The sequence below is a fragment of the Pithys albifrons genome, chromosome 1 (assembly GCF_047495875.1).
Source record: "Pithys albifrons albifrons isolate INPA30051 chromosome 1, PitAlb_v1, whole genome shotgun sequence".
Taxonomy (NCBI): Eukaryota; Metazoa; Chordata; class Aves; order Passeriformes; family Thamnophilidae; genus Pithys; species Pithys albifrons.
Genome location: NC_092458.1, coordinates 96,483,867 through 96,727,659, shown reverse-complemented (window position 1 = coordinate 96,727,659; position 243,793 = coordinate 96,483,867). Strand labels below are relative to the sequence as shown.

The 243,793-nt window shown below is 39.1% G+C and overlaps 1 protein-coding gene across 1 annotated transcript; it reads right to left on the bottom strand.

Moving 5' to 3' along the window:
• Nucleotides 1–1,079: 1,079 nt before the first annotated feature.
• ALCAM (activated leukocyte cell adhesion molecule) lies at nucleotides 1,080–122,113 on the bottom strand. Its single transcript, XM_071561625.1, has 16 exons — nucleotides 121,730–122,113; nucleotides 37,566–37,666; nucleotides 34,590–34,809; nucleotides 30,694–30,758; nucleotides 30,197–30,284; nucleotides 29,148–29,330; nucleotides 23,499–23,626; nucleotides 21,668–21,797; nucleotides 15,925–16,037; nucleotides 14,912–15,047; nucleotides 14,703–14,836; nucleotides 13,196–13,328; nucleotides 12,458–12,496; nucleotides 12,040–12,157; nucleotides 5,113–5,225; nucleotides 1,080–3,394 (listed from the first exon to the last, which is right to left on the bottom strand). Exons 1-15 carry the CDS (start codon nucleotides 121,830–121,832, stop codon nucleotides 5,138–5,140), a joined length of 1,779 nt encoding a protein of 592 aa, XP_071417726.1. The 5' UTR covers nucleotides 121,833–122,113; the 3' UTR covers nucleotides 1,080–3,394; nucleotides 5,113–5,137.
• Between the last annotated feature and the right edge of the window lie 121,680 nt (nucleotides 122,114–243,793).

The window sequence follows — 243,793 nt, the reverse complement described above, 5'->3', positions numbered from 1 at the left end:
ATAACAAATTCATTTCTTATATGTCTTTTTGGGATGATACCAATATGGATAAAACTCACATTAGTATCTCATAATATTCAAATAATAATCAATGTAGAATTTAGAATTATTTGTGTATGTTTTTCAAAACATGACAGGAAGACTCTCTGTCCAAGGAAAGGTGTAAAATATTGCCTAATCCATCTGCAGTGCTGGGTTGAGGCTGGCAAGTCCTGGATGATGTGCTGACAATCAGGTGTGGACTGTTCGTTCCCCTGACCAGCTGTCACAGGTCATCACTTTCCCCCTGTTCAGGCTCTGACCAGCTTCTGGCTCCAACAGTGCAGTAGCTGTAGGTGTGTTAAAGCCCTCAAACAGAGGCTGTTCTGCAGTAGCCAGAACTGATATAAAATGTCCTTGATGCTTTGCCTTTTGTTGTGTTGACCCTGCACTATTACCATGTTTCTGTGTGTTTTAAAGTGGCTCATATCCACTTTAGCACTGCTATAGTTTTGGTATAATTGCTTCTGAGGACTCAAGGAGTTGCTTGGGAGGCCATGGGGTATTTTTGCAGGATGCTCCCTTTGCAGCATGCAGCCAAACCCATTGGTTTGTTCCAAGCAGTTTCCTGCACAGCCATGAACAGATACCACAAATTACTTTATTTCCTGACTGTAAAGGGGGTGAGATCTCCCCTTCTCAACCTTGCTGTGCTTTTAAACCATTTTTAAGCAGGGATTTTTCTTCCTGTGTGAAGTAAACTGTGGTTGAACTCCGGTATGGAACACAAACTCAGATTTGAACAGGCCCCTCCCAAGATTCACAAGCAGAGACCTGCATGATGAACTTTAGAAAAGTTCTTTGTGCCAAAAGTTTCGTGTTTTTCTGTGAGCAAGTGCTTTGGCTCCCTAGGTCCTTACCCTGTGGTCCAGGAGAAGGCCCACAAACCCAGAGAGACCCTTTGGCTTTGCTGGAATTTTCATCCCAGCCAGACTCTACAGAGGCATACTTGCAGGAGCACAGTCAGCAGCAGTCTGAGCTCTGGGTAAGCCTCTCCCTCGAGCTCGTACATGTTCTTGTAAACTGAGATTTCAGACAAGTGAGTGAAGACATACTTCAGTTTTATTGTTGTTTAGGCATGGATAGAAACATTAATTCTTTTGCCCGCTTAGTTCTTGAAACTTGCCCATAGTGAACTTGGAGCAGTGCAAAGCCCAGCTCCCAGGACTGACGATTTAAAGTGCATAGGAGATCTAGCAGAATTCCAAAAGGCGAGGAGTTCGTTTTATTCCTTTTTCTGTAGCTGTGGAAGTTGAAGGACTTTTTTTTCTCCTTTGCCCTTTATTCCCCTGATATTGATATGAAAATTTTCAGCCCTTCCCTATGCTTTCCCTTTGGAGGTTCCCCTATCTTTGGAAGTTTCCTCTCTGTATTTAAGAACTATCTGTAGTGTTATAAACAGAGACAGGTGATATTTGCACACTCCTTCATAGGACTCTGTTACAACTTTTCCTGTTTAGAGTCATGCCCAGTGAACTTGTTTTTCCTTTAAAAAAATGTATCGCGTGGCAGTGTTCTTGCACCAAAAGAAAAAGATATATTTATATATAAAGTAATTTTTTTGTGTGTTCACGTTTTATTTTGGAAAAAGAGGTGTTTAAAAATTTTAGAATTTTTTTAACAAAATTCTAAAAAGAAAAAAATCACAATATTTACAGATAACAGAATGGCTTAGCCATGCAAAACAAATTACTTTGGTTTTTCCCCCATTTTACTTTGGTTTAAATATTGACCAGGATTATAATTTTTTCTTTTTGCCAAATAAAACAGTAACAAATTAAAGTTTAGAGGCATATAACAGGATTTCCCTCTAATATTTTATACAGCATAGAGTTTATAGGACATCTTATGTATTTAATCCATGCCAATGCACTACAGGAAGCTTTTATTAAGACATCAGTCACTACTGCCCAGACATTTAACATTTTACAAATTTACAAGTAACAGTGTTTTCTTCCCCCTAAATAATGCAAAAGTGGCAAAATACATTTCCTAACGTCCATATTTTTCTTTTATTTATTTATTTTATTTATTTATTTTTGCCTGCCAGTCTATAAAAACTTACTTTTTCCCTGCATATTTGTGTATTGAAACCTGATGTTCTGCTTACTTTACTGTTCCTCTCCATGAGAGCTGCCTGTTACCTTCTTTCAGAAATTAACCTTCCAGATAAATTGAAACGTATCTCCCTTCAGTACAACTTTCCTTTGGCCTTTCACCCTAAAACCTTTTCTTATCAAGTACCATTCTAAAAATTCCCTCAAGCAAAAAACGTGTTTATAAAGTTACAAACTTGAATGTAACTAAAGATACACAGACATTGTTACAATTATATGTACTGTTTGATAAATTAATTAGGTACCAGTTAAAAACACTAAAATTATCTCAAGGTGCATTCAATATCTGTAGCATAGTTAACAAAACCACACAAAAAATATATATATTCTATTTTTCTGGGAAAAAATGCAGCTTTGATATGATCACTTTTTAAAAAAATCTTTTCCAATTCTGACTGGTATCTCTTTGAAATGAAGAAAAGGTACAGTACTTTAAGGCAGCAATTAACATAAAGGAATCAAAATTAATCCAGAATTCCAGTTCCTTATCCTAATGCTAACATGACAGATGACTGATAATGATCAATAAAATGTGTGTCCTGCTCTAGAAGAAAGGGATTATTTAGCCACCGTCTGTATGTAGGCGAGGAATTCTGCATAGTGTTCCTTGCTCAATACCCAGACTTCTTCAGGGAAACTCTTTATTCCCTTTCTGGCTCATTTAACTCTGCAGGTTTTTTAAATGTTCACTTTCATTAACAATTTAGTTTATTCTTGACACAGCTGTCACCCTTCTGCTTTACTGTGATTTTAAAGAATGAAAAAGGAGTTTGACATTTTCTTTTAAGACAATCTTACACTCTAGGTACTTGCTACAAACCAGAGGCTTCACTGATAACAACCAGAATTAGACATGTACCTGCTCAAAGGGTGTCATAAAAACAACTGAAATAAAACCATTACACTATACATCAGATTAACAGCAACTCCCAGAACAAAGCCTTACAGTGTATAAAAATAGCTACGTAAAAAATTTACATAAAGGCAACAAAAAGAAATCTTCAGTGCAGACATTTACAAAAAAATATTTCAAACAGAACACAACATGGTGACCTATTACCATGGCTGTTGCCAAAATTAGTTTTGGGTTTTTTTTAGCTTGAGATAATTGTGTCTAAAATCCTTTGAAAACTTGGTAGTATGATCTGCTTAATACTTGAACCATGAATAGCTGTCACTTCTTTGTATATGTTTAAATACAATCCACGTTCATGCTTCAATTGGTCTATATGTATTCTCTGAAAATATGAAAGATAAAGCCAGTTAAACATTTTAAAATATATTAAGCATCATAACCACTCAGTATCTAACCTTCAAATAAAGAGTTACATGAATAGTACTTTCTTCTGCTGTTCAGTGACGTGAACACTTCCCTTCATGACAAAAATAGCTGTTACAATATTGTTCCGGGTAAATCCAGTAAGTTTATCTGGTAAGTAATGGATTTATGTCCATTTCATTTATGTAGATCTACTGATCTGAAGAAATACTGAGTAGAAGATTGCACTGAAGACACACAGTGTTATTTGAACTCCTATAAAGACCTCCAGCTAACTTCATCTAATCACTTCAATATCACAATGTTGCAGAAGATACCAGGACCAGGAAAATACAGAAGCCCTAAGGAAAAAGGTTACAGAATTTTCCCAGATAATTGCAGTAGGAATGCTGGATATTTACACTGCAATTTTTTCAAAATCCAAATCTACTTGCTTTTCACTTTTAAATAATTGGTAGGATATAATTTTGATATTCTCAATTCCCTTTTTCAAATTAGTAAAACAGTGATATTGCTAGTAAAGTGCCTATAGCAATGCTGCATCTTTCTATATACCGTTTAATTGCTCTAATTCAGTGAATTTTGATTATTTAGTGCAAAACTTCTGGCTTGTACTTTAAAATTTCAGACAATACTAACATTGAAATTATGAATGACAGCTGTATTTATTTAAATAAGAAACCTTTTTATGTAAATATGAAATATCCTAACTCCACTACATGTTTTAAACCCCTGCTCCCTCAGTAAGGTATCCAGTGCCATTTACTTCAGATCCCTGAAACTCACGGCTGTCTACACCTTTCCTGTGGAGGAAGTTACCATGCAGCACCCTGACTGTGTACTGCTATCATTTTTAACAGCTGATGACTAACTGAACAAACCTCTCTATGGTTAGTTGGCTTCCAGACTCTGGGGCTACCACAGACTTTAAATGTCCTGAATAGGTGGTAAGAATGGTCTAAACCTCTCCTTTGGGTACTAAGAGCGGCACATATACATGCAGCAGTGGTGTATATATGAGTGAGCACAGGGTGGTGCTGTTGGTGCTCTGTAGTGCTCCTGTAATTCCCAACAGAGGTTCTGCATCTACAGAACCACTGGTATACAGTTTATTTAATGCAGATCCCAGAAGGGGAAACTTTCATACCTGTTACTAATGTAATATACAGTGTCGCTTTCCAGGATAGTACAAACATGGAAAATGTACAGTGAAAAGAATCATTTTGTTCTAAAGGAGGTTTCACGACATTTGCACTAATGAGGAACAAGGCTGACCAAGGACTTGGAAACTGTTGCTTTGAGTAAATGTTCCTGTAAACATTTTAAGTCCTAACTTGAAACTTTCCAAACTCTGCCTAAGCATACTCTTCATATATACACATATACACACACATACGCACCACATCACACAAATTTGTATTTTCCTTTACCTAAACATGTGGATTAAAATAAAGCCAAGTATTAAGTTAATGTCTAAACGTCAGGCTTGTTTTAACATCTCTGTTTTCAGTTTTGAATTCTTAACGGGCCAGGAGCTTGAGTCTGTCTGTCACCACTCAAAGTGACCCCTCTGCCTCACCTCTGGCAGGTGAATAATAGACTCCAACCTACCACTGTGATCACCAGAGAGAAATGGAGGACAAAGGGATGTTAAATGCTGTAATATGAAACACTTACCTGAAACGATGACTGACACATTTTCTTAAGTTTCAGATTTATGATTGTTTTCCTCTAGTTTTTTGTTTTCTTCTATATTTCCAAGATCTTTGTCTACATGTTTTGATGCTGTCCTATAATGTAAAAAAAGAAGGTAAGTTTTGCATGTCTACAAGTGTTTTGTTCCATCCTCACATTAATGGCATTGTCTCCTCCCCTCACAGTGAACAAAAAACTTAGATAGTTCTGAGCAGAGCAATAGGTTTGCAGATGTCTGTAAAAAGGCCAGTGGTACCAGATCTCCCACTGGTGTTAGCACCACAGGAAGTATTGCAATAGGACTCTGTGTGTTTGATTCACCTCTTGAGGAATTCGGAATTATCCTGATCGAGCAGACATTTAGTGAGGTTAAACCAGTTGTGGAGATCCATGCTTCTCGACGAAGTAATTGTGTAGCTTGTTTCAATAAACAAGAGCTTGCTTTAAGGCATACTAAAAACACTACAAGTGTGGCTAAGATATCTTGATCAACACAGCAATCTTTTGTGTACTTGTAGTAAATGACTTTCAGAGCCTGTGCCAAACGGAAGCTCTTTAAATGTGAAGAAATTCATGAAAATTCTGGCAACACTGAAAAAAATCACTCTCTACTTTCTAGATTTGTGCTAGCTATGACTGACAAGCTTTGGGTAAAGATGAGATTCTGTAAATGTTTGAGGGGGGGAAAAAAAGAGGAATGCCTCTTTTAAAATAGTAGGTCTTCCTTAATGCAAGTAGTGGAGATGAATTAATGAGTTAAGTGCTTAGTTTAGCTTAGCACAATAAAACCACTATGCCATTCATTTAATCTGTGAGAAGCCTCACTGTCTGCCAAGGTGAAAGATTCCTGCAGTGCTGTGATAACATTTTGAAGGCCACAATTTTTAAAATGCAAATGGGCAAATGTGTTTGAGTGGGACAAAGTAAATCCCTTGTGTCAAAGCAGATTATCATATATGCGTTTTCTCTACAGATAATTTGTTTCCCCTACAGAAAAGTAAGGTCTGTTGTGACAGATTCATGCATATGCTCACCCTTGCTTCAGGGTAAAGACCCGCAGTGATGCTGACTTTCAAAATACAATGAAGACACAGGTTAGCAGATAGTGTGACATGTCACGCTGACACCATGCAGGTATGCACCTCCCCAAACGCTGATCTGGATTTTTGCTAGTGGAGTGCTCCTGTGCACATCCTCCATCTGAGCAGAGGCCATGAGCAGTGGCAATGCACTGTGTGTGCCCTGAGCTGAAGGTACACTGTGTGAACCGCTGAGCAGCACTGACAGTGTAGTCCTTGTCTCTGAAGAGCTTCTGATGGGGTGCAAATGCAGTAACCTCCAACCCTTCAGAGCACTGCTGAAGTGATGCTTTCTGGGCTGGGGAGCAGCTCCTGAGGTGCAGTGCCAGGGGAGCATGGGATCCTGGATCCCAAAGCCCACAGATTATGCTAATTGGGACCATGCTAAAATGTTTTTTGTTTTGGAGGAGGTTATTTCCTAAGTGGCTCTAAGTTTTAACACTTCAAAACTGCATTTACCTTTTCTTATTAATTTTAGAGTGCCTCTGTTATATTTGTGTGACTGACAGGAAGGTGTCAGCATTGAAAACCCAGTTACTACAAGGATCTGGACTCCTCTTCACTGCAGGCAAGTTTCATTTTAAAAGTGCTGAGATAGTATTACAAAGTAACTTGTTCTACAGTGGTACATTTCTATTGTGCAATAACATTCTACTTTCTTCTGGTATTCAAAACCTGAAACACGTGATATGCGTTAAAAGGAAAGGATGTGAGATGCAGTGAAGAAGAAAATTCAGTGCTTTGGTAGAGACTGGCCTTCTGTGATCTTAATAACCTTTCACAAATCTCTTTAATCCTCACAAAAAAGAAACAATCCCTCAAAAAAAAATCCCTCGAAAATTAAAAAGTTTTTAATTTAAATTTAAAAACATATTTGGTTTAGGCTGAGAACATAATTTGGCTTGTCATGCGGCTAATGAGTCTTTTCCATAAATAAGTCTCACAAAATTGAAGACAACAGGGAAAGAGATGAAAAGCTGAAAGAATCTGGACTCAGGCAATTACCTGAGCTGAAATGAGCTGGAGGCAGGAAAGCAGTATCATGCACATCTGTCCTCACATAACCACTTCTGCCTGCTCTGGAGACTGGATAGACCACTGGCATGGCTCAGAGTGATCTTTTATTTTTGGCCTCTTATCAAGAGTTTTACAGTGCCCAAAGCAGGCTGAATCTCATATGACCTGACATTGAACAGCAGAGGGAACTGTAACCAGCATTACTGGCCTTTGATTAGGTTAAAATTATTAAATGATTAAAGCTGGGAGATTCTGCAATGCGATCAGGTTTTGAGTTTTAAAGTGCTCTATTTTAGTTCTGCATTCAATGAAACTAAATGTCACCTCAATTTTCCTAAAGCCACAATGGGTGAAAATAGGGTAACACTGTGACTTTGAAAGAGGCAGGCGATCCAGAACTCTTTTGGAGGATGTTATAAACCACTTGCTTGAAACGAGAGCAGTAGTAGTTTTTCATGTCTGACAATGAGATGGATTTCGATTCTCAATGCCTGAGACTGAAATGCAGCTGTTTATTTATGATGGTTCAGTGATCTTGCTGACCTTTTTTTTTGTTTGTTTGTTTTTTATTCTCTAAATACCAATATCTAGGCAGATTCACCACCTTAGCACAAACAATACTGCTGCCTTTTTTAGTGCTATTTAAATAGTGTCATTAAAAGGCACAAGGGAAATTTTGTGCTGAGTTGCAGCAGTGATGCACTGGCATGGCTCAGCCAACAGCAGAGGAACAGCCGCCCCTGGCATGGCACCAATGCTTATGGCTCGGCAGACGTGGCTTGGGTTTGTAACAGGAACGCCTCAAAACATGGTTTCCATCACTTCCTGAGGTGACTGAGGCACAGGACAAATGGTCCTTTGCCAGCTTAACATTCAACAACAGTTGTTCCTTACTTTTTGTGCATTAACTTCTGTCAGCTCACTGTATTTGCAACTCAGAAGCAACGTCCTGATGATATCTGAGTAGCTGGGGAATGTAGTCTGAATGGATAGAAATATTTCTGAGGATTTGCCAGAAAGAGAAGACAGCCCACTTTTCCCAGGCCTGGAACACACACACTGCAACATTATCTCCAGCTCCACAAACAAAGCCACACCTTTCTGTGCTCTGGCCATGCTGTTCTGAAGAGTGAGAAGTTAGATGTATGAGTTTAGTCACTCTTTTTTAAAAAATTATTTTGTAAAACATGAATCATTCTAAGCTCTTGCTAAAACTGTGACTCATACTTTATACACATATCTATGCTTGCTCTTCAGGAAAATAATTATCCTCAGGGAATCCTAATCAAAATCTCTCTGCAAGTAATATTAAGTGAGGTTTCTATCTTTCCTTGGAGGGTGTGTGCTTAGGGGCTGCTATTTTAATGGATTTTGTTCATTTTCCATGTCAATTTTTTGCCTGCTGTACTGTAAATAAGACAGCATAAAGGTGTCCCTAAAATTGTTGTAAGGTTTTTTTAATCTCACAAGTCTAGGCTTTGCCCTCAGCACTATTTAAGGAAGAAAGTAGGCAGTGCCTCTAGTTTGTCCCTCTTACCCAACTTGTGGTAATGACAGGACACACATCGGTGTAGCCTTGCGTGCTGAAGCAAGAGCCATGAATTTCACTAAAGCTTGCACCCCTTTTCAAAGGCATGTCAGACACTCAGCTGCACTGCTGCACAAGATTTTGTAGGAGCTAATGTTCTTACACATCTGCATCTGGACTATCTGCAACCTCCTCCCATTTACCCCAATCTTGCCTTGCACTTCCTCCAATTATTTTCAAATGTCCACTAGTAGGAAAAAAAGACATAGATATTAGGAAACTATTCCAGTCATCAAGAAATGAGTAACCATATTTTAATTTATGCCACTGTTATAGAAGATTGTGTCATGTAACTATCTTTTTTTCTGGAAGGGAACTACACCAAAGCCAACACACATGAGAGCCTTGTTCAAAATGTACAGCAAGGTTCCTACATATTTGACCTATGCGTTTGGATTCATATGCTTGTTCCTTATAAAACATCGGAAAAGCAGAATTGCTATGCTACAAGTGCTCAGTTTCAAAGAACTGGTAACATTTTTGACTACTGTGACCTAAGATGTATTTCAAGAGTTTGGTGTGCTCCAAGTATGAACAACCTTAAGACGGCTTCTGTGAGTCAGCTTGCCCAGATGAAGTTTCCTTCCTGGGATTTTAAACCACTTAAGTCATGATCTAGTCTCATGTGACTTGAGATTTGTGCACCTCCAAACCTCAGGCACAAAAATGGGGCAAGGTCCAATCTACATGCAGAACTTCCATGACTAGAGAGCAGGGGTACAGAAGTAGTACACTATTACCATTCCAAATCTTTAGTTTCTGCTGTACCCTCGGCTGTTTCTGGCAAGCTGAAAATTTCATATATGAAGGATTTACTGAAGATGGGTGGGGTGTCCTAGAATCACCCAACTGAGGTCTGACACAAAAAATTTAGCAAGATGCTGAAGTGCTAAGATATATTCTGTTCAGTGCAGATTAGTTTACAATATCTTTTTTGAAGAAAGGAGAAATCTGCAGAGAACAAGTGTTTGGCCTTCTGCTCAGATGAAGGAGAAAAAAGGCATGCTGGGGTAGGTAGCCTCAACTTTTTATTTAAGAGGGGGTTGCAGGATGTGCAATACAGATGAGTGCCTGATTTATGGGATAATATTCATACTGAAAAGAATATGTGGCAATGATCAGTTTTTCCATCAAGTGGAGCTGAGGCAGTGAATAACTGTACAAGTGATTTATTGTGAACATATTCCAAGGCTACAAGTATAATTCCTACTTAGTGTGGATGACAAGACAATAGAATACTATACAAACCACAACACCAATAAAAAAAAAGTAATGTTTTTCTTGCCTCGGCAGACTTGCAAAGTTCTGTGCTGCTGCCTTCTCAGACTTCCCTTTGGCGTCACTTTGGGGACAGAGATCAGGTGAGTTACTGTTCAAGGGTGGGTTCAAAAAAGAACTACCAACTGCTGGCCTGTATGGAGATGGAGGGGTTGTGACTAGACACAGCCTGTGTCTAGAGGTGCAAGGTGCTTTCTGCAAGGTCTACTTTGTCTTCTAGGATGTAACTCATAATGAAAACTTTGCCAGAATAGGTACTGGTGCTCTGCTTCCTCTTCCAAGTATGGTGCATAAAAAGCAGGGAGTAAAACATTACATCAACTTAAATATATCCTCAGAACAGGAGATTGTCAAGGGTGATGCATCAATTAAGAGTTTTAGAAGCCAGCAACCATGGATCAAATATGGAGACTATTATTTAACTATAAAGATGTTTTTGTTTCCAGTTAACCCATCTAATCAATTCCAGCTCTAATTTTTCCTCTAAGCTTTAAGAAAATAAGTGTTATCCATTTAGAATATGCTGTACAGTATCTTTGAAGCAGAAAACGTGATTTTCATTAATAAACTCATCATATGCTATATTCTATGATTCCTGTTACTCTCCCCACACTACATAATGGTACAAGAAAAGATACTAACTTTACCTTTTCTGCCCTCCTTATTCCCAAAAAAACCCAAATCAGGGAATCAGTTTCATGATTCCACATTCACATACTCAAAAAGTAATGACAAAAAGAAAATTGTTCTAGACATTATCACAAAAGTAGAAAAGTGCTGGAGGAAAAGCACTACATGTTATTGTTCCTTTTTAATTTTTACCAAAAGAAGCATAAGCTTTGTTAAAAAAACCTCCATGTATTATATCTGAGTGTGATTCCATGCTTGGGTGATTTGTAACAATTCTGTATTTGAAAAACTTACAAAATATGATCAGTTATGCATGAAATCCTTGTGTATTATCCAAAAAAGAAGTATTTTCTAGCAGATGGAGAACTCCTTGTTGTACTTTCACATAAATAAAAACACATTTGTTCATAGTAAAATCCAACTGGTATATTTTAGATCTAATTTGATCTAATTTTAATGAAAGGTCACAGAAAGAACCATTAACCTTTAAGACTGCTTTTACACCTGTACTGATTTGTGCCTGTTCTCCATAACTACCTTAATCTCTCCTGCTAAGAAGCAGCTGTAAGGAGCCCTAAAGAAAGCAGTTCTCCCTGGAGACAATTGTACAGGGGGGTAAGGCCAAATGCCAAATGGCAGTCATGGCCAGCTTCAAAAGGATGGAGAAACATGGTACCTTCTTGAGGTCATTCAACTTACTTTCCAAAGTGAGCCTCTGTGATAACAAAGAAACTTGAAAGCAAGGAGGTCTCACTGGCAAATCCTGTTCGAGGTCTAAGACGGCCAGAACATTGATTTGGACAATAGCTTCTAGATTTTTCAGCAACACAAGCTCTCTCTTTACCAATTTTTGTTTCACAGATCTCAAAGCACACATGAACAAAAGAATTAAGGATCTCTCATCCCTGAGATGGTTTAGCCTTATTCTGTAAGTTATTCCATTTTTAAAGGAAATGACAGTTTCTAGCTCCAATAAAGCCACACAGACTTCGACACATCAAGTTCTACAGTTAAGCAGTAGGTGCTATGTTTAAATGCAAGAGCCAGCACAGACTTGGCTGTCAGAAAAGACAACCTCATTACAACTACAATCTGTGAAGATCTTAGAACTCCACCTCCAGGAGGCAAGTCCTGTTATGCACTAGGACAAGCTGACCAGAGGTACCAAGTTTCCTTTTTCTATTAAATGCACCTACTTTTACTGCTTTTCCCTACTCATGACTACTGGGAGGCTACAAGAAGGAAAAAAGTAAACATATATTTCTGCTTATTGTTATTTTTTTAAAATTTAGTATGAAGTTTTCCATAAATTCTTACTTTGATTTCTTCACATAGAGCCAGTAGACAACACCTGCAACCAGGGCAACCAGCAGAAGACCAACCACAATTCCCACTATTAGCTTTGCCTGGTCATTAACCTTTTCACTATTGTCATCTGAAGCAAAGAAGAAAAGGTAGAGATGATTTATGACAAAGTAAAGCATTACATCACTTCTAAAGAATTTTCATCAGAAAAAAGAAAAGGAGTCAGCAAGTCAAAATAAACTAAAAAAAAGTAGGCATTGTTCTTCAAATGTTCTTGAATCTTTTAGGCTTCAAGAAAGTAACATCTTAGTCAATCATGCCACAATCTATTTCAAATTAAGTTCAGCTTTGAGGAAATTGTGCAGTGACATTACACAGATATTGAACTAAGATAAAAGAAAGGGTTACAGAGACAGAAAACTATACATACCACTTCTATCTTCTGGCTCATCGTATTCTGGAATACTTACTGAAATGAAAAATGTTAAAATTAGATTAAAGACAAAACGTGTTAGACCTGAACATCACCTTTAATTGCGTATTTACAGCAGTGACAGAAACTGAAAATTAATGCAGTGTTTACCAAACAAGGAAATTAATCTCATCTTTAAACAGAAGTCTTTCCTTTGTAACTAGAATATATCCAGTTGATTAATCTTACTCAAAACCTGCAATATTGAAGTGTGCTACCCTTCCACAAACTGTAGCTTCTCACTACCTTTCATTATTGAAAAGTAACATCTGATTAAAGCCCAGTATAGCTGATTTCTGTTGTAAGTCAAGTCACACTAGTAATAATAAAGTCTAATTTGGGGAGTAAAAGATTATGTTATTTAGTAATAAATAAAAACGTATGTCTTGTTAATGAAGTGTTATTTTGCAATATTTTGTACTATTATGTTGTAATAGTATTTTGTAATATTGTTTACTTTTGTCAACAGAGATAGCTAGCCAAGAAAGTCACAAAGACTAAGTCACTTCATCTAGACAGCTATCAATAAATTTTATGTACTACTGATCCACAGTGCATTTACAATCGCTTGACTTAAGAAAAAAAGGTTAAATATCTTAGTATCAACATTACTATGCAGACCTACTCTTCATCTGAGTGTGATGTGTGGGCACTTTATGAGAAACTATAAGGAAATGATCTTTAGAGGACACTCACTAGCAGAGACATTCATGGAGGTCACAGTCCTCTCTAGCTCATTTTCTGCAATGCAAGTTAAAGTCACATTTTCCTCAGGAGCAATTATAATTTTACTGGAAAATTTCCCATTAACATATTTTGTCTCCTCTGTCTGAAAAGGTAAAAAATGAGGATTAGTATTCTTTAAAAAGGCAAAGAAGAATACATTACACATTGAAAATATTCAGAGGAAAATAACTTTCAACAAGTATTTCAGTTTTCCAAAAAGTAGCAATAGAAATACTGAATTATTTTATTAAGTTATAATGAGCATATTTGAAAGAAAACACTTTGGCAAGATATCAAGTTATAGATAGTTTAGTGTGCACTGTAAGACCAATGATAAAGAGGCTTTTTTAAAGAAATCTAACCACACTCTGTAATTGCTTTTCTTTCAATTATTAAAAAAATATTCCAAGTGACAAAACTCTTAAAGAAACCCCCAAAATTCTAAGCTATAATTTCTTTCTATCTTGGTTTTTTTCATTTATGTGTTTAAAACAAAAGAACTGTTCTAGCTTTCCAAGCTGTTTCCACATTAAGCATTATTTTACCAAGCTACATCTATTTAGTAGCATCTGCATATTTGTGATGTGTTGCTCCTTAAATTTGCTGTAAATCATTCTTGGATTAATGCAACATCCACAGAAAATTATTTTCAATCACTTATTAGCATCAAGAGAAATCCTGCTCTATAGCTTCAAGTAAATGGACACATTTTGACAGCTACACATAATTTCTTTCGGCTTAAAGCAAACCTTATTTGAAAATGAAAATCTATGGGATTTCATTTGAAAATGAAATCTACAGGAGCATCGTGCATTCTCCATCCAGTCACTGAATGTTTGTATAGAGGCATCACTTTTTCATCCTCCTAAGGCAAAATGTAGCACTGCTTTGCATGGGATCTGGTAATCAACATCAAATACTTGTTTTCTTATTTTCCAGGTATTTTTCCTGCTATATATGGTACTTCTTATTTATTCCTCAAAATGAATGCATTATGGTTCTGTTTCCAGTGAGGAACAACAGGTATAACCATACAAAAACAGCTACAAAAATTAGGATAAAAGCTGCTAAGCCCATAAGAAATGATATTGAATGTAATTTCTGACTCAAACCTGCCAGATTTCATTACATTTCACCCAGTTAATGCCTACATCAAGTACCCATTTGCTTTCTAATCAAAGTTCTACAGTTTTACCAGTATTTGCAAATTCTTTATACAATGGCAAAACTAGCACATTACCCAGATAAAATGACTGAGTACCTTCACTTAAAAAGTGCTTATTTCATTTGTAACCTTTTCCTTTCAGTTTTGGCTTGTAGCCAGTGAATCTCCTTTGCCTTCACCTGCCCTATTCAAAAAACCTTTATCATAAAATAATCATCCATGTAAGTACCATATAGCTAATGTTGCTTTATTTTAATTTGCACTTCCTGTGCATTAACTTTTGGTGAATAAAGTAGTAAGAAAGATACTTGCTTTATTTATGATGCTTCCAGTACCAGTAACTGTCCACTGTACTGCTGGTTTGGGGAAACCTTCCACCTGGCAGATAATTGTTTTAGACATTTTATTTGTGTTCGTTTTCTTTGACATTTTGATTTGTGGTTTTCCTACAAGAACAATATCACAGTTAACCATTTCATTTAAAAAGAACAATCAATAGCCATAACTATCTGCTCACTTACCTTCCACAATAAGCTTAAGTGTCTGTCTTTTCCTTAATCCTTCGACCTCCTGTAGAGTAGTTTCGCAGACATAGTTTCCAGCATCTTGATACTGAAGACTTGAAAATGATGGACTTGTTTGCATCCTGGTATTGTCCTGATAAAGAAAGGAGTTAGAAGTGATAAACTCACAATACATTAACCCTAAATTACAAATATGAGTACTATCAACAGACGTTTTCACATGCTTTGGCAGATTAGAGCCCTACTCTTACGGTGTTTCCTCACTAATAACCACATTTCAATATACAGCATGAAAAGTAGAAGCTACTGGAGATTTATGTAAGTCAGCTTCCTTCTTCTTGAATAACTTTTCTTTCAAAACAAGGGCATAGATGAGATCTGTTATTAGCTCTGAGATTTCCTAGTATAGCCAAACCCACTAATGGTACAAACTGTTAAAAACACAAACAACTTTGCTCTGGGCCAGGCTTATGAGAGCAACATATGCTCATGAACAACCATCACGTATCATTATTTTAAGTTGCCAGCACTGCAGTTTTCATAGAAAGCCACCTTCTGTGACAGCTATTTTTCTCACCAGCCACTCAACTCCGTGTTAACATCCGATCTCTCAACTTGCCTTGTCCTTTTATTGTTTATTGGAAACAAGACCAAGCTTGACTCTGAGAAAATAATGAACCAAAATTCTTCCAAATGGACTTGCTTTCTTTATCAGAGGAACCTGATTCTCTCAAAGGGCCTTGTGTAGACAATTTCAAAAAAGTTATGTTTATGTTACAGTATGAACTACTTCCCTCCATTTTAAAACTGAGCTGATAATTATAGTAATTGATTTTCAGTCATCAATGTGAGTGAGTAGCTCATTTTAGCCATATGCATAAGACCCTTTTTAACAATGTTCTTTAAAAAGTCCAACAACAACTTTCCTTCCTTCCAAAACACTGCAGTAATATGAAGAAATATGAAGAGGTGAACACTCAGATGAAGCATGAAGTAGATGAATTACTGACCTTTATCCAAAACACAGTTGCATTTCTACTAGAAGAAATTGTGCATGACACAGGCAGGGCCTCTCCAATCTGTTTTGTGACTTCTCCACTAGGAGTAAGCTGCAAGTCCAAATCTGGGATAGAAAGAACATTTGTCAAAAGTTAATCTCAGAAAGCCTGGCCCATTTCAAAGGCTTACCAAGAAAAGAAAATGTAACTAATTGCACTCATTAAATTCAAGATTTCACTTCTTCAATAAAATCTAAGTCAATTTTACAAGTAAAGGAGATGAGAGAATTATTCTAAAATAGGCATTGCAGAACATTCATATTTTTGCTGTAATTATAGGCTAAAAGGAAAAGCAAAACCTCACTAATCACTAGACAAATGGATACATTTTTCACCTTGTACTGCTGAAAGAATGACAAAGTAGGCCCAAGAAGCTGAAGTACTTCACACAGCAGTATGTGCATCTTGAAAGGTGATGCACAGACTGCTGTGAGGGCAGCTTGGTATGGGCCAGACAGAAATACATGTTCAGGGGAGGACTCACGGAGGTGGGGACAGGTGAACCTAAACAGTAAGTGTGAATATAAAGACAGGAGGATAAGGGCTAACTTTCTTTAACCTGATAAAACAACATGACTTTTATCCTCAGAATCTTGAGGGGATAAAGGTGGTCAAACAAGCAGTACATGAGACATTGACACTGACTGAAGGGGTGAGAACTCTGAATTTACAGGGATGTGATGAGGTTGCACATGAGGCCCCTTAATTTATTTGTTCTCATTTGTAACTTAAAATGCTATTTTTATGGAACTCAAAAGAGTCCAAGGCCTGCCTGACATGTTTAAGCTCCAGGGAAATTGCAGTCAGTGAAAGTTGTGTTTGACACAATTCATGGTGAGAGCCAGGAACAGACATCAGGAAACACTGCTCTAGATGTTTCTTAGCATAAGCGTTTGGTGGGCTGGCAATATTTGTTTGTTTTTGTTTTTTCAAAGAAAATCCTACATTGGAAGAAAACTAGGGTTTGCCAAGCTAAATCTCTGGCTTCCTCTCTCACAGTGCCTTGCTTGTAAGCCAAGTTGCCTGGTCAAATGACTATCAGAGATGAATGTGCATACACACACACACACAGACACACACACACATGTGCACAAGCACACACACAGAAAACACACACACATCTAAACAAACATACACACACAAACACACAAACACACACAGTGTCTAAAATGCACACATGACCTCATCACAAATAGAGAATTTGCTGGAAAAGGATTGCAATGCATACTTTCGCTTTTGAGCAGAGTTGAAAAAAAGATGCAGATAAAAATCAGTTGGTAGATGAAACTAAGTTTTCCTTAACAAAACATTGAACTTCACTACTGGCTTCATTCAGTGGTTGCCCTGGGAACACCACTGTAATTAGACGTAGAACTTCAAGGAACAATGAGGGTTCATCCTGTACTACTAGTCTGCATTATTATCTTTGTTACCAACCTAATGCCTAGTCCAAGAGGTCACAAGAACTACACTTTCATCTGTGAATGAGTCAAAGATCTTGATGAAGAGATAAAATGGCATCTTGTTTCTGTATTCCTTACAGGGATTTCTCCTTCTGCCTCCTGAAACTAGTAAATGCAGCCAAACCATCTTACTGTGGCTTCCAGAAGACAAAAAAAGAAATATAAAGACAAGACTCATCCAGTAAGCAGTATATAGATTCTGATGGTGTACTGGATGTGTTTTTTCTTGCTTTGTTACTCTTAAGAACATACTACTAAGGCAGAGGGGTGGTTGAAGAAAAAAGCTAAGATTTATTTTTTTCTCCTCAAGGTGAATTTCCTTTAACATCTACTTAAAGCCTTTGTTCTTTGAAGCAGGATAGCACCTCAAACCCAAGATCACCAAAGTCCACACAGGACGGATTCCTCTCACATATGCCACAGGAAGCAGAAACTCATGAAATTTTTTGCCTTCATCTCAGGCAAGACTGACACTGGGTCCAGAGCAATCCTTCTGTCCACTCTTCCTCCAGGGTAGTATGCCTGTGACCCCCTGGTCCCTTTTTGTGGTACAACTGAGAGTGCAATCCCTCTCACACAGGGGCCATGGTTACTACAGAAGTTCAGGAAAATTTACAGTGAGACAAACTGCATAGCTCAGAGCAGTATTTGCAAGGTGATTTATGAGGCAAGTACAGAATTAAGCTACTGTTTAACATAGGATCCCTCTAGGAACTCTACATGAGCAATTTGATTTGGATTAATACTCTGCCAGTTTATCTGCAGGGTTCACAAAGAAATGTGATATAGATACTTTTACCTCTCTATTATATGCTCCATTAGTAACTAATCTCTCCTTGGTACAGAAGTATGAAGAGAAAATATTTCTTGCATGCAGAAGACTGTCAAAATTAAATTTTTGTTTTCATTGAAAGAAAAACTTTTCTGCAAGGATTTTCTGTACATTCCCTGCTTGGCTTTGAAATGTTCTTCAGAAGCAAGCTTCTCATCAGGCACCATTTTCAATATATACTAGCTCTTAACGTGAAGTCTTGCACTGATTTCATTGCTGTCTTTGCATACCAAATAGCACAGGAAGAGACAAATAGTGCATTCTGCACATTCTCACATCATGTGAGAGAGGTATGGAATTAATGTGGGGAAGACTGGAGCATACATTTTGGTTTTGAAACTCTGTGGCACATATAGGACAGACTCCCAGCATTTAAAGGAGACTTCTGATGGAATAATGTGCTACAACTGGGAAAACTGTGCACACCATTTACCTCTTGTCTGAACTCCAAAAAATATACTAGCAGACAACCAGAAATTTCTCCTAGTATACTGAGAATACATTTTTCTATGCAACAATCAGAAGCTGATTTGCCCTGTATTTCAATGACTTTACTGAAAGAAGAGCCAAGACAAGTCTATAAAAATACCTACAGAGAAACACAAATGCTAAATCTCTAAACCCTTTAATTTACTGGATGGTTTGCAAAACTATTTCCCCAGAAAACACATTTTAGCAGAAAGGAAAGCATCACAAAAGGAAGTTCCACAGACCTATTTACTCCATACTGTATCTTACGTGCAGAAACAATTATAGAATCATAGAATGGTTTGGGCTCGAAGGGATGTAAAAGATCATCTACTTCCAACACCTGTGCTATGGGCAGGGACGTATCAACACTAGACCAAGTTGCTCAAATCCCCACAGCAACAGGTAACAAAAAAGGGATTGTGGCCTTAAAGAGTCATTTCTTTTCAGCTGAGGGAAGGTACATCAAGCCTCTGCTGTTAGGCAATTTCCTTACCTCACACAGGGTGTATTTTTTTATCTGTTTAAGTGGTTACAAATAGATTTTGCCCTGGCCTTTTACTTCCTCTCTGATCCTGGGCAAATTCACTCAAGGAACAGAGCTGGCAGAGAATTTACAAAACAGTGTAAAAAAATCCAAATCCACAACATAAATCTTGTTCTGTTGCCCCCTCTCTTGAGGGACAAATCATGCCAACTACAAGCACTCAGTTCTGCTGGACTTTACACTGGAACCTGACTGCACAAATCCTGATCTGAGGCACAAGATCTCGAGTTGTCTAGTGCGTCCTTTATATTCTGTGGATAAGGCAGAGAATCTTTCGTCCTCTCGCAATTTTCTTCAGAAACAAAGCATTTCTCTAAACATTATGGGTAGCTCAGATGCTTTAATGTAAATTTTCAGCTTTCCATGACTATCGTAATTTATATTCACCTTGGAATAAAAAGAGCTCAGTATTCAGTCAGAATATTTTTCTACAGAAATATTTGAGGGCTATGACATGATAATGTTTTTTTCATACCAGCAAGAAGCTTTCCCTACCTAGATACTGAAAGGAACCAGGGCAATTATAATGCTCAATAAAATCTGTTTGGAAAAACCCCCCTACATTTGAAATATAACAAATTCCTACAAAGATTTTCCTAAATTTAAAGTAAAATTATTATATTGCCTGTTTTTGTTGTATTTGTCATTTTGGTTTCTCAAAAACAAAATTAAAATATCGAAATGTTGAGATTTGATGTGAAGAAATGAAAAGCTCTGACTCCTAATCAAGGCTTTTTCAGGTGTAACAACGTAGACAGGAATATTCACCCATACGTGGAAAGGTAAGCAATAAAGCAAAAGAGGGAGAAACAGTAGGAATTGCTAAACATAAGTAAGTATTATTTGAAGGAGGAAAATACATGCTGCAGAAATGCTTTAGACCAGCATAAGGCAAGACACCAAAATACCTAGAGTCTACCTAAGAGTTCTGAGTAGCTGCATTAGCTGCCAACACTGGAAAGACTTGTGTCAAGAAAATACATGCTCCTCTGTCACAGTAAAGCTCTTCCAACATGCAAAAAATAGTAGAGAAAGGGACACTGGCTTGCTACAAACAACTTGGAGCTGAGGAAGGCATTCTTGAGAGTAACTATTTATGAAAGTACAAGTAGACATGCAATCCGCTTGGAGTAAAATAAAAGGGTCAGTTACACCAGAGCAAACCACCAGCAAGCTACCTTTGGTATTGGGCAGTTAAGAGGCAGTACAGGGCTCTTTTCAGACCTTACATACCCAACTCTTGGCAAAGAGAAGGGATGGGTAAGATGACAGCGGATGATGTTATTAAAGGCAAAATATTCATTAAATGGAATAGCGTAATTATTCATGTAGACATATATTACTCTCAGGCACATTGTGTGACTCTTGGGGATGGTCCTGTGCAGGGCTAAGGGCTGGACTAGATGATCCTTGTGGGTCTCTTCCCACTCAGAATTTTTTGTGATTCTGTGGTACTATGCATGTATTGCATCTCTTCCAAGAAAAAAAAAAATCAAAACCAAGTATAAAACCCTTAGGTTTCTTTTTATGTAAAGTATGACTACTGCAGAAGCCTTTAAACTTCGTTACCCATCAGATCCCTTTGAACCTGTGAACCTTTAAAGGTATTTATGATGCTGTGAAGACTACAAACTATCAGTGTTTTTAGGGGAAACCTACTACCACTGGCCTGAGTCTCATTTCACAGCCTGTGACAGTAGAGCAGCGTTTGAAAGAGATCCTTCTCTTGTTTTCTCACATAATGAGATTAAAAGCAACCATTGCTTCAATGGTTCAACCAGTTCAATGGCTGCTTTTGAAGTGTTGCTGATAGTCTGAGTCAATACTCTAGGATCCAGCTAACAAAAATTTACTGAGCTCTGTAGCTCTCGTGATTCTGGGAAAAATAAAAGAAGGAACTTTTCCTATTTGAACATAATCACTTCCCAGTCTCTTTTCTACACTCCTTACACGTTACCATTATTGAGGTAATGTGAACTTGTCTATGAAGAATGACCTTCAGTGATATCACTGTGGATCAGCTCCAGTGTTTCTGTACATTCTAAGGCACAGCTGGAGGAAAATAATTTGCCATTGTTCACATGAGTGAAATAAAAAAAACACCAAAATTCTCACTGTATGTGACAGTGAAGTAATATCACATGCTATACAAAAGCTATGTAAAGTAAATCTGTATTTAGGACAATGAATTCAGAAAGTTAAGACTTTCAAATTGAAATATATTAGAATAAAAAGAAATGAGCTGACACTACTTCAAACCAACTGCTTCACTCAGTTCTCCCCTAAGTAACTGGACTAATCTACCTAAGTAATGCAGAGACACCATCCCAGAAGGTCAGAGATCAGTTTGCATCCTAGCTAGAAGTGCAAAATGCAATGACTTACAGTGCACAGTGATGGTGGTTGAATCCATCATGCTTTTGTCAGTCAGAGAGCATTTGTATTCTCCTGTTGCATTTCGCCTGACATCTGTCATTACGTAAGTATCTGAGCTTCTTATACCTTCTGTTTCTCCCTGCAGATGGAAACAAAACATTTATTGTATTCGGGCCTGCTAAAATCATTAAATTTTGTTTAGGGTTTTTTTAATTATAAGGATGGTGAATACTCTGAAACACATATAGACACAGTATCATTGAACTGTAATTACCTATTAATTATAATAAGTCTTACTTCTAACAGGACAACATAGTTTTAAAAAACACAAGAGCTTACTCTTTTAACTGAATGACACTCATAAGAGGATGTTAAAATACAAAATTTGGAAGTTTAGCAGAAAGAAATAGTCTATCAATAAGATTGTTGCAGAAATCAAAACAGCAAAACATTGTGTTTTTACATCTGATTCTGATGTGACATACTCAGTTTGGGAAAAAATCATGCACTGAATTTTACTGCATTACACATTTTGAACAGCATAAGCAAACATTACTTTATCCACATCATGATATAGAGCCTGTTAGGATATATACACTACCTTATATGCAGTTATCTACAGACATTGGTGTTTTGAATTAGCCAGCAAGTGTTGCTTTCTAGCTGTCCAGTTCCACAGTTTCCCGCCCGATTACAATGGACAGATAGATCAGCTTCAAAACAAGCACAGAACGATACCCTAACTCCTATCTCTGAATCCAGAAAGAGATTTATAGTACCCATGAGTCTTGCAAAGAAATCACCAATTCCCGCTCTCCTTGAGAAAAAGGACTAGTATCAGGTACCAGGGAGACAGAAGATAAGACAAACTTGGGTGTTAAGCTCACTGACTTCGATAGTGGAAGGAGAGATACACTACACTTTTTCCCTGGCATTTAGTGAGTTCCTAGGATGACTCACTGAATCTAAATGGCCTTTCTGAGATAAGAGGATTTTAGCTTCTAGTTTCTCTTGCTGCTCTTCAGCAGCTCAAACATGCCAGAAGTCCAGAGTAGATGACAATTATGCTCAGAGGGTGACATGCTAGTTTTGAAATACCTGACCGCATGCCACTTCTTTTGGCTTCTCTCAAATTCAGCTCTGCTCACTACTGCAGTAGGAACAAATAAGGGATATAAAATCAGAGCAAGAAGCACGACATGGGAAACAGGACCAGAAGTCTTAGAATATAAAGCCACATCTGTATGTGGATTTCACCAATACTAAGAAGATTAATGGTAACAAAGCTTTTATTTTTCTCAGTCTGTGTCTTATACATTTGACAGATTTGTTCTCCTGTGCTGTCACACACATTAGTTTTTGTGTTTTATGCCACTAAACAATTAATTAATTAATTGAATAAAAGAAATTGCACAAAGATTCATCTACAAAAGTCAAAAAAATAAATGAATTGATTTCCTGTACTTTCACTGCTGGATTTTTGTTATAACTGCTGATGAGATGGTTTTCTTCAAGATGCTAAACTGCTGTAATCAAAGCTGCTTATTAAAGTATATAATGATGGGAAATGAAGCCTTGTCAATTTTGGTAGGCCTAAACTTCTGAAAAATTCAGGTGGGCTGTGGGGAAGGAGAGACATTTTTTCAAAAGTATTTTGCCAGCTGACGTGAAACATTCTCAGAGTCTGATATAATGGCCCATGTCTATCGTCAGTGTTTGTCGCATTGAATTCCTTCCTTCATTTGTTATAAAATCACGTATACACTGACATGTAGCAATGTCTGTAAGAAGGGATGATACAGAATATTTCACTATGCAGTGACAGCAAGGCAGGACTTACTGGAATGTAAAACAGGAACTCTTGTGGAGGAGGGTTGCCATTTCCTGAGCACTTCAAAGTGATGTTATCGCCTTCTTTAATGGTACTACTTTGTGACAGCACTTGAATAGTCACCTTCTCTGTTGGATCTGTGAAAATAATGTACACATTTAATAGCTTCTGCATAATCCACATAGCAACACTATGCATATGATATTCATGGCGGGAGAGAACGCAATTTTATCATCCTGCAGGTGAAGATATTTGCAACATGTAGATATTTTTATAAAAGAACTTGAAGTTAATCTTTCTGTGTTTTTGCCGATTAAGTGCAAAGAAGTCATAATTTTTCTTCACCAAAATACCTGTAACTGAAACAGCAAAGATTACAACCATATCATGTGCTTAAAAGCAAAAGAAACTCTGATTAGCATGAACCATTTCATGGTGTGATTTCATTATGAGGGATTAACTTGTCCTCTGTGAAGTTAGCTGTTTGGAGGGCTGCAGCAATCAGAAAAACAACTGAAGCTCTCAACGCCCTGTATTAGTACTAGATAATAGCCTTCTGGCATTAAAAAGAAAGAAATATGAACTAAGCGGCTATGTTCAGCCTATTCTATATGCTGATCACTACAGGCTTTCAGAAAGATGAATTTGGTGAACATAATAGGACCCTTAACATAGTCAACAGAACAGTAAATGTAACATACTTCTGTCATGTTCAGTGAAGTTGAACTATAACTTACATTTTACTTTCGTAATTTTTTTGGAGGCAAAGATGGTGTATTCTTTAACAAATGCTATTCTTTCTAAGTAGAGGCCTAAATATAATTTCTCCAAAACAAAGTAAGGTGAACAAAATCAAAGAAAAAGAATATGTGTAGGTAACTTTCACTGTTTTAAAGTATAAATAAAATCCCATCAAAGATACCAGCCTTACATTAAGATACAGCACAGTGCACCTTATTAGACAGTAAGAAAATCTACACAGCAGAGAAGCCCTTGCCTGACAGGTGATTTTGTGTGTTAAGTGAAGCATGTGCTCTACAGCCCTTCCAACCCTTAAGGCATTTATCATGTCTGTCTTCTGCTACAGGATTTCTCAATAACAGGAGCTGCATTCTATTGTGGCCTCTAAGACTGAGAGCCTTAAGAGAACAGCATCTCACTCCTCCCACGGTACTGGCTTTCAACAAGGCACATCTTCCCTCCTTCAGATGCAAGAGCCTTGGCTCCCTTCCACAGCTAAACAAGCTTCCAACCCTGTACCTTCAGAGCTGAAGCACAACTTTGCTTGCTTGGAAAAGGGAAGTCCAGCATTGATATGGTAAAAAACAGAACAGATGCAAAGAAATAGCTGGACAGGAGTGACATGTATGCCTCTTGGTGGCTGCTGGGCCAAAAAACTCAGTTTCACGGGCAGCTACAAAACTTGTCTCTCCTGTTAAGTTCATGTTAAGGTGACCATACGTGAAAATATTATGATAAAATATGTCTAGATATATCCTGGAACTGCTTAGGCTTGTCTCAAGGGAGGAATTATAAAGAGTAAGACTTTAGGACTTTAATTTGCAAGATGTTTTCCCACAGAGGTGAACAGCACTGGATTAAAAACAGACATAGTTAAACAAGAGTGACATTCTTGCAAACCACCAGTCTTTTCTATAGGACTATCTTACACTTCTATTTACTGCAATCAACTAGGAGCAAGTTTTTAAGTTAGTTCTTTAAACTGGAAAAAAAAATCTACAGAAGTAAATACCAAAAGACTAATTAAACTTGTCTAAGGTGAAGAGGTCACTCTTCTGAGGAAGATGCAACCTGAGGACAGGAAGAGTGAGTGTCCAGTGAAATGCTGAGCGCTTCTTGGCAGAGTAATGTGGTCTCCTGCTTTCACTAATAAACAGGAGCAGCCTGGTGAAGGTGCATCTTGTCTTTCAGTGGCACACATCCCTGGCTTGGCCCATCTTATCTGGTGCTTCTGCAAACCCAAGGTTGTGCTTTCTACAACAGCGAAATTCTAGTAGCCAGCACCCAAGGGCAGTTATTCAGCAAATGAATGCTGCTATCCCAGACCTGCCACAGTCACTGTGTATTTTCAAGGAAAATACCACTGCTGGAAGCTCTAATCTGTTATGGAAAGCAGTTTATCTATAACAAGACAGACATTTAACAACAGGGCATGACTGGAAAGTCTGCTTGACAAACATCTTTTTACACGGATTAATGATGAGCACAACCCAGCATAACTGAAGCCCAGATAATTAGATACCTGAGATACTATCTAACTGTCTAGTTCCAAAGGTTCTCTTGTAGTACTCATGTTACTGTTGGTAGCTTCCTTTCTGCAGCTGCTAACCAGAGGCTAGTAACTCCTGCTAGCCAAGCTAAATTATCCTAGTCCAAGTAGCATGCAACTCAGCAGGAGCTAATTCACTCTTCTTCTCATACTAGTGGATAGCTGCTTCCAGGATGTCAACTAGCTATTAAACACATGAGTACTAAAAACTGCACTAACTCAAAGCTAAAGATAAAATAAAAACCCAAACCAAACAGTAAAACATTTCTTAGATCTTGACTGAATAGGTATATCTTCAGGAAAATCTTGTGTATGTGTAGTGTTAAGCATGGTCTCCTAATTTCTTTAGGATAAATGTGTAAGCTTCAAGGAATGAACATAAGGACTTTATGATTATTTCTACTTGCTTTAGAGATGTAGAACATGATAGTTTTGACAGTCAATCTAAAACAAAGGCTGAAAGGCTTCCATTTCTTAAGAGTTGGAGCCTGCTAACTTTTTTTTCATCTGCCTCATATTTGATTCATTAAAAAAAATCACATTTATTGAGAAACTAATTAGGATCAGGAACCAAATTAAAAATCAAAACCAAATCAGACATGTCATTATCATCAACTAACAGTAGTCACAAAATTCATCTGTTGAAGCTTGGACATCTATTAACAAAGAATTTCATTAATTTATTTGAAGATTCATTTAAGCAGAGTAAGGAACTGAAATTACAGCAGATGAAAATACTCAGAAAATTGGGTAACCCTATACTCTAAAGCTAAAGTTCATACTTGATGCCTCTTCACTACTGAAGGGTGTGCTTGCCTCCCGCTATTTGCTAATTAGCGGCACACTGGAGGAAATAATTAAATTGTGTGTTTCTAGAGCCAGTCTAGCAAACGTTAAATCTTTAATACAGAGGGCACATTATACACGGCCAGTGATTAACCTGCAGCCATGCAGCCTTCTTTTCCTTCATATTGGGCAGTTCTTACTTGCAAGTGCAGGTAGAACATGCATTACAGAAATCTTCAAGAGCCTCATTCTGAACAGGTGAACCAGCTTAGTGCATGAAAGTGGTGGGAATATGAGGACAGCACAGCATCTCCCAGCAACCATTACAAACAAATGCTTTCTGGGCATTACATTTCTTTCTTGTGAATATCTGCCATACACAGCAGGATTTATTAATGGTCATGGGGGCTCCACAGATAACAGAAAAGAAAAGCAGTGACATTTAGTAAGCAACTTTATATTGAAACCAGAAAAGTAAAAAATGCCTCTAGTGTTAAAGTAACAGAATAGGTGCCTGCAGGCTTGAAATGTCTGTGGTGTTTCCAAGGTTAATAGCTGCTGTCTCAGAGGTTTTCTTCTCCATTAGTTCTGTTGGTTGCCATTCTGGAGAAACAGTTGGTGAAAAGACAACCTTAAAAGACAACCTCTGTCATCTCCAGATCAAACCAAAGAGCTGCTGCTCCAAGGTTTAGTTTTGTTTGACCAAAGTCAAAATTGATGCCCTACTCTGCAGCTCAACAGACTTTACCTGTAAAGGAGAAGCAACCAGATGGAATACATCCTGCCACTTCCAGCCTTTGGCTTTTGCTCTCAAGGCAATGAAGCGCACATGCTACCTAGAGAAATCCAGTGCCTTAACTTGTTTTCTTTGTATTCAACTGGATTACAGAGTTGCCTACAATGTATATTAAGACCCTATTAGATGCTGGACCATATACTTAAACCCTATCATTCCCAAAACAGGGACTTTTCTTTTGTAAGATTTTATTAGCTGAAGTGTGCAGAGGGGTAACACTTGACTGCATATATTGCATATCTCCTCTCCCTCTACTTCCTGTTATGACCTGCTGCCTTCCACACTCCTTTGGAAGTGTCATTTTACAAGACTTTGAAAAGCCTCTTCCCCTGGTCTCTAAGTGCTGCCACTGCTTCTGACCTTTCCTTGCCAACAGTCTGTTTTGTTTTTTCACAAGAGAATTACCATGTACACATCCATCAGTAGCACAGTAAGAAAGTTGCTTTACAACTTAGTCCAGTTAGAAGCAATTATTTACACAAATTCTCTACTTAAAAGTCTACTGTTGTTGTAGTTTGGGATTATTATGTAAATTCTCTCCCCTGCCACTTAACTGCCCAGGCCAGCAGTTAACAAAAGAAGTAGTTAACTGTTGATCACTTGGGTGGGGACAGGTTTGTCTCTTTTGGGTTTTTTTTTTTGGATATTATTTTCCAGTCTTGGCTCGGCGGAACGCAGGAGTGGGGGCTCCAAGGAGGCAGGCTGCCCTGCTGGCTACTGCTGGGGCTTTCCTGGCTGTCTCACTGCCGCTGTACCCGGACTGCTTTTTCTGGCCACGCGGCTGCTGCTGCTGCCTGCCCCTGACTGCTTTTCTGGCCACGCGGCTGCTGCTGCCTGCCCCTGACTGGTTCTGACCGCATTGCTGCTGCTGCCTGCCTTGGATTTCCTTCTGGTTGCTCGTACTTTTCTGCTTCTTGGACGGGGAACACAGGGGGAAGAGACAGAGTCCATCTGAAAGCCCACTGCTCGTCTGTTTCGCTGGAGAGGGACTGAAACTCACTCTGCAGCCAGCTGGGCTGTGACATGGACACTTAAGTATAACCTTTCCTCCCGGAGGAAAACCTGCTGGGTTTTTTGTTGTTGTTTGTTTTTTTTCTTTCTCTTGTGGTGTTGGGGAAGTGGGTTGCACTAGTCTGTATATATATATATAGCAGTTATCCTTCTTGTATTAAAATTCCTTTTCTTAAATTTGATAAAGAGTGGTGTGATTATTGTGGAGGAGGCCCCTCCCCGCTTGTGGGTAAACATTTTGTTGTTTTTTTTCCCCTCAAACCAAGACAACTGTTATTAAAATCACGCCTTTTAAATGTAAAAATCAGCATCTTACAGCTGCAGAGAAGCATTTTGTGCAAGGTACAGGCAGCAGTAACTGTTTAGTGCTGACTCTGCAAAGATTAAAAAACATTTGAATTTACTAAAAACTGTACTGTGTATTGACTGCATATTTCAGGGGTCACGGAGAGTCACTTCAGTCAACCAGTACAACTTCCTCTTAAAGTTCTCAAAAGCTCATTTCACTCCAACTTTTTATGGTTATCTCTTTTTCTTGTCAATGCAATTTTGATATTCAGCATTCCACTGTTAAGGAAAAAGAAGTCTCAGGTAAACCTGAAGATAATAAAACTTAGACAGACAATGGACTCAGACCATCTTGAGGCAAACAACTTTGAAGAAACTGTCAATAACCAAGCAGCAATGTCCCTGTAAATTTGTGAAATGGTTGATTTTGTTTTCCTCCTTCCCAAGGCAGACTTCATATGGCAATAGACGCTTTTTAGTAACTTACAGTGAACATCGAAGACAATTGGTTCAGACTGTATTGTTTTCTGGCCAGATGGTCCATAATAAGTCACAATGCAAGAAAACTTGGCATCTGCATCTTCCTTTGTTGGCATGTAGTGAAGAGATGATGTCATGGTGAAGAGTCCAGTTGATCTGTCCACAATCTTTTGCAAATTTATAACCACAACTGAAAAGGGAATAATGTTTCGGTGTCATACAGACAGAATTAGCAATCTTTTACTGTATTTTGTTGCCTGCTCTGTATTTGTGATCAGGCTGCAAACATGGGAGCAACATGACACATTACCCAACAGACCGTACGAAGTTTTCCTCTAGTACTGCCACCGAGTTGTACCAAGAATGTATTATGAACAACACAGTCCTAACATGCTGAACATTTTAAATCAAATCCAAACAAAAAAACTAACTGCAAACTGTTGGTTAGGGTTTTTTTGTTTATTTAGTTTTTTTAATACAAATTTCAGCTTAATTTGTAAGACAGGAAGAAGGTGTAAAAAATGATGGCAAAAAAAATTTAGGATCATATTCATCTCTTAATTTTTTAAGCACTCTCTAATATTGTGGTCTGATCAGTCTATAAAAATCAAAATTGAAAAAAAGGAAAAGAAGTTGTTCTTAAGTATCCTGGAAAATAAATACCTGCATAAGATGAGGATCTGAATGGTTCAAAACACAACAGTGGACAGGTGTGAAATTGAGTCAGTTAATTATTAACCTTATTAAGAAGCTGGAAATTAGATACAGGTTTCTACTAGTTACATAGGCTCTAGAATAGCTTTGTATTAGCACTAACAAAGGTAACCCTCCTCCCCATAATGTGTTTTTAAAACTGGAACTGAAAGAGAGATTATATGGCGTAGCTTGGGTACTCTGAAAGGCCTACAAGTTTCCTTCCAGCTACATCTTTCCGTATGAGCAGTTTTTCTCAAAGGAAGAACACATTACAGTAAAGCAGAGCAGCTCTATAAACACAGTTCTTTATGCATACACCCATCTGTGGATTCAGAGACATGGGCCATTACCAAAACATACCATCTTCCACAGGCTGCAAAATTCTCCCGTTTTTGTACCACGTGACATTGCCTTCGGGATAACTATCTCTTGAGACACACTCCCCAAGCTGCAAAACAGAGAGGAATTATTCGCTGTTATTCCTCACTAGCTTTTGACATAATTCTGTTTTTGCTTATGCTGTTTGGGATAAAAATTTCTAGGAAGTTCAAATGTTTAACCTCAACCAACCACTCTTCTCAAAAAGGACAAATCCAGTCAGCGAGGCTTAGGTATACTTTGGAAGAAGGTGGTGGGTCTAAGATCAGGATGGTCTGTTTGCAGAATCAGGCAGGGATAAATATAGAAGTGGTGAGGGAACTGCTCTGTGCTCAGCCTGGCTATAGACTATGCTCTCTCACAGGCAAGTGTATGTGCCTGCACACACCCTCTCTGTGAGCCATCACCTCTCTCTGGACTCTATGGAGACTTCAGGCAGCCATCAGGAACATAACTTTGAAGGAGAATGCTGTTCTTACCATTTGTAGCTTCTCAGTTTCTAAGAGGTCTGCTTGATGTAAGATTTCTGGTTGAGAGGGTTGTTCTAAAACATAAATAGGACAAAAGTACTGGTGAAGGGAGAACAAACAGCTGTTGGCAAAATGCAAAATTACTAACAGATACATGGACTATGAAACTAAACAGAATAATCTGTCCTGACAGAGTCTTACCTATGTTTTTCCATTAAAAGAAGAAAAAGTTACACTTCTATCTCAATATGAGCAAATGGATTTAAAAGAAGAAACTACTCCCTTAAAATGTTTCATCCCGCCATTATGAATTCCATGTACTCAGATGATACATATTGTAGCCAGACAGACTAGTTCAGCACCCAGAAGGAGACAGCCTGATCTTATCATGATACACATGCTGGAGAAGGAGCCAGTGCTACAGAAACTATAGCAACAAAAAAGCAGCTTTTCTGCAGATATTACTATAGCTGAGCTGTCACATTACCTAATTCTTCTAATGTTTATTTTTTCTAACTGGGATTATTACATTTAAGAAGTTCAGATGATAGAGAGAAGTGTAATTATTTTAACTGATTCTGAGTTAGTTATGACTCTCTTAAAAAAAACAAAACTTTTTCTTCAGTGCCAGTATATCTTCTTATTTACTTTTCTTATGGTAGACAGACCTCTTAGCTTGCCAAAGTGGAGGATCTATCAGTGTTTCCATCATAAAAGACTACTTTCTAGAGACTATATATAACTTGTCTGTTAAAATAGTTTGGCCTGAAGCCTGGAATGCAAATTTTTATCTCCAAAAGAGGCAGTTTTCCCCACAATTTTAAAAGAGTGGAAGAAAAAAAATAAATCAATGTTTATACCATTGAAGAAAGCCTCTACACCCCAGCTATACTGCTTAAATAAGCATACTTTTAACAGACTGAAACATTCTTTACCATGTCAGCTTACAGAACCCTTTTCCCACATCAAGCTCTGTATGAAATAGTGTTCCTGCTGTCACAGAAACAGCAAGTCTGTATGTTTTCACAATAACCTGTTTCTTTTTGTGCGTGTACATTTCGTGTGCACACAAATGCACAGATATTCTTCACTTGGATGACTACACCAGGACAGAAGAGAAACAGCTCAAAAGGGAAATGAAAGGTAATAGAAGAAGCTATTCATCTGACATTTTCAAACAACTTGGCTTGTGGCAAAAAGACCCCTAAACCAAACAAAAGTCAAAGCTATGCACTAAATCCATCGTATTTTATTCAAAAGGCTAATACAGATTTTTTTTAGGATATATGCATGTTTATTTCTCTTTTCTATAAGAACCTGTCAAGAATGAAACATTTTTATGTCAGTTCAAGCAAATGTGGTTTTTCAAGACCATTAGCAGGCCTTTTGGTTCAAATTTTCAGGTCCCATAAACAGGCATAGTTGGCTGCCTGTCAGAGCCACCAGGTGATCAAGCCACAACACCTTCCCCCCTCAGCCTTTCTTCCTTTCATCTCTCATCTCCTCCAGCACTTCTTTGAGAACACCTTCTTTCTGGTGCTTTGGACACCCCTGCCCTGCAATGATCCTATCGAGGGAAGGGGAAAACCCTTTGCCTCGTGGCCACTGTGTGGGGCTCTCTCTGTTTTGAGTGCTCTGGTACTGAGCAGATACTGCAGTTGAGAGGCCACCACCTGCTCTTTGAGAGCAGCCTCCGAGAGGAATCGCTGCTGCCAGATCCCACAGCTGCTGCATGTGCACAAGGTAATTCACTATGAAAGACTTACTTGGCATTTACTAGCTCAGCGTCTGAAGAGAGCAAAAATTTTAAACTTGGCAGCAGCAGAGCCCACTTTGGTGGGGTTTGCAACTTCAGCACACTGCTTATCTCTTGGCTTAAGAGCTTGCCAGCGTACTTTGCAACTCTATATAGGCCTTATAATAGAGGGGGAAAAAAAGAGTTCACTGCCTGCAAAAGCCAAGCATCGGTGCAGCAGGACAGCAGCTCTTCTGGGCTGCTCTGCTTTGTAAACTGGCTATTTAAGTCCAGGAAAAAAGATGCTGACAGGATCCATCTGGAAAGCTGGTAGTGCTTGTTTGAGTAGTCCAGTGAGTGAGACTAGCAGGTGGTACCTGTGCAATGAGCCATTTCAGCTGTTAGTTCTGAGTTAATCAGGTAGCACAGCTGAGCACATAACAAGCTCCAGCAAAACCCCAGCATCAGTCATGACTTCTGGGATGCAGTTGAGTTTCAGGTGCACAAGATTCTGGTTGATGAGGGTCACAGTGCTGCAGGCTAGTTCTGTACCTGTGGTTCAATGAGTTAGAAACTCCACTGGTTAAATAAATTAAGCTTGCCAGCTACTCTTAACTCTATTTCAATTAAACCAAACAAGCAAGCAACAAACCCTAAAAATGTAAAAACCAGACTCAAAGAAATTATATGTAAAGAAGAGTTAAGAGAACCACAACTAATGCTATGAACTCAAAATGAAAAAGTACAAGGGTAATTTTTCTTGCAGCACTACGTTGGCCATATTACACATATGGCATCCTCACTTCTTATCTAACTTAGTAAATAGAAGCTCTCTCTAGTAGTATTAATGCATACAAATAAAGCAAACAAGCTGTGCTCCATGGCTGAGTTATCATTGTGTTAATACTTAGAACAGTACACAGTAATTCAGGCACTTAGCATTTCATTTCACCATATACCACTGTCTCATCTACATCTTTACTACTGTGCAATAAGTAAACATGATAATTCTTTATCATTTCCTTTGGAAGCACTGTGTTTACTATGTGTGCTCTGAGCACACTCCTCCCTGTCGTCATTAATTCCATTGTTCTTGCAGCCAAATTGAAAGTGAAATGAGGGAAAGGAATTACTGTTGGCCCCTAATCTTACTTCAAAATCATTTATGCCACTGACAGACCTCTGCCCAGACACCACTGATGACTCCCTGACAGAAGCATAAAGTTGCCTTTGCAAATCATGAGTTTGTTTTTCAAGCAGTGTGATTTCTTTGAAACTGCCCATCCCAGCATGCTCCCACATCAGATACTTTGATTATGTAAATCTGCATCTGAAGAGCAACAAATGTAAAAAAAAAAAGCCATACAGAAACATGAGGCTAAGGAAGATAAGACACTGCAGTCACAGACCAGTGTCCCTAAAAAACCACAATGGATACCTCCACAGGCTGAGTCAGAGTTTGACAGATTAAACTTGTGCTCTGAATCAGCACCAGGCAGAGGCCAGGTTTGTCTGTGCTCCTGTGTGAGCTCCGAGCAGGGCTGCGCCTCAGCGCTGGGGTTTGTGCCGTGCACCAGCCTTGCAGTGGGGCTGAAGTGGTACCAAACGCTCATAAACCCTGCCCTGCTCTGCGAGAGATCAGCAGACTGCTCTTCCTCCTGGTTGTTCAGCAGAGCACAAAATAAGCATTTGGGGCCAGCAGCTCATTTCCCTGCCTCTTGCTCTGTCCCTCGCAGGTCATACTATTGCACATTAGCTGCTCAGAGCTGCTTTAAGCCTCTCTCCTGAACTAATCCCACAGACCACACACAGTTAATGTTTCCCTCCTGCAGAAAAATTTGCTCTGAGAACAAATGGAAAATAATCAATGCTAATTTTACATTTTTCATTTCCAAGGCCAAGTGACATCACATAAGTGAGTCATTATCAAAGCTTAAAATTCTCTTTGAGCCAGCACTTATCACGAATAAATTGCAAGTGCAGGCAGTCCTGTTACATAAATGCCACCAGTAGATTGTATTTCTGAAAGCTGCAGAAATTTGCTAGTCTTAGTAATTTACTCAGCCAAACTTACGTTCTTGCTTTTATCTTTGCCTTAAACAAAAGTTTCTGTAATTTATGATTCAGATGCTGATGAATGTTAATGGTAGTAACAACTAGATTTACTTACTGAAAACTTTGACTATCGTTGGCTCTTCGGAAACATCATCTTCTGTAACTAGCATACATACAAATCTCTTTTCATCACTGATTCTTGCATTCTTGATGGATAGTGTATAGTTTTCTGAAAGACTCAACCTGTCTTTGTAGTCTGGTACATCATCATACTGTACATTTTTTTTTGTTGATGATCTGAAGGCAATAAATACTGGAGATCCATTTGGCATTTCCTATAATAAAAGGGTAAACAACTCAATTTTGCATAAACACTCATTTAGAAGTCTCTGGAGATTTGCAATTGGTACAAACCCACAATGTTAAAAAAAATTTGAAAACTGTATCAAATGGCTTTTTTCCTGATTAATTTCTGCTGTACACAGAAGAAATTCAGTACAATATGAGAGCTAGTTTAAGACTGCCATGGTACACACTGAGAATACCATTAGCAGTAATAATTTCAATCCTTTGGCTCAATCTGAGCATAGCAAAGGTCTTCTGTGATAAAGGCTGATGGTTTTGGCACCACTTGCCTCTGTCTGTATGAAAAAGTATTTGAAGTAGAAGCATGTGTGAGCTAGGCTCTAAAGCTTCAGTTTCCCTTTTGTTTTTTCATTATTGTTTTACATATTCATGTTGTTTGTCTGGGATATTCAGACTTCATTCCAAATGCAGAATTTAATCAGGCATAACTGCCTATTTTATTCTAAATTACTTTTTAGTCCTTTTCCCCTCCTTTGTTTTTAAAGGACCCAAGAGCTTGTAGCATGGGACTATACAGACAATGAAATATTGTTATTTTGCATGTCAGTAATAATCTGCAAAGTATCATTTTCTAGACATCCTCCTTATATTAGTCAGTATCCAGTTGTCATTCTAAGAAGGAATGCAAAGTTGACAGCCTTGCACAAAACTCCCATACAAAAAATTTGGTTTTTGAGGGACAAACCAACAGGGGCAATTCTGGGGGATTTGATTCCCTCCTTACACAAACACATGCACAGACCAGGGAGGGACACTCTCTGTCTTTATTTAAAGTGAGGTGAAACGCTGACTCTGTCTTTACGTTCAGTATTGTGCTGGGGGCTGGAAAAGGTTTTCATTCTCTTCCATCCCTTATACCTTGCAGCACTGTTAGCAGCATTCCCAGCACAATACCTCAGTCTGACTGCAGAGCCCACAAAAGTATGATGATGCTGTGAGAAGAGATGAGTGGTGTCAGAAGTGGGCAGAGAACAGGAGGCATCAGCTAGTTGTAAAGTTTAAATTCCCTTATCTTCCCCTTTCCTGCTTTTAACTTTTGGATTTGTCTAGATGTCTGCCACATAAGAAAGAAAACATTGCCTTGACTCAATACACAAGAAGTTGGCTGTCAAGTGCAAATGAGCTCTTCACTCCTGTCACACCCAGTGCAAGCACAGTCAGGTAGACACTGAAGCGAGCAATGCCTGCTCCTACCCTGGTGCAAGTCTCCCAGTACTCCCACCAGGAACCCAAACTGCTTCTCCCAAGGCAAAAGAGCAGAAAATAGGGTCCTCTGTTTTTCAAATTAAATAATCACCTGACCAAAAAAGTCTAATCCAACCCTCCTCTCTCCCCAGAATACGTGTTGCCATGCTGTGAGCTGCCCTGGGAAGACTGGGCATCACTTTCGTTTGGTTGTGTGGGCTGTGTCAACAATTTCATACAACAGCAACTTAGACAGGCTTTTTTGTGTGTTAGGTTTTGTGTCTCTTTCCATTTAGAAGAAGCTGTAACATCTCCATTTGCAGCGTGGTACTTGTCTGACACGGGCAATCCAAGAGCAATGGAAAGAGACAATGCATTTCTTTTTCTCAGAATATCCTTGCTTCTTCATAGGGATGGACTTTATCTTCCAAAAAAAGCCAGCAGACTAAAAAAGACATTGCAAAATGTAAGCACTCCATCTTCTGAATGCTGATACTAAACAGTTTTATTGTCCGTTTTTGGGGAAACATTCTCCACAGACTTCTGACTTCATTTCTCAAATGTGTTTGCAGGAAAGGAACTACTGAGTGGATGGGGTGTGCAAAAACTGCAAACCTGAAGGTATAAAGGAAGTAGCCAGGGAGGAATAGGACACAGCCTGCAGTGATCATTCTGCTGTAAAATAGGCTGGTGGATGCCATTTGCAAAGAGAGAGAACTGTTTCATTTTAAATCCACCATCAAACTAGACACTGTCTAGTAGTGCAGGTAACGTTTTGTTTGAGCACAAAAGGAAATTTAGATGAACCTCACAGAAGCAGGAAAACCAGCTGTCTCGATGTCAGCCTGATAAGAAAAGGGGTTTTGGTATTCCAGTGTTTTTACCCATATATGCTTCTGGGCTTCACTTGACTTTGATATGCTGATTTCTCCTTTCCACCTGGGATACCAATCACAATACAGGAGAAGCTCATCCTGAGGTGTTCCTACTGCAGGTTGACCAACGCACCAAGAGAGCACCCATGTTTTTGCCTCTGTTCTCTGCCAGAAACGGCAGAGCAAAATCACCAGTGATTCCACTAAGGTCAGCTGTGCTCTCTTCTTTGCTGTGCATTAAACACAATGAAGCATGAAACAGTTCCGAGTGACAGATCAACCAAATCCAGGGACAGTGCTTTCCCAGGAATGAAGCACATTCTGCTTCAGGCAGCCTACTTCAAAAGCATTTAAATGTACACCGATGGCTCTGTCAAGCAAGCAAGACACCACTGGGTAACATGCCAGAGCTCTAATACAGGCTGGCGGAGAACTCTTGAATAATTATTTCTCTTGAACAATGAGATTAATTCCTCAAACCTCTAATCTGTGCTTGGCAGAAATTATACAGTTTGGAATCATGAAGTATTATAAAACACAGGAAAATGCCTTCGTATCTGAGGCAGAAATCCTACCATTTGGAATTTTGTAATCTCATACACATACAAAAAATTTACACATCATCTTGTAACAGTTCTAATAATATAAAGATAAGCTATACTTACATATTTCCATTTTCCAAACATTAGACCTTCTGGTACTTCTAGAGGACAAGGCATTATTATAGTATCTCCATACACTGCATTTACTGTGTACAATCCCAGAGCTAGAGGAGAAACAGAAAGAGAGGAAACAATTTAAGTGTCTTCCTGAATTCCCATATGCTAGCTAATCTTTAGTTCACACAATTACAAAAGCAGCATCACCTTCTTTGCAAATGGTTTTTTTCTAGCATGAAGTATTTATCCTCAAACCTCTAAGAAAACAAGATTCCTGTCACTAAGTTTGTTAAGTAAACATTACAACCTTTTCAGACCCGTGTTTCCTGCTGTAGTCGACAAGAACCAAGTGGATTTCCAAAGAGGACTGTGCACCTGCTCACTCATGAATATATACACTACAGTCACTATCCACAGCTATTGCCTCAAAACTTAAAAAAGGGAAGTCCCTAAACCTTTATTTTCTTCATCTCAAAAACCAGACATCTCTGCCCGGAAAAGTTACATTGCAATGCAATATAATTAGGAGGTCAGCAGAGAAGTGATAATCTGACTGCTGCACTACATTAAAAACTTCAAATATGGAAGAAAGAAAAGAGAATGGTGATATTAAAATGTTGTGTTCCGTAAAACCTGGGAAAAACAAACTCTAGTCTGCACATTTAGATTTTGGAAAAATGAAGTGAAATGCTTCTATAAATTATTTAAGAACAGCGTTTTTGGAAACCTCAGCACAATGTTATTGTGCTAATGCATATAAATTTACAGAATAAAACTGACCCACTTATTTTCATTGTCCAAAACATGCGAATTGCACAAAAACAACAGACCCTAAAGTGATGAAATGTTAAAACACAAGGATGTTTAAAGAAAAAGATGTTACAGATTGGTGCATTTGCCACAACACAACTTTGCCTTGCTCCTATTTCCGTAGTTGCCTCTTGCTCACTGCTCCTTGCACTGGAGAGAGGTTTTGCCTCTGGTGCTTGCCCAGTTTCACAGAGAGAGTGTTCTGGCTGCCTGCTCTCACCTGTACATCTGTGACTTTTGTCACAGTCTTCTGCCCAGAGACTTGGGACCTCCCCCTTTGCTTTTCCTTCATCTGCAACTGTAGCTTTGAAATCAAAGCTGGTTGCCAAAGAAACCCTATTTAAGAAAGAGCAGGAGGATGCTGGTGATGCAGCCAGGTGTTTCTGAGGTGGCACAATCAGTCCTTTTAGAAACATTAATTTTTGTGGAGATTAAACCTTTCTTTCTACAGCTGGAAAAAGAAACCTGTTCCCATGTGTCCCCAAAGACCTGAGCCACAGACCCCTTTACTTTTCCCAAATCCTGAGGCAGCTCCTGGAAAGACTTGACAATTCTATCAAGTGCACATAGTTTCCAAGGGATTTTTTTTTCTGTTTTAAACAAAATAATGTCTTTTGAAGGAGACAAACACTGAATTACTTGCTTGGAATTTAAACTAGAAAGATTCCAGAGTATTTTTCTTGGGTGAAGACTTCAGAGCTCACTGTTAGCATCAGCTTTTACTTATCAATTGTATCACAGTGATGAATGAGGCTGTGGCTTGTGCTGTGTGGTATTGCATAAAGGAACAGTATTGCAAAATCCTTCCTTAGAGATGCTACAACCGGGATGGCATCACATAGTTAAGGCAGAAAAGCAGGCAAGCAGGCTGGAGCTCAATGGACTAAAGGACACAGGAGATAACAGGCACCACTACCTGCATTTATTTGTAATTTTCTTTCCTTCTCACTGCTCCTTTTGAATAAAAGAACTGTTAATCTGATGGTTGTGTTATATAATTAGCCACAAACATGTTTTTAGGTGCCTTTTCCCACTATAATGACTGGATGCTCTAATTTGCTATATGGTTCAGAGAGACCATAAATGACAATAGCAGTCAGTCCACTAGATGGTGCTAAGTAGGAGCAATCTTTAAAAATGAAACGAAAAATTTAAAAGAAATCAGGTAACTTCAATTTCATGGAAATAGCACCAATGTTTAATAAAAATCAAACTATAAATGGAATTCAAAGCTGGAACAAATTTTTCCCTTCACCCTTTCTTCCACTCATTCTGATCACCAGGAGGGGGGCAACACAACTTTGGCCTTGCAAGTTGAATCCTAATTTTCACTTCACCTAGAGCTAGAAAAAACTGTCCTTTTTTTGGTTTCTCTCTCCAATGGGTGCATAATTACAACAGACTTGCAAATATATATTCAGCAATAAGTTGGTTATTACCTGTACAAATTCCAGTTAAGTGTCATTTAGTAATTTGTAATTCTGTAATGGTATTTTGCATTGCATGGAAAAACAAAACCTGCTCCTATTGCTATCAGATACTCCCTGTCTGGGGAAATACTCCCTGTCATTAGGGGTCTCCCAGGATCTGTAAAACTGGTCTCTCCTAGACACCCATTTAACCCCCGCTAAATTGCTAAGACAGCAAGGATATGTTCTCAAAGATGCAACAAACAGCCTCACGATGGTGAATGAAACTGCTTCTGGAAAGGATTTACATTTATAGCATTCAGAGCAGGTAACTGATGAACAGTCTGACAGAGGGAAAGACTCGGATTTTAGAAGACCTCTTTAAACTGAAGGGCATTGCTTAAGATGGAAAAACCACCACAAAGTCACAACTTGCCATAAATTCTGCCTATACTAAAATCAGACGGGTTTCTAAGAATTTGTTTACACAGAACCAGAAAGACTTTAAATACAGAAAAATGGTCCTTACAAGAATACAAGAGGTCCTGCTGCAAAATCTTCTCCTCCCACTTCTGTGGCAACAAATCTAAGACATTTAAGAAGTGCAAACTTTCACTGCAGTAATCTCCACAAAATGATCCTACCAACCTATATACTTTAGATATTAACAAAAGGCACAGCAACAGAATTGGGAATTCCTCTCTCTGTTTCTATTGGTCATATTTGTAAAACAGTAGGATGAAAGGACATATTTGTAAAATGGTGGGATGAAAAAGAGAAGAAACTGATTGCTTATTGATATGACAGTGCTTACCACTGACCACCGTATTCTGAGACCTCTCTACATAATTTCAGCTCTTTCTAAGAAAAAAAAAGAAAATAAAAGCAGGATCTACAAATACATAACAAATTGCTCCATGCCCTAGCATGACACTGGGACAATGTCAGGACCCTCCTTCCTCATTTAACTGGAGGAGGGCACAAAGGAAACCATAGGGAATAACATCACAAGACGTGACTGGACACATGCCCTGTCTCGCTCTATTTCTGATACACCTTTCTGTATCTAATTAAGAGCTTAGCAGCTTCCTTGCACGATTTTCAGATGTTGCCTTCTAAAACTGAGCCAGTACTGTTAATAACACCACTAATTCAGAGGCAGGTTTCTGTCCCACGTACACCAAGAGAAGCTCTACTTGCTAGGTTAAATTACACATATATACAAGGTTAATCCAACTGACTTTCCTTCCATTTCTTTACATACAGGTTTGAGCAGGCTAAGGTTTACTTCATTTCCCTCTCTTTGATCCAATGCTGAGGAAACTCTGAGCCAGATTAAACCTTTCCACTGAGGTTCCAACACAGGAAGAAAGCAGCAGCATGAGGTATGACAGCTCAGAGAAAGATCCCAGCAGGACACTGCTAAATTGAGATGACATTAGCTATTGATGCTTTTAATGAGAGTGCTTTCCATGTCCCTGTGGCAGAGCTAACTGGCATCCTTCTTTGTCCCTCTCTCTGCCTGTGTTTCGCAAGGGAAGCACCAAACAGTACCCACATGTCTGAGTGACAGAACAAACAAAATCTTGAACAGAAGCTTAAAGGCAGAGGAGGTGCTGTACCTGAGGCAGGTCATACTTTCAACTAATTATTTTTAAATCAACAGAGTCATATATAAAGGATGGATAACGGATAGAAAGCGCTGTGGGAAGTGTGTACAAAACAGCCATGTTTTCCACCTCTACTTTCTGTTTGCAATACTGAAACAACTTTTTGCCACAAACATATCTTTTAAGTGTTTATGAGTAGTATTTTTATGACAAATGAAAACAGAACAAGGGCTGTTCAAACACCCTTTAGATGCAAGACCCATGAGAGGCTATGAACCTGTATCTGAAAACTGTGACTCATACTGCCCAAGACTGACCTTCACTGGCCCACTTAGCTGCCACACAGCATGTCTTACCTCCAGTTATGAAAGCACTGGAAATCTGGGAAGCTGAACCTCCCTCAGTATCTTGGAGTCCACTGATTTAAATGATGTTTTGTATCTACAGAGATGTTCCGTATTTTCCTTTTGCACTTAATTTTTCACTGCTGGTGCTTCTGCCTTGGTAGGATCAGCAATGCTGCTTTTTATTACACTTTCTGGACCCAAGTGTTGTTACAGTAAAATTATAAATGAGCAATTCAGATCTATAGAAAGCCCTGTGAAACTTAGCTATCAGCCAGAAGCAGCAAGGAGCTCAGCTGCTGCTGACTGATAGGGAGAAGGTTTTACTCCCCAAGAATTCACTTCCAGGAATTCATGGGACTCTGCAGGTGCAGGAAAACAGCCAGGATGAATAATATAAACATGGGACTTGTGAGAGATAGGCTTTAACCAATTGAAGTATCTAGCGTGGTGGTGTGTAACTCTTTTAGTCAATAAGCTGTAGTCCTAACCCTATAAAAACTGTGTGCTATGTCTAATAAAATGTGTTCATTATGAATCTCATAGATTGTGTGGAGTCCAGTTCCTCCGCAGTTTTTTAGTTTACTTTACCCTAGGAGCAAAGTCTCATTAGTAGAGAACAGCAGGACATATTGGCTGCTATGGTTCTTCACAGCAATCACCAGCACAGAACAGGAGAGGTCAATTAGCAGCCTCTGGAGTGGAAGTGTCCAAACTCAAGAGCTATTATGTCTATTTAGCACCTACTTCAGAAAGTGTAGTTATGTGCTTCAGAAACTCTAAATTAGGATTAGTGCTCCAAATCTTCACTTGAAGCATTAGACCTCCCATCTTTTCTCCAGGTAGCCCAGACTAGCCTGTACTAAATATAATCTGAGAGGTTAAAAGGCTTTGCCCTAAAGTATTTTTTTAAGTTGCTTAGTAACATCTATCTCTGAAGTAGCAACAGGTAGATTTTTCTTTCTGCCCTCCACCTTCCTAAAGGCATTTCAGTTATATAGGCATACAAATAGGTCCTATTAAGCATCCACTTAGGTACTGGCCTAAATGATGTACTTTAGGAAACATCCACATTTCACAAAAACGGACATTACATATTCTTAAGATTGGGAAGGCACCTTTTAGAGTCATAGAACCATTTAGATTGAAAATGACCCTTAAAATCATTGACTCCAGCTGTAAACCTAATCCTGTGAAGTCCACCACTAAACTATATCCCCAAGTGCCACATCTACATATCTTTTAAAGACCGCCAGGGATTGTGACTCAACCACTTCCCTGGGCAACCTATTTTGGAGCTTAACAGTCCTTTAAGTAAAGAAATTTTTCCTAATAGCCAAGCTAAATCTCCCCTGTCACAATTTGAGGTCATTTCTCTACTCCCATCTTGCTACAACCTCCTTTCAGGTAGTTGTAGAGAGCAGTAAGCCTCCTAGCCTCCAGATTGAACAGCTCAGTTATCTCCACCACTCATCACAAGACTCATTCTCTATACCCTTGCCTTAAAGTGGATTTTAACACTAAAAGTATCACTGGCTCATGTTCAACTCTCTGCCTACCAAGACCTGCCCCTGACGATCTTCTTTCCATGTCGCATGGAGGTTGGACTCCTCAGGTAGGATTCAGCTTTTGACTACTCTTTCTCCATCTATTTTACTTGCCTGGCAAAAAGTCACTTTTTCAGTAAGGCCTTTAGCAGGCTTTCAAGACTTTCACAACTGTGGTGAAGAGAAGACCATATACAACACACGTCACAGACCTCATACTTCCCCACCTGGGCCTGACAAAGTCAGCTGAAAAACAAGACAAAACCTGTATGGATAATAATGGGTCTTTAATCATCCTTTTTGCTAAGCCAGGGAGCCAGACTCTGACCAGTCTTGAGTCTGCACATCTCTGCAATGGAGGCCCATCTGCATTGTCTCAACAAGCTCATCCTTGTGATCCAGCTTGCTCTACCCAAAACAAGCCTCTTTCACATGAGCTACAACAGGCAGTCTAATGCACAGCTCACAGTGGTCATTAATCTTCTGACATCACCCAGACAACACAAGATACTTTAGGATGTCAAAAGACTACTTAAAACAAGTAAAAAAAAAAAAGAAAAGGCTTATGTTCTCAAAACTCACACATATGGCAGCCCCCATTTCTGCTGGGTGGGTATGACCATTCACTGTTTCATAAGATGGGCATCAAAACAGGAAAGTAGGGCCAACACTTCCAAGAAAATTCAAACATTGCTTATCTTCACCACACAAATATGATGTGAAATAAAGGTATGTGTGTTTGTTGATTTGTTACCTGATATGGGCTATATGAACAGTATATTGTTTCTTATCTCAACCTGTTTCAATAGTGAAACAAATCCACACAGTGGGTGACTAGAACATCAAAAGGACTATTAACTATAAGAGAATCATGAATATTATCCAAGAGGGAAACTAATTGCAGATAAACATATCCAACAGTATTAAATGCACCAAACACTTTTAAAACAACTTAACAGAACTTGCTGAAGGGTTTCTTATACTTCATCACAGTATTCCTTCAATTAGTTTTAACCCTTAACAATATTAGAGCCCAGCCTATTTTAACACCAAATTTAAAAAAATCCTTAATCATTTTAGAAGCACTGATGCAATAGATAGCAACTACCCTTTGAAATTATCAGTACTAACTTGAGCTCTTTGAAGATGTGAAGTAATTTGCACATTCCGGACTATCTGTGGTTTGTTTGGGGCTCTTTTGTTATTTTTTTGGGCTGGAAGGGAAGGGAAGAAGATCCAACTCAAAATATGGTTGCGACTCTGAAAGATGTTGAGTTCCTTTTGACAGGGCAAACACCTACTTAACTCCAGAGATACGAGTAGCCAAACCCACATAAACAGAAGCCCGCACTTACGTGCTTAACACAGATTTTGGCAAGTACTCCAGCAGATTAAGGAGATGCAGCTTGGCATCCAGCAACATTAAGGCATCAGGCAGCACACATCAGGAAACAGGAAGGATATTTAAAGTTAAAGAGATAGTGAAGACGCCAGAGAGTAGGCATTAAGTGCCAGCAGAATTCAGCTATCATTGCCATACATGAAGCATTAAGCATGTTTAAAACATAGAGTTTTTCTTTATGAAGAGCTAAAAATCCTGAAGGAAACATGAAAGCACTTCAGAAATCCTCTCTCATGAATACTAACAGCTACTCCTTTCTAATTCCATAAAAACCAAATGTTTTCCCTATCAGTACAAAGAAATGAGCTATAATTAGAAACTGGCTGAGATAACTTGTCCCATCTGGCCAAGACTAAACAGGCTCTGTCATCTGATCAATAAAGAAATTCTCAGCCCTCTCCTTAAAGAGGACTGAGGTCAGCACATGCTTCGCACTTGCTCTTCTCTCTATAGTTCCCCCAGTCAGGAACAGCATGGGATGCAGTTTTCCTACACATGCAGGTATTTTGGCTTTCTACAAAATTCTAAGTCTGAGCTACAGGCTGACGTCCACAAGTTTAGGTCCAAAATCCGGTGGAGTACTTTAAACACAGCTTTCAAAGTCCTACAACATGATCAAATAGAACTCTGAGTGCTGTGTGCCTGTTCACAAACCAGACAACTCAACTGCTGTTTATCTCGCTGTGGGCTACTTCTGTTCCAAGATTTCAAAACATCCAGCTGTTTCAGTAATTTGGTGGCTATTTCCCCCACTTCCCACACCAGAATACAGCTTACCATTTGTGCCCTGCCTTGTAAGATTTGCATGTAGCTTGATTTGGAACTATTTTAGCAGAAGCTTTTGAAAAGACTGAGGGAAATTTCTCTGCAAGGCAGAGGTCTTAGAAAGTTCTGTTCTTCCAAGAGCAGATGGTTTTGTAATGGATGGCACAGTGTGTAGTTTACAAGGGTTATCATTACTGTAAGCTTTACCTTAGGGACGTTCACACTGAGCACTTCTCTGAATACTTTTCATCATCTTTACTGTTAAAGCAGTACAATGGAAAACACACAGAAGAAAAGCTTCTTCAGTTTAAATGTACCAAAACACCTAGCATCTAAATAATGACTCAATCTTTTGTCAGCTTAGGAATGCCAAATATTGTATATAAAGCAATAATCATGGCATTTTATAAATCATAATCATCAAAAGTTTCTAGAATTTTTGATAGGTATGCAAACGAGATTTGTACACAGTCATACTCCTCTAAAATTTCAATGTCCATCATTAAATACATTATTGTTGTCATTTAAAGTGAAAGAGATACTGCTTTCCAAGTCAGCAAAGCTTTCAAACTACGTAAAAAAGCTGTTCCTAGCATTAGCCTCTGCAAGGTTTGAGACTAAATAAGCAGTTCCAAGCTCAGTAACTGATGCAAAATGCTACTGCAAAATGAATTACTTGTGTCAGCACATCAACTTTCCTACCTTACCACCTCAGCCTCTGCTCCAATGCTGAGATCCAAGAAGACAAAGGAAACTGCTAAGTGTAACAGCTCTGAAATGGGACCAGAAAAGCTCTGCTTTTTAATCCACCCTCTTAAATAAGGAAGGCTCCAAAACCTACTAAAGAACTGGAAGAAAAACCTATGAGAGACACCAGTGCTTTTGTAGCACATGCACTTTGTTACAGCAAGATTTTGCTTTCATAGAGAAAGACCTAAGCTTTTTTTCCCAAATCACCACTCCAAAATATCACCTGTGATTTCAATGGCCGCCTTAATCACACAATTTTTTGGAAACCCCAGCTTTTGAGGGTTTTGAGCTAAGAATTATATAACTTTCCTTCTGGATTCAGAGCTAATCCAAAACCAACCATATTTAGAGATTTAAATTTTCAAGTCTTTTTCAGTAAATCTTACAGGTTTAAAAAAGTTACATATGTAGCAGTGCTACTGTAAATAGTAAAGAGAATGTAGCATAAATCCAAGCAAATATTTACAAACTAGACTTAGGGAACAAACATCTACCTACTTAAAAATGCTTGAATTAGTATAAGCCTAGCAAAGACAATGTTTCCATGAGATCTGGTGGAAACATGCCAAAAAAGACATCCAGCATTGGCAAGTTTTGGTCAGCATCAGAATACCCAGCTGTGATTTTTATGAGCAACATACAGTAGAAAAACGCAACTAAAAGGCCACTCTTAACGATTTTCTTTGATGCAAATTTTTACAAAACATTGTTTTAGTTTAGTTCTCACAGTTCAGAAGAAGAGATAAAACGGCCAACAGATCTTACAAATACTTCTGTTCACAATGTAGCCATGACTAAAGAACTATGATTATTTTTTAACATACTAGAAATTTGAGAATAGTTTATTAAAATAGTTACCAGCACATGGTGTGGTTTTTAGAAGAAGTCAAGCACATCTGCCAGGGAAGTGATTGCAGCTTACTAAGGGCTGATGATACAAGCTACTGCCAAGAGATGAGCAGCAAACGTGAGTCAGAAAACAGTTTCTGAGTCAATACTGAGTTTTCCTTTGAAACTTAGATGTACTTTAGGTATTTCCTAATTAGGCAAAATGGGATCAACAAAGCCTTTGTGGCTGGGTGGAACTTCTCGCTCTTTCTGAGGTTGGCCCCTGGCTGCTCCTGCAGCATACTTCTGTCATGCTTCTCCATTGCACTTCTAAAGCACATCTCCATTTGCTAATACTACTCAAATTGTTTTTTATCTTCTCATTATGCTAGTCAGTAATGTTGCTGTGTATACAATAGCTTAAAGGGAATTAAAAGTTTCTACTAAGTCCAATAAAACCTGTAGCTCAAAAATACTTACCTAAAATTCCCCATTATATTTTGCTCTGAATACTTTTTCCACTTTTTTTAAAAAATAGTCAATAGACAGCATACTAAAAAAAGAGCTGTCCTTCTTGTTACTTCATAACTTGATATTGACAGTATGGAGGAATACATCCCAGAGGCTAACAGTGTAGAAAAAAACTCCACATTTTTTACACAAAAATGATGAATAAAAGGCTAAACAGTGTGTGCTTGTCATATCAGAATGATGACAGATTTTGTTTTGGGACTCTAACAGTATATAGACCTGTCATCCTAGATTTTAAGTCAGTGTCTAACTGGCAGCACACCAAGGAAGAAGATGAGATCTTCTGAAAAAAGAGGCTGAACTTTTGCTGCCTGTATCCTTCCCCTTGCATATGCTGCTGCTTCACTGCAGTGAGAGGCCTGGGAAATGGTGATGGAGGCACTGGAGTGGAAATGGCAAAGGGGATCCAAAACTGCTGGCTCCTTCCAGGGGCAACTGGAAGCAAATGGACATTTTCTCATAGGGTGAGACACCTGGGCTCCCTTCCTACCATAGCCATTAACTCTTCCCATCAGCCTGCACAGGACTAAACCAGCAAGAGGAAATTGCAAAAAGACAAGGGGGTCGTCACTGCATTCCACTTGGTCAACTGGCAATCACAGAGCCATGTTAAGACTTCAGTCTGATCATCATTTAACCAAAACCAGAAGCGCATTTGCTCAGTCCCTGACCCTGAGTGCTCCCCTGCAACTCTCAAAAACATTGGGGGGAAAAAAGTTTTCTTTCACATACATTATGGTCCACACCAAAAAGTCCGCCACTAAAGTATATGGCAGCTTGCCTACATACAAGTATCCCTTGTAAGGACATCCCTTTAGATTCTGGTCTGTGAGCATCCATAAGTAGCTAAGAGGAGAAGGTACAGATGGACCTTCCAAACTTTTTTCAGGAGTTAGGCAGTATCTGTGAAACACATGCCTTATTGATCTATGCTTCAACTCTTGCATTAAAACAAAGGAAAATTAATTCAAGCAAGCCTTAGCTTTGGAAAAGCAGCCAATAAACAGTATTTTCTTATCTCTGGCCTCAGCCAGATGCAAGGACACACAGAAAGACTACAGCATCACAGAGAAAATCTGACTCTGAATCCATCTACGCCCAATCAAACACATGGAAGGGCTCCACGGCCATGCTGGCAAAGCCAAAAGAAGCATTAAAGCTACTTGGTTTTCCACCCTTGCTCTCTGCACCTTTTCTACTTCCATTTAGTGAAAATTGCGTGGATAATCTACCTAAGGTTTGGCAGTACAGTAACAGATAGAATTGCCCATATCTCCCACTGTAAAGGTAAATAAAAAAATACTGAATTTCTTGCTACATGAAAACTTAGTAACACTCCATATTTTACAAAATATTAACTTCTGAAAACATGTATACATTTTGTACACTTACTTAATCTTGGAGTCTCAGGTAAAAAATCAAGGTACCAGAAAGCAAATAATTTTGCAATGTATGAGGGGGGGAAAAAACCCATCACTGATCATTCTAAATAAAAATAAATAAATACATTGGGAAAAAAATTAGAAATTAGGAAAGACATGGTAACAAAAAATTAGAAAAACTGATCAGTTAAATCAATGTCATCACAGTCCCCCTATGCGAAGAAAACAGCAGATCACTTTCCTCCTGTGAGTTGTCTGCTTTCTACCCACAGGCGTCCTTACATGAATGAGCACTTCCCTTCTGCCTGTCTAGGATCTTTCCAAGTTGAAAATTACTGCCTGACAGGTTTCAACAACGTAACTTTTGTAATTAAATCAGGATTGTTGGTCCTCTACTTCAAATCGTGATTTGCTCTGTCAAGGAATCCTAAAACACAGAAAAGGCCAGATCTCTACTACCATGTTCCAGGTCTGCAAACCTATCCTTCTCCATTCTCTGCACATCCATCTGGGCATTTGCTTACTCGTGCAAAACTACCCTGAAGTTCAGCTCCCCAGCATCCACCACAGGCTTGCTATCTGTTGCCTGCATTCCTGTCTGCAGCAAACAGGGCTCCCAAGCAAGCAGAGAAGACTCTGTGAGGAGAAGCCATCATTTTTGTTTCTCTTTATCAGTGCTCTGTAACAATCCTGTACACACCAATAAGGAAGAAACAGAATACTTGGTGAATTCAAGTTTGATAGAAAACTTGCAAAAATTTACAATGCACTTTACACTTTGCTGAGACAGGAGGCACCCAAGATGGTGCATTCAGTAATGTGTATCACAGGAAAGTGTTCCTTCCTACCTGCCCTTGGCCAAGGCTGTGTCCACAGCTAATTAACATCCTGCCACACTTGCCTACTAGGGTGGTCCCATGGTGTAAAGGAGAGCACTCTGGACTATGAATCCCAAGGACCTGAGTTTGAATCTCAGTGGGGACTCTCCCCTGGCAGTTCAATGCCTCCCTGCCATCCAATCCCGTCAGATCTCGGATGCTCAGCAGGGTCAGCCCCTGTTAGTACCGGGTGCTGTGACAGCCCGAAGGACTTCACTGTCACTGTCCAAGCTCGCTCGGCCATGGCAAATGGACCCTAGGACTTAAAATGGTGGGGCCAGTTCTGCACACGCTGTGCCTCACCTAAAAAATCCACTGCGCAGGCAGGAAGGGCACACCCACGTGGGGAGAGCCCTGCCCAAATCTGCGTTTGTGAAGTCTGGCCATACATACACACACACACACACACACACACACACACACACACACACTTGCCTACTGCAGTCACACTTCCCAGACCTGCTGCTTCCTGGGTTTAGTAGTGTTTATTCCCCCCCAAAAAACAGCTAGAGCTCACACCACAGACAAGCAATAATCTGTGACTGTAATGTGTATAATGAGTACAGAACATTATTTTCAGCGAACGAGCTTAATTTACTTGTGGTAAAAAAACATGGGATAATCACCTCAAAAAAAATGGCCTTACAGAAGTTACATCTTTAAAGGGCACAGACAAAGGACAAATTTATCCTTCTATATCACTGAGTCGGTGGAAAAAGCTGTACATGCTTTCAACAGAACACACTGGCCAGATACCCCTACAGCTGACAATAGGTTTTTGGCTGCTCCACCTTTTTTCCAACTGCTTTCCCTACTGATAAGGGAGAGGATAGAACACTGCAGATGAGTTGAATGTAGCTCCTCAAATCATCAACAGGTCTTTGTTACCTGGAAACAAGACCTATCATTTCACTGATAGCACACAAACATAGGTGTGAAAGGGGAAAAGCTCATTGAAAGTATAATGCTATAAATTCTTATGATTTATGCTAAAATAAGTGACTGACAACTTTTCCAAGGCTCTCTAGATTTAATAGGCTCCTCACAGACTCAGCTTTATACATTTCACATATGCCTGCAGCCAGGCTTGGTACTGGCAACTGTCTCCTGCTTTAGGAGGATGAGCTGAAGCAGATGCGCACTTTCACCAATGGGAGAAATCAACATCATCTTCATTTCTGAAAATTTTGTCCTTGCCTGCCTTTCTTAACCAGTATGCTGAAAATTCACAGGTGTGTCAGCAGCACAAACTGCAAACAATAAGTAAAAAGAAACGATTAAGGCTATACAGACTCATTAAAAGGAGAAACAGACATACGGATATGAACATATGGAAGGCTGATATGACTTCAGTGTCCATCATTTCTACTTGTGGATATTACTGACATGTGTGAGGGTATGAAAGGCTGCCAAGTATGAGGTTCTGCTTCTGCCTCATATCTGTTTACATTTGTACCTGCATACACAAACCAGCTTCTAATGTGCTGTAACTTTTATTCTTTGCATGAATTGTTTATTATTTTTACAAAACCCCCCACTCCTTAAAATAATACGAAATATATAAAATATAAATCGATCCTGGAAAGGCAAACACAACTGCTCAAATCTGGTGAATGCATTCACAGCTAACACTTTGCCAATATAACATTACAAGCTATAGGTACTGTCCAGTTATTGAAAAAATGGCTGTAAGTCTTGGCCCTCTGGAGAAAACCATGAAAGATTAAAAATTGCAAATTACAATTCCTATTGATTTTTTTAAATATAGGAGTTACTTTCTGGAATGTTAAAATGTAGGCATTCCTTTCTCCAAATACAATGCTCCTACAAAGTTTAAAAGCAGCAGGATACATTGTAAGGCCTATATGTAGGCCCCAAAAGGGAGTTACTCTAATAGTCTGAAAACAGAAGCAATACAGAAGTTTATTCTTTCAAATATTTATACACATTATCTTCAAGAACAAATAGTGCCACATCATGAGGATGAGGGCATGAAACATCAGCACTAGAAAACAGTTATGCTGACTATGCTTCCCTCCCTATAATTATACATCTTGTAGTAGAGTCCTGAGAGTCCAGGACCCCATTTGTAAGATACCACAATACATTTGTAAGAGACATAATTGTTCAGGGATGCAGCCCAGACCAATGTCATGTGGAGCACTTTGGGACCCAATGGAGCCACTATTACTTCTACAGCATAACCATGGCTCAGTGAGGCCCCCAACTCCAGGCATGTGCCTATGCCACAAATAAAACCTGCCACGTGGTTTGCAGGCAGAGAGAAACTTTGACTATCTGGGTAATACGCTGTCCTGGCTTTAGGGAATGTGTTTGCTACATGCCGCTCACGTCAGCACAGTCCTGAAGAGCAGTAACAGAAATGATGGCACCTGCACAGCCTTGGACGCTTGTAATTTCAGATTTCAATCTGAATGGTCGAGTAAACAACTCCTTCCGAGTAGCCTGCCTTAGATGTGTGGCTTCCAGTGCAGAGTGGCTACACTTACTCTGTCATTGAAACTCTCTGTAAACACATATCTTGGTGTGAAAGTCACCGCTTTCTCTACACACCTGTCAGGAACTCTGCAGAGAAGGCAGCCGTGTTTTAGTTTGCATGACAGCTGCTGCAGTGCATCATGCTCCTGTAAACTGCATTAATGCCCAACTGCACTTTTAAGTACGTTTGAACATACTGTTTTGACCTGCATATTTGGGCCACAATTACCAATTTCCCTGACTAGGTGCTGCTGCTGCTGCCCACATGGCCGCTTCTCCCTGAGGACAAACACAAAAGAGGGTCTCCTGAGTTGTTATTTTCATTTGTGGCAGGAGCTTTTACCTGTACACTGCTAGTTATCCATTTTTTGACACTAATTCTGTACAATGCCCATTTTGCAACAACCCCTGAAAGCAAAGTGTTTGCTATGTAGCCCATATGTGGGCCAAGCACACAAGCTACTGACATGCCCAGCTGAAGCAGATCCCCTACTGAAGGCCAGAGACTTTCTGTGCATCGTTATGCCACAGTATTGCAAAATAAATGAGAGGTACCCTGCTTCTCCCAGCAAGGGACTGCTTCAGCTTTTGGTACGTTGAAAGCATCCCTGAGTCAGTCAGTCACAGGTCGACCTGCTGTGCTGTGGCTCTAAAGCCATCATGCCTGAGGGGATCTCTATAGCACCCACTACCTAGAGGACTTTCTAACCACCGCTCTGTACCAAGAGAAATACATCCATGCTGGGTACCCAGCACAAGACACCTCTGAAAGGTCAAAACAATCTTACAGCTACTTCAAAAGCTCTCTCTTAGAGTCAGAAGGGGTGCTACAATGGCTCAGTGGATCAAAGGATCCAGCACCCCAAAACAAAATCTTAGTCTTCTGCCTTTTGTGAGGATGCAGAACACTTTTTAAAATAGTCTCTAGTTTCTGTAGAAACATGCACTAAATAGCAGACATATTTTAAAAAATCCTCCTATGCCTAATTATTCTAAAGAAAACCTGAAAACTAATTAACAGTTCTGGATTTTTTTTTTTTTCGTGGAGCCAGATGGTGCCCTTCCTAAAATACCAAGGCTAGAGAATTATTTATGTGAGCTTTGACCACGTCTGAACAGCTCAGGGAATGATGTATGTTTTTAATGCCCTGACACTGACAACAAGTCTTTTTACTCTAAATTAATGTGAAACAAGTGTCATGCAGTGAAGATAAAAGTGACTTTGTGAAGTTTTATTCTGTAGAAGTTGCCCTTTATAAGAGACCAGGGTCTTTGAAGAAATGTCAGTGTCAGTTTGTCTCACAGGAGAGATGCCATAGCACGTGCATGTGGTCACAACACATGTGATATGTACTGTGTGTACAGTGGAAAGAAATGGTACTTTAGGTTGGTCTTCATTGGGTCTTGAGAAACAAACACACAAAATACATACCCCACACCAGGTCCACCATATACACAAACAAACAAAACCCCTGAGGAACGAATGCACCTTTCAGGAAAGCAGTAATTGCCTATAGCTTCTCACAGGTAAAAACCAGGTTTTTAGGCTGATTTGCTTTAACTTTTTCATACACTTCTCTTTTTCTTAAATGCATTTGATATGCAAATTCAGACTGAAAAATAAATATTCATAGCATAAACAAAACTACAGAATCATAGAGTGGTGGGCTTCAAAGGACATTCAAGATCTTTTAGTCCATCTCCCGTACCATAGACTCAGACACCTTTCACTGGACCAGGTTGCTCAAAAATCCCTGTCCAGTCTGGCCTTGAACAATTCCAGGCAAGGAAAAGTGAAGAGGCTGGGTTTTGAGACCTGGTGCAGGCATTGTGTGTAGACCCCTTGGAGCAGGGCTGTAGTGCAGCCCTGCTCACCAGCTGGTCCCCAGCTATTCCTCCTTGTGGAAGGCAGGATGGGGACTTTTGAACAGGAGCCCACAGCTCCCGCACAGAAGTGCTGTGAACCTGGACCTTTGCTAACAGGGCTCAAAAGTACCTTTCAAAAGGAAGTCAGTAAGAAACCCCAAACTCTCCACTTGCGGATTCCTGTATTCACCAGTGAATTTCAACATAATTTCCCCTGGACATAATTGCTTTTATCCTTGTTTTAAAACACATACAGTGCCTGGACCACAATGATGAGGAGGGCTGTCAGCTGTGGCAGAGCTGAGATGAGCAAGAAGAAGCAATGCACAGTTGGTACCAAGCTTTGAACTGGGTGACAGGTCATCAGGCTGCAGAGTTATAAGAGTGTTTAACATTATACCCTTGGCATTATCCTGAAGTACTGTTTAATAAACATTATGCCTCCGCTTTGAGGATGAAATACCAACAAGTCCCTAAAAGTAGCTTCACACCTTAACCTGCCTTCTGTGCACCAACAGCTGCTGCAAGAATTTTTTCCTCTCTAGACAGTCCATAAGTACTTGAAATTGGCTGCTGCAGTATTGAAATGGGTCCAACATAAAATAAATATCCATCAAAAAAGCCCCTCAATACATTAAGTGCTCTAAAATCAAAACAAGGCACCTTAAATCAAGCTGAATGCATCTGAGGAGGTTTTCATTATCTAGATTTATCTTAGGTACATGCCATTTCCTTCTCATTAAATTGCAATATAAATTGTACATGTAAAATATTAAAACATATTTTCTTCTCAAAATGACTAAAATGTGATAAAAGCCCACACAATACTTTCCCTTGCCTTGATATTTGCAAAGGAGTACCATATGGCTTGTTCAAATCCCTCAACAAGAGGTTTCTTGAATTCAAAACTAATTTGATTTGGCCGCTCTTTCTTTAGAAAAATGTAAATTCCCATAACATATTTGAAATTATATTCTGGCTAACAAAACATTATTTTTCTGCCCTAAGTATGAGCAGACTTTCACCTATTTTTCATTTTCACCATAAACAAATTCTTCAGCTTTCAGAAATGGCAGTAGTACTTTTTCAAGCAATTTCTCTGCACATTATTAATAAAGTAATATTTAATAGGTGCCTCCATGCCTCCCTGTATCTCACAATAGTAGGCACTCTAAAGATCTGGAGCATATGGTAATCTCTTGCACAGCTGTGCAATTTAAGTAAGGAAGAAAAGCAAAGGAGAAGAGCCTTATCTAAACCCCTTTTCTTCTACAGAGAAGCTGCAGCACAAAGTTCTCCTGACTGGCAAAGGCCAGACAGGCAGTGTTTGACAGGATGATTATTTTGGGTTGGTTTTCCTGCTACAGAAGACTATCCTTCCTAGAACTTGTGTCCCAGACCAACCAAAGCAATTAAATCAACAAATAAAGGCTTTTCTGAAGAAATCTGCTTATAGGCCTAAAGGACATGGGTTTGTCTTGGATTTCTCACCAGAATGAAATCAATTCTTCGTTTTTCAGGATGATACAATAACTAGAACAGAAATTGCTATTTAGTTACACTTTAGAGAACAAAGTAGATTGTTAGGATGCTCCTGTATGTCTAAAAAAAACCCTGGACTACAGTTAATATGATAAACCTTCATTAAAGCTGTGTTTGAGGCTTTTCTTTACACCAAAGAACAATGAATTTTGTGTGACTGTTGCCCACCAGTATCTCCCCACAGCAAGACGATGAGTTAAGAACTTGACAACTTTCATTTAAGTTTCACAGGAACGTAAGAAATACTTCATAACCAGCAGCATCATGACGAGAGGGAAGAGGGGAAAACAAATAAGTAAATAAAAGTGACCAGCTGAGCAAAAGGCTGCAGAACAAGCTTACATTGACAGGCTACCAAAGCATTCACCCTGTGGAGAAGTTTGCAAGGCTTCCAGGAGGAGACAAGGTTCCACAGGACCCTCCACCAACTTAGTCTTCAGTGGACACACCGATGGGCATGAAGAAACAGGAAAAAATAGCCATTATTAGCTGTACTGCTCCTCATTTACTTAATTACCTCTCCACACCTCTATATTCAGTAATTTCTATGAAAGAGGGTGACCTGGCACCAGGATGCACAGGCTCTGAGGGAAACAGGCACCTTAGAACATCATTCTCAGTACAATGAACAGATGGCAGGAACCCATGAAGAGAGCATACATGAAAAAGTCATCAGCTGAAATGATCCTTAACAGACAAGGTGAGCTACAGTTGTAGAATTGTTTTTCTCTCTCCACCTATTAAGGGGCAGTGGTATACCGTTCTAGCAGTAGCATCACTTCACTAAACCCATTATTTGAAAAGCAGGAGAACAAAGAGAAAAAAAGGTCTTCGGCCCCCAAACCAACATTTAGGGAGTTCAGAAGTGGCAGAAGAATTGCTGTATCAAAACACAGTCTTAACTAATCTTACAGAAGCAATTCTAATTAGGCAGGAAATGAAGAACAGTTCCTTTCAGACTGGCTGAAAGAACAGTGGATTGATTTAAATCAAATCAGTGATTTTAATCATGGTTTTAAATCAACCAAGCAGGACACCTTGATTTAGCTCATCAACTTTAATCTTGTACTTTTTATTTTTTTCCTAATGAAAGCTTATTCATTTTGTTAAGATAATGTGAGGAATTGTAAAAAGAACACACTTTATGTTTAAATGGCTTAAAATCTTTATTCTCACTCAATATTAATGACTTGTGACTACAAAGCTTGAACGGACTAATTTTTCAACAGTTAAAAAGCATAGCTTTCAAAATTTATTCAAATTTTAAAGCTCATACATGAAACACACTGTAAATTATTTTAGAGATTGTAATAAATCTGAGCCTTGATAAATGTAAAGATTTTGGCTTAGGTATCTTCTGAAACAGTTCACGTAAAACACCTCAAACTTTCAACACTACAGACTTTAATCTATTCCTCTGAAAGAACATTAAAGCTACTGAAAGGTAATGCATTATGTTATTTAGAGACATCTATTGATAGTATAAAACCTGGTATTATGCATCATTCTCTTAAAAAAAATTAAAAGCTGTCAAGATACTATTGCAAGTCTGTTAATAAAGTAATACATGAAGAAAACAGTGCTGGGATCACAACCCTGAACTATTCAGAGTACTTTGAACATGAGATTAGACACTACCCTGAAAAGAAAGTTTCATAATGTATTCTGGAGAAAAAAATCCAGAGAAAATGCCAGGAAAAAAGGAAGAGGACACAAAGGGACAAGTTCTCATGCTGGAAAAGACCCAGAGGTGACCGAAGAGTAGGACAGACTTTATGTGTAGGTACTTGTAATACAATGTAGCAGCACCATAGTGAACAGCAGAACGTATTAATAAGAATGAAGAGAGACATCAAAACGAATCAAGGGACATTTCAGGAGAGTGAGCTGAGAGACACATTATTTCCAGTATGCCCAAGCACTACCAGTGTACAGCATTAGTGTTTCACTCAATATTGTTTTCCTTCTTTTTCTTTATTTAGAACCTTGCCAGAGAGAAAAGTTGTCAGAAAATACTCATTCTGTACCAATGCACACCAAGACATACTTCTCCATGTAAAACTCAGCAAACCAAATGCAAAATTACATGAGCTAAATAAGACAAAAGAGCAGGAAGCTTGTAGCTGAGCAGTACCTCATTTTAATTGTAGGTACAACTCTGACTCTTTTTGTTAGGGAGAAGTTCCTGATGAAAAATATCAACTCAATCTTTATGAGCTACTATTTAAATCTTCACCAGAGTGCCAAGTCTCTGCTAAAAATGAGCAATGAAAACACAGTGATGCTTATTCATCAATCCTGCCCTCAGCAGGCACTCAAAGCTGCGGACTCAGAGCCGCTTATTTCCATGTCAATGTCTTAAGCGCCTTTCCCTTCGACACTTAGATCTGAAAAGCTTTGACAGAAAGATGGGGATGGAGCCCATCTCGAACCATTCTGAGCCAAAGCACACCTAAACAAAACTTGCAATCACCCCCAAAAGATTAAGTATGTTTGATTTGATCATATTCTACCTCAGCAATGTCTGAGGATATTTTTTCCACTTTTACTGACAATGGTTTTGAAAAAGAAAAGATTTACACTGAATTCGAAACATTAAAGGTACTTTTACTTTCCAGCTGCAGGAACCTTAAGCACAAATTGTCAATCTGCTAACCGAGACAGATGCAGTGACTTTGCCTTTTTGTTTTTTTTCTTTGATATGGCAAAGAAAAGGACTTTAATTTAAACACTGCTTGAAAGCAGACAAGTGATGTTCCAGAAGGAACATTCAGAAGAGAAAAAAAACCCCAAACAAGTTACCATTGGTAAATGATGATGATTTAACAAAAACTCTTGACTGCTGACCTTTGGTGTATACATCAGATAAACTACAGCTTAAACAGCAATGCAGAAGTTCTCCTGCTTTATGATTAGGAGCTTTAACTATTTAGTTTTGTGCATTTGTTCGGGAGATAAAGTTCCAAGGTACAAACCTCATAATCTATGCCACATGCAGGACTCTTGGTAATTGAAGTTATCTACTTGCAGCTCCAAGAAGTTAATAGAACACATCAGCAGGTTCATTTGCTGGGTACCACAGCCTTGGAGGGGGTTGAAGGCTACACAGATATGCAACAGAGTAGCTTTGCAACATCTTAAATAGTTTCACCTTTAACATTACAACAGCAGCACCTAACTGTGGCAAAAGAAACACTTGCCAAAAGCATTAAATAACAACAGTGTTAGTGTATTAGTCTCTGAGCATCTTTTGCACACTGTCTCCTCTCCCGTGCATCCCAGTAGGATTACAAAATGCAGTTTACACCATGGACCAGACATGGTTTTGAAAGCTGTATTTATTCATGTCACCCTCCAAAGCTCTAAATCAAGTTTATGCAATTTGGTGTGGCTCATTCAACCTTGGTCTCTCCTTCCAGCAGAGGAGGGAGAGAAGGGACAGAAAAGCTCTTCCCATATCAGCACTTAACTTTCTCAAGTCTTCACACTTACATCTTTTAAAATTACAGGTTTAAAGTGAAAGTAAATACTCAGTGCACTGAAAGTTGTGGAAAAAACCCAACTTACTATCTATCTTTAGAGAGCTTCCATAAATCGCACCATTAAAGCTGGACAATGCTATTTCTCTATTTCAGGGCACGGAAAACACCTCATGAGGTATTCTATTATCGCACTTTGAACACCAGTTTATCATACAAACAACAAGAAAAAAATCAGAATGCACACCTACACCACTTATGAACCTCAGCCTGTACAAGCTCCTCTAACAGTAGGAAATCTACACAGTCTTATAGGCAATGAATGCATCTTTTAATTCATGTGTTTATTTTTTGAAAATAATTAAGTTTGCTAAATTTATCTACTAAAGAGTAAAAACATCAGCCCTTTTGGTAACCAGTAAGCCCCCAAGAGATAAAGAGTATCTGTTTAGTAAAATAATAGCTATCCCAGCTGGTTTGGGCATCCCTAGCTGGATACACTTATGCCAGGTGCTGTAACAGTCCACGTCAAGGACAGACCTTTCCCTGTTTTCCATCACAGCCAGAACCGCTATGCATAGTCACTTATCATAACAGAAACACATGCTTAGGAATAATTACTAAAAACACCTTACTCTGTACTTTTCACCAGATTTCACTGCGCAGATTAATTCAAAGCATAAAATCTAATGATAGGTTAAACCTTGGACTTGGCTGTTTTCAGAAGGACACTTACTATGTGCTGACACACTTGCTTTCCTGCCTCTTCTGTATTTCTTGAATTCATTTATCAAAGAAACAATTCTACTCTTGTCTTTCAGAAAGAGCCACTGGAGAGAACTGAATCATATATTAACAAGCAGCTTTTTGGCTCTGTTGTATTCAAAGAAGCCATACATACAGGGCAACACTCAGATGATTTTCTTTTCTACCTTAACTTCATAATTTTTTTTTAATTTTTGCAAAGAACCCACTTAAGCAGGCATCTTCAGTCCTATGAAGAAGTCCTTTTCAATCCTAAGTGGCTTGTCGAGTTTTTTTAAATGTCTACACATCTATCCATTAGTATTTCACACTAAAAAAGAGTGTTCTGAATAATTCTTTCCTCAGAATGATGGTTCATCACCTTAGCAAGAGCTTATTAGCCTAAAATATTTATATATTTTAGGCTGAATGCTTTACTTTGATAGTTGATAATAATAAAAAGTTGATAAAATAAATTATAAGATTTACACATTCCGTTTTAGAAGAAATACATGTGCAACCTTTTTCAGATACTGAAGTTCTAGCTATCAGTTTTTTTGAGGGATAACTAAAGTTTTTATCTGGCATGAGCTGGAGGCAACATATCTGATTTTAAAATAAAGTTACATTGCAAATAATAAGCTCAACATTTCAGATACACATGATATATTCCTAGCTTTTGAATTATTCAAGTACACATCATTAAACATAGAATCATAGAATCATAGAATCGATTGGGTTGGAAAAGACCTCCAAGATCATCGAGTCCAACCCTTGGTCCAACTCTAGTCCATTTACTAAATCATGGCACTCAGCGCCACGTCCAATCTGCTCTTAAAAATCTCTAGGGATGGTGAATCCACCACCTCTCTGGGCAGCCCATTCCAATGCCTGATTACTCTCTCTGGAAAGAATTTTTTTCTGATATCCAACTTAAATTTCCCCTGGCAGAGCTTAAGCCTGTGCCCCCTTGTCCTATTGCTGAGTGCCTGGGAGAAGAGACCAACCCCCACCGGGCTAGAACTTCCCTTCAGGTAGTTCTAGACAGTGATGAGGTCACCTCTGAGCCTCCTCTTCTCCAGGCTAAACAACCCCAGCTCCCTCGGCCTCTCCCCACAGGGCTTGTGCTCCAGTCCCTTCACCAGCCTTGTTGCTCTTCTGTGGACCTGCTCCAGCACCTCAATATCCTTTCTGAACTGAGGGGCCCAGAACTGAACACAGTACTCAAGGTGTGGCCTCACCAATGCAGAGTACAGGGAAAGGATCACTTCCCTGGTCCTGCTGGCCACGCTATAACATAATTCCTTCTTCCTTGGTTATGAAATTTTAAATGTTATACACTCACATTCCTGTAAAAAAAAAAAAAAGGGAAGAAAAAAGGGGTAAGTGGAAATTCTGATTTACCTAGAACTTTGCACAATTCTGCAGAACCTTACCTATATTTAAGACAAAAGTCTATAAAGATGTCAAATCATTCATCTATTAGGGTTTAGTCTGTGCATAATTCCATAATTATTTCAGCTACACATTCCCGTAAGATATCAAGGAAGAAGGAATAAAACAGTATGAAATATTCAAACCAGGATTTGAAAATGGGGGATGAAGACAGTGAAATCATTACAATTTCTTGAGATTTCTGCCTTCAAGTTCCCTTTAAATGCATGAAGAGAAGACGAAACAGTTGTGACTTGGGTTCTGATTTCAGCTGCAGCCACATAAACCACTGAAATTTAAATGTCATTCCAGACCCATATTAGAGCAACTAAGATCTTTCTCTTCAATTTTGATGTCGCCATGTATATTTTTAAAATCATAGTGGAAAATTATTTTTATGGCCACCAGAACAAAATATTGCTAGCTAATTATTTCAAATCCCTATGTCCTTACTTCCCTCCCTGCTCAAGCCCCTCAGTGAACTGCAGCATTATCTTTCATGCTGCTTCTAAATTTATTCCCTTAGACACACCACTCAGTTTACATGGAAAGCAGGGGGAAAGACTTTATATAAACTGAATACCTTAATTTGAATTATTTATTGCTAGGAAAATTATACCTTCTATATGTAGAGTAACAAGCAGAGTATCAACAGAAAGCCAGAACCAATCCATGATTATTAGAGAAAAGAAGGTCTAAAGCTCTGAATAAAGGACAAGGACACTCACATTCTTGTTCTGTCACCAAAAATAAAACACTGCGTACACAGCGCTTTAGGCAAATTGCTTTCAAACCTTTTAAACCAACTCTAATATTTTGTGATTAAATAATAAATACATGCTATAAAAATAATATTCGGTTAGTACAGTAAAGGGATTAACACTTGACTACTGGTATGCAGTTTAATTTTTCACAAAATACATAGTTTTAAACTCTGCTAGGTTAAACACTGAAGTTACATACTTGATAATGATGACAAGTTACTTTGGCATAAAGGCAAAGAGCTGTATTTCATTAATGCATCAAAACAATTACCATATTTTCTAAATCATTAGAGTTTCAGTATGAAAGGCACTATAAAACCAACTCATAACAAACCATCCACAAAGTACACCTGAGCTGGCATGCAATAAAAAACCCCACATTCCCGTAATGAAAAGCTTAGCAGTAGTAGTGGAGTGGCGACACCTTGTTCCACGAAACTGGAGAAATACAAAAAAGGAATCTTGTGTGAGAAGTAATGTTTTCATAAGGTTAGAAAATCAATGAAGCTCCTCAACAGCAAATGTCTTTACTACATTTAAGAAAGTAACTTTTCAATTGCTATCCATCCAGATTTTGCTACAGCTCAGTACATCTACCTCATCTACCTGTGATTTAGGTATGTCTGCTTTTGACTGCACACTCTTCAGGATCCTGTGCACGTCATCTGGGAAAGTTTCCAGTGAGCAGAACACCTCTTTATAAAGACATCTCAGCTCATGTAAGTCTGTCTCAATGGTTGACACCTAGGACTTTGTATTTTTCCTACTATGCTCACAGATATTCCTACCTACAGGCGCTTTAGTTACCTGGCCAATACATGGAATTACAAGATTACTAAGCTATATAATGAAAATTGGAAAAAATCCAACACAAAATGCCAAGTCTTAAATATTTTACAATAAGTAATTTCAGTGATCCAAGACACAAACCCAATTCTTTTTGTTAAAATAGGGCTGAAATTCATAACTTCTCCTTCATATGGCCAGTTGCTTACTTTTCTTTATTTAAGTATATTCATATGTAACTCAGGTGCCCAAGTAGGAAGATGAAAATTGGACAGTTGTTTTCTCCTCTGACACTTTCCTCAGATGTATATAGTGCATGTGGATACACTTACTGGTTAATGAGTGTTGGCTTTACCTACAGATTATGAAGAAACTTGAACCTGTCATGCAGCACCCTTGAAGGTCAAAATGAACTCTAAACCAGGCTTGGTTTCCAACACAACGCCTACCTGCACTTACACAGTAAACAACTTGCTAATGTCCACATCCCTGAGGAACAAAATAAACCTTGACAAAAAAAAAGCTGTTTTACCCAAAGGTTTCTACTGACTTCAGTCTTCACCAAGCACCTCACAGGACCCTCTCTGTTCAGTCCCTTTCAGATTAATGCATTCCTTGTTTCACAATAAACTCAAAGAGATCTACGAGATTTTGTTGACTTTTACCAAAACAGGCCAACATAATAGTGTTTAATGTGAACAACGTAGGAAGCAGTGTCAGAGGTGCAGGTTCACCGAGGCACAGCAAGTCTTACCCAACACTTTGTTACTGGATTACAGCACACACGCTCCTTTGGCTGATCTGTATTTCCCCTCTGGGGATATATAGATGGGAGTACCTGCCTCTGAACTAACCACAGAACATGCTGTTTATTCCAGCTTCTACGGGCATTGCAAAATAATCCCCCCGAATGCACAGTTAGCATAAAAATTCACCAATTTCCACAGAAAAATCTGAAATTGGTGTGATAGTGACAACTCTTGAGATTTTTCTGGGGTTTTACGACACATCAGCATTATATATCTGGGGAATAAATAAACTGAACAAACACAATAAAAATTTTTCGAATGATTCTTTAAGTCATTCTGTATGTACTGTAAGTTGAAATATGAACTTAAAAACTGCTCCTGAGATTCTAACCTCCAGGTTTAATCGCAATGAATAAAAAAAAAAATTGTTATAATTTGGCACCCAACTGTGAAAACAAACCATCATTTTCTATTTTGGAAAAACAAAGCATATTTTGCTTTCAGCTCCTTCTTCATGAAACATAATGTGGGAAGCAGGAGCTTTAAACTGATGCTTTTAAGTGCCACTTGGAGGCACGGCTACTTAGAAAATTAAACCTGTAATACATTATATTACAAATGCAATTCCAGGTCTCCTAGGTATTAACCTCATGTTCTAAACACAATTTAATTTGACTCGACTGCCTGTCAGAAACTACAAAAAGCAAAGTTTTGTAGCTTTTCCACTACAGCACAGTATGAGAGGGCCTTTTAACACTTCATTGCTATTTCACTATACTTAAAATCACTGTGTGCAAATACCAGAATTATTCCTTTTTCTGTATTTTCTGTTCAAAAATTATGTAGCAGTAAAAAGCAGTCAGCAGACTAAGTGTTAAAATACACATATAATCTACTTGATTTTACAGATGTCAGCATATTTTTTATCTGTCATTACAGATTTGCAATCTTCCATACGGCCTAGATACCACAATTTCTCTCTGCAATCCCGGTGTTGTCATTGGTAGCACTTCTATTATAGTGGCATGAAGCAACCTGAAGACTCAGCCTCCACCATCCCAGGCACAACATCTCTGGAGGCAAACTGCCAAAAATGCCTTGCAAAACAACCAAGGTAGAAGGAAAAAATGAAAGGTAAAACATCTCCTCTTCCATCTCTCCTGCCCACCTTCCCACAGCTTCCCTGCCCTTGAAGTAGCCATGGGAAGTAGGATCCAGAGAGCAGACAATAATCAGTTTTCAAAGTGAGAAGCTGCAGCATGGAGCTGGGAATGGCACACCATGCACTCCTGCTCCTGGGCTCTCTGGTTTGCCATGAGACCTTACATGATGTGCACACCACTGGCAGAACATGTCACACCTGTTGCTCACAAGCAGCCTCACCTGCTGATAAAAACCTGGAAACCTCACTCTAAGATGGTCTCCCTCAAATCCAAGCATGCAACTGCAGAAAGGGGCAGATCTGTCTGTTACAAGGGACCAGAAACTGAAATCACCTTCTCCAACAAGATTAACCCAGGAATTAAAATCTAAACATGTCATTGCTGTGGTACCTTGGTTGGTTTAAGTAGTGAGAAAGCCACTTGAGGGAGAAGGGGTAAGAGACAAAGACCGCTTTCTTTCTAGGGACAGCACATTTCACAGATTCATGAGATCTGAAAACCTGTCAAGTCCTGGGCTCACAACAGCAAGCTCTGCCAAAGCGCCATGGCCAGCTCTGGAGGAGCCCAGACAAAACACACACTAAGAGCAACAGCTATTCATGCTTTTCTAGGTCTGGCTTACACAAATGACATATCCCTATAATTGTCCTGTTAGCAAACCCCCACGGATGCTACAATCAAGGGCCGCTGAGAAATGAAGCATTAGGAAGGATGCAGTGTGCATCCTTTGGGGCAGGATGATCAGCCATTAGCAAGAGATGTACTGTTTTGCTCTACAGATCTGAACACTTACCACATAACCTCCTGCTTTCAACCCGAAAAGTGTACAGCTGGTAACACCATTCCTGGACAATAATTTTATTATTTTTAAGAGGAAGGAATAAGGAAAAGTAGCAGAAACTACAGAACAAAAAGTCTTAATAAGCCACAGATACTTTACTCCAGTTAAAAATTAACAATGAACACTTATAAATCAGACTCCTTGCCAAAAACATTAATTCAGTCAGAGATATATGTGTGTATGAGAAAGACAGCATGGCCATTAACATAAATTTAGAGAGTCAGTGTTGCTTTTTGGGTGATCAAGGTGACATATAATGATTTCCTGAATTGTCCCTCAATCACAATGGGAAGATATCCAGCTTAGCATCCCAAGGTTAAGCACAACCAATTGCATGGTACTAAACATTATTTTATCTCTACACAACATAAGATTCCCCCAAAATTCTGTTGTCATGGGTAAGTGAAATTCTGCAATCTGGTACCAATCTATAGAATCCTCCATTCACCATATTAAAGTTTCAATCAATATATTTGGCAACAGAAAAAAAAAACCAATGAACATCCCAAGTCCATCCCAAGTCCGCAAAGCCATTGCTGCAAGTTATCAAATAAACAAATTAACATTTTTTTCTTGCTATCTGAAGATGTCTCTGAAGATATCCTAGCAGGAAAGGAAACATCCAGGTCTTCACATTTAGAAACTTAATTACGCATTTAGAAACTTAATTTTTTGAAAGGAAACAAAATCCTATTACACATCTAGAAACTTAATTTTTTGAATAATAACTTTTGAACAAGGATTTGTAGTAAGTTACTTAAAATGTAGTTTAACCTTCGCTGTGGTTTTCTTCAGCTCACTCCAGGAATTTAGGCCACATCTTAGAAAACATGCCAAACAGAGCCAACTGAAGAGCACAGCCCCTTCAGTGTACATCAAACAGACATGTGTGCTGTAAATTAAGAGCAATATCTCCAGCTTTCACAGGTGTCATCAGGCAACTCCCCAACTGCTGCATGATCCAAAAGTTGTTGATAGATACAGTCCTCAGACTTCCCTCCTTCTCTACTTTCCTGCCCAGTTGCTGAAAGTCTTAGAGCACCAAGTGTTCCTTCTTTGTGTAAATAAACTAAGAGTTCAGGATGTAACCAGCCCACAATTCCCCAGCTAAAAGCTAACCTGAACTAGACTCATCTCCATAAGGAAGGAACATGTGACAGGAGATTACAGGAGTAAGAAAACACATAGGGGATTCATTATAGGCTCAACCCATGTGCTTATTCACTAAAGTCAGTCTCCCCACATAATCTCACTGCACTCCAAAATCTGAGTGTTACAAAGGTAAGCAGTATAAACACATACTGTTTTGCTGTTAAACACACCTGAAGTCCTCCATGCCACAATAAACACTCTAATAGTAAAGGCCCATCAAACAACTTTTAAAAGGAAGAAAGCAATAAATTGTTTACTCTGCTTAGCTGTGTATGCTGCCATCCCTCCAGGACTTCCATTAACGCTCCCAGTGCTCCCTTATTTTTGCACTTATTGCTTGCAGGCCTAAAATGCGAACACAGTAATGTGCTCCAAAACCCTTGTTCTTGACAAGTACAGAACCAGCACTCCCAATTCCTCTGGTGTGCAGCACACAACTTTGTTGTATGTGGCATTTTTGGAAGAGGTGGGAATACAAAGCAGTGCAAGCAGAAAGTAGGATTAGCCAGCTCTAGGAAGATACGTACCCACCGTGGACCTGAAGATACTGCAGAAAAGTCTGGGATGAAGGGGGTTTGGAGGTCATCCAGCACAACCTTCTGTTCAAAGGAGGGCCCAGATCAGGTTATGCACAGCCCTTTCAAGCCAACAGTTAAGACTATTTACAGTGAAATACTGTGTTTTTATCCAATTCTCCTTTTCAAATTAGGAAACAAGTGTAAGAACACTTAAATACAAGATAGGTGTTGACTTTAATGGAGGCCTTTCATTTTGACTGATTTTCATGCATTAAGTCTTTTACTTTAAGGAATGACAGCTTCTAATACAATTTCAACAAAGAAAGCAAAAGCAAGGTTAAAAAGTTGCTTCAAAATTACCCAATACCCTCTTTTTCTAGAGACTCATGGTGTGTGTGTGTGGCTCGGCTTTGCGAACCAAGATTTGGGAAGGGCTGTCCCCACGTGGGTGTGCCCTTCCAGCCTGCCCAGTGGATTTTAGGTGAGGCTCAGCGTGCGCAGAACTGGCCTCACCGTTTAAGTCCTGAGGTTCATCTGCCACGGCCGAGCGAGCTTGGACAGTGACAGGGAAGTCCTCAGGACTAGAACCTACAGCACCCGGCATTTCCCAGGAGGTCTCCCATCCAAGTACTAATCCGGGGCTGACCCTGCTTAGCTTCCGAGATCTGACGGGATCGAATGTCAGGGAGGCATTTAACTGAGACTCATGGTAATGTGAAGATAACAAACAATAAAAATTCAGCTTCAGAGACTTTAGCAAAGCATCCTAGAGACTCTGTATTACAGTTGTTATTTGGTGTAAAACTCAAAGTATTACATTGTTTTCCAGCTAGAGACAGAAAGAAGCTGCTGAGCTGTTTTATAATTATTGTGTGACAGTTGAGACAGTATTAGAATACCTTGTTTGTGTTAGCCTTGGGTCTGTCTAAAGCTTGCCAATATCAATCAGCTTCAATGAGTGCTGGATCAGATCCACACCTGAGAATTCATGCAATTTAATTAAGGCTTTGTCAATCCCAAAGTTTGTTCAAGAAGCAGCTGGCCACTAAATGAATAGGACAGGTTGTTCTTTTAAACTTGTAAGGCTCTCCCTCAAGGACCACAGCAAACATTTTAGGTCCTTAATCTACAGTTAAGGTTAATCTGTTCTAACAATGTCCTAACCACCTAAGATGTGCTGGATATTGATGAGAAAGGAAGCAGAACAGAGCCTTGATTAACTGAAGGGCAAATTAAGTTTTCAACTGAATTCTGGGATACAGGAAAAATAACAATTGGGGGAAGAAGGAAAATTTGTCTCTGAAGAGTAAGGAAAGATCTGAAACACGAACTCTCTGTGCAGACCAGATAACTACAGGAGAGGCATTTGGAAAGAGAAGAACTACAACCAATCAAGACTGGAAGGCTCAAAGGGTGGTTCCATTAAGAAACTCAATGTCAGATTAAGACCACAGGAAGAAAGACCCTCTGAATGTCAGTTTGTTAAGATGAGTATTTTAAGAAAAAGAGAAGAAAAAGAAATGTGACTTCAAGTTGTGAAAGAAGGCTTTTCCCCCTGCTGAACTCTGCATTTGATTGCTAAAATAGGTGCTATTTGCCCTTTCAGTAGCCACCACTATGGATTTTATCAAAGACTTTTAGTGGAAAACCAGGATCACCACCTACTTGTTAAAAATTACACCAGTATTTTAAGATATGCCTGGACCACCAGCCTTCAAGACACATGAGCAGCTACTGAGAGGGCACTTCATCTCTGGAAGCTGTGATTAACTATTCTGAACTTGATGTTGAGAAGCAAAAGAAATAAACTCTACAGGCAAAAGATGAAGTCGGGAACTTAACAGTTGCTCATTAATCAAATCATTCTCTATCACATACGCAGACAAGTCATGATCTATACCTCTGCATGTGTATGAAGAAGTGCTAAGAAGTTAACATTTCTTGTAACATGATCTGCAACAAACCAAATGAAACACAACATCAAAGAAATTATGAGGGGAAAAATGCTGATTTACTATTTAACGATTGTCACTGTAGAGCAATCTGAAATTTGTTTTTCTTATTACTGAAGGTTCCTCTCATAAATACCACTGAAGAAAACAGATATGAGCATAGCATTGGGAAGAAAAATACCAGTAAAAAAGGCGAGGAAGTAGAAGCAACCGAATAATAAGAGGTTAGAGAGCAAAATCTTTAACCGATGAACCAAATTCAGTGTTTTCACACCAAACACTGGCAAAATTAACAAGTCCCATGAAAATTGTTTCATTATATAAAATCAAATATCAAGGAACATTAAAAAAATAGGAATCCTAATTTCTTCTGACTATTAAATCACTACGTACTTTGAAGACCTTAAGTATCCTAATCTGCAAAGAGACTTTTGGATACTGTTAGCCATTAGAAAATTCTGTGTTTTCTTAGAAAATTATCAAGACAAGCACCTTTATATATCTATCCAAACTGTGGTTTAGTAAGTTGAGTTTTATGTATATTGTTAACTCATGTGTTTTAGCAATGTCAAAATCCTCTTTGTTTTTTAGCATACGAATTAATTTTGGTCCATGAACAGTCCTTGAGCTGTACAAAGAAGTTGTTTCTACCAGCATCTAAAGTATACAGAAAGCCTACAACAAAAATGCAGCTGAACACACTACCATTCTTGGCTTATCTCTTCATGTTGTAAAATTTCCCTTTCTGTTCCTCTGCAGCTCACACTTTTCTCACTTTAAAAGGTAAGTATTATCAGGGCTAAGTATGTATTTCAAAAATTTCACTGATTTTTTTTTGTATGCTGATGTAAAGCTTCCCAACTTCATTGTTATTAAAACACAGAGTCCAAAGCTCAAACTCAGGATATTTATCGCACTGTATTTTTTAACCTCCAATAGAACCACCTACAGCCATTCTCTTAATCTAAGAAAAATTAATAGAGCAGTAAACTCACATACAACTAATACCAGCTAACTGTAATTACCCTCAATATGGGCTTTTATAATACTTCACCATTACCTTTATGCTCAGATGAGAGAAAAGCATTTCTAGGGAACTAACAAAGAATAATCTTCCTCATAGTGAATCATACCACCTTTTACTGTGAACAGACACCATGCAGACAGCTGTCTCAGAGGTACACCTGCCAAAGAGCTCAGATAACTCCTGTGACTACTGTACTCAAAATACTATACAGAATCACAGAACCACTCAATACGCCAAGTTGGAAGGGACCCACATGGAACATGGAGTCCGACCCTTAGCCCTGCACAGGATCATCCCCAAGAGTCACACCATGTGCCTGAGAGCATTGTCTTGAGCTCTGTCAGGCTTTGTGCTGTGAGCACGTCCCAGGGGAGCCAGTTCCAGTGCCCAACCACTGTATGCGTGAAGAGCCCTTTTCTAATATCTAACCTAAACCTCCCCAATATAACTTTTTCAAAAAAATGCCAGAAACAAACCAACCAACCAACCAACAAAAATCACAAAAGTAATTTTAAAGAAGTTATCAACAGAAGCTGACAGTCAAATAGAGTGTGCATAAGCTGGCAACTGACCCCAACACTGCCTTGGAGAGTAACATTTACACACCTGAAGCTACAAAAGTCCTCCCTACAGAGCAGGGCTATCCAGTGAATCCACACTTGCCACTGCTGCACGTCTACTTGTGCAGCACACCTTCTTGTTAGTTAAGTGACTTTGAGCATCTGAGGAAGTTCAATCACACTCCGTAACAACACAGTATATTATGGGTCCTCAAAGACTGTTCACATATTGATCAAGAGTTGGTTCATATACTCGCAAAAAAAGCATCCTCATTTCTATCAGACCAGTACAAATACTCATGCTGATTCTGTAATCACCCGTTTGCAAGTTGAAATGAATAAGCAGTTTCAGTATTTTACAATTTTTGCAGACAAAAAGTAAAAGTTTTCTAGTGCAAATGCTGACATTAACTTGCTGCAAGCATTACCAATATCTTTAAATGTATACAAATAGAAAAAATAAAAAGTTTGTAAAATCATGTAATAGATCAGTGTTGAGAGTATTACTTTTTACAGATAACATAAGTGATGGATTCCTTCTGCCAAAGCCTAGAAGTTATTTCACAGACATTGAATACAGAAGAGAACACTGCACAGGCATTTTATCTAGTCTGTGTATTAAAACATTCAAAATGTTTAGATGTAACAATGACACTGATATTGAGCAAACTATATACAAAGATTCTCTAGATATTCAGCTAAAAATCTACATGATTTTTGAAAGATATCACCATTACCATAAATCACTAAAATTTAAAAAAAGCATGCAATGGTTTATGTTACTTTTTCAAATTAATTTAATAGCTTCAACTAATAAGAACTAGAATTAGTAACACATTTTTCCTATTAGCACCAACCAAAGAAATTTCCTAGTGAAATTTTTTAACACTGTAGATTTGGCCTTTACAGTAAGTAAATAAATGTTTATGAGAAAAAAGTCTGTTTATAGTTTTAAGACTGCAACAATTAGTAACTTGTGAACAGCCAATTTTTCAAAGGAAAGTCTGTTCCTGTGAGAAAGACAGGATTAACAAAACAAGTCCTTTCTCCTAATCTGTGTTCTCCAATACAGGAAAAAAAGGTAGCATTTTTTTACCTATAATTCACAGAAAGGGCAGAGACAGTTTCTGTTTCAAAGGAAGAATCCCAAATTTTTCTCCCTTGTTTTCAGACAAAATTTATCTAGGAATATTTTGATGAGACTGGCAATTTCAACAATACAGTTTAGTATTTATCTATTTCTATCTACCATCCCAAGTGACACATTCATCCTCCCCTTGCTCTCCCGTAAGCATTTTAAGTTGCTCTTCCTTATCTTTTATAGAGCTGTTGTCTCTTTGTGATTTCATCATGATCGTCTCTTGCTGACCTAAGCACTCTTTCTGTTACACAATTTTAAAAATTTCCTAGAATTTCTTCAAGAAAAGCTCATCTTAATGGATTCTGACTGAAGACTATCTCCCACAGTAGTGAAGAGTGGGGGGAACTTACTTTGAGACATAGTCCAGAAATTCTACTTTCAAAGTTTAAAAGCACTATGTCTCCCTCTGACTGCTATCTGATTGTAACAAGACCTTTCTTGCAGATTGTGTTAACACAACCCTTGAGAATGTTTCTTTTGCCAGTGAACCAGTGTTACTTGAATCAGCATTCTGTGCCCTTTGGGGGCAGGACCTGCATCATTCACTATCCAGTTATTCTGCCTCCTCATAATATCAATATTAGATATTTGGATGGATATCTATCTGCTCTACTGAACAGGGAAATTAGCTGATATCTACAGATCTGGAAGACATTTACAGAGATTTCATTTTCTCACATATCTGCACAGACTCACTGACTGCTGTCACTGTTATCAGTAACTACAAACTGTGGCCCTTCACCAGGATGGGTAAATGCTGACATCTTTTCCTTTGCAAGATCACAAATGTAACAAACAGGAATTAATGTTGTGTCCCCTCTACACACAAGGATAACTTCTTTGTTACTATGTGTTTGTTAATTTTGTTTAACCTGATGGTAGATGAGATGAAAATGGATTTTACACACCCTGACCTATGTGTGCATTTACACACCCTGACCTATGTGTGCATTTACACACCCTGACCTATGTGTGCATTTACTTCCTACAGCAAAAGATTTTAAAGTTGAATAGGATTATTTAAGCATAATCTGAACTACCACACAAGAATCAAGGTTATGAAAGAGCAGAGTTGGTGCAGATTATATCAACATACTATACTGTATTAATGTTCTCTGGACAGGTACTCTCTCCAGAGTTTTATTTCCTTCTTCCATGTATCTCTGAAGTCATTTTGTGGGAATCATGCGTAAGATAAGTGCACATCCTTATTACAACCAATGTTTTGTACCCCTTCTTCAGTCAGTATGAAAGATGTCTTTGTAAGATACATGATAACAAACTGTAAAGGTTTAGGGGTGTGACTCTACCTTGGATGTCTTCCAGTGACACATTCAGACTCTAAATTCAGTAGCTGAGTTGCAGCACAAAAGCAGTTCCTCCCAGAAGGGTTAGATGCACAGAGAAGAGCTGGCTTTTTCTCCTATGCTTAGGACAAATCTCTTGAGTACAGGGCAGAAGATAATCACAAAGGGATATAACAGTGGGATACAGTGGGTTTGCATAGGCTTTCATTTTTTATTGTATACTTAAATTCTTTATGGTCATCAAAATGAAATGTTTATTTCAAAATTCAGAAGCATGCTCTTGAACATAAAACGAGAGCAAACAGACTGGAGGCCAACTCTGCCATTTCCCTGCCCTTCAACTCCAATACCATGGGAAATGCTAAAGGAAGTTAGAGGAGGAAAGAGACAGTACTCTACAGAGACTTGGGACACAGTTGTCTTTCCTTACCATAAGAACTCTGGACTAAAGTCCTCTATGTGGCAAATAAAAAAAAATATATATGGGTGCAAATTTAAATGTATTGGTTACTCCTTCAGAGATGCCAATATGCAAATTAAGAAAAGACACTGCATACTTACTGGCTCACCAATATTAATTAATTTTCTCATGCAATGGGACTAACTTGAGCGATCAGTGCTCTAAGAGATAGCTGTCCAAAAGCCCTGAAGGTCTCCTGCTGGTGAACTTCAATAGCATAACTAATCCTTACTCTCCTGGTCAGGAAGGCATTTATCCTCCTAGTGCTATCTGGAAGGAGACAGAGGAAAAGCATTAGGTCATGGAAGCATCAAGAGCAGAATTCCTTTGTTCCCTGTCCTGCTTTCCAACTCTTTATATCATATTGATTTACTCTCTTCTCTGCAGAGGAGCTCTGGCAATACTTCCTCACTACATAGTTTCCAAGACTAGAGTGGGAAATGGAAGCAAAAGCAAGCAGCTCATCCAGACACATTTCTTCTTCCTCCTGCACTTTGCCCTCCTCAAGCAACAAACTAGGTGCACTGAGCAAAATCAAAGCCAGTAAGTTTTCTGTAGATGTGTCTGTTTCACCCACCAAAAGCACATTCAAAGCAGAGGACAAGGCCAGAGGTTTCAACTGATACAGAAACTAGCTCTGAAGAGATTCATCTTAATTAATTACATCCAGCTTTATAAATCCAGCAGACAACACGACACATGTGCTATACTGGTTTCAACAATGCCGGAGAAGATGAATTAGCTGACAAAGGGGAAAAAATTGCCTTTTCATCCTTTTCTCATTTGAAATTAATTGCAAAACATGTACCAGTCTACTGTAAAAATGCTGAAGTCAATATAAAAATTTGCACATGTAAGGACCTCCATGCATTTGATATATACTTTGTACTATTTTATTTTTAAATAACAAAGATTTTTTTTTAAATGAACCAGTTCACAGGGATTTTTGCTACATCTATATAAGCTACCTAGAAAGAGTAGTATTACATTTCTGTTTTTAAAGCACAGAAACTCAACAAAATAAAAGAGAAACATCAACTATTTAACACAGATTTGAGCTTACAGAGCCTGGACTTCACATCCAGCAGAATAATGAACTTGCAACCAAACGCAGGACATTAAAAGGTATATCAGACCCCAGTTCAAGGTGTTTATGTACAGGGCCACTAGCCTGACAGACATACAAATGTTTCTGCAAACATCTCAGGTCATCAATCTGAGCAAGCAGAAGGGAGGTCCAGCCGAAGGACCTTAGAAGTACCAGGCTATGCACTGCAGGGGCACAGCAGCTCTCGGCAGCCCCAGCTCCTCCCATTTCCAAAGTAGCTGGAAGACGAATGCAAATGGTGGTAAGTTCCATTTCCAAAGTAGCTGCAAGAGGAATGCAAATGGTGATAAGTAACTACTAAAAGCTAAGTGTTATGGAAGTTACTTAACAGACTGAAATTTGTAAAGATGAAGATAATGGGACTGGACCACTCTGCATTAGTTTCAACAGTCATCAGGTTCTTTAACTTCACACTCTGTTTCAAAATGGAGTAAGTCACTCACTGTTTTCTAAATGGGCATAATTAACCCATATTGTGTGAAACTTCATGTCAAAATAGAGAAATGACAATCCATAATACTTAGTTAACCTGTCCAGGTCACATAGTCCCTAGATTAAGGCCCCAGAACTTAAGAACACAGCTTACATATTCATAATAAACCACAAATCTCTGAAAGCAGGGCTGGTGGAAGACTCTGGGTAATACATGTCCATGTCCATGAGACAATAAATGCATTTACAGTGTCAAATTAGCTTTCTACAGTGTTCTCAGAAAAATCTTGTTCAAGTTGTTCAAAATCATCATGATTCAGCTTGAGCAGATGTTTAGCAATGAAGTACAACACTTGGTACCTTACTTTGATGTTGAATTCAGATGAGTGGAATATAGCAACTGAAACAGAGAATTTCTGCAAAGTAATATCCCTGAACAATAAGGTAAAAATTAATGGCACATTTAGAGAATGTTGAGTACTACTGTCTTCGGTGATTCTATTTAATTTTGAAACTGTCAACAACTTCTCAGGAAGATAATAAAATAACAAAGCTTTCAGGAGTGAGAACTGAACTATTGAAACATAACGGATTATAAGTAAGACCTATCAAGCCTTCTAGCATAGACTTTCTAACTCTCTTAATCTTCAGGGAAAGATGTAGTGCAAGAACAGAAGTCTCTGGTCATGAACTCACAGATTAAAAAAAAAAAGACAAAAATCCCAACAACAACCCCCCCACCACAACCCAACAAAAACAAAACAAACAAACACCCCAAACAATAACAAAAAATTGCTAAAGAAATTGGCACTTCAGTGTGTATTTTTTTCCCTAAGGAAGCCAAAGCACATAATACCTGTCAGCATAATGGCTTATTTCAACAGAACTACTTAGATGGTCTATTCGTCAGTGAAAACAAAGGTTTCCAAAGACCCCTGCTGATCAAATACTTTGAAAGGCACATATGCTTTTCCTTATATTGATGTTTTCATACAATGTTGCTGGAGGGGGTTACAAAGACCTCATGGCTAGCTAGGAGCAACACCAATACAACTATAATTCTATGTAAAATTGAGGCCACACTAAATAAAGATCAACAATTTAGAGCATTCTCCTGATGAAACACAACTGTCAAGTATACACAGTATGCATGAGTTCTGTACCTTGTCTGCTTTAAATGATTCAAGTGATCTAATCTAAACCCTTCATTTTCTGAAAAAGATACAATCGAGAAATGGTTCTTAATAAATGGGAGTGAAGGGGAATGGTGAAGGGGAAGGGTGAATGTGAAGTTTTCATGCTTTGCGTAGGTCATTCACACTAAAATGCCTTTATGAAAGTAGACGTCTATATTGAGAATTCAAGAGTCACATTACAGCTCTCTGCATAGAAACCCTTGGAGGTTTGATTTCAAAAGCTGGACATTGTATTGTGTATTCCCTTTTGACAAGAAGTCATCCAGAGCCTATTACATGACTCTTCAAAGAGTGGCAAAGCCAATGCAGGAAAACCCCTGAAGTGCTCTGTTAGTTTGGCACCAGTGTGTCTGGCATCCAACACTTACCATACACAGCCAACCAAGTACATGGTATCAGATTCCTGCTATTTTGTGTCAACAAGAAATGCATGCTCTGACACAGGTCTTTGTAGTAAGGTGTGAGACGAGAGAAAAAGCAAGGAACTTAATACATTCCCCAAGTAAGTAAGGAAATCATTGAATTGTGCTAGGATTGTGTATTGCTAACAGGTTGCAACCAGGAACAAAAACTTACAATTCTGACTAACTCCAAGCATACCACATTGCACTACTTAGTTTTCAAACACAATTTACCATTGGACAAACCTCCAACTCCCCAAAACCGGGGTATCAAAAGATCTTTTTCTTCTAACACATTTCACACAATCTTAACGTATATCCAGTATCAAGACTATGAATGAATAAAGAAGCCAAAGGAAGGACAATAATCCAGAAAGCAAGCTATTTCACAGAATCATCACAGAGTAATTCAAGTTAGACAGGACCACCAGAAGTGTCTAGTCCAGGTCTCTTGCTCAAACAGCTCAACAGCTATTCTCCTGTTAATGGAGTCGAGGACAGCATTTGCTGTTTGTTTGCCTGGTCAGCTTGTCTGTCAAGACCTCTGGAGAGATCCTGGTGAAAACTGAGGGAAAGAAGGCTCTGAGGAATTGGTCTGCCTGAGGATTTCTTATTTGTGTCCACTGTCCCTGGATCTGTCCTGCTCAGCAAGAGGTCAGCATTTTCCTTGTTTATCGTTTTACTGCTCATGTAGTGGGAGAAGCTTTTCTCATTGTCCTTGATATCACTTTCCACTTTCAGCTCCAGGTAAGTTTTGGCTTTCCTGACACAATCACTGCTTGCCTGTGCTACAAGTCTGAATCCCTCGTCTGAAGTCTGCCCCTGCTCCCACCTCTCCAGTACTGCCCATTCACACTGCAGCTCACTTGTGACCTGTTCACTTTCTTTGAGTAACAGGTCGAAACATTTTCATGCTTGAAGGACAGGGGGTGAATAACTCCCTTAAGGATGTGCCAGGTCACTTGAGATTCTCTCAATCTTGAGCTGCATCATTTCATGGTTGCTGCAGTCACTGATTACACCACTAAAAAGTTTTTCCTTGTTCATGAGCTGCAGATCACAAAAATATTACCTCTAGTTGGTCCATTAGCATCTGTGTTAACAAAAACAAAAAGTAATGCTAAGTCTACTTCAATATCACTTTTAGAATTCTAAAGTATTAAGCCATGTATAAATGATGGATTTCATGAAAAAATGTATTTAAGCTGCCTCTAGACTTTAAATCTCTCACTAGTCGAGTGACTGGTTTACCTACTTTTCTCAGTCGTAAACTTGGGACCATATGAATTCAGATACAGAGTTGCACTTGATAGCCGTGGTCATTGTATCCAGACTTATGGCAGTAATGAGCCTTTCAATGTCTGGAGATTAGACCAGCTATTAAAAAGATAATGCAATATGAGCTTCCAGGCTAAGAAATAGTTTGGTACTGAAGCTTATGGGTAAAGCACAGGAAAATAAAGACTGAGCTGAAAAATAGTATCGTCAGTATTTCAGCTCTTTTTACTTCGTTTATCTAAAGCAACCAGATGCGTGCAATAAATAAAAATGCCTACTTTGCAGCATTTCAGTGAATATTAGAAAAATACACACTTGAATACGCAAGCTAAATACTGGCAGAGGGAATCCTCTGCCTGAATTTGGATATATGGTAGTTTTGTAGGTCACACTAGCCCCCAAGGAACAAACACAAAAAGTGCCCAATTCTTCTTTTTAATAAATAGCACTTTTGAATGAGGAAGGCTAAAGGAGAATATTTCCTTCACAGTTAAAGAACTCCATAGTTAGTTTACTATTAGGAAAAGGCTTTTCCCCACCCCCACCTCTAGACAGCATTGTTTTTTGCATGACTGAGAGCAGCCAGCCTAACCTAACTACCAGAAAGGAGTAACATAAAAGTGTTTTTCAGCAGTGTCACCCTTGGTATTTTTTTTTGTTTGGATGAGGCTTCCATTTAACATACTCAGCTGTATCTGATGTAGATGACTGCCTGCTAGGAAGAAGACAGATAACCCCTCTATACTATCCTGTATGGGAGCTGCATTGATTTTGCAATACCACCTTTTCACTGTTTGAGTTCACAGTCTGGCACTTTTGTCAGTACTGCCAGTTATTTCTCACTCCCTTTCAGTGAAGAATCCCCATCTATCATCCCACTGAATGAAAGCCACAACGGGATTTGCTCATCTACAATAAACACTGTCATATATGGAGCCTGGTGTCCTATTGAAACAATGCTTATACAAACATACTGAGCTGTCTACCTGTCCATCCATCAGCTGAGCCCTAATTATTTTGGCATGAAAGTATCTCAGAGTTGATACACAGCTACCAACCCACAAAGATCTTCAATTTTTAGTATTTTCTCATTTAACAGAGATAAGGACTGTAAGCCCATATATTTAATTGTTTCCCCTTTGGAGAAATTAAGTCATGTCTGCCTGATTCTCCTTGGAAGTGCGTCATGGTTATCATGAAATAGGACCTCAAGGTTTCAGCGGTTTGAGGAGGCAGAAGGAAGGTGTGGAATAAACAATATAATGCTGTTTGAAAAGAGACTTCACTGTTTCTTCTGAACATGCTGAATTGGGAATACATGTTAACTAGTATATTTCAACCAACATGATCAAGATGTACAATAGCCTGTCGAGTTGTAACTTCTGGGAAAGATTGCCCTTGAGAAATATAATGAGGAAACTTCTGTAAGAGAGCTCTATGAAAAGAAAAAGTGATATTTATTTATCATCTCCAAGCTGATACTATGTGATCCATCGTCTCAAAGATTTCATTCGCTCACACTCCTGCAATCCCAGACATGGAAATACCAAAGCCAATGTGCCCAAGTGGTCTTGCTGTATCCCTTGTGCCCAACACTGATTTGAATGTATCATCTTGTATTATCATTCACATGTAAACAGTTGAGGTCACCACCAATTATGGCACCATCCTTTGCTTCAAAGTGTCACTTACTTCAGCCCTCATAAATCTTAGGACATAAATCCTAGTTTTTGTTTGCTTTCCATTTCTCCTTGTTTGCCTGAAATATGTTCATTTTTCCCTCATGAGCTAACAGGAAAGAAAATTCATATAGATGATATGCCGTAACCTTGTCATCATCCTGTTGCCCGAAGAAGACATGCTGTTCTAAGTAGTCATCTATGTTGAGGTCTTAGCAGAGTACAAGCATTCTGGTATAAATATAAACCATACATTCTTCAATTTTACTAACTAGGAATGGTGTCCTGAGACTATTATCCTCAAACACTTTGCTCTTATCAAGACAGGCTGTGCTTACAGTCCTCATCCTGCTCTTTCTTTTGGTGCTATCACAGAAATACGAACATGTACACACAGAACCTTCACTGGTACTTCTTTCAGATAATCTCCATAAATTTAACTAAATTGGAATTATTAAGACTGAAATGTACTATTTTCCTTTCAATTCATATAACTGTTACAAATAATCAAGACTTGACACTTTTAAAAATCAGTATTTGTTACATTCATGTTATTTTGAGGGTTTGAATGACATCGTAGGTGAGCAAGGCTTAACTTTGACAAATGGCTTCTTTGTAAAATCCCAGAACCAGAACCTGACTCTTCACTCTCTCCTAAACACCTGCCAAAGAACTTCAAAACCTCCTTCCATCCCTGGAAGCATTAAGGGCCAGGTGGGATTCAGCTTTGAGAAACGTGTGTACTGGAAGGTGTCCTTGCCCATGGCTGCAGGTTGGAACTAGATGATCTTTAAGGTCCCTTCCAGCCCAAATCATTTTATGATTCTACAATATGATCTGATACGCAAAATGCATTGGTACCTGTGTTTACATTATTATCTGCAGTGCCAAGATGAAACTCCTCCATGCTTACTGGATCCGCAAGTAGCTTTTCTGTGTCTAGAAAAAGTAAAATTCAATCCTCCCATTGTAATTCTTTACAAAACTATTATAACTGATTTTACTTTGGTCTTTATCTTGAGCTGGTACTTGAACATGTGATGATCAGTACACTTCAAAAGACTTACAGTAAGGGTTAAGACCCAAAACCCTCCCAGCATTTTCGTGACACATTGTTTCCATGTTTCTTGTCTATTGTTTAGAATTGCCTCCAGAACTTGCACCTAGACCCTGGAAAGCCGATTAGTTCAATTAAGCCAACTAAAAAAAACAAGCGTATCTCAACCTTCAGCTGACATTAACAAAAGTGTTTATATAGCACAGTTCCTGGCTTTCCAAGCCAGCAGAGCCTCTGCAACACAACTGATTAATTAAACAGTGCTGAGAAGTTAACACTGAAGGTTACTGATTAATTGTATGTTAGAGTTGTCTAATCAAGTACCCAAGGCAATAAACAAATACAAAGATAAATTATACACCGATTAACACAATTATTTATAGTTTCACTTTTAACCCATTGCTTGCCATACAGCAGACTTTAACCTTAATAAACACTGAGAAGGGGGATCAGGATCACTTACTGCATTTCCCAGCTGGTTATTATGACTGTTTTCCTTTGGAGTGAAACATTATTATAAATCCCACCTCATGCATGGTCATCACACAGGCATATATGCTGAATGAGCAGCCATACCACGTTCATTTATCATGTATTTTTGAGTACTACTGGTTGCTAATGCATGTCTCCAAGGGCTTTAATTCAGCATTGCAAACAGCTGTTAGCCATCATTAAGAGAAAGCATGCAATTACTCTAAATACTACAGCCTTATTCGAGGACAAGATTTAAACCCAGAGATGACCAACAGCTCTTTCTCTAATTCACAAGCTCTTCTATCTAACAGAAAATTTCTCAATTCAGAGATCTTTGCTTCAATGTATGAATTTCCAATCTCAAATAGCAATACTTCTTCATCTAGTATGGCTATTTTCATGGCCTTCTCTTAATCTATCACACAACTCATTTCTCCATATCAGGAGATGAACACTAAAATGTGTCCAAGGCAGCAATTACCAAGAAAGTTATCACCTGGTACTTTCTCCAGAATTTCCACTGAGCCATATAGAGTTTTATTAGTCACCTGTAATGAGCAAAGCCTTTTGTTAGTCTGCTCTTAATAAAGTCAGCACAACAGTGCAAGTATTTATTCTTGTTCTGTACTTCTCTTTTGTTATAAGCTATTGTATACCTATGCAATACAACCACAATCAAATCTGCCATCAAATTACTTCTCAGTTATGATGGAAACAGTTCAGACTTTCCTTTTGTACCTAAACAGCCCCACTTCCCCACCCATATCACGGTAGTTTCAATGGACTTCCTGCCACAAGACTGGTTTAAGACAAGAAGCTCAAGCACATTGTGGCAGCTAATCCTGTGTCCCCTAATTATGTATATTCCAGTGCTTGCAACAAGATCCACAGCTAACCATGAATTTCCCTTTTTCTGTTGAGTTGGTGTGCATGAAATCTGACAGCTCCAGAACACTCATCTTCCCTCATTTTCTCAGGTAACTACTCTTTGAAGCTCCTCAGGGGGGCTGGAAATGTAACAGCCTCAGAACGAGTGGATCAGCATGAAATAAAAGAGAAGGTCAAAGGCTGATTGATGTCACCATTGAATATTGTAATAAAATATTAAGATTCAGTCAATTTACACTGATAAAAGTCACGATTTTCATACTAGTGCCATTGTCTATTTTTTCCATGTTAAAATTACCATTAGGATTTCTCTTTACATTTTTTTTCCTTTGAAATCTGGTTGCAATTACAATCAATCAAGAACAAACAAACCCATCCCTTATCTCCTGAATTATGGATTCTGTGGCATCAGTGTAAATTATACATTCAAAAATCTGTCTTCCCCTGTTTCCAAAAGTGGTTAATTATATAACATTTGAGAACTGTCTTCTCAAGGGCTCATTTTCATAAGAAGAAATGTGCAATAGTTTGTTTCCTTTAGAAAAAGAATAGCAGGAACATCTTGAAATATTAAGCTTCATTCACCTATTTACCAATCTTGTAAAGATCAACCTCATGCTCATGTACCAACAACATTTCTCCAACCATGAGCTCTCAGATCCACTGTTCGACCCACATGTTCAGCACCCTGCGCTTCCAAGTGTTACACAAGAGTTGTGTCTTCTCGTGAACTTTTAGATCAAACTTGAATCTGGAACATCTGTTCCGCACATACTGACACTTACATGCTAAAGCAGGCATGGGACCTTTAATAACTGTTGCCAGTCACAGACAGACACTTCATTAACCAAAAGGCAGGTAATAAGATGCCTGTGAAAGATGCTGAGTGGCCATCATTTACTACGGAAATCTATCATTCCTCAATCATTAAAAAAAGATTATCAAAATAAATAAATTAATATGTTAAAAAAATAAATCTCACTGTATGTTTTCTTCAAGTCAAAATGCATAGACTTTTTTCCTTATTTTTTTCTTACAGATTGGTATTTAGTTTCTACTACTAGTAGTATAGTGGCTATTGTCGTACGTCAAATTTAAATGGTTTCCTTACTTTTGACACAAAGTTAAGCTAATTTAATAGTAATCAAACACACTTACTTCTTCCTTTAATCATACAGCATTTTTTATTCCAGGTCATTGTTAATTATCTTCCACATTTCTGTGGTTAATAAAGCTCCCTACCTTTTTCTCACATCTTTTCCATGACACTGTGTTGCAACACCATAAGTCTTACATGTAGGTTTCCACCCACTTTGTCAGAGTATTTCCAAAACCTAAAAGGACCTGGGCTTCAGGTAACCATTCAAAATGTTCACATAACCATGGGTCTATAAAGAGCCTGTATCAGTTTGCCCTATAGCTTAAAAAAAATTTCATAATATACATGCCAAACCAATAGCATCCCAGAACAGCTAGGTAAGAGTTCACAGCTTCAGCAAATGATACCTAGGTACTGCTGAAGCATACACCTGCAGTCAGGAGACTAAGTTAAGAACAGAATTTTTCCTCTGCCAGAACAACCCTGGAAATTGTGTCAGATAGCAGCTCATTTCTAATTCAAATGCCTAGTGACACTCAGTGGTTTCAAAACACTTTTTGGGGGCTTGCTTCCTATGGTCCATTGCACTCCCAGAAAAATATGGTGAAACGACTGAATGAGTGCATTTCATATGGACAACTGCATATCTCCACATATTTTTCCCATTCTAGGGTAGAGAATGACTTTCAGTTCTTGAGCTAACCTGTTCATCTGACTTGCTCTAAATTTCTCCAGCAAACCTGACTGAGCAAGCCCTTAACAAGAAACAAGTTCTGTGCACATTTTACGATGCATGAGACAGAGCTGTGCAGCGAGCATTAAGCTGCTATGCACTGAATGTCCGAAAAGTTTATTATCCATGTAGCACATAATCAGGAAAAAAAAAAGCAGGTAAAATAATCCTCTGCTTAGGGGTTTGTATTAAGAAGGTGGCAATGGTATTTAAAAACCAACACAGGGCACAAAGCATAAGTAATCTCAACAAACTTAACAGTCCACACAGACTCTTCACAATCCTCACCTGAGGAACAGGAATGAAGTTGTCACTGTTCCAAATAAAGCCATACCTTCTTAACAGTCTCCAGTGGCAAAGCCCAAATAGTACATCTGAGAAACATTAACAATGACATTCACATGGATCAGAAGGCAGAACTTTGTGGAAGGCTGTTTGTGCTGAAGTACTTAGGTTTTGACGTTTCCATGCTGAAATTATCTGTGGGGTTTTTTTGATGAATTATGTATCATAAAGATAAGTGAGTTATTATGAAAAAGCTACAGGTGAGCTCAAGATTTTTGGTTTTCATTAACCAAAAATGACCTGAAATGTAAAATTATTTAATTCAGTGTACTGTACCCTGGCACGACCCCCATAACCTTCCTTCTGCAACAAAATATCAAATTATATGTCTTGCTAGGAAATTTGGTTAAAATACCCTTTGAACACAAAATTATCCTTAATACAGTTATCTTTGCTGTATCATTGCTAAATTGCACCAGTGCAAGTGTTTAAGTGCCCTAATTAAAGGTTTATAGGATGAATGTCTCAAAGTAACTACCTGAACTCTATAAAGACGATCAGGACAATTAATCTTGGTCAAATGTGTTTGACACAATGTCAAAACTATACAGCATTTGTGTATTTAAGCACAGTTTCTGTTGTGGCCTACTACTGTCTTCTGTCCAGCACTGAGGTTACTGTCAGGAAAAAGAGTGGAGTATTCTCACTTTTCTAGCTTTGTGGTTCCACTCCCCTCCTTCCAATGCTGGTGCCAGACTCCCATGACAAGTTAGAAGGCATTTGCAATTCAAAAAATAACTTGTAAATAAGAGTTTCAGAAAAATTCACACAATGTGGCATCTTCTGCAATGAAGGATTGGTATTGTAACAAAAATCCTGCTACTGCCAATAGAATTTCTGTAGTTTTCAACTTTGAACTAAATATTAGTGAGCGAGAAACTCCCATCGATCCCTTTGCAAACCTCCTAAGTGCCCCAGGTACAAGGCATGTTTTTGAGTAAATTGTGCTGTTTACATCTTTAGCAATTTTATGTTGCATTTTCCTATTTTTTTTTTTTAGTGTTAACAGGACCGTATAGTGATGGGTTTGTGCGAACCAAAAAACCCCCAAAAAGTGGTTGATACCAATGTCACCACTGCAAACACACAACAGAAAGCTCCTATAGCTGAATTCATATGTTTACACTAGTGAGCAAAGTAGGGCAGAGCCACAGGCTCCCCACAGCAACGTACCCCTAAAGGGCAGTTTCACACGTGCTCCAGCACAACGTGGCCCTGCTGTGACACAATTCAGGTGAGGCTACACCAGTCAGACTTTGCTCCTAGCAGGATGTTTGGCAGATGGATGTACCCCATGCTCTGCCACCTGCCCTTTTCCTTGGCTACTAAGGATGCAGACAAAGGAGGGAGCACAGGGACAGTAGACATTACTGCAACAGCCTTAAAGGCGATTGGGAGAAAAAGCAGAAAGACACAAAAGCAGGAAGCACCATGACCCTAGGAAAAGGAGGTGAATAAGAAAGATGAGGAATGCTAGATAACAGAGCTCAAACGTTTAGTCTTTGAGATTAAAGATCATTAAAAGCCTTTGCACACCTCCCCACATCTCCATATTAATGCTTTAATCCCGTTTTCAGAAGCACAAAAAGAGAAAATGATCTTACAGACTTTTACTCATAGTAGCATGATCCATCCAGGTCTTTGAGTTTTAAAATGCAAAAACAGGTTTTATTCAATTTGAGAACTCTACCACAGCATCACTATTTTCATGGGAATAAGAAGTGCCTCCAGTTCTGATTGGTTCCAACTTGGGGTGGGTGAAGTTAATAAACAAAAAAACAAGCTGTGAATTGTAGATGCATTGAACTAATTTTTTAAAATAATAAACCATAAACTAAACCTGCATATTTTCTTTGCAATTTAAATTGCTGCTTCATAAGTAGAACAGTGAACATTGTAGTAGGACCACTTTATCCTTTGTGTATTCCCATAAGTAGGGCTTATCAAACTTCTAGACTTGGCATAAATTAATATGGAGCAGATTTAGATGCTTAAAAGACTTTTTTCCCTCCCCAATTTTTACAGGCTTGATAATAAGTGCACTTCACTTTTCAGTACATGACATTTTTATGCTTCTTTAAAACATAATTTAGAAAAATAAAAAGGAAATGCAAAATATTTCACTGGGCTGAGATTGAAAACTCTTAAGTATCAAAGGAGCTAAGTCACCCAAAAATTAATCTATGACCCCACATTTCTAGAATTATACAAAATTGACAGCATGTTCCAACACTTAGTTCATGTATTATTGCCTTCACATGTTTAATACTTCCAGTTAAATGTTACTTTGCTTGAGTGCTTCTCTTTGTAGTTCTACTAATTACCGTACAGTTTTTAACAAGGGAATCACAAAAAAAGCAGATTCACAACTTTATCAGACAGTAAGAACTCTCAGGACCACTTTAACTTGAACCATACAGGAAAATAAAACAATCATAAGTCTTATTACCAGTCTGTCTTTCTTAATAGACCACACACTTTCATATACTTGTGATTAGCCAATTGCTATCACACACAGAATTACAGTGATGAAACACAGACATCTGAAAATTCCTAACTAGGAAAGTTCCCTCTATTCCATACCACTGTGCAATAATTATCATTTCAGATATTACATAGAACTCAGAATCTGTTCCAAACAGTAACAAAAATATATTTAAAATTTTATCATGCTAACTTATATGAACTCAATAGTCAAGAAGCTCACAAAAATTTCCAGAGCATGTTTTGCATCACAAAACATAGTCATAAACAGGAATTTTAGTTTTGCTCAACTCATAAGATTATACTAAATAAATGGCTTAGGCATTTAAAGTTCTCTGCCAGGTTTCTTCTGAAGTCAAATAAAGTTGAATGGCATTTCACTATGGTTACCATCAAAAAAAAAGATCTATTGTTAGAAACACACAACCCGCTCAAATAGATGGTTATTCACAGTCTTTTTGAGCTACAATATAAGATCAGAGTTCCCTTTCAGAAAGCCAGACCCAGTTTAAATGGTGGTTTTGTTTCTGGTTTTGTTTTTGTGGAGAGTTCTTAACATGCAGTAGAATAGTTTAAATCATAGATTTATTTATAGGTTGCAAAATTAATTAAAAATATGATTGGGATAGAAAAGTTAGGGGGAGGAAGAGCAGCACTTGGCTGTGTTGGAAGCGCAGCAAGTGTGTTTCAGAGTTTGCCTCCCTGCTTTTGTGCTACAAGTGACATCCTTCACTAGGCATATTTTGCTCCTGGCCATCTGACTCGGGCCAATAGAGGACACAAAAGCCTTCAGGCTTTTGTGCCAGAAAAGCTAAAGTAAGAGAAACTAAAGTAAGAGAAACTGTTTCCTCTCTTGGTCTGTGGCACAAAATTTGCCAGATTCCAGACACACTCCTGTTCAGAAAGGAAAAGAGAGTTCCCATCATTTACTGCTACCCTGCCTTCCAGAAAGGCTAATCACATTTCCAAGAAAAATTTCCCTAATCAAATTAGGCATTGTGCCCATAGATGATATTTCATTTTTAATAACTCAAACCCGTTTGCATTCTAAACCCCATTTTTTTGCACAGCCTTAAGAGAAGTGAAGCCACTTGTAGTTGCTGTAGTTACTAGAAGAATGACATAAAGCATGCTAAGTCTGAAGGGTTGTCATAAGCTTGCATTATCTCTTCTTAAAAAAAAAGATAAATTGTATTCCAGCACATTCTGCCCAAGAAATCCAGAAGGCTCTGTAAATATGGTCAGTGTCAGTTTCATTTGCTTACCCTATGTATATATGTGCTACAAAAAGTAATGGAAATAATGGCAAAAATAAGTAGAATTAGCCTGATGTTTCACTGGTGTGTAGTTAAAAAAACCAATCCAACCCCTCAGTGATAGCCAAAGCTGTTCATTTCTTAACTAAAGAGCTTCAGTTACACAAGGTCATGGCTCACAGCCAGGGGAACCCCCTGCAAGAACACACAAAGATGCATCCTCAGACTTAAAACACACAAAGAACTGCTGAGATACACAAATATCTCCTTGTTAGTGCCAGATGTTATGTGCCTTTCTTAATTTCTTGATAATTAAGAACTGACCAATGCAGTCCCTGTTCTGTCCGATACAGATGCCAAGGGATTAGACCACATGTCTCTCAGGATGCCTGTAATCTTCTCCTCCCTTGCGATTTTTCACTGACCTTTTAAGGCTTCAAGTACTTTCATTCATAGCACAAAGTATACTCGATATATTTGCATACCAATGTCCATTTATCCTATTCAAAAAATACATATTTTACTTTTACAGCAAAAAAGTAAAAAAGGAGAAACCGTCTATTGAGAAAAAGAAATTCGTTTTCACTGGTTTGGTCACTGGTCAGAAAAGATCCATTCAGATTTCACTCCTCTAACATTTTAGACAGTACTAGAGAATTCAAAATGCATTTATAACCTAAGCACACACCATTTTTAGAAAGCTATAAAACTTAACCTTTGTAGAATAGGAATAGTGATTCAAAATAGCTTTTAAAAAGGCTATTAAAACTTCACACTTCAGATAAAAAACAGTCTAATGCTCTGGATCCTGACATCACCTTTATACAACCTATTTCTTCCTGCTACTCAACTCTGTGAAAAAAATCCCAACTATATTCTAAAGATTACAGCTTTGGACTTTCAAAAAGTAATCTAAGCAATTCCTGAATGTGAAGCCTGAAAAAAATAAAAAGAGGAAAATATCCTCAGCAGTAAGAAAATAATTTTATCTAATTCTTGCCTTCTTTGCTCACTAACAGGGATAGAGGTCAAGTAATTTAGACTTTAGTAGAGTTTCTTATTTTATGAAAAGCTTTTTGCAACTTTCAGATGGCAGAAAAAGAAATATCCTCATGTTCCTTCATCTGATAGCACACCCAAAAATTAGTTTTTGCATACCCACTGACAAGAGATGAAAGAAATCCAGTGAACAGGCATTTCTGCTGATACAACTGTGGGTTAAGACTTCCAAAAGCTCTTTGCTTATAAAGCACAGCCAAGATAATTAACTGACACTGAAATAACAAACCAGAAAACCACAGCAATCTGTTAATCTAGTACTGACTACAATAAAATATTAATCTTTTAGGTAAAAATGTATTTCTTTATGGGAAAATACAGGAGGGTCCTTGGGCTCTCCCAGGGGTAAAACAGCCTCCATATTGTAAGAGCAAGGGATCACCCTTTTCTCCTCATAGACAAAACCAATGAAAAATAAATTAAAAAACAAATAAAAGATCAAGGCACAGGGCTCAAGTCTACAAGGACTTCCCTTACAGCGGAAGTTGCTTTTCTCATGTCAGATTCATGCAAGTGTGCTGCACAGCACAGCTATAATCCACAATTCAGAAACAAGAACAGTAAGTGTTTTGGCACAAACAGAAGGTTTGAAAGAGAGAAGGTATGGCTGGGCAGCAACTGTCTCATGCTTTCCTAATTATCCATGCAGAATAAGCCAATTCTCAATGTAAATACTCCCCCAATCAAATTTGCTGGTTTTGCTAAATGACCAAAACAGTAACACACATTCCCACCCCCCAAACAAAAACCAAGAAACAAACAAAACCACAACAACAATAAAAAGTACACCAAAACCTCCAACACTAACCACCAATTTTTTTACACGCACATTACAAAGAATACCAATCCCAAAACAGGTACATGCACTTTTATGTCTTTCTCAACTCTTGGAGTGTTTCAGACACTCATGTTCAGTTTCCTTGACTTACTGCAGCACTGCCAGCACATTACAGTAGCAAGACCAGCTGTGAGACCAGAAAAAATCACAAAAAGCCATAACCCTCTCAGTCTTTTTTGTTGACACAGTTCTTCTATATGAAAATGATTTCTTCTGGGGGTTGAGATACTTCCTAGGAGTTGACACATGTAGGCTCCACTTCTGCTGCAGCAAACACTTATGAATATACATGGGTGATGGCTGTACAGAGCTTCCTCCCTATCCTGCAAGTCGGGTACTGGCCAAGGGAATTTATATAGACTCATAGCTCCAGCTCCTTAGAAAATTGCACCATGGCAAACAGCAATCACCCTAATTCTGAGCTAAGCATCTTTAGCTGCTTTGTGCATTCATTTATTTTGCATTTGTTCACATTTTATAAATGTTTCATTTCTAGTACATCAGTTTTCATTGTCATGAAAGACGAATGTTTTTGAGTTTCTGGATTAGACCACTGAAGTCCAAAGCCTTCACCCACCCAGATACTACACAGACATATTTTTAGGAAGCTAATCCCTAACCTGATTGTGTTAGATATGCTTTCTTCCAGTTTTAGTTGATGATTTTATCTGCCCTTTCCTTTCATGTTACTCCCACTCAGGTGGGAGTGGGAGAAAGGCAGAAAGACATGCCATTTATTCTTGTAACAGTCTCTTCCCACACAATCATAACACAATTAATAATCTCAGCATTTGAGTAAGACTTCTCAAAAAACTCTTCAAATTATATTAATGTGAAAGATGTCCAGTTTTAGCCCCTCATGTCTGAAAAGCTCTATTTCGGAGACTGTTTTTTTTTTTTTAAACCCCGAGATCAGAGGGCTGGAGCACCTCTCCTATGAGGACAGGCTGAGAGAGTTGGAGTTGTTCAACCTAGAGAAGAGAAGGTTTCAGTGACATTTTACAGCATTCTTCCAGTACCTAAAAGGGCCTACAAGAGAGATGGAGAGGGACTTTTTACAAGGGCATGTAGACACTGGAACAGGTTGTTGGGAGAGGTTGTGGATGTCCCATCCCTGAAAGTGTTCAAGGCCAGGTTGGATGGGGCTTTGAGCAGCCTGGTCTACTGGAAAGTGTTCCTGCCCACCTATGGCAGAGGGATTTGGGCCAGATTACCTTTAAACACACTTCCAATCCAAACTATTCAATGATTTTATAACTTGAACATAATTCTGAAAGTTTGGTACATCACCATTGCACTTATTTTACAGCTAGATGTAATTTCAGTATATATCCTGCCATTCCATCGTCTCTTGAAGATTTACTGTAGCATAAGTACCATAACAGAATTTATCTGCTAGTCTCAAAAACTAAAATGTCATACAGCTCATGTTATAGCTTAATGCCTGAGTCTAAAATACAGAGATTTAAGAATTTTTTTCTTGATACCCTAATATAGTGTTTTTCTTTACTTGTTAGTGGGAAAACCAAAACCATTCACCACATTACATAATTTTTATTCAGGAAGTGTGATTTACAACTTCCCAGGAAAGTCAAGGTACTGATTTTCAAAATATTTCACATTTTTCCAAATTTATATTGATATTTATCTTTATTATTTAAGAAAATAAAAACTAACCAAGCCAAGAACAAAGTTAAACTGAATAAACAAGCTAAAATAAAGCAGCTTGGCACTTTAAGACTACACATTCTGTGCTTCAAGAGAAATACTACATACATAGGCTGTCACCACCTGCTATTGCAGGAAATTCCTCCATAACCAAAGAGGATGAGATTTCAGCAGGACCAGTCATTCCTGGTTCCCTTATATTTTATCATCTTGCCACCAATTTCCTTCTGCTGGGGAGAGATTAATACAAAAGCAAGACATTCCACTTATCTTGGTTTATCTTCCATATTGCTATGCCTTATGAAATAAACAAGAGTTTTGATTGCTAACTCCAAAGTTAAACACTAAACTCCAAAGAAGTAAGCCTTACAAGTACCCTTACAGTATTGCCTGGGGTTGGGTTCTTTCTGTTGTTTATTTCTTGACCTTTCATGCTTTGTTTGTTTTTTGTTGTTTGCCTTTTTTTTTTTAGAAATAAAAAAGCCCAAATCTTCCTCTGCAATTTACTGTGTCACTAAAACAGCCAGGGGCAGTTAATATTTAGTAGAAATAATATCTGATAAACATTTTGCCATAATTTATAGGCAGGCAAACCTAAAGCCAGCATGACACTCATTACAATGCTGTTTCTCCAAGTTAAGTCCAGCTGCATGTCACTCCAAAGAATTATGCATATTCCCTATTTAAGTCTGTTAGGGGACAGGATATTTTTCCCCTTCATTTTCATTTTATCCCTGCATTTACACTAACTGTGTGGGTAGTGGAAAGAAATGATCCATGTTAAGACGAAGAAAACCATTAATTCTGATTTCATAATTATAAGGGAGTAGAACCTGGCTGTCTGGAACCAGCTCTTCGTGTTGGTTCCCATATGCATAAAATGAGCAACATTTCTTCCAGTGAGAAATAGCAGGGCAGGGCTTTAGTGGCATTCAGAAAAAAGACCCCTTGCTTTCAGTGGCACTGAGGACAAAACAATTGGTGAATATAAAGAGTACTGGAGCACATACAAAGAAGACTAGGCAGGCTCTCAGGAACTAGGCATCCTTCAGTCCAGCCTCCTTGCTGCAAATCATGCAGCCACTCCATCTACTATCAGTACTTCGCTGCTCTGCTCCCTCAAGGTTTAGTTACTTGTCAGCAAAAAGAACAATTTCTTTTTTGAACGTGTGGAAAAAACATGTGGAAAGCTGCATGTACATGAAAAAAATGTGTCTTCTAACAGTGCTGTTACTGACACCCTGGAAATACCAACTTTGGTTTCCTCACTCAATTCAGAAGTTCTCAATGAATACAACTTTCCAGATTACTTAGATCCCCTTTTCCTGTACTACAAAATTGCTGTTATGTAGGCCTGAAATCATCAGATCTGATATTGACTGGAGAATATAGGAAACCACATCATACTGACTTTACACATGGTATTTTTCACCATTCTCACGCACATTTTCCTTTCCCATTTACCTCTTTTCTCTCCCACTACATTACTTTTTCTACTGACTTTACACTTCATAAAACATGCATCAATTTTATCCCTTGATGTAACTGGTATTTTAAAACATAAACTTGTTTTAATGATATAGGCAGAGCAATTAAATTATGTCCTCTATTCAAAATGCTGTGAAAAGTGATTATTTATTTACCTCCAAAATTCCTTCATGTTCTATGCCTCAAAAGACTTCCCCAAACTTTGTAATCTCCAGCTACATGAATTCTCCTATTTTCAATGAACAGAAGATAAGGAAAAAAACCCATCAAACAAGGGGAGCTGTGGGTCACCTTGGGCATTGTAAAAACAATGACAGTTTGCTTAACTGTGTCCTAACTTGTCAAGTGTTGATTCTAAGATCCAAGACATCCTAGATGTCTTCCAGTAGGAAGAAATCCTTTTCTCCTATCCAAAGCCAGGTGAACATTTATAGGTTCCTTTCAATCAGCTGTAGTAAACATACATTCTCGCACATATGGAAAGTAACAGAAAAACAATATTCTGATGATGAACAGAAGAATATAAAGAGTAACATCTGAACCAGGCTCAGTTCTGCAGAGCTGTAAAAAAAATCATGTATAAACAAATACAACTAAGTCTTTAGACTAAAAGTCCAGCACTTTCATCTGCCTGAACAAATATCCATCAAGTTTCCTATCCACATCCATCTTGCTTTAGTCACATTTTCACAGTTCAGTCATTTTCTCCGCTAATAAAATGCGTACAAAAAACCCACTATATTTGCACTTAGTCTGATACAGAAGAATGAACTAACCTTCTAAAGTTAAGACTTGCTTCAGAGGTAAGACATGAAGTAAAGCCTGTATCAATTACTACAGCTTTAGTCAAGACAATAACACTGTGCAGTTCACAACAAGTCAACAGCTCTACTACTGCTGTCACTGTGTTCATACGCAAAGCAAATTTTGACAAGGATGAATACTAAAATAACTGCAAAGGAAATCAAGCCCAGTGACAAATGGAAGGTTATCAGTGGACTTCTCGAAATACTTGACACCAAAATTCTTTATTTCAATTCTCACTCATGCTCTTTGTGATAAGACTTGCCAGATGAGCAGAGTGAAGAGACGTTGTGATGCTGTCATCAGAAAAAATGAGACCACCACATGGAAAAATCTGAGATTGCCTTAGGAGTGGAGTAATAGAAATGGGTTGGAAGTTACAGAAATGCAAGTTCTCCAGGACATCTCACTTGGAAGTGCTGTAGAAGTAGACAAGCCTAGGCATGACAGATAATGACACAGCAACTATGGCATGACAGCTCAACAGAAATAGGAATTACACCTGCGGAAAAAGTATTAATGTCACTGTACAATGACCACAGTAAAGTCTCAACTGAATAGCTCATTTCTGTTAATTTCTGTCATATGAGGGAATACTAAGAGAGAAGACTTTATTATCCAAACATACTAGAGACAGAACGATTTAAGCTACAGTTCAAATACTGCCACAAAACTAACATATTATCACTGCATTCTGACAAGCTGAAGTTTTCTTGCCTTCTGAAAGAAGCAGTAACATAAAACATCACTTTTAAATTCATAAATGGAATTTATATTATTTTCAACTATGTAGGCACAGATTTAGTGATCCAAGATGCCCCTTCCAGTCTTAAATTTGCACAACTTTCTTACTAACATCACTATAAATCTTCCATAAGAAATTCCAATGTGGGCATAAACCACTTTGTTCACCCAAATGTGCCATGACCTCTGGCCTAAAATTAGCAGTGAACATGAACTGGAAATGCAAGACTCCTCTGAGCCTATCTCAATTTTCCAGGCTGCTGAATTTTTAAACAAATTGCCCTACAAGAAGCTTCTTGCTGCCTAGCCCCTTATATATTTAATATATATCTACTGAAAATTTGTTTCTGCATCTCTCTGCTTTGTTTTTGCTGCTTTCTTGCTTAAAATACCCATTTGTCTCATCCAAATTTACAGGGCCTATAACGACAACCTGTAGCCCATTGCTTCAAGCAGAAGCTTCAGAGGCTGCCAGGAGCATCATAAGTACCTGGTACCCTCACACTTCATGCAGCACTGGGGATGCACCACCAGTCTGAGAAGGTGCAGCTTCATCTTTGGTCATACTTCACACACTGCCTTCTCCCTGTTTCCTGTTCTTCATTTTTTATCCTGCAACAGATTTCTGCAAGAAAAGTTTTCTGATGTTTTAGAAGTGACAAGGCATTGGTATTTTGGCATTTAGTAAGTCAGTTTAATAGCAAGTATTTATCTGCCTGCACCTCCCACCTGCAATTTGCTAGCTCTAATGCATATGTTGCCAAGCTGTAAGGTTTCTCCCCAAAAAAAGCGGTATTAAGCTAACTTCCAAATTACATACGTTCTCCTACATGTTCTAAATATATACAGAAATATTTCTTTTGCTCAGTTGGAGTAAATTTAATCTAATTTGATTCTGTGGATTGGGGCTTGTCAGTGCATCAGCTCTGCTTAATTTGTACATCTCTTGCCAGATACTACTGTTTTTCCAAGATCACTAGCAAGTAAAATACCAAACTGTTACTCTTCAGTGCAAAGAAAAAACCAACACTTCTTAAACAAAGTCCTAATTTAAGTCTGGCAACTCTAGATTTGAGTTTGGCACAGAAAAAAACCCCAACAAATCCCAATAAAACTTAGCAACTGGGACTTAAAAGTGTGTCTGGAGAACACAGTAAGGAAGTATGTAGGTGCATACCATTTTCTAATTGAGCATCCAATTCAAAGTTTGTATTTAGTCATTCAAATGCAAATTAAACTAGCTAAAGCACAAATGTCCAGTCTGAGACAAATTCAATTATAACAAGTCAGTCACTGAATTCTTAATATGGATGCTTTTCTATATTTAAATATACATTTTAATCTAGACTGAAAAATCAACCCTGATGAGGCATATTCAGATTATACTCCACAGTCCTTGATGTATATGATAAATTAAAACAAGCTCAAAAGTACAACATACAAATACAAACTCTGGGATTTTTTTTCCCATCTTTAAGAGACAGGTATGACCATTTGTCACTTTTTGTGAAGTTTTTCTTCTAGTGAAAGAATTGCAGCCTCAGACATCAGCACAGTGAGATGATCTCAGACTGGTATGACCACAGGTAGATCAAAGGACAGAAGAGTCCATTAATCTGAACTATGGCAGCTTTTATTCTACTTACAAATTACTTCATGCTCTTAGCTTCTATAAACACCTTTCAAATTTCAACTAATTAAAAGCTGAAGTTGTTTGATCATTCCTGCAGACACCTGAGTTTGGAAGGCTTGTTCCCTGCACAGAACTGAGCAGCCTCTGCAGCAGTTTCACACACTGGCCCACCCCAGCAGTGAAGCACAACACTCAAAGTTTCCAGTCCTACAGAAGTGCAACCCACATCTCCCACTGGGGTAGATACCTACAGCTCAAGACCAAGCAGACCCTTCCCACAGGTTATGTGGCTAGTTGTGGTGTGTTGATCTTGGACGGATAGCAGGTCACTCTCCTACACAGCTGGAGAGGAGAGAGAAAATGCAACAAAGGGCTGGTGGGTTGAGATGAGGACAGGGAGACATCACTCACCAGTTACCTCCAAAGGCAAAACAGACTTTACTTGAGGAAAAGTAATCTAATTTATTGCCGTTCAAACCACAGTAGGGTAGTAAGAAAATAAGATCCAATCTTAATACACCTTCACCCCAGCCCTCCCTTCTTTCTGGCTTTAACTTTACTCCTGAATTCTCTACCTCCTTCCCAACAGTGGTGCAGGGAGATGGGGAACAGGGTCAATTCATCACATATTTTCTCTGCCACTCCTTCCTTCTCAGGGAGAGAACTCCTCACAGGATTTCCCTGATCCACCATGGGATCCCTCCCACAGGAGACAGTCCTCCACAAACTTCTCCAATGTGAGACCTTCACATAGGTTCTTCACAAACTGCTCCGGTGTGGGTCCCTTCCATGATATGCAGTCCTTCAGCAACTGCTCCAGAGAGGGACTCCTGTCCTGTCCTGCCAACAGACCTGCTCCAGCACGGACTCCTCTCCCCATGGGTCCACAGGTCATAGCCTCATTTGGGCATCTACCTGCTCTGGTGTGGGCTCCTCCATGGGCTGCAGGATGCCATCCTGCTTCACCATGGGCCACAGGTTAATCTCTGCTCCGGCATCTGGAGCACTTCCTCCCTGTTATGGGTTTAGCCAGGTGGGCCTAAATTTAGGTTTTAAAGTTCAGCTAGGCCTGGGAATTGTCAGCTGACTTGAGCTGGGCTGAGCTAGCTAACAGCTGACTTCTTCTAGCCAATAATATTGTATTCCATACCATATTGCATCATCTATCTCAAAAGGGGTAAGAGCTGGTGTGTGGGTGTGGCTTGGGCAGTTGCTTCACAGCTGTAGTGCCAGCAAGACACTCTGCTGTCCCAGGAGGGATGGGGAGGCCCAAGCCCAGAGCACTGGCTTAACATCATGTTATCTGAGGGAAGTAAAATGTTTGTTCTTAGCTTTTCTCTCTGCTTAAGTCTGTCTCTGAAGAACCAACTTCTCTAGAATGATTTGTAGTTAAAATGGTAGAATTTGTGTTTACTGGGAAGTGGGAAGTTATTTCTTGTTATATATGTAACTTGTGTAAGTGTGTGTTAATATTGTAGTATCCTCTTAATTTTCTCTTCTCTGTATAAATACAAGTAGTTAGTTTCAGCATAAAGCTGGCTTTGGAAGTTTTTTTTCCCTCTCTCCCTCTTCTTTTCCCCTTAGCTGGTTGGGGGGAGGAGGAACCCTTTTCACTCTGTCCTGGACAGTTGGCGTTTTGCCAGCTCAACCCAGGACAGATAAATGGTGCATTGGCCGGGAAACGAAGGACACTAGCAAGTGTCCCAGAGAGTTGGCAGGGTTCCCGGGAGCTTTGTTATAGAAACATTCCTTGATATCTGCATTGCTTGGGTACATCTAATATAAACAATGTTCTCTTGCTACTGGATACTCGTTTCATTCCTTGTACTGACTGTTTTTGTGAGTTCAGACAGCTCAACTCGTACCTGCTGTGAATGCAGCCACTGCAAGGAGAAGCCTTACAGCCAAAGCAAGCTGTCTTTCTCTCCTGCCTCACCTCAACAGAGAGCAAACCCCAAGCATGAGTCACATGGTGAACTGTTGTCCTGCCTGTGTGACCAGGGGAAAGGCATGAGGAGGTGGGACAGTGCATCGACTTCTGTGCTTGAAGTCCAGGTATGGAAATCAAAACGTAAGAAAGCCGGTAAAAAGCTGTCCACATGTTGAAGCAGAGATCCCAGAACAGAGCCAAGAACAGCACTTAAGCTGCCCTGCCTCCAGCCGAGAGGAGGAGGAGAACGACCAAGTCTACTGGACATTGCTGAACCAGAAAACTAACCAAGACTGTACCTCTACACTGACTTGTAGATGACAGCCAGTGCCCCTCTGAGGGTGGCTGGACCGATAAAAGATCAATTGGAGCACAAAGTGGCCCATGTGGGCTGTTGGTGTGTGGCAGGACACTGCTGCTTGAGTAGAATCTGTAGAGATTCACCATGTGGATGCTCATGTGCCCAAAGGCTGAGCTGAGGAGGAACAGCACACCTGGACTGGCATAAGGGAGAGTTGTTCCTGGCTCAATGGGCCCATGATGCCTCAGCCCACCTGCAGGTGGACAAGGCCGAGGGGTGGATTTAACCATGGACATTATTTCCCAGGTTATCCGCTATTGTGAAACCCCTGAGAAGGGGATAGTGACCCCAGTGTGGGGATAGAGACCCCTGAGAAGGGGATGGAGACCCCAGTGTGGGGATAGTGACCCCTGAAAAGGGGATGGAGACCCCAGTGTGGGGATAGTGACCCTTGAAAAGGGGATAGTGCCCCCAGTGTGGGGATGGTGACCCTAATGAGGTTACAGTGACCCCTAAGAAGGGGATGGGATAATCCCAATGTGTGCCTCAAGGACATTTAACCTTGAGGAAAAAGGTAACTTGGATTTTGAGTTTTGTGTTGTAGGACATGAACCATGAGATGAAGAAGACCTGAGCTGAACTGGTGTTGGTGTCCAATGATGAACTGTTTTTTCCTGCCTTAAGTACCTACCCCATCCTAATGGACTATTGCCTACAATATGGAGGGGTGGAAGACAGCCCTGGAAAGAACAAAGACTGTTTAAGCGCGGGAATAGATAGATTGAAGATATGAGTGATGTAATATGGTATGGAATAAGGGGTGGAATATGTTATGGGTTTAGCCAGGTGGGCCTAAATTTAGGTTTTAAAGTTCAGCTAGGCCTGGGAATTGTCAGCTGACTTGAGCTGGGCTGAGCTAGCTAACAGCTGACTTCTTCTAGCCAATAATATTGTATTCCATACCATATTGCATCATCTATCTCAAAAGGGGTAAGAGCTGGTGTGTGGGTGTGGCTTGGGCAGTTGCTTCACAGCTGTAGTGCCAGCAAGACACTCTGCTGTCCCAGGAGGGATGGGGAGGCCCAAGCCCAGAGCACCGGCTTAACATCATGTTATCTGAGGGAAGTAAAATGTTTGTTCTTAGCTTTTCTCTCTGCTTAAGTCTGTCTCTGAAGAACCAACTTCTCTAGAATGATTTGTAGTTAAAATGGTAGAATTTGTGTTTACTGGGAAGTGGGAAGTTATTTCTTGTTATATATGTAACTTGTGTAAGTGTGTGTTAATATTGTAGTATCCTCTTAATTTTCTCTTCTCTGTATAAATACAAGTAGTTAGTTTCAGCATAAAGCTGGCTTTGGAAGTTTTTTTTCCCTCTCTCCCTCTTCTTTTCCCCTTAGCTGGTTGGGGGGAGGAGGAACCCTTTTCACTCTGTCCTGGACAGTTGGCGTTTTGCCAGCTCAACCCAGGACACTCCCCCTCTTTCTTCTTTGATCTTGGTGTCCACAGAGCTGTTTCTACCACATATTCTCACTCCTCTCTCCTGCTCAATCTCCGATGTGCAGATTCTTTTCCTCTTCTTAAATACAACATCCCAGAGGTGCTGCCACCATCACTGATGGCTCCCTGGGTCCATCTTGGAGCCAGCTGGCATTGGGACTGTCAGTTTCTGGCATCTTCTCACAAAAGCCACCCCTATAGCCCCACCACTACCAAAACATTGCCATGCAAAATCAATACTCTGGTTCCCAGGAAGCCAGCCCTCTCTACTTCTTGCCTTGTTTACATCAGCACAACTGATCCAATCCAATTGTAGTAAGCCCAGTGACTGACAGCAGAGCCTGTACTGTGTGCCTTGACAGTAGCAAACCTAGTTAATGCAGTACCTTAAGTAATCCATTCTTGCCCTCTCTTATAAAAATGTGTGAATCTTGTTGGATGTGATGTGCTCAGAGGTCAATACATTTCACTAGGTCCCGAAAAAGACGCTTTGATCTTGTGTTGGAAGCACAGAGATATCATGTAATTTTGTTCCAGAAAGGACAATCAAAAGCAAAATACATGCATCCCTTCCCTTCACACACATACTCATCTTAGTCCTGCTTATGGTGTTACCCAAGGACTGAATTTAAAAGACTTTGTGGTCTCAGCTGACCTGTAGCCATAGAAACTTACAGTTTGGTGGATTTTCAAGGTTGAAGGTTAAACCTAAAATAGAAAAGCAAGGAAAAAATTCCTTACAGAATTTAAATGGATGGCATCTGACAATCCACCATGAGCCCAAATTTAGCTTTACATCATCTAAAAAACTATCAGCAGACCTCAGTAAAGATTAAACAAGTAAGCGCCAGCTTCCATTTAGCCCATCATCATCACAAGCCAAACCCAACTCCTTACTAACACAAGCTTTTAATAAATTATACTGTGATGGAAGAGAGTTTTATATGGTCCAAATTTCTTATTGAACAGTTAGACATACTTTGTTGCATAAATTTTTATTTATGTAAGCAGCAGTTTCATGAATGTACTTTTCTTTCAAGGCATTTTCTCCTGCTTTTCATACTTTATGTATTTGTATCAACATTCGACTTATTTCTGTCATTGTATCCTTTCTTCCTTTTATCACAAATCTTCCTGTATAATTTGCAATTTTTCCATAACTCCATGATCTGCTCACATATTTTTAGCACTAAAAAACAGCAGAAACATTTGGGATGCTGTGATATATGTTGTTTAAAGTGGAGAAGAGAAAGTATTTAAGTGTGTTGCATTGTGTCTTTCACTTGGATACTTTCTGCAGAATTAAAGTGTGCATTAAGATAAGCATAACACTTTTGAAAGCATAAAATTATTCATAAAGATCCCTTGTGCTTAGCTTTATATTTTTCCCTAACAAAATTTAGTGCCAGTTGGAAACATCAATAAAGAACTTGGCACCTAAGAATATCTAACACACCCACTTAAGGTACTATATTGGCACTTAAAAACTACCCTAGTAAAACTTCTGAAGGGCAAAACTAAAACAAAACTCAAGAGTAAAGTATAGTGATCAATCTTACACAAACATATCAAGCTTTCACAGTCACCAAGACATGTTCTTGCATGTATTAGAGCAGGCCATTCTGCTTTCTCCTCTAAGCACTAAAAATCCTAGGGGAAAGCTTTCATGGCAGACTAGGAGACAGACACAATTGTAAAAAGTGTAATTTAAGGTCTTTTTGTGTTTAAAATATACCTCCACAGAACTCCACTAGTTTAATGTTTTAATAAAGAAGCTATGTATGCAACACACACAGGGGTATCAGGCCACAGTGATCTCAGTAGCAGAGCTGCTACCTCAGAACAGAACAGAATTAGTTTGTCAGCATCAGAAATAATCAGGGTCTTCCCCTGTATATTTAGCACATTTAATAATTACAATAAACACAAAGAACCTCTTCGATTTGTGATGGAATTTAAGCGACATGCCCGCATGATTTATTCTACTGTGAAGACTCACAACGCTAAAAAAATTAAATGCTTTCTAAGATCAGCAAAAGAAATTAAGAAAAAGCAAGTAAGCAAAAACCTCAGCAGGACAGATGATTTGATTTCAGTTGACAGAAGCTACACATCGCCCAGCTTCCACTAAGGACAGCACTGCTACAATAAACAAGCCCTGAAATCTGATATCAAAGGAGTTTTGAAAGGACAGCACATTACAAGAGAAAATCACTGTTTTTCTTTACTTCCTGACATTTTAGAGTAACTACCCAGGGGACATGAGAGACTTGAGCCTTAGCCAAATAAAAATCTGAGAAAAAAATAAATAATAATCCTGTTTTACTGATATAGACAATTTAATTGGAAAAGCTGCCAAAGTGACCTTCCAAGTGATGGGGTGTAATTAGGATGCTCCACTTTTGCAGCATGTAAATGAATTAAAGCTGGAGAAGGTACTGGACAGCTGCCTTAGCACTTCAAACACCCAAAGGTGTTTTTGAAACAGGCTGTGAAGGGACATACAGTCCATCTTGGAAATAATTCTCTTAAGAGGACAATTCAAGAGCACACAATTAGCTGGAAACTGTGCATCCTGAGAGCAGCTTGGTGTGCCTCTTCATTACCTTGTTTGATGAGGCAAGGCTGTATGAGAGCTGTACTGAAAACAGGGGAATAAGACAGCAAAAGTGTCAGGGATTGAGAAGGGAGAAGAAGACAGGAGGAATGAAAAAAGGGAAAAACCGAAACCAATCTGGGACCAATTTTCTCAAACTGTGGAAAAGAGCAAAAAAATCTGAAGTACAGCTATGCTTTTAAGGACAAGTGTCTTCAAAGTGGCAGGTCCAACTTCAGCAATAACTCCCTAAGTAGGATGGAAACAGACCATCCTGGTGCAGAAACCACTGCTGTGCAGCCCAGTATGCTCTTCTTCATCAAATTCCAATTCAAAACATTATCAAATTTGTAATTTCAATATAAAAATGCAGATAGTAATAATCAACTGTAAGTATTACTTTTATTTCCTTATTATAAGGAAATAAGTCACACACTATATAAAAATACAGTGATCAGGAGTCCACTCATATCGCTAAGTTTTTCCCCTCTGTAGAATGTAACAGGACAGAAAGCACAGGGAAAAAAGGCATCTGCAGAAGTACATGATAATTTGCAAGCACTAGTTTATGAAAATCTCAGAGTTCCCTTTCCTTGCATTTGAACTTTCACAGCTTTTGAGCAATAAAGCAAAACAAATGATTGGCAGTAATAGTATTAGAGATTTTAAAGCATTCAGTCAGCATGCCCAAGACCCATATTAAAGGTTTAAAAAGAAAATAATTCTATTTTTCCTTAGTGAGAAAGAAACCAAAAGAAGATAGCAGCATTTGGATCATAATCTCTGTTGTATTGCTCTCTTCTACTCCATATCCTCAAAAAAAATTGCCAACTAAATGCTTTATGTCATTTATTTTAAAATTTTAAAAATCCCACTTTAGTAACAGATCATCAGGAGAAATTTATAATGAAAAATGGGCTTTAATAATATTCACTACACACAGAATTGCATGGGTTTATTGGTAATAAAAGCCTTAATTACAGACTCAATTATTGATAGACATAAATGAAGTACAGCTATATCATTTTTATAAGCTGTGAAAAATATAAACTAGAAAGCAAAGGAACTATTCCTGTGTTTTATTGCTCAATGTCAGCAAGACATTATTATTTTTTGAATTTATATACAGAAAAGAATTCTACACCTTTCATTTAGCTTTTCCACCTCCATCCAGTTTCTCCCGTCATCCAGTAACACAGTCCTTCTCAGGGTACTTAAATCTTTCATTATGTCACTGCAGATGATGGCAGCAATGACTTCCATTGAGTCTCCTAACTGGCCAAAGCCAGCCAGTTCCTGCCCCTTAGGCACTCTGCACTAGCAGTGATTCAGTGGCAGCAGCAGCATTTGTTAGTGGGACCACCCCAACTGGCTGAGACCAGAAGGTGATGGTGATAAACCACAGTAAAAACCAAATCCCTCTTCTCATCTCTGCAAATGGCTGAGCTGACTCTTACATCCTTCTCCTGTCCACACAGGATTTTCTGAGTTTTCTAAGTCTTTTATATAGCTCAGGCACCTCTGAGCTGATGTTCCACAAGGCAGCAACAAAACTAGAAGGAAAATTGCCTTGTTGACAACGCAGCTGAGCAGAACCTCCATAAATCAACTCCTAGCCCAGCACCACACTCACACAGCTACCACCTTACCACACCAGAGTGCTATGCTCATTCAAGCTTCTTTGCACAACCCCCAGCAGCACCCAGCACCCCAAAAACCACTGCCAGGAGACACCTGCCTCACACTGTAACACCCTGCTCACCAGAGCTTGTTAAATCATCTACGTGATCTGGGTTCCCTGTCATTATTTGTGCAGAAAGTTGGGGTAACTTGAGAGGACCTGCATCATCTTGGAGAACAGAAAAACAGCCCCACTAAATATAGATATCGAAACCTGAATGACAATCGAGCCAGTCAGCCTAGAGGAGGTTGCTATTCTTAGCATTACTTCCAGTTAAATATTTCTGGGTTAAAAAAAAATTTCAAGTGTAAGAAGTGCTTTCATTTTCACTGCTGCTGCAACCTGCAGCTGGCAGTCAAGTTTCTCAGCGAGGACCTGAGAAGAAGAAAACAACAAGAAAATTCTTCAAACTTTAAACAACTGAAGATAAATTCAAATAGATGCTACTTATCACTTAAAAATAGAGAAGGAGTGAGAACACTAAGTCAGTTTGGAAGAAAAGATCATACTGAGGCAGAAAATGCAGTTAATGAGAGCCCGACTAATGCCAATTAAATGCTCTTTGGAAAATAGAAGGCCTGTCATACAGTGCAATTCAGGAACTAACCAGTTGATCAAAGCCAGCCTTCAATAAGAAATAACAAATGGTGGTGATAAACAACTACAAAATAACAGAGCAAGAATAGGTTTTTTTTAAATGAAAATCAAAAATGAGCAGGAACTCAATAGGTTTCAATAGAGTTTATCATGCTCATGGCAAAATAAACAAATATTAACATAAATAAAAAGTTACAAGACCACCAGTTTCACCAAAATTTATTTTTACCTTAAGCAAAATAACCCAGAAACACTCAAAAAAATTAATATCCTATTGGTAAATAATGCCTGTCCATGTGATCTGGCCAGCAGAGCAACTTCATCCAAGTATTTCTGATACCTGCAGTTTCAGATTTTGGAAACTTCCGAAAAAAAGAAAAAAACCAGAGGGTTACATTACACACAAGATCTTTTTGATTTAAATATTTCAGTGAAATAAACTAGGCAGAGGTATACAACGCTGACAGCACATGCTGCCATTCAGCAGAAAAACAGAAACAAAGGCTGCAGAAGTCCCCATCACAGAAGAGAGTCAATAATCAAACAACGATGCTAGAACATTTAAACAAAGTTATGCTTGATAAGAAGGTACTTCAAAATCAGAACACAAAAGGTTGCTACTGTATGAACAGCAAACACTGGTTTGAAAGGGCTAGCAGGACTGAAAAGTTGGAAATTTTATGGCACAGTGCATTCAAAACCTGTCACCAGCAACAAAGAACTTCTGCACACAAAGGAATTTGGATCCTTGTTGAGAAAATGGGAAGAAAATAAAAATAACAAAAAAAGAAGAGTTATCCTTTGTTACTATCCCATTTATCCATAAATTCTCAACAATGATGTGGCTAAACTAACCACACAGGGATGCAAACACTCTAAACTCACAAACCTGAAAGCAAAGCAATCCATGCCTACAAATGAAAACACACCATCATCTTTGTTGTGGGATGAATGTAAATTAAGCTTAGAAATTGAAGGGCTTGATCTTCATCTTTCACAAGTCAGTTTAAAAGACTTCAGGAAAAAGAAACATTTTTCCCTTATTTCTCCGAAATGCAGCATGTAAAAATACACTGAGATAATGTGCAGGCATTTACCAAAAATTATTACAGCTCCAAACCTTTGCTAACAAGTTCCAGGGCTAGGTAATTGATTATAAAATGAAACTGCACTTACTATTTGCTAATGTCTGATAAGCTGCAGCTAGATAATTGATTCTCCCTTTCAGTATGCATCCAGTTGCACTGGTACAAAAGCCTGCATATGAAATGCTGGTATTTTATTTAACAGTCCGTCTGTTTCACTGCCCACTTTCCCTCTATGAATAAAGACTCAACTCAAACTGCTGTAACAAAATGATATGGACTACTTCAAGGTATTTAGTGTTATGGCTGGGTAAATGACCTGAGATAAAATGAGATGCAAGGTTATAGGAAGTTACTACTTTTCTCGGAGGGAATCTAGGACTCAGGAAGAATCATTAGTCATTTTTCCACAAGTCTCCCAAGAAGATCTGTGTCACAGAAATCTGGCACATCTCGTAATCCTGTGTTTCTCTTGGCACCATCAGAGGAGAGTGCACACAAATCTTTGGCAGGACCGAAAGTGAACCAGGCATGCTACTTCCACCACTCTGATGACAGATATCCAACTCTCCACCATCCTTCAAAGACTTTCTCTCAGCAGAAATACAAAATATACTTCAGAAAACCCTTAAGAGAGTAAGTTTAACACGTTCCCTCTATTATCACCACCAACAGTGAGACTCCATCCATACGCTGTTTTCTCCTTCAACACCTGCAAAAGGACTATAGTCTCCAAGGTACAGTTTGGTAGACAAATTCAGATTAATTAGCTGTATCAGAACAGTCTGCTAATACAAACATAGCTCTCATCAACATGTGTATTCCTGGCAGGATAACAAACAATTCTCCCCTCTTCTTCCTCTCCCTTGCTTTGCTTTTGACAGTGCAGTCTGCTCACGTAAGCACATCCATGCTAGCACCTGGGCTGGAATGGAAGCATCAGGGAAACATACATTATAGTCTGGATCCGTATCTGTAAGATAATTAGCCCTGTTTTCTGTCTAGATCTTTGCAAAAAACCCAAAGCTTGTGTTTGATGAACCACGGGGAGAAAAGAGCAGCATCCTTTACTCCTTTGCTTAGTCCCCTGCCAGCCTGGAGCACAAGTCTCTCCACATGGTCACTCACACAAATAGGTCAAGGCAAATGACTTTGAAGCGTCATCACATTCACTTCTGATGGACTCTGACTTTCTTCACATTTACAGCTGATGACTCTTCTCCATGCTTTAGTTATTCCTACACTGAGAAATTCTGCAATCAAACAACTCTGAGGTGTTATTAAAGATGACAGATGAGCATCTGATTAAAAGATTCATGTTGCCATGCTATTATAAACATGGTTAAAGCAAGACAAAAAAAATAGTTAAGCCCATTCATATCCCATTCATATCTTCATTCCAATTCTTTCTTTAGCCTAAGCACAAATTCAAGTAGAAAGCACTATGCCTAAAGATCAATATTGCATTGATATGTCTGTCCACTGCAAAGAGAACAGAGCACACAGTAGTGTTTAATATCACCCACTTTCTCCCAGTAAACTTTCCTCAGGTCTTGTTTCCTATCACAAATTCATGCACTGTGAGCCAAGATTTTACAGGATTCTACTTAAGTCTCTTGTTGCTAGTCACAGTGATCCTTCCTTCACTTACATTTTACAGTCTTGCAGTACAACGAAAATGGATGTCCAGGACCTGGAACAATGTAAATGATCATTATTCACAATAATCTAGTAAAATATGCTTCACTGAAACGTAATATTTAAAAAATACAAGCTGAAATTAAAACTATTCTGGGAGTTTACTTTAAATAGCAATAACAATAACACACTACAATATCTGTTGAAAAGTGGGACACAAACAACACACAAATGGGACCATAACTGAATTTAGTCTACGATGCAAAATAAACAAGTAATCATCACAGGATTTGATACCCATGCATTTAAACATATCCTAATCCCAAAACTAATAAGAAGGCATAGCTATAAAAATAGATATCTCATGTTAAGTCTCATAAAAGTCACAAAACTGCAAATCTGCTCTAAAGGATTTCTTCACATTTTAATTAACTATCATAAAAATATTGTGATGAGATATTCTCAGTTTATATAGAAGCATTTTCTCCATTTAAAATTATACTCAAGAAAGCTTAGTAAGCTGCATATTCCCTGCTGACAGGCACAAAAAAATACTTCCGTTCTCATATATTATAGTTTATATACGGAAAAACCATGCGTGTGCAATTTAAAAATGGAGGCTTAAGAAGTCAGCCAAAGAGGTGAACTTGCATCAGACTCAGGAAGACTGAACTACCTCAATCTTCTATCTAAACAATTTCTTTGCAAGTTATAATAGCCTCACATCCTCTGCAAGGAGCAGAAAGATACTACTACTCTCAGTCAGTATTCAGCATCTTAGCAACCTCTCTACACCATCAATTAAGGCTTATTGTATCCCCCACTGCATGGGCCTTGCAATATCTAGTCTGAAAATTAGGTCCTTAAGAATCTAAATACTCAAATTGAAAGCTGTGTGTTCAAACACATCCTGGATCATGGCTCAAAACTATTACATTGGCTTAATTTCTAGATTTTTTGACTATCCAAAACTGCTGTTATAAGTTTACAGAATATGTCATTTCTTCAGAACTGGTAAAAATGCATTCTGAGAGCACAGGCTGCTTCCTTCCAGAAGTGAGAACATCTTGACCATCTTGAATGACCACCATAAGGTGCACATCACTCCAGAGAACACCTGATGGCCCAACAGGACAGAGACAGACTTTTAGGTCACCCAGAGATTGATTATGCTTAGCACATGACACCCTTTCCCTGACACATTACCTCGCACACCAAGTCTCTTAAAAAGACTAGAAGAAAACATTCAGGGTTTTTTCCTACCCCAAAAAAGGCTGTCAGTATGATCAGCTTTTTGGTTTATCTGTACTGCCCCCTAAATGGGGAAGGGAGACTGCCTAGAAAGGCTGTGTTAGCTCAGGTGGTCACCCTACAAGCAAAAGCTACGTATGCCCAGGGTACCACTTCAGTTTGGAGAAATCCCTGTGGGAAAGCAGAGATGTCTTCCTGAGCCAGGAAATAACACTGGACCGTGTGGCTGACAAAAGAGGAACAAAGACAAGTGCAGTGGCGTGGCAGTACACGGTCATTTCCGAAGGGGGCAGCCTGCTAAAGAAAAGGGACGAGGCAGAGTGACTGCCAAACCCAGGGGAGCACGTGGTGATACTGACAGGGGAGAGCAGGCACTCCCTACCTTGAATTTGGGTTCTCCCTTGCTCCCTGGTGTCTTTTCTACCTGCTTCTACTCATCTCCCTTAATATACTCTGATCAAGGATTCTTCCTCAATCCCACTGTTTTCCAGAATGCTTTCTGTTCTCCCATTGCAAATTGTTTTACTTGGAAGCCAAAATCCAGCTGCCCTTTCTGTGCAGAGGACTGAGCTCCTCCATCCACCTAAGGGGAAGAGGCAGCACATGCTGGCTCTGCACAGCTGTGCCAGAGCCCTCTGCTTTCTCCCTCCTGCCACTGCCTGCTCTCCCTCCTCCCAGGCTCTCCATTACAAACACCACTTTCCACTGTCTCTTCAGCAGCAGTAGATGTGACAAGCCAGATCCAAAAGCTAGCCCCCTCTCCGGTTCAGCAGACTGTTCTCTGGACAAGTCTCACATACACCAGCTGCAGGTCCTCCTGGCCAACACAGTGTCTGTCCCTGCTGTCCCAGCAGCACCTTTCTACAGGCCTTCCAAAATGACATTGCATACTTCCCTGTCTCTGTTGCAAAGATCCTTTTCCATGATTTTGCCGTAATATTTCTTTTCACCAGCTGTAGGGATACACCTGGTTTAACATGCTGAAGGTAAGCTCTTTGCCTTTATTCGTGTATGCCACTCTCTGCAGAGATGCTGATCTGTGCCTTTGGCGCAATCACCAACTACTGACAGCAAACTTCTCTTTCAGCTACTTCATAAGTGCTCCAGTCATAAATATTGGCTTATAGAGCAGTGGGAGCAAACTGAACTTTTAAGTACACACATTAATACACCCTGTCAAAGATCCAAAGTGCTGCTCCTGCAATCCTAAATACTCTAGCTTTCCTTAATTGTTCTCCCCCCTAATGCCTTCACTCTCCAAAGCCTACAGATCATAGAGACATATACTAGTCAATGACACAGTGAAGTTTAGCAAACAACATGTTAGCAAAAAATATTTTCTATTTCTCAGCCTGAAATGTTCTCAAATATCTTTTGATGTTCAAGTGCTGTCTATAAATCAGACACCTCCATTGTTATTTTGCTTTCTTTAAACAGGAGCTCTGCACCTTTTTTCTTAAACCTCAGATGTCAAAAGAAAAAAATTGGTGGGTAAGAATTTCAGTACTCTATTTCTGCATCTTCCTTCCCTTTCCATATGATTTTGGAAACTCAAGTTCAGACTACTGTACAAATAAAATGACAGAAAAGCACAGCTTTTGCACCCAACTCAGTTCACAAAATTTGAAATCTCCACTCACATGTGTCATCAGTAGAAGAGATCACACATGGCACTATACAAAATACAGCACCTAGAAGGCATAGTTAAAGCCCACACCATGGCTTAGTCCCAGCAATAAATCGCATGGACACTGATGCTCCTCAGTGGCAGCAGTAGGTGGTGGTACTGACACTGCCAGGCTGCCTCCAGAGTCATGCAACAGCCTAGTCCCTTCCTGCAACAGAGGGAAGAAATACTGTCTCACAGGAATTGCTTCTCCTGCTGCAAATCCTGGTGCAAGGTGGACTTCCCTGAGTTTTCTGACCTTGACATGTGCTGTTCAGGTTCAGATCATAAGGCAATTTCCCTGTTCCAACACTTGCAGGATAAAGTTTGGCTACCCATGACACTGGCAACGCTCTGTAACATACAATTCATCTGGTACATCTGCAAATACAATTTGCACAAGATTAAGCATTTCAGACTCACAAACAGATTTTTGGCAATAGAAATTACCAAGTATGTGCATCCACTGCAGAAGATCATATAAAATCACCTAGTCCTGCAGTTGCAACTATGTATTACTAAGCAGCCAGAGGCCACAAAGTGTTCATTATGTTTGAAGTATAGCTCAAGCAAATGCCACAAAAAACACAAAACTCAATTTTTTCACCACTAGAGTACCAGAGTTTAGGTTAGACCACTCAAATTCTTTTAAATGAAATACATGGTGTGGTACTTCCACACTGACTTTACAGCCCAGGAGTGCTGACATGTCCAAGGGAAAAGTGGTTCCCCCAAGCCACTGTCAGTCCCAATTCACAGCAGTTTCCTTCTGTCTACAAATACCACTGTTTGAAAAGCCTGACATAGGGTGCCCCTTACTCCAGAAATCACTGATCCCTTTCCTTCTTTATTAAACTATATTTAAAGTAAAAATAAATTAAATACAACCCTGAAGCCACATCCACTCCTCTGTTTTCCCTGACCCAAGGGAATCAAAAATACTCTGAGGTGTTTTTAACTTTCAAGTTGCTTCTGAGGAAGATAGTGGGACACTGCTGAGCTTAGCACTTTATTACCAGATGGAAGATTTCGGTCTTAACCTCACACCTGGAATTAATGCAAGCCTCAATAAAACTTCTGGTTTTCTAGTAACTATCCTTCCCTCCTTTCCTAAAGACAGTAACAGTTCAGCTTTAAAGAGAGAAAAGAAAAATCACCAAAACAACAAAAACCTAACAAAAAGCCAACTAAACCCAATTCAAACTTCATGAAAAGTTTTAGCTTACATTGCAATACTCCTTTTAAAACTTCTATTACTATTTTTAACTAACAGGGTCTGTCAACCCTGTAGTTTCTCATACTGTCATGAAACTTGCAGTCTGTGAGCCACCAACCCCCTTCTGTGGTTAAGAAGAAAAGTCTGTACTGTACAGTATGTCCAAAAAAGAAACAAATATTGACTCCAATGCATGAGGAGAGCCTCCTCACAAGCAGTCACAGTCCCCAACATGCTAAGCACTCTGCTCCTTCACGCTTACATGTAAAGCTTCTCAGAACAATCCTTGCTGTTTACAGATGATGACGCCTCACAGAAGACTAGTAACCAGTTGAAACACAAGAAAAAGCCAGCTATGTATGTGGGGTTTGTGAATTAGAATCCATACCTAAGGCATCCTACTATAACAAGAGGGCTAGGGGTTTTATATAGTTACATAAAACTTCCAAATGTGAAGCTCCTCAGAAGTAACCATATGTAAAACTAACAATAATTCACTTTGAGAAAATAGTTTATAAGCACTGCTTCTGCCCAAAAAAGTTAATAAGCTTTTGGACTGAACCATTAGGTTCAGTCTTCAAAACTACACTGCCACATCTAATAAAACTGGACTGAGAATTCCAGCTAGAAACAATTCACCTGTCTCTCTTTCTCTGGGTGCAGATATCACCCCTCCTAACACCCTGCTTCTTTCTGAAAAAAGCTTATGGCAGCTCACACTCACCCATTTAGCATTTATTAAAAAAACACAGTGTTACTCATTCCTCTATGCCCTGTGTCCCTGGTGCAATGGAAAGAGAGCCAAAGATCACAAGCATACCATAATTGTTGAAGCCCATTCTTCCTTATCACTGCTGTACTTGCAAGAGGGACATGATGATTAAAAAGTGACCCACAGAGTGCTTTATATACCAGTCAGAGCAGAAATAAAAATGGGATGCTCCACTCCTAAAGTAAGCAGACACCTCTTTGCAGCAGTTCAGAGAGTGAGCATGTCCGCAGCAAAAGGCAGGAAGATCTCTTGCTTAAGTAGTATACAATACTGACCCTTCTCCTCCTAGGTAGTAGAAAGAAACAGCCACCATGGACCTGAAGGTGATGACCATTGCAGAGTTTCTGTCCACGGGCTCTTGAGCTGCCTGCTGTCCAGGGCTGCCCGCTCCAAGCTGAGCTGCCATGGTGGCTGCAGCAGCACATGCAGTCAGCCAGCAAGCTCTGCAGAGACTAAAGCTGCCAGTATGTCCCAACACCCAGCTCCATTCCCACTCCCACAACAAGACCTCCAAAAAACCACAATTCTCTTTTCTCCTGCTCTTAGCCTTTGGCTCTCAGCCAAACACAATACATCCCTTATGGATGGCCCTCTGATACACAGGCCAGAAGGTTTGCCTTCCTTGTGGCTACTGACATCAAGGGCTTAAGACTCTCTCAAAATAGGAAAGAACTTTCTTACAGAGCAGGCATACACTATGTTAAGGTGCACAGAACATGTCAAAAAATTCTGTGAATTCACTAAAAATGGTTAACCTGTCTCTGCATCCATGATAGCCACCTTTGCAACATGCCACTTATTTTTCACTATCTCCCACTGCTGTCCCCAGGAGCTGTGCAGAAGTTTTGGATTTAACACTTCAGGGTACCTAAGAAAGTGATAAGCAATAACAAGAAATGACCTGCAGACACAACTGAGTCTGGATGAAATACCAGAACCTGACCCTTACCAAGTCTGCAGATGAACTTTCAGAAGCCCCACTCCAACATCAGAGATTCTCGGAGACACTTAGGAATTTGCTGCTGTGGGGCACCACACATTAACTGGGGTTAAACCTTTAGGGTAAAGGACTTAAAACTTCAAAGCTAACACTGAACATGTTGCATCATTCAATGGCAGCTTGATGAGCAAGTTCAAACTGAACTATGAAAAGTCACTCCTTCAAAAGTTCTGTTACAGAAGCCGCATCAAGAGCTGAATTCCTGGAGCAACACATTTTCTGGAAGTTTTATATATTTAAAAAACAAAATATATTGTGGACGAACTGCTCTACTAACTGTAATTACCAGAATTACCTTATGAACCATAGAGCTGTGCATTACTAAGTTCTGTGCAGAAACGCAATAGTAAGAAATGTCATTTGCCCTTTTAAACTGGAAGCTGGTGGACATTCATAACAGTGACTCTCTTTAGTGTTTCTGTGTGTAGGCAAGAATCAAGATTAGCAATAAGTTGCAGAGAAGTTTCAAAACTGAGCAGCAATATTAAAAACACTTGATAAAAATCTCAGTCATGAATTAAAGTTGGAAAAATTATCCCCTTGCTAACCTTTAAAGCTGTCAAGTGTAAGATGCAAATGTTTTCTGGATATACATCACCAGTTGTCAGAAACTTTCAACTTCCCCAATTTTAGAAAGCAAATCCTATAATGGTGTCTCACTGTGTGAATTTTAAGATAATATTTACCCTATCATCTTCACTATATGCAAGCACATGATGTGCTCTATCAAGAATGAAGAAATTGATTCAGCATCCTTCTCTCTCCTGAAGTTACATGATTATATTAAAATTCCCCAAATCCTGACTACATATTCCAGTCTTCATCTTTTTTTGTTCCATGTATGTCTCTGTAGGTAAAGGCCATTCAAGTCAACTCTGTTCTCCAAAACAACCAGAATAAGAAAACAAACAATATGATTTTATCTGCATGAGTCTCAGAACTCGCTTTGCTAAACACATTCTCCTTTCTACGTTTCATGAAACAAAAATCCATGTCATAAAGGGGAAAATACATAGGTTAATACTCCAGATAACTATTTAACAGCAAAATAAATCAGAAACTGCAATTAAAGAACCACATCTCACAAATAACACTAGGATCTCATACTTCTATTCAAGTGTTCATTTTTAAGCCCAGTTCAACCCAGATATTCTCTGTAAGCTAGCCAGTTACAGACTCGTTTGTGAACATTTATCATTCTATCCTTCAGATAAACTGCACCAACCCTCTAAAATATGAGTCTTCACAATTCTTCCTGGCCAGCATGATAAACACTCAACAGTGAGTTCTTGAAAAATCAGTCGTGCCATTTTCTAAAGTAAGCCAAAACAAACAAAACCAAACCCAAATCCACCAAAAACTCACATAAAAACCCCAAAAGCACCAAATTCTAAAATAAGTCAGTTGTATAAAATACCACACTTAGATCAAGCTGAGCACAAGCTACATCTATTTTGTTCTCCAATATTCATGGCTATGTTCTCTACTTAAATGGGGAAAAATGGATTTTAAAAAATGCAACTTCTGCAGCAAGTTACATGATAAAGGACATTTGTGCACAGTTCATCTGATTGAAGAATAATGCTGAGTTTGTTACTTGAAGGTGACTGGATTTAAAGGATTTTTTTTTAGAAGGGGTGGTCTTTAAATACAACTTCATAATTAGCTGCAAAATCACCTGATAAGAAATAATATTTTAAAAAGGAAAGGATTCAAGTAAATATATAGTCTTAAGTTTGCAGAGCAGTTATCTGCTTTCTCTACATATTCATTTCCATATTTAGAGACATGGAATGAGTTAAAAGCATGCCAGCACATATCTAGACTGACTTCTTTCACAATGACCCAGTTTACAGAATTGCATACATATTCCAATTTTTCTTTAAAAAATGCTAAAAAAACTTACTGAAAAAATAGATTTTGTTAAATAAAGGTCCTACCTAATACATCTTACTGGAAGTGTTCTAGCTTTCTCTCACCACATCAGTGTAGTACATCATTCCTTTACCCTGTTTGTACCCTATTTCATGTCACACCACTCTCGGACCATTCCATCCCTGGAAATATCCCCTTTTAATCTGAACTCTTCTTGGGCTTTTCCATTAATCTTCCTGCCCTCACTCTCCAGACAAGAAAATGTCACTTAGAAACCTGATTCTGTAGAATATCCATCTAAAGCACACACAAAGCCTTGCAGCATAAGAGAAGTATCTCTAATTGAGTCATCTTTTTGGGTTTCCCTAGCATGTGATTCAGATTACTCCTTCCTTCTCCTTCACACAACAGGAAGCCTGTGACGAAAGTAAGATGCTTCCAGAAACAAAGCCTGGCACTACAGAAGACTGTGAAGAAGCAAAGACTTATAATAAAACTTTCAAGCTGAAGCCAGAGGTCTGGGAAAAGCCGAGATGTGCTGCTTCTAAGAGGAAGGTAGAGGAGCTCCCTCTATTGAATTAGCTGCCAATAACTCTTCAAAGTTTACAAGATGCCAACTACAGTCAGAATCAATGTTCTGTTAAAAACCCAAAACCTTCCAGGCTGGACAGGCGGGACACACCCACCAGGTACACTGCATGCAAGAGACAGCTGAGAGGAGACAGCCACCACACAGAGCTCCTGACACATGCCAAAATGTCACTGCCTGCCAGAGACCCTGCCCTGGAGACTTCTGCTATCCTTGGCAGCTATTTGAGAGTAGTCCCTCAGGTCCAAAACTGTTGTGACCAATACCCATGATTAACGATACCAGGAGGTACTACAGATGGTGCTGCCACAGCACAAAACGCAACGCATGAATGCAGTTCAAGCATTTGAAGTTTTTCTTCACAACAGGGGTTAACTATACAGAGTACAAGCTAACTGAATACAGAATATATGGATATACAGACTGCTTAAACACTTATTAAATCACTGAATGCACCTTTTGCTTCTTATCAAGGCAACAGTTCAGTATTTCCATTGCTACTGAAAGCACTTCAAATGCCTCCTAGACAAACACTACAGAACTGTTCTAACCCCTTATAACTTCTAAAAATCATACTCTGAAGCTGCAGGAACTTTGCCTTGCTCTCTCCACTGTTTTATCATTTTCCCTCTTTTCTTACCTCCCAAAAGAGGCATATTTCTTATCAACAATAAAAATACCCATTCAGTAGAAGTAGCAGTTGTTCTAGTAAGTAAATATTTATTTGTATTTCTGGAGACCTATATGCATGGTAACAAATGCAATTTGATCTTAAGCTAGTCAGATCTTCCTCAAGAGAGCCACTGCTGTGGAGCAGTAGATTTAACATTCACTGGTGTAGGACCAATTGTGATTCAGGCCATCCTCAACAAAACATGCTGGGGAAGAAAAAAAGAAAACAAAACCAGAGAAGAAAAAAGGAAGAAACTTGATCTGACACTACCAGAATACAGGATTGTCAGAACATTAGGTGCACCGCAATCTCCTCTCTGAATGATGAGATTCATTTTCAAGCGTATTAGAGGCAGAAATGTACAGCCTTCTTTAATATTCCTCCTGTTCTCATTAAAGAAAATATACCAAGATAAAGAACATGTAGGTCAAAGCCCTGTCTTCTGGGAAGATAACACTCAACAATTTCAAATCAATGGGAGTTGTTAATATCCAGTTTTTCCTGGAAAAATCACGTTCTACTTGAGTCAATTCTAATTATCACCTTACAGCATTTACAGTTCTTTAAGAGTCTCTCATTTGAGCATCAGTGCATGGAAGCGTAACTATTCTTCTTGAAGGCAGAGGAACTTGAGAGAAATCAGCATATTGCAACTGGTCCTCAATTTTCATAAATGTGGCCTTGCAGTTTACATGGATTTTCTAATACAAACTGACTGCATTACCAGAGGAAAAAGCTACAAAGTAGTCAACCCTGAGGAACTTTGAGTAGCACTGAAGAGAGAGCCTGAAAAGTATGGCTTTTAGACAAGCTAGTATCTCTCAAAAACCAACATATAAAGTCTAGTCCTGTATCAAAGCTGATAGAACTAAACAAGACCATACTATGAAAGCATACAATCAGTCATGTGAAAAAGGAGTTTCCACAATCAGCATGATAGTATTACAAAACCCCACAAATCTGCCATGTGCGAAACAGCAGAGGAACAAGCACTGCACACCAGACCTTGAGCCAGCTTATCTGTGATCATCATGTAGTGCAGGTCACAAAAAGGGTAAACTGAATACTGACCACCAAGTGTTAGGAGATCCAATTACAAATTATAGCTCCTACAAAATAAGCACATTCAGTCTCTCAAGTGTTAATAGGCTCCAAGTATTGATGCTAAATTGGCTCAGTTTACTAGAGTAGGATCAGTCCCTGTACTGGCCCTTCACTTAAGAGTTGAACTCAATGACCCTCGTGGGTCCCTTCCAACCAAGAATATTTTATGACTTCTTTGCTTTCCAAGTATACACAGACGGGTCTGGCTCTTCTGTAGCTGGTTTCCTATTCAGCAATCTCTTTGTTTCACTCAAGCCGTCCAAAACTGCCTTGAAAAAAATTCTCTCCACAAAGTTCTGTGGTAGGAACCTAAGAAAGCCCATGGTGGTGTGATGTGGTAAGACCAGCCAACACATTACAACTACTGCTGCTACAGAAATGCTTGTTTACACATGGTGCAGAAGGACCTCATATAAAATCAGGTATGACATCATGGAAATCTGCAGTATGCATACGCTTAAGACTATAAACCACACTACAGAAGCAACATATTTGCAAGAAAATAGAGAAGATGGTTTTATCCAGATCATACATATCTAATTTGCATTATGCAAAACACTCAATGCTATTTTCTTTATTTTACCTTTTATATGTCATCTTGCATAAATATTTCTAGATTCTGCTCCCCAAAAATTTCTGCTGGAAGTACATCAACAAATAGCTTAACTTCTACTCCAAAGAAAAGATGAAACTATTTTACCCTGGGATAACACATTAACATCCTAGGTTACTTTCCGGAAGAAGAATGGACAGTACTGTAAGGAAGAGCATTACTCTTATGAAGGTTAAAAAGTGAAAATAAGGTATCTTGGAATTAAATATGGTTTGCCGCAGATCTATTTCATGAACATAACATTTATTTTCTTCCATAAAAACTACTGGGCTGATATTTCTGGGATTTACACACCTGTGTGATTTCTGTTGTTGCCCTCTACCTTCTGAGTCCTAAAAACCCAACAGAGGAAGGGAGAGCACAAGAAAAATAGTTTATCTTGGAAGACTCCTCTACCAAAACCAAAAAACTACTTAAATCTATAAAACACTTCCCAAAGCAAGCAATTTAACAATTTGTAACTCACTTAAGAATGAGTCTGGCTTTGCTACCTGTGTACTGGACCACAGACACATGGCATACCAGAACACATAACACATGCTGCAGGTATTTCCCCACTTCAGTTTCAGAAAACCCAAGGGAACTTCACATCCTAATATAGAAATCCAGTTTCCGTAGCTCAAAGTCATACCAGATACACCAGGAAATAAACGCAGTCAGGAATGAGAACACAGCAAGTGTCATAAAGATTAACATTATACATTTCAGTCTCACACCCCTTACGCAACATAGCAATATGTAACAAGTCTAGTAATGAAATATAAAGCTTCATTGTTCTAATTCACCAGAAAGCAGGGGGAGGGGGGAGCTTTACAAAGGTCACAATTAGCTGCTGATTAAGAGTTGCCTTTCTTTTCACATACAGCCATTTCATCTAGAAAAGTATGAAATTACATATAATTGGTGTTCTCAGCCTGACCTAGAGTTAAGTTAGTCTCCTAGTACCAAAAGTGGACCAGGACCCTCACTCCCTCCTTTTTTTTTTTTTTTTTTTGAATTAAGGTGGACATCTTTCTCTCTAGGTGGATAATTCAGTGAAGAAACAAACTCCAATTTTATCATAAGGATCCCCAGTCCAGATGGGATATTGCTGAAGATACTTACACCTGCGGCATATAAACCTTTAACATGCTTTTAATATCTTGTCTATTGCTTTCTGTATCCAAACTTCAAATGGAACTCCCAAAAGTCAAGCACCACGACAGAGTAATAATACATCCAGAAGTTGTTTTAGATGACAGCAAACTAGGTATCATCTAAAATATCTGAGACAGTAAGGAGAAAAAAAAGAGAAACTACAACAATATCAAGACCTTTGTATAAGTATTTTTATATTTAAGTACCTTTTATACTCCTCAGAATAGACAGAGAATTAGAGGCTTAAATCTACTGTTGAGTTTTCCATTTTCTGTACCGCAGGGGAAGTTGCTAAGCTGATGTGGGGCTGGCTTCTACTCATGTGTAGAAGCCTGAGCTTCTCCTTGAGGGGGCAAGGAAGGAATGAAGAGCAGAAAGAACAAGGTAAATGGTTTTGCTACCAACCCATTTAGATGGCCAAGTCCTATCATTTATACAACTCTTCAACACAACCGTTGAGTTAAAGTATTTTATGGTTTCAGATTTACTTCAACAGGAAAATGCAGACAGCCACACAACCAGCAAGATTGTTCTGTATTTACTGGAATAAATCTCTCCACGGGAGTCCAGTCTTGCTCCTTAGAAGCTGAGGTGCTTATCCCTCTGGGTACTCCACATGCCTTTAAGATGTCATAAAATGAACAATCTTTCCTGAAGACTTTCTCTACACCACAGAAACCAGCATTCTCTGTAAGCTCTGCCACCAAGACTGGTATTTATTATATATTACAGTGATTATACACTGTATATGCCAAAGCAAAAGCCTAGCAGCACAGCCTGACGTTTGCTTATGGTTCCAATATTGCTTTTGTTTCTATTCAGATTTTTTTTACTATACTAATTGAAATTACAGATTCAGCAGCCTTTTTTGCTGTAGTGCATTTTCTACTTAGAACTTGTAAAAACCAAACATAAATGCATCTCGTGAAAAACGTCTGTTCTTAGAACATGCTGCCCGTAAATGGTTAACTGGAGAGCACGTAATAACCAGGCAGAGGCCAGGAATGAAAAAACACCAACTCCAACACTTCTGCAAACCCTCCGCTGTTGCAAAGGCAGGCACATAGAGGCAAAGACATTTCTTAAAGCAATACAACATTTTACCACAGGCTGACGCTCTTTCTACAAGAATAATGAGACAGTCTCCACACTGAATGCAGAACTCCTCACTTTCACAGCTTTCCCCTGAAATTTCACTTTCACGCTCAATATTTACAAAACAAAGCCTACAAACACCTCATGGCCAGAAGATTCCTAGAACAATTAGGTATTTAGCACTCTCAGCGCTCTCCTACTTTCCTAACGCCTCGAGGGTGCTCTTACCGAGCGGGGACGGGAAGGGAAGTTGCCCGTGCCAAGCCAACCCTCCGGAGCAGCCTGAGCCGCGCTACCCACCCCGCGCTGTCCCATCCTGTGACCCCCAAGGGGAGCGGCGCTCTGGGCGCGCCTCCTGCGGGCACCGCGCCCACCGCACTCCCCGGGCGCCCACCGGCACCACCGGCCCCCGGGCAGCCGGGCACGGCCATGGGCGACGCTGAAGGCGGGGAGAGGATGAGCGGCTGAACCGCCGAAGTTGGCGGCGCTCGCTGTGCCTGGAAGTGAAAGCGGCGCCGCAGCGAGACTCGACTCTCTCTCCCGCAGGGGCAGCGCCCGGTGACAACGCCCCGGAGGGACCCGCCGCCGCTGCCCACGGGGAAAGGTGAGACCGCCACCTCCCCCCTCCCCTCACCGCTGGGGCAGCTCCTGCCTTTCTCGCAGGACAGACGGCATCAACCGGCCGCCCTCCCCGAGGGCAGGAGGGGACCGCTCCCCTCCGAGCCGGAGCGGGATGTGCTGGGCACCACTGGTCAGGAGCGACCCCCGGCGCACGGCCGCGCAGAGACCCCGAGGAAGGTGTCGGGGAGTCCGGCGAAGGGCGGGCGGCCCCGCCGGCAGCAGGGGGGGTCGGGCGGGCACCGCCACCTGCGTCCCGGCCTCCCCTCCGACAAGTTGCGCGCGGCCGGGACGGCGCGGCCGCCCCTTCCCGCAAGCGGGCGGGCGCTCACCTGGCGGCAGGCAGAGTGCGGCGAGCAGGAGGCAGAGCAGGGGCGGCGGCAGCGGGCGGCGGCGGCAGGAGGTGCAGGCGGCGGCGGCGGGGGGCTCCATCATCCCGCCTGCCCGCAGCGGGACCGGGAAGCAGCGGCGGAGCGGGGCGACGCGCCCGCGGGGGCTCTTCCCTCTCGCAGCGGAGCGGGGCGGCCACTTCTCCCTCTCCGATGCCGGGAAGCGGCGGCGGTGGCTCTCTCCCAGCGGCCGGAGGAACGGTAACTTCCCGGGCGCGGGCGGCGGGGCGGCTGCTCTCCCTCGCGGCGCGCAGCGAGGAGCGACTCCACACCGGAGCAGGTGGCGGCTTCCTTCTGGCAGCCGAGCGGCGCTCCAGGACTGAGCGCTGCGGCGGGAGAGGCGGAGCCCGGGCGGCAGCGGCGGCGGCGCTGGCCCGGCCCCCCGTGCCCCCGCCCCCGTCGCGGCACTTGGCGTGCAGGCGGCGGCGCGGGGAGAGTCCCGCGGGCAGCCCCGGAATGCCCGCGCTGCTCCGTGCCCCTCGCACCGCCCGTACCGCCCCGTGCCCGCTGCAGCCCCCTGCGTGTGCCCCGCGCCCCACCGAGGGATGCGCTGCCGCCGCCGGGGCCTGTTGGGCGACGAGGGGCGCTGTGAAAGCGGGGGAGCCCTGGCGGGTGTGCGGGGCAAGCAGACACCCTTTCACCTCCCCTACCTTTGCCTCTGCTCGGTGCGTGCTCAGCTTTCTGGGGCTGTGCTCAGGGTGCATGTTGGATGCCAGTACTTCGAAGCTAAAAACGTACCGTAATAATAACGGTGCCTGTTCTCTTGTGTGTATAGAAACGTGATGGGTCCTCCTCCTAGCCAAAATGGGAAAAAGAAAAAAAAAAGGAAGCAAAGATAACAATGAGTTTAATCTGATTTAATTAATACAGAAGAGGATTGAGTAAACTGAAGGTAGCTCACAACGCTTAGTTGCATGAAGAAATGCGCTGCAGGGTAAAAGAGGTGATCCTTCGTCACTTGTGGAAGTCGGCTGCCCTAAAGGTCAAAAAAGATTGCTCGTCGAGTAATGTAATCCAGAAGCAGCGCTTTCATGGACAGTACTCAATTCTCCTGTTTCGATCTGAGTAAGCAGTGTTGTTCCACAGAGGGGGAAGTAAGCACCCTGAAGTCACTCAGCAAATTTCTCAGCTAGCAGTACAGCGTGATCAACATGTAGCCCACGCTGTCATATGAAGTAAGACTGATGTCCAAAATCTGAAACTATGAATAATGCACATCGTGTGGTCTCTCCAGAGGGACTTTCTAGTAGTGAAATCCAAAGTGTCAAGTGCTTTATCTCACTTCACCATGTGATTATTTGAGTTCTTGGACGGGAACTTCCCCAAAAGTCCTGGAAGTCAAAGAAATTTAACCAGTCTGCATGCAAATATATTTACTATTCTCCAAATAATTTCACAATGACTAGCAACTAAGAATACTTAAACATTACAGTGATACAGAGTAGGTTTAGAATAACACACCCTGTTGTATTTGTGTATCAAACTTGTTTTCTGTAAAGTGGAATAAAGGTATTTCACTGGTAGAATTTTAAATCTAAAGCATTGTCTTCACTTCAAAAAGTTCTGTTCTTCCACATTATTGTAGATCTTTCTTATTGTGTAAGGCACGCTATGCAATCAGTTTTAAAAATATTTTACTTTCTGGGCGTACTGCTCAGCAGAGCTCTGTCATCCTTTGTTTTCTCAGAAGATTCTGTCTATGGGCATATAACTAAGCAGATTCCAAAAAAATTACTTTTAAGATCAGTAGTCTTTTTCTTTTCCGGTTGAAGCAAATTATTATTTTCCATACAGTGTTTTTTTCTTGCATGTCTAAAAGCAGTAGGGTACTTTTTAGTAGGGATATTTGATATTTTTATTGCTGTCAAACCTGGAGACCCCCTTGAAATCTTGAGATATGCTTTCTATAGAATTGCATTGAAATGGCCATCAGTTCAAACTTGTATTCCTACTAGGTTTTTTTACTTTCTGGTGCTTTTATAAGTGTGTGCTGGTTTTGCAACAGTTTGGGCTCCATGACAAATTAAGGGTCTAATCCTGCCTTATTCGTTGATATGGACAAACCTGTTGAAGCTAGTAGGATTGTAGCTGGGAAAAAAAAAAGACAGAAAAGGCCAAGTCTAAAAAGGGTCTGAGTGCAAATAAAGACAGTAGAGGAAAAGGCGTATAGGCTAGAATTCACTGTACATGTAGTGTGTATACATTATTTTTTTCAAACATGGCAATGGTGAGATCGGTTTGTATACATACAAACACATAGATTGCTGGTTTAGGGAATTAAATAATGCCCAAGCATCTTGTTTTAAAGCAGATGATTAACTTCTGTCTCATTTGCATCAACATAATGAATAGTATATGTTTTCTGTCAGTGGGAGTGAGAATAAGTAAGTCTTTGTGAATATTACAAATAATTTCCAGTGGCATGGTGCAGAGATTAAAACACAAGCTATAGAACTATACATTTCAAGCAGGCAAAACATGCAGAGTCATTTTACAATTTATGTTAAAGATAGTGTTCAGAAAAATTATTTGAGCACTATTTTGCTCTGAATGTGCTAAGTCTAGAAGAAATATGAGAAATGTGGGAGATTACATTAAGGACATAATATTTAAATCAGAAGTGTGATTTGTTTAGGGTTTCCCTCACTCCTTTGTCATTTATCTTCCAAGCTGTTTCTACCTTTCACATGAAAGGAGCTCTTTGAATTTTAAGTAAATAGAAAACATCTCAAGCTCAGATTACTCAGGTATTTTGATAAATACAGGCTTTTAAATGTGATTAGAAATTGTTAACATAATTATTGAAGATATCTTGATATGCTATGTCATCTCCACTATCCTCAGTTCTGAGCTTTGTAATTAATTCCTTTAATGTCTATTGGGTTGATAGAATGCAGATTTGGGTGTTTACAAATTATTTTCTTAGGCCATGCTCTTTTTCCCATTGAAGTTAATGGGTGTATGAGTGAGTCTCTGATTTGTTGGGAAAGCCACAACTGCTTGGCTTTAAAGTCCAAAATAATCATTTATTTTGAAGAACTTAAAACACTTACTAATACATATAAAAAATCCGTATAAAATAACTGTGTTTGAAAAGCAGTAATAATAATAACAACAAAATCTTTGATAAATGCCTAATCCTATCAAACCATAGATTTTCTATTTATGTGACCAAGTGGATTAAAAATGTGATCCATTAATAATGGTTGTGCATAAAACCAAAAAGTTTTTGTTAAACTGAAACATCATTTCCCATTTACAACAGGTGCATAAAATATTTACTTTGGAAGCAAATTTCTAGCAAGAATAGTAGAGAATAGTGTTCACTAGAGCACTGCTCAGTGCTCCTGGTTATTTAATCGGTAGTTAATAGTGAGTGGATGATAGTTAATATTATGCCGATGAATCTGTGCATGCTGTGTTCACTCAGCATTCCAAAGTACAGTCTGCAAAATGAAAGCCTTCTGTGGTTGAAGCTGCCCATGAATTGTTAGACAATATTAAGTGCAACATCCAGCCTTGAAATTCTGCAAATCTGATTATATTAGTTTTGCTGGGCACTGCTAAGTTAAAGGTGTTAATTCCGTAGATATCTACACAGGTATAGATTCTTTAATTTGTATTAATAAACGTTGCAACATTGTCTAACACCAAGGATTAAGCATGTATGTAACCCATACTGCCAGTTACAGTATAGCTACAGGAATCGTTAGTGAATCATCTGGGACTTGAGTCATGTTTTATTACAATAGGGAAATCCACAAGGTGCTTCCTGCCCCCTTAGGTGCCTGAATACCTTTACACACAAGGCTCTGCAAAGTCTAATCCAAAGCATGTTGAAACCAAGCAGAGTCCTTCACTGATTTTGCTTGATTAAGATGGAAGCTGTGGTAGAAGAATACTTATGTCTATGAGGAATTATTTTGCATTGCTCAGCATTGGCCTGTGAGGATAACTGGTAGTAAAGTCTTTCTGAATTAGATCAGCTCTTCATGGTGGAGTGTCTCTGGGCTGTAAAGTATTTCAAACAGAACATACAGGACATACAGAAAATGGTCAAAAACCAGTTGTGCTAAAAATGTGCTGTGACCAATCACAGCAAAGAAGGAATCCTACTCAGTGGAGTTTTTGCAGCTGTCTACAAATTTGACTGTCTCTGATCTAAGTAACTGAGACCCATATGTTTGGAATAAATTAAAAAGCCCTGATGAAGCCTGAGTAAGAAAAATAGGTGGAATCTGCATTTCCAGTATTTCTTCGCTGCAAAACTGATCCTACTCAGAAACATAAGCAAATACCTTTCAGTGTTGTTATTATAATCATCAGCATAGCAATTAGGCTTCTGAAACAAACTTATTTTCCTATTACCCATGTCCAATGCGCCTGTTTTTTACATAATTTAACTAAAAGACCAGTATTGTTCATTAAAATAACATTATACTTGTATATATACAAAATAAAGCAGCATGCTTTCAGCTGAGATGATATTTTCATAAAATATGAGTGGAACATGGGATAAAGGAGTTGGAAATATAGCTGGTGGTTGTTGTAAAAGTTTGTGATCAATCTTAAAACCAAACAAACATAAACAAGCAAAAACAAACATGAAGAAAAGAAAAATGTTAGTCTATAAGCAGGTCTTATGCACAAAATATACAAGACCCACAGTGGCTTTACCTGTTAATTGAGAAGTGCATAAAGAGAAAAAGCTATCCTGTTCTTTAGGCTGGACCAGTATATGTCAACTTTGCTGGTCTCCTATTTGCTTTTTGTGACAGCTTAGTTGTCTTTGCCTTTTACATAACAGGTTTAAGGTGGGTAAAAGTAAGCAGTTTTCAGGTGTCTTTTTTCATTACAAGTGCCACTTCTCAGGGCAAAGAATTCTTTTTCTTTAAAAATCCAGTGGGATACACAGTGCTAGAATGTGAAGAGTAACACTGATAATATATTGGAGATATAAAATATATTTAATAAAAAGAATGAGATTATTAGCATTGCTAAAATGGCTGCAGTGTTTCCCCTTTTCTCAGCATTCATGGAGGCAAATTCTTTGACTTTCTGTTCTTTCTAGTCTTGTACACTCTCTGACTGTAACAGGAAAATATTTTAATACTATAGGAAGTGATGGGCCCACGTACTAAGGAGCATCCTTGACAAGATGTTGCATTCTGCCAAAAATGTCCTGCAAGCACTTCTGCAACATCTGGTTTGAAATGCTGGTGTGCTGTGAAAGAGCACAAAACAGAATAGTGTCATATGTTTTATTAGGATGTCACTGAGTTTTCTGCCCTGTTTGATGGGTCGGGACAACTCTTGACCTACCCACAGCAGGTCTGCCTGAGTGCAGGATGGACTTCCCTGTGTCTCAAGCAGTACAGAATGCAGTTCTCAGAAGAGCTCAGACAGCTCTTGACTTGTGAAGCTGCTTCTTGGGCTGAGGATCCTTTCCACAGGGCTGTTAACAAAGGAGTGGAGTAAGGGGTGGTCTTGGATCCAGCTTTACGTGGAAGCATCTTCCCCCTCTATACCATTGGTGTCACTTGTGGCTGAGGCTTGGACTAGCTTGATTCTTGTAAGGTCAGCTCTGGCATAAACTGGGCCAGGTACCAAATATCGGCCTCTGTTGTCCAGTTTTACTCACATTGCTGATACAAGTGCAGACAGCATCCTGGCAGAGCAAAAGAGGAGAAGGGAGGCCCTTTCTACCCATCATCCTCCTTTTATCTCTGCTGGCATGCTGTCAGTCAGGAAGCAATACGTAACTGTTCAGGGATTATGTGGGATCAGATGAGCTGGTGTAGGAGCTAGTGTTGAGACAGCATTAGTAGTGCTATCACAGCTTCTGAAATGTGAAATAGTGCAAATGGGGGCTCTGGAGGCATCAAGAGGTTGGTCCTTCCTCATGGACTGCCCTCACTGGGGTTCTAGTGAGGAGCAATCCTAAAAGCAGCAAAAAACACAGCCATAAGTGCCCCTCCTGCATCAACAATGAAAGACTATTTAAATACCACTGTATTAAAATTAATTTTGTCTTCCTTTTTACAGAGGCTATATCTGGTTTTGGTAAAAAAGTTCAAATTCTTGCTTGAATTGCTGATTTCTCTGTGAGCTATGTAATTTCAAAAACCTGCTTGATCAAATCTAATCAGAATACTGATAATGTGCAGTTTTTAATCTGAGGGTTTGATTAAGCCTCAAATCACAACACTTTGTAAGGTAGATACTCAAATAGCTTCACCTTCATCCTGCCTTTCACTTGAGGATTTTGGATACTGTGAGAGCATTAAGTGCTTGGCTGCATGTGACGTTGGAGAAGATACTGAACCCTAGAAATCTGAACAGATTTACCCAATGATGTTTGAAAAGCCAATGCCAGTTCAAAGAAAAAGTTCAGTTCCTGAGGTTTCATCCTCAACCCCCAAACTAGAAACACTCTCTGTTTATACTTCGGTTGGTTAGAGAAAGGTAATAAAAACAAATGTGAAGATAGAAGCAAGGCTGGTAGTCAAGGCAGTGAAATGCACTTGCCTGTGCTTGTTACTGGGCTCATGTTTAAATTTCAATCCTCTTGAAGGGAAGGAGTGGAGATAACTCATTCAGAGCATGTTGTGGATTTTCTCTTTTGAAAACAGCAATAAAAAAAAGATGGAAAGAAATTAGGTATATCTAATCAAAAGTTTGGAATTCAGGAAGTGAGTCTGGAAGAGACTGGTTTGGAAGAGAGTCTGGTTTGCAGCTCATGCTGACCAACAGACTATTGCCATGTCCATAGGAGAAAGCAAGAAAACACGTCCTGTCTCACCTCCACATAACTCTTAGCTGTGGCAAAGACATACACAAGGACTTAATGATAAGTGAAGAAAAATACAAGAGTAAAAATCTGAAATAAAAAGCAGAGGAAGGGAGAAAAAAGTGGAAAAGGAAACTTAGAAAAATACATATTTGGTTGGATTTTTTAAGTGCTTCTTATTGCCACTTGTTCTTACTGGTTTTGGTTATTTTTCATTACACTGAATACAGTTGATTGTAAGCACGATTCTTGACAGAATGTAATTTTATAGTAATGGAAAACTAAATGACTTGGGACAAACCCTTGGCTGGTATGAGCCTGCACTTTATCTGCATAAGTGGAGACCAGTTGGTTTTAGGTCTGCTTGTGGCTAAAGAAAACCAGTGAATATTGAAGCAACCTGTAGATCTCTGTGAAAGATAGACAGGACAACAGAGAGCTCAGAGCCTTTCATGCCTGCTCAGGACTTACTTGGACCAAAATAAATTTGTTTCCTTTTCCAAAGAAGCAAATTTCTTCCCTTTTTGTCTTGGGTGAACCAAAGAACCTGGATCAAGCATTGAAGACTGATGAGTTGGTGTTGAGTTGAGCAGATGCATTTGCTGCACCATACTGCAAAGTTCAGCTCCTTCAAAGTAGTACTTCTCTGAGTGATGCATCAAAATAAGATTCAGAAAGGAGGAATTAAAATAAGGAGGTAGTACCAGGTTCACACTGGTTTTCAATGCTATTACGCTAGACTGCATATCCCAAACACGGGCAGTTTCCTTATGTGACAGATATTGCCTCAAACCCTTCTAATCAGCTTTTCTTCTTAGTGGTAGTAGCAGACCTTCTCATGCTGCATGACTTTTAACATGAGCAGCTTTCATTCATTAACTTGGAGGAGAGGGTCAGCAGGAAATCAATTATGCTTTTTTTTTATCTAGCCATATGCAGAGCCATTAAAATTAATCCACTGTCTGCGTTCCAGCATTGCAATTTCTTCCTTGCAACCTTCATTGCAGTGTCTGCCCCAGATTGTGCTACACCAGCACTTGCAGATTTGAAAGAGCAATACCTAAGTAAGTGAAAGGAGTTGCTTCTTCCCAGTCTGCCAGTTCCGCAAGGTAGGAATAGACCTGCCTCAAGGGATGAAAAGGCCGTAGCTTGGGCATGTGTTCCTTAGAGCCATGCTGACAGATCCTTGGAAAGATGTTTTTGATCTTCTATCCTTTAACTGAGTGCCTGTGCCAAGACTAGATTTTTAAACTATTTTTTTAAATGCTTGAAAATTGGAAAGTTTTTAAGACCAGTCTTAGGAGAAGAGGTTTGGAATATCTCCCTTATATATGCAGTGCTCATTCCTCAGAATCTACCATTAGCCCTTGAGAAGTAGGATACAGTGATGAAAACTGATGAAAACAGGAATTTTTGTCAAATCAGTAGAAATATGCCAACTTACTGGAAGATGTGAGGGATAGGACATGGATTGTGAGAATTAGCCATGTAGGAATGATGATTATTGTATAATACAAATGTTACATTAGAACAAAAGACTCTGAAGTGCTTGCACTTCCTTTAAATAGCTTTAGTGTTATGGTGCAAAGAAGAGCTCCTGCTACACGTAGTTTACAGATTAAGGAGAGAGGTTGAGCAAAGGGTGGCTTGAGGGAAAAGAAAAAATATTTTTCTTGTTTTACAAATGGGGCAATGAGGCATTGTGAGACTGACATGATTGTCTGGATAAAGAAATTTTGAAACTTAAATGGCCCTAAAATCTGTATTCTTACATATGTCAAAAATCGCAGGAAAGATTTTCTGTAAAAATTTGCAGAACAGTTCATCCTTAAAAAAGAAGAATATGTTAGGATTCATCCAGAAATATTTTAAAGATATTACCAATATACTATAGCAAATACAAGTGCACCCATTAAAATACTGTCAATAATATATCATGCTGCTTCAGCTTAACAGGTTACATTTTTGTACACATTACATTTTTACATTAAAACCAAAAAAAACTGTAGAAATAAATAAAATCAAACTTGAAGAAACTTTTGATTTGCAGAAATTGTAGTAAGAGATGTATTTTCATATAAAAATGACCTTGTAATTAATTTCTAGAAACTGCAAAGATGTCATTGGAGAGGAGATTTATGGCATTGAATATATTGGCAGAAGATGTAACCACAGATTGTTGGGTTAGGGGCTCATGTTGAGTCACATCTTGGAAAGTAATACCAATTACTGGTGCATCCTTACAAGAGAGACTAACTGGAGTAGCTGCCCCATGTGTTTGCAGTGGCTAAAATAATCAGTGCACTTAATAGAAGCAGTGCTGCAATGGCTTTTTTCATACAGAGTGCTGAGAGTTACTGATAAGAATGGATAACTAATATTTTGCCAATCTATTTAGTAGCACTCTGCAACTCAAAGGTTGGAAGACAATTGTTATCAGATGTCTCAGGATCATACTCTGCAAGGGGGGATTGACAGGAACACTGTTAGATTCAAGGTCAGATTCACATTCTGTCAGTATGGGTGTAATGGTTCTTTGCTAGGGATGGCAACCAAAAGGATTCAAAACTTCCTGACATTAACATTCTGAAAAATTACAGTTGTTAACAAGAAAGAGAGTCTACCTGCTTTGCTAAGGGCAGGCTCATCAAGATCTCTCTGCTTTTCTGTCTTGCATTTGATCTAACTTTTAAGTCTATGTCATTTTTCAGAGGGCATTTTATTCTATTATACTATCTAGAGTTCTACTTTATTTACAGTGTGTTTGCCCTATTCTCCCATTGTCAAACAATCTCCTATGTCTCATTGACAAATGTTTCTTCTGCATACCATTACTTCTTTTGCTGTTGTCTGTCACTGTCAGACCATATGTGTTCCTATGTCTTGGTCTGTCCCCCTCACTCAAGTCATTTGTCTTAGCCCACAGTTAGGTTTCTACCTGTCTGCTTGTCTGCAGCGTAGAAACCTTTGACCTGCCAATCAGTTCTTCTCCCCACTTTTTTTCTGTGCACCATCCTCTGAAGATGAGGAAGATCAGGAACCCCTTAAACCTGGTTTTCATTTCCATCATAAGTCCCCTACTCACTGAATGCTGAGCTCAGCAGCACAGGACTCTCATGTTACTTGGAAATTCACCTATAGCCTTGTACTGGTTTTGACTAGAATAGAGTTCTTTTTCTTCCTGATAGTTCCTATGGTGCTGTGTTTTGGATTTGTTACCAAAACGGTGCTGATAAACAGGGATGTTTTTGTTACTGGTGAGCACAGCACAGAGCCCTTTCTGCTCCAGTGAGTGAGCTGGGAGTGCACAAGGAGCTGCGAGGTGACACAGCTGGAACAGCTGACACCAAATGACCAAAGGGATATCCCATACCATATAACATCATGCTCAGTGTGTAAAGCCAGGGGAAGAAGGAGGAAGTGGGGGATATTGAGAGCAATGGTGTTTGTCTTCCCAAGTCACTGTTATGCATGAGGGATCCTTGCTTTCCTGGGGATGACTGTACACCTGCCTGCCCATGGAAAGTGATGAATTAATTCCTTGTTTTGCTTTGCTTACATGCACAGCTTTTGCCTTCCCTATTAAACTGTGTTTATCTCAACCTATGAGTTTTTTCACTTTTACCCTTCTGATTTTCTCCCCCATCCCACTGGGATGAGCAAGCGAGTAGCTGTGGGAGTCTGAGCTGCCTTTCTGGGCTGTACTACAACAGGTCTTGTTCCTTATGGAATTATTTTGACTCATTGTTTGAATTTCTCTTCTGTTTTGTTCATTTTAAATTCACTCTGTGCTAAAGGTGTTATATAGTCACTGCAAGTAAACAGGCTTATTATGGCTTTGTATAACTTTATTAATACCTAATGACATAAACAGAATAGTGGTCATGCCACATATTCACCAACAAGATTGTATATTCAATATGTAGTCCAAGATATGAGGATGCATCTGCACAAGGATAAGGATGTTTACAAGATGTATGGTGAAGATGCATTTCATCCTCAAACTAAAATTTCCCCCAATGTTCTTCTGTAAGACAGATGTAAAATCTGTTTAATCAAACAAAATGGAGGCCTTAATCACAGTTTTCTCTGCACCTCACTCACATTATCTCACCTGTTCTTCAAGTATAAATCTTTCATCATTGCTTTCTCATGGTGATAAAAGGTCAAAACAAAAGAAAGGCAAGTTGGAACTGGGAAGAGGATGTAGACATTTTAGAACAGTCCTTTTATGGGTTAGATGGGGAGGGAAATTAAAATTTCCTTGAATGAAATAAGGCAGCAGTGTACAAAGTTTCCATTTTCTGAGAATGGAGGTGAGGTTTTAGAGAGGCGTAAATGCAGCAGTAGTTTACTGAGGTGAATGCTGTTGTTAGGCAGAAAGGTTTCTTCTTTCTTTTGAACCACTGTAACTAGTTTTTTCATATATTGTGAGATCTTTTTTGCAAATCATATCTCTTTTGAGAGTGATGAACCCCTTGAAAAGCAAAACTGTCTAAAAGGCAACCAGAAGGATTTGAGCCTATAATTGAGCTCATACTTGAATTAATGTTGCATTGTCAATTGCCGCTTGCTGACATGGAGGATGGTACAGCCATGTCATTCCTATATCATATGAACCAAATTCTGAAGCCTTAAGGGGTTCTTAGAGATGGCATCTATCTCACTCATAGCTAAGTGCCTCTCAAATTAAAAAAAACAAAGAGAGAGAATAATAGTACTTAATAGTACTTACAGAGAGCATCTATGAAAAGTTCATCATACACAGTTCCGTCAGCACTTTAAGAAGACATGTCAGTATCATTATTCACACATTGCAGATTGGGAAACTGAGGCAGGAAACAAAGTGTTGAATTCCTAAATCAGCCAATAGGTTTGTAAAAGATTCAGGAAAAGCTGTGATGACCCATAAATGCTAATAATGCCCTTCAGTCTTTATCATCTTGTTCTTTCCTCTGAATCTTACCTGAGAATAGACTGTCCTTGAGAAAAACTCTTCAAGTGGGCCACTTGACTTCTTTGAGAAACCTTAAGAAGTCTGAATTTGAGAATATTTTTAATCCAATGCTTCTTTGGTATTGAATCCTTCATGTCCTTCCCAAAGTGTATGTGGAGCCTTTCCAGAAGCCATGGATAATCTGGAAAACGATATTACTAGGAGTCAGGCAGCGTGCTGATTTATCTCCTTTGCATTCAGATCATATACTCTGGTCTTTGTTATTTCAATAGCTGCCAACCACAAGGACCAGAATGAAGAGCTTGGGGAAGGCTGAGCCAGAGATGACAGAAGGAGAGCTAATATATTGGCACAAGGTCTTTGTAACGGGTGCATTGTCCTCCTGTGACAGCAGATTGCCCTCTCAAGGTATTTGTTCAAAGACATTACTGAAGATCAGTCCTTCTGAAACATGAAGTTTTGGATACTGTTGGCTAAATCAGATTTTTATCTGCATTCAATGAAATTTATGATTAGTGATATGGATTTTTTTAATATTTTGATAAAAACATCTTTGGGAACTTACCTATGCAATCTCTAGGTCATGCTGTTTATCTGTAGATAAATTGAAGATAGACAAAGCTATGTGCAGTTAATGTAATAGGCATTATAATTACTTGCATTTCTGAACTTTTCATTTCAAGGCCCTAAGTTCTGATCAGAAGATGGGTACCATCATCCTTATTGAACATTCATGGGAAAAGATGGATGGAAGTGTGTGACTTGGTGTGATTCAAGAGTATTGAAGTTGTTCGTGGATAACTGTAGGAATTTGTTCAGAAGGATACTGTGTTCACCATGCAGAGCAGCTGCTGTTACTGATGATTCCTACTGTTTGAACACATGGAACACAGCAGCAGTGGCTACACATGATTGTATATATATGTATATGAGGGAAAGACTAGATTGGAACTAATTTTGGAAATTCTTTCCCATTCTGATCAACAATACATTAGCTTTAGAACTAAACCACTCTTTAACAAGTTGGAAAAATGATTCAGCTACAGCTGGTAGGAGGCTGAGCAATAGTGAGAAACAGTTGCAGAGATATATTGTATGTCTGTTAACTCACAGTCTTGTTTTTGGTATTTTTTATTCCTAAATTTAAAACTATTTCATTTTAGTATAGTAAGTTTGGGAAAAAAAAATCATTGAACATAAGCATAAAACTTTGCCTACTAAGATAATCTTTCCATAATTTCTGTCTGGGGCTAATTTATTTTGATTATTCAAATTTATTCCAATGGCATGTTTGAGGTGGTCTTAACACTCTTGTGTACCATATGCAAGCTGATCTTAATAAGCAGACCATTGTAGAGTTTAATACGAAATTGAGATTTTTATTTGTCATTTATTTATATTAAAACTTTCCTGGGTGGTCAAAAGACACCAGTATTTTTGCATCAATTGCTGCTAACCTATGGAATTATTTATGCACTTACTTTAGTCCTTCCTGTTTGTCTTGAGAGTGAGAGAACAATCTGAGCTAATTCAGGGTAATAGCTTTTTGGAAGAATATGTAGTGTATCTTCGTTGCATTTTAGTCTAGATACAGCTATCATAGGGTGCAAAAGTTCTTAATGAAATTCTGTTTGTACATGATGAGTTGACCTGCTTTGAGTTTCCATAATTATATTGCTGTCAGTACCCTGACTGCTAACAGCCATTGCTGTTGCAGGCACACACAGCATAACCGAATTGGTTTCCTTTAGCCATGTGCCTATTGGTGCCAAGATGCTGTTTCTAGTAGTCCAACTGGTATTTACTTACTTTCAAGAGGTGTTCTTTTGGCAATGCTATTGGCAGGCCAGAAGCAAGTTTCAGTGGAATTTTTCTGTTGCTTAGTTTGCTTTGTGTGCCTCCTGTACTCCTCTAGTAATGGCTGTATTTTGCTGGGGTTTGACCAAGTAAATTGCCTGTTAAACAAGATTATGGCTTAATTTAGACACAAAGAATTTGATTCAGTATTCATTTTGGTAACATTTCTAGTTTCATTTTCCCTCCAAATTTCCTCTGCTATCAGCATCTTTTTGGGAATAAAGTAGTTAGAGAGTATAAGCAAAGCAAAGGTCTTAGATGAGTGTATGCCCTAGTAACCAACTAAAAACTATTTCCACTGGGACTGAAACTTTGTTTGAACTCCCCACTAATGCTAAATCTGTGATTATCAAACTGTAGCACAATACTGTGGGATTGAATAAGGCAACTATTTTTTGAGATACTGCTTATGATTACTGGAAAAGATAAGGATATTAGTAACAACATTCAGAAGATTTATAGCTTGTTTGCTGGTGTATAGGAGAGTAAGTGTAGATTACTGATGGTTCTCAGTTATGCGGGCTATGAATTATAGTTGTTATCCATAATATATTATTCTCCATGTGTTTCCAGTCTACATTTAGTAGGAGAGAAGATCGGCAGGCAGAGTAGGGAGGAGTAACATTGTGAGAGTAAGACTTGCATATAATAACTCCCTTCACCCTAATCCTGAAAACAAATAAAGAATCCTGAATTTACTTAAATACTTGATTGCTTTCTTGCTTTAAGAATTGGAGACCCATTCATTAAAACAGAAAAACTGCAGCAGCCCTCTTGCACAGCTACTGTGCCTTCACTGTGGACCTTCTGTGAAATTTTGAAAAACTAGAAAAAGCAACAATGAACCTCAGAAAGACTTCAAATATAGCTACCATCATAGTGGGATTAACGGCTTCTATTTTTCAAGTGTTTACATACCTTTTTCGTAAATGATGCTTCTTGGGTCTAGTATACAGACCTAGTATATTTTCATGTGCTTTTCTTAAGCCGGACAAGAAGAAAAAGATAGCACTAGTTTGATAGGTATACTTTTGTTTGTTACATCATTGTAAATTTTTCTGACTTATCATATCTACACTAATACAGAAGTATGTATTTATAGACAGAAAAAAATGTACAGTGCTTCTTAAAAGAAGAGAAAGTAAATGCCTATTATTTCTTTAAACTCAGTTCAGGTGAACTTGATTGTCAGAATACACTGTTTAATGGTCTACCCTTTAGACCTTATACTGGCAGCATATCAGCTTCACTTCAGTATGTCTTTCATTCCCTAAAATTTTAAACAAGTAGTACTTTAATAGTTTAAAGAAAATGTTTCCTGTGCATCTTCTTTTTTTCAGTGTTTCCAGATTATCTTCTCAACTCCTGCCCTTTTAATATGTGGTGCAAGTTCTGAAGAAAATTGGTAACTTCATCTACATGCAGACATGTCGGCTGGCTGATTTTGTAGGTAATGAAGATGTAATTAGGTTACAGAATTGTTAAGTTAGAGTCTGCCTAGGCAGTTGAACCTCAATATTTTTAAAATTGTCATTAATGTTCATAAAATAAGAATGTAACATTTTATGACCTGGAAATAATTTGCCTTTATTTACTAGTTAGTTATTAATTCTTATATTTATAGCACAAAAGTAACAGGAAGAGACCTGTCTGAACCTTCTAGATACTTCTGACACATATCTAAGAATGGAATAAATCCCTACCAAAAGCAGCATCCTTGTAAAATGAGAGGAAATCTTTGGGTAGATAAAAAAAATAAACCAAAAGCCTTATTTTTTATTTGAAAAAGATTCTCAATGCTGCTATAAAAACTGTTCTAATAATATGAACCTTGTGTCAAGTCCTGATGCACAAAGGAAAGAGGTGGCTTTCAGCAGTATTGAGGAACTCATTGATAAAGAATCTTAGAGCCATTGCAAATGTAATGCCAAAGGACAGAGTTCATCTCCTGAACTCCAGACACTTAAAAGTCAGACAAACAGAAGAACTGAGGTTCAGTTCTCCAGCTAGTGGCTGGATTAAAGCCTCTTGCAGAGCTACTTACCTTGTATATTATTTAGCACAGTGGATTCACAGAAGTGTTGACATTGCTCCTTGATTTAATCTTGAAATTTAGAAATGAAATTTCTCACCACCACAGTAGTGAGATTCATTTGGCAGAATTTTTATCACATTAAAAAAGAAAATAGGTGGTTTCATCATTGACATTTATTCCTGAGCATCACATACACACCCTTTCTGCCTGTATTTGTTGCCTTCCTATTTTTTTACTTGTACTGTCTTTCTTTAGCTACTAGTCTGAAAATATTTATGCATATGCTCCTTGTAGGTTTGAAAGTATTCCAGATGTGGCTGCTCAAATGCTGTGTGCTTTAAACTGTTGTGCTTGATGAACTTAAAGGACATCAGTTGTGAAGACAGTAAGGTGTTTTCTTACAATGTCATGGCTGAATATCTGAAACTGTCTAGATATTTGGCTTCCGCCAAATCTAATGGAAATTAGGTATCTTAAATACCTTTGAAAATCTGCACTCTTCATTCATTTGGGGCAGAAATATTCTTTCCCCTATTTAACCATGGAACAGTATGCCAGCTTATGGTCGTGTTTTAGCAGCAGTAATAATACTATATGCCCTCACTGCTGCTATTTTCATATTTGTATAAAACCTTTTTTTCTTTTACACTGTTATGCATGGACTTGTTCCGTCTGAAGAAAAGAGGGCCTGGGAAAACATAACGGCAGCTTTTTATGGAGAGGAGAGGCAGTTGATCAAGAAACTGGAGCTAGGTTCCTAACAGTGAAACATGGTGGAAGAACAAGAGATAGTGGACAGAAGTCTAAATGAGAGAGATTCAAACAAGGAAAATCTTTTTCCCCAAGTGGACAGTAAGGTGGCAGAACAGGTTGCCTGACAAGGCAATGCTGTCTCTGTCCTTGAAGAACTTCAAGACCTGCCTGGACAAACCTGGTCTGCCCTCAATAGAGATTCTGCATTTGACTTCCTGAGGTCCGTTAAAACTGAATATTTGTATGATCCTATGAGCATACAATTTTGATCAGAAAAGTTTTGAAATAATACTACTGGAGCAGATAAAAATTACTATTGCTCTCAGATCGAAAATTAGTCAAATCAAGAAGTTTTGTATGAACTACAGAACCAAACTTTTCCTTGATACTAGAAGAATGTTCTTTATAACTTTCGAATCATTGTAGTGATGTCATATCTAATGACATACAGGTGCTTGAATATGTTTACTGGAAAGACAAGTTGATTTTGTTTTCACTGTCTAGCTGTTGAGATAAAGGTTGGCAATGCCTTTGTAAATCATAAGAGAGGGAAGCTTAGTTTTGCTGGTGATGAGCTGTTAATAAATTCTTCCCTTTCTGACAACCAGCAAATTTTTTTTTTTGTAAAGCAGAGCTTAGTTAATAATTTTCAAATGAGATTTCTAATGCCTAAGATGTATTGTACTACAACATTTTTTTCCGCATAGGGTTTTCTTTAAATCACCTATCATGGCAAAAGACAGAAGTACCTTTATTCCATAGTCTAAAGCAATGTGTTTATATAATAGCCTGAAAAAAAATCTGCTTCTATCTTTCAATTCAAAAAGTCCCATCAAAATGTGCTTGTCTTTGCTTTAGATAAAAATAAAGAGAGAGAGAGGGGAAGAAGCTACAGCTTGTAGATTCTTTTTTTAAAGATTCAGATTTCAACAGCTGCAGAGAGTAATTATTATAAAGGCTGTAGTCCCAATTGTTTTGAGTTTATGTTGTAGCCATACTGTAGCAGATACTCAGCAGATGCAGACTGAAGCACACAACTTGAAACATATGGCAAGATAAAATCTGAAAGCTATGCTAGCTAGCTACTATAAAGATTTTGTGAGGGAAAAGAACCTTAAATCAACATAGACTTTTAGGGAAGGACAGCAAAACCGTTATAGGATAGAAATGATGATACCTCTCTATCACTTCTGCATCTGTAGCTGAAATCTCTGGAAGAAGTTACTGTGTTTTATTCTAACTGAAAGAAGTTAAAAATTTTTTAAAGACTTCCAGATAACACCTGTAATCTCAAAGCTCATTTATTGCAAATTCTATTATTCCATAGGCTTTCTTACTGTACCAATATTCCAAAGAAGGCAGAATGAAATTTCAGATAGTACCAACAAGAAAATAGATTTTAACTCAAATAGATCTTATTAGCAAGTAAATCACTGAGAAAATTTTTGTCCTTTGGAAACCATTCAGGTGATTTCCACTTGAAGCATGAAGTAAATAATGTAGCACCTGCCATTTTTGCTGATGGACAAGTTTAGTTTTAATTTCTGTGGTAGAATACATTACTGAAGTGCAATTGTCATTCATTTCATTTTAAGCATTCCAGTGTAGAAACAATTATATGCATCTGAAGGCTTATAAAAATATATATTTTGTAAAGAACATATATTTTAACATTGATGCTTATCATGCCTTAAAACTGAGGCCACTCCTTTCACTTATAATAGGTATACCTCCACCACACTCAGACATTAAATATACGCAGAGAGTAAGAATTTGTTTTCTGTTCTTGTCTGCCTGCTATGTTGGTTTTTCATTTTCAACTACTTACTACTGTGTCCTGCTAAGCATCATTATTACTCTGATTTTCTATCTTTCCCCCTTCTACCACCCATCTTCTGTAAAAAACTTCCGTGAGGTGCCTAGTCATGTTGAAGCAGCAACAGGCATCACAGAACTACTTTAACATTTACTGTGAACTATGCATTTATGTTTTCTTCCATATATTTTGATGAATGTATTTCTTATTTCAATATGCCACTCTGATGCTTGATCCCATCTGATCTCGGAAGCTCAGCAGGGTCAGCCCCAGTTAGTATTTGGATGGGAGACCTCCTGGGAATACCGGGGGCTGTAGGTTTCAGTCCTGAGGACTTCACCATCACTGTCCAAGCTCTCTCGGCCATGGCAGATGAACCTCAGGAGTTAAAGGATGGGGCCAGTTTCGCGCACACTGAGCCTCACCTAAAAATCCACTGTGCAGGGTCGAAGGACACACCCATGTGGGTAGAGCCCTTCCCAAATTTTTGTTCATGAAGCCTAGCCATGATGATGAAGATATTTACATATATAAGACGCTGAGAAAACTGATGTGCCTGAATAGAGTACAATTTTTTTTTTGTGTCAATATTGTTTTTGTATCACACTGATGCTTCTAGAACTGTGTGGGAGTCTAGTGTGTTGTTTGAAGTGACATTTTCCTTTTCCATCTGAGCAAATATCTTATGTTTCTGGTTAATGTTAATGGCACAGGAGTGGGAAATGTAATGTAATATACTGTTCCTATCTGTATACACTAAGTGCGTGAATGCATCTCCTCTTTACTATAGCATATCTTATGGAAAAAATTTATTTCTCCATCCATTGACCTACTATCTGTTGCCCTTTTCAGAAACTCACCCTAAAGGGTGTGGCTGTATATATCTGACACACACATTCACATCTTCAAAGATAAGACACAAGCATGCATCATGACCAGCAGATATTTCATATTTGCCAAGAATGATTTTATGTCAGGTTGGAAGCTGCTAGATGCTATGAATGACAACAATGTCTCCAGCTATCCCTTCAGAACAGGGAAAAGAAAAAAAAGAAAAGGAAATGCATGCACACCACGTCAGAAACACTTACAGAATTCTGAGTATGCATGTAATTCAAGTGGGAGGCACCTCATACCTGCTATTCAGTTGAAAGATATACCACAAGATACTGTGATGTGGCAGAATGTAGAAAGTCTTTACTTAAAATGCTGAAGTCCATATTGCCTACTCAGCAAACCCCTTGACAGAAAGTGTGATTTGACTGAGGCATTATATAATTTTTGACCTAGATGACATATCTGGCTTTTCAGAAATATATCGTGAAGGATTTGGATGAGTCCCTCGGATGTCCAATTAAAACTTTTTTTTCAACCTGAGCAGTAAAAAAAAAGGTGCTTCCAAAAATCCCATGAGGAAGAACAAAAAAGTGGTCTTTGTAAATGTAGGTAGGTGATGAAGACTCTACTCTGTGCTTGACTGGGTCCAGAGATGAACAAATGTGTATGCATTGTCATTATTAGTATTATTTTGGTAACTATTAGTACATTCATAATAATAATTTTTTAACTTCCTTAAAAGATGTGTTACTCCAACTATATTTGCAAAACATCCTGTTTGTGAAGAATTTAAATACTGTGTATTTATCGGGGGTATAAAGCTTGTAAAGCAGAAGAAAAAGCAGCTGGGGAAAAAAGGAAATGAATATGGATTTCTTTTCTTTATAGTTTGACCCAGATTACCTCATCCATGAGGTTTATAGAGTCTGCAGATATCACATCTGACTAAGAGCTCAGTTCACACTATTGCAGAAGGCTGGATCAAGTCTTTCATGAAACCACAGTCCTATGTGTTGCACTTACTGTGGCTGGGAGTTTACTACATGGTGTTCCAGGACAGAAAGCTGAACCCAGCACTTTCTATTTTTCACTGGTTATGATTTGCATCTGCCTATGAATTTGAGAAGTGAGTCCATGTGTTTCTGAATTGCCTTTCTGTGCTCTTTTGTAATCTACTTTTCATGGAGCTGCAGTATGAAAGACTAAGCTTTGGAATACGGATTAGTGCCCCATCTTGCACAATTAACATAATATACATATCTGGACCTGGTTCACAGGCTGCAGAAGTGAGTGTGTAGAGTTTCAGTCACTTCAGTGGATGTTTGAATCAGGCATAGGGAAAAAATGGTGACTATATTTGCCTTTGCAGGATTGAAAGCCATATGCCCTAGTCAGTGAACTCCTATTAGTTAACAAATGCATACAGAAGGTGTACAAGAGCAGTGCTCACATTTCTCTTTCTGAAAGTCTTGCTATCTTGATATCCTAGAGAAAAAAATTGATTAAAAGTGAAATTAATAAGTCTTATTGGAGAGGTAATTTTAAGCAATGCATGCATTTTACACATATTTTTAAATGAGCAAGATCTTTTTCATTTACATAAATAAGTAATTTCTGTGGGTTTTGTGTCCTTGTTTTTGTTCATGGTGAGGACAATACAACTTTGTAGCTCTGACCTCATTTTTCAGAAAGAAGTTCAGGCATAGCGACATCCAATCTAGTCAAAAAATCAGCATGCTCTGCAATATTACTACTTTAGAGACCATGAAGTTTATAAATCAGCAAAACTTAGTAATATAAAGCAGTGTATTTTTAAAAGGAAAACACTGCTTAGAAGAATAATGATTAAGTGAGATGGAAATGATGTTACTCTTAACAAAACAATTTTCTGAAACATTCTGAAAATGGAATTGCCAGCAGGCAATTTGTTTTGTTTTAAAATAGGCTTCAACATTGCCTTCAGCTACTGTGATGGTAGGATGAGGGAAGCATGTATACAAACACAGGCATATATACAGATAAATGAAAGTACACACACAGACACATAAATGTCTATACATGGCCCTTTGTGTGCATATATTTGTGCACAGAGATAATGCTTTCCTTTGGAGCATTTATGTTCAGCCCTTTAAACCTGATACCTGTTGTAGTAACAAGTCTGTCTTGAAATCTCATGGCAATTACATAAGGGAACCAAGGCTCTTACAATAATAAAAAAAATTAAAACATTATATTAAAAGAGTTTCATTAGTACTGAACTTAGATTGAGAGAGCCTATTCCCATCTCTTTTTCTACATAATGGAGCATTTCAGGCAAATGGGAAAAGCAAGCAAACCCTTTTGGTTGCAAGTTGTACTCTAGGGGATACTCTGGACTGTAGTCAAGGAATTTGATAAATTCATTACTGAGGTGAGAAGAGGAAAGATTTGGAAGGGAGAGTAGAATCCAGAAACCACAAAATTGTACAAATTTCAGAGGAAAACTGCTAAGATTCAGATTTTCCAGCCTAGAACTTAGGATCCTGTAAGTTCACTATTCCCTTCCCTTTCATATTTTGGCTAAATTCACTTCTTGCACAACATTAATAGCAAGTACTGAAACCCTTTAATATCAGTTTTTCCAGTTTCTTATGTTATGCTCATCCTCAGAGTCTTTGGTCATGCTGAGTTTGGCACAGACCCGTGACTTGAAAGATGTTCTGAGTACTTTGGAGAGAAACTAAAACACATATGAAAGTGAATTTATATGCCGAATATATGTGAAAAGGTTCCCTGAGTGTACTGAGGATGGGTGTGGAGGCCACTGACAGAGGAAGTGGGGAAATGGGTTTGATTGGGGATGGCAGAGGCATCTTGGTTGCATAAACACATGCAAGCATCTCAGCCAGCCGAGAATGTCACTCCAGGAAGGCTACACTTTTTCAAGTATTCAGCAGAATCATTGCAGTTTAAACAATGTTATTCAAAATCCCCTAAAATATGTCTTTTTCGTATTGCTTGAGATACAGTAGTAGATGAGTGAAGTAAAGCTGGAGGTGATGGTCCAAGTACGGGGTTGTTTGAAAGAGAGGTACCAAAGTGGTGGGACTAGTACAAGGAGGAAGGTGTTGCCTCCCTGCTGTCTTGGCTTATGATCTATCATGTACAGAAGTATCCAAAATATTCCCACTATGTTTCTTCCTCTGACACTGAGTTAAACAAGACAATCTACACCTTTTTTAAGAAAAACGACATTCAGATGAAGTAATGGGGCATTTTGCAGAGTATCTCTGATTATCATGCTGCCTTTATGGCGCATAAGCAACTTATCAAAAACACTTGATTTCATTGTCAATCATTACATCCTCAAAGAACTGGAAAAACATTAAATCTCATAACCCAACTGAAAGTAAGAAGGATATATACTCTTATAATCACTTGCTTTTATGAGTCAAACTGTTAAAATAGGTTGCAACCCTTCTTGCTCATGTCACTTCATATCTTTTTGTGTTGGAATCAGTAAAGGGTTGTTTGCAGAATAAGAATCTATGCAGCATACATCCAGGTGGTGTAACTTGTTTCTGCTTATTGCCTTGCTAAGGGCACAGAGGGAATCAATGTCAGAACCAAAATGCGGATGCAGACATTCCAGGTGATACTTGCAGAAGTATTGACATGGTATGCTTATTTCACCCTTCCAGAGGTTTTATATAAGTCAATTCATAGAGAGATACTAAGATATCTTTGATTTTCAACCTATGCACCTTGCCTGTCCCTTTCTGAAACCCTCACCTTTGTACCTTGTCCCATTTAATGCTAAGTGTTTGTATCTGTGGTTCAAATGCTGCTTATAGAGTCAATAGAGACAATTCCTGACAGCACTGGCCACTCTGTTACTGTGTTGTGCCGCTGTCACATTTCATCCTTTGGCAGCAGCAGCTCAAAGGGGCAGTCCTCCCTAATTTCAGCAGCTAAAGACATCAAAGATCAGAAGACTGGGTCGAAAATCAGGACACCAAGAATGGGTGCCTCTGACGCTGCCTCCTCTGGAGTATTCCTAGCTCACATACACATGCATTGGTTACTTGGATTTACCTACAGCTTCAGCAGCTGAAGCACTCTTCTAGGTTAGAAGATTCGAGAGCCAAATTATTGGTAAGTGACTGTTTTTTGCAGAGTTCTCCTGAAATCAGGACATATATTCTGGTAAGGATGCCCAGGCTTCTTCCTGACAATGCTACACAAAGCATCTGTGCAAGTTGAGGATTCTGCCTGCAGCATTTCCATGATAGGAACAAATGTACCTCACCAAGAAATGACCCTGGGGACAACAGGAGTCTGTCAGAACCTCCTAGCACAGCTGTTTCTGATGTGGACATCATATTTTGCCTTAGAAAGTGAAGTTCTTTATCAGTTATTCAGCAGCCTGCAATAGCTTTATGAACTTACTGGAAAATTCAGAAAGTTCCTCGAAGACATGAACAATATTGATACTGCACTCAAGGCAATAATTGGGCTCTGTACCAGCTTGCTCTTTTATATTGTATTGGAAAAGTGAAACACCCTATATAATAGACTTTGGAGATATTTCTTGATTTATTTTTTCTCCTATTATTTTATCAATACTTTTAGCATGGCTTTTTATCAAAGTATGGAATAGATCCTCACCTTTCAATTCTTTCTGCAGGTCTCTGATTTTAAGTAGATATAATGCTGTGCTGAGAGACGTTTTGGTAAATCCTATTGCTATTCAAAAAACCCAAGATATCTGCTGCCAGCATAGAACAGATATTAAGAAGAGGTGGAGCAGATTTGTAATAAACCAGCATAAAATATATATATCTAAACATATATATATGTAATATAATATATTATATATATATTATATTTTATCCCCTTGGAAATATTTTATAAAATAAGATTATATTTATGTTATAATTTAACTTGTTTATCATCCTGATCAAAGGTGTTGAATCTAATTTTTTTTTTTTTGTCAGTGAGGAAATGGCTTCACTGCATATGGCACAAAGGACACAGAAATCTGATCAATTTTTAAACTTTGTTTACTCTAGGCACCTACCACAGTTGGGTTGCCTCTATACTAATTCACGTATCTTTACAGTATACAGAACTATTCTATAAAGCCCCTGCATGCATACTCCATACCAGATGTATTTCCTATGTTGTAATAGTTTTCCTATCTTGTTGCAAAGATTTTATGTAGATTTTGGTATTTTCCCCAAATAATGCCCATATTTTAGTGTGACTCAGGAAATTAATACCAGACAAGTTTCATCAAAGTACATGTGAGTTTTTGCCATTAGTGTCAGTAGAGCTGGAATTCCATCCACTGTGCTTTTTAGTAAAGATACACTTGGATAAACTGCAAGGGCAAGCACGGGCACATCCAGTGGAAATGCTGAGCAAATCATGCTGCACAGAAGTAAGAGAGTAAGTCTTCTTAGTCACCTTAGACAGCACACATCTCACTTGCTTCCAGAAGGCTAATGTAAAGATCTTTGGCCACAAGTTACAAACAGATACTAAAAACCTGGGAAGCCCTCTGGGAAGTCTTACTATGGGACAGCCACACAGATCTTCCTCATTATTAAATTCCCTCCTTTGAAGTAGTTTTGAGGATTAATAGAACCAGCCCTTCAAATAAGTTTTTCTCAGATAAAATGATATCAAATATCAAATGAATGTCAATGTTGAATGCTTTATTCAGTATTCCAGTTGCTGTAGCTACATATTTGAGTATCAGCTTTTATTCTAAATAAAAGTTTGCATTTTGCATGTTTTCCATATTTTTCTTTGCAAATATTGCCTGATGGTGTTTTTAAATGCAAGGCAAGGCATGAAACACTTCTTTTGTTGTAGGGAAGCCCTTTTTGGTGATGTTTCAGCAGCTCTGCACATTTTCTAGTGCTTAACTCACTTTCGAGATCTGAAGAGATAAAGCTGAGGAACATAAAAGGAGAGAGGAGCAGTCTGGAGAAATTCTTCAAAGCATAACACTAAACAAAAGAAATATGGGATCCTTGTCCTGTCCACTTCACATTCCTGTTGTAACGATTACACTTCTTTCTGGTTTCCTTATCTCAGAAAAGAGATAGCATTGCTTGCTTGCCGCACACAGGGGCTGCAGGAATTAATTGATTTAGACATAGAGGCTGCTCTTGAAAGCCTGGAGCATTATTAATATGAACCACTGCCTGCCAAAGACATGACCATCTAACCACTGTACCGTCTGTTATAGAGCTTTATGAAATCACAGCAATTACTTCCATCCTGCAAGGATTAAGGAGACCAAGCTGAGCTTTCTATGCAGCAAAATTTTTTCTACTTTGTCTCCAAACTATACCCCTCTTTTTGCTTTTGCACATCAGCATTCAGTTTCTAGTCAAGGAGCCTGTGGGATCTGCCTGGCTTGCCCAGGGTGAGACTTTAAGGGGCTTCCTATGTTTTTATTATCCTTTTGTAACTTCCTTGGAAGCAAAAGACCTTACTGCTAGCCATGTTGTCAGAGCAGGAATTCACACTGGTTATTTTAATGTCTGTAGAGCAGTTGTATTTCCCTGGGGCTCCTGAAGACATTTATCCATCTTAGGCTTCTTTCCACAAACCACTATTTAAACACCACTTTCAAAATGGCAGCTGGCTGTGACAGGCATCGAGTCACTGGGTCTCAGTCGTGACTGTTGTTTCACACTTCTAAATAGCACTGAGCAGTTGTTTTATTCCTAATTGCTTCCATCTCAACCCTGCACCACAAGAAAATGTTTCTGTGCCTTGTTGATCATCTGGATTGTGTAGATATTGTGCCATTGGCTTTAGTACCATATTTTCTGCACCTTCAAGCTATTTTAGTATTTTTTGCTCCTCTCTTTCCTTCTGCTTGAAAGCTCTGCAGTTATGCTTTGTTGGACAAGTCACATTCCAGAAAGAGTTAGAGTAAGAAATAAGTTGCTGGCAAAGATGCGTATCTTTTATATAAAGTGAGCGTAGCAAGCCAGCTTGTTGATGTAGCTTTCACATGAACATTTACTGTTAGCAGTAGTTAAAATAGTTTGAGATGAACTGTTTCATATGTTTATGTGATTAAATATAAATTATTTGTGGGCAAAAGCAGTTTAATCAATGTTCTGAATGGAAAACACATTTTGTGGGTTTGTTTTGGGAATATTTTTGCTGTACTTTCTCTTAATGTTAACATTTGGATTCTGCATTTTTGTATTCACATTTCCAAATTATTGTGTATGTAATAAAAATTGGAACACCTTAGGTTCTTTGATAAGCTTGTGCTACTGTTTCATGAATGTGTTTTCCATCTTTCATGTTTTCTTAGTTGAGGAAAAAAAACCCAAATTATCATTCTAAATCTGAAGACACAGCAGAAGAAGACACCATGGTGCAATTTCTTATGGACTTGAAGCCATAGTGCACCAGCACATCCTTGTAGGTACAGAAAAATCAAGGGTGAGCAATTGAGATCTATATAAGACCCTGTGAGACTGAAAGCAGCTGGGGTGATCAGGGCCACAGCTGCTGCGGACTGTTGGAGGAGACATCACTCCCTAGGGGCTCTTAGCAACTCCCCAGAGGTTTCTCATGGGAACTCCTTAGGTTTCTCACATAACACCAAAGATGTTTCTCACAACAGTCAGGATGAGTTCACCAAAACTTTGGACTTGTGAGATATGCATTATAACCAATGGAGATTTGCATTTAAATGGTGTGAGGTTCAATTTAGCCAATAGAAAGTAGCTTTAACCCTATATAAACTGTGTGCAGTGTGTAATAAAGTTGGCATTCACCTGATCAGATTGGTGTGTGTGGTGTCAGTTTTCCTCCGCCGATATTTATTGCTTACTTTACATCCTGACACAAGGCTCTTGGAAAGTAATTTAGATTTACTGCATTCCATTTAAGTCTCTAAAAAATTCCTGCCCTTTTCTCCATTAACCAAGACTTTATAATTGCAAAACGACACAATGTTCTAGAAAGGTACATCAATATAAATATTTGACAATATTTTATCTAATAGTAAAGTGGCTTGGGGATACACTGTTGTAACTTGGCCATCACTAGTCTATTGCTCTGATACTCTCTGAGATTTAAACTCTGATAATTTATATTTTTCTTTCCCATAGTCCAGACTGAGAGTTATTTCAGGGATTCAGTCATACATTGTTGTAGACCACAGCTTTATATTTTTACCTGAAGCTCTTTATTTTCACTCAGTAAAACCTGAAGAAAGGATTTTAAACTGATGAATCACAGACTGAGCTTTTCTAGGGAAAATATTTCCATCTTTTATTTTAGTCTTGTATGCGTAATACTAAAACTCATCCAAAAATCAGGAGGAATGGGAAGCAGGAAACAATCCTCAGCCAAAAAATGTTTGTTTGTTTGTTTGTTTGTTTGCTTGTTTGTTTTTAATAGAGAGCACATGTTTTGGTGTATGGAGGGATTTAAAATGTGACAAACTTCAGTTTTGCTTTATCCCCAAAAGGGCAATCTTAGGCTAGCCCCTTATACAGATCTGGATGAGTTTAATCAGAGCTGAATTTTGCAACGTTTTAACTCAACAGGCACATTTCTATTCATTATTACTCCTTTGTCACTCCAAACATGAACTGCCTTAATATAAATTTCCATGCATAAAAATCAATTATCTTCAATTTTGTCTGCAGTTTTACATAATGATTCAATTCTTTTCAGAAGAATTTCAGAGATTTTATTCAAAATCAAATTATCTGGGCGGATTTTTTAACAGGGAGGAAGGATCACAGTGTGAGTTTTTGACTCTCTACAGAGTTGTGGGCAGAACTCAGGCATTTTGCAATCAAGGTATTATGTTGAAGCACTGATGAAAGTATTAAACTATTTTTGAGAGATATTTATCAAAATGTGCAGTGGCTTTTAAACTCTCTTTGGATATTTGACTGGATTTCAATGTATCAATTCACTTGGAAGCTTTAATAAAATGCTAGAAATGTAATTTTATTGTCTCATTTTTAGAATTTTTTAATTAAAGATTTCTTCAAATTACTTCTTAGACTTTGTTAACACAGCTCTTGCTCTGTGAATAATGTAAATACAGAAAAGGTAGTATTATTATATTGATTGCTTACACTTTGTTGCAAGTAAATGCTCTGTAGGTTTTCTTTCAATCCTTAGTGCTTAGCAAGAACTTCTGATTAAGGCTGATACACACACAGGGTAAAATTTTTTGGGGTGTCTGAAATATTAAAATACAGCATATAGCCTTTCAATTCTTTTGGAAACAAGAATGTTAATTTTTTTAGACATTTTGGCTAAGACTTCAGGATCTAGTAATTGTTTGTAACTATTGTGTATTTTATAGTAAGAAATTAAATATAGCAGCTTACTCTTGGGAATTTAGAAATGCTTCATGATGTCTTAGTTTTATTCACACTGTTTGCTGCAGGTTATTGTTACTTCTTTTTAACAGAGGGACTGCAAGTAGCAGAACAGAATATGGTGGTCAATGCTGCTTCTACATACTTTTTTTATAGGTGCACTCGTCCCTAAAGATTCCTTCTCCTCCAGTAGTTTTCAGTTCAGGAAACAAAAGCATTTGGCACACAGAAGTTGATGGCTAAGACCATGCCCACTTGTGAAATCAGCAGGAGGCCACTTGAGTGTCTGATTTCATGGCTACTGCATTTGCTGTGACTGAAATTGAGGCGCTGAGAGGGCCAGGGCCCAGGATCTGTGCCCAAGGTGTGGGTGGCTGAGCTGCCCATTGTGCGTGAGAGCTCAAGGGGCTCAGCCTGTAAATTGCAGCCATCTCTGTCTGCACTTTGCTTCCCCTCTTAGATTTGTGGGCTGAGCAGAGGTCAGGTGTTCTTAAACTGATAAAGGAGCTCTTGAGAGAGAAATTGCTTGACCATCCGTATGATGAATGGCTGAAGAGAAATCAAGCAAAGCTGAGCTTCAGCTTGGCATCCAGTGAAAACACAAGTGTACATTTTGTGCCAGACATCTGTGTTTGTTCCAAGGAAAGCCCTAGGAACGATGCTCTGGCCTTTTCTCCACCTGGAAGTTATGAAAAAAGCATGAGAGCTCAGTTTGCTTTTTCCTTAGTGTGTACTGTGTTATGTCCTAGGATATTGGAAACTCTTAAAAGTGGAACAGTGTGTTTCCACTCAGCCCTGAGCTTTACTGATCACCAGGTGCACTGTGTGGTTTCCAAACTACTATCCTAAATAGTGCCCTGGCCAGTATTTCTTGCCTCCTGGCTGGACAAAGAGAGGGGATACCCACATCACAGTGCACTTCAGAACATTTACATATGCAATTACAGTGTTTTCAAGGAATGTGTAAAGCTCTCAGTATATGCAATTAGAAGCTCTCAGTGAATTCTACAATTTCTTTAAAAATCTGCGGGTTTTTGATGTGGCACATCTTGTCCCATGTTCATTGGGATATGGATAAATATTTGCTTCCAATACCTCTGCGTTGGTTGCTTTGTTTTTTTGCTTGCATCTTTTACATTTCAAAACCCAGATCTTGGCTATTCTGAAAGACTTTGATTGAATGAGAACACAGAAAATTCACATCACAAGTCATAGTATGTTCACTTAAAAGCATACTTTGGTTTGTTTTGCCAGCTGCTTATAAAGAAGTAGAATAAAAATTGCCTTTGATAAAGCATTCCTTTCTTCAATTATCTCTTGTAAGAATTCCCAATTCACATCTCTTTATCATCCAAATGATTCTTCTACTAGAAAGGTTTCAAGCTCAGTTTTTGTCTTTGTTAAATCTCATTTTATTTCCCATTGATATGAATGGAACCTTGAGACCTGGCTCATGTTTTGGCAGCCTGAGATGTTACAATACTTCAGGACAAATCAAGAAAGTACTGTAAAAAAAATTATTTCTTTAACAATTTTTAGGGCACCTATAAGAGTTTGCTTAATCTTGAACCCATTGAACCTATAGTAAAGATGTGCTTGTATTAATTAGGTTGCAAGAAAAGCAGCAAGATTATAATCAAATGATAACTGACCTCCGAAAAAAAGGACCAGCCTGGTATATGAAAACAATTGTGGCGCTGAGGCAGGAGGAAACAAAGGAGATGGCATTCCTAGGTTTTGGTGGTTTGCTTTTTGGTGGTGGTGGGTTTTGTTTTTGCCGTTTTGTTTGTAGGGGTTTTCTTTGTTTTGTTTTTTTTTAATATGGTACGTCAGTAGTTTCTGCTTAGCTCTAAAGAAAATTATAAATTTGAAAAGTGAGGATTCCCCAGATTCTAGCTGGACTCTTGTAGCCCCCAGAGGAGTTCCAAGTCAGGTTCTGGCTGACAAAATGACAGCTTAGCAATGGAAAAAGAGCTGTAGCTGAGTGGGCCTTATTTTCCAGTTTTAATGTATACAGAGTAAAACTAGCAGACTGTTTTCCCCAAACATTCTTAATAAAGTGAAATGTTGAATTTTTCAGAAATCATTACATCAGCCCGGATCCTGCTGAGTGTATGTATATGGTTGTCACATAAGAAATCAATAGCTATGCTGCAGTCATGGGACTGCACAATGTATCAACAGATGCATTTGTTTTCTGAAATTAACTGTTAAAAATAGGAGATGGAGGGTGAGATGAAACATGCCTGTGAGTAGTGGGACTGCACTAGAGTTTCATAAAATCTTAACATGTTTTGATGAACACTTCCGGTGTTAATTTGGAGAAAGTTAGATGTGCAAGTTCAAATGAGCTTGTAATATTAAAGAAAACTCATGTGCTGCACTCAGTGTGGAGTTATACATCTGCCACCAGGAAGCTGATGCAGTGTGAGTCTTTAGGATGAAAGCTGTAAGTTTGATGGAGAACTCTGAAGGCCAGGTGGAGTCCAGAATGGCCATGACCATTCTAATTGATATTTGTTGACTTCTCTCAACTGTCTCTGTGACATGGACATAAACATGGCCTTGTCAATCCGTAAACACAGGTCTGTGGCAAAATAGTTTGGTTTGGTATTTTAGCTCTGAGAATGTTTGGACACTGATAGCTGTAACAGTCTAGTTGCTGGCATAGTCTTTGCACATTTAACAGAAATTTGAATACCTTGGCTATTTAAAAGTATTTTTTGTTTGATATATATAGTTTTAAGTCAAGTTGAAAGCTACTAGTGAGCTATCTTAAAAAAGGAAAAGCAATTTTAAAATCCCGAAAGAAACTACCTCCTAAAATTCCAGGTGTGAATTTTACACTTCCAGAATGTGTAGATCAAATTCTTCAAATCTTCTGAACCTGTATTTGAGGAAAGAACACATAAGACACTGCATGCCTTTCATGCTACAGTTCTGGCACTGGTGCAGTGGGCATGTATGTCCCCATGTAAAACAGTGTCCAAGATTTCTCCGCAGTTGCCTTAGACTATATGTAAAAGGCTGTCTCTAACTCGCCAATATATTTTTACATTGACCGGGGCAGTAAATAATTAGTAGTCGCTCTCGGGGAGGCACTGTAAGTGTTACTGGAGCAATTGAGTGCCCTAGGCAAGGCTACTTTGAAACTGTTTAACTTCGAACAAGCAGCAATCAGCCACTCCACAAAGACACAGCTGTTTCCACAGCTGAGGCACTGCTGCATGGAGGTTTTGCAGCTTCCAGGAGCCCCCTCCAAGCCCAGGGAATGAATACAGTGGTGGACACTGACCTCAGCTCTTAGCAGGGCTGTCTTCACAGACCCAGAAGCCATTCTGGGCTGCTGGCCCACATTTGGGGGAGCCCTCGACGCATGACTGACAGCAAAACTGGATACATTTTTCTGCCTTGGCCAAGCCAGCCTGCCTGGATACCAGCTCAACCCACTAACATCGTGGAAAGGCCTGCCCGAAGCCACTCTGGCCAATAAGCATCCACCACAGGGCATTTAAGACGATGCCCAGAGGTGCCTTGTGGCCATTCCAGCTTAAGTTTGCCCAGGGTCTAAGCCCGAGTCTTGGCCCCACTCCTTGTCTCTCAGTCCTGCCAGCCTCTCCTCATCCTCCTCACCTCTCCTCATCCTTGCCACCTCTCCTCATCCTCACCGTGCCTGCCCTGCCCCTACCTGCCCTATCCCTCACTGGTCACTGGCAACTGCTTTGGCTGAGATCCTCAGAGACCCTTCCCACTGCTGGTGATAATAGACTATCTCTTCCCTACTTCTCATCTTTCCTGCATTTTCCCCCCGTTAAAATAAAGCCATTATCTGTTTGAGACTTAACATCAGTTGTATGCCTTAATCTAGTCTTCGTAGTACTAGTTAAAGGAACAGTGTACAGATTCTGATTGGACAGCAACAGTATACCAGTTCTCTACCATATTCAGTACCAAATATAAAGCAGTGCAAAACAGGTGGATGCAATTTCAGAGCTACATTTGAAGTAAATGCTACTATTTTGAGTGTAAAAGTGTTTTATTTGAATAAGAGAAGGTATATCTTAGAAAAAATAAGGTTTTACTTTAAATAAAATTATTATTAGAAATAATAATGTCAGAAATATTACTTTTGCCTGTGTAGGGGAAAGTCCATATATTTTAGTAGTAAGTTTAAGTTTTGTCAGAAAGCATATTTGTGTAATGGCTATTAGGGGGTTACATGACAGTAGTTATTCCATTATTCATATTCAATATTAACAATTTATTAAACTGTAATAAAAGTACTGAGCTTCATCCATTGCAGACTGAAAGTTAGATCTGTGAAATGTTATCCTTAAAACCTATTAAAGGTGCAAAGTAAGAAGTATGTAAAAAAGAAGAGAAAGTTAGGGTGACATTTCTGAGAATCTAATGATAATGAAAGAAGATTATTCATTAGACAGTATTTTATTTTATCTTCCTTATGACTCATTAAAGGTACCTTACTGGTCTTTATACTATGCTTGATTTTGTGATAAAATACAAAGCGAGAGGTTAGAAGAGTTCACTGGATATACTTGGGGCTGCCTTCCATCTTGACCTTGCCAGTTACCAGCTTGGTGATGCTTGGTGATGCCTTTATCCCTGTGTTGAGCTCAGGCTTTGGCTGGCTTGTTTGTTTGGACTTCAATCTCTTCAGAGAAGAACCTTCTTCTGGCTTTGCAACAAGTGCATCTGAATTATGTGCTTGGTACCAACAGCTCTTGTTTCTTCAATAATTCTATGATGCAGTTAAAAATGGTCACATTAATAAGCATAAAAATTATATACTCAGAAAATAACAAATCCCAGCAACACCATGTCATCTTCAACTGCTGTTTTCCTGCTCTCTAGTACAGTCTGTAATTGCCATCTCAACTCAATAGCAATGGCATTCTTCTGGAGTGCAGTCTGCAGTCCGGTCTTCTTCAGGTTACTAAACTGGATTTTCTTGGACTCTGAGCATGTGGAGCAGGGGCAGAGGAGGAAGGGCTGAGCTCTTGAGAAACTGAATCCTGTATTCTTCACTCTGTCTTGTAGAATTAGGAAAAGCAAGGATTGCTAGACTGAGGAAAGACATGAATCTGCTAGTCAGATCTGCTGTTCGGAGCGTCCTCTTGGCTCCCTCACTACTCATTTTAAATTAAAAGATGATCAAAAGGGAGGTGGTAATCTCTTTAAAGGCCAGATTAAGTATGAGTGCATGTGTATGAGTTGGAGAGCAATTGGTTGTTCCATCATATGGTTAGAACAAAAATGGTCACTACATTTTATTTTTAATGTTTATAATAGTGTGTAACTTTTCTGTAGTAATTTGGAGGGGGGAAAGGGTGGCAATCTCATTCCTTCACAAAGGAATTTTTTAGCTTTGCCTGAATTTTGCATCTAGTGACTCCAACATGCGAAAACAAAGTCATACACCTTAAGGATTACAATAGAATGGGGAAAATAGAGCAAAAAATCACTTGTGTCCCAGCCCACTGCACTGTCCTTTAGACCAGAAAAGAGACATGACTTGAGGGTCAGTCTTATGTCAAAACCACTGTGCACTGCTTTGAAAAAATTGAGTTATTTTTCATGCTGAAAATCTCCAAAGATGACTCTTTAGAACAAAGTATAAAAATCTGCCATGTTGTAAGGTCCCTTTTATGGCAAGTAGCTTCCAAAATTTTAGGGCTTACTTTTGCTTCTTTTTATTTTATGAGATTGTGTAATGAGGAATTCACAAACTGAAATTAACTGTTATTTAGTCCTGTAAGTAGTATTACAATATCCCACAGGAGCACAGACCAGGACAAGGAGAAGCCAGGAAGGCTGATGGTGTTCAGAATCATAACCTAGTTGTGCTTGGGCCCAGGATCTTGCCATGACCTATGGTACATCTGCTTCTCAGTAGGAAAGTGGAAGATGAACATTTCTGCCACTCTGAAAGTACTGTAGCTAGGAAAATTAGACATGTTTTATTTCCATCCCTATTAAGCTATGTTGACAAACCAGACTATTGGCCACATTTGAAGAGGATTAGTAATTAACTAGGTAGCCTAATTATCAGAACTACATTGTCCTCCCAGAAGAAAACAATTAGAAATCCATTTCCACATTTTAGTTAAAATAAAAATATCTCTCAAAGACAGATTTTATTGGCAGGGACAATGGTTTCCAAATGAATCCTAGGATACAACGCATTCCTGTTTGAAGTTGCATTTGGTGGCTTTTAATAAGATCCTACTGTTTATGGATCAGATGGAGCGTAAGCCATTTATTTACTTTTTCCTGTGGAAAGTGTCACTTTAATGCCAGTCTATTGAGACTGGCAAAGGCTGGTGGAGACACAATTGCATTATTAGAGCAAAGGTGCCAAAAGGGTTGTTTGGCTCTTTCAGATCTCCAGTTCTTCAATTCTGTTTTTGCCAGCAGACAATATTTATTAAATACTCTGAAACCCAATTCAATTGATTTAAATAATAATGGCTGCATTAACTTGTATGTGATTAGGGGAGAGAGTTGCTTGTCTGAGCACAGGATAGGTTACAGGACTCCTAAAAGTCTGATTTCCAAGCTAACTGTAGGTCTCAGCACTGTTCATTAGACTTGCCTACATGAATTGGCACAGATAGATCAGAGCTTGTAGTCCTGTGCATTGTCAGGATGAAAACTAGCTCTGCAGAGATGTCCTGCCTGGCTGTATTAGTCTGAAGGGCAGAAGGCAGCCCCTCTGGCTAAAGCAAATCTGCTGCTTTTATGGCAGGGGTACTCCAGGTTTGTTGTAGGTGGGGTGTGGGGTTCTCCTGTAAGTCTCTCTTCAGGTACTGGATAGGACCTTTACTACCATGGAGCAGAGATTATTCCTGTCCCTCCTGTGGTGGAGTAGCTGTTGCGGCTTTCTACCTCCTGGAGTTCTAGTTGCCACTGAGTGCTCCTGTAGTGATGAGCTGAATAACACTGGAAATATTTCTCAAGGGCTCAGAAGAGAAATTGCTCTCCGCGTTGCTTCATGTCCTTTAAAACTGTTACTTTTCACTTTTAAGGATGAGAATGCAGCTTGGTGCTGCTCTTGAGGGCATCATTAATCAGGTCTGACTGATGCTCATCAATTTAGTAGATTTATGTGTATTTATTGTCATTGTAACATTTCATGTGCAGTTGCATCCATTACGTGAAGTCTGTGCAAACCTAGGCGGATGCAGATCCAAGACTTGTGAGGTGCACCTTTTCTTTGCTGAGCCAGGTGCATATTTTACACAGCAAAGCCACAGAGTTGGGGTTGTTTTAATAAATTCACATATATTTAATACTGATAGTGTTTGGAATAATAGGTGAGGACACAAACTGAGTTAAGAATCTGTTTCTGCTCAGCATTGTGTGACTACATAGTAAGAAGAGCTTTACTGTCTAAACAGGCATCTAGAGTGGAATGTTTGTTTGGAAAAATACAGAGAATAACAAAGTGATGTGTGCAAGATACCCCAGCAGATTGGATGCAGATCTTGGCGTGCACCCATAGCTCCTGCTTTCTGGGACTGTTCCCGTGTTTCTCTCCAACTCTTCCTGCCAATATAGAGTTATTAACCATACATGGATACACAAATGCCACAGTGGACTGCAAAGCCAGATCTTCAGCTCATTAAAAAAATCAATGCTTTTTCATTATGCCAATAGGGCTATGCTGATTTACCATATTTGAGGGATTGTCACTACATTTATGTTAAAGTTTTCTGATATTTTTAAGTTTCAGAACTCTAAAGACTTTCAAAATTCCTCTCCTAATTTAGGCATTAAATCTATACGTAGGCTGAGAAGTGTATTGCCTTTTGATGAGTGATTCCACTGTAAGCAGTGGTTGCCTGAATCCTTCATAGCTCAAATCACTCACATCACTGCCTACAGATGAACGTGCGTGCTTAACTTCAGGCCACCTAGTTTGAAAAATTTGTCTCAAGTACTGCTGTTGACTGTTGGAAATTTCAGTATAGACAAATGTTCCCACAGCCTTTGTTCAGTTCAGCCATCTATCCAGTCTTCTTTGTTATGGTGCACAGCTCTTACATTAGTTTGGCCTAAATTTTACTTTCATTTTTCCATGGGTTCAGAATAGGAATGGATTAAGTTCTGTACTTGGGTCTTTATCCTATGGGACTGTTGCTAACGTAAATGGTACAGGAAAAAACACCTATAAAAGTAAATTGGCAAAACTGCCCTCTCTGGATTAAGCATAATGTTCTCGGGTTGGTTCTCCTTTTCAAGTTGGATTCTAAAATGAGCATATTTCTGAGAGTGGTTACTTTCAGCTTCGTTGCCAGCATCCTTTCATTTTCAACAGGCCTTTGAAATGACCCCACAAGGTTATGTAATCACTTTTTACAAGGAGATCTGGAGACTGAAGAAACATGTCAGGCTGGTATTTCACTTACATCTAGGTGTACTGTGTGACATATTAACACTGCAGACACATCTGCTATTCCTAAGGGGCTGAAGAAACTTCAGTCTAAGGCAGATGCAATACGTGTGGTTGACAGAACAGACAAAGAATCGCTGCAAGTTACTACAGCAGATGAGAGATGGATGCAGGGGAATTGAGCAGGGCTTAATGTGATGATGCGTGATGTGCAAAGTAACATAAAGCATGTGGCTGTTCAGTGCCTTAATAACAAGGCATAGATAGTGATGCACTAAATAAATATTCTGAATATAGAAAAGTGACTTTTTATAACTTAACTTCTGTCACTCTCCCAATAGCTTGAAGTTTGTACCTCTATAAATACTTCCATAATTCTGTTGAGCTTGATCTCATTTAAGACCAAAAGTCATTAAAAATTAGACATAGTTTTACCTAGAAGTTCTGAAACACTAAATCCACAGAATCTGTAATATTATTTGGGATTTTCCACTTGATTCATTTTTATACTTCTAAACAGTTACATGCAGCAGGCAGATCGGGCAAGGGTTTGAGCTCTGCAAACAGCTTTGGATGCCCATCTCTTATAGTCATATAAGACTATATGGCTTTATATGTTAGAGAGTCTCTGGACTCTGTTGAAGTTGAGGTCAGCAGTGACAAGGTTGAGTGCCTGTGGGCCAGAATCAGAGGGAAGGCCAACAAGGCTGACACCCTTGTAGGTGTCTGTTACAGACCACCCAACCAGGATGATGAAGGGGATGAATTATTCTACAAGCAGCTGGCGGATGTCTCAAAATCTCCAGCCCTTGTTCTTGTGGGTGACTAACCTGCCAGATATCTGCTGGGAGCTTCATACTGCAGAGAAGAGGCAGTCAAGGAGGTTCCTGGAGTGTATAGAGGACAATTTCCTTCATCAACTGGTAAATGAGCCTACCAGGGGTAAGGCCCCGCTAGACCTACTGTTTACAAACAGAGAGGGGCTGGTAGATGATGTAGTGGTTGGAGGCCGCCTGGGGCACAGTGACCATGAAATAATAGAATTTTCAATCCTCAGGGATGTAAGGAGAGCCACCATTAAAACCTCTACTCTGGACTTCCAGAGAGCAGATTTTGGCCTATTCAAAAAGCTGATTCAGAGCATACACTGGGAAACAACCCTTAAAGGCAAGGGGGTCCAGGAGGATTGGACATGTTTTAAGAAGGAAATTTTGAGTGCACAGGAACAGGCTATTACCAGTGTGCCGAAAGGCCAGCTGGAGGGGAAGATGGCCAGCTTGGTTAAATAGGGAGATTCTGAAAGAAATCAGGGATAAAAAGAAAGTTTACAGACTATGGAAAAAAGAGCTGGCTACTTACGAAGAATTTACAGATAGAGCTAGGTCATGCAGGAAAAAAATTAGGGAAAGAAAAGTGGAATTTGAAGTAAATTTGGCTATTTCAGTTAGGGATAACAAAAAGTCCTTTTATAAATACATTAATAACAAAAGGAGAGGCAAGGAAAACTTCCATTCTCTGTTGGACTTGGAGGGAAATATAGTTAAGGAAGATGAGGAGAAGGCTGAGGTACTTAACACCTACTTTGCCTCAGTTTTCACCAGTAAGACAGGTGGCCCTCAAGACAACTGGCCTCTGGTGCTGGTAGACAGGGAGAGGGAGCTGAATAGCCCTCCTGTATTCCAGGAGGATATAATTACTGACTTACTGAGCCAGCTGGATCCTAACAAGTCTATGGGACCAGACGGGATCCATCCCAGGGTGATGAGGGAGCTGGCAGAAGAGCTTGCCAAACCACTCTCCATCATCTTCCAACAGTCCTGGCTCTCTGGGGAGGTCCCAGATGATTGGAGGTTGGCGAATGTCACCCCAATCCACAAAAAGGGCTGCAAGCAGGACCCTGGCAACTACAGGCCTGTCAGCCTGACCTCCGTGCCTGGCAGGGTTATGGAGCAGTTCATCCTGAGTGCAATCACACAGCACCTTCAGGGTGGACAAGGGATTAGACCCAGCTAGCATGGGTTTAGGAGGGGCACATCCTGTCTGACCAACCTGATCTCTTTTTACGATCAGGTGACCCACCTGGTGGATGAGGGGAAGGCTGTGGATGTGGTCTATCTGGACTTCAGCAAGGCCTTTGACACTGTCGCCCATAATATACTCCTGGAAAAGCTGGTAGCCCATGGCTTGGACAAGTGTACCCTCTGCTGGATTAAGAGCTGGCTGGAGGGTCGGGCCCAGAGAGTGCTGGTGAACGGAGCTGCATCCAGCTGGCGGCCAGTCACCAGTGGTGTTCCCCAGGGATCTGTGTTGGGTCCAGTCCTGTTTAACATCTTTACTGATGATTTAGATGAGGGGATTGAGTCCATCATCAGCAAATTTGCTGATGACACCAAGTTGGGGGGGAGTGTCGACCTGCTGGAAGGCAGGAGGGCTCTGCAGAGGGATCTGGATAGACTTGAGAGATGGGCTGATTCCAATGGGATGAAGTTCAATAAGGCCAAGTGCCGGGTCCTGCACTTTGGCCACAACAACCCCCTGCAGCGCTACAGGCTGGGCACAGAGTGGCTGGAGAGCAGCCAGGCAGAAAGGGACCTTGGAGTACTAATTGACAGGAAGCTCAACATGAGCCAACAGTGTGCCCAGGTGGCCAAGAAGGCCAATGGGATCCTGTCCTGTATCAAAAATAGCATGACCAGCAGGACCAGGGAAGTGATCCTTCCCCTGTACTCTGCGTTGGTGAGGCCACACCTTGAGTACTGTGTTCAGTTCTGGGCCCCTCAGTTCAGAAAGGATATTGAGGTGCTGGAGCGGGTCCAGAGAAGAGCAACAAGGCTGGTGAAGGGACTGGAGCACAAGCCCTGTGGGGAGAGGCTGAGGGAGCAGGGGGAGTTTAGCCTGGAGAAGAGGAGGCTCAGAGGTGACCTCATCACTGTCTAGAACTACCTGAAGGGAAGTTCTAGCCAGGTGGGGGTTGGTCTCTTCTCCCAGACACTCAGCAATAGGACAAGGGGGCACAGACTTAAGCTCTGCCAGGGGAAATTTAAGTTGGATATCAGAAAATATTCTTTCCAGAGAGAGTAATCAGGCATTGGAATGGGCTGCCCAGAGAGGTGGTGGATTCACCATCCCTAGAGATTTTTAAAAGCAGATTGGACGTGGCGCTGAGTGTCATGATCTGGTAAATGGACTAGATTTGGACCAAGGGTTGGACTTGATGATCCTGGAGGTCTTTTCCAACCCAATCGATTCTATGATTCTATGATTCTATGATTCTATGAACTAACTAGTGTCACCTGCATAAATTTTTAAATAAAGAACTTGCTTTTCCTTTTTGAAAACTTCTTTAGGATTTTCTGTTCAGTTTGAAATGTGAGCCAGGTGATGCAGAGACTAATCTTTTTGTCCTCTACCTGTGTCTTGGTTTCAGGTACTAGCAATAACCAATAGAATAAGAACCTTTACTCCCTTGTTCTCCTATTTCTTGGTCTTCTGTAAAACTCTTATTTTGTATCATATGATTGCAATTTGATGTGACCACTTACTTAATGTTGATCATTATCTTCCTACTGTGTTCTGTCTTCATTTTTATTTGGCTTCAAAGCTGCCTAACAGAATTAAAAGAAGACTTGTTAAGAAAGGCAAGGTAGTGTATTGTCAGTTACAGCAAACTGAGTTGTTCATTCCAGTGTTTTTGGTGGCCACCAGTTCAGCATTTCTGTTTCTACAAACTATTTCTGACTAACACCGGAATGCTGGAGTGTCTGTAGATACAGGCAAAATTAGTTGACTGAGACAGCAGATTGCCCTGAGCAGTCCTGTAGTTAAAACCTTCTGATGGCTTTGCCTGTGCCAGAGCACTGTAAAATCAGGCCAGCTGCGGCTTTACATGAAGCTGAAGATGGATGGTTGACAGTCTGGGGGCAGCACCTGTTGGAGGCAAGCACAAGGCTTCTACTCCCTGTTCCCTGGATACCAAAAAGAGCACATCTGCAGAGCTGTAGCACTGGGTTTCTGACCCAGTTCTGTCTTCATCTCTTTTCCCTTCAGCATCTTGGGAATTAGGGCTTTGTCTTGACCCAGACACTCAGTTCTTTGATTCAGCTTTGCTTATACGGCATAGCAGCCCCAAGTTTCAGGAGAAAACTTTCCAAAGGTCCTTAGAAGCTTGAGCATAAAAGTTGCTGCTATTTTATAGTGTAATGAGACCCTAAATCCTTCAGTATTTTGAAATCTCCTCTCTAATATGTAAGCTCAGTTAAACCACAGTAATATAGCCTTGTGACTTTGACAATTTGCTTTTAAAGTTCACACATCCCTGATAATTTTCTTACAGAACCAGTTCAAAATATGACTGCAGGTTGGACCATGGTATCTGCAATTTAGGGAAATTATTCAATTAATAAAACTGGGTGTGCTGTGGGCTAGCCCCATTCCTCTTGAAAGCAATAAAACAGGGAGTTGAATGGAGCACTTTTGCCTATCTTGAGCCATATATATAAGGCAGTAACAAAGCAATGGCTCGTAAATAAACAGACATGTAAGCCTTTCTGCTAATGGCTGACCTCAGCAGTGAGGAGGGGATCTTCTCAAGTCCCGTGTAGGAGAATTGAAGCATGTTATAATTTGATTAGATGCTGGCAACCACAAGTTGCAGCACTAAGGGAGAGCACTGATGGAATGTGCCAGGCAGCTGAATCCAAACTCACAGGCAGGGTCAGCAGAGTTTTGTGGAAGGACTTTCTGTGAGTTCTGACTTACTGTACCAGAAATCCCTTCTCATACTGATATTATCCAGAGTATTATCCTTTCTTCAGAGGTGACATAGTCTCAAAGGCTTCATTCTTACTAATGGTCCAGGACCTGTTTTCTCTATTCTAGTCCACGTGACAAACTTCTGTCTCTTATGACCCAGTATATTAGGCAATGTTGGCAGGGCTTCAGCTGTGCTGCTTCTGCTTGTGCTGTATCTGCACTGATTTATGGATTAAGTTTTACTTTTGATGGTTGCCAGTCTGGGACCTTGCAAAAAGCTACATTTGAATGAAAGGAAGAAGAAAGACCAGTATCTAAGAACTCACCAATAAAGAGATGTTGATCTGCCTTCATTGCATTTGTGGGGGTATGTCCAGTACTGTGGAACAGCATATTAGCTATAAGGTAGTAGAAAAATATGGGTGGCTTTTCAGTTATGCAGAGTATAACAATTTTGGTAGAAAAAGACAGAAAGCAAGGATTTGGAGTTGGTTTTCAGATTGGCTGTCTGAAGGCAACAGGTTAACATTTAATTTCCTAAATTCTGTTGATTCAACTTACTGAAAATATATTGAAGAAGGAATAAATTTCAGATTTTATCAAAATGATAGGAAGATCTTATAAATTAATGTATTGATAGCTAGGTAAAGTTTAATTACACTATGAAAAGAGAAGGTGGCATCTTTCTCAGTACTGCTCTTCTGTGGGCAACTTTCAGAAACAGATTCAAAACATTGTTAAATCATAGGCCCTAGGGACTGATTTGGTTCTGTGAGTATTTATAATCCAATTAAGAGGAAATAAATAAACAAACACACAAACAAATCCCAGGACCCATCTAAATTGCCAACACAGACCCAAAAAAGTGCATTAAAGTTTAACTTCCTTAAAATTTTCTTTAATGAGGAGGATGCACTAAAGTAAATGTCAAAAAATTGCTTCTTTTAGGAAACCGTAGGTATTAGCATATTTAGGATTTGAGTTTTTTTTTTCTGAAGCACCTCATCGTCCCCAATATCTTTCCAATCAACTTCCTTTTATTGTTCTCCTAGTTTTTTTGCAGAACACAAACAAGAAAATGAAAAGCATTACAACATTTCATCATATGCAGCAGGATTTAAAGCTCCTTTGAAGAAATTGCACCTCATTATCTGGAAATACAGCTACCTAGACTGAAAACAGCCCAAGATGATAGAATGCAGCAACTTGTCTATTTAGAAACACAGGCAGCTCTACATTTATTACCCTAGTGCTCTGTTTTCCATTGATTCCCCTCTGAATACAGAATTAACTTGAAGATTTCTACCTTATGTTCAAAAGTCTACAGAGGGTTTGCCTCCCTCGCCGCCCCCCCCCCCCCCCCCCCCCCCCCCCCCCCTTAGCTGTAACATGGATCCACTACATTAGGTAGTTTGCAAAGTCGTATGTGGAGAGTCCCTACCCTGGCACCATTGAGGAAACAAAACAAGAGGACTAGATTGAGTGATAACTTTTGGGCAGATTCACAAACCAAAATGGGAATGGAGCCAAATCTGTGATATTCACACTAGTTTCATAGCAGCCAAATTACATTGGCTGCCAAGGCTACCCAAGGAAGCACATCTTTCTCTACAAACATAGTACCATAATAATGAAGTTTCTAATTTCAGGATGTGAAGTAGAATACTCTTCTATGACTGAGAAAAACTTGGATCATATGAATATGTAACTGTATGGTAACAGATTTGCCAAGAGGTTTGCAGGATTGTAGACAGAAGATGAAGTAATTAATTAAGGAATTACATCCACAAGGTGAAAAGTCCCTAAAGATAAATATGTTGAGAGACATTTTAGGGAAAGGATCTAGGGTTTCTGCACCTGAATAATAGTATGCAAATCTTCAGTGGCAATGCTTGTGTGTGTGTGCACCTGTATTTTCCCTCCTGCACAAGTGCTCTCAGTTCTGGAGGGTTAAAATTTTTGTAGCCTAATACACAACAACATCAGAGCAGCAGTCAGTGTGCCTAAAGGTTACAGGAGAGAACCTTTCCAGTGATGAAGGTCAGGTGAATGTTTGCTAAGGGAAAGAAGGACTCAAGGTAGGATAAGAGTGTAGGACACAGAATTCCTACCTATTGCTCAGGAGGTTGTCTCTTTCCTGAGGCTCTACTTAAAGATGCCCCTAAACATACTAGAGCAGTGTACATCAAAAATCCAACCCTAGCTCACAAAGTGTCTGTGAGTGTGGCTTTCTGGACTGGTGAAATAACCAGAGACCATATTTCAGTGTTGATTTGGCGCAGGTTGCTCCAGATCTGTGTCATTCTTACCGTTCTACAGTTCTACCAGTGTAAGAAAAAGAGATTCAAAAACATTTTTTAGTACATAGGTATCCTCTCTTTCTAAAAGATATTTTGAAATCTGCTATTTGTACTTTTAAGACAATTAACTGCTTGGCTTAAGATACCTGAAATATCCTGTAATCTACACACACACAGAGAAAGATTGTAATCTCATGTATGACATATACAAATGTTCTCATTATTGTGTTATCTATCTATTTTTAATATCTTCCATTATATCACTAGGAAAGATCTGGATTTGTACTAGCAGTTGTGTGCTTAGTGTATTTATTTAGTAAACACTTCTCTTTTGTTTATTTATTTTGATTTTTAGAAGAAAATGATATTTCTGTTAGTTTTATGACCTCCCTATTATATTCAACATGTGCCTTTCCACTGTTTTTAATAGTAGATAATACCTTTAATTCACCATATTGGAATAATTCTACATACTACTCTATTTTAAATTACATTAATAGTGAACTATGGTTTGTTTTAGATAACGAGCAGGTTAAGAGAATCATTTTAAGAGGATTTTATACCATTTGTAAAGGAAGCAAGTAAACAAACAGATAAAAAAGAACAAAACGTAAACATGAACAATTAGTTTTCCTTTCACTAGCTTCTGGCAAGCTGAAATATTTTATACTTTTGTGCATATTTCAGTGGAGGCTTCTCCTTGTTTAGGAAATAGATTTCTCCTGATCTTGAGATGGAAGAAGTAAGACAACAGGGACAGTGTATCTTGCATAGATGAAAGAACAAACAGGAGTGACCAAGCATTGCAATACTAGAAAGCAGATAAACAGAATTTGCAGCACCACTTATATCCAACATGTTTGTAGCACTGCTGCTGCTGCAAGTTGTTTTATATATTAGAAATTTGCAGCACACCCAGGTCTGACCTAGGAAGCACTGCAGGTAATGTATCATGGACCACCAAGGAAGCACCTCCATGGTGTGTCCTCAGTGATCCAGTACCAGTAACCAAACCCAAGCAAAATGGTTCTATTGAAAGGAAATTACTATTGATTATGATCTATATTTTCACACATTTTTAATGGAATTTACTGCCATCATTCAGGCATACTTTTTTTACCCCAGACAGTGAAAACCCAGTCTTGGGCTTATGGCCAGCAGTGGGTTGTGAATGTGACATCTCCCTGTATCCCAGCCTACCAAGTTCCCTGACGACCTTTGCTCCAATTTTACCTAAGTCCTTCACCAAGTTCTGGCATTTTTCCTGCTGATGACGGTGAAATATTCCACTCTTCAGTCTTATCTATACAGTGGAAGATTAGTATTAAAATCAAAGCCAAGTCACAGTCAGGAGTTTTAAGAGGTGTTTTACAAACAAAATAGATAGGTACAAAAATACTAGGCAGGTCTTTTTCAACAATCCAAGTAGCCAGCACTGTAAAACGAGGGCATGAATTTCTGCAAACTGTTACCCATATACATTTTGTTCACTAGAGCATCCTATCTAAACCTGCATCACTTCATACACAAAAGTGAGCTGTGGTGCCTCCTAACACTAATTGTAAATGGAGCTATTACAGAGGCAGGGAAGTCATTGTGATGGATCTTTGTCTAAGTCATCAAGCAGCCTGTAAAACATGCTGTGTTTATGATAGTAAGTATTACTTGGATCTAAGAGCTGTATTTCATGCCTGTTGGTCTGGAGAGGCACCTGTTGACTGTTCGTATGCCGGCTTTTAAAAAAGATATGAAGAAAACTCAGCTACAAAATTGTCCTTTTTTTGTTTGGTGAAACAAATTTGAACTTTGATCTGTGACCCTAGAAGCAGTTAAAGATCCTGTCCTTTTATGAATATGCAAGAAAACCAAAACCTATGCCCAGTGCATAATTGGTTCAAGGACAGATGTTTTTAGGCCCATATTCTTATAAAGGTCAGGCTGTATTTAGATATAAACAACTATTTGGTGCTTTGAGCTCCCAATCAAACCCTACAGAAGAGAAATACTCCTACAAATATGCATATAGTGAGAAGAGGTGATGCAGAAAGACAAAGATCTGCAGTACCTGGCATATCACCATCAGTAGTTGTTCCCAGTCCCCAGCACAGTGTGCTTTCCTTTTGGCTCTGAGGTAAATTAGTGTGCAGGCCACAGCTCAGCTGCTCTCTACCTCCCATCCTGTGCCTTTTACTGTGTGATACAAAGAAAAGGTTGCTTTATCTTTGATCTCTGCAAGTAAGCCACTGGTCTTTCCCCTGTTCTTGACCACCTTGGCTTCTGGGGTCATGGAAGGATTCAGACCCAAGAGAGCCAACACTTTCTGTGCAGCAGAAGTCTTTTAGAATATGTAGTAAGTGTCCTTGTTCCTGTGTTTCATGGAGAGGTGCTTGAGGACACATATAAATATCTGCAAGGAGTGTTTATGGGATGCATAAAGCTCTGTCCCTGGCTTTCATGCTCACTCATCCTTAACCCCTCTAGAATTAAGAGATATACATAATAAATGATTCATTATGAGTGATTATCTCTGGAGATTTTTTTAATCTTATCAAAGCATAGACTATGTCAATCATGTGCAAAGTCTCAAATGGAATTACTTCTAATGATCAACCACTCTTAAGTTTGTATCTCATTTTTACTGTGTCATTTTAAAAGGAGATCTGATTCTCTGTGCCTCTTTTGCAAATTGAAAGAAAGAAATAATGTATTTTTAAATCCATATTCAAGACTCAAAGCCATCAGCTGAACAGCCTCTGGAGTCTTAGATTTTCCAATAAACTTTCATCAACAGAAAATCAATCACTTCAGGGAAAGATATATGTATCCCGGTGGCTGCATGCAAACAGAAGAGTGGTAACACTTGTTAAATTAGATGCCTTATCAAGTGGCACATTAAGAATGGTGTTAATCTACATTACCCATTGCAACAATAACCTGTGACACAGCAAAATGCACAGTTAACTTTAAAAAATAATATTTCTAAATGTACAACATATTACCAGATCACCTTTGAGAAAAAGTAAGTAAAAATAAAAAGTCAGACTTTTGAAGATTTAAATGGAAAAGACATCCAATAATTATCAAGGTTCATAGAAACTATATATACATAGGGACCCTACTATTGAAAACTTGATAAAAAGTAGAGAAAAAGAATTTTCTAAAACAACATGAGGGAGGAAGTTGCAGCCTGAATCCGTGCAGCTTCCATTAAAGGTATTGGGTGTTTCAGTGTGTATTTCTTGCATTGAAAATTTGCCCTTCAAATTCTCATTTAATCTCACCAAAAGAAATTTCCAGCTTCAGACAGAAATGTGCTAAATATTATGCTGCATAAGAATAATAAATTAAGGCACAGACTTCATTTTGTTCCTCTGATCAATGTGTATGGCTAATGTGAAGCACAGCCCTTCAGATGCTATTTTCCAGGCTGCAGGTTGCCTCCTTGCTGATCCACATACTCATCATTTCTTGCCCTGCCATCGGGGGATAACACAGCACAGTGCTGCAGGAAGTTCTCTTATACCTTTAGCTAAAGACAAGAAGGGAAGGAGCAATGTACCTGACCCCAGTGACTGGTGCTGGGTATTGTACTTGGGCAGCTACAGTACAAGGCTGGTCACTCTCTAGGCAGCACAGGGTCTGGTCACTCTGGAAGGCATGGAGAAAGGCCCCAGTGAGAATTTTTTTAAGGAGTAACATTGAAAGATGTGGAAGCACCCTGGGCCCTCTGTAGATTGCTGAGGAGGTCTGGGAGACTGTGCATACTGGCAGTGAGTCACCAGCTGGACACTTGTTTCCATTCAGGCCAGGCATTTCTAAATTTTGTGTGTCTTTAAACAAGAACTGTAGAAAGAAGATACATTAGAAGCTAAAGCAAGTGTTTCCAGTCCCTTCTGGTGATGAAACTGGAGTTTTCTTTCTGCACTGTGCAGTTGTGCTGAACAGTAGAACAGGAGACATTCAAGGCCAGTGCTGCATTTTGACAGGCAAGGAGCAGATCCAGAGGTGGGTTCCACTGAAGAAGAAATTGTATGAAGAGACAGCTCCCTTGAGTCCCTGCAGAATGGAAACATTTCTCTTCTGTAAAATTCAGATATTTTATGACTTAATATATATTTCTGCTGAACCTATAGGCTTATATCATGACTGAAAAGAATGCTACTGATTTGGCAGGATTTTCAACCAGATGTGTTGAAGGTTTTATTCCTATGTAAAACTGTATTTATTCTATGTATGTTCGTAGAGCACCATTTGCAGCCAGGTCCCACATACACCAAGACCTTAATTCACAAGACCATGCAATGGGGACATTTGTAATTTTCCTACCTTTTAAGTTTTTCTGATGCCACAACTGATAAAAATGGTACAAACATTTTCTCTTTTTCTTTCTTTTTTTCTTAGCCTTTTTCTTTTTCTCTTTGTGTCCACTCTCCCTTTAATAAAACAACATTTGAAACATTTGTTCATATTGTCAAAAAATAAAATACAAAATCAGAATGACATCTGAAAGGTCACCATATCCGAAAAATTTTCGTTCAAAATATGTTTTCTTGAAAATTTATGAGCACATGAAAACAAGGTGTCAGAATGACAATACATTTGGGCTATAAACTTTCCGTATAGTAGTGGTGTTCTAGCTAGAATTATATATCATTTTTCAGTAGTTCATTTAAGCCTTGGCACTTTAAATAATTAAATCACAAAGTGAAGAAACTGAAGTGGATGTGATTTTGATCCATATTTAAAAAAAAATATCTTTCTTTTTTATGAGTATGTCAGCGGGTAATCAACTAAGCACAGTTCAGTCTGTTCTCAGAGAAGACTCAGTTCATACATGCAGTGACAGAAACATTGAACTCTTGTCTTTTTAACAGACGTAGTCTGGAGCCAAGATCCTGAGCAATGCAGGTGCAACTAGAATATCCAGTAATGACTTGGCCCCATGGCTGCAAATTGCCAGAACCTAATATTGGCAAGAGGAAAGGAAAGGTCACACCTGCATTTTGTATGTGACAAGTGCAGCTCAATCTGTTGACTCACAGTAGCAAATGTAGCATAATTACAAACTGCCACATTCTGTGTTAAGAGTCTTCATGCTCTACTTGCAGCAGAGGGTGCAATGCAGAGGCTGTTGCCATTTTCCTTTCTACTGAATGCCTTCAATTCTATTCCAGCAAAGACAGAATGGAAGAGGATGGGAGGTCAAAGATTGCAGCAAGGCTTTAGATCACAAAGTTCTGCTTGTGGATATGTGTTCTGAAGCCCTGGAATGAACAACTCCCATTTCTAGACATGTAGAACTATTTTCAGGGATCACAGCCTGGAAAGCTTTGGAGTAAGTGTTTTACGGTGGCCTTTCAGGATTCCTTTGAAAGGACAGTGTATAACTAACAGCAGGGAGTGGAAAATGAGTGGAGCATGAAGCACTAATGAAATAAAATTATATTAAAAAGACACTGTCTTGATAACTGTTGTTCATGAAAGGTTGGACTGCATAGGGAAGCCTCTAACTTATGGATCACTTGGAAGTGATTGGCAAGAATGAAGTGAGACAGGTCTGTACAAGTCCTTCTTGAAGATTGGTACTGTCATATCATAGAGGAGAGTCACCCCATGGCCCTTTCGGTTTTCCCCTTTTTCCAGAAGAACTGGCACAGTATGGAGAAGGACTTGTTTCAAAGAAGGCAATGTACTTCTTGGAGTCCAGTGAGCTGCACATCATTCTCCACAGAGATAATTGCCTCAGACATATATGTTACCTTGTTGTGTTCTGGTTATGTTATTATTATTATTAATAATCCTGAAACTTTGGTCTCATCTCTGGTACATGATTGTATTTTGATGTGTGAATTGCCTATTCAGTTCTAGTTTTCTATGCGATAAGGTTATTGAACCTTTGCCAAATTTCGTGCCAGAGGTATCTGAGTGGTAGTGACAGATTAAATAATCCCCACAAACCCCATTGCTATAAAGGTGTCTAAGGCATATTAGGGTCTTTTGGGATAAAAAGCAATTGTAAACTGCAATTAGGGTTGTCATCTAACACTAAGATGTTATTGTAACAGAGTAAACAAAGGAAAAAAAGCTATATATGACTACTGACATGATTATGTGATGAGTTGATCTTTGGTAACTAGCACAACTTCTTTTTCATGTATGAAGGCACAAAACAGTATCTGACTTAAAATTTAGAAGATTTCATTGTAGTCCTCTGCAGGTACTAGCTTGTATTTCTGATTTTTATTTATCATTAATAAGGACTCAGAAGCAGTGCAAGTGAGAAAGTAGTATTCCACAAGATATTCTGGAGTTTCAAAATGTAATTTTTTGTCAATTACAATTAAGATCTCAGACTAGAAATGTTGATCTGTTTTATTCTGAAACTCTAAAAAAATTATTTTAATAATGCTGAAGTGTAATATTGTATTAAATCAAAAGTCTTAAGAATATTATGCAAATAATATGGAAACTTGTAAATTTATGGTAATAAAATTAAATTAAATGCCTCCAGCTTTTCAAAACACGAGGTTTCAATATGACTGAAGCAAAGCAAAAAATGAAACAAGATTCAATGCTATACTTTTATCTCGATTTTGGGATGAAAATTGGCACTGTCTTATTTTAATTAATTATTTCTGACTGTGAAACAGCTTTTAACCATGTATTCATTCTTAAGAAAACAGGTACATCAGAGTAAGTCTTTACATGGTTCCTTCACTCTAACTAACAGTGAATGACTGCCTGCAAAACTTTACTGTTGGCAGGTTTTAATGGCTGTAGAGGAGACATTTCTCCATCAAATTCCTACAGGCTATGTGCCAGTATCAGAAACCCTGCTTGGTTTAGATGCAGGTCTAAAGGGATGTAGCAACCAAGCCCTTTTATCATCCTTAGGTCTTTTCTTCATACAAAGTTACTGCTATGTAAAACTAGAGATTGCAATGTGGTGGTGTATACAACTCTACACTAAGGAAATATAGAGGGTGGGGTTGTCTGGTCATCTGTTTTGGAAACACAAGTACCACACTGAGTGCTATTAGTAGAACGAGAGTACGGAATGATGAGTAAGAGTACAGATACATTTTCTTGCCAGTAAATCCAGCCTTAAGATAGGTACTCCAAACTACTGCCTTGTGTAGACATTTTTATGAGCAATGAGATTGTAGCTTACTTAGAAATGTGCTTTCTAAGCTGTTTGGCTCTCAAAGTTATTTTGTAAGCTTAATGTCTTTGAAGCTAGGTTGAAGTGCTTCATTCATATTTGTTGCATTAATAAACTCTCACAGAGAGTGATTTTGGAATGGCACGTGTATAAACCCATACTAACTTCCCAACTTGTGCACCCTACTCTTAAAACCTAGTTCCCTCAGCCCAGCAGTAACACAGGGCCACTGACACTATTATCTTGTGGCTGCATGTACTCTAATGCTTAACATGCCTTCCCTCTGCCAATCTCAAGACAGACTAGCATCAAACAGCTGCCACCAGCAGCTGTGGACATTCAGCACCTCTGAAAATTAGCTGCAGGGTATCTTAAATCTTGTATTCCAAAAGTGGTGAATCATAAATTAGAAGCTCCAGTTGCAAACATAACTTGTTCTTGAATTTTTCATAAGAACTACTAGAATTAAAACCTTATAGAGGATAAAAATAAGTGGGAAAAATCAAAAGACTTGCTGTACCCACTTGAAAAGGAGAATTCATATGAATGATACTCACTCCTCACTCTAATTGTTTCAAGTAACATCTTAAAAGCAATGTTGATAATTTTGAAATAATAAGAAGATTAGTAAATTATCAGTTAAGGGAAACCGCAGTGCAAGGTCAACAGCTAGTACAGCATCACACTAAACACCAAAATGAGCAAATTCCTTGGTTAAAGTAATGAATAGTTGGTTAATAAACCTACTGGGGGTTTTGCAAGTAAAGCTGAACATCAGTAGAAGGAAAATTGGTATGGAAATACCTGAAGAAAAAAACATCCAGTGCAAATAACTAAGAACTGAAATGCCTCATTTACCATATTTCACCTTATTGTTTTTTACCCAAGATCGTACACGCTTATCACATATTTTACAGCCAAGATATGTGGTTCTACTCAATAACAAAGTTTAAACAAATAGATATATCCCCATTTTTATATTGGTAATTATTATGGTGTCAGATATCACTAAGAGTATTGCTAGAGTCATATATATCACAAACTATGCCATGCAAGTTGTAAAACAATGCTTCCAGGTCCAAGAAACCCTCTTTCCTTTAATCAGTCTTTATAAATAAGAAGTGCTTAAGCTGCTAGAGTTAGACAGATAACACCCAAATCAGTTCATACCACAGAACTGTCTGAAAAATCCCTCACCTTTCTCCTAAAAATTTCATAAGTGCAACCATATTAGTGTTTTACTCTGGATTGGTTTTGGAGTTAATCTGTGTCCTAGTTCAGCAGGTGGGACCAGCTATCACTCTGTGTGTGTGATCAAAGCTGTGTATTCTACCCCCTCTATTCATTCCCCAAGGACAATGGACCATTAGCAGCAGCTGCCCAGGGAGTCATTAGCACCTTCACACCCAGCCTGAGGAGGCGTGGCTGCTAAGGGGCCATCAATGGTTCAGGGATACCCCATGACTCCCAGAGTTAATCACCCATTGTGTGAGTCCCTGCCCTGGGGGAGGGACTGGGTGCTCCTTGAAGGTACATAAGCGGTGGGTAGGAAGACCTTGGGAACCACTTGTCGGATCCAGAGAAGCAGCAGGACCTCAACAGGAGGAGACCACTACTCTTGACCAGGTTATGACTGCCACTCTCGACCAGACTACAGCCATCACCTGCACCAACAGGTTTCTCACTTCCTTTTTGCTTTGGACTTGGGGGAACCACGTGGGTCTCAGCACAAGGGCTAACAAATCCCTTTGGGTTTATGCCCCAGGACACTGGGTTATACTGCTGGGTTTTGTGATTTGAAAGCAATTTCTCTTTGTGTCAGTGTATTTATTGTAATATCTTTCATTAAATTGTAACTCTGACTTATAATCTCTCTTGTGGTGGGTCCATTTCTCCTGCTGGTTTACCTTTAAACCAGCATAATCTGCTCATTGTCCACACCAGCAAACTTTCAGAACATGAACAAGTTTGAGAGTAATCAAAGTGGATTTCTTTGGATGAAACTAAACCAGGAGACATGCTCCAGTCATGCTTCAAATGCAATGGGCTCAGTGCATAGGGCCAGATTTGAAGTAGTTTGAAGTAAAAGCTCTCTAATGCTCAGCTAGTACAGATAACAGTTCCTATGCACCATCTGTTCAGATCCACAAATCTTCTCTTATTGGCATGCATTATTTAGTAACGTAGCGTGCTGGTTTAAAGGCAAACTGGCAGGAGAAATGAACGCAACTCAAGAGAGTCAGAGTTAAAATTTACTAAAAAGATTACAATAAATACAATGATGAACAGTAAACTGGTTTTAACCCACAGAAACAGATGTATAACCCAGAACCCTGGGGTACAAACAGAATGGTGTTTATTAGCTCCTGTGCTGTGTGCCACATGGTCCCCCTGAGTGCAAAGTAAAAGGAAAGGAAAATCTGTTGGTGGGGTTGACGGTCACAGTCTGGTCAAGAGTGGCAGTTGCAGTCCTGTTGTGGTTCTAGTCCTCCTCTGGATCTGACTAGTGGTACCAGAATTTCCAAACCCCCAAAATTACATATGCTAAGGTTCAGGTGGGAATGCCCAGTACCTCTCCCAGGGCAGAGAGTTTCACAGTGGGTGATTTAAGTCTATGAGTCATGGGATATTATTGGAAACTTTGATGGTCTGGGTTATTGCAGCTGCCCATTATGCCAATCCATTATGATCCATTAGCAGAGGTGTGGCAGTTAAATGCCACCCAATCCCATCAGATCTCAGAAGCTAAGCAGTGTTGGGTCTGGTTAGTACTTGGATGGGAGACCTCCAGGGAATACCAGGGGCTGTAGGTTCTAGTCCTGAGGACTTCACTGTCACTGTCCAAGCTTGCTTGGCTGTGGCAGATGAACCTCAGGAGTTAAAGTGTGGGCCCAGTTCCGCGCATGCTGTGCCTCACCTAAAAAATCCACTGAGCAGGCTCAGAGGACACACCCATGTGGGCAGACCCCTTCCCAAATCTTTGTTTGTGAAGCCTGTCCATGATGATGATTAGCAGAGATGACCCCTCAGGCTGGGTGTGAAGGTGCTAATGCCTCCCTGGAGGGGAGTTATTACAGCTAAGTCATTGGTGTGAAGACAGAAACCACTCCCCTGCCTCCCAGGGTTCTTTAGCACCCAGCTTGTAGCCTGAGGTGTCAGGTGTGCCTGGGGCAGCTGCTGCAAATCATCCATTATGAACAGCTCATCACAAATTAGGTAGAGGGTGTAGAATACACAGTTTCATTATACCCACATATTAATAAGCTGGTCCCAGTCCCTGTAACTAGGACATGTAGGCACAACTTGTCTGATTATCTGCATTGCTGCCTGAGGACTGCCTGTGAGCCAGGCTACCTATAATTCCTACTGTGTCTGACTACATGTAGCATCAAGACCATCCTAAGGCTTGTTTGCTTCTATGGCATTTGCCAATGATAAAATGAGCTTTACAATAGCCTTCCCTTGAGCAAGGCAAGCTGGAGTTCAAAAGGCAGTAGACTTAGGACTGAGAGTCCTTGATCTGTCTCCAGATGGTCTTGCACCAAGTTTTTAGGACCCATGTGTACACTGAAGCTCAAGCAAAAGAATGAGTGTGTTCACTGGTTGGCTGGTACATATCAGAAAAGAGGTAAAAAAACATAACATGACTGTTCCTTATATGTGTCTTTCACAGGTTGCCCAACAACATGGACTTTGGGGAGGAAGAACTTTTTGGAACAAATCATTTGGGTTGGAAGGGACCTTCTTATTCTCCCTACTCTTCCCATTCCCAAGCCCAGCTCCTTCCTTTTCCATCTTCTTCTTGGAAAAAGTGTTTTCTGTTGACTTAAGGAGTTTTGTTGTCCCAAAAAGGCTGGAGCACTCTGTTTTCTTTTCATAAAAGCTTTAATATATTTAGCAAACTGCACAAGTGCTAATAATATCCATATGGTGTTCTAAAAAAATCCACATGGTGTTCCTGTATCAGAATCAGCCTGTGGAATCCACAGAAAGCATCCACCCAGTGGCTTAAGAATGTAACAAGTCCTCAATAAACAAACAAGTAATATAATTGAGTGTATTGTCCTACAGAGGGAAATACTAATAATTCCTCCCCTTTGGGTTTTGTCTGAAGGCAGAGGAAGGTGCTTCTCATGCCTAACACAAGGAAGAAGGAGCTTCACACTTCCCACTGTGGTGGTGAGTGTGTGAAATCCCTACAGGTACCTGGCCAGTGGAGACAATGAGGTGGTTGTGTGCAGACTCAGTGCATCTGCTGAACTACCTTGAACATGCTCCATTCACTCTGTGATTTCTGTAGAGGTTTTTCTTTTATTCTCTTATTGCATCTTTCCCAATCTTTCCCCTGCTACTTGTGAGCCGTTGCTGTCCAGTGCAAAGCTGTGTGGGCTTGATGAGAAAAGTGCCTTCTATGAATTGACTGTTGGACTATTTCTCTCCCTACAGCCCATACATCAGCAGTGCACATTTAGAACATGATGATGGTCTCCGCTGGTGCCTGTGAGTGATGAGGAATTGGAATTACTGATCTATTTGGATTGGTTGTTGTTGTTGTTTTTGTTATTTTTATATTTTTTGTAATTTGTTATTTTCATTTTTGTTTCTATGTGTTTTTCTTTTGTAAGATGTTGCATTAACAGGCTGCAACTCCTCCTAGCAGCCCATGAATGCTGATATTTTCATGTTTATTCTTATATCACACTTGACTGTCAAAGAAGTAGCATTTAGCCGTACACTTCATTTAGTGCAATGTATTAAAGTAGTACTATCTCAGAATAAATACATTTTGCCTCTTATGCATGATATAAAATTTAGAAAGGAATCAGATACCAGAAATAAATGAAAGAAAGGTGAAAAAAAAAAGAAGCGAAAGCCGTGCACACCCAGAAGCCAGATTGATGCAAATTGGTGTAAGCTTCATTGGAACAAAAGGAAAGGAAATCAGTTTGCATAAATAATACTCCTCCTTGCATGTTGATACTGTTTACATGAATGTTTATGTAACTGAGTGCTGGTGTCTTTCACTTCTTTGTAAGGGGAAGTTTGTACACACAATGAAGAAGAGAAGATAAAAAAAATAAAACAGCCTTAGTGGAATTTCAGGGCCACTGCTAGTACTTTCTCAGCCCAAGAAAACTGTAAACAAATATACGGGAACAAATGCCCGACTTTTGCAAGGTTTCTTTTTCTATTTCTCCCAGAATTATAGAACACTGGCTTAGGAAGATTTTAAGAAAGTCAGACTATAAAATTTGCAGACAAAAGTATTTGCTGGATTCTTCAACAGGGAACTAAAACTAAGGGAATAGATTAAAAGAAAAACTACTCATGAATGATTTGGGAAGAATGAAGTATCCCTCATGCTTGTAAGTGTTCCATGTGCTTTGCACTGGTGCCTCAGCACAGAATGTGCTGGAGCCCTGACCGCTGCAGATCAGTATTACACCAGTGCTTGTCCTTTCATTTCTTTTTGTATAGGAAGGTAGACCAGTAAAGCAAGAAGCACCGAGGTGGATGATTAATGGACAACCTATTTCATTGTGTTTAACTGATTTAGTTCTTTTCAAAACAGTACAGTGCAATATTTACTGTTGCATGGCATGCAGAAATCCTTTTACTTTCTGCCATCATACATGAAATTAAATATTAATTTTTTATATTTTTTTTGCTTCTTGACATCATAGTGGAAAATTACATGATACTAACATTATCCTCCTGCAATCAGTTTATTTTACATTGAGGGTATAAATAGTATATATGAACACGCTGTAAATTCTCTTCAAGCTAATAAAATCTTTTTCAAATTTCTTATAAGGAACTTCTACCCTTAACATTTTTCCTCAGAAGAAAACTGATGGCAAAAGCATCACACTATAAGTATACATTTACTATTGTTTTATTTTGGAATCTGTAATAAGTGGGACTCTCAAAAACAATCTGTGATGATCTCATTCGAATCTTACAGGCATTATTACATGGCTGCAAGGACATACCACTTTGGAAAATATCCACCTCAGAATCACTTAAGCTGTATTTCTACATGACAGTAAAACTAATTTTAAGGAGCACTGTAGAGAAGCAGAGTACCACGGCCCATGACATAAAACATTGAACCTGCAAAATGTCTCCTTGTCAGTCCAAGCTGTTAAAAAATACTAAAGGAGAACTTTTGTTGCAGCAGGCTTTACATCAGAAAGATATCATTTGTCTGTTCATAGCTGGGATAAAGCTGAAATGCAGCTCAAGATGTAAGCTCCATGTTGCTGGGGCTTGTTTTGGTGGTTCTGCATCATGGTAGAAACATGTCTGAGTCCTTGAATTTAATGCTGTGAGAATATGGACTTGTAGCTGGATGGGCATGTAGCGTAGCCATCTGAAAGACCAATTACAGAGTCACACCTCTTTGTAACAGAAACAAATACATCCTTGTATTCAAAGCAGTGTATCAGGTTCACCTATCAAAAAGTGGGAGGTCTTGGTAAGTTTATGGCAGTGTGACGTGGGTGAAGGAGTGTCTTTTTTGTGAATTAATTTTGGGTCAAAACAGAGGAATCAGGCTGTGACTTCAGTGCTGTGTTGCTGTAGATGCTGAGTTAATCTTTAGAATTTAATCTACTTTATGAACTACAAAAAGATCATTTAATGCAGTAGAAGTATGCCAACTGTCAAAAAGTAATCTGAGTAGTCAGTGTGCTAGAGTATGATCTGCTCCGTTTGTCGAATCTGTGAGGTTAGGGGCACTTTCTTGCTTTCCTTCTGCCTACATCCATTGTAATAAATTTGGATTGCCTGTCAATTACTGCAATTTATGACTACCCACCTCTCCACTCTGAATATGTATGTGATTTTAATTTAAGGCTTCCTTACTGTACAATATTTATTATCAGTTCTCTATCTTAGCCAGCATTGAGATAACTGCTATTTTACACTCTTCTAATGTCTTCTCTTTTCAAGGTCATCAGTTTTGCAACATCGCTGAAAATGAAGTAGGACGTATGGTTCAGTTTAATCAAATTTCATGCTCTGTTGCCTCCTTCTTATGGCCTCTGTCCTAATTGATCGAGTTTTCAATTAAAGTCTTCCATCTTTGTTTTAATTCTTTGTTAAGGTTTTTATTCCATTACATGGTTTCATGAGATCTAACTTGTTACAAGTCCAAACTATCTCTGCCTTTCCAACTGTCTAGTTACAATGTTTTAGCTATATAGTTCATCTCATTTCTCCTGTCTTATTATTAAAACCCTCAGTGGACTAGCCTCATCTGTTGGATTTAGACTTAAAATCCAAAAATTTGATTCATCCATCAAGGAGAGATTAGTTTACCTCATGAATTGTTATGTCTAAAATTCGCTCTATATCTCAGCAGCTTCCATCCATGTTGCTCAGTCACAATTAAGCAAATTGCTGTTCCTAAAGAAATATTGAAATTACTCTCACTAATAAATGGGGCATATGCAGAAAATGCTGCCTTATTGAGAGGTTTTCATAATAAGCAGTGATTCTGTTTTTATTCTTTTATTGTGTTTGTGTGGATCAAGAAAAATATAAATATGGTAAATGCAAATTGCTGCACAGGGTTGATTATTCATTCTCTAGTTCATAACTCTATGGTACAGCCCAAGTAATACTATATCAAATATTTTTTGAAATCCACTAACAGGTTCATTTTTATAAATCAAATAATCTTTTGAATCAAATAATTTTTGAAAGGAAAATATGCTGACAGAATCCATATAAATACAATTTTCTTCAGGGATGCTTTGTTCAATTGGGAACAGTTTATTTTAAAAAGTTGACTTTTTACTTAAGTTCTGATACTTTCAATTCTGATAAAAATACAGACCAGATCATTCTCTGAAAAAATGATGATAACTTCAGCAGTTGTGAAAAGTTTATGGTTCAGACTCTGAAGCATGAAAAATCTCACTTTATGATAATCTTCAAATAAAGCATGAAAGCCTATAAAACATTTTACATGCCTTTGTTCAGGATGCAAAATCAGGTTTGCTTTCCAACCTCAGCTATTTGAATGTTAAAATACAGCCGATGTGTTGATAAGACTGACTGTAACAGACCAATTCCACAGTCACTGTGTCAGTACATTTTTGTGCAGAGTTTTAGTATAAAGTCCTGTAGTTCTTAAACTTCCTCTCACATAATGTTGAAGAGCATGTGTTGTAACTCCAGCCAGCAACTAAGTACCATGCAGCTGCTCGCTCACTCTCACACCAGAGGGACTGCGGAGAGAATTGGAAGAGTGTAAGTGTGAAAACTCATGAGCTGAGATAAAGACACTTTAATAGGGAAAGCAAAAGCCATGTACACAAGCAAAGCAAGAAATTCATTCGCTACTTTCCATGGGCAGACAGGTGTGCAGCCATGCCCAGGAAAGTCAGGCTGCATCACATGTGATGGTGACTGGGGAAGACAGATGCTATTGCTCTGAACATCCCTCCTTACTGTTCTCCTTCACTTTTATACACTGATCATGATGCCATATGATGTGGAATGTCCCTTGAATCAGCTGGGGACAGTACCTTTTGTGCACCCCCAGACCTCTCACTCATGAGGCAGTACAAGCACCAGGAGAGGCTTTCATTCTGTGCAAGCAGCAATAACAAGAACATCTCTGTGCTATCAGCACTGTTTTCAGCACAAATCTGAAACACAGCCTCACACCAATTGCTGTGAAGAAAATTAACTCCCCCCCAGCCAAAACTAGCACAGCATGCTGCAAAGCCTTGTGCTTTGAAAATCTTCTTACCCTTTCATGCCGACTATTTGGGCAGTCACCAGGAGGAAGGCTGGTGTATTGGGAGTCAGGTAGCGTAAGGGGAGATCCTGGTCCTATTACAGCAATGCCAAAATTCCTGCTGATTTCAACATGGTCAATATTTCAGCCTTCCACCCAATATGAAATCATTCCTAGATGTTGGCATTGTCTGTAGCATTAAATTCTGTTTGAGATCCATTTCGTTTCTTTGGGCAAACCTACTGACTAAAAATACTTCTTTTTGTAGACACCATCTTCAGACCTCTGAGGCATTTTTTGAGGGATGTTAAGATCCATCTAGCCTGTGGGGTAGTTTTCAACAGTAGTCAAATACTGAATGCATGAGGAAGACATAATTACAAGGCAGGTGTAAAGTGATGCTTTCCTGGCACATTTTCCCTTCTTCCAGAAATCTATTGTTTCACAAATTCCTTGGTTGTAAACATTAATTTGGTTTAATCAGCCTTGGTGGACTTACTTCCATGAATTGGCCTTGTTGCTTTTTGAACTGGTAAGAATTAACATTATTTAGAAAATCTCAGGTAAGAGATTTCTGTTTGCTTGAAAAAGTGCCTTCTTTTGTTTATTTTCAGCCTGTCACCTAGTAATGTCATTTGTTGCCTTGTGGAAAATCAAATAATTTAATAATGATCTTCTCAATGTTATTGATGTTTCTAATAATTTGTGTCACGTCTACTCTTGGTTGTCTCTTTTCTCTGCAAAAGTGTCTTAATCTAGTTATTTCTACTTTGGACACTGTTCTTTTCTGTGTGCTACCTTTATCTGTATGTTTTCTCACCTTAGCACAGTCTTTCTGGCCAGAAATTCAGAACTTCAGACAGTGCTGAGCTATGGGCATAGCATGGATTTATACAAAATAATACTTACATTTCCAACCTAGTTCTCTGATATTTCCAAGCATCCTGGTGTTTTTCTCAGGCCAACTGATGTTTCTGTGGAACCAGCTGCTGTAACTGGGAGTTCTTCCAGACATGCAGCAGCTAGTTCAGAGCCTATCCTTCCACACATCAGGTTAAATTGTGTCTCCCAGGTACATCACTGCACTGCACTGACACTGCATTTCAGCTTTCACGTTATTCTGTGCTATTGTGCCATCTTTCCTTATTTTTTTATACAGCATCCTTTTCACTCTTCTGAATTATTTACCATTAACAAATTTGTCCTCTCAGTCTTCTCTCGTTTTTTTATTTTAAGATTTTAAAATATATTTATTAAATGCTCTTTAGGAGGAAGCCTGTTGAAAGTTTTTTAAAGTCCTTTTGCTGTGTGGTGAAAAGACTTTGAAAAGGCTTGTACTCTCCATGCACAACTGCTACAAGTGGAACTACCTTAAATGGGCAAATGCTTTTGCCCAAATGTCTCTGCCCTTCACTTCTCCTCCTCATAACATAGGTCAATAATGCCCCTCTTTTTCAAGCTCTTCTAGGGGTTTGGAGAGTAAAGATCACAAAGTGCTAGTCACTGATATTTCTTAATTTAGCTATTTCAGTAATGACTTCCATGCTGAAGTCTTGAAGGAAGCCATGGGAAGAGCATGAGCTGCTCTTTAATTGTATCTGGCAGCCATAATAACTAGAAATTGTAAAGAAAACACCTACATTTGAAGTATGCAACTACTACAGTGAAAGAAGATTAGAATATCTCTTTGCTTTTAAAAATCCCTCAAAGCCATTATGTTCTTTAATAAGTATATTCTGGAGTGTATTTTCTTATGCAAGTGGGAAATTCAAGAACTGCAGAGATGAATACACTGCATTGCACATTTGAATCAAGATTAAAATAAATTCAAAGACAATTCAAGTTATTACTAAAGTTAATAAAGCAAATTTCTCTATCCTTCCCTTGGTTATTCAACTCTGCTTAGCTTGCAAGAGGAAGAGTAAAAAAATCCATTCCTCTTCCTAACAAATAAAGATGGCAACAATAAACCTCTTTTATTGAATGTTTGATTATTTTAAGAAAACCTGCTTGTTTTTTAAAATGTATGCTCTGTTCTCTCTTGACATGGTGAGCCACAACATGTAATAAATTTTAAACCAATTTTGTCTGTGAATGCACACTATCGATTTAAAGAGCATTCACTTGCATTGGATTGTTTTTAGGGCACAGTAGCTCAGCAAGTAGGAAATATCATGAGCCTCCATCTGCTGAATGCCAGACCAAACCGAGCTGGTCTGGCTTTTCTCATTCCAGCCTGAGTAAAGGGGAATGTTCAATTTCAGGAGGAGATTTGGAGCCAGTCTGATGTATGAGCTGTAACCTGGAGTGTGCTCCCCAGCACCTCTTATTTACCAGACAGAGAGCCAGTGTGGATTGTTTTCAGGCTGACTTTATTTTTTTACCCAGAGTCACTTGTAAGCTGGAAGGTGCTCACATCTCCTACTATTCTGAACCATCAACCCTACAAATCATAAACAAAGCTCTTCTAGAGTCTTCTTTGCCAACCATCATTATAAATTCTGCTGCAGACAGAACTTAGACAAACTCCTATTTCCTTCTTAGTTTCATCCTTAGCTCTGCTATTACTCTGCATTTGGTGAATTCTAGATGTCATAGGCCGTGTGCTCTGATAACCAAAGTCTTAAGGAGAATACAGGAAATTTAAATGATACTGTATCACTAGTACATCCACAAACTGGGTGGAAAATTCAGTTGGCAAGGAGACAAAGAACATGTGAAATTTCCAACTGCATATCTCCTTTCCAAACACTATAGTCAATGCCAGTATATTTTGGTCAACTCAAGAAATTCAGCACCATCTTGATAAGATGGCTCCTTTTAGACTGCTTTAAATTGTTGTTTTCAACACCTAATTTGCTGTGTGCCAGGTCATGTCTTCCAGACTAATCATAGCGTGTACCTGCACAACAGATGGAAGGAGGCACAGGACTTCTTAAGCTACCACTTGGCACATGGAGAGGCTCCTCAGGGAAGACACCTTAGTCTGTTCAGTCTGGGGACATAAACCAAGGTTTTTTTCTCTGCTGCAATCCTCAACATGCACAGATGGATTTAATTTTTGCTAGAAAAGTGTAATTTATTTATTGCTTCTCCTTTTCGTTGTGCATGCTTCTCTTACCACCTGATTTTTCTACCTTCTTTTCAAAATAACGACAGATAGGTAGTGACTAAACTGTCAATGCCCTTGTGATCTTTAAGGGTTTGATTGACCATGGCCAGTACCTGCGAGCTTTTGATAGAGAGCGCAGAGGTCTTCAACATCTAGCCCAGTTGTTACATCAAGTACCATTCATTCTGGGGACTTTGTATGTGGGAAACAATTCACATTGCATTTAAAGTTAATGCTCTCATTTAACCTAATAAAGACATTTGGCACAGGCTGCCGTACATTATCTACTCATGGTGACTCTTTTAAGCCAATTTGTCACTAGTAAACTGCAGAAGAACCTTGAGTCTTCTTAACAGATGAGTGATATACTTGTAATCTCTATTTCAGAAGCTGCAGTGGGAAACAGTCTCATAGCTCTTGCTTCTGCAATCCAGCTGACTTGTACTAAGCTAGTGGTTGCTGTATTAAAAGCCTAAAGTTGCTATTCTTAAATTTAGGTTTTATTGAATTTAATAATTCTATTTTTAAAGCTGCACTTCAGTTAATGATCCAAACAGATCAATATTTATAACCGGAGTTGTGCAAAAGAAAGACATTAATAGGTAAAATATATATACTTGTATTTCACATAGTAATTAATCTGATGTGATTTTTAGACTTCTTAATTGGATTATAAGCAAAGGAAAATGAAGTGTTTACCTCTCTCTGCAAAAAAAAGAGACATTCTGGTTATTTGCAAAGAATAGGCACCAGATTCTGATTTAGTAGTTGTTCCATAAGTAAACTGAACTCAATTTCTTCAAGCAAGGCCTTCACTTTAAAGAAGTGAAATATCAGCCAAGTTTTTGGTCCTTTTGGTAAGGGTTGGCAAACACTCAGATGAAGGTACAGTAACTTTGCTTTCAAAAGCAAGATCTTGTGCCATGCAGGAGAAAATAAACCTAACCACTCAAAAGTTAATTAACTGAAACCTTAAGTCCTTGATGGTTGTGAATATTTTGGTTCTGGAGTTAGCTAGGACACCCTTGGCTCAGCATCCTTTGTATGGTGCTCTTCTGAGATGTGTGAAAACTACTCTAGAGCAAGATATGCCCTTGATGTGTTTGTGTAGTCACCATCTCCATTAAGATAGATGGAGGTCTTCCATAGACATGACAAAAGTGTAGTAGACTTTGCAGTCTAAAATAAGTGCATGTATGCCATATGCATTTACTTTTTCATGTGTACATGGAGAATGTTCTTATCCTTTTGGTTTGGCAGACTAGCATGTATTTCTGTCATCTTCCTTCTTTACTTTGACTCCTTGAACAACTTTATGTAATCTGTGGGCTACTTTATTTAGGACAGTGATGACTGGATCCCAGATGTATCCCCAGTTGTCCCAGACTGTCAGAGTTCTCTCTCTACCTTGGGAAAGGGAAAGAAAATTCAGTAACATTGTCAGGTCATATATGATGGCTTTATACAGTCAGAAAATCTACTGAGTTTAAACTGTGCCGGGGATGAGGATTTGATCCTGCAAATAGGATAGGAATAAAATATCTCTATTCTACGTAACCAGAATTACATAGGATCACAGTTCATTTGCTTTTGCATCCAGGAAAACAAAGAATTCCTGTTTCTTTCTCCACCTGAGTTGTTAAATCAAGAACTTGAACTAGTAGCTGCCATGTTGTACCGGTCTTTTTATACTAATTGGTCAAAACTGGTATATTTCTAAGTCGCAGGTACAGGTGTCTGTATGGAGAGATTTCATTTCTTCCTAACTAGTTCACATGCACTTTTATCCATGTTAAGCTGGTTAAACACACACACACACACACATACACAAAATAAAATTCATTTTCAACAGTAGTTTTAAGCAAGAGAATCCCTCCCTTCTCACCTGCCCTCATTATTAAAAATGGTTGAACTGCTAATGAAGATGGAACAAACCTTAGACCCTTTTGAGCATACTTTTGTCAAGTAGGATTTTAGATAAGCTGTTTCATCAAGGGCCTAATGAGTATGTAGGGACATGCTGCTGTAACAAAAATTAAAAAGTATCCATGCTTGTCTTGTGTCTGCAGACTTATCAATTCCCCTTTGCAAAAAGGATTATGGACACACCACTCCCTGCCCCGCCCCCCTCCCCCCACCCCTTGTTTTCCTGTAACAGTAAAGCAGTGGTAGGTTATTTATTAATTAATTCAGTTTTAGATTTCTCATGCAGTAAACATTTGTTCTCAAATTCACTCTTATTGAACTCAAATCTATCTTTGAAAAAGCCATGCCTGGGATGCTGGTAGATGGCTAGGCACTACAAGGCTTTTTGCAGTTTTGAATGGTGCAGCTGGTGTTGTCAATTCGATTTAGACAATTTTAAAATACCTGAGAATCCCTGAGGAAAATAGTTTTGTAGCTCAGTAGGATTGGCAGGGGTGACAGTCCTGTTCAGGTTGCCAAATTCCTTCCTTTTGCCTACTCATGGGGAAAGTGATGCCCATGTGTGAAGAGTACCACTTGATTTAAACTAGAAGAGGGCAGGTTTAAGTGAGATACAAGGAAGAAATTCTTTACTGTGAGGGTGGTGATGCCCTGGCACAGGTTGTCCAGAAAAGCTGTGGATGCCCCATCCCTGGAAGCGTTCAAGGCAAGGTTGTCTGGCATTCTGAGCTACCTGGTCTAGTGGAAGACGTCCCTGCTCATTGCAAGGGGGCTGTAACTAAATGATCTTTAAACTCCCTTCCAACCCAAACCATTCTATGATTTTCCCCCTCAATAGCTAGATAAACAATAGTTACAGACCAAACTCTACAAAGAACTTCCTGTAGTGAGCTTTGCCTCCAGGACCATCAGTCCAATGCAATCTGCTCTGTGATTTGTCTCTGTTTCCCAGTCTGAACACAGAAGCCAAAAAGTCTGTTCTCGAAATCTTGCAGTTTTCAAGATTTCATTTCTGGCTTTTGTATTCACTTTAAGAAAGTCTGACACTTTACCTTCCCTGTCTTCACTTTTAATTCCCTCTTCCCATTGTATTTAAATTCAGAGAGGAACTCATGGTACCTGTGAATTTCAGTGTGACCCTGACTTAGATGGTAAATGGGACAGGGACGGATGGCATCTGTGTGGTTGGCCCTTCATAATCATTACTACTTGTTTCTGGAAATGACAAACGCATGCCAGAAATCAAGAGGCATGCAAGGACCGAAGTCTCCCTGTTCAGTGCAGATTTCTGTGGGAAGTTCACAAAGACCGGCAATGAACTGATCTGTGCCTGACTGTCTGTCTTCAGGTATTCTTCAGCTACCCAGTGACATGGGAATCTGTCAGTGTTGTAAAATTTAGCTTCAGAAATTAGACTTTTGTGGTTTTGCTCAAGTTTCCACCTTTTCTGGTAACCCAGAGCTGTATTATCCTTCCCAGCCTACACTCTGACAGCATTTAAAAGAGGTGTGAATTTTCTCTGTTATCTTTGTGGGATGTGTGATGCCCTGCACCTGAAGTTCAGCTTACTAACTGTTTTGCTCCTGCTCATTTCAGCTAATAGAGCCAGCTAATAAGACTTATACTGTATGTTCCCAACATATGTTACATAGCCCATTTTAAAGTCTGCATAATTGTTGAATGCACTGACAGGTACTGGAAGAGTGGGAGGGAAAGAACAGGTTAGGAATTTCAGCCCATTTAACAAACTGGTTTTACCTTTTTGCTTGACGAAAGAAGTAGAAGGAACTGTTTCCTGAAGATCAAGGCACTATCTTATTCTGGTTCGATTAGCCTGAGCCAACGTTTCAGTTTCTGGCTTCCAAAACTGATTTATGTATTTTTCATATGTGATTTTGCACGACAATGGTGACAGAAAATAGATAGTCCTGAAATCCTGAAGTTTACTCCATTTTGTAATAAAATAAAGATAGAGAAGGTGACTAATGAGAGACCCTTTCTAAGAATATTTCTAGAAGATGCCACAGATGTCACTGTTGCACAGGGTCTTCTCGCAGAATTTAAGTCTAAAGAGTTGGAAACACTGCCTACATTTGCCATACTATAAAAACCTGCAGGGTTTTGTTGCCACATGAGACATCAGTCTTGAACTCCCTCAGGTGTGGTAATAAATAATACAATGATACAATCAAGTAATGAAATAATGATTACTGCTGCCCAGGAGTGTGGTTCATGTGTGTACTCTTGTTGCTACAACCAAAATAAATCATGGCAAACACTATGATACTCTAAATTAGTTATACTTGGCATTAACTCTGGCAAAAGTCTAGGACCCCACAGACTTTTTACAAGTGAAGGAAGGCCTATTTTTTTATTTTCACACCTCTTTTTTTTTTCTTGTCCAGGGATACCCAACCCAAGAATCAACTAGGCTTTACGTGACTTGGGTTCCAATGTCACCACATGAGTTGAAGTAGAGTTTTTTGAGATGTGAAGACTTGTACTTATTTTGAACAGTCTTACCTTTTATGCAAAGAATTCACAGATGTCCAAACTGAGATAAAGGGTTGAAATATCCTATCTACACCAGGAATTTGTTACTTCTAGTTGGTGTATGAAGCTGAAAAATTAAGTGTTCAGAGCTCACCTGACTAGGTCCAGCTCACTGGTAGCCTAAGTAGATAAAGTGGGTTCACTCCAGGAGGTCTTAGGAGATTTGATTTCATCACCAGTGTAAGGATTTCTGAGGACATGCAGAACTCATATTCTTTTTACATCACCTCTGATCATAATTGTTTTCCAGGAGAATGAGATTTTTGTGTTTTATTGTGTTACGGATAACGTCATTTGGGTGACTGAGAATGCAGGCCATGCTTTTGCTTTTGTCTTGTCTTGCTCAGAAATTCCCTTTGTAATCAGCCGCTTACTCTCACTGATTTTGATGGAAGGAAAACAGTCCTTGACACATAAAGGACTAATGGGAAAGGTCAGGTAAATGAATAGCTCTTTGGAGAAAAAGCTGGGCTTGAGAAACAGGATAAAGCAAGCTAGAAAGGCAGGCCAAGATGAGCATCCTAAGTGAGATTTGGCATCAGCCTGAGGGCTGATGCTGCCCTGTTTCAATGCTCCAGGCAATGAGTGGTTGGTTGTGCAAAGGAAAGAAATCTGGCCAAATCCCACTCTTGGTAGAGAGGCCTTTTGCGTCAAAGGTATGAGAGACTGTTCTCTCATCTTAAAGGGAAGAACTTGGAGCATGAGCAGTGTGGCTTCTTCTTCTCACTTCTGTAGTTGTTTCCAAATCCCAAAGAGTAAGCAAACATTTTCTACCTAGAATGAGCATCCTCAGGTCAAGGAACTGACTGACTCAGCCATGTATGAATTTGCAATGTGTATATCTCTGCAATACAAGTCAAAAGCCATTTGTTTTCTATGCCATAAAAGGCCAAGCAAACATATCATTATTATTACTATTAGTTTTATTGTTTTGGAGGCTTGTATTTGGGGACTTTGATTTTTTTTTTTGAAGAAGGAACTGGCAGAGAAGATTAAGTGATCTAATAATTTCTAATAATGAGTACTGCATTTGTGGGTACTGCAGAATGTTATATTATGACTTTTGGGACCATGCATGCATTTTATAGGGGAATAAATAAATAATATTTTGTGACTTCAAAACGTAAAATTCTTCAACAAGGAAGGGCAGAGAAATGAATGTTGATTCTGAAGGCACCATTGGAACTGCTGTTCCAATTTGCCATAGTTTTAACAAGAAGAGATCTGTTGAGTGTTTACAGGAGAACAATGTATGGTTAATACTTCAAGTTCAGTACTGACTTGACTTTTTTCCACTTTATTCTTGGATCTAATTATGAGCAATCTACAGAAATAATGACAAATTATTGAAAGTTTTCCAAATTTCAGCCTTTTTTAAGGTAATGAGAAAGAGCTTTTATATCTTGCCTCACTCTTCAAATCTGGATACACTTCCTTATACAGTTCACCTCTGAACTTACACCATAAAATCTGATTTATTGCTACAATTTATAGCCAGCAGAATATTGATTTACTCACACCAGATGATAACATATGCTAAGAACAGTCCCAGAGGATCAATGGATGTACTTGGACAGTAAAATACAACTTAGATTTGAAAAGTCTGAACTTACAACAATAAAATGGTTTAATTTGAAAAGCTTTCCAGAGTTTGGGAATTATTGATATTTGCTATTTTGAAGAAAACCAGGTTGAATTATTTATATGAAAATATTGTTGGTATTTTTGTTGGATATGAGAGTTTGCTATTTGCTTTGGATGTTAAAAAGAATTGTGTTTTACCTCGCTTACTGAGAAGCAGTAGTTCACATGAATAGTCAGTGATACTGCACACAAAGAGGAGTTGAATCCTATTCTGGCCTTTAATAGTTATAGGTCATATTGTGCCTCTGTCTGTAAAACAGATCTTCTCACTTCAGGAAGTACACTGCTGACCATTGGTAGGAAATTCAGCCTCCAGATAGTTAGCTGTGTAAGGAGTGAATGGAAATATAAAATTCTTCTAAAGGACTTTTGTGGCTTTTTTTAGGGATGGAAGACCCAACCTGTCACGCAGGGAGTTTCTGAAGTTTCAGGATGAATGTCAGTCTAGATTCTTTGGCCCAAAAATTGTTCCTAGAACAGCCACAAAGTTATGAAAACTATATAATCACCTTTCTATTTCACACTAACAAGAAATTTGTCTTTCAGTGAACACAAGATTGAGCAGCAAATCAGTACACAGTTGCAGCAAGTTTTCTTCTCATGAAAGAACCAACTTATACTCAGGTGTGGCAGAGAATACAGTCTTTAGGAAAGACTATGGATGCTGATGTGGGAACATCAGTTACCACTGTTGCAGCCACACAGCATTACCTGTGCTGCAGCCAGAGGAGTTTTGGTGTGGTGTGTCCTGACTGCACAGGGACTGTTCTGACACTGCACCACCCATTAACCACATCAACCCTCAACCTTGTTCAACTTTCCAGAGTAATAGCATAGAATCATAGAATAGTTTGGGTTGCAGGTACCTTAAAGACCATCTAGTTTCAACTTTCCACTAGTCCAGATTACTTGAAGCCTTGATCCAGCCTGGCCTTGAGCACTTCCAGATGGGACATTCAAAGCTTCTATAGGCAATCTGTTTCAGTGCCTCACCACCTTCACAGTAAAGAAAATCTTCTGGATGCCTGAGCTGATAGAGAACCACTATGTCCTACAAAGGATCCTCTCATTTCAAAAGTAAAGAACGAGGAGGGCAAGGTGTGCTCACAGCACGCCTGTCCTACATTTGAGACCTAGACAAAACTGCTGTAAATTACACTGTTTTTCTGAACATTTCTAAGCTGAGTGCTCTGAAGCATGTGTGCAGCCCATCTACTCTAGAGAGGCAAACCGTCTACAGAGAGGCATGGGCGAGTCTGCACTACTGAAGTGGGGATTCATGCATGACTATCTGAGATTGGTCCCAGTAGTAGTGTGGATGCAGTCTTTGGAACTTCCACTGATGCCATATTTCAAGCATATGGAAAGTGTGCTAGCAAAAGTTCTTATTAGCACCCTGGAAAACCATTGTAGTTTGGACATAAATTATTAACAAATCAGGAGATACAAGGAGTCTCTACCACTGGTGGCTTTGTGTGGTTTATATTTAGTTGCTGAGCTGGTGCTTCATTGTAGGGCTTATCTGTATTTTCAAGAGTACATTGGCATTTTGTGGTTAAAGATTAGCACGGTCACACTTGCATGTGTCCTCCCTCTTTAGAATTCCTTGTGGGATTATCATTTTCCACTTCTGAAGTGTTATTTCACCTTTTAAGAGGGAAGTATTAGGCAGAAACTGGTAGGTAGCCTCCAGGTGATGCACTTATCATTTTAGGGTATAGAGAACAAGGGTAGTATTTGTTGAAAGTACCAGATACAAGCCATTGAACAAATAAATAGCAGTGGCACTTCCAGGGGGGTAGGCACACCAGAAATAATTTGTGTCATCTTATACATAGAACTGAGAATCCTATCCATTAGCTAACGCTAGAGTCCTTGGCTCTTTCCAAGTGTCCAAAGCGTGAAGGAGTCAGAAATGGATATCACAAAGCAATAAACAAATGGCCAAATATAGTGCTTCTGTATACTCTGAGTCAGAATAATTTCACTCAGTAATTCTTGACAGTATTATTAGTAGCAATATTTGACTCAACTTTGGAAAGTAATGTTAGTCTTTGACATAGTAAATGTTCAGTTTTCTGTTTACCTTCTTCATGTTAATGTTTTAAAGTTTATGTTGTTGTAAATAATATAATAGTACATTTTTATTAGATCAAGTAGACACTTTTACATTCAGTTGTTAGCTGTTTAGACAGTGGTAAATGGGCTGTTCTCAGAGATGCTGATCTTTGGATGCCCTTTTTCTCTTCAAGTGCACATTCCAAACCACATGCCATTTCCCTTCTCTAAATCTTACTTTTTCAGCCTTCTACACCAATGCCTCCCACCTTTCATTCTTTTGTTAGCTAAACAACAGATTTTATTTTCATCTGCAGACTCGCAGTGTTTGTTTTTGTTGGGGATGGTATGCATGGATATTTTATTATTGTAAAGCAGTGTTCTTTATGATTCCTCATGATTCTTTTTCTCTCCCCTCAGAACAGAGATCTGAATTAGTGCAAAGTGGTATATAGGGAACTTTTTTAGTGGTTTGTGTCATCAGTAAAGAGCTAGCACAGAACCTTCCAGAAACTCTTAGCAGGACCCTGAAATGATCACCGCAGATGAGTGGCTGATTGCAGAGCTGAATCAATCTGTGATTACATTACAATATAAGGGCCAGTTTCTGCAACCCCTTATTCATGCAAGCAATCTTAATGGAGGCAAAGATATGAAGAAGAAAGCTGAAATCATCAAAATCTTTTCAAGCATAAAAAACACCCTGTGGAGTGAAGGGGTTAATGCCTTGTAGACTGCCTTTTCTGCACATTTTCCATCAGCTGTATACAATGTGAAGTGAAGAGAATAAATTTAATAGTTGCTAATGGCTTAAGCAAAAGCAAATTCTGTAAAGCTTGGCCCCTCAAAAACTACAGGTATTGCTGACTCGTTCTGCAATTCAGAAGATATTTCTTCCAGTAATCTAACTTTGAAAGAGTAGTGAAAAGTTCCTTAATCAGGAGTCGTTGCTACAGATGGATATTTTGTGGCATATGCATCTGAAGTTTTTACTTGAAAAGACAGTGTATTCTGAAGTCATATTTTAATGTCATAAAAAGTATAATTACAATTAACCCATGATACCCCTAGCCCATCTTGAAAATATGGAAAAATGACACACTGTATTCAAAAGTCAGGGGAAAACACGATTAAAATGTAGTCTTAAGAAAACATAGTGCATTGCGTAGCATGCCTCCAGCATTGTTTATTTCATGATTTTGAAAAGCATTTAAAAATCCATGCTTTACATTTAAACTATGTGTTTAATAAACCTGCCCCAATGCAAAGCATTTAAGCTTATGCTCAGCTTGAAAGCAGTATTGAAGTTGTACTTATGTGGATAGAAAGGGTGCATTCAAACTCATCAGCATTAGGTAAATATGGGTTGCTGCAAAGCCTACTGATACCTGAGGGAGTGTATCAGGCACATCCTTAAAGCATTTGTTAAAATGGAGAAATTAATTTGTTCATTCCACAGCTCCCTAATGCACTTTGAGAAAGGGCAGGGTAGTATTCGGGAAAAAAAAAATACAGGGACCACAGCCTGTGCCCTACCTTGACCTTAGATTTTGCACAGGGATTAGAAATAGTTTTTGAAGTACATTCCAGCAAGAGGAGTATCTGTCATTTCCCCTCATATCTTTGTCCTATAGTGTGTATAGTCTTGTTTATCTCCAGATTCACTGCATTTAGAGAAGATTACGTCCCTCTGGCCCCTAACTTCTTCTGCCAACCAGCTCCCCATGTGGATTAAGGGAGCAATTTCAGGATCACCACTGGGGCCCATGAGAAATACTGAATAATCAGGAGATGGACAAAGGGTGCACGGAGAACAAGTTAATTTAAAATTTCTATTTTGTTCTATTTTATGGGTAGAATCTCTATATACAAGTATGGAAAGGTTCCATTTTGGCTGTAATGATGTTATTTCACTCATTTAACACATAGAGCACAAGAGAGGGTATGGCTGTCGGTCTTTCCAATGCCCTTTCATTTTAGAAACAGGTAAGAAAAGATTTCTACTGGACACTGGTCCAAAGGTGTCAGAGGGATGTGTGTATTTAGGGATTTGTACAATAAAAGTACCTAAGGCTGCATGTGGTCTAAATATTGGTGCTGCAAATTCTAATTGAAGACATTATAAAGCTTCCAGTCTGCTTTTCAAAGAGGCTTTAAAACAGACTTTTGAATATGTACATAGTGGAGAAACAAAACAACAGGAGGTTCAGTGGTTTATGGCTATGGTATAGATGACATTGGACCAGAGTACAAGGAGTTAAACCTCAGTGGCACTCTTAACGTAGTTTCACAGTGGAATGTTGCAAATCTTGATATTTGTCTTATGGTCTTGCACACAGAGACACTTGAGATGCGCAGTTCGATTCAAACCTATGCAGGTTGGTTATGGTTTGGCAACGTCAGGACTGTGTTTACATACTATTTTGCATTTATGTTCAAGTAACTTCTCAATCTTTTGGCATTACCACAAAGCTGCAACAAAAGGGGCAGTATATTTTCCATAGACTCCCTGGCTCTATGGGAGAACTATTCAGGCTATCTATTGTGAAGGGAACTCTGCCATGAGTTGGAAGAAAAGTGAGGGTGGGAAAATGTCACAGAAATAGTCTGCTTCAGGCAGGTACAGTTTTCTGTCACTGGCCAGAAATGGGGGGACACTCAAGCAAAGATGACTTAGTACTGTGTATGATAAAATCTACACAGTAATCTTGGCTGAGGAAATTCATTCAGTTATTAATAGAAATGGAAAACTGTGAAATCATGGCATTTGCAGGTGAGTAGCAAGGCTTTGTCTTCCTTCCTGCAGTTTACCATCCTTCATTGCTGAGGCCCAAATGACAATGTGAATAAATAACTATTATCACAGCAACTGGCTTTATATGACTTGTGCAATGGTAGGAGAAAAATTAATAGAACAACTGGATGAATAGCCATTCTTTGTGACATGCTGCATCCTAAACTTGCTTTTACTAAATGTTTACACTTGTGCATCTCTGTGTCTAATTAAGAGATGTTCTTGGTTACTGTATGATTTTATCAACTCCTGCAGCTTGAAACACCACAAGGCACCTTGAACTCTAATGAGCAAAAGCTGATGTATTCTTGGTGTGAGGAAGTTGTACAAGACCCCTCCCATCCCCACCCTAAAACACTTACCCCCAAACCCCTCAGACTTCTGGAGTTCTTGATATTTCTTCTTGATTTCATCTTGGGGGGGGGGGGGGGGGAAGAAGAATGTACAGTTGAATATAAGACTGAAAAGAGAGAGGTGTGGAAGAAAATATGTTCATAAAATGTTTTGAAGGATAGAAATTACCTCCTTCTTTGGTGAGCTGCATGCAACAAATTCAGTCTGGGCATTAGTTAACCGAATTGCCTCTTCCTTTTATCTAGCATAAAAAGCACTGACACACTCTTAACTAATGCTTCATTTTTGTTTCTAAATGCAATATCAGATGCTTAATTAGACCAATAATTATTTATGCATTAGTGTGAACTTTTTGAAGTATAATGGTAACTTGTTAAATGTATCATTATTATCACTGATAATTAGCAACTTATTTTTTTTTAATGTGCATCACTAGTCCTGCAGAAAAATATAATGTTTGCAGTACTGAATGGTGGAATTCAGGGGAATTCATATTTCACATTACCTTCCTGAGCTAGAAATCCCAGTGTACTGTAGTCTTGGATACTCAGTTGTGGTCCACATTTCTTAGAATATGCTATTTTGAATTTCCTGCTAACTCAATAACTTTCTGTTGTCTTTGCAACAGGATAATTGTATAATTTCTGTCATTATTAAGAAAATCTCTAATTCTCATTTAACACAACTAATTCTGTGTCCAACACTTGCTTTCCAACCTCCACCCCCCCCCAGAGATGCTCCCCATATATACAAGGTATGGGTGCACACATTCTTTAACATGAAATACAGGAGCATATGTTATACAACATTATGTCTTCACTGTTATTCAGTCAGAAGTTAAACATTTCAGAAGCTGAGGTACATCATGTAATCATAACTCTGGTCTTTCTCATGTTGCAGTCATTAACTGAGTGATTACATATTACTTCTCAAATAATGCAACTATGTGCAGCTTTATACTTTTAAAGTTGCATTATTTTAAAAAACAGAAAATTCTCCAATCTCTCACCCAGGAGCTTAATCTTATGTGGTTCAAAGTCAGTGAAAGCATTCTTCCTGACTCCCAAGCTGCAGATTGCAGAACTCCACTTCCAAAGCCAGTCCCTCCTCTGTGCAAAGATAACTAATATGGTACTTCAAACCATGAACTGTCAAACTTTCCTTTCATAATTTCGCAGGTATAGCAGCATTTACATGAGTTTTATTTTGAACCATTTATTCTTTTTTAATAAAAATTATTTATGAAAACCTTTACTGGGACTAGCGATCAGTTCCTTTCTGATGATACAGAAGACTTCTATATCTACTCATCTTTACACATATTAAGTGGCCATAGTAAAATGGTTGTGTTCTCTATTCACAATCTTCTTCAGCATGATGGTCCAAAGAGCCACGGCAGACCTTGATGAAGAAAACGGCATCTACATCCGATATTGTACTGATGGAGGCCTATTCAACCTAAGGCAAATGAAGGCCCACACTAAGACCCTAAATCCACCTTGTACACAAGCTGCTTTTTGCTGAAGAAGCCACCCTCACTGCTCACACAGAAGCAGCTCTGCAGAACTTAACATCCTGCTTTGCAGAGGTTGCTGAGCTTTTTGGGCTGGAAGTCTGCTTGAAAAAGACAAAAGTTCTCTACCAACCTGCACCTCAGGAAGTCTTCCATCATCCTCACATCATCATAGGCGAATCAGAGCTTAAGTCAGTCCAGCAGTTCACCTATCTGGGAAGCATCATTTCCTTGGGAGGTAAGATTGACAAAGAGATAGACAACAGGTTAGCAAAGGCGTACAGAGCCTTCGGAAAACTCCATAAGAGTCTGGTGCAATAAATACCTGAAGTAAAGTACAAATATCAGCATTTATAGAGCCATTGTGCTGTCTACTCTTTTATATGAGTCTGAATCATGGGTCATCTGCTACCACCACCTGCGACTCCGTAAATGCTTCCATTAGTGCTGCCTCCGTTCGATCCTAAGCAACGACTGGACTGATTACATGACTAATGTGTCTGTTCTTGTACAGGCAGGGGTCAGCAGTATCAAGGCCATGCTGATAAGAATGCAGCTGCGCTGGGCAGGGCACATCTCCAAAATGGAGAATCACCGCCTCCCGAAGATTGTGCTCTATGGTGAACTTGCCACCGGTTGCCACAAGAGAGGAGCACTTAAGAAGAGATACAAGGACTCCCTGAAACAACACCTCAGCCTTGGCCATATTGACTGCCACCAATGGTCCACTCCGGTCTCCAATCAGGATTCATGGAGACACACCATTCATGACGCTGCTTCTTCCTTTGAGAACGCATGCAGAGTCATTGTTTAGGGGAAAAGACAACGCAGAAAGAACTGTTCCTCACCAGTATCGCCAAAGGAGATATTCCGCTGTGCTTTTTGCAACTGGACTTTCCTATTCCACATCAGCCATTTTAGCCACCAGCACACTTGCAGCAAGCGTGGGTAGTCCCCTACCTAAATCTTTGTTTGCAAAGCCTAGCCATGATGAATTTTTTTCATACTGTATTTTCATATTGTCTTCCATTTCATCCAAAGAGAATATGTAGCATGCCAAACACTGAGTATCCAGCTAGAGATGTCTGAATGTTTGAAGCTTCCTAGATTCAAGAAACAGTTTCGACCCTTAGAACAACACCAATTATAAATTTTGATTAAAGTTTCAAATTTTGATTCCTTATTTGAATGAAATGTAAAGCACTTTGGATAGCTCATCTAGATACAATTGTTCCCTAACCAAGCTACGAAGTGAATGAAACAAAATAAAACCAAAAGAGAATGATCAGAAAGAGCAATTAAAACCCAAATAGTCCCATGTTGTATTAGAGTGGCAATAACTTTTGTTGCTTTGATTTACAACTTTGTAATTTGGGAATATCATGGTTGTTTCTGATGTTTGCATAGCACTTAACGGGTAATTAGAATTGTCTACATGCTAAGTAGTTCAGCCATACAGTGATATTTTAATGGCAATACCCAGACATGCCTATCAAAGCAGTGTAAGACCACTATTTTTTCATACTTCATCTGAGGCAAGAAAGGATGTATTCTTCAGTTTTCCATATCCCATTCTCTCTCCTCTGCTTTAAATGTATGAGCTTAGAAGAGCTGGTACCTGGAGCCATAATGTAGTGGAGGTTTCAAGTGTAAAGATACTCTTTCCTGGGATCACTTTCTTTCTGTAACAATGGGATGTACATCCAGATGGCCAGTAAATTCAGATTGTTAAGCGGATTGTCACTATCCCCAGTAAAGACTTAGCTGAACAGGAAAGTTGTTCAGTCTGCTGCTCCTTTGACCTTCCTTTGCATAGATTCAATAAAACTAAAGTCATATTTCTAAATATGAAAATAAAACAGACATGGATTACTAAATACTGTATGTAACTCTTGGATGGTATTTATTTTTTTTCTTTTAAAGGTCGTACATAAGGGAAGAGGAAGTAGAACCTTCCTTTTAACTCCTTGAGCCTTACCTGTCCTTTGGCTGGCTCAGTCCTCTGGAAGGCATTGTGCTTTAAGAGATTATCATCTATGCCAACTTGGCTGGAACCAAGAGCTCACCATCCAGAGCTCACCATCCAGAGCTCAAGTTAATATATGCTGCCTCTTATTAAACCTTGCTAATTTGGGTTCAGCACTGTGCTAACTTTAATTAAATGGCTTCTAATTCAGAGCTGGCTCATACCTTGGCTCATATCCCCATTCATGTGAAGAGTCAAATTTGGCTGCCCACAGTGATAAGACAAATCCCCACAGTTATTACTGAATTCTTTACTGTGTTGGTATAACTTGGCACTATGACTACAGTGGCTTGACTTACTAGAATCAGTATGAATGTTTATTTTCCATCAGATGTTTAGGGAGTCAGGGATATGTGCGTTAAAACATTGAGTCCTTTAGTCAGGAACATAAAGGAAAACATTTAATTTGTTTCACTTTTTACCTCCAGAAGTTAGCCCAACAACAACACAAACTTTCTGAGTAAATAATGTAAACATAGGAGAAGAACAGCCAACAGTGTCATAAAGCTGACAAGAATATATTTTTATTTGGATTGAAGATAATGTAATTTTCCTTTTTTTTGTGTGTGTGTTTCCTTTCTAATTTCTTTTCTGTTTTAAAGTAATAAGAGCAATCGACATCTGCCAAAAGCAAATGGTGTGTCAGCTTACCATAAATCCTTTGTCAAATCCAGGCAAATGTAAAAAGGCTAAATGTAATATTAATTGATGATTTTAACATACCAGAAAAGCTAAATTGCTCCATATGATGAAAGTTCTCATTTTTGTGATGTTCAGAGTATCCTTTTCCAGTGCAACTACTTTACCACTGTTCAATGACCATGAAATAAAAAATGAATTTCGTATTCTTTCTTCATCACTGCAAATTATTTTAATTACTTTTGCAAAGGGTAATTGGCACAATCAGAGGCTAGCAGATCATTTGGGACCATTTATTTTGCCAATTTATCCATTCTTGAAATGCCAATATTAAATTATTTTATTTTTTGTTACAAATATTATATCTAAAACAGGCATAGTTAATGTAGGTGATTTCTAGGAGAACTTGTGACCTCAGGGTTCATATATTAATCCATTTGTTCTGGCTACTAAAGCTCAACTGAATGTTAATGCAATGTTTCAGATACTATCATCTGAACTATTTTGTAAGAACAGTATGTTTGTATTGTAGCACAAGACTGTATTTATGTAATGAGAAAGCATAATGTGCTCAATAAATATTGAAGTTCTTGGCCTCCTGCTGAGCACTGGATATCAAAATATATCTAGTTATAGACTTTGCCCCTTTTTATTCTGGGCTGAATTTTCACCTTTCATACAGTAATTTCACTTTGCATCTCTGCACATAATTATTGTGAGACTGATTCAACAGTGGAACAATAAACAGGGATAGAGAGAAAGTTCTGCCTGAACATCAGGCAGTGTTATATTACTATAATGAAACTGGAAAGTTTGAAGGACTAAATCGGTAAATATTGCAAAAATGCCAGAAGCAGGATTTCAGGCAGTTGTTTTCTGGTCCTTTGTTACTCTCACAATATTTGGAGCTAAATTTCTGTGAAGTGAGTTATAAGTGTTAAAGACAGCAAGCTTTTGGCCTCTCTGGTCAATCCTGCAGCAGAGCAAGAATCTCATATTAAGCACCAGTAGCCTCCAACCCTTAGGTAGTGATGTAGATACCTGAGTAAGAAAATGCAGCAAGAGTGTAAGAAAGACTTGTATCTTCCTAACCCAAAACTCAGTATCAGTTTCTTCCTATATATTAACTCTGCTGAGAGTTGTTAATTAACTCCCAAGACAAATGGACTTGAGAAGGTGACTGGCTCTTTCCATCGTGCTGAATCACCGTTGTCAAAAGTAGCTAAAATCTTTTGCTCTGTGAATGTGTGTATATTTTTAGTGTTTATCTTAGTGCTGAAGTAACCTCAAAATACTATTATTTTGCATTGGAAGAACAAGCATCTCAAGGAGACATTTACAAGCTGAGCGGATCCTTAGCCCCTTGGAAAGTGTTGCAATACAAGCCCTTTGAGCACATAATATTTTAACAACACTCCTAGATTTGGAAAGGTGGTGGTGGTCCCCCATAGGGCATTTCACTTTGCTGACATCCTCAAAGAGCAATTTGCATAGACTGTCTCCCCAGGAGAGTTAAACCCCAGGCAGAGTCCTGCTAAGTCACTGGCATGAAGCAAGTTCTTTCAATCAATTTAAGAGCAATGCATTTCTCATTAATGAAATTTTGGCCCCTATAAAGCCAACAGGCGTTCTGCTGTCATCTTGCAGTGTGAAAGGTGTTTAAGCTCCGAATCTGCAATATGCTAAGTGTTTGAGTTCAGAAAGAAGTGTGACAACTTACTATTCCACAGAAATTGGTGGGCACATGGGATCAGGCTGGGTTTTTTTGGAGGCAGGTTTTCCAAGACACTAAGGAAGCTACCTCCATTTCAGATGAATCTAGCTTCTGAATTTGTCTGTGTAACAGCAGATCTCTCCCAATGTCCCTATAATGGTTCCTTCATAATAAGAACAATAAAAGTGTAGACAGAGGTCCAGCCACTTGGGCAGAGTTGATCCATCAACTTTAAGATCTGCTGAAAAATCAAAAACAAAAGAATGCACAGAGGGGTCTTCAAACTTGATATATAATTACCTTCAAAATTAAAAAAAAAAAGTCTGTGCCAGTTCAATATGGTATGATGTAAACTGACATGCCAGCACTGATGTTGTTAGACTTGCATCAGTCACCAACCTGATTACCTCACGTGTTGGGCTACTGGTGCCAGAGACATAAAATGAAATTCCAGGCAGTGCAGGTTTTTAGTGTAGTGAAACCAGAGCCTTTTGAATTTTCATCAGATCGCTTTTGCTGGACATATCACCTTCTAAAATTTAACTTTGATTTTAACAACAATAAAGGGTCAGAGTCGCCAATGTGATAATGAAAGATTTTTACATGAAGTCAGTATCACTTAAGGTTATCAGTAAGTCTCTCTCTCCCATCACTTTAAATATACAGGTGTCCCACACACATTTCTCTGGGATATATCTTCTTTAGATATTAACACTCTCAGTGATCCATCACAAAAGGTTCTGATTTCTTTTTCATAAGCTGCAGAAATATTGTAATCAACTTTCTATGGAAAAATACTATGGTCTACATTCATTTCAGATGTATCATAGCAACAACAGCTGTGATGTTGCTGTCAATGACAGTCACTAGTTGTTGATCTTTGGTTGATCCTCCGACTCATAAGGATTTTTTTCTATGGTTGTTTTCAAATTGCAGTCCTCCTCCTTCTCTCCTTTTCCCAATGCCATTTCTGTACACTTGCCTATTGATTTACCTCCCTTCAATAATTTTCCTTCTGCAGTGATATAGGGGCTTATATTCCTGTCTCGTTTTCTCTGACTTTGCACCACTGTCTTCACTGTCCTTCACTTTGTTGAACTCATTTACATCTATGTAAAGAGTGAGAGAGAAATAGCACCCTTCAGTGCCCCATTTGCTCATCTCATTGCACAGGTGTAAAAACAAGATATGAGATTTTGGGGAATTAGATCTGGCTCAAGCTACTGAGGCATTGAGTTATATTTGCAATTTGAGGTTCAGAAAACACTAGAAACCACCAATTTTCATGTTGTGCAGTTGTGAAATGGTATGGAATAGTGTAAAATCCTACTTTGATCCACAGTCACTAATTTCTGTGCTGTAGCAAACTCTGAACAAGACTAAATTTAAATGCAAGTTCACTCTGAATTGGGAAATATATTGTCTCTGAAACATTAGGTTTTGCAGCAAACATTTTATGCTGCTCCTTGCATGTTCTTTTTCTTGTAAACAATTCAGTCCTCTGTAGGTTCCCAGGCATAGGTTAGTACTGCTGGTATGAAAAAGTTTTTGCCTCAGCTGGCCATTCTTCCCTCATTACAAGGGCATTCATTTGCTCACCTACCAGTTTCTTAGCTATGGAAATAATAAGCTGATGAAAAGTGGGAGCCTATTCACTATAATGGCTTAGAAACTCAGGTCACCCAGGAACTGCTTTGGGAGCAGCAGAGATTTGTGCATACATGAAGGATTGGGACCTGAGAGAGAAGAAGAAGATGGACAGCTGAGGATAGCAATCACCACAACTCTTTGCTGGTAAACCATCTTGCTTGTGCTATCAGATCTTTACACGCTGGGTGTATTTTGAGGTCATTAGTTATTTTGAGTTCAATAGTTATTCTTTCCATTATCCAGACTTCTATTCATAAATTCAGTGCATCACAAAGTTTTAATTTGATAGTTTATTAGTAACATTATTACACTGAACTTTGCTCTAATGACTATCTTTAACAATTCACCTCTCAAAATAAGCTTGCATGGTGACTTGAATGACCTGCAATGTTTTCCCTCGTTTTATATTCATCTGCATTCTGTCTTTGGAGACACATTCAGACCTGAGGCCTATGGAGCTCACAAGATCACGTAATGGTTGAGGTTGGAAGGGACCTCCAGATCTCATCTGGTTCAAGCCCCACTGCTCAAGCAGGGCCATCTAGAGCCTGCTGCACAGGACTATGTTGTCCTTCCCCGATGGAAGACTCCACCATCTCTCTGGGCAACCTGTGCTGGTGCACAGTCACCCTCACAGGAAAAAGGTGTTTCCTGCTGTTCAGAGGTAACCTCCTGTGTTACTGTTTGTGCCCATCACCTCTTATCCTGTCACCAGCCACCACGAAGGAGATCCCGGCTCTGTCCTTTTGGATTCTCCTCAGGTATTTGTAGATTTTGATGAGACCTCCCTGAACTTTCTTTTCTCCAGGCTAAACAGTCCCAGTTTTCTCAGCCTTTCCTCACTGGGAAGGTGCTCCAGTCCCTTAATCTTCTTCATGGCCCTTTACTGGACTGTTTTCAGTAGCTACAAATTCATAGCCACCTACTTTTTTTTTTTAGGGTAAAATTTAGCCCTGTGGCCTCTTTTTTAATATTTATTTGTTTGTTTTAATGATTCTGGCTATTTCAAGAACACTTAAAGTGGGAAAGTAAGGAGAAAATAAGAATATCTAATTTAGTTTCAATTTGTTTTTTCCTGCTAGATCTCCTTAAGAGGTTGTGGTCTTGTTCTAAGTAATTAAGAAATGAAAAAAGGAACAATTTATATGGGAGATTAATGAGTGTGAGGAGCTTTGGTAATATGGCAGTAAGTACCATAGAAATGTTATAAATACCTAAAAATTAGCACAGAGAAGTATGGGCAAAACTCCAAATGGTTGTCACTATTGTAAGATGGAAAATAAAACCCTTAATGGGCAAAACCTCTGCCTGTTATTGGTAAGAAGCACTAAAAGTAGCCATTGTTAGGAGCACTTGTGGTTGACTAGCACTTTTTATGCTACAGGAGGGGAGTAGTAGTCCTGAGGAAGAGGTTTTTCTTTGTCATATCAGCAGTTTTAAGTAGAGCGCAGATGCTTTATGCTTCCAGGCTTGGTTACATTAGAAGATGTACTGAGCACAGTGCAGAGGATTTTTTTTTTAATAAAAAGTGAGAGATGTGGTAGGAATGAATAGTGTGACTAGTGAAATTTTGCTTCTCTCCTTTGTGAGAAACAATGGCACTTTTCACTTTTGCACGTGTTTCCAGTTGAGATAGTTGCAAAGTCAGATACTTTCACAGAAGTCAGACAGGCCAGAGTGTACAAGAGCAATTAAGTCAGCATATGAGTAATTAGTGCCATAAGGTAACATATGTTTTGGCTCTTTCCTGGAGCCAATTACCACATGTCTGTGTTATAAGGCAGAATGAGAAGCAGCCTCATGCTGAAATAGGAGTGTATTACAAAACAACATGACAAAGAAGGAAGCAAGTATGTGCTGACCAAGCCAATGAGTACAGAGGCACAACAAAGGAAAACATTATCAAGGAAACTTCTATTCTGAAAAGAAAGCTCAAGCTGCCTTCCAGAGAAAACTCAAGATCATAGGTCCACTTGCACAACTTTTTTTTAAATTAATGTACAATGCTTAAGCATATTGTGGCCTATGGCTAAAAAGAAGCATATAAATTACTTCTAATAACTCCACTGAAGCTTCTACAGAGAGAGGGTTTGATACTTTTTTTTCTTGGTTTGGGTTCATATTTCTGTATTTAGTGTCACTTTGATTCACTCCATGCTCAGTCCTGAACTGTAGTTCCCTTGATGGTCTTCCCAGCCTCAAAACAGCTCATTCCACCTAAGAAGGAATCTGAGGAAAACAGGAAAAAAATTCAGCATCAATATAAAGATATGGAACAAGCTTTTTGCCAGGAAGCTTTTAAAGAGTCAGTAAGGACACAAGTCTAAACTCACCTGTTGACTGGAGGGCTGGGGTTTGTTCCCTTCTGCCCTTTCCAAAGACAGCAGAGACTTCGCAGTTCTTCCTTACTTTTAGAGGGTGCAGGAATAGTCTCTACCCTGGTCTTTATGGTATTTCAGTATCCTCAGAATCTTGTCTCCTTGAAAGATGCTTCTTCAAATGATGTAACCAGGCTTTAAGGTACAGTTGCAGAAGACAGGTACAATTATATGGTTTGGTTACATGTGCTATGTAAATTATTTTCACGTGGCATTCAAAATACCATGCTCTCAGTCACGGAGAACATAGACAGAATTCAGTTGCCCCATGGGAACTGGCAGAAACTTTGTGCCTTATTCATTGAATATTTGTGCAAGCAGGGATTATGTCAGTGACAGTACAAATTTGTATGTTAAATACATGAAGGCCTTCTAATAAATGACAGAGTGACTAGTAATGCCTTCTAACTCTGTGATTTGCTTCAAACTTAGGTATTATTTTACCTATTTTACCTTGATGTAGTGATGTGGCAAGCGCAAGTATGCTTAAAATAAATTTCTTCAGAATTCTTCATACTTCCAGTCCTACCTTGCATGAATACACCACACCAAATACATTGCTACTCAATGATACATCTCTCAGACATAACTGAGCAGGATTTAAAAAACTTTAATGTGGCTTTATGGTGAGAATATTCATGAATAAAAATCCATAGTTTGTTCACACTTAATGTAATCCAAGTACACATTTTTCCTGTGCATTCATTCATGGAAAATGTAACACAAATGAAAAAAACCATATTAGACTCATGGTTTTTATATTTGATCATCTGTACTTCTTGCTGCCAAGAAAATGTCATTTGCCTTTGCTCCTATCCTTTTATTGACACTCTTGGCAGGTGGGGCTTTTATGATCTTTTTATTATTTTAGCTACTTTTTGTCCTTTTCTTCCCTGTTTAGGTCCATGGCAGTACATTAAGACTATGCCCCCTTCTTTCCTGCTGTTTTCTTGCAAGTGAGCATTCTGTTCACTCATTTTATTTCTCATCTTGACATCTGCTGTCCCCTCTGGCTTTTCTGCTTCTACCTTGTGGCTTGTTAAGACTGATGCTTTAAACTTGAGCACTCCTCATTTCTCCCCCACCTCCTCTGCATTAACTTTGGGGATCTGTGCATCCAGCAGCCATCCTGCTGAAGCTGTGTATCTCCAGGGATCACTGTGCTGCATTGCCAGTCATCTTCGTGATTGCTCATCTCAGCTGTGCTGCTTAGAGCTTGAATGTGCCTCTGCCCCTGATGTCCCTGCCAAAGAGGGCAGCAACTTAGTCACAGCTGAAAAAACCAATACAAAGAAGGATAGAAAGACTGGATTGATGTCTGGAAGTGACACTTGTTTCTGTTTCTGGGTTTGTGGAGGGCCTCTCAGTGTTTCTGTGAGCAAACCCAACCTGGATAACACAGGGAAAGCCCAGCTCAGGCAGTGACCCGTTCTTCCCAGAAAACACACTCATCATCTTTTTGGCAGGGGACACTCTTCTCTGAAGGAGAGGTCTCTGGATCTGTCCTGAGCTGCATGTCATAGTCTGTCTCCTGCCCAAACTCCCCTTTCAAGGACAGCAAAGGATGCCTGTGAATGGCCTCATGAAAGCTGTCTTTGCTAGTTCTGCCAGGGGTCAGCCCAGGTGTGCTGATGGGTAGGTTTAAGTCTGACCAAACTGCACTGGGGAGGGTCAGTACTCAACTGAAGGCTGGTCCTCAGGGTCAAGCTCTGACCCACCTCCACCTTTTGGTTTTTCATGTGCAAACTGCTAATTGTGCTCTTTGGTTTTCATTTTTATTTCCAACCTCATTTGGCAGAGCACTGTCTCATACAGTTTAAGATGAGCCTCAAGGCAGCATTTAACACTACAAGAAGGTGTTGGTCATAATCAGGACAGGCCTTGGCATTCTTTCGAAGAATAAAAATTCAGTTTTGATCCAAAACCACAGTTTGTACTCACAAAATCATTGTGAAAAAAAGATTTCTTTAAAATCATCTTCAGTTGTCCAAGCTCTGATCCATACACATATCTGTACTGTTTCTTAGTACATCTGTAGTCAGATGAATGTCAAAATTAGTTAAACAATTTGTTGCATCTTTAATAAACTGGACAAAAGAAAAATCAAGATCATGTTCAAAACTCATTTAACAAAAACTCATCAAATTATTTGGTGTAATTGTGATCTCCTGGATTTTGATTTGTTGCCAGACAATATAATTTAATGTGCTCAGAAATGAAAAATTGGTATTCCGCTGGCACGGTGTATCAGAACAACATCAAAGCCATTATAGCCTGTGTGACTGAGTTGCACATGAGTTTTAAGAAAATATTCTGTTTAAACATACTTAGTTGTGGGGGGTTTTATGTTTAGCATTATCAGGGATAACAATATTTCGTTGGAGGCAGATGACTATCCAGAAATATAATTAATCATGATTATTTATGCCATACCTAATTATCAGGAAATAGCCCCAGGGATACATTTCAGTTATATTTCAGAACCTTCAGACTATAATTACTTTGCTTTGTATTAAATATTCTTTCCATGCTCTTGAAGAAGTTTAGAATGTATTTATAAAATATAAGGTCAAATGGATAGAAATAAATAATGTGCAACCAAATAATACAAATATATGGATTTGGAGTTCTGAGTTATTATGAGGAAGTAAAATAATTCAATTCTATTCATAATTAGGTAAAAGAAATAGCTTTCTACTATATTTTTTAATATATGAGCACACTAGCATTACAGCAAGGACTTTAAACCACAGACCTTTTAAAATTCTGTTAATGTGGTGCAAAGTGGATTAAAAGTTGGGGAAAAAATACACTGATACCTAAGGGTTTGAATTCTCAAAGACTTTTCATTTGCAAATTTTGAGAGCTATTTTTCAGTGAGGACCTTTCATATTCCAAGGCATTTCATAGCTTCTGGTGTTGCTGTAAAAACATTTAGATGAATTTCTGGCTTATTATTTATAACCCATTGTGTGTAATTAAAGCATTTAATAGGAGTTGTAAAATTAGGTAGGCAATGTACATGAGAATATATGTCTGTAATTTACATTCCTGTTTGTTAACGATATTGAATACCTTTAAAATGAAGAAAGAATAAGGCTCAATATAAGACCTCAAACATGCACAGAGTCGTGCACCTAAGCTATAATTTTATTGAAGGGCATACCACATAACAAAGTCATTCCTGTATAAATGAAAACCTGGACATTTATTTCCACAAATAAGGTTTTTTCCCCTTGTTTTTGTTGACAAAAAAGACAACAACATATTTTCAGCACCGCTATAGCCAGAGGCTGTTTTTGGGTACATGGTTCTTGCATAACAGATTTGCAGAACTATGCTGGAATGCATGTCAATTATATTGTCTGGGTAACTAGGTTGTGGGGGGTGGGTTGGCTTTGGGGATTTTATTTATGTTTGTGTTGTGCTTAGAAAAGTTATGTATGTCTAGGCCCAAAATCCACAGTACATTTGGTTATTTTGTTAGCTGACAGAATATGAGCTTGAACATAGCCACTCAGTACAGTGTTTTGGGGTGTGTTTAAACTTAATGTAGAGTTGGAGTCTACTGACCTCAATTCTGTTGGTTCCTGTGATGTGTAAGGCTAAACACAGTTTGTGCGAGGACCAAAAGCCTCAGCACAGCTCTTGCTGAACAAACTCTTGCTGCCTTCAGTGAACAGCCCCAGGACTAAACACTTCCATCCAGCTGCCATGTAGTGAGTGCTGAATCTCCTCTTGGTTTTGGCAGGAGTACTTTAGGATCTGAGTAGTATCACTCTTCAGGCCTAATCTTATTCAGGTCCTATTGACTTTGGAATCATGTTTCACTAAAGCTCTCATTGTGGCTTGTCTGTGATTTAGTTAACCAAAGGTGAGGTGCCTTGGCAGCCACATCATTGCTATATTTAATGTCCATGCCCTGGTTTTAATGTCCATGTGGTTTGTGACACAACTTTAAAACCTCTGCAGGGTATGACTTTACAAAACCCTCATTAAAGTAAGTTTAGAGGATTATTTTCTTTGTTAAATTATTCAACCTGCTTAAATATTAAAAAGAAAAATAAAAGTGTGTATTTTTTTAAAATACTGAGAAGGAATACCTCATGTGAAGGTTCAAACTCAGCAAATTCCACTTAACACTGGAGCAGACAAATACAGAAATTTGCTAGAATTTAAGGCAAAGTCCTCAGATAGAGTCCATTACAGTTTAATGACAACACACTGTTTATCTAAACCAGCAATGAAAAACAATGTGTACATTGTAACTGCCACCCTATGTCTTCTGTGAATAAATATATATGAAACTGAATGTTACCTGGGGAAATATTTCCTTAAAAAATGTCTGATTTTTTCCTATCTCCTATACCAAAAGGTATTTTCCTTCTCTCTGCTTCCTCAAATGGACATTTTAATATTTTTTATCTATTATTTGAAATGGCATTAGAATGGAAGGCAAAGTGTGTGGGTAATTGAACATTCAATTAATTAAACCAACTAATATTGAATGCCAGTGTTATGAATTGAACACTTTCACTTGGCATTTTCTCCCTCTAATTTTATCCACTTCCCTGAGATTTCTGAGCATTAGTGTCTGAGTGGTGCACTGCTTATTGAGGCTGATGGACAGGAGCAGCCTTCCCTTAATAAGGCACTAAGGTGGAAACAGTGATCTAGTGACTTTTTAGAGAATATTAAATGTTTCATTTTAATTTTTTTCTCCCAACATACCTGTCTTCGAAGACAACCTAGGGAAGGTGCAGTGGAGCTTATATATCTGATCTTGATTTAGTTTACACTGAGGTGAACTAAGGTGCTTCCCTGAGCAAAATTCCCTGAAGCAGTAAGTGGCTGAAGTGAGAAGCTATCCATCCCCAGAAGTCTTAGGGGAGTTCAGCTGCCAGGAGCATGTGGGAAATGAAAAAAAGAAAAAAAAAAGAAAAAAAGGAAAAAAAAAGAAAAGGGAAAAAAAGAGGATTCTAGAAAAGGGAAAAAGGAAAGTGGTCTTCATCTAAGCGTAACATGCTAATTTTTTTCCAGAAGGAGAGTGTTATCTGGGTCTAAACACACTCCCCACCTCCCCATGGCTGATTTGATTGAGGTGTTCTGCATAAACTCTTGGGCCAGACCAGACAAACACCTCAGCTTTCATCACAGCTACTCTTCCCCAGGCTGAAAGATATTCCTTTTCTAAGTACCTTCCATTGATTTGGAATGTGTGCCACAGCCACCAGAAAACCTCAGTTCAGTTCTGCTAGGAGAGGAATAGTGGGCAGGACAACTGTGAGGAAGAGTGGTCTGCTAAGCTGGGAAAAGTGGACACTGAAGGTCTGTATTTTCTGTAATTTTGATCTGGCATGTTGAGAAAAATGGGAGAGGTCAGGGCTACCATTCCCAATGGTACAGTGGAAGAAGGAGGACTATTATTTTATGCATGTGCATATGAAACAATCCACAGTAGGAGTTTTTGATGAGGTGGATGTAGAATGCTTTAAATAAATCTGTTTTTTAAAGAGAAATCATCAATCTTGTTCTAGTGGTAGGAGCCCATGGCACATACTCTACTGTGCACAAATACAGACTAGCTTCCACTGAAGATTTTGGAAGAAAACAGGCACTTTTTTTTCCCAGGGAGCTTTGTTTTCCTTTATGAAACACTGAGAAGGCTGTGACAGCTTATGCATTGATAAAGGAAATCATTCTTTGACCATCTATTCTTCCCAGTGTTTTTTTTTCCATTTTCCATATATTATTTTACACCTTTTATATCTCACAAGGTTTTTTCTGTAGTAAGAGAGATTTGGCTCACGACGTCTGTCCTGTGTAATCTATCTTTGTGGTTGTAGACCCTGGAGTGTGACTTCAATGAGAAATCCACTCCAAGGAGAAGCTGGAAAAATAACCTCATTTCTTTCAAAAACTGTAAGCTCGGTGGTGAAATAAACACAAACTCTGGGCAAATTATCTGCTATTTGTATACATATTGTTTTCCTCTGTTTTATTTCAAGTTTTTCCAGAGTGGACCTACCTGTTATCAGATAGTTCTGTCCTTCAGTCTTGCCAACCACAGCAGAATATAGGAACTATTTCTAAATTACCATCTGTCTGGATTGTTTGAAAATCTATTAAAACACTACATATACAATTTGGAGTTAATTTTAAACTCTTCCTGGAACCTTTTTGCAATTGCTGAGACTTAGAAACAATCCAAGTGAAAAATACTTTTATACAATACCAAGTTACATATTTTTTACAATCATATTTGTCACTACAGATAATCTCATATTTGAATACTAAATGCACAGTAGAGACATCTGTACAGGTGTTCAGATGTGCATCTATCCCAAATGAGATAAATAGGGAAGCTCATATAAATGAGCACCTATGTACCATTTTTTCCTGGTTTTTCTTTTTGCCTTAAATTCTTTTAAGGTAATAGATTGTAATTGTGACCTTAGTTTATTTGCACTAGTGCATGAAAGTAATGGCCTTGAACTCCAGTCATCCCAATACACTTTCATTCTTGATCATTTTTCCACTTACTTCCCCAATACTCCCTTATTAGCTGGCACTTTCTCTGTAAAGATAGAAAAGTAGCAGTAATCTCTACTAATGGCAGCTGAAAATTTATTCACGAAATCTACAGGTAACAGGGCTGTAAATATGAAGTTAAAGGCAGCTTTCTACCTTATTTACACTGGAAGTCCATCCTAGAAGGTTATTAAGGATGACCTCTACATCCATGTTACATGTATGAATATGAAGACTTAGATAACATCCATCATGACTTTTTTCCATTGATAGCTCATTCAAAATGACTTGACTGTTTTACTGAGGTATATAATATTTTTCTTTTTTTTTTCGTAATGGGAGAGGCTCATTTTTTGACATCAAAAGTATGCGGAAATATTTTTTTCATTTCAATAATGAAAAGAAGCACTTTGGAAAAAAAGTAAATATTAATTTGTGACTTTGTCAATATTTTCTTTTAAAAGTTTTTTAAAATATTAATTCCCATTAAAAATTCATTTGGAAATATTTTTCAGAGGTATATAGTATGAATAGCAATCTTTTATATAGTTCTCAGATTGAAATATAAAAATCTTCATCTGGGGAAAATTAAATATTATAATAAGTGATTTTTTTAATTGTTGAACTTGTTGATTCACTGCAAATTATCATCAAAATGCCAGGAACAGCAGCAGCAGGAACATCAAAAACAAGAAGCAGCTATGAGTTATCTACTAACCGTTGCTGCCAAAAGCTATTTAGACAGGAAAGTGTCTGTATTTCTAAGGTGTCTAGAGTAGTTTTTCACTCTCCTGTTTCCTACCTTTTATGCTCTCATTAATTGTTGGATATTTTGTGAAAGAACTCTCAATGTTGAGGTTTTTCCATTGTTAAATGAAAAACAGAACTAATCAATAATTCTGTCTGCTGTTAAATAGATCCAGACTCTGAGTGGTGTTAATGGTAGACAAAATGAACAATACAGGGGATGAACAAGTATTTTGATTGCATTCCTTGTTAACTTCAGCTAAAATACATCAGCATTTTGTAGAATTAAACAGGAATACTTATTTAGGAAAACCATAAATCAAAGGGTTATTTTTGGTTTTTCTTCTCTCTTTTTAATTTTAATTCTTCTCGAATGTCATACTCTTATTTTCACAAGGCCATTGCATTCATCCATTTTCTGTATTTATTCAGCATTAGATCCAGAGGGTAGCCAATGCAATTGAAGGGCCTCACAGAAACCTACTGGAATCAATAGAACACCCTTTGTTGACCTTAGCAAACATATTTAGCATGAAGTTACAGATGTCAATCGAGCATTGCGATAAAGTCTTTCAAGTGTAAACTCAGTAGTTGCATGTCCTGTTTTCCTCATGTTGCTTCATTACATTGCATTGGAAAAGGTCGAAGCAATAGCGAGCGATACATTTCTTTTTATTAGGAAGAAATGGCAAGGAGCTGTTGCTTAAGGTTTGTTTTGTCCTGTCTATTACTCTCAATGTCACTGGAAATTAAAATGTGGAAAAGAATACAGAGTAATTGAGAGTTGCTGTCCTTATCTACTGACTAGTGAGACCTTTCTAGAGGCTGTGTTCCCTGTGGCTGGTGACAAGCTCTGGCTGAACAGGACTGAACATTAGAAGTGTCATGTTTTTTCAGTCTGGGTCTTTATATCTGAGTAATTATGAAATCTCCAGAGCAAGGAATTCTTCCAATCAAACACATGCATCAGAGCAAAATATTAATTCAGCAAACATGACATTAGATAGTACATCAGTCAGTCATCAGTCACTGGCTCTTTTATAACTGCAGTAGTCTTTTCCTGACCCATAAATGTCACTCAATAAAACAAAGTATTTTCCACTTCCTAAAGCATAGAAACTTTACATCTGAAAGCCTCGATTTTTATAACTCTATTACAAACTGCAGTAAAGAGCTGAAAATTCAAAATGTCCAATGAAAAGGGGCACTTACACAAATTTTATTATTAAGTTAGGCATGACAGTATTCTTTTTTCTAAAACCGAAGCACTGTGCAAGAGTTTGGGCCTTTTTATTTTATCTTATGTTATACTTTTGTAACATATGGTGAAACGCAATATATTTTCAAATACAAATTTATTTTGACAACAAGCCTCAAAATATTTGTTTCTGGAAAAACTGAACCCTCTAATTTAACTATGTAAAAAAAAATTCCAAACTCAAAGCTCTTCTTCAGAACCTGTCAAGCAAAAAGGATCATCATGTGTTATGTCAGGTTAATTTGTAGTAGCTCTGGTTTTTTCACTACAAGGCTCTTGCACAGAAGTTGTCCCTACCCTGTTTTGGGTTTTAGATGCTACCACAGAATGAACAGAGAATAGTTACAAAAAATAACCATAGGTAGAAAAAGAAACAAGGAAAATATGAATTTGCTTTAGTCTAGGCAGCAGCATGCATCCTAACTTTCTATTCCCCTATAGCCAGGTTCCATTTAGCACATAGACTGCTTTCAAACATATGAATGTTTTTCCTGAACTAACAAAAATTTCTTCTTCTCATAAAGGATGAATTTTAGATGTAAATGAACACGAAGGTAGCATGTATGAGAAGTTTGTCTTTGGAGGTTTCTTATACCTTCAAAACATTTTAGAAGTATCTTAGATAAGTAGACGTGAAAAAGCTAGGAAAGTAATGTGACACTGACAGGAGAGAAGGCTTTGGGAGCCTCATCTCAAAAGGAACAGTTAGCTAAAATTCCCTGTTGAACTGGTGGGGAAAGAATGCTAACGAGAAAGAACAAACAAACCCTGGCTGGTTTGCTAATGTCCTGATTTTTGTACCATATCAGGGATTTCTTTTTGTTTTCCCTCATCTTTCCAGCTCTATCACTGCAGATGAAGAAGATCTCTGTAAAGGAAGTGAGCAGCTGGAATTAACCTTGTGCCCATGAATTAAGCAAGCATTTCACTGAAAAACAAAAAAAAAGAATAGAGATAAAAGAGAGAGACAGAATGCAAGAAAGACAAGTGAAACAACATACTAAGTTGGTTGGTTGAGTCTGGTCTTTATCAGCCAGAAACCATGGTTATCACTTAGCTGTTGGTATTTGAAATGAATCAAACTACTCCTCTACAGGTCAAAGCACCAAGGGGAGAAAAGCAGCAGGGAAAGCAAATGTTAGTATTACCTAACCAGTTAAAATGCCTACCTTATCTGCACATCTACCCGAACCTTGAAACTAGCAGCATTACAAAAGTGGGAATAAGATAATTTTCCTGTTTAAAATAGAGATAGGTCTTTCTGGTTGAGTATAAATATTTCTGCAGCCAGTTGATGGGGACCAACCACCCCCAAAGGATACACCTGGGGTGAGATTGCAGCATGAGCATGTGGTGCATCCAGGCACAGCTGCCTCACATGGTTACCAAGTGCTCTGTCATCGGGCCAACTCCATGAGTATTTCTGAGCTGCGAATTGATTTAAAAACACTCATAATAACCTGCGTGCATCAAATCAATCAAAATTCATTACTGAGGTAATAAAGGTGTGTTAGAAACTGACATAGATTTTCTTAATCACTCCCTTGGATTTCCAGGTCTTTGGTATTCAGACATAGTTTCAGCAGCTGAGCACTTCACAGTATCTGGGTGAAGTGAGTGGAGGTGTATCATGAAAAAACCCAAAAATATTCCACTCTGGCTATTCAACAGTTTGCTTCTGGATTAAAAACCAGCTGGCTGAAAACAAACTACATGGTGTTGTGCTACATACAAACATATATTTAAGTGGCATTGGAAGCCATGCTTAAAGAACACATATACAGATGCGTTGAAAGCATGCTGGTGCCAGGGAGTACTGACCTGTCCTCAGCATGTGATGCCTGCGCAGGTAGGATTTACTAATACTGACACAAAAAAACCTCAACAAAACAAAAACCAAATCAAACCTTCACGAGTTTATTCCAGTTCTTCCTTTGAATCCAGCTTGCATCACCTTTCCTTGGTGGTGGTTGTTGCCAGCAAGCTGCCCAGTTTTACTGAGGTCCCAATACTCACAAACCTAGGACAAACTAAGTGCTACTTTTTGGCCCAACACTGAAATCCCTTTTCTAGGCTGAGCTGTTTCTTGATGCTCGGGTTAGTACAGGAAAGCTGGAGCTGAGAAAAGGAGTCTAGAAATGGTGAGTTTGGGTTGGCACTCAAAAATGTGGAGGAATATGAATACAGAAAAGGACAAGAAGCAGGAAAGAGCTTTTAAGAACCAGGCAAAAAAATCTGTATGTGTTTAAGGAGTGTAGATCTACATGTCTTTCTGAGAAAAACAGAAGACTCTCTGTATGTCTCCAAAGATCAGGACTCTAAGGTGAGAGCTGGAGAAGGTTTGCATGGCCTAGGGTGGGAGGCTGAGGAAGGACAGCAGGGCAAAGCGGAAGAGATAAACTGAGTTCCTGGGTCTCTTACGGGGTCTTGGCATGTACCAATACACATTGTTTAGTCTTCTCATTACATTCTCACTTCCAATGTCCCTGTTTTGTGGAGCTGTTGGGCCAAGAAATATTATGAGTTCTTCAAAGGGCATTGCTTTTAAGATTCATACACATGGGAGCACAGGTAAGACCTGTCTCTCCAGATGCTCCTGTGGCATCTGGTCAGTATCTGTCTCTGAGGAGGAGCAGGAGACAGAGGCCTGTGTGACTCAGGGTCTTGGCTAACAGATCTGGAGCTTGTAGCTCAGACAGCAGAAGCTCAGATGGTCAGAATAGAAATGTCCAATTATGAGGACCTAACCCACTCTGGAATTCTGTGATTACATGAGCAGAGGATAGGGCATTTAATCCTTATTTCTGCTTCAAAACAGTAGGGGAAATGTATGAGTCAGCATGAGTAAATTGAGTGAAAAGGGAGTTTGCAGTTGTGTGTACGTTCTGGGACAAGGCAGTAATCATTTGGTAGAGGTTTAAAGAAGAAAAGGCTGACAAGATATGGGAATGTGTCTGAGAAAAGGCAGGAATTAGCATTTCTGTGGCTATGGAAAGGGACTATTTTGAGGACAAAGGAGATAGGGTAAAAGAGAAGGTGGAGTGGGACAGAGACCAGTGAGAACAGGGAGCCACAAAATGGGAAGCATGAAAGCAGGAAAAGAGTTCTCTAAAAGAAGGGAGAAGAATTGCTAAAAGTACAGGAATAGTAAAAGAAAGGAAAAAGGTTAGATAGGAAAAGAAAGAAAAAGAAGAAAGATCAATTACTTCTGCATTAGATAGAAAAAAAATTACCTTAAGGAAATAAGTAATTAAAAGGCATCTGGAAAGATAAAAGATGACAGAGTAAAAAGAAGAGAACAGAGTAAAATAGCAAAGAGAAAGAGGGAGACAAAGTACATGTAAACAAAGTTTTTAATTAGAGCAAAGGATAGAGTTATCTACAGGAAAAAAACCATATGGACGAAATATCAGACACTCATTTATGTAGGTCCCTTCAGGCTCAGGTTTTTATGCCTCCTTTTCACTACTGACATTTAAAAGTTGAACACAGTTCTCCCCTCTTGGTCATTCTGACCATTACCCCCACCACGATTATGTATATAATTGCCTAAGTAACACAGACTATTGTAATAAACATTTTCCATGTTTGCATTTATATTTTTGCTCATTTTTTATCATCGTTTTCTACTGATACCAATTACCTTGTTAAAACAAATTTTTATCTATACTGACTGGGCATTTCTGGAGGACAACTTCTCTTTCATCTGGGGAATATATTTTGGCAGAACTGTTGGCACCTGGTCACTCTGCATTTGTGCTGCAGCTCTCAGTATACCTCTCAAGGAATCATGTATCTTTCTAAGGAAACAGCAGTGATAAAAACTTATTCAGGCTACATTTGCCATGAGTTTGTTCATGGGCAATATGTTTTATGAATAGCATTGCAGTTTATTTTTTCACACAGATGACTCCTATGAATTAGGTTTTGTCAAACTGACACAGAGTCATCAGTTCCTATTCTAGTCCCTGGCACTAGCACAATCTGCGAAATTGAACTCTTCATTAATGAAATTGGGTTATTAAATACATCTGTCTAAGGAAAAGGTTTAGTTAATGGTGGCAAAATAAAATGGAAATTTGAAAGCCCTTTTACCTTTATTTTCTGTTTTGAAAAGCTTGTCATACTGTTTTGTATTGTAGTTTCCTTTGATTCCTTGCTTTTGTTAGGGAAGCTGATGCAATGAGGGAGACAGAAAGGTGGATAGTAGTCCTGCCTTGAGCAGGCTGACAGCATGGATTTGAACACAGTTTTAAAAGGGACCACAAATTTGCTGTATGGTTGTATGTTATGCTTTTGCAGGGTTTGACTGAATTTGATATGCACTGAGAAAAATTTCTAAAGTAAAATTTCCATGGGAAGGGTGTAATAGACAGACCATTCATCCCATCCCCTTAAACCAAATGGAAAACTTGGGATCATAACTGCATGAATTTTACATGTTATAACTTAAGGAATTACCCCAGAATGGGCAGGAGCATCTGAACACTCTTTGGTCTAGCTGGCACAGGAGCAAAGCTTGTGCACCCTGTCTTCACTGCCTGGGTCCTGCAGGTGATTATAGGTGGAGAAGAAGCTATAACTAGGCAAAAATAGAAGATAGGATGTCTGAGTGGCAAGGCCATTCCAAGTTTTCATTTTCCCCTCACCCTCAGAGGCAGTGAAATGGAAATGATACTAACTCGAAGTGTGTGTCATGCAGAGCAGGCTCTGCTTGTGCCTGGGCACTCTGGCTCTGAGGATGTGGTGGGAGGAAACAGTCAAAACTTGGAATTACTCAGGTATATGAGAAACTGAGGACCCAGATTTCAGCAGATTTTAATGAAAGCAAGGCACCTTAGATTTCAGTTGTGAAAAGTGCTAAACTTGCACTAGTTCCATGGTCTTTAGTCAAGTCAGAAGGTTCTGCTCACTTGGCAGGGTTACCCAGGACCTCCTATGGGAAAACCTTCACTGTATAAACTTCTGTCACCATCAGTAACTCTTACACACTGTTTTATGTGATGTTGTTGGAGTTTTTGTCCATACAGGCTCAATATCTGAGCTATGACTCCCAAACTAAGAAGAAGAAGAGCCTTAAAAACAGTGAACTTGGACAAAGCTTGCAAAGCCATCATCATGGCTAGCCTTTGTGAATGAAGATTTGGGAAGGGCACTACCCATGCTTGCTGCAAGCGTGCTGGTGGCTAAAAGGGCCAAAGTGGGATAGGCAAGTCTGGTCACAAAAGGCACAGCAGAATGTCTCCTTTGGCAATATTGGCAAGGAATGGTTCTTTCTGCATTGTCTTTTCTCCTCGAGACTGACTTGGCCTGTGTTCTCAAAGGAAGCAGCAGCATCGTGAATGGTGTGTCTCCATGAATCCCAATTAGAGGCCAGAGTCGACCATTGGTGGCAGTCAATATGGCCAAGGCTGAGGTGTTGTTTCAGGGAGTCCTTGTATCTCTTCTTCGGGGCTCCTCTCTTGTGGCAGCCGGTGGCGAGTTCACCATAGAGCACAATCTTCGGAAGGTGGTGATCCTCAATCCTGAAGACGTGCCCTGCCCAGCACAGCTGCATTCTCATCAGCATGGCCTTGATACTGGTGACCCCTGCCTGTTCAAGAACAGACACATTGGTCACATAATCAGTCCAGGGATTGAATGGAGGCAGCGCCGATGGAAGCGTTCAAGGAGTCACAGGTGGTGGCAGTAGATGATCCATGATTCAAACCCATATAAAAGAGTAGACAGTACAATAGCTCTATAAACACTGATCTTTGTACTTTTCTTCAGGTGTTTATTGCACCAGACTCTTTCATGGAGTTTTCTGAAGACTCTGTATGCCTTTGCTAATCTGTTGTCTATGTCTTTGGCAATCTTACTGTCTGAGGAAATGATACTTCCCAGATAGGTGAACTGCTGGACTGACTTATGCTCTGATTCACCTATGGTGATGTGGGGATGATGGAAGACTTCCTTAGGTGTAGGTTGATAGAGAACTTCTGTCTTCTTCAAACTGACTTCCAGTCCCCATAAGCTCAGAAGCCTCTGCAAAGCAGGATGTTAAGCGCTGCAGAGCTGCTTCTGTGTGAGCAGTGAGGGCAACATTGTCAACAAAATGCAGCTTGCGCACAAGATGATTTATGGTCTTAGTGTGGACCCTCAGTCACCTTGGCTGAATAGACTTCCATCAGTACAATATCGGATGTAGATGCTGTTTTCTTCATCAAGGTCTGCCCTGGCTCTTTGGAGCATCATGCTGAAGAAGATTGTGAATAGAGTTGGTGCAAGAACGCAACCTTATTTCACACCATTGGTTATTGGAAAGGGCTCAGAGAGTGCATCACCCTGTCTGACTTGTCCACACTGATCCTCATGTAGAAGGATGATCATTTGGAGAAACTTGGGGGAACATCTTAAGCATTCCTAGATCTGCCACAGGCCTTTTCTGCTCACAGTGTCAAAAGCTTTGATGAGGTCAAAGAACATTACATAGAGTCCTTTGTTCTGTTCCCTACACTTCTCTTGCAGTTGTCTGAGAATGAATACCATGTCTGTGGTACTCCTATTGGCTCTGAAACCACATTGGCTTTCAGGTAGAAGTTCTTCTGCAACAGTGGGTACTAATCTCTTCAGAAGTATTCTTGCAAGGATTTTACCAGCAATGGAGAGCAAAGTAATACCTCGGTAATTTGAGCAGTCTGATTTTTCTCCTTTCTTCTTGCACAGGGTGATGATGACTGTGCCACAGAGAACTGGTGGTAGTTCACCTTGTTCCCAGCAACACACAACAAGCATGGAGTGCTTGACCTACATGCTTCCAGATTTCAGGTGGAATTCCATCAACCCCAGCTGCCTTGCCAGTTTTCATCTGCTCTATGGCCTGAAGTGTCTCTCCCATAGTAGGAGATGCATGCAATTAATTTTTCACTGGTTGTTGTGTAATGTGATGAATTGCTGAGCCTTGAACTACACGGTCAGCACTGAGGAGAGTCTGAAAATATTCAGACAAGTCGTTTATGATGGAGGTTTTATCTGTGAGAAGCATGTGACCATCTGCGCTGAGTAGGGGGCTTTGAACGTGGTGTGTGGGTCCGTACACTGCTTTCAGGACCTCATAGAATCCTCTATGGTCACCCAAATCTGCGCATAGTTAAGTCTTTTCTGCTAAGCTGAGCCACCATTTGTTCTGGATGTCTCGAAGTTTCTGTTGGAGCTTACTGCATGCAAGATGAAAGGCAGCTTATCTTACATGGCAAGATGGCTGAGTGAGGTGTACTTGGTAAGCAGTTATCTTCTTCTTCAACAATTTCTGGATCCCTTGATTGTTTTTATCAAGTCAGTCTTTGTTTTTCTTGCAGGAGAACCCTAAGGATTCTTCAGAGGACTGCAGGATGCTATTTTTAATATGTTGCCAAAGCGCTTCAGGAGAGGGATCTATGGGATTATCTTCAAGTCTAGTTTGAAGGTTTACCTGGAAGCTGTCTCTCACTGTTGCTGTTTGAAGATTGTTAATTTGGAGCCTCCCCCTTGGAATGCTGCCCCTCTTAGGTTTGGGCTTAAAGTGGAGGTTAAGTTTGCAATACACAAGGCAATGGTCTGTTTGACATTCTGTACTAGGCAGCACCGAGTATGACAAACATCACGAATATTTCTCTGTCACACTAAGACATAGTCAATGAGGTGCCACTGCTTGGATCGAGGATGCATCCAGGTTGTCTTCAGGTTGCAGTTCTCCTGAAAGATAATGTTGGTGATGGTGAGCTGCTGTTCTGCACCACACTCTGGCAGGAGACATCCGTTGTCTTTGCAGTTTCCAACATCTTGCTTGCCCAGTACTCCTTTCCAGGCTTCAGAGTTCTTACCTACTCTGGTGTTGAAGTCACCAAGAATTATGATCTTATCTTCTGCAGGAACCCTTTGGATGAGGTGGTGCAGGTCGGTGTAGAATTTGTCTTTTTCTGCTGGATCAGCTTGGAGAGTTGGGACATATACGCTAAAAAGAGCAACATGTTGCTTGTTGTGTAGAGCAAGGCATAAGAACATAATGTGATTGGAATGACCTGTCAGCAAATTTTCAAGATTAGAGGCAATGGAGTTTTTAATCATGAAGCCAACTCCTGAAAGGTGACTTTTGGTTTTGGGTTTGCCTGACCAGTGTACCCAGTACCATGTTCTTTAAGGCTGCCTTCCTCATGAAGACAAACTTCACTGAGAGTAGAAATTTCGATGTTGAGTTGTGACAGTTTGTGGGCAATTAGAGCAGAACAACATTCAGGACATCCACTATCCATAGTATGAAGCATGGTTCTGATGTTCCAACATGCGAGTGTTAATTTGAACATGCCTTTGGAGACAGGTGTATGCCTTTGTGTTTGTCTTTGTTTTTGTTTGACTGCATCGGACGACGCTGGTTGGCCGCGGTTATCCAGCCAGTTGTGGAGATGAGCTTTGGTTAGATCACCTTTTCTAGACCCCTCTCCATGTGTAGTAAGCAGTTCTGTCCTAAGAAAAGGCTGCTTGGTCGTTCAGGATGCTGCGAAACCAGACTGTCATCTCTGGGGTCAAGTCTCGAATGAGCAATATCCTGAACCGCCTGCATGCAGGTTTGGGTCTGTGGCTTCCAGCACTTGCTATCACCTGCGAATACCTCAGGATGTACGTTTGGTTAGAGTATCCTTCTCTTAGATGAATGGCCTTATAGGGCTAAGCGAGTTCCATCTGCCTGGGTTTGGAGTTAGAGTTGTCCTTCTCCTAGGATGGTTGCCAGATGGCTAGCGAGCCCATCCTGCCCGTGGACACACTTTGTCTGACCCTTCAGCTGAGACCTGTCTGGCATGAGAGGCCCTACCGGAGGCACAAACCACCGCCAGCATAGCTCTCAACCTCATGAGGGTACGCAAGCTTCTCTCCCACAACAAGGGGGTGACCCCGGAGAAGGGGATGAAGAGTAGATGGGAAGGAAAGGGAGAACTCCAACCAGTCAGATCATGGTTTATGTTTTGAAGCATTATTAGCCAAAGAAAAGCCTGGGAATACAGTCTTCTATCAAAGCTCTCCTACAAGAACGGGGTTTCAGGTCTCCTTGTCAAACCAAAGTAGACAGCATATTTGAAAGGGTATAATTTCTTTCTCTACTTCTGGATTTGTTCTGTATGGGACTGGTGAGAGAGACAAATAAAGGAGAGGTGAAAAATGAGCCTGTTAAAACCTGCAGTAGCTAAATGTTCCTTCTGTCTAGGGTTTAGCTACTGACTGTACTAGATACTGTTGGATTTGCAAAGAAATAGGGGTGTGCTTATCATCACCACAAGTAAGATGACACATGAAATCTACTTGAAGACTGAAGGTGTTTAAAAGTGGTTCTGCATGTCACACAGCTGACATCCTTATACATATACATACATGCATAATACATGCCATTAAGTTAAAGGAAATAGTGTTTTCCTGTTTGCACTCTTCTATCCATAATTATATTTCTGCATAAAGGGAACAGCAGGTAGAGAGAAAAATAAGTGCAGTTGGTTTTACGTATGCACATACATATATATTGTTTGTCTGTGTGTATATATACTAAGGGTTCTACTACAGTAGAGTCAGCCTGGCCAAAGTGTTTGTCTGCCTCTGGGTGATTTTGTATTGTCTTTTGTTCTTACCTGCCTCACAATGATCTCAGATAAGGAAACTGCACCTTTGTGAACAGAACAGAAGAAAATCTATTGTTCTGATGTTTATCTATTTACATATTTTGAAAGAAGTGTGACCTCATTCTCCATTCATTGCCCTGCTTTATTCTTCTGTTTATCTCTGAATATATTTTCTTTTACCATCTCTCTGATGCAGGTTACTTAATCTTAATGAGTAGAAACTCACTGGTTATTATTAAAGCTGTTTAAGCAATATAAGGTTTCCTTTTTTTTTTTGTGGGCTCCTCTTATTCTTAATTGTAATGATCTCATTCCCTAAAGTGTCTCTTTCCATTATCAACTCCTATTAATAACTTGTATTAATAATAAACCATACAAGTCCCAGTCTGAGTTGAAACACTGCAAAACAGACCTCAGGGAGTGAGGAAACAGCCCTCATGTTTTGTTTTAAGTTGGTTGGAAAATGGTGCTAATAATGCTAAAGTCACAGATTCGATCCCTGTACCCTTAAGAGCTGATGATCCTGGTGGGTCCCTTCCAACTCAGGATATTCTGTGACTATACACACAAGAAACATTTCATCTAAAAGCAAAGCCAAAGACAGTATTGCTGATACCTTACTCTTCTTGCCCTCCCAAGAAGCTCTAAATAAACATTGGAGAGACCCTACTTTGAAAGGCTGAGCTACCTGTGGCAATGAATTGAGAGTGAAGGTCAGACTGCCCTTATGCAGTGCAACACCAAAGTTGGAGCCCTGACTGTGGGATCTTTAGTTGAAAAAAATTGTGAGTCTGTTCTGAATTTCTCAAAGACTGCTACAGAACAGCACAAACTCATAGAGATGCAAAACATAAACAGCAATTCCACTGTAAGGGTCTGAATCAAATTGTCACTGCTGTGCTGTTGTAGACAAACTGGTGCAGCAAGAGGCACCACCTCACTGCAGCCGATGTAAATACATTACCGCATATATGAACCACACTATGGTGCTGCTTATATAGTCCTCATGCAGGGTGTGGAAAAGAGGGGAGTGGAAAGAAGGAAGAAGCATGGAAGCAGCTGTAAATTCACTGCCATCCAGCCATACATGACTGGGCACTGAGACAGGTAGAGCTTGCACCATGGGCATGGAAAGGAATGCTGGGCTTTGTCCTGCAGGCCCCAGAGCTCTTCAGCCCATCAAGACAGACTAGCCAGTGGTGGAGACTGGGTCAGGAAAGAAGGATTGAAGTCAAGTGTGCATGTGATACAGCAACAGAAGAAAAGCTGTGCATAAATCCTTACAGAATGTGGACTAAGTCTTTTGCTTTACTAGGACATAAAAATTCTGTAAATAATTGTTTCTAAAATTAATGGTTTCCTCTTTTCCCTATATTAATTTTCCAGTTTTAAATATGTATGTTGAACACTGTGGCGTGTTGTCTTTTTTTGTAAGCTACTTAGTAGTGTTTAATTTTCCCATGCTTCTTGTGAGGGCTTGAACCTACATTTTAATTTAAAGCAGCACTTTCTTGACATCTGACCCTTTCAGCATCACTGCTGGTGATGCTGGGCAGAGAGAAGCAGGGACTGATCCTACAAAGAATTATTTTGAAGGAGTTGACTGAGCCCTTGTTATGCTGAAAACTAAGCTGATGCCACTTGCCAGGGAAGGGTATCCCTGCCATGTCTCAGGGAGCCCAGATGAACATGCCCTGCAGGGTGTGTTATGAGCACAGTGCCTCTGCTTCCACTTCTGGCAGTGCACAGCGAGGACAGGGATGAGCAAAATGCCAGAGTCTATGCCTGGTGCAGAGATGATCTTTATGGCTCTCCTACTAAATATTTCATTTGAACCAAGTTCAGGGCTCAGTCAGACTGGCTCCAGAGCCCTTGAACACAGCCTGAATGAATGAGATGGCAAACTCATCTCAGTTTGTCTCAGCTTGGCTCAGCTCTTGCCTTCCACATAACACAGTACTTGCCACCCCAGCTCTTTGGCAATGAGGAATATGCATGCAAGGGAGTGCTTGCTGTAGTGGTGTCCCTAATAAGGCAATTCCTCCTATTGCATTAGCTGTTGCTTCTCCCGCTAGGTCTTTTCCCCCTCCCCTACAGCTTTTCTAGTTTGCTTCCTCCTGTGGTTTTAATAAGAAATGAGGCTGAGGAAGGCAGAAAAAAGAACAAATGCACAGAAATTATATCAGGTGTCTGAATTCTCCCTTAAGTAATTCTTAGTAAATACGGTCAAAAAACATTTGGTGGAAGCAGCTTTATGTTAGATAGTATCAGCTTGTTATAACTGAGACATTTCCCAGGAAATATTGATTATAATGATATTTCACTTTGAACAAAATGGAAAGTAATGAAGCAATGTTCTCACTTTCTGTATGGCAATGTTTTGAAACAACTGAAGCTGATCAGACTGGAACCCCTTGGCTTCATTTTGGAGTGGTTTTCACTGCAAATTTTGCTTTTAAATAAAAAAATTGCAAACGACAAATGTCGAAACAGAAAGTAACATTTTAATTAAAAACTTTTGTAGGGCAAATTCTGAAAATAAACATTCTGTTCTGATCTAATATGGAAAGACTCAAAATCCCAGACTGTCTCTGAGAGAGAAATTCTGTTTTCTGCAGAGCTCTGATAATATCCAGAGCTCTAGCAAAGCATTGATCCTGGTATCCTTGACCAGTAAAACTGCTTTTGTCTGTGTGTGTGTGTGTTTTCTGCAGATGGCTTCCATCCCTCTTTATCATAGCAGTTCCCAATATCAGCCAAAAATATCTGCACAAAAGCCTCTGTTATGTCTCCAGGCTTGAATACTGGCCAATGTTACGTATATGGAAAATAGAAACCCAGTATCTTGAATGGCTATCTTTTGCATTATACTGACAAAGCCCAAGCTGGATAAAATGCAGCGTGTAAACTGAAATTGAATGAGCCATAAAGACTGAAATTATTCATTTGGGATGTATGTTCTGAGTGTCACTGACACCCTAGAGATCAGGGAAAAATAATTAAAAGCATTTTCTCTTTTATTATTGGCTTGTATCTTTGCTTTCTGAACCCTGTGCTGGGCAGACAGAAAAGTCCAGCAAGGGGCAGGGGACTTAAAATTTCCATTACACTGTTGCTCTGTTGGGAGCATTTGGTATAGGTGAAGTACCTTCTAAAAGCACCCTCCACACAGGGCATGCAAAATATGCACCAGCTTGCAACCTATATGGTTTTGCCTCTCATTATTGAAGAAATAAAGCTTCCTTTTAGATGCTGCCACAAAAATAGGGGTTCCAAATGCAGTTTTCTATTACAGACCAGAAACAACAAAGATATGTATTTTGTACAAGTAAAGTGCTATTTTCTATTCCAATAACCCTACATAATTCTATGGCTATATGTGTTGCTTATTTTAGGACTGATATATCTGATAAGAGGATTGCTTGTTTGAATACTCTACAATGTAAGGGGAAAAGGGTGCAGGTTTTTTTAGAATAAGATGTCAATTGAAGTACTTAGATTTTTCTAAGCTATATACTTTTAAAAACCTCTATGTAGTAGTCATCAACTACTTTCCATTGCCTGTAGTTCATGGGGCAGGAGAATATACAGCTTGAGAAAACAAAGTTGAAACCATCTATTCATTATTCTACTGATTTTTCTTGCCTTTTCTTACAACACAAAGAGGTTTCCTGTGCCATATATCTCAATAATCTCTGCTAAGCCATGCTGGACTGTTCCTGGATGGGGCTGGTAGATGGTTTATTCACCGCAATAGTACAATCTTGTTGGGACAAAGCTCCCCCAAACGGCTTGGTACCCCCATGCTACAGGATCTGACTGTCTGTTCATGCTCCCCAGACCTCCAAAGCTGCCCTTGCAGCTCAAACAGAAGTTTCTTGCTGCAGCCCAGCCAATGGGATATGGCTAGCAAAATGATTGTCAGGGCTTAGGCACTGCAATGGTGCACTAGTGATGACTGTAAAATACTGTGTGGTATTTGGAGTGCGTGAGAGCTTCAGATGGGATCTTACTAGTTTTGTTCCGCTAAGCCCAGGGGATCCCAGTTCCTGTAAAGGACTGCAGAGTGTAAAGCATTTTCATGCTTCTTGTTTATGTTTGGAAGAGAACAGTCTCATGCTGAAAACTTCAAACCAGCACAGATGAGGCCGGTTTGGGCCTGGAAGAGGGAGGAGGTTTGGCGTTAGAAACACATCCACAAGCTGCAGAGTGACCACTTTTCTCCATCCACATTGCAGTGTTTCCCCAATGAGAGGAGGACACAGAGCTCACTCCCCACCAGCTGGGAGCCTGGCAGGAGAGATCAAGTGGCATCTTACTTCTGTCTTCCCGTACTGAGAGGGAGAGGCTGAAGGAAGAAGAATTTGTACAAGACAGGGTTGTCAGACATAGTGTAGTGATAGGAAATTTTTCTCTGTGGTGAGACCATGACATCAGCCCTTGCTCCACCCACCCGTATCATTACTGAAACAACGGGTGGTATATCTTTCCTGCTATTGTCTGGGTGGCAAATACACTTCAGGGAAGGAATGAAAGGTGGGTGTGAAAAAGCTTGACTGCTATAATTGTCTCCTATTAGCTTAAAAATTTCTCTTTTTTTCTGCACATTGATCCAGCCCAAAGACAAGGAACTGAGTAAGGAAGGTGTTATCTGGTGTTCACTTATTTTGTATCTTGTTTGTTGTTTAGTTTTTATTTTTTAAAGTGGAAATTAATTAAGACTATCCAGTATTAAGCGTAGTTTTACTGAAACAAATTCCTCCAACCCTTTTATCCTCCTTTTAGTTTCAACTAGTTCCTAGGAAGCTCCCCTCAACAGGCTAAATGCTTAGATTTAAATGACATTTCCTTGTTCACAAAAGCAATGACTTTTTATATGATCTGTGTCACTGGGAAAAGTGACATAATTCTTGGGAGAGATGGGATCTTGTAGGTTAGATTATATTAGTCTTGAGTTATCGCTTGAATCTTATTATTCTGGGTAGGTTCCTCATCTTTCTTTCATGTTTTCATCATATTCCACTGAAGATTTTAATATACATTCAGCAGCAGATTGAACTGTAACAGGCAACGCAGTTTCCACCTCTGGCTTCTGTCTTGCCCCTTTTTGGGAAATGACTCCCCCCACAATATGGACTGTGGGCCTCTCCTAAACCCATGCAGGCTTATTAAAGTAAATCTTAATCAGTTTTGATTCATAGCAACATACTACTCTGCAAAGTGTGATGATCAAGAGGTGACTCAAAAGCCACCCATCCACTTCAGCTGCAGGAGAAGCAGCTTTCAGGAGCTAGCAAGAGTGGACAATGAGAAAGTAGAGATCACTTCAGAAGCAGAATTTCAGTCTGATAGTAAATGCATGGCAAGGCCCCAAGGAACAAAACTTATGGGACAGCAAAATAGTAATATACTTGTTCCATCATAAATGTAATGTTTCTGTCTCTGATGTGCCTACAAAAGTTCTTGGTCTGATGGCAAGGATGGTGTTGAAAGCTGAAGCCATCTTCATATCTTTCTTGAATTTTCCAATAACATTCCAGTATAAAATCTGGAGGAAGGATAGCAGCATTGTCTGTCATATTTAGCAGCTCCAAAATTGTTTGACACTAAAGCACATGAAGAAAAACAAAATCTTGAAAGCTGATAATCCCTGCACTTTGCTGGCTACAGAAAAGCCAGGTTAATCCCAAAATATTATTGCTGTTTCTGGTGCTGACATACCATCTGCTCTTCTTTGTGCTAGACTTGACCCGGTATGAACTTTAAAGTCCTTCTTGTAAATGACACTTCTTTGTGTCTTCAGACATTTTACCTTCATGTAAACATGCTTTTGCTTTCCCTTATAGAAACCCATTTTCTTTAGTGATGTGGTAATTAACACACAGCAGCAGACACTAGGGGTTGCTTTTTTAATTCCTTCTGAAAGGGTTTTGGTGGACCCTGCTGCCTAGTTCTCAGGTGCATTAGTATGCCTTCCTGAAAGTTTGGCAGTCTGTTTGCCTTGTTCCAAAGTGGTAGACACAGCAAACTATGCTTAGTTTTACCAGCTATGAATAGGAAGGGGAAAAAAGTCTTGATGCAAACTGGCTAATGGTCTTAGAGAAGCTGGCCCAAGAACTGATTGGTAAATCCCCAGCAGTGGGTTGTCTTTTAACAGAAAGTTGTATGAGGATAGTACAGTGCCTAGCCAGACTGCAAGCAACCCATAAATTCCTCTATTTCTGTAGTAGAATACATTTTGAATGCAGCTGCCTGACCAAAACAGAATGGAGTTTTAAAAAAATTCTTTTGGCTTACAGGAAGAAAAAAATATTTTCTGAAAGCAGTACTGTACCTTGATTTAGAAAGCATCTTATTTTTGAAATTTTCTTTAGGAATAAAACAATTTATTTAAACTCCTTCTAGCAACCCACAACCCAATTTTCCTTTCTCATTATAAGTGTTTATGACAAACACATCATCCAGGATTTTTCTGTGTATGGAGACATGAATTCAGCTTCCCTAAGTAATGGGATTGCCTGTACACATTTAACACCTACATTTGTAATGCAATTATTGATGCAGTAGTTAAATATAGAAACTACAAAAATACAGAAGAAACTAATTTTCAGTCACTGGTAAGGCTAGAAGTATTCATGAGAACTAGGAGGGACTTGTACAAAAAACAGAAAATGTAAACTGTGACAGTATTTCTTGCTTTATCAACATTATGGGAATAAGGCTGTATGCCAAAAATAGACCTGTTTTGGAGCTGTATTAAACCACAATATTTTAAATAACAAGTGTGTGCATAAATTATGTTAAAAGAACAGTTTTAGGATTGCAGAGTCACTTTACCAAAAAACCAGAATATGTCAGAATTAAAATTATTATCAGGAGATGAATGTCCCTTTCATTGTGTCTATGTATCGTGGCATAGTTGTTAATGACACAGTTGCATATAGATTTTTTCCAAAGGACTGTACGTCATTCATCATGCAGGATGGATGCTGCTCACTTAATCAGCAGTTATTCAGTCGCTTGTTTACTCCATATTACATAGATGAGAGGCCCCAAGGCTTATTTACTGAATACTATTCAAACCCTTCTCTAAAGACAGAATTTTCACTTGCCTCCTGGGCTTTTCTATTGAGCTCATTCCTGTGGTATCTGAGCACTTTGCAATGAATGCATTTATTTATACAAGACCCTTGTGAGAATAAAGGATATTATCAGCCCTATTTTACAGGTTCACAGACAAAATTCTAGTTTTTCAGTTTGAGGTACCTATGGCTAGATTTTTCTAGTGTGCTCAGCTTTATTTGTTTAAAGCAGAGTTCAGGTCCTATTGAGCTCAGTTGCAGCTGGAATACTCAGCATTTCAGCAAATGAGGCTCCAGGTATGAAGTCAGAAAACTGGAATAAATAATATACAGAATTACTTTCTGCTCAGAGGAAGTTTGCTTTTTGCTGTTCCTGGTTTCTTGTCTGATCCATTCATTTTCCCTGACCCCCTCCTCTGTCTCTGACAACTGCCCTTTCTCCTCTCAAGCCTGGTGAGGGGAACCAGGGTCAGGCACAGCCCTGAGATAGCTGGGCAATGCAAAAAGGCAGAGTTCAGAGGGTAGACAGCAGAAAGGCATTTAAGGAGGGATTTAGAAACTTTGCCTGGGCAGGGAGGCATGGTGTTAGGAAGGCCAATGCTCTACTGGAGTTGATACTTTTCGGGGATGTCAAGGAAACAAGAGAAGTTTCTGCAGTACTTAGCGGTAAAGGGATGAACTAGGAAAACGTGGGACCGTTGCAGAATGGGGCAGGCGATTTGGTGAAAGGAGGCAGAGATCGGCCTGGATTTAAGCAAAACCTGTTTACCAGTGAAAACAGTCAGGCTGTGGAGGTGGTTGCTGAGAGCCTGAGCAGGCTTCATCCTTGGAGGTTTTGAAGGAGGTTAAATGGATAAGCCCTGATAAGGTTGATCTGATTTCTTGATTGACCCTGTTTTCAGCAGGTATTTGGACTATGAAACTTCCTAGGTCTCTTTCTCACAGAATTTCCTCTGTTTCCTCAGTTTCATATCTACTCTGTTGTACAAGTATGTTTTTCCCAAACAACAATTCATCTTTGATTTTGCTGTGGTCTTTTTAACATTTCAACTACACTTCTTTCTTAGAAACTTAATTGCAAGCAACCCACCTCAGTCCTGCACTGACTGATATGCAGCAGGGCAGGCATCTAAGAGACAGAGTTCTGAAACTTACTGAAGTTTAATATTTACTTAATTTTCCTCTGCAGTTATGAAATAAGAGATTCTCCTCTTCTAACGAAATACAGTGAGGTCATATTTGGAAGCTTTATTTGTGAGAAGAGGAAAAGTTACATTCCTGACATAAGAACCACAGTTTCTTTAAAATATGAGAATGTAGATGTTTTTCAAAGTGAGTTTGGGAGAAGGCGCCAAAAAAAGAAAGGGCAAAAAAAGGAAAAGTGTGTTTTGCCCTAACTTCATTCTTAGATAAAGAGTAGTCATATTTACCACAAATAAAGCCACTAGACACTACCAAGAAAAGATGAATACTTCCACTAAATAAAAATTGTAGTCTCACAAATATGTAAGCAATCCAGTTACTGCCTGCTGTGGAGAAGTGTCTTAAAATAGGTCATGATCTCCAAATCACCTAGAACTATGGGTTCTTTTAGAAATGTTTCTGCACGTTACCTTCACATGATAAAGATACAGCAAGTAGGAAACAAACTGCCAGGAAAGAATGACAAATCTAAATCAGACTCAACTGTAGTTCTCTCGGGTGCACAGCCTGAAACATCTCCTTGTTCTCCCAGAAAAATTTCTGCCTACTCTCTTTTTGTGTGCAATACTGTGAATCACATGAAAATAAGAAAAGTGCTCAAGAACTTTTCCATCTGTACAAGGATATCGGAAATTTCAAAATGCATTGCTAATAAAGATGCAGTTAAAAGGTTTGAAAATACGAAATATTGCATATGTGTAAAGTTGTATCCTCTTGATTTGTTGTTCATTTTCTTTCAACCAATAGAAGAGTTTTAAGCTTCTGGGAGGGCAGAGGACATGTTATTTTGTGTGAGTGTAATTTACTTTAGTTCTGTATACATAAACATATGTACATATGCAAACCCAAACACATGTGAAGAAGCAGTTATACTAAACTCAGAGAAGTCATATTTACCTGAGCAATACATATGTGTACACATTAACTAAGTCAATTTTAAAGCCCTGAAGGTTTTTCATCCTTCACTAGATACAGTGATATGGCTCAGTTTCTTAAGTCATGGTGCTAACAATGCCGAAGTTCGTTCAACCCCACACAGGCCATTCACTTAAGAATTGGACGTGATGATCTTTGTGTGTTCCTTGTAACTCAGAATATTCTGTGAAAGTATTATATCCTTAGTTGCATGCTTATTGGGGTCAATGTTGAGATTCATATTAGGCAGTGTAGAGGTCTCTACAGAACCAGTGTCAGTGCTAGAAAGCTGAAATCCTGCTGTAGTGTCAAGAACCTGTACAACCTCTCTACATCCCTTTTCTGACATCAAGGGTTTTTTCCATGACCAATCGGAGGGCAATGCTCTTGAAGTGCACATATATGAGAGTCAAAAGAGATCACTGTGATCTAGATGGGACTGCTAAACCTCAACTGCTCAGCAAACAACCAAACCATTCGAGTTATGGGCAATATAATCTAATCTTCCCCAATACACTCAGGTTTTAACATTTTCATTTCTGGTCACCATGAAAGTTGGTGGTCCTCTTTTTAGACCCATGCTGCCCAGAAGAAATAAGCGGGGAGATCACTTTGCCCCCTTCTCAGGTAGGTTCCCAGTTTCATGCTGAGTCATGCCCTTCAACAGCCAGGATGTGAATGAATACATAGATGTCATAGCAGGTTTAATCCCTGTAACTTTAATTCCCTTCACCTTTATAGATTGGCAAAAATGTAACTCTTTAATTTTTTCTTTAAGGGAATGAATCCTGTGGCTGTAGGGGATGGCCTTCATTGAAGTAACTTTCTATTTACTACCAAAAAAGGGAAGCTTTAAGTTTATTGGAATCATTCTGTGAAAAAGCATAGAAAAAGCAGGTCATCCTCGTATCTCTCATTTCCTCTGCTTCTTTTCTACCCCTTCATATAGTTTGAAGAGGACTTTTTGACACCTGCTCTTCAATTTGGGGCTGTTCTTGGCACTAATTTTTAGTTTCCCTGGGAGCATTTGAACTCTTGAATAGCTCTTCTCTTATCTTCACCACACCAAGTAGTTACTGCTACAAAAGAGGCAAGAGATAGAGAGAGGTGCCTGACACTTCCCAGCTGAGGCAACTGCTGCTACTAACCCGTCTTTTTTTACAGAACAGTGAGTCATACATTAGGGCCAAAACAAGATTTATTTATCTTGAGTTAGAAGAAATAAATAAAAATTGAGAACTAACAGAAAGCAATTATTGACAGTCTGTTGGTACTTAATGAATTGTATTCTTGGGTTAGTAGAGATTCATGTTTACCGAGTAACTTTTTTCTTAAGTGCAGTTGCTCTTGGAGACTTTGTGATGGCACTCACTCTGTCATTATAACCCTCTCTATATCTTAAGACTCTTTGTTTCCTGCTTCGTAATTTTGCATCTTCAGAGAAGTCAAAGAAAAAATCTCTTTTTATACCAAGAGAGAAGCGTCAAGTGCATAGCAAGTCTCACTGACATCTGGCTTCCTAAACCTGTGGCCCTATAGACAGTTTATGATTTTGAGTGAGATAGGCTTATAGTTTGTCAGACCTTGCTGGTGACTTGGTATGGACATTTTTGGGGATTTTTGCTTGCTAAAGTGCAATAAAAAAGATGGAAGTATTTAGTGAATAATTATCTAGTTCAGGTTTACTGTGCTGTTTGTTACTCCACTTGGCCCAAGGCTATTAAACCAGGGACAGGGCTGGTGTGGCATGTCACTGCAAAGGTGAAGGTTCTGGAATGTTGAGTGGCTCTGTGCTCCCACAGAACTGATGTTGGAGAAAAGAAAAATCCCTGGTAAAGATGCTGCTGTTCCTTTAAATGAAAGGTAGAAAGAGGATGAAAGATTTTTAGGTGGTGTCTGTGCAGTGAAGGAAAGAAAGATTTGCAGTAGTTTTCAGTGGTAATCTTTTTTAAACAAACTACTTTGTTCAGTTCAGAAGAAATGATGAATAAGAAGGGGCAGGATGGAAGTACAGAAAGCAATGAATGCTAGAGAAAAGGTAAATCAGTTATGCCTACTTACTGTAGTACAAACATACAAGATAATAGGATATTGGAAATGTGTCTGTCAAAGCAAAGAAGCCAGGGAGAAAGGGCAAATACAAGTGAGAGTTACCTATTTTCCGAGTTCAATATCCATGACAAGCATTCATGAACAAACCTAGACTGTTATTTTTAAAGTCTGCAATGCAGTTGTTGCACTTCGCTTTGATGCCAGGGCAGAGGTGATTGGGACTTGTAAAGGGACAGAAGTGCACCAACTCAAGGTGACAAATCAATTGTCTAGAGCCATTCAAAGCCCGTACATCCCACAAAGGCAAAGAGGATATGAGTGACATATCCCTCCCTGGTTCCAAGAGAGGCCCTGGCTTTGAGAGAATTGTGTGCTTCGAGGGGGGGCTGGTGAGAAACTGGAAACTACCCTGTGCAATCAGCAATCCCACAGCTCTCCATGAAAAACTATTCTTGGGCAGAGAAGAAAAACGTCCTAAACATGCAAACGAGACAGAAGAAATCAGAGTATTGAGGCTGCTTGTTTGGGCTTAGGCTCTATCTCCATACTACCTTATGCATCAATATAGCTTTCATAGGATGTATCCTGCAGCTTCTACAAAGTCCTTGTTCAGTTTGGCAACAGCAGCTAACAAAGTGCAGAGGGCTGTTGGGGAATTACTGCTGCTGCAAAGCCTTGATCTGAAGGGAAGTGAGATGCTGCCCAGAGGGCCTAAAAGGGAGTAGAAGTTTATAGAGGTGACATTTCACTTTATGGGAAGCATAAGGAAGGACATGATGTAATTACTTCTGGATGTTATCTTAAAGGCTCCTGGACTCAAATGGAATGTAGAAAAACACAGTCTTAGAAGTGCAGTAGTGGCATTTAGGGTATATCACTGTTAAATATGGCTACAGAACAGATCAGCACAGGCACTGTTTTCTGAAAACCATGATCCAAGCTTTAGGATGTTCTTGAAATGGACTCTTATAGAAGTAAAGAGGTCAGAAATTATGCTACTGGGGAGTTTTGATTGGAATAAATTACAATCAGTAACATAACCTTTTTGTAAGCAAGGCTCTTTCTGATTCAAAGCCCTTCTGCTACTTGTAGATCATTAGAAGGTAGTAGAATTTCTTTGGTGTAAAATTATTTACTTCCAAAATTTGGGTAGCCTGCAGTGAGTTATATTTACTGAACCCACTTTTATCTAAGGCTCCTGCAACTGAGCAATTAACTTTCTGACTTTTACACTAAAGCAATTCATGTGAACAGATTGTGGTTGAAGCAAAATGTTTAACAAGTCATAAACTGTGAATCAGTGGTTGATTTGTCCTTCTTTTGTTTCTTTTATTTTCTGAAGGAAATGTAAGCTTTCTGCTTGTAGTGGTGTGGGATTTTTGCTAATGTACTGGAATGTGCATATCTTTGGGATATAGAAAATTCCCCAAAAGAGTCTCAGCCCCTGGCAGTTTACCATGTGAGATGAGAGTATTCCTCTGAGGAACAGGCTTTTGGGGAATCATTACAAATAAGATTCCATTGGTTATGATGGAATATAAGTTAATAAGCAGGAAAATGTTAGCTTGCATTTACCACAAATAAGAAAATGTGGCTGCACCATTAATGTGAGGTAGGCCAGGTTATATAAATTAGTCTCCTTTCTTATCCTTCCTCCTTCAGTGAGTAGTCAAACCTACAGGATAAATAATGTATCTTCTTTTCATGATGATACTTCTAATCCTTTGTCCTTACTTTACAGACCTCAACAGTATTGCCATATAAAGTGTCATCAATATCACAGAAGCTTGCTCCTTTTGAATAGATGGTACAGCTTCAGAGTCTCTGCAGATATAGGCCTTATTTAATTTAGACTTTGCCTCACAGCTGCAAGAGTTACCTTGATGGTAACTTTTGGAGAATAGCAATATGCCTATCTACTTCCTTTAAGACTAGTCCTTGCACCTTTGCTGGAAGATATTGCACTATGAAGGTTATGGAGCAGAACATGATAAAAAGGACTTCTCTGACTCCTTTGACTGCTTAATAATTAACTGTATGACCTCTGTTTAGAAGAAAAGCCAGGCTAACTAATGCATACTCCAACAGAATATATTGTCTATAATATGACTATGATGTATAATGTAAATCTAGGTAATATGAAGATTAAGTGTGGATAAAATGTTCCATGTACACCATGGCAAGAATTATAAAATCAACTCTTTGCAAATGTCTTTCTTCATTCATTTTACGGCACTTTGCATCACTATGTAATTATGTATAATTGCTTGAAGAAAACCACTTAGACTTCTGGCCTCTTGGGGTGCAACTTTGTCAGAGAGGGACAAAAAAGGGTCAGTGTTTGAGTAAGGAGTGAAAATTTCTGCACTAATACAGCATGTTCCCTGGTGTAAAAAATTTCTGCAACACTTCCTGCAGGACGGCTCATCACAGTGGTTTGCATACTACATACTTTTAATCCAAACTTGAAATGTTTCCTGCCATCATTGTTGTCCTGTTATCTGAAAAAAGTGCTTCTGGTGAATTAAAACTCAGAAATGTCTTCTATGAAGTTTGTGAAAGTGATTTCAAAAGAAGTGTGATTATTTCCATTTTCAAGGTAAGGATATGGAGGGCCACTTGAAGTCAGGCTCCTCTCAGTGCAGGGTTGTACCTTGTCTTAACGGCAGGTTGGGCTTTTTTTACTTTAGGTACTCTTAGGTGCACAGAATTGACTTTTTGTGATGGTCAGTTGGAATCTTTCAGCAATTAACTGAAAGGTTAGTGTAGGAAGGAGAAAACAGAGTCCTTTTTCTTTATGAATCCTTTCACAGGTGTGGACTATCTCATCAGTTAACTTCGTTATTTGCCAGTTGTGAAAAGTGTCATGTGGTCTGAATGACTGCAATTACTGCTTACCTTGTTCTCTGTGCCTTGATTCAAATACCTTTCAGTAATTTGCAAAATCCTAAGATAAAGACTGATATGCAAACACCATCCCTGAGATAAATGGCAACAAATGTTCTCTATGACATGCTTTATTTGTGAGGCACTCAGATAACACAGTCATTGCTGTCTGGTTAGACAGATGGGGTTTAATTATTTTTCTCTGATCCTTATAAGTTAGCTTTTATATTTTGAAAACTGATTTAACACTCGGTAAGACTGCTATACTGGAGACCTGAAAGATATTGTTCTGTTCCAGTGTTCCAAAGGCAAGCAAAATGCAGAGTGGTGAGGACTAAACTGCACTTTCCATGAGGAGTGCAAAAACCAAAGCCTACCCCAGATGTGGGCTCAATATGTCCTCTCTGGGTGAGTGAGTAATTAAAGGTGCCTGTTTCTTGGCTGCAGGACCCACCAGCCAGTGGTGGTCAGGGCTATGAGTCAGCTTTTGGGCTATTGGCTTTTGCCTTCATCATCAGCAGAAGCCTCTGTGTCTGCAGCCCTGCCATGTTACAGTGCTGACGATGACCCTGAGACTGCACTGCAGAAAAGGAAAGCGGGAAATCAATGCTAACACAGTCAAGCCTGATATCTGGTCAAGTTCTAACAGTATCTGTAGTTCCAAATCAGAGCACTCCGTGCAAATATGAAAATTGTTTCAAGGTCAGATCTGAGTTTGCCCACTATCTATCAAAACATTCAAGTCAGTGAAGTTAACTGGATCTCAAATCTAACTTTTTTGCCTTTTTAATTCATCCAGTTTTGGAAGACATATCTCAAGTGGCGTTTCTGTTGTGAATTTGGGTTTTCCTTTGGAATACATATCAAAATGAGGAAATCCCCTCTTTAGTTATTCCAGGTTAATGCTTGCTTTTCTCTCTAGATTAACAATAACTGTGTACTAAACTCACATCTTCCTTTCCCTGTGCCCAAAGAATAGCTTCTAACTTTGTAGTTGCAAATCAAAATCTGAAATCTATGACAGGATCCTTTCCTCACCAGGCAGCAGCTGACCCTGTCATGATTCAAGTCTGCAGCATATTACATGATTTTAAGAAGAGAATTTTCTTTCATCTACAAGATTTACTAGCCTGAAGATATCCATGGTAGGCCAAGGGTGGTCAAAATGGTGGAGTCATCACCTGTTTTGGTTTGGTGGTAATCTGGGGGGGACAAAAACTATGTCCTGAGTGCTAAAATGACAATGGGGTATTAGGACTATGCTGTAAGTACAATTTTTTTTTTAATTTGGTGTAAAAAAAAAGTAATGTTAAACAGAAACACTTCTGCTAATTCAATGAGGCAACTGCCTCCCTCTTTTCTTTTTCTTTTTTTTTTTTTCTGTCAGCCTACAATATTTGATTCAAGCAGAGTGACACGGTATTAGAGACCATACACTACATTTTAGGTAGCTGAGTTATGTCTAATTTAGCTGACCTGTCCACATAGGCCTGTTGAACAATCTGTAGAAGCAGAAGGGCTTTTGCAGGGGCCCCTGAAATTTGAGTTACCTCTTAAAAGAGTTGTTTTGCTGGGTTCCATTTTGCTGCATTTTCCTCTATTTTTGTGGCTAAAATTATTTACTGTATTCAATGAAACTTGTGAATGGCTTTTTGTTGTCTTAGAACACTGTTTTCTAGCAAAGTAACCAGTCTGTTAGCAAAATATTCAAGGTTAAAGCCAGCTATAGATAAAAACAGATAGCTTCTGTTTCTCCCATAGTCTTTTGATAAACGCAAATTCCAGTTTCCCAAGCTGTTATCTTGGCATCTTTCACCAATCAGAAATTCAGAGAGCATATGAATAAAATGTCAAATAAACAGAGGAGTAACTTTCCCCTTTTAAGATGCTGACTGCACCTTCTTCAATCTCCTGTGAGGGAAGAGAGTTGAGTATACTAATGACAAAATGGCAAATGTGCAAACTCCCTCAAGGAGCACTTAAAAAGGTGCTTCATCACAGCAGTGTGACATGGACATGAATAGAGGATTGTTCTCTTACTTCAGATTCCAAGCAGCCATCGACTTTACTGCATATTTTCACCTATGCAAATTACAAGTTAGTGACAAATATGTCTGAAAGCTAGTCATTACCTTAATCAGTCAATTATTCAAAAGATGTATCAATGTGGTTAGTTGCTCTCAGTTAATTATAGGAACAATAATTAGCTAATAAGGGAGTACTATCATTCATATAATACTGATTTTCATTGTTTTAGAGATACTAACTTCAAACAGTCCTTTGAAACCTATATCTTGAGAAAACACCCAAGATTACTTTTAAAATAACTTTTTCCAAGTTGCAGGCAGTGCTTTTCTCTCTTCTAGCTCTTTCAGCCAAATTTATATTGCCATCTTCTCAGCACTGGGTTCTGTTGAAATATAACGAAATAATCTTCAAATGTAGCCTTAGTGGTGAATTGCCTTGAGAAGGTTGAGTATCACACAGATGATTAGACCACTTGCTGCTTTTAATCACTTCACTTCTGGACAAAGCTAAACTGATGACAAAAACAGGCAAAGAAAAGTGGGTATGTCAAAGACATTGTATCTCATTCTTAGAAATGCACAATTTGCTCTGAAATTGCCTATACAAGACTATAGGGTATCATATTTCTCCCTAAAGTTAGCACCTGAGGGTGAATGCATGGTAAAGGCATTTTTTTTAAATTAAGATTTTGCCAGTTGGTTCCTTATATTTGGACTTTCAGCCTCAAAATGTTAAAACTTTACAGTTCAGTCACATTCCCAAGCTTGAAAACTCTGAGAAAAGACCCAGGTCGTCATTGGTAAATAGGGACCAAAGTCATTGTGACACCCCAAGATGCATTTGCAAGTCCAGCCCTATGGGTGTGTCTGGCTCACCCCCATAGGGTCAAGCTCAGGAGAATAATCCAGCATTTGGTGCTGGACTCACTAGGTAAGTTCTGTATGACCAGGGTGAATAAAGCAAGACTGGAAGAAGTTAAGAATTTTCCCACAGCTAAGAGGGTGTCTGAAAGGCTAAAAGTAGACTAACCCTTTTTGTGACTAAAAAGAGCAGTTCCATGGTTTCCCTTCTCCACAGGCCATGCTTGTGACCTGGCACAGGCAGCTAAACCACAAAAAGCCTAATCTCAGAAAACTATGCAGGGTGAGAGGGTTAAGGTCCTCCAAGGATGCCAAGAGTGGGACAATGGGATCACTGCTTTCCTCTGCTGTGATCTGCTCCTTATGCTAGGCCATATTGTCCATTCAAACCATAAGCACAGTCTATTTATCTTGCACAGTGTGGCTGAAAATTCTTCAGCCACTCTGAGTAAGATACTAATCTCTGCGTAAAACACTCCTACTACTTACCTCTGACTTCTAATCAAAACAGACCTTGGGGAGTCATCTTTGCAGCCATACACAGATTTCTCCCAATTTCTCTACCTGAAGAACGCCCTAAATTTTTTTATCACATGCTAGAAATTTTTTTATCACATGCTAGACTCCCCCCTTCTCTCTAGATCTTCTAATATTTTAAAAACTATATGATTATCTAAGGCTTTTTGTTTTAATGTTTTTATTTTCATTTCTTTTCTATCTTTACTCTGAAACTCTCTCTTGATTCCTACGCCAGTTCTAGCTGTCCTGGGCAACAATTGCATGAACGTTATCACTAACACTGTCCATTAATTTATTTAAAAAAAAAAGATTATTAAAGTGCTGTTAGATCTCAGCAGACTATGGTCATCTTTAACTTAGCATAGTCTAATAGTCAAAGCAATAGAATGGAAGCCAGGAAATACTGCATCTGATAAAAATTCCCTCAGAATATCTTGTAAGCTTTGTATTACAGCTTTTTTATATGGAATGTAGGATTTATACCTGACAAGGTGTGAGACACCTGTATATGATATGCATTATTTTGCCCCTCTCTTTTTCCTTATCACGGCTTCTAAGTACTAGTTATATAAGTTGAACTCATGGTTTTGGTGAGTTCCCTTGCATGCTTTCCAAACAAAACCACCTTTCATTATCTGTTTTTCTTTCTTTGTTGTACAGGATCAATGAAAAATGTTAGAGGAACACAAAAATCCTGCTGCATTGAACTTTTGGTACCTAGTCCCATTAATGCTTTAATCATCAAAACCATGGTAGATAGATAGTTTTCAGAGTGATTTTAAAGTGCTCTTCTCCAAATAGTGAGAAAAGTAAGAGCCCTTGAACATTCAAACCAATGTTCTTCAATGCATAGATCAAACCAAAGCATTGCATTAGATTCTCTGCAAAAATGTGCAAAGGTCTTCAAGTTTCATCTGCATGAAACACAACAGAAAGGTAAAGATTGTAGGACTGATTTATTTGAGCATTTCTGATCATTTTGTCTGGACATATGTGGCACTAGTAAAATTACACCACCTCTGATTTTACATTAATGCAGTTATTTCTTTGTTCTTTCCCTATGCCTGCTGCCATCCTTGTCTCTTCCTTCTAGTTAAACCCAGACGAGTTCCAATTCATGTCTCAGGTATTTTCCTCTCTTTGTTGTGAAAACTTTCCCCTTTCCTCTCTTTTTTTTTTTTTTTTAATTTTTTTTTTTTTTTGTTTCCTGAGGCAGGTGTGGAAGGAAGCTGATGGGTAGTATCAGTCCAGGGAGGTATTACTACTGCTGAACAGGTGAAATATGCAGCACTGCTGAAGAGAGGGACTGAGATAGATGTTGTGAGTGAATTTGTCACAATCTCTGATGGAGTTGGAGGGGTGAAGAATAAGATACCAAAACATAAGAGACATAACAACTACATCATCTTCCTTGTACATCCATATGAGGGAAAAAGTCTAAATTAATTCTTCTGGAAGCTGATGTACTAGGGATATGGTCAAACTGGGGTAGTCACAACCAAATCCCTTGTACATCCATATGAGGGAAAAAGTCTAAATTAATTCTTCTGGAAGCTGATGTACTAGGGATATGGTCAAACTGGGGTAGTCACAACCAAATACACCCCAATTGCCTTTCCTTTTATACGGCACTTCAGAAATCACTACACTAATGAGACTCAACGGCTTCTTCATGGCTTCACAAAAGTCCTTTTTCAGGGCAAATTTACCATCTTCTTACACTTCTTCCTGCTGGCACACTCCTGAGGCAGAAGTAGATTATCTGTGAGTAAACACTAAGCTCAGCCAGTGCACTTGCTGCACTTGCTAGCCACTTGGTCACTCTGTGTGCCTGTGTATGACCAAGCACCTCCACTTGCCTCACTTGCTCTTCCTGCAGTGCCCTAGTATGGACATTAGACACCTGAGGCACCTGAGACCCTTCCTCAGAGGTCAATCATTGTCTGCTGAAAAGGTACATGGGTTTTCTAGAGAAACCTGAAGTGCAAGTAGCAAGTCTTGGGCATGCCTTCATTATCCCTGCAGCCCTTGAAGGTGTAGCCTATTTCACCAGTGCAGTGTGTTGGTAGGGAGCTACTGATGCTCTGCAGGACAACAGGATACCACAGGTGTTTTAAGGAAATAACCCAATAAACTTTGAAACTTTGAAT

Excerpts from the sequence above, each read along its gene's own strand:
- ALCAM (XM_071561625.1), bottom strand. The coding sequence starts at position 121,832 with ATGATGGAGCCCCCCGCCGCCGCCGCCTGCACCTCCTGCCGCCGCCGC. Across the intron at positions 16,038-21,667 it reads AACCACCATCACTGTGCACT|ATTTGGACTTGCAGCTTACT; the intron begins GTAAGTCATTGC and ends TTTCTATCCCAG. Across the intron at positions 13,329-14,702 it reads CTGGAAGCATCATAAATAAA|ACAGAGGAGACAAAATATGT; the intron begins GCAAGTATCTTT and ends TTACCTTTTCAG.